Source organism: Limanda limanda, chromosome 5 (genome assembly GCF_963576545.1).
Source record: "Limanda limanda chromosome 5, fLimLim1.1, whole genome shotgun sequence".
NCBI classification, from domain to species: domain Eukaryota; kingdom Metazoa; phylum Chordata; class Actinopteri; order Pleuronectiformes; family Pleuronectidae; genus Limanda; species Limanda limanda.
Genome location: NC_083640.1, coordinates 19,058,458 through 19,346,815, shown reverse-complemented (window position 1 = coordinate 19,346,815; position 288,358 = coordinate 19,058,458). Strand labels below are relative to the sequence as shown.

Genomic DNA, 288,358 nt, shown 5'->3' with positions numbered 1-288,358 from the left:
AGCAATTTGCAGACATAAACAAGGGCCTAATTGTTCAGGGCCTGGAGGTTTGGAGTGAGGAAAACAAAGATGAAGTATGGCGAGTTAGGAGGCATTTTAACTCTCATTTAGGAAATGAGAGTTTGGGAGTTCAGAAAAACTTTATTCGATGAGTGCTGTTATCGTTTTGTTATTGTGAACGGCAGGGATCCTCCGTTTAAAGGCTCTTAAAGTGGAGGGGAATTAAGGGGAGAGATGCCGCGTGTGCACCACAAAGTGAGGGAGGTTTTTCTGCTTCCTATTTTCCAGGGCTTTGACCAAAGCCAGACTTGAATGTTCAAAGTCGAGAAAGTAGTTTGAAAGAGTCATTTGCCATTTGTGATTTTCAGTGTAATCTTGGGAGTCTCATCCCCCCCCGCGCGCAGAAGAGCTGTATTGATTGGCGGTCTTAACTGAAGCGGCCTCCTGATCATCCCTTCATCTTGTTTCGAAAGGGCAGCGGCGAGGGACAGTGAAGGAGAGAGGGCGAAATAAAGTGAGACACCGACAGAGTTCACTGAGTGTCTGAGGGGGAATCTCACAATTGCCCTTGAACGAAAAAAGATACCAGAAAACCCACATGTAATCTGACCTCACCTGGATGGCACACACTCACGCAAGCCGTTTGCAGACATGTATCCAGAGAATTGATTACGGAGTTTACCTCCAGTTTTTCTTCCACACATGCACAATGCAGCGGGGGGGTTCTGCACAGATGCGTTCACAACAGCATCAAATCCTCCACATTATTCAGGCGAGAGGTGGAGCAGCCGGATGCAGCAGGAAGAGGCAGGAAGTGACGTGTTCTCTCTGCTGCGGAGATTGTGTGATTTTTTGACAACACACAGACACCTGTGTCGGCTCTTATCACCACAAACTCCCTTGACATCTTTGTTGACGTTTTCTTCTCTCTGGATTTTGTCGATCGCGGTGAATCCAAGGGGGGGGGTCCCCTGCTGTGCTCTCACATCGACTTCTCCTGGATGTACAGACATTTTTCTTGGAGGCCAGGAGGAGAAACTCTCTCTAGTTTTCCAACCAGGCCCTTAGTAACAACTCTGGATAATGTCTGAATGAGCCCATGAGAGAGTGCAGCAGGCGAGTCACTGCGAATGAGTGGACAAGTTTCTCAACACTTGACAAACGCTGGAAAACTGGAAAAACCCTAAAGAATACAAATATCTCACTGTGAGAAAGAGGAGCCGTTCACATGGAATACTTCACCCAAGGTGTCAACTTGAGAAACGGCGAGAGTGGAGAGCTTGTGGTGATAAGAGCCCGACGCTGGTGTCAATGAGCTGTAAACAAAAACACGATCTCCGAAGTGGAATTTATTCATTACTTCCTCCCTCCTGCAGGCCGTGCCCCCCCCCCCTCACCTGAATGCTCCTGAGTCCCGTGTTGTTGTCACCGCGTCTGAGCGGAGAACCTCCCGCTGCGTTCTTCATGTGTGGCCATACTCCCCGGCAAAAGTCTGGACGCTATATGCAGAGATTCCTGTCTGAAAAAATGGCTGCACACACAAATACCTGTGTTGCCCTCCCTCCACCTAATCCTCTCTTTGTTCCTCACCCCTCTTTTTGTTTCTGCGCCGCTCCCTCCCTCGCCCTCCTCCGAGCAAGGACAGCCAAGGTTGTTTGAATTTGTGGATGCCGCTCACATCTTTTGTTCATTCAATTAGTTCATTCAAGTCCCCCCCCCCCCCCGGTTTGTTTTTCATCCTGCCCCCCTTTTTATCCCTCTCCCCCCCCCCCCCTCATCCAGCGCTGTTTACTCATCACAACGGAGGTCAACATAATCTCATGGAGTCGTGGGCAGACAGGAGTCAGTGGGGTCTGGACACTCAGACTTGCCAATCCTCACTTTGGGGGCAATAACTTTTTTTTTTCCATTTCGCAGACATTGACAGAGACATCAGGTGGTCGGTCGCAAGCCCTTTTTATCCCGGAGCTGCAGATGTCTGACCATGTTGGTGATGAATTAGCTTTTTAACGCTAATGACAATGTTACTCCCCTCGCTGAAAGCTACGTCCGTACAAATTGAATACGTCCAGACGAACTTGGGATTTTTTTTCGGGGGGATCGATTAAGCTTTTGATTGATGTCCAGCTTTATAATAGATTGCCAGTGGATGTAAAAGCTTAAAAAACAGAAGTTATGCTGATTTGCAGCCAGGAAAAGAGTTTCTATGACCTGTGGCTGCTCAGTTAACATTTGACGAAAGGAACATTTTTTAAATTCTGAAAGCAGAGATAAAGATTCATCATGCTGTCAAGATTTGAGCTTGTCCCGATGGCGGCGAACAAAAAGCTGATATGTGTGAACACACCGTTTTTTCGTTGACATTTTAAATATGGAAGAGCTCAACTTTAATTGCGGTGCTCTCACTTGAATATTCAGAATTAACCCGTAATGCAGGATATTCACGCTGCGGTAGGTGGTGTCCACGCATTGTGCTTACTGATGAGATGGGGGGGTGCTGCTTACTGCCTGGCTTGTAACTTCAACCAGTGGCTATGAATTGTCTATCATGGCGTGCTTTGAAAGGACGTGGAGTCGAGTCGTCCTTGTTGTTTATGTATTCTGAAGAACAAGGGAGTCATGCGAGGCAAAGAAATTAAACACAGTAGCTCTGTTGTGATTCTTATTAATACTGCGTGTGTCTGACCCTCCGGTAAGCTGCTCTGGAATGTGTTCCTACGGTTTCTGGAGCTGTGTGTGTGTGTTTGGTCTCGGTGTTACTCATGTTGCGGGGACCTAATCCTGTTTACACAGTCAGGTTATTATTGGGGAGGCGTGCTCCTTATGGGGGCAAAAAAGCAAGTCCACATAAGGTAAATCATTAAATTTAAGGGTAAGGGTTAGGTTAAGATTAGCATTAGGAATTTATTTATGATGGCTAAGGTTAAAGTAAGGGGCAAGGTAATGCGTTATCTAAATGAGTGTCCTCACAACAGTTGTAAGATAAGTGTGTGATCACCCACCTGACCACATTGTGCTTTTTGCCATTTGAAGATCAACAGCCCTGGTTTTCATTGTCCTCTTTACATCCACTTACTCTCTTTGTTTCTTTAATGAGCTTCTGCTGATGCATTATTGATTCTGATGATGTGAATGAAACCAATGCAAATCAATGGACTTCCGCGTACAGAGAGGCCCGGTCTGAAGAGGCCTCTGCAGTCAGACCTGGTCCAGAATACACACAGCGGTTAATTAGACCCAATTCCAAATGCAGTCGACCTCCACCAACCACTTCGCATTTCAGTGTCTGCCTTGCCTCAAAAAACCACATTTCTTTCAGCGAAGCTTGTGGTGAAACGTCTAATCACCCGAAACACCTCATATATATTGACACGGATCCAAGAACCACGGCAACAGAGCGACCGACATCTGACCCGACCCGACTGTACAGACTGTGATTTAGACTCAGAGGGAGAACAGCATGGCCTGCTGAAATAAGTTTTATCTTTATCTTATTTATTCTTGTAACAACTTCACATGTTTTTTTTGTTTCATGTACCTCTATTTGTTTTTTAATATTTTCTAATTGTACTTTATTCTATTTATTTATTTGATATTATTTTTAGTTTAGCACTTTATAAAATCCTTTATAAATAGAAACATAAATTAATATTAGTAATCATTGTTCTTTATACCATCATATTCCTTATTGTATGGGATGCTATGTGTGTGATCATAGTTCCAGTAATAATTCTATAATATGATAATAAATTATAACTTACTGTTTCTTATTTTAAAATTAAAATGAGTCGTACTTGCACCAAATATTCACTTTATTTAGTTTCTTTATATTCCAGATAATTGACTGTCTTTCCAAGCAGTGGTTTCAAGTTATTACAGTATTTCATGCAAACGAAAAACAGACAATTATGAACATGATTGCTACAAGAAAATTAAATCTAACTCTGAGGCTTTTTTTTGTGTGTCACCATACGCATCCCCTCTTAATTAGTTCTGTGTTACTTCTGCCTTAATAAGATGAAGCTGCGACAGTGTTTTACAATGTTTTCTTTTCTGAGATTAACAAATAAATTGTGTTAAGCCTCTCGAGTTATGGAATGTTTTGCTCCAGTCTGCAGAGATAAGAAGCCCGGCGCAGAGAGAGGGATTGGACTGAGCCTCGTACACATTCCTTTAGTTACCTTTGTCACGCGTGATGGAGTGTGGGGTTTACAAACCTGGCCTCCAGAACCTCTCTCTCTCTGACCCTGTTCAGTTGAGCCCCTGTTGCTCTCAGTGTGTGTGTGTGTGTGTGTGCACGCACTGACACCCTGCCGCTGTCTGATATTGTGCAGGGATGAGGTTGTGTGAGCGGGACCAGACCTTAGTTGTCGCAAGCGGTGCCTGACCTGGTTCCTTAAAAGCACATTCAGAGGCATGCTCTGCAGATTTCTGTGAGGGGGGGCGCTCGGCTTTTTGACACAAAATCAAAATGTTTGAGCACAGGCTTTTCCTCGGTAAAGCGCAGTCTATTCCGTAAGCTCCCAAGCCAATGCATCGATAGTTCATTTAGAAATATTGAATCCTCTGGAATAAGTTGGTGGCAGCCTCTTTTCTGTCGCTCTACTTCTAAAATCCTCTTTTCTTTCTTCTCCATCCAGTCCCCCTTCATCTTCTTATCAGACACTGAGAACTATCTTTCAATTGTCCAGTCACTCGTTTAGAAACTTTACAACTGGGGCTTTTCCTCTGAGCAGTTTAAAGAAGGCTATAAATCTGGCTGTTTAAATCCAGGCTTGTTCAGGCTGCCTTTTACTGGGGCCTTGATGCACTGCATTCTTCTGCTGCCTAAATAGGCTTTTTAAACATTTACCCCAAATGTATTTACTGGTTGACTGATACACTCTCTACATGGGAGTAGACAGGGAACGGGGGGTATTTGTCTCTCTTTATGGGCCTGGTACTAGCAATGGATGCCACATGGCCAAAGAAAACGAGAGGAGGAGGAAAGGAAAGAAGAAACACACAGATCTGCGCTGAGGTTAATGAAAACATGGAAGATATAAAAAGGAATAGAACCATTTTTCTTACCACACTTAAAGTCATGTAGAAAGGATCACTGAGCATGTCTTTGTTTCCTGATATTTGCATGCGTGTCTATTATTTTTTAAATTCACCTCTGAAGTGTGAACAGTCAGTGTTTTATCGCCTTTTTCTCAGGGTGGTTGTTGCTACATTCAATCTGGCACTCAGTGGGTTTTGATATATTCTGAAGGAGCGGAGGCCGTATTTTTTCAGTATTCTATTTCCTAAAGTCGTTCCCTCTCTCTTTATTCCATTTCCCTCCCTTGATTGCTGGGAGCACTCAGAGGGTGTTCTCACCACGCCAGTCTAATATGATATGCATCTCCGTGTTTGTGTATCTGATTATCGATTTACGACCCTGTTCTTCTTCCCACTGAGAATGTGAACTGCTGTGGCATTAGTCATCTTTACGACGTGTTTTACTGTGCTTCTTACCGGGGGAAGGCCCTGCATTTGCGGTAAATGTATATTTTACGTGGTGATAGAGTGCATTTGCATCAGAGGATTAGTCTTAAAAAAAGAGGAAAATGAGGCAGCTCACTGTTACAGCCCATAAGAGCTCTCCAGGAGAGAACAGAGGTCAGTTCAGGGACTTTGAGTCACATGTAAAGGCAGAGGAGCAGTTGTCAACAGGCGCTCAGTCACACACACACACACACACACACAGACACACAACCCTATAAACTTTTCATGTTTACTGTACAGCATGTTCAAATAAAAGGTGCTTTTTGCTGAACTGTGTATCAGACATACATCTTTTTTGTTTTCCCTTCATCCGCTCTCGCCCTCTCACAAACCCTGACAACGGCACATTACCCGTCAGCACGCATTACTCCGCACTTAGATCTACAGGACAGCATCTTTGAAGTTAAAATGGGGGAAAATATCATAAGTATAGGCCTTGCTCCAGATCGCTGTGGCTGTGCTCCCAGATGCTTCTCAAAGATTAGAATCATCAGTGGTTAGCGATCTGCTCTATCATAGACTTGGCAGCCGGTTTGTGGGAGGGGCTGTACAGTATGGTCCGGTATGGTACAGTGATCACGACTGTATGGGCTAACAGAAAGGAAAACATTGATGCAGGAGCAATTCCAGTCACCAGAACCTCCAGTGACTTATGATGGCATTTTTAAGCTTATGTTGCTTAGCAACAAAATATTGTTATGCACAGTTTTTGCCCAGTAACAAAATTTCACTCCAGGAAGAAACAGCTGAATCACCGTTTTAAAGTCTGTGGCAGAGCACATGTAACCAGAGGACGCCCGTCTCTGCCAGCAAGTTACCCACAGCGCTCGGTCTGACCTTTGTGTCCAACATCAGCTCGAAGCCGCAAATACCAAGCAGGTGTGGTGATGTCATCACTCCTCATTCGACATACCAGAGCCATGCAAAGGGCACATTGGCGTGTTCTGGAAAGAGGATTGTGGCTGTGAGCTCTGGGAACCGACGAGGAAAGGCTTTCTTTCACAGTGGGCTGTTGTGTTTAGACCTGAGGAGACCTACAGTAACTCTGGTTGTCAGACTGGTGCAGCGGAGGAGAGTTAATGGATGACGTGTGTGTGCCTCTGTCAACAAGATTTTCTGTGCACCAGCAAGAAGTTGTTTCAAAGATGCCAGTAAAGTAAAGAGTAAAGAGATGTTAAACATGGGCACAGCAGCCAACCGCTATTTTCTATGTAAAGATATAGTGGAGTAACGGCGTCCTGACCAGAGAATGAAGTCACATTCCATGTCTGGTTGTGATCCGAGCTTCTCTGTTCTTTGTTTTGGTACGGGCGCACGTTCGTGTTAGTGCACGTGCGTGTGCGAGTGAATGTGAGTCCCTCCCTGTGAAACACAACTGGCCCCATGTTAATAAAGCAAAATGGCTCCGGCTTCAGTCGGCAGTGATTTAAAAATTACACCCGGGTGGACACATCTTTATTATTTTACACTGTCCGTGGGCTACACCTAAAACATCAAGACTGCAAAGACAAACAATGCTAGCTAGCAGTTAGCCGCTCGGCCGGCCCACTGAGAGTCTGATGGGCTCTGGGCTAAAAGAGCCCAGAAATAAAGTTTAACAACATTAATTTATCGACCAAAGACTTCAGGGTCACTTTATTGAGTGTGGATTCCTGACCCGAGCCTGAGGCCTTGTTCGGATATGATATGATGAAATGTTATTTGTTTTTGGGTGGAGTTTGGCCTCGTTGGGCTGGGATATCTACTTGATTTATTTACACTGGATGTGCCTGTGATTGTGCAAAGCATTTGGCTCGGGTCGCATTTTGACGCGGAGGGGCTTACCATTCCCGTGCTCATCCCAGTTGGTGCGAGATAGCTGCAGTGAAGGAGCTACAAGGACTTTCTTTTACTGTATTGTAACTTGAAAATGTTTATGGTGTTGGATTTGATTGAAAGTAGAATTAGTTGTTTGTTTTCTTTTTTGCCTTTTGCCTCTGCTGTAATCATATGTCTGAATTCCAATTATTGCAAAACCATGTTATGTGACAGTAATTACATTGTTGAAGCCTGTTTTAATAGAAACATGAAAACACTGATGTGACGCAGGGTTTGTTTTCGGCTCGGTGTTTCCAACAACAACAGCAGCACAGGTCAGTGCAACAGTTAGTCTTTTAATGATTTCCATCCAAGTGATGCTGCTGCAACTCAAACATTTAGTGCTGCCGCGAGCAGCAATTAGGAAATGATTCAGCATTCTGATTGGGAGCCATTTTGCGTGAGCCGTGTTTGCGCAGCAAGTGGAGCCGCACTAAATGAGCATTAATGAATGTTATGGCCTCCCATCAGTTTGACAGGTCTATTCTTTAGATCGGTTTTAATTGTAATTAAGCCATGATTAACGGGCTGGGGGTGTTTTATTCTCTTTTCAAGAATGTGGCGTAATATGTTCACGAGGCAATCAGGGCTTTGTCATTTTATCTGCTAATGAGGCTCAGTCGTATGTCATAACAAACTCAAGGCTTCTCCGCAGTAACGGCTTTTAGAGGCCGTCGTTAAGCTGCTCTCCTGCTTCCGTCCCCGATAGAGACCACATGCGGCCATCTTTGTAGGCAGACCACTGCTGTTGGTGTGGAAGAAGAGATGTGCGGTTGTATCAGCTTGTCAATATCTCAATTCAAATTTCTAACCCAAAGTTTAACTGTATTTTCTGAACATTTACAGTATTTCTTTATAGATTGATTGAAAATTCATTACAGGACCTGAATAGACCCGTGGCTTAAAACGCTCTTCTTGTAAATCTTTTAGAAAATGGGGCTGAGATTCACAGCATTGCAAGAAAATTGTTCAGTGTTATATTTTCTTTCATGCCTTGTGTTATAAACCTTCCGGATGAAAGTGTTTTATTTCACTATAAAGAACATTACTGCTTCACTTCAGTTTGGTCTTCTCAGGAAAAGAGGAAATAGAACTCCTTGTTTTTTTCTAATCTGACACTTGGAAATCTCATTATTCAATAATAATCATGTGGATTCTTTAAGGCAATATCCTGAAACACTGTTTTATTAATGCATCCGCGAAACGAACCTTTGATCACAGCACTGACGGCAATGCAGGAATTTACTCATTTCCACTTTTACCTCAGGATTTAATGCAGCTTTTAAGTGCTAGTGGTGGAGAATTAGTTCAAATTAAAAAGCCAGGTTCTGTTGTCTTTCTCTTCAGCCCCCGAGAAAGAACTGAAGCACGGAGCTTCTGAGAATTATTCTCAGACATTTTCTCTCAGCGTGTGAGCAGAAAAACAGACTTCAGAAGAAAATAAGAAAGACTTCACCCTGAGATTTTGATTTTAGTTTTTCCCCCTGTCAAGCTTCTGTGTGTTGGCATCACACACTCCAGCTCTCTGGTTCTTCGTTGGCAATCAGAAGTAACGCTAACAGGCTGTTGTTGTCTTTAAGTCCTATTGGATTCACTGGTGCTGTGCAAAGTTTCCATCTTCCTTTCTTCCGTGACCCGAGAAACATCGGTGGTCCATCTGCCCATTTGTTTTCTCGAGTTCTTTACTTGACAGCAAATTGCTGTTTCCCACCTTTTAGAGAAAATTGTGAAAGAAAGAATTTGACAGAAAAACAACAACGATAACGGATCATAACCTGAGCCAGATTCCAAGAACTCCTACCATGCGAGACTTTTCTCCCCCAGAAACCAGAGAGCTCTCAGGGCAGTGAACTCAGGGGAAAGTGTGAACCACTTTGTCACTGCTTTGGCAACAATGGATGACTGTGTGCTCAACATGTGTGTGAGTGTTTATACATCATTTCCCCTGGAAAGTGTCACACTCACGGGTGGGCGGGGGTTGGTTCTGGGTGGGTTGCGGTTAACCCCACTAGGTCTCCAGGGTTAGTCTGCCTCTGCTCTTTGTCAGATCCTCTGACTCTCTCACTCTCGGCTGTCGGTGATGGAGTGTCGGACGGGCACAGACGGGCCGGAGAGACCATTTGCTGCTTGTCTCTCGTGTCCTCTGAGGAACAAGGAGGCCTCATTAGCCCGGTGAGCTCAGATGTCCTCTGGTGCTGAGCCCATCACCATAGTCCAGGTGTGTGTGTGTGTGTGTGTGTGTGTGTGTGTGTGTGTGTGTGTGTGTGTGTGTGTGTGTGTGTGTGTGTGTGTGTGTGTGTGTGTGTGTGTGTGTGTGTGTGTGTGTGTGTGTGTGTGTGTGTGTGTGTGTGTGTGTGTGTGTGTGTGTGCGCGCGCGCGTGCGCGTGCATATGTGCATTCACTGTGGGCTCTTTAGAAATTGCCTTCTCTTCATTTTATTCTAGTACAGTGCCATTTGGACTGGGCACTAATGGTGAAATCTGCATTTCCGATTATCTTAATGAGGCATCATGGAGCAATGCTGAGACACTCGACAGAGTTTAAATTACTCGGTGAAATGAAGTCATTTAAAAATCTGTATTTATTACAGGCAAAGCCGTATTTCTGCGACACTTTAAGTTTTTAAGCCGATTGCCTCTGTTTTATAGATATTTACCCAGGATTCCTTGGAAAATCATTGCAATACTGATATTCCGAAATGAACTGATTTATTTGTGGACTTCAGAGGATACTCATTTGTGAAACTTGTGAAATTGGTGGCAGTGTAACTTCCATGATGTGTGAAACAGGGCAAACAAACAGAGGAAAGCAAAATGTGGCTTTCAAGTCCAAGTACATGAGTCAGTTGATATTTTGGGTGGGTGATTATCATGGTGAAATGTTGCAGTATTTGATTCAACATCTTTCAAAATGTGACTATACCGTGTACACAGTGTTCTAACTGTAGTATCAGTCAGTATCCGATTTGAGACGTGGACATAGTTTTCTCACAGCCTTGTGTGTGTGTGTGTGTTTTGCAGGTGAACGAGGAGACTGTGGAGAGGCTCGTGGTCCAGTACCCTCACATTGTGTTCAGCACGGTGATGCAGGACTGCAAGAGAACCCTGGAAAGAGCTTATCAAATGGGCTGGAGCCCCAACACATCGAACACTTCGTAGCTGCTGTGCTGGATCACACACACACACACACACACGCATAGACACACACAGGCACACACACAGACACAGACACGCACACACACACACAAAGACCCCCACACACACACAGGTCCTTTCTGTGTACAAACACAAAATGCAGCACATAAATGTTTGCTTCTCATCCACTGTTGAAACATGCATGTGAACCTGTAGCTACACACACACACACACACACACACACACACACTCACACACACAACCACCCACAGGTCTGGTCCGTCACCTGTTTCATTTCAGGCAAATCTCCCATTTTAGATATCTCAATCAGATATGGGGCCTCCTCATGTTTTATAATTGAGATGATATGCACCCACCTGTCAGTGTGTATAGTTCTCGTCACCTTTAGGTCAGATAACAACCTTGTGTACTTTCTTTGACTAGAGCCCAGTGCTTATTGGTGCAGACCAGTGCACTAAGTGAGAATTCAACCTCACACATGTTAAGTCCTCCATGACTGTTTAGATGGAGAGGAGGTGAAGAAGCATGAGCGAAGTTTTTTGAACTTGTGAGGTGAAAACAACGTCTCTAAAGTAGTTGACCAGAATTGTTCTGAATGAAAGAAACAAATGGTTTATTACTCCCAGTGGAACCAGTGTTTCAGAACCCAGTCCACTTCCTCCAGACTGACTCTCCTGCTGCACTGAGCTCACACAACACCGAGTAGAGACTCTGAGATCTCGTGGAAACCTCGGAATACTTCAGTCCAGAAGACAAACCCGGGCCTCGGACCTCACTTTACGGAATATGGCGAGATCTCTAATGTTTATTTGGTCCGTTTAGAATTCTTCCTTTCTTTCTTGGATGTTTAGTTCAGTGTTGGAAGCCCCTGTGGACTCGTATTCATTGACATTGTTGCCAAGGCTCCATTTGAAGGACAGAGCTCTTTGCTGTGACTCAATATGCGACTGTTGTGGTACAGGAGGAGGAAAAAAAGATATTCAGACCAGAAGCAGTGAAAACCCTGGTAGTTCACGGCAGGAAAATGGCATTGATTATAATCTAAAAGTGCATGTTTACATTGAGAACCTCAACATATGTATTTTTTCAGCTGGAGATGGAGGCTATATGTGATGTGACGCTGAAATGAACATCCGTGTGACTCGGGATCCGTGCTGCTTTCTTTGCCGTGCGTCGATTTCCTGCTACCGACCGAGTTTCACCTTGAGTCACACGGAGTGAATGAAAGAGATGTTGCCTTTACCCACAGACCCTGAGTCAAATTATCAGAGTCACAACCACCTTGACCGACACGGAGGAGGAAATGTTGCCTTAACTGGTTGGTAATTGCCATCGAATTAGTAACCTGTAATCAACCCGGAATTTACGGGAGAAATGTTTACCTGCTCTGCGTTTATCAGATTCCCCTAAACCCCATTATTTGATCCCATATATACATATATACATATAAATATAAAATCATACTGTGTAGGATATAGTTAGACTAATATTGGTTTTGAGCATATACTTGTAACTTTAGTTATGTAGCATTGCAGTTGATGGTTTTAACTTTCTTAGTGGTGTAGGAAAAACAAGATAAAACAGCTGCCCTGGGCTTCGAACCAGAGCCAATAGAGGCTGGGGGGGGGCAGGGGGGGCAGAGTCCACCATTTTTCATCTATTCTATAGAAAGTCATTAGTGTACAGTTCAAATGCAAATAACCAGGGTATTTTTCTATGGTGTGAACCAGTTCTGGGCTCGGCCTCCACAGTCTGTTACTCAGATACGAACAATAGTTTACTGAGCTTAGGGTTTGATTAGAACTGTAAACTTTCTACAGAATATAGAGACTTCAGACAATTAAAAAAAAAAACGTGTTCATTTCACCCTTGTCAGGATTTGTAGACTTTACCCGACGGAGAGTTTCTCCCTCGGCCTGTTTTTGTTCTGTTTCTGTTCTTTTGTAATCCCCACATGCACTTTTCTTCTCTGCATAGATGTTGACACACTCGATTCCTGATTTGTTAAGGCAACCGTAAATGACTGGATTTACATAAAGATGAATAAAACACTACTACAAGCTTTTTTTCTCTCTCTCTTTTCCTTTTGTATGTGTGGAGCTGAAGCAGGCTTATTATTCACAAGGACGGCAGAAGACTTCTCTGCTTATTTCACATCATCTGTGGATTGCTTCAATATTTCTTCCAGGATCTTTCCAGACTTTCTGTAACAGTAACTACGTTTCAGCACAAACACCATAACGACGCTGGCAGTTGAAATTTGAATCCAACACAGATTATATCCATATTCTCAGGTAAAAATGCAAATAAGGCGCCCGGCACGTTTTCCATCGCACAGCAGCCCCGACACCTCTGTATTGTTAGAAATAAAGATGTTTTCCACCCATTCCCATGCATTGAAAATGTCTTTCTTTCTATTGAGCATCATGACAAAGCAACCAGCCTTTCATTAAGCTGCACATCATCATTAAGGTGACGTCAAGGTCACCACAGTTGTCGCAATCAACGGAGCTTCACACCTGGGACAAAGCGAGGAGACGTCCGCTCGCTGCCAAGTCAAACACGCCGAGGCCTCCACGAGTCTGAGGAGCTGCCACTCGCTGGGTCCTCACTCTCTGACAACATCGTGCCTTTCAAGTGTCTGTTTTACTGTTGGGTGGGTTTGTGTTGTTTCATGTCTGCCGATCAAACACGGCAGATAGCATCAAACAGGACGCAAAGGTTGCCTCTTCTCAGACAGATTCCCATTGTTGTCAACACGTCTTGAATCACAGATAAGATGTGTGTTTTTTCTCTAATCTTAATAAGAGCTAAGGGAGCTCAGATTTTTATCGTCCGGTTTCTGTTTATTTCCCAACGACTACAGAGAATAGAGAATATGATGGATCCCAGATGAAGATACGTTCAGTACAAAAAACACATCTTTAAGTTGAGTATTCTTACTGTAAATACAGTTCACCTGCAGATATAAATGTGTTTTAACTCAATAGTCATTGCACAGGGAACAGATTCATAAGGAGGCAAAGTCCTGCATGGGTACGTTTTTGCAAAGCTCTGTGTTGGACCCAATGTAATATCTCCATGTCTGATTCTGATACGTACAGACCTGTTTACATGTCCTGCGACCCCTCCCACAGACAAGTCACTCACATCAAATAATCTATGGTCTCCTTTTGCCCCGAAGAACGTATTCACCACTGGCTGTTTTTGTCTTCTGATCCATTTTTACATTCTAGCTGATTCTCTGCAGGTAATTATTTGGGCAGAAGTGAAGAGGTCAAAGTTGGCGTCATAGGCTTTCACAATAAAAAAAATCTTTTCCGATCTGTTCGCTTAATGTGACTTGATTTAGATGTTATAAATAATGCACAATGATTTAAATGTACCCAACCCGATGCAGGAGTCTGTCAGGAGCTGCAGTCGCCCTATCAAAACTAACTTTGTGATCCTCTTCGTCTGTAATTCCCTATTGAAAAGTTTCTTTGCATTTTTTCCAAACAAGCCTCTCAAGATCAGTCTCAACATTTTAAACTTCACAAGATTACACTTGTCAAAGTGGGCTATTGTGTTGAATTGTATTATGCGGGTTGTATCGTGTCCAACTGTTTTAACAAGTCTCATTCACAACACAGGGATAAAAACATTACAGCAGCTTGAGCAGCTGGTGCAACACAACAGAACAGAGGAGGTGTGTGTGTAACCCATGTTTCCTCTGAAATGTTCTGAAGGAGCTGCTGTTTGGCTAAAGCTGTTACACTATGTAATCTGGAACATTTCTCTTACTTCTATCTGTGGTGAAGGTGTGCGGGGGGGGGGGGGTGAGACCTTCAACAAAAAGTCTCCAATTGAACCACACCTTAAACACAAGGCCACCATGACAAACCAGACTATATCTTCAGTAGCTGTCGGATTGCCGTGGGTTGATGAGAGACTTCACCTGATCCTGGAGTGTTCCAAAGTTCTGCTGTTATGTCGTTACCACGGAGACGTGTTCCGACCTGGACGTCTGTGAGGGACACCGAGGTTAATTTCCTCTGAGACCTGCACAGTCGTATCAGCCACACTTTTCTCTCTACCTCCTTCTCTGCTCTGCATTCGTCTCTGCTCTCACTTCCTCCTCCCCCTCCTATCAGAGTAAATACTCCCACGAGAGTTTTGGCCTCGGCCACCTCCATCTTCTGGAGGTGTTTACAGAAAGTTGTTTTCCAGGTTGTATTCGGTTGCGAGTTAGAGTTGCTGATACTGAATTGTTTGCCAACATAACGAAGGTAAAGTGAGAAGAGACCCAGGTTTTGTTAGTTGGGGTCAAAAGACTGTCCCTCAGTTAAGAGGCTTTCAATGCTGCTTCTCCATTAAGAAAAATCCTCCTGCGACGGCTCGAACTTCAGTGTCCCTGACGAGCAGAGACATTACTGATCCAGCCTTTGGCTTCATGTCTCCTCTGCTAGTGTTGAAGGCCTCCTGATTTCAGAATACAAGGTTTTTTAATATCTCTGCTCCAAACGAGCTGCTCCTCCTGCACCACGCTGCTCCCTTTCGTCTCCTGGGTAAATTATGCAGTTTGCTGAATTTTGCTGCTGCCAATTAGCGCCCTTTGCAAATGTGAGTGTACGCCATTGATTCTCCTGCTGGTTGAGATGGATTCCATCAATGGCTTCGCGCTCCTCGGACTTCTGCAATATTCATCAAGGTGGTGGGAGGCGTTCGGCCAGCACTTGGATGACAGGCTGCCCTCCGGAAAGGAAGAGAGAGTGCTGGACGCGGCAGAATAGCAATACAGAGCAGTAATTAAACTTGGTAAATATTCATGTGGTCATTACATTTTGCATGAGGAGCTGATAAGAATTGACGCTGACCATACAGGACGTTTGCCATGTTGGACCTGCAAGGACGTTAGTCTAGTCTTCCCAAGAAATTAATGTTTTTCGAGACCTAATCATAGCTGACATTGACGGATGTCCTCAACTGAAAAGGTAGAGGCTCCTTTGAACTTCCTCAGGAGAATTGATGCAGTGCGTGTACTCCCAATCAAGGCTGAGCTTTAGAAACGTGGCGGCCCGAGCTCTTTAAGCACTGGTGCGCTGACGAGAATCTAGTATGTCAGAGCCTGTAAGTCCTCAAGAGAAGAGCTGGACGGGGAATACTTGATAGCAGCCAGTGGTGGACCCCATAGTGAGGTGTGTAACAGATCTTATGGACGCCAACTTCACGTCGTGTTTTTTCTGCATAACCTTGGTTGGTCGACTTTGCTTCAGGTGCGACTCTGGCTTCAGTCGTCTGTCCGAGTGCGACCTGGACCCAATAGGCGTTCTGGTTTTTGTGTCCAAATCCGTCCAAGCCCAAAAACTCAAGTAATCTGCCCAACCATCGTCACCAAACCTGACCCAAACCCAAATATCATTTCAAAACTTTTGTCAGAACCCGTCAGACAAGTCTCCACCCTCTCCTCAGGCTCCTCCCTTGTGGTTGACGGGTCTCCTCCGTCTCACTTGCTTCCACTGACTGACTGCGGAGGGTCTACACTGCTAAAACTTCTTTTCCTCCTCTTCATCCTACACTGAATCAACTTTACTCTGGCGCCTCCCAGCATTCCCCCGGCTTCACCCCTGCCCTCCTCGTACGCACGCTCTTTCTTCCTTTTCTCTCTGAACTTGTGTCAGTCATTTCCCTCTGCGTCTGGCTGCGGAGCTCTAAGAGCGTCAATATCCATCAACATATAAAGAGAAAAAACAATATTTCCTGTCCATCATCATATACTGTTCTCACCCCACTCCCTGGGTACCGAGGATGTATTATGCTTCCCCGGCTACCTGCGGTATCGTGCCTGCCTATGGACTCGTGTGGATTGTGCAGTGGAGAGCGAGTGGAGCGTTGAGGAGTGAGGATGTTAATGGGTTGACTTTGTAACCGACACTGCGTTGGAGCAGCGAGAGCGAGCTCAGCATTGGTATTCATGACTCCAGAGGAGCCGGAGCAGCTCGGGCCCCGAGGAGAACCCCAGTGGAGAGTGTTTAAATTACACCGGCTCGTTTACTTGTTTTAGACGGTTGACGTCGGTTAAACAAAGACAAATTTTCCTCCCAGTCACTGCATCTGGAAATTGAACTTGAACGTGATGGACCCCGGCAGTCCTCGGCTTGATGTATGAAGATTTATGAGTATGAATTCTCCTATAATGGCTTTCCTCTCACCGGGGGCCACAACTAAACTAGCTGGCCTGTCCAACCTCATGAAGATAAAAAAAGAAATGAGATTTGTTAATCCAATGAATTCTGACATCCTCCCAGTGGGCTCATTCCTGCTGCTCGGGGAAAATATCAACCAGTGTGTTGAGTTCAGGCTTCGGAGGAGATAATAAAGTCCCTGATTCCCCCCGTTGCATCGCTCCGTGGAAACGTGTCTCTCTGTCTTTCAAGCTCAAGTTAATTGCGGCGTTTAGCCGGGGCACAGTCTAGCTTCCGAACAGCAAAGGTTAATAAGCAACAGAAGAATCTCCACACAAGATGTGTTGACATTTACATTCCCTTTCCTGGATAAAATGGGAGAGGACTCCATTTGGCTTTGGGGCGGGAAGGAGGAGAAAAATTATTCCTCTTACAAACATCCTCATCTCTATGCAAGGCTCGCCGCTGATATGCAGATTCGGCAGTTGGATGACATTTAAAAGTAGTTAATTGTGCAAATCTTTGTTTTAGACTGGAAAGGTCGCGGATAGTGAGTCTTTCATCATGAACGAACCCCCCCCCCCTCCCCTCATCAGCACAGCTGCAGAGAGGGGCGGGGGGGGGTTTATTGGTTTCTCCACTGACCGACGTATAAAGTCGCCCAATGCTTTTCAAGGTGCTTCATGAATATTTATATGCACAAACTGTTAGGAAATCGAAAATTAATCCACAATGAGGCGGGAAGTGACTCGGCTATCTGTTCTCGAGAAGAAAAAATAAAGTAATTCGCCCAATTCTGGATGAGAGTGCTCTGTTGTTTTCTTTCTAATATTCTTAAATGTTTGGATATCAAATTAAACATGTTGCCTCTTTATGAGGAAGCGTTTTTGTTATTGCGGTTCATTCTTCCTCTTCTCACAGCACAGCTCAGACTTTCCTATAGGATTACTTTGTGTTAGCTTTTTGCAATACGGGGTAAATTTGTACAGGACAAATCAGCTAATATCCTGATGTTAAATAGATTTATTGCATGTTATGTTTTGTCTATATTTAGGATATTACCGTCTAACAGGCAACAGTGGTGAGAGAACACAATGAAATGAAGATTCAGCAGGTGCACAGATTGGAAATTTTACACCTGGTTTCACCTGAATAGCACAAATGGATTCATAATTGCTCCATTTCATCACTTCCCTTTGCTGGGTGACATTAAAGGGAGCTCTTTGAGAAAATGGAATAAGGATGAATACATCCGACTGGGGACTTGAGCGAGACTCCAATCTGATCGTGTGAATTTCTATTTGTCTCTCAGCGGAGAAAGAAATCCCACAGCCGTTGGTAGCTGTCGCTGAGGTTCCTCCAACACGCTGGTCCTGTTTCCTCGTTGGAATAACTCGGTGCACATTCAGTCGCCCACCGACCGCCCTTTGTTTTTTCCTTGAAGCGTGATCTCACATCCTCCCCGGGGCGGTTTCCATCAATTAAAATAGTCCAGCCCCGGTTCTAAAGCTACAGATGGCTGGCATCAGACCCGAGCAGGTCCCGGGTCTCCAGGCCAACTGCTCTGACATGTCAGACTTGCTGGTATGCCTTGTCACTCCCCACTCCTTCACTGCAACAAAGGTTGGGCCGACTCCCCTCCGGAGAGCCCGGCCCGAGCAGCTTGCAGCAGAGACGTGAGGCGTGACGGAGCCCCAGACTCAAGGCCAAGAGTGCACCCCCGGACCTCCTTTCAAAAGCATCCCTTCCCCCCTCTCCCCTCCTCCTCCTCCTCCTCCTGTAACCCAGTGTCCATTTAATCCTTCTTCAATTCCATCTCTCACCACCCGAACCCTCCAATCAACACCTCGTCCGCTCCCTCCAGAACAGTTGCATTTTCCTCCCTGAATTCTCGCCTTATTTCCCGTCTCCGCACCTCACACGCTCACACTCACTGCTCTCCACCTCTTGGCCCCCCACCACCCACCTCCACCCACCTCGGCTGCTTTCCAGGGGTGTGTATTTCACGCCCTGGTGGCTGGACAGGCTCTGGGTGATTTCCCAAGGTGGGCTCTGAAGGTTGGGCAGGAACCAGTGGTGTGGAGTGATGTCAGAGCAGGGACTAGACTGTGTGGGTCTGTGTGTGTGTGTGTGCGCGTTGTCATTGCATATCTTTGTGTCTGCATGTGTAGGAGTATATAGTTTGAACTCCCTTCAAAAGGCCAGCTGTACAAATGCTCCCCTGAATGAGAGAGGTGTTGAATTAACAATCCGTCCGAAGCGCCCTATCCTCCTGCGTGGCTCCGTACACTGACCTGCTGATAATGAGGCAGAGACATGTTACAATGGTTCTTTATGGGTTATGTCCTGAACATTACTAGACCGAAGGGGCTAATGTGCTGGAGCGCGGGGAGTCAGACCGAATGACAGTGCAGCGAGCCAATGGGCGTAATGAGAATATTGTGTTTTCGAATAAACAGAAATGGGGTGAATTTGCAGCGGGTGTGGGCCGAGGCAGCGCCCCCCCCCACACTGGGCTCTTTAGACAGCGAGCAGGGATCTTTTCTTCGGCGCAGCATGACAGTGCTTCCTCTGCTGCGGTCGGGCTCTGAGAAAGCCGGCTTTGTTTATTTATTTGCTTCTATTTGCTCAGGCCTGGTTTGACTGCTTCTCAGAGACGCCCTGGTTCGCTCACATTGACTTCCACACATTCACACCTCCGGGAGCCGAGGTTTCCCCACTGTTGTTTACCGAGTGGTTCTACCCGACCAGCCGGGTGTTAATTGCCTCGCTCAGGGTCACTTCCACAAAAGTTCCTTGGGAATGTGCTGTTTTTTCCCTTTGCTCTCCGCTCGTGTTCCCAGAGCAGGGATTTGAAGAAACAGGCATCAAGTCAAAAGCCCAATTCCATCAGCTATACCCTCACGGCCGGGGCAGCAGTAGATAGACAGAGAAAAGCTTTTCTGAGGGCGCCTCTAGTTGTCTCCAGAGCTCTCACCAGCACCAGCTCAATAGGAATGTGAACGCATGCTCCTATTATGCTGCATTTGATTGTCCTGAGTGTAATTAGCCAAATGCCGTCATGTCAACACCTCTTGTCGACTACGTGACTGACGAGCACGTCTCTAAAAGCTTTTATCCTTTGTCATGTCGGTCATTTATAGCCAGAAATGACTTCATGAAAATTTATCTCGAAAACTAAACATGTTGAACAATACACTCTGTGGGTGTGTGTGTGTGTGTCTGTGTGTCTGTGTGTGTGTTTGTGTGTGTGCCCACAGATGTACGTGACCAGCTTCCAGTGGTCTTGTCCGCCTGTTCAACTCCCACCATTGTAACATAATGAACAACATGTAGAGCCATTGTGCAGGAAATTAATTTCTGAGGTTTAAACACCGACAACCTGTGTCATCACATTTATTCCCAGAGAGGTTTTATTGAAAGGTTCTGCACAAAAATGGAACAAAAGAAAGGCCCAGACCCTGGGAGGTATTTTCCTGTTCTCTTGAAATAGGATGAAGAATGTTGTGTTTTCTGTAAGAAAATCTAGGAAACCTTAAACATTATTTGTATTAAAAAAGTAAAATAAAAAGTAAATCCTTTCCCATAATGGATTCTCCATATTTGTGTGTTCGGAGCAAACAAACACTGTGACATTGCAGTAAACTCAGCCAAACCATTTTTTGCTGTAAAGAGATCTCTCTCTTCTAAATTTAATACTTTAATAACAACTAAATTTATGTTTTTAAATCGACATGTCAAATTCCATCCGCTGCAGAAAATGCTCCGGAGAAACAAAAACAGTAATCATCTGTCGTAATGAGCGGAACAAAATTATAAATCAGCAAAAGATAAACTCTTCCAAATCTGTCCCAGTCATCACAGATAAGATGCGTCCCACCGGGTCAGGACAAGGTAAAGCAGAAACAAGAGCTGACCGATATCTGATCGGCCGGACGTGTTTGTTTGAGCGCCAAGCAAAAGTTTCTCTCTTGATGGACAACACCAGATTGTTTCCATAAAAGAGGATGAACTCGCCCTGCTGCTGCTGCTGCTGTTGCTCCCCTGGCCTCTCGTTTCTGTCACGTCTCTGGCTTGTCCTCGAGTGTCCGTGTATTCAGAGACATGTTGTGTTTGGCTTTCATTTCTCTGTAGATCAGAGAGGAGGCAGGTGTGGTCCGTTAGAGATGTGTCATGCAGACGATCAAGCTTTGTGTTGTGTGACCGGGAGGATCCGGATCGGCCGTGCAGCTGTGGTCGGGGCGACTGCTCGTCTGAACGCAGGAAGTGATTTGCAGTTTATTGCTGGAGCTCATCTCACTGACTCTGGCCTCTCGCTGTCGGACAGAGGAGGAATATGAAGAGCAATATGAGTTATCCTGACCTTATCAGTGGATTAGGTAACGACACCCTCAGGACACTCTGCCGCCGTGTCAATATTAGAAATTAAAATCTAGATGCTGGAGTGTGTGTGTTACTGGACGCTGAGAGGGAGGAGGCTTCACAACTGCCCTCGTTCGGATCATTAGACTTTTCCAAAATTACAACAGTGAAAGGGCCTCGATCAAACGGACCAAAATTCCGATTCACCTTAAGTCTGAGAGAAACTCGGTTTGTTTGCAGATTGAAAACTGATTGTTTGGACTTTCAAACTAATTGAAGAAGCAGCTCACAGTCTTCTATGCACTTTATTTAACAAAGGTTAGGGAATACAAAGCTCAGACGCTCGCTTGTCTACAAACCAATAAATGTCACGATGCAGCCTGGGAAGGTTTTGACGACGGGACGTACTTGTCATGCAAAAGTCTTTAGTGTGCTTCAGAAATAATCATTTCATACCATCACTAACCAGGTCAAATATAAACGGCTTGACAAACATTTGAACCCTGGTTCGGACTTCAGCTGTGAAAACACCCTGAGTCTGTGTGTTTCTGTTCATGTTTGTGAGTCTGCACGGGCCTGGGATTGTGTTTTACATGTACGCGTGTGTGTACCCACTTTGAGCTGAGATAACAAAAAGAGAGAGAGAGCACGACGCTGATCCTGTTTGAATAAACATCACATGTACAAAGGAAAAAACCCCGAAATATTATACTGCAGTTGAAAGGAGTCAGGAATGTTCTGTCTCCTCACGTCTAGGTGCACGTGTGGAGCAGCAGATCTGTTTTCCCCCGATGCGTCATGGAAAGGATGATGATTAAACACAGTGACTCCAAATATTCCAAAATTAATGCTGCACAGTAAAAACACTGGCGACAGATATGTAAACACACGCCACAATAATTACCCAAAGTCTCACCAGGTTATTTTTTTACCAATTTAAACTCCACTATAGAAACATTAATGCCTTTTGAATCCTTTTAATTATAAGCTTCCTCAAATGACAACACAGTAATAATAAATGTAACCCAACGTGTTAGATAAAGGAAGGAAGTGATGTGAATCTTTGACTGTCTAATTGAGTCTCATTCAAAACAGAGTCAGGTCTGCACGTTGAGATACTTATGAAAGTATGTCCTCTCACTTTGTCGAGCTTTTCTTCTCTCACTTGACGCTGGGCCTACACTGGGATTTTAGAAATGTTGGTTCTGAATTTCCAACTCACACTGTGCAAGTAGTTCCTCTGGATGGAAAACCAAACCTCAGGATTTATGTGCTCACACTGTCCGGTCCAATCATCAGGCCTCGACCTGACTGCTCACACTGTAGGTTACCCTCTGGCCCCTCCAGACCCGGCCTGGCTATCGTCAAAGAAGAGAAAGTTGAAGTGAGCTGCCTCCACCATGTGAAACTCAAACAGGCAGTTAACGTGCTGCCACAGCTCGACTGGCTGGTTGTTTCCTGTCCACAGAACGAGTCATGCTGCCACGTCCTGCTTTCACTTTCACTGCGTTTTGCTATTTAACTCAAGTGCAGTGACAAACCAGACTGACACTCAGTGGGTTGTAGGTTTTTATTTGGATCTGGATCAAACTGCTCACACTTATATATCAGTCCCCTGGGAAACCTCTGAATCAATTAACAAAAATGTTGAAAATACGCCTCACAATGTTAAGGAAGGCTTAAAAATAATTCTGGATCCGGACCCTGTTCAGATCTGCACCAACATTTCAAGGGTTCTTCCCTGACTCTGCAGCCTTCTACCACATTTGATGATAATCTGTCCTGTAGGATTTCTGTGATTCAGATAAACAAATGCAGATGTAAACTTCTTGGCAGAGGTTTAAAAAGAAACAGCAGTTTGGGGAATGAATGAGTGACGATGCTTCAACAGTGTGTGAACCTGGAGACGATCGTTCAAAATATCTGAAACATCTTCTCACTGCCTCCGTACACAGGCCGGCGCTCAACCAAGCTGAATTCAGTCCGACTCAAAGTAAGTTGTGTCTCAGGTCAGTGAGTTTGAACTTTATATAGATTCAATGGTGCAGAAAGCAAAACAGCTGCTAAGCATTGAAATTATGAAATATTGTGGAAAATATATAGTGTAATAGGAAACAGAAAATCACCAACTGTATTCTCTCTATTAATGACTTTACACTTTAAATGTAACCAAGCATGGACCATATATTGACCACATTGACAAACATAAAACTGCAGCAGTCTGCAGGCCAACCTCTCTAGTGTTAATTCCTATTAACTGGGGGGGTGGGGGGGGGGTGGAGGTTGGTCGTTTCCTGCGAGTCATGAAAATATTGACCCTCACCAATATAATCAAAGAGTGCCCAACAAAAGCCTGTCGCTTTCAAGATGAATTGCTGGCGGTTTCCTACTCTCCTGCTTGTGAAGACGCTAACTAGCTGCAGCAGCCGACTCATACACCTTGAGGAAGGACTCCATTCATCAGGCTGTCAGTTCAATAACATCAATAGCCCGTGGCCAGTGGTTAATCCAGCTACTTAGAGGTCCGCCAAGCCACACCTCTCCTCTGATCACAGCAGATGTGTCCAATCCTCCACCACCAAGTTTATACTCCCTCCATTCTAATCACATCCTCCTTCTGTTTCCTCACTGGGTCGCCCCGGACTGTTTAACAGAGCTGACCAGGAGAGATAATCAGGGGAAGAGACTTTGTATTAAAAAGAGAGATTCTCAGGGACACATGAGAATCCTCACGCAGCCGCCTGTGTCTCTAAGAGCATGAGAACGTTTTACATTTACAGAGAGTGGCTCCGCAAGAAAAAACATCTTGACTTCGATTTCTGCCCGTGTCTAACTGGGGTTTTAGCTTTTCTTCCTGAATGGAGCGGCTCTCTGTGATCTCCAGTGATTTTCCAGTTCTTTCTGGTTGTCTGTCTCTCTGTATTAGTCCCTGCAGACCCCCCCGCTGCTCTGATCCAGGATCAGCAAGCTTTAACCGGGAGGATTTTCCTGAGTAGGTCTCTCTGTGGTAGAATATTGTTTTACATGAGATCTCTGCCCTCAAAAACCATCTGTCGGTTCTTCTCGAGCCAGTTGGTTTTCCACAGTTTGAAGATTTAAAAGAAGCTTATTTGTAGCAGGGGTTTTTCACATCTGAGCGCAGTGCTCGTTCTAAACAGGCGAGTGTGGAAAAGGTTGTTTTCTTGGCTTGTGTTTCTTTCTGAAACTCTAGTGACTTGAATGTATCACTTGTCCAAATCGCTCCATTTTCGACACTGCACTTCCCTGGGCCCTTAACAACATGTCGAGTGTAAAACCGAGAGAGGAGGACATTTTGTGTTTTTGTTTTGTCTGGATAATTCGCAAACACTAGACGTGACCTTTGAGAACATGTACGAAAGACATGGGGTCACGGCCTTGGCTAGCCCTCATCTTTCACCAGGCTTTGCCGCTCCTTGGCACAGATTACCCCACTCTGGCTATAACCTTTCTCCATCTGACCCCAACCTCCATCGCCCTCATGCTCCAACTGCCCACTGCAGCAGGTCCTCGAGGTAATAACCACAACAACCAGCCTGACCTCTCCGACACGCGGCTCAGAAGAGAACGCACTTCTCTGTCCGATATGACAGGAATCTCTTTTCCTCTCTTCTCCTTCTCTTTACAAGTCAAAATGATGTCGAGACAAGTGTATTGACTTTGAAGGCTGGCTACAGAAACATCACAGGCTTTGTGCTCAAAGCTGTCCAAGGTAAAAAGCAGATCAATACTTTTCATATTCCGCTGCGGTGGAGTGCTATCGACCAGGGGCCTTCTCGTAGCCGCAAGGCTTCACAGGCAGCATCGCACGTCGGCCCAAAACCTGCTATTTTAATCAGGGAGGGACAAACGTCTGACAGGTCGACTCCCTCCGTCCACCGCAGCTCTTCCTCCGTGTCGTCTTTTTCTCCCCCCTCTCGTCCTCTCCAGACGTCTTCTGGGGATTGCAGGATCAGAAAAGTGGTTCCATCCACAGAATAAGAATCTGCAGAGAAGCTTTGAGAACCGGAGGGACACAGAGAGGGAGAAACATCCAGTGCATGTGTCCTTACAAGACAGGACGACACTTCAGAGGAGATCTGACAGTGTAAGTCCTCGAGCTGCGGATCAAACTCTTCTTCTGTCCGTGACAAAGAAACAAGTGCTTCTACGATTTAAATGTGATGCTTTTGTGCCCTGTGGTTTTCGTGGAGTGGCCTGACTGACTCCAAACTTGATACTAGATAAACTCATTCTTAAATTCAAATATACACAAGTCTGTATGTAGGATATATACTGTATATGTGCTTTACCTGAAAACGACCTTCAGCAGATTGCATGCAATTCCTGGATCCTTTTTCTCTGCCCTTCACAATGTAATCCAGAAACAGTTGGAGGCCTGTGTGTTGATGACAAGTCTTGGCCCAATCACATTCATTCCACTTAATGTGATTTCACCTATCCCGTAGCTGCCGGCCAGGACCCCCACTGTCCCCCTGATATTGCCAGTGTATCTGCTGGGCTTCTCTCTACCTGTGAAAGACACAAGGATGTCATTGGGAGCAACAGCAGATCATGATCATCATCACGCTCATTATCACCACCAGCGCCACCACCCTCACTCTCGCGGTCATTGCGTTTATCTTTACTATCACCATCATCATATAGAGCGAGCAGGAGGCATTGGAGTGAAGGTGGCCGTGTGAAAGTGGACGCTTTCTCTCCCCAGGGGACCACAGGGAGTGAGGTCTGGTTCATGAAACCACCGAGACACAGAGATAGTGGGATGTCTTTCCAAACAGACGCACTATCACGGTGTAGGAGAGTAGGAGGGGAGCGTTGTTCACAATGCAAGAATCATGAATTAACTGTATGATGTAAATTATACACTTTACTTTTTTTGGGAACTTTCACTTGTTTTGTACCTTCTGACTTTTTACTAAGGAACCCAAATAAAAGCCGTGATTGGTGCCTTTCGGTTCATTTGCAGTTTGAAAACACATTTTTGGATAGTTCAGACTTTCCAATAACAAGAAGTTGAGACATCATTTAACACTAGAAGAAGAAAAGAAGCGGTAGCATGATTGCTCGCAGTCGAAAGCCTTCGATGATTTGGCCTCTGACGAGACTCAAGACCTCTTTATCGCCATTATCTCAAGCACTGGGTTACAATCAAGAATGAAATACAATTCCTCCTATACCGACATTTTATATAAAAAGAGAAAAAGAGAAAGGGACAAAGACACAGGCCGTGCAGGTGATGACGACAGGACGTAAGTGTGTCATGTGAAACCAAACCTAACCCCATTAAAACCAATGCAACAAAAACAAGCATCTTTATTCAGACCAACTTCAGACTAATAAGCCTAGGTATCAAAACAGGGTACTTAATAAATGTCAATGTGATCCCTGAATTATTCAAAAGGATACAACATTACATCTCCAAATGAAGATGCAATTTTAACAACCCAATGAAGTCACAGCTGTGAGAATAGGAAATAGCTCCCTCCAAAACCAGCATCTTAAACCATGGCTCGTGCGATCATCCATCGTGTTAAACGTTTTTTGAGACGTGAATCGAGTCTGGAGCGAAACCATGTAATGTTTACAGTTTGGTAAATGGTGCTGCTCATGTTTTACACTCTCCTCTTATCCTCAGAAACACAGTCTGTATGTTCCCTCTGTTTTCAGACCCCGAGCTATATCCATTTCCAAATATGTACAAATATAAATATATATATATTTAAGAAACAAACACTGTACACTGTAGAAATCTTGTCTTGCTTAAACAACACTCAGATATGCATACATGCACAAACACACAACTTAGACTCTAATCAGCAGTCAAATATTAGGAGTGAAGATATGTCGAGCAGCACTCACACAACGCTCAAGAGCTGCTTCACAACACCATGAGGGAAATAAAGCCTTAAAAAGCTCAGGAATAGTGTGATAAGAGTCAGTAGATAAATCATTGTCATGCATAAAGATGACACATTAATGCTTGAATCCATTGGGACAATATGATTAGGTAAGTAACTATGCCGGATACAAACTCATCTGATTATTAAAAGTTTGGTTTTCATTAGGGATCCCCAGAGATTTAGGTGTAGGAGTGTTTCCGAAGTGACTTATTATGGAGGTCTGCTCAGGTGTGGCTTCCATCCAGACAAATGTGGCAGGGGCACAAATGTAGGTCCCAGAGTTCTGGACCTCGATAACTTCTTCGGAGGTCTATAAAACGTATAAGTTACAACCTTAAAAAAATTAAGCTTGCAGTGCCAAGATCATTGGTGCCACAGCTTGTGCGTGTGTGGGAGAAGTGACTCATCTCGTTGTTATGACAAGATCACCCACACAATCCAATGAATATAAACAAATCCAACAAAGTCTTATACAGACAGCTAGACAGTGTTACGGTCGAACTGCTGGTAGATCAAAACCTGTGATCCCGGACGATACCGCACCAAAAGCTCCTGTGATGACACTCTACGGGTCAACACCGTGGCCATCATGATGTTGGCAAGTCAGTTAGCGAGTTAACAAGCCAGTTAGTTAGATAAGAGTGATAATCGTGTCCACAAACATTGAAAAGGTTATTTTCTCTGTAGTTTATGTAAACGGTTGAAATAAAAAATGTTGTACATGTATACATTTTATATTTTTAGGATTATTCTAGCAGAGGCAGTTAACAGATACAAGAATTCCCAATTGATCTGAAGTTTACGTTCTTAACACAAACCGATGAAAACAAAAACACTACATCGATCAAAGCTCAACTTTGGGAAAGGGATGATTTATGCGACGGAATGGAGTGATGAAGGTGATTGAGCTGAGAGAGGAAGAGCAGGTCCTTCTCACTGCGCCCTGGATTCAATAAGCACTGTGTCCCTGTGTTGTTATGTGACTTATCTGATCACATTCAATCAATGTGGGCTTAATTAACAAAGAGATAGATGTTCCAAATCAATTAAAGAGGAACCTATAGGCTCAGTTTAACCACAGCATGTAATTAAAGTGTCATTCTGGGTAATATATTCTTGTACAAAGCACATTTTTCTAGTGTTTGTATATTTTTTATTAAGTGCTTCTGCAACACGTCCAAATCGCAGGTGCAGAATAAACAAAAGCCCCTTATCCAATTTCAACAAATTCTCAAACCTCCACAGCAAGAAAATGTTTTCAAATTTTAATATTTCTAAAATACATAAGACTACAAGTTCGCTCAGGGAACATATACTTCTGCAAAGGCTTTATGCCCTATGCCTTTGCACGCCAAAGAAAAAGATAAGAGATCCTAGATCCACCCATTCAGCCAGATGTGCCTTGGCCCACCTTTCCCCCACAACTCATGGAAATTGATTTAGTACTTATTGAGTTAACCTGCTGATAGACGAACAAACAGCAACGAAATCACAACCTGCTTAATGGAGGTGATATATTTCCAAAAAAAACAACATACAGCAATTCAATAAGGAGAGACTTGGTTTTACTTTACAATATTTATTTTGTAAACACACAAGATATGAATGTTTACGGTCTGTGGCATTTAGACCCCTGTGAGATGTCAGGGTTAGAAGGGGGCGGAGCAGGACATCGAACAGGAACACCCCCCCGGGGTCTAGACACTGGTGGTGGTTCATCAGTCAAGCGATAGATTTGGATGGCCCATGTCCGTGAGAATTGTCCTATTGGACTTCGCCAATTGTGACATCCTCTGCCCTTAACCCTCACAAGAGTAAGGAAAAACTACAAAACCTTCTTAAAGGAAAAACGTAGAAACCTCAGGAAGAGCCGCATGCGAGGGATCCCTCTTCCAGGACGGACTGAAGTGCAATGGATGCCACGAGTACTAGGTATATTGTCGGCAGGTTGTTGCCTTTTTAGTCCGCGATCAGCTCCCACCGTGATCAGGTGCCGCCGTAATCACGATCCGCTGACAGTCTTGGGATCCGTCATCAAGGTTCGTGATCTCTGCCAGCATGATGTGAGATTAAGCATGTAGTCAGTTGAGGTCGATGAATATCCTACTGGGGACTGGAGGAGATTGGGGTGGAGGAGGGGTTATGCGCGTCACTGAAGGACGCCTGACTGTGGAAGAGAACAGAAGGGATTTTTAAAGTTTGACAGGTGCTGAATGATTGGCTGAAAAGCCCGCACCAGACTTGATTGGACATTTAGAAACGCCCACGATCAGCTGATCACTTTGCAGGTTAGGTGCTCCGTAGATCAGCTGACCGTGTGCAGCTTAAGTCTTCCTCACTGAACTTGCGCTGAGCTTCATTAGGTTTAGTAGGTATTGTTTCATTCAGTCTGCACTGACTAGTCCTTCCAAACTGCATAGCAGGGATAGCAGGTTGCATTATATAATTATATTCCTTATTCTGTTCCTTACTAATCCAGACACAACACACATCTCTTTGGGTTTTTTCCCCAGAATATGATGCACCAACCTCAGTAATTCTACACTGGGTGCCAATGATCAGCTGGTGCCAAAGCTGGTGCCAAAGCTGGTGCCCTTTAATCCCCACAAGTCTGTAGATGTTCCCTTCAGTTCAAAGGAAACACCAATAGTGTCAAATAGGTTTATACTGGTCCCAATAACTCACACTATTGGCCTCCAGAAATAGAAATGTGTTCCCAATGTGCCGACCACATTGTCGCCATAGATTCCAGCATTTTTACCATTTAAGCACGTTCAGAAAAATCTGAAATTGTGGCGAGATAATAGAAAAATCTTGCACAGATGTAATGACTGTGCTAGCGGTCATCCACGTCATGAGGAAACTAAACTAAAATGATGTAGTGGAAATGCCCTCAGCCTTTTTTCTCCTCCTCTCCATCGGCAGTGTTCTCCTCATTATGGGATGAGACAGTTCTGTGGTCTGGGAGGAAGAAAGTGGTTATGTGATGTGGCTTCTACAGTGTGTGACTCACACAGTGATATGACATAGCACGTTCCACACAAGAGCAACCTCACAAAACCCTTTTGACGTCGTTCTATGATCCACCTGCAGAAGCTTATTTAACATCATTAAGTTTTAGGTAATTCTGCACATTTGGGAATATTCCTAATCACTTTCTTGCTAAGAGTTAGATGAGAAGATTGATACCACTCTCATATCTATAGGTATATACCAAAAGTTACCACCAGTAGATGTAATGCACCATCCAAACATTTTAAACAAGATTTTCATACTATTATAGCACCTGAAATTCTGTGTAATTTGTTAACATTGCACACTGGACCTTTCCCAGTAAAGAGTTACCGCATCAATTACCTTTCTTGGAACTTCAGCATGTGGTGTGCGTCACTGTGTTGTGGGTGTGTAGTGAATTAGAGTGGTCTCTTAGATGTGTGTGTGTGTGTATAACGAGTATATATATCAACTTTTCCTCTCCTCCTCCTCAAAAGCTCATCCCGACAACAAGAAAATCATGAATAAAGAAAGAGGACCTTTACTTGACCTGCATCCCTCATTAGATTCTCTCACACCAAGTCACATTCCTTTCTGTGTGTGTGTGTGTGTGTGTGTGTGTGTCTGTGTGTGTATGTTTGTATGTCGTCCCCCGCTGTGCAAACCTAATGAAATTAATTGAATGAAAGAATTCATTTGCATTGACTGTTTTTCAAAGAAGATAAAGCATGTCTATAATGTATGAAGGTTGCAGGCATATATATATTTCCATTTTTAATTTCCCAGTAGTCATCCCACTATATTGTATTTCTGCTGCTCTGCATTGAAATTCCTCTGTTGTCATATTTGTCTGGTTTCCTGTTTAGTTCTGCATATTCACAGCACCTTTCATTTCCTGCCCTCATGTTCATCTCCCGCCCTCCCGAAACATCCTCCCCTGGTTCCCACCTCCTTCCCTGCACCCGGTGTTGCCCCTGTCCTCTGTGCCACCTCTGCTGTCCACCAGATTGTCTTTGTCAATCCTTGTATTTGCTTTGTTATGTCGAGCGTTCCCCTCGTGTTTGGCCTCCTGGTTTGCTGCTTTGTTTTTTGGATTTTCTCCTCCTCCTCCCCGCCTGCTGCTGTTTCTCGGTGCCGGATCGACCACCTCTGTGTGACCTCCTGCTTTCTGAGTGAAGACACGGCTGTTTCAAACTTTGTTTTACCATCTACTGTCTCAGTTCATTCCATAGCTGATACAAGGAAACAGATTGCATGTTGTTCATGTTTGTTTTACGCAGGCTTCTTTGTAGGGAGTCAGTGTGTTCCTGATTACAGAGTCTTCTGAGACAAACTTGTGACTTTCCACTATTTCAATACACCGAGCTTGTCAAGTATGATGATGGCCCTCACAGATAAGTGCTGAATTCTTTATTTTTTGGCAGCGATAAGGCGTCACAAGCCTGCACAGGCAGCCATGGGGTTGATTATCTTGCAGCTCCATGGCCACGCTCCATACGGAAACGTCACTGTGTCTCTGCTTTGTGTGGCGTTGTGAGGCAGGCAGGATCCTGGCACCGGCTCCAGACTTCCACTGGGAGCTTTCTATGGTCAGCGTGAATGGTGCACTGATGAAAAATGGAGATCAATTCAAGCCCCACTGTTCTTTTCAAATTCTTCTCTTGGGTATCACATTTATTAAAAGAAAGTTTTTTTTTCATGTCTTGTGGCCTCAGACTGATTTTTTTGTGTCAATTTCTATGCTAATCTGAGCAAATGTATCTGTATTCTTTCAGGATTCAAAGCAACCTTTTCATTCCAGGTGCAATTTCATTCAGTCCTATACTGTGACTATTGTGCAGAGGTGACAAGGTAAAACCCTGTACATCCGTGTCTGGTGTTTTTTGATCAGAAATATCTATATGTGATGGTTTCAGATGAGACATTTACATTCCTCCAATTTCATCCTACAACTCTCAGTCCCATATTGCATTAACCCTCGTAACCTTCCGTGTGTCTGCCCCGGTCACACGACTCTCATCTTTGCTTGGGGAGGTTTTCTGTCTCTCCTCAGATACGAAGAAGCAAGGTCTATAATTGTACATTCAACCTCGAACATGTACAGTGTGATGCACATACCACATGCAGGTACACACAGAAGTGTGCAGCCATGGCTCCGGTCAGATCATTAATGCAGCCTCACAGAGCCGGGACATATCCAATGCCCGGCACGGCACACGCCTCAGATTGGCCGAACACGTCTGTCATACCTTCATCACCTGCTACCGCACAACACAAGTTTGTTGTTCTTCTGGTCTTATCCGTCCCTGAAAATCCCAGTCAATATGTTTGTTTGGGGAGAGCGTGTGGGAGGCAGGAGGAGTAAAAAGATTTTTGATTAAAAGCCTGTATTGACAGATTTGAGTCAACAGGGACAAATCTTTGCCTGGCTCAATGTGATGGCCATCAAACTCAGAGGAGGGATTTGGCACGAGTACATCATGGATGTTTATCAGGGGTGTGGTTTGGAGTGTTTCTGTCACACAGTGTCTCTGCCTGCAGTGAAATCAGAATGTTATTTAGATGAGATTATTGGAAGAGACACTGAAGCTTCAGTGAAAGGTAGAGTCAGGGATTGAATGCCCCTTTTGTCAAATTCAGAAAATATAACCTCACTAGCTCTCTCTCTGTTTGTGCCTGTGTTCCTGTGATGAATCTGAAACAAAGAAAGTGGCTCAGACCGAACAACACATCACTTTCCAATCCAATCAGCAACAGGGGGTGTTCAAACTCATGCACAGGACAAAAGGAATAATGAGAAAGGGTGTAAGTGGGAGCAATAAACGATAAATACGAGCCAAGGTACCTTTTTAGGACATCAGGGAACCTGTGATTTGAACTGAGGTCCAAATTTAGTACCTTGGCTTAAAGGCTTAGAGGCTGAAACAACTTTTCTACAGCAATTTAACAAAGTGAGCAGAACTGCTCAATCAACCAGAAGCTGCGGTTGTTTCTGTGTTTGGTCCATTCAACTTTTTTTTTCATGGATTTTCAGATGCAATGCAAATACAAACTGAAACTGTATAAGAGATTTGTGGTTCCCGGATTTGGGTCGTGAGACTATTTGTTCAATAATGGTTTTGTGTGGGTAGATATTTTATACTATGGTGCTCTTTGTGTGTGTGTGTGTGTGTGTGTGTGTGTGTGTGTGTTTGCATGCTTCTGGCGTGACAGGTAAAAGGCAGTTAAGCAGCGAGAGCACACATGAAGAGGGAGAAGGTGCCTGACCGCAGAACGCGATGCGAGAGTGAGGACGGAGGGAGCTGAAAATGTCACGGCGAAGAAGAAAGAATGTTTAGGTGGTGAGGGATGAGAAGAGAAATTCAATCTGGGTCCAGACAGAGGTGTAACAGACCAATTTGTTTGTGGTGTAATGGAGAGAAGATGGCTCGGCCTGGGTGATAAGTTGGCCGGGTCTTGGCATGCCAGGCTGGACTGGGAGGATGAGAGCGGCTCTGAGGTCTGGCTGGAAAATATTCAGATAGACAAACATGTGGCAGCTGGGAGAGAAAGGTGAAGTTAACAGGAACATAAAAGCTTAAATGTGATATTTCAACAATATAAAGCAGATGCTATTTACAAAGCTGTTTTCAAGTCTGTGGAGCAGTTCAAGTCTAATAGAATTCTGCAGGGATCTCGGCCGGGTCTCATCGTTTATCGGGCAGTGTCTCAAGTCGGGGTCCAGAAAGAGACCCAAAAAATAATGCAGCTGTCGCTTGCTCCTGCATCTACAAGGCAAAAGGTTTGGTGCATTGCCAATCAGTTGGCCGGCAGACATCTGACCCCCGGCCACAGAGACTAGCTTCTGAGGCAACTGACAGAAAAGGAGGTTCTACCTTTTCTGTCGGTTCAGGAGTCAGAGCCGGAGCTAGAGATCTTTTCAGATGCTAGAAAGTGGCATAGGGAAATGCATCAATACATCTTTACCAAGTATTTGGTCATGGGGACATTTGGGGGCGAGTTGGTGAGCGACTGCACCTATAGAGCCAACACGGTAACATTCAATCCAGCAGGGAACAGGGTGGTATTATTCAGTCATAGCTCTACAGCTCCTCTCCACACTTTGCAGTTCATTCCCCTCTTCAGCAGTTTATTCTCTGGATTTAAGCTCTTCATTTTATTCACTAAAGAATTTAACTGGAGAGGGAAACAAAGCTCTTCAAGCTAATGAACTTGCTAATGTCGTTTAGCGAGTATTGTGAGCTCGGCCACTGAAGGGACAATAAGTTCACAGTTTATACAAAAGATGTTTATTCGTGCCGTCGACTCCTGCCTCATAACTGTCTGCAAACCGTTTTGTGAAGCCGTTTGAGGAGGTTAAGTAAAAGTGGATGGTGCAACACAGATAATAAGCTTTGATGGCTCTCTCCATTCTAGAGCCCTCAAAGGTCAGCACTGTCGAGATGTCTCGCTGTTGCTTTTTGTTTCTATGCCCATAAACTGTGGAACACGCCGCCTCTGGTTATTACAATAGCAAGTCCCGATCAGATGCAGCTGATGAGAGTAGGCGTCGCTATCAGATCACATTAGCAGTAAGAGCATGGGGTTTTTCTTCCAAACACTATAAAATTAATAATATGCTTATTATATCCTGTTCAGGAAATTTCTAAGCCACAAAGCCAAGACTTGTCTTATTTAACTTTTATGTTACTGGGGCCAAATATTCTATTTCTGCTTCAGTCACAGGGCTTCACAGATACGTTGCACATGCTAAAAAAAAACTGTTTCATGCATCCGTGCGATACAGTACAAAACAAAGCCGCTTGTGTATGTGGACTGTGATATGAGGGCTTGTGTACTTGCTTGCGTGTGAGGTGAATTACTGACGCTCTGCTCTTAAACAGTCATGTGAGTACGAACCACTGTATGTCTCCATCCAGTCCAACACCAATTCCTACTGAATAATCTCTTTTTTTTCTCAGAGCTTCACGATAGCTATCCAGGTCAGACAGAGATGTTAAAACCTGGTGAATGTGGCGGAATGTTCACGTTTTAAATCGAACCCCAACAAATGAGCCTGTGAGGCTTTTCTCCTCTAAGAGGGCCAGTGAGTGATGTGCAACCACACAACCTTTCACTTTTATCTGAAGACACTCATTGGTATCATCATTCTCTTGCCCCGAACCTTAACCATCCCAACTAAATGCCAGACCAGATCTTAACCCTCCAACAGCTCATTGAAAGTGCGTCGGAAAGTGAGGACTGACCAAACTGTCCTATTGTCACACTTTAGCTTCTAGGCTCAAACAGGTCTTCACATATACATCTGTATGAATACACACACAAACATACACAATTTGAGGAGAGTTGAACTACTAATTTGACAATATAGATCTCTGTGGTCTGTGCATCAAAACGATCCACCTCTCTAGGGTTAGGGTTAGGGTTAGTTTTAAGCTCACAAGTCAAACTCGATGCCAAGGTCAAAACCTCAGTTTCAATTGTCAATTCAATTATTTTCCTTGCAGCAGTGCTGACGTAAATAAAGGGAAATTTAAGATAGTTTTCTGTTTACTTAAATAAAAATAATTGTAGAATCTCATGTCCCTTCTCTGTAACAGGTTTTGTTTTTTGTCTTATTCACATTACTGCTGGTGTAAAATAGGTTGGCAGCTGGTGTTACTGGGAAGAGCGGGAGAGTTGGTGCAAAGGGTCAGGCCAAGAGGTCGAGAGTTGACCCACCAGGAGAGAAGGAAAGGAAGAGGACGGGAGGAGGAGAGGAAAGTGATATGGGAGGAAGGGACCTGCAGTCCTGACACATGGCGATGGAGGAGAGGAAGGGAAGGGAGGGAGGAGAGGGTGAGGGCAGAAAGGTGACACGCTCAGACAGAGAGAGAGAGAGAGAGAGATGGGGGGGAAAGATGGAGAAAGAGATGAGGGGAGTAGGGGATGCTGCTGATCCATCGATTTGACCTTGCAGACAGTCAGTAGTCTCAACTTGTGTGTGTGTGAGTACACACATGTTCATAAGCACTTTTTGGTGTGCCTTTGTGTGTGTGAAGGAGTGAGAGTGTTTTTATTTCCAGCACGAGCAAGCTGTGCTTTATTTTCCAGCCGAGGTCAGGGCACCAGGAACACACACAAACAGGTCCATCCTTCACACCACCGAGAAATCTCTCATCTCTCTAATCTCAACTACAATCAACAAATCAATGGTGCCAACATTCTGCTTGGATGATTGGTCAAAGTGTTTGGAAAGGACTCACCTGTGTTTCTTTGTCAAACTAACACTCACTTTGATCGTCTGTAAGAGAAAGACACAAAGGGACTTAAATCTCTTTACTCTGTCCATTATGGGGCCGTGTCTTCCTTAAGGGGACAAAAAACAAGTCCCCATCACGTAAATCATTACATTTCAAAGTAAAGTAACGTTTTTAAGATAAAGTTAGGTTATAGGGTTGGGATGTAAACACACAGTGCTCCAAGGACCACAGGCACCCGGGGATCGTGGTAGTTAAAAAGCTTTTCTTTGTTTCCTTATTAAAACCATGATTGTATGGTTAAAATTCCTTTATTATGTTTGAGAAAACAATTGAATAAAGATTGAAAGGTTACAAGGTCTGTGAGGTGGAGGCTGATTCCGTTCTGATAAAAATCTTTTTGGTTTCCATGGTATCTTCCCGGTTAGACGTCTAAGAGGGGCACGGGCACAGGGGGGAAGGTTTGGCTTACGGTTAAGGGTAAAATGTGAATTGGGGTTAGGTTAAGGTTACTCTTAGTCATGGTTAAGGATTAGGTTTTGGACTACGATGAATGGAAGTCGATGCAAAGTTATACTAAGGATGGGGGGGAGGTGGAATCTATGAAATTGTTAAACTACAAAAAAAACTGCTGTAGCGTTGATGTTGTTTTCTTTGCAAATACGCTAACATGCATGTTTTCCAGGTTATTGGTTTTCCCTGTTTAAATGTTATCAAGTGATGAGTAAAATGTTATAGTTAAGCTGGTAAAATCTGCGGTTGTAAATGTTAAGATGCCAATAAATGGATTTTTGCTTAGTTTGCTCATTTCCAGGAGGCAACAATCCATTTGAGACGTCTCGTGAAAAATTTAAGAGACAGCTAGAAAGAGAAAACAAGTTATGTAGTAGGAGGTGATACAGCATCCACATAGATCCACTTAGTTTCTCAACCTGGCAAACCAAGCATGATTCCAACCATAGATTTGTGAAGCTTCACCAGTTAGTAAAGATATTGACCACAACTTAGCTTCATTTTATAAATTTTATAATTACATATACGTAAATATGTACTTGTTCCCCATTAATTACACACCCTGACAGCCTCAAACGGTCTTTAAATGTCACAGAGAAACGGCATCAACCAAACTCTTTGCTTTGTGCCCCCCCCCCCCCATGCATATTTATGTTGAAGAAGAATAAGTTGGAATCCCCCTTTAATCAAAGCATAATTCTTAGGCTGCTGTTGACGTTATAATCTCTGTAAACTAACATTAAAGGAATTCCATACGTGTGAGTTTGCGATGAGCCTGTTCCTCGTGTCTAAAACCAACTTCCCCCCCGAAGATGAGATGTCGGCGTTTGTCACCAACTCTTGTATCGGTGGTGTTAAGCCTCCAAATATTGCCTATGCATCGGGGCCTTTGCCACAGTGCAACATATCGACCACCGTTTGATTAATGACAGTGGCCAGCTCCACTGCAATCATCGCTCATCCTCTGGTAATCACAGTCTCACTCGCCCATCTGTCTGCTCTACTTTCAAATCACACCATCTACCTGCCAGCCTGTCTGCGACCGGAGCCCGAGTAATGATCCGATCTGCCCTTGTTTCTCCGTGTAAAAATAGTCAGATACATAATTAACATCATCGCTCATAACAGCTCCAATAACTGGCTGTCTTGTGGGGGATGAGGGATGAGGGTTCGGCTCATCTGAAGGCAGAATGTTGTTAGTCCAAAAACTACTCAATCATCCCGTCTTTACGCTTCCTGCATGGCAACTGGATGCTGGCCAAACACTGCTGCAGTTCTTTATTTGCACTCAATTTAGGTTCGGCACCTCGGACGGTGTGTGTGTGTGTGTGTTTGACTGTGTGTGTGTGTGTGTGTGTGTCCATCTCCTCTGTCTCCCTTATCGCTCTTATTCACTGCTTCTCTGTCTTACTCTCCTTATTTCCCCTGCTTTCCCTCCACCATTTGTCTGTCCTCTCCCATCTTTTCTTACATTTCTCTTCCATCCGTGGTTTCGCCGCAGATTTCTCCGTCTCTCTTTCGCTTGCCTTCTGAAACTCTTTAACTCCTCTCACCACTTCATCATCACCCGCCCTCCCTCGCTTTGTCTAGTATTTCATCTCCTTCTCCTTTCTCTTGAATCAAGTCTCTTTTTTACCTGACAGTGTTGGCTGGCTGTTAGTCCGTCCAGGTCGAGGGGTCACTGAGTTCACTGTTCTTTAACGAGAGCCGGCTCAGGCTTGCTGCTGAGGCTTGTAGCGTTTGGTTTCCACCTGCGGGCCGAGAGCAGCCAGGCTCAGGACGTGCTCATTATTCATCACACAGACAGTGGTGGCCTTCACACACACTTACCCACAGCCAGACACACAAGATAACCTTATTTATGTTGACAACGGCATGACTGACTCATTAAAACCTGAAAACTCAAACTGTGAATCTATCACTGATGCTGCAGGTGGGATGAATACATGTACATCTTGTTCTGCAGGAGGTCCAAGAGAAAATTGAACTTTCTGGTCAGCAAGATACAGAAGTAAATAAAAAGCATTGGAGGGGTGAAACCCTGCACATGTACTGTGTGTATCTAAGTCAGGCAATGCTAACTGATTTATAATGTAGAAATACAATTCCATAATGATGATATCATGACAGGGCTATAGTTTTTGTCTATAGCACTAGCAGATGCCATGCAACTACTACTTTGAACTATGCATGACATCATTTTCTGACTTCTTTGTGACTTGCCATCACTTATTATATAATATCAGAGGATGGGAAATTGTTTTCTGATCAATATAAGCTTTAGATTGTCTCCTTAGTCATTTTGTTTGGGGAGAAATGTGCTTTTCAGACCATATTTTTGTTGACCTTTGACAAATCAGCTTCAAAAGTTTATCATCTGGAGAGACAAACTCCGAAGTAATAATCCCACCAAGTTTGGTGAAAATCCATCCATGTATTATTGAGTTGTTTTGTTCACACACACCACACACACACACACACCACACACCACACACCCACACACACACACACACACACACACACACACACACACACACACACACACACTCTCTCTCTCTCTCTCACACACACACACACACACACACACACACACACACTCTCTCTCACACACACACACACACACACAAGGGTGAAAACAGGGTGAAAACTACTAACTTCTCTCCACTTCTTAAAAGTCTGAAGACTTGAACTTCTTAATGATGTTCTTCAGTCAGTGTAAACTTTGCAAGGTCCATCCATCCATCCAGTATCTACACAACACAACCAGTCACACTCACACCTACACTCAATTTAGAGACTCAAATGAACCTAATGCCAATCTGCATGTCTTTGGACTGGGAGAAGAAGCAGGAGAAATCCCATAAAGACGCAGGGATGACGTGCAAACTCCACACAGAAGGACGCACGGTGCCTCACTGTGCACAGCTCATATCACCAATGCAGTTCTCTGATATCACCTCTAAGTAGAGAACAGCTGAGTAACATTTTATAATGCAGCCTACTGCCTGGAATACTTCCCCTGGCTTAGGGTGTATCGGTCACACAAGGGACTAAATGTTGACATTACAGATGAGGATATGTTGGGTTTGGTTAAGTTTCAGGAAAGACTGAACTTCTTCTGTTTCCCAGTGTGATGTTTAACACGTGCTTAAACATTACATAGCTGGTCATGCTTTAGGCACCAGAAGTGGCTGATGGAGGGAAAACTAATGAAATATGTTAACAGTGAACATTCTGCAGATACTTTCCGCCCGAACATTTGTTGCTCTGGCAGAAACCAGAGTGCAGATACATTCATTAAGTTGATGAATCTGTAATTTGGGCGACTGCATACCATGGAGGCCGGGGCAAATTAGCAGAATTTTTTACCAGACAAAGTTCGCTCTGTAGAGAAACAATAAATAAGAAAAGATAGTCTTCCTAGGGGCAGCCGGAGCAGATGCCTGTGTGGCATATTCACCCAAAATGAGCATTTGTGCTATTCTGTTTGTTTACACCATCTTTCCGACAGAATTGACTTGTCAGGCCGGGCAGAGGATTCCACTAAATCACTGGTGTTTTCAGTCGCTGGTTATAAATGTCTGAGCTGAGCCCTGGGCCTGACAGGAGCTGCGTGGCCCTTCTGTTGAATAGTTGCCTGTCTCCCTCCCTCTCTGGCTCTCTCCCTTTATGCTCCTCTTCCACACCACCAGGCTGATTCCACCCTCTGATCGCCGGCCCCGTGAGCTCACCACATCTCCAGCTGTAGGAGCGAAACTTCCCAGAACAAAGAGTGGAGCGGTGACCTGGCATTCCACCGCTGAGGAGCAACTGCCAAGCTCACTGATTGAAAGCTCCCGTCAGCCAGCTCGCCCCCCCCTCCCTGTCCTTTTCGCCCCACCCCGCTCATTCGCCCGTCCCACCCCCCGTTTCTTACTCCACTCAACAGACAACCACGGGGACAGATACGGTGGCGCAGAGAGCCATCGAGCGTGAGCAAGGAATAGAGTGGACGGGCTCTCGATCAGAATGCGAGCGGTGCTTGACTCTCCAAAGCACACAAACAAACCTGTCTCTGCCGGAGAGCTTGGCACACATTGACCTGACCTCGTGGTCCGGGGTTCATATGCTCTATGACAAAGTGCAGCTCCAAAGTTTCTCTTCAGCGCACGGCACGGAATATCAATAAGGATCCAGAGTGGCACGCCATCAGAATCCCACTGAGAGGTTTTCTATTAAGATCTACCACGACAGAAGGGTCATAATGGAGAAAATTATGCACACAGTTTATAATGTCATTGTGCTGTTGTCATCTAAGTAACAATGATGTTACTGAACGCCAGTTGAAGGCCATTTTATAACACACAGCAGACTCGTACCGTTTTATGTGCGGTGAGACGAGGATGACCTTGGTCCCTGTGAACGCAGCTTTGTGACGGGTCTCACTGATCGATACTGACAAGTATATTTTTCCATTTATTGTGGATTTCAAATCCAGAACCTGTTCTCAGAGACGGTTGATTCCAAGTTGAAAACCACAACAACTGTAGAAATCCCCAACGTTCCAGTTTGTCCACGTCATCGCTCCAGTTTCAAATCAGAACTCTCTGTCTCGTCGCCAGACAGAATGTTGATGTTGGACGATCCTGCAAAACCCCAGATTGAAGTCAGTGATAACAATGTTGAACATGCAGTCACTCAAGAGAAAAAAGGGGGAACACGCGTGACAGAAGAAAAGCTTTGGTCTCCACCAGCCTGACCTCTTTGGCTGTACCTTTTGCCTTCTGGAATAAACTGTACACATGGCATCATGCGTTGGCGCTGGATACTGTTGAACACTGGTGCTGAATTGTTTGCTGTACAAGCTTTCAAATAAATATGATTCAAAGTGGGAGTGAAGACAACATGACCTGCAGTCTGTGAGATGGAGGTCTTCACGGACATTAAGGAGAAGCCAGAGCCTGATTTCTGACGGGAACATTCACATCCCAGCAGACTCAGCTTAAACCGGTACTGCCATATTTTTTTTCTGGACATGTTTAAACCAGGATGTGATCACAACTGTCCACTACAGCTGATAAACAAAATCAGCCTGACATTATATTTTCGGCTTATACATTAGACTTGCTTGCTTTAGTTAATGCCTGTCATGGCCACCTCTCTGGTTCGCCATCTCTTCCTCACAGAGCTGCTCCACATTCACAGGAAGACACTTTGCTTTGAAGTAAATTGATGTTTCTGGCCTTATATTACTCCCAGCATGTCTCCATGTGTAGTGACAGACACAGAGAGGCCCGTTTCTTCTCCGTAAAATGCAGTTTGATAACCTGGCAGTATCTCAAAATGGGAAAAAAGGAAAAACATTCCAAACCAGACATGAAACACGATACGTTGTTGGAACTCGTCAGAGAAGAGTCGAGTAGAAGAACTCCGAGAACGATGACAACGGTATCTTGAAAATCCACCCCCCCCCCCCATGAGTCACAGCAAAGATCCACAGAAACATGTCTCTGCCGTTTCTTGTTCAGTGTTTCTCTTTAAAGGTTGTTGACTGTATCAGGGCGTTTTCACACATTGAAGTCCCGACCACGGTCCAAACCAAGCTTCATATCTTTGTTACATGTTGTAAACATTTGATCTGGTCAGTTTTTGTTTTAAATTGCAATTTAGGGGATGCACTTTAAGGGATAGTTAACCAAAAACTAAAAATTAACTTTGGACGGAGGGGTGGGTGAAGTGTCAGTATGCCCCGACCAGGGCCGGTCTTTCCTACAGGCGACATAGGCGGTTGCCTAGGGCGCCCCTCAGAAGGGGGCGCCAAAACTGCGGCCAGCAAAAAAAAAAAAAAAAACTTTTTTTTTTTTTTTTTTTTGCTGAGCTTAGTTTTTTGCGCCCCCTTTATATCTCCAACCAATATCTACCGATCGAACGCACGACTGGACAAGATACAGTTACGTGGACGCTCCGGCGCACGTACCCCTTTTTTTTTTTGCCACCGCACTCAAGGGAGCGCGGCCCGCATGGGCCACCGCGCGCCCGCCGCCCTTGACGATGTGGTTACGAACATCGATCGGGACGGTCTGCTTGTCAATGCAACTCCACAGCGTGCATGCGTCGCTCAGGGAAAGCCATCCGGAGCGCAATTTAAGAAGAAAGAAAGGAAGAAGAAGAGAAACGTGCAGTGCAACCCTCCCAATAACAGTAGCTTCAGTCAGAGGAGTTTTTCTAAATTAAAACTTTTGAAAACATACCTGAGGTCAACCATGGCTCAAGAACGCCTCAGTGGTCTGGCTGTCATCAGCATTAACCATGAAGTTGGTGGTCAGATTCAATACAATGATGTAATTGATGACTTTGCAGCGAGGAAAGCCAGAAGGACTGCACTGTAACACTTGAAGTGAAGGGAGTGAAATGTATATAGTTCTTTAGACAACGTTCATTTGCACTTTTTATATTATACAATTTATTTGTTTATTTTTAATATTAGATTTTTTTAATATTATATTATTTAACACTCTTACATTTACATATATTATTGTATTGTTTGTTATCATTATTGTTTGTTTTGATTCTATATTGTAACATTATGTCAGTGATTTTGTTCTTTAATAAAAAATTGTTCATTGTTGCGATCGTTGTTGCGTTTGTTTGAAAGAAATGCAGTCTTAGAGTTGCAATTCCGTTTTCATGGAAAACCTTTTTTTTTTTTGGGGGGGCGCCAGGAGTGAAGCTTGCCTAGAGCGCCAAATGTGCTAGGGCCGGCCCTGGCCCCGACATTCAAATCGGACTCGAAACAGCATCCTCTACATACGACTGTGTTTAGCCTAATTGTCCTCCTCTGAAGCCGCCTTCATGTTCTGTGTAACTGTTACACTGCATATGCACCGAGCCGTGGTTCATTTCGATCCAGCCCTTTGGTCAAAATTAATTTGGTCTGTGGTCTTAGGCACATTTTGTTTCAGACTAAACAGAAATTTCTGATGGGTCTGAACCAAACAAGGTCGATGTGAAAGCCCTCTTAAATGATGTTCTTCTCAAACCCCAGCGTTTAACCTTGTAAATAAGCCCTAAATACTTTTGGTAATTATTTTCCCCTTGCAAAATTCTATTTAAATTCTATTGTAAGTTTTAAGGACCACGCACACAAGATTCTCAGTTAACACTGTTCAAGCTTTTCTTTGTGGGGCTGACATGAAAAAAAGATGAATCTAGAATATCATTTACACACACAGTACTTTACTGTTTCACTCATGGCCATCATCTGAAAACAAGTGGGTGTGCACGTCACTTTGATTAACACAAAAAGATATATGTTGCAGGCACACGTCCCAGACCTGCTCTGTAGTTGTGTGTAGAAGTTGGCTGGGTTGGCCAGCAGGTAGTTTTCATCAAGTTTTTAGTTGCAGTGAGACGGAAGCAGGCTCTCCCTTTAATTAGAAAAACAGGCTCTTCCAGAGAGGTGACACGGCTCACTTTCACTGGAGAGGAAGTGCAGCATATGGATACCGAGCCACGGTACCTGGTGCAAGTGTGTGTGGGTGCTCGGATGCGTTACCGTTTGTCTGTGGGTGTTTGTCTAAAAAAACAAAATAGTTTAAAACCATCTGCCTTGTTAATGGGGGAGCATGGCGCCAGTAGATGCTTTGATACCAACCTTTGAAACTATGGACATCTGTGTGTGGTGTCTTTGTCTGTGTGTGTGTGTGTGCGTGTGTGTGTGTGTGTATGCGTGCGTGTGTGTCATGATGGAAGATTCGGTTCCATCTGCTTTTATTGTCTCTCTCCTTGATTGCTCTGCTCGCAGCAAACTTGCATTCTGGGACTGTTTTATTTTGGAACTCATGCCCACGCAAGCATACCTGCGAGGAAGCATGTGCGTCGTACACACACACACACACACACACACACACACACACACACACACACACACACACATGCACACATGGCTACACAATGAGAACTGAGTGACATATCCTAGTGACTGCATTGTGTGCACAGCTGTGTATTTGGGAAATAAAACACGAATAGAAAACTAAGAAAAGACCAGTGATTGTTATTCAAAAGACCATTTGTCCCTTTACCAAAATGTTTTTTGTTTCTCCCGACTACATGTGTTGCTAAATCTTCCAGCTAAATTTAACATTTTGAATTTATATCTTTACTTTCTCTCTTTGACAGGGTACATTTAGCATTGTGCTATGGCTTGTGTTGTGTGTAAGTGTGTGTACTTCCAGTGTCATGTAATGTGATGTCAGTGTGTGCGTTTAAGGAGCGGCTCCTGGGACCTCAGAGACATAAGGCAGAGACGGGGGCAAAAGGTTAACACACACACACACACACACACACACACACACACACACACACACACACACACACACACACACACAGAACTGTTAAAACATTCACCAGACACAGGGCAAATGCTTTCAAATGTAATTTTTTTATTCAAATGAATGAATAGAAGCACTGAATGTTCAAAGTAAAGCTTTTAATGTGAGTCATCAAACTACGGTGGATTTGTCTGAGCTCAGATGAACAGTACTTCTCGTTTTTTTCTTTAAGGTATATTATCAAACCCGCAGGGAGCTCACTGACGCATACAGGCGCACACATGCAGCCACGTGTATCACAAACACTGCACGTGTTCTGACCCCGGGGCCAGGAGGGACCTCACTCTGTCTCTGTTCATATCATTCAAAAAGAATAAAGCTTCTTTTTTTTTTTGCCCAGCAAATTGAAATTCAAAACAAAATGCCTATTAAGAGCTGAGAGACCTCCCTGGAGGAAAGAGAGCTGGCATTTAACATGCAGACCCAGTGTTTAGCTCCAGTTCTTTCAAGAAGCAACACAGCCAAACCAATCTCCCCGAGAACGGCACAGCAAATTTCTTGCGGATGAGTTTCGGCTGGAGCCCAGATATACAAAGTGAAATGAAGGCTTCACGGTTTATCAAAGCGGCTCTAGTGTTTATCCTACCAGGAGCAAACACACAGGTTGCTTAATAACACCGGCAGAGGACATTACCCCCGCACACATACACACGAGGACCTGAAAGCTACTGTACGGCCCTCTGTGAAATTTATGTTCACACAGAGGTGAGTGCATGTTGCATCGCATAACACACGATACCTTGTATGGCGGTGATGATTCAAATGGCATGACAAGTGTCAACATGCAGGTTTTCCCCGTTCAGATGCCACATGCGTTGCTGCTGGAATGAGAGAGTGAGTCGGACAGTTGATAAACAGCCGAGTGGGACTGTGTCCTGCCATGTTAATCCTCTCAGGGGTCAGTGGTTACAGTGTTTTAAAACACAGAGTTACTTGTGCCGAACAATGACTCAGTCACAACAGCAGGATTTCCATGAGCCGAGACATTCTTCTCGATTCCGTCTCGATTCTTGAGCCGGCGATCGAATACAGAGCGTGGAAAACACATTCTTCAAGTGAGAAACGTGTGAGAGCCAATGTCATGTTTTCTTTAATAATCTCTTGAGTTTGCTCCTGTAATAATAATAATGCAACCGTACTGTGTTTCCCGCTAAAGATGTTTTACTACTTACATCCCATTTTACCAAATGTCCTTCGAGGATGTGTAATTACTACCTGGATCATTTCTTCAGTTGAAGCGGTGTGAAATCGTGATACTGTGAAGGAAGGAAGTCTATGTTTAGGCATGAGAAGTCCTGGGATTTGTTATTGGTTTAGACAGTCAGCATTTCTCAGTATTTCACACTTGAAGCATGTTTTTTTTAAGTTGCCTAAACACTAATCATTCTCAGGTTCCAATGAGTTGATTCAAACGTGGTATAAACACACTAACAGTGCAGATCTGGAGGAAACAGCATAAACCCTCACTGGCAGCAGTTTTCAGATTCATTCACAAAAAATGTTTTCAATATGTTACTTTTTAAATAACAATCTGTTAGGTAATACATTTCAAATCCTTATGTAAATTGGGATATCTGTGCAGCAACGGTTGCATAATGTTTTCATAGCCGCTTACTGTATATATCTGAGGCAACATTCTCCCGGCAGGGCACTGGGGTGCGTGGTGTTAAGTACTGACTGTGAGCACACTCGCACACAGACACACACTCAGTAAACACTCTACCTATATCTAAGTCCCTCTGTGCCATTGCTCCGAGCGGGTGAATTTATTCTTTGCCTATTTATTTGATGCTGATGAAAGAGTGGATCAAGTCCAATCGCATCAGTCACATCAAAGACCTGCTGCGTAACGTTCAGAGCGACACACACACACACATACACACACAAACACACACGGGCGCACCGCCACTCCGTCTCATAAACCTTTATAGTTTGATCAGCGTCCTGATCTTGAGAGGAACTTATCTACCCTCTTTCAGAGGAATGTGAGAATGCCAACGGAGCTACGTGTGCTTGTCAGCAGGACAGACTCCACCAGCATTCTCTGCAAGTCCACTAAACCCAGACTCCATGTAGTCAGGAGCCAGGAGTATAAGTTTATAGTGTTTATCAGGGGGTCAAAGTCATGCTGTCTTTCTCCCTGCAGACAAAACCCTCATTGCCCCATCTCTGCTTCACTATCCACCATCTTGTCCCCCCTGCTTTCCTACATACAGTAAACATACTGAGGGAGATGCGTTCAAGCTCCTGTTCCAAACACAGAGAGAGAGAGAGAGAGAGAGACTTGGGTTGGATTCAAAGCCGCTCACCAGAGAGTGCTCTTTATTTCCCACAGGTCAGCTGATGCTTCCTCTCCATTATCGTGGGCATTCTCCATACCCGCCCTACACCGCTGAAAACGGACAGACGTGTGAGTGTCCTGTGTGTGTGTGTGTGTGTGTGTGTGTGTGTGTGTGTGTGTGTGTGTGTGTCGGTGTGTGTTGTGTGTGTGTGTCTGATGCGACGTGCATGACGAACATGATACATCTCATCACATGCTTCTCCTTAACGGATTAACAGGCGAGCTTCCAACGGCATTTATGCCAACGCTCCTGTGGGGACTGGCTTTGTGCAGGCAACGGGAAAATTCAATCACTGCCTAAAGGATAGGAACGGGCGGAATGAAACGCTACTTTGGTTCCATTTCCGTGTTAACCGCTGTTTTTCAGAGCTGCAAATGAGGAAAGAGAGAGGGAGAGCTGGAGTGCAACTTCCCAATCTGTCCCGCTCGGATTTCCGAGTCTTTGTCGGGGGGGCTGGATCTAAGGGACGGGATCATGAGGACGAACCTGGTGTTTAACGTCCAGAGAGATCTCCTGATGAACCAGTGGCTAAAGTTTGCACAGGTTTAAACACACATTACCAGTGTTGCTGATGAATCGTGACACGACATGAACATGATCTCATTGAAATTTGAAGATAGCTCCCCCCAAGCTCCCCCCACGTGGACAGCAAATCTGAAGCATCAATCAAGTTGCTTTTTCTGGCCCATGTAACAAAACCTAAAATTAAAACTGACTTCTGTTTGCCCTCTTAGGTCCCAAGATAAACTCCGATAAATCTGATAAAATGTGATGCTAGAGAGCTAGGCCTTCTCACAGGTTTGACTTTTGCATGACCTGCTCTCTTTGAAACATTCCCTCAATATTTAATTTGCAAGTGTAGTAAAGACGAGTGTTTTTCAGGCAGTGTGGTGAAAAGATTTATATGATGTACTGTTATGAAATCATGAAATATTCTTTTGAAAGATGTTTTAGGCTATTTAATGATAGAGCTACCTTGACTTCACCTAGTGTCACATGCACCTTAGGTCCTCGGACAAATTAAAAAACATCGAGTGAAAGAAGAGGAGGATGAGTTGTGTAACTGACGATCTCTGCGTGTGTGAGAGACTTTCCATCATTGAGCTCGAGGACAGTGTGTGTCTACACTATAGAAGACATCTGCTCATGCATTTATGCCTCCGAGGATACTACCACGCTGATAGGTATCTCCTAAAAACATCTGCCTGGAAAAAAACACAGCCCAGGTCCCAGGCTCAATAACACATTTGTCAAATACACTTGAGTACGGTTCGCCAAGCCTGCCAAGATGCAAAGGGAAGATCCTGATGTCTTAATTTGATCACAACATTACCTTCGCCAGTACAAGCACTCTAAAAGCAAACTGTCAGGAAACTTCACTGCGTGCGCTCTCCACACGCCTTCCTCAGAACACAGTGTTCATGAGGTTTTTCCTCTACTTTTTCTGTTCTGTTTGGTTTCCTGTTGTATTTATGCAGTTGGAGGAGCATGTTGATTCATTCCTGACATTTTGTTATTGAGCCCGAGGTAAGAGGAGCTCTGAGGACATGCATTCACATGTGTGGATGTCAGAGATGGAGGCAATAACTGTCAAAAGTTTCAATTATTATCTTGATTAATTCTCCAGTTGAATGTAGTGACGCAGGTGCCATTGACAACATGTCATTTAGAAATGTATGGTAAATAAAGCATTATCTCTCCTTAAGTACTTGAAACCTGAACTTTATTACTACGTAGTCAAGGCTTGAAACTCTCTGGCGACTCCTCCACACCTCGAGCAGAAACTGGCTGTCAGAGATATTGACAGTCGGATATCCCCGAGTGCATGTGAATGAGTAATGCGTGTGCGTGTACTTGAACGTGAATGAGCGCATGAATGCTCTGGTGCTTGTATACCTCCGTGTGCTGCCTGTGAGTGGGTCTGGCTGCAGTGGGACTCAGAGAGGATGCAGGCAGTGAAAGAAAGAGAGATGAAAAAAGAGTGAAAGAAAGAAAGAATGAAAGAACAGTAGGGGGAGGAGAGGTAAACTAAAGCTGCATGACGGGTACATCGGGGCACAGAGATCCGGCTGGGAGCCACAGTCCGACACAGATACACCGTGTCCGAGCAGACAGAGAGGGGTGGAGGAAATTTCCCTATGGAGGCAGGCCTGGGATGCACACATGAACACACAAACACACACAAACACACTCACACACAGCGAGCGACCACAACAAAACACAAACAAATGATTACACACATGCACATGGATATGTTTTCTGCACAGAGACACATAAAGAGATGAGTGCACACACTCGGGACACACAGCCAGAGGTAGAGTATAGAGGGGGGGTGATGCTGTTGCTGAATTTCTCTCTCACACCTTGAAATGTAAAGTTGACTTCCACCATCAGAGTTGATCCCTGACCGGAATGCACAGTGCACGTGAAGCACTGTGCACTGTGAATGCTGCCCTGCCCCAGCTCCATATCTCCTCCTGCACGTTGTGTTTCTTCACTGAGGCAACAGAAGAAAAAAATAAATCAGACGTCAGTGGCAAGGCAGGAATATTGAACATGCACATGATGCAAACTGCTCACAGCAAGACAGGGGCAATGTGAGGAGAAGGTGTTCTGCAGTATGGTGGGTGGGTGCATATTAGTAGGCTACATGTGTTGTATTTACTATCTGATTGACATTTCCAATACATATGTGATGATGATTCCGTGTGTGTGAGGAAAAACAAGCAGATAAATTAACATAATTGCTTCAGTGTTCACAAACCTGCAGATGTGAGGGTGAGAAAGTGTCGAGAACGATTATTACCAAGAGAAAATAAATGAAAATCTATCTTTGCTTTTCTCTTCTTCGAAGGAAAGAACACTTCAGGATAAAAGGCTGTGGATTGGGAATAGACAATGGACGTGACTGACAAGGAGATGAAACGGTTCATTCAGGGGCGTCAGAATGACAATATTTCAATGTGACGCTCTGTTTTAAAGGAGACCATCATTGAAGAAGAGAAGAACAAAAAACTCTTGTAATGTAAAATGTTACACTTATAATGTACTGTCGCCCACCCACAGGGAGGAGGAGAGGAGAATGGAGAGAGGTAAAGAAAACATTTTTGAAAGATGTGCCCAGTCTATTGTGTCTGATTGGCAAGTGTTACCCTTGAGGTTAGATTGAGATTGTGCAGGTGGGAAAAAAGCCCACCAAGGCACCTATGTGGGTTTTCTACAGTTAATTCTGAGACAGTTCTATTACTGTCGTGTCATACTTGTTTGAACCTGTCTGAATGGTGAGATGATGGCAATGAGGGAGATGAAATTTTGGTCCCAAATGGCTGGCTAACTTTTTTGTGAGGTTTACCAAGTGGGAACGATCTCAGAATTCTTCAAAACAATGTTGTGCAGTAAAAGGTTCAACACAGAGAGACTCTTCAGTTAAGCGCGTCCCTCTCCCAAATACCTGCAGTCCCCTTATATGCAATCAAGCAAATTGAACACACTCATAGATATCAGTCTCCACAATATGCCTAGTTTTTTCAAAATCAAGATCCATGAATTATTTAAAGGGAAATTGTTGATTCTTGCACGTTTCAAATTAGTCTAAATTCTAAATTGAATGAGTTCTTTCTTTGCCCAAGTTCTATCATTTCACCAAGTTACGTGGAAATCCGTCAAGTCGTTTTTACGTAATCCTGCTGAAGAACAAAAACACAACGCACTGGTTAGGAGCGACAAAACCACCTTGGAGGTAAATGAGGACCAGTGCCCTGCTGTCAAGGGAGCTCCCAACACTCACTAAGTGGGAAATCTGCACTCCTAAAACTACATGAATGTATTTACTTTACGCTCTGAAGACATCAGCTCAGAGAATAAACTATATCATTTTTGTTTTTTAGATTAATTTCAGTGACATTTTAACTCATATTTGACAAATTTCCAATTTGTGACAGAAGCACAGTATGTCTTCTGTTGTTGACCATGCTTCACTTATAGCGTTTCAGTGTGCACCAGCTCCACTCTAGGGTATAAAATGTACATAAATCACAAACAGGGGCTGGAGTGACTGAATCTTGATTCTGGGGTGAACTGTCCCTTTTGACCTCTTGAGAAGGTCAACAGCTCAAAGGTTAGGTCAGGGCATCTCTGCCCTAACCTAACCTTTGAGGATATGTCAGTGTCATGAATGCTAATAAGAAAATACACTATCCGCTCCATCTTGAATCGGGGTTGCGGGTCACGGCTGGGGTTAAGTTTGAAAGGTCAGTAGGTTACAATCGTTATTTTTTTGCTTCAGTTCACTGACACTCCAGAGGTAAGGAAAGCAGCTCGGTGGGTAAATGGCCACCGTGAGTCCGAGCAGAGACTTGTGTGGCTCTGTTGTTGGTCTGAAGGATCTTTGACACACAGCAGGACAGGACAGGAAGTAATGCCACTTATGGCGATCAATGATATTTTTATTAAGCAGAGAAAATGGCCCTGTCAATGCACTCTCTCTGATTAGCTAACCTAATCATTGATAGTATGGGCTATTGACCAGGGGCCTCAGAGTGCTCATCATAAGGGCCATAAATGAGGGGAGAGGTGTCCCCGGGACATTGATCTCTGTCTCTGGAGTGCTGTTAACAAAAGTAGAAGATCTTCCACAAACAATACGGTAACGGAAGCAGGTAAATTTAGCTTTAAAATCTCACAGTATCATAATAAAAGCAGCTTCAGTTCTTATATCTTCTGCACCGACGGCCATTTTCTGTATTACATTACTTTTTTAGACCATACTGTAACCATAAGCCGTTTTCAGACATGATCTCCGGGTAAAATCTGGAAAATTGGCCACGGAGTTTACCCAGAGTCGGCCAAAGGAACTCGCTCACCTTTACAGAGACAGTCAATACTAAGTATTTCATAATCAAGTCCAAGAAAGACTTGAAAGTGAAAGTTATGCCTCATTTAGTATGACATCGAATTCGATTTGATTGGTTTCACCAAAGGAAAAAACTTGTGATTTATTCAGCCTGTCAGATGACATGTTCACCATCGTGATTTAAAAGGAAGCAAATACAGGAATGCACAACTAAAAATCCTGAATTTTCAGAAAGACATGCAAAGTACAAGCTGTGCTTTATCATTTAGTTACGAAAAAGCAGAACATAGTTTAGCTCGGGGAGAATGACAAGGATGTTAATGAGTTAAAAAGGCAACAAGAATGTTAATCTTTGCTTTAAAAGACAATTTAATGCTAAAAGAGAGGAGGACGTCGGGCTTAGACCTTAAAGCTGCTCTTAATCAAGTTGGGCTGAATTAATTAGTTGCCGTAAGTACAAGTTCACTCTGTGACAGACGATATCTCTCCGTTCACAAAAAAGCCTCTTCTCTCTCTCCACCGAGGAGGTTGTGTTGATTTATTGTTGTTTTTTTAGCCAGATAGCACAAAAACAAAGGAATGAATTTACATGAATCCTCGTTAAAGAATGAAGTATGGGGCAGGGAATAACCCTGAAATTTTGGGGCAGATCTGGATCCCGCTCTTGAATCTTTATTTGCTTTCTTTAACATTGTGAGAATTTCCGCATGTTTACCAATTTGTCTAGGGAGTAATTCATGGATATTGATATAAAACACCAGGCACATTTAGGGAATTGATATCTATAAAAAAACTGGTGCAGCCTGATTGAATTCAAGGCGACTGTTGGGCCTTGGTGGAGGTAAGTGCTCTCTTTTCTTTCTTTGTCCACCTTCATTGTGACTGACAGCAGGTCTATATATTTTACTGGCATGTAACAGCATGCTTTTAAACCAATAGAATATTTGGATACAGCTTGGCTCGGCTGGTGGCACTCAGCAGCCAGGTTGCTACATCAGCTTAGTTGAATTTAAAAAATATTTATTGTTGTTTAGTTCGCATCTGAATGCGGGCTTATGATGTTTACGGAAAGGCTGCGATATTTCTTCCGCGGTGGCGTAAAATCAATATCTTCTAAATAAACCTGAGTGGCGTCTCGGCTCTGGCGGCTGTTTGTTACCACGCCGTTCCGGTGGAGCCTGGGAGTGTCGAGAGGTTTGATGGAGAGTCATTCATCCAGACATTTTTGACAGCCACCAACTTGCTGATATGAAATAGCGTCTCAATAGCTTGTTATCGACTCTTGCAGTGTTTTATCATTTATTTTAATAAGCGGAATCAAATTTTGAACGCTGGCCAGGCTGCTGTTACAGCTCTGAGCTGGAGTGGGGCAGGCCACTGCGAGTGTGTGTCTGTGTGTGTGAGAGGGGGGGTCGCAGAGACAAAGAAGACACAATTAATGTCCATTTGTTATCTCTCTGCCTTGCTGGATAAACAGACTGTGAGGAGTCTGGGAGGTCAGCGCTCTGCAGCCTGGGACCGGGCCCAGAGGACGAGGCCTGACTGGGTCCTTTAAAGATGTTATTAATGGCCGTGGGCATACGCACACATACACGCCCTGTTTGCAATGCATAACTCAGGAGTAAGCCTCTTTCTGTGTCCTGTCACAAGAGATGGGGAGCAGGAGGCAGAACAGGGTGACTTTATAATCCCTGCTGTATTTATACTCCACCCTACTGACTCTTGCACTTCTCATGCTTTTCTTTTTTCCTCCCATTTCTTTATCCTTTCTTTTTCCCACCCAATCTTCTCTACACACATATCTGATATTATCTGGATTCAAAAACCCGGTCTTCTTTCTTATTTTGTATTTCCCAGCTTTCTCAGACCCTTGTGTCCAGTTTTTACATCACATTCCTCGAGGGGCTCTGTTTTTTATTCCATCACTTCCTCCTTTCTTTTTTCTTGCCCTTTTACGTTCTCAGAGTTATAGGAGAAGTAAAGAGCGAATGTGCCTGAACTCTTTCCTTTCCTCTGTCTCGTTTTCTCACTAAACCCAGGAATTATCTTTCATCTGACCCCGGCCTTCCTCCCGCTTTTTATCAATTTCCTTTTTGTAATTTCTCTTTTTTCTCATGTACCTTTCATTTTTGGCTGTTTACGGATATCCAACAATACATCCATGCACAAACATCTTCATGATATTCATGCAGGCGCATACTGTGACTGATCAACACACAAACAGAATGAGAGTGACATAGTGGGGAAGACAGCTCCCATAGAGCGTGTAAGCAATCCCAGCTGGAGAGTCTGGATACTAACTGGGAAGGTGAAGAGAGGTCTCTTCTCAGATGACTCAGAGGATCCCCCACTCACAAACTTTTCGTGATGAAGAAGAAAAAAATGAAAAAACATAACAGAGAGACAGCACAGTCGGTCTCCTTTGAGAAAATCTGAACGTTTCACACCACAGGCTTGGAGGCCCCACCATCATATCCCTTCTCGAGTGTTGTTTAGGTCATGCCGTGCTTGATTTGGCTGCACTTCAGAGAACACCCAGCAGACAGAGTCAAGAGGGTGAATCAACTTGTGAACTGATGTGCTGAAACATACTGGTTCTCTCCAGGCTTAGCACACATACCTTCAAACCAGTAACAAAGAAACAGGTTGTGCAATACATTAATCTATGATCACAAAGTACTATCTTTATACGCTCTTTGTGTATTGATTTCCCATCCATCCATTATCTATAGGCTTTTCCTTAAAGGAAAAAAAAAGAAAAAGATTCCTGAAATGATCATTCTGCTTTTCCTGTAAGTCTGAGGCGGAGTATACACCCTGACAGGTTCCAGGGCCGACATACAAAGATAAACAACCTACGGTCAATTTAAAGTCAATTAATTTAACTCCAGTCTTGCTTGTCTTTGGACAGATGAAGTTAAAAGAAAGAGCATGCAGACTCAGGGAGAACATGCACCGGGATTCAAACCAAGAAGCTTCTTAATAGCCGTTGAACCACAGGGCTGCCCCTGTTTTAAATATGGCAGGAATCCTTTTTAAATGTAAGAAAAAAACCTGTCAAAATAGAAGAAATCTGGGCGATTAACTGCACAAGAATCCTGTTGCCAAACATGAACTCTAACATCCCTGGCTCAAGAAAATAAATTGTCTGTGACACTTTGCATTACTTCACCAAAACATTGCCGAACAGTTTACAACCTTTCCTCATCCTCAATCAAATACAAAAACTAAGCCTCGTCCATCTGTTTCTTTTCTTTCTCCCTCTTCTGAATCTGACTCATCGACTTCTCCCGGTTAGCGCTCTCCTTTTTCTTCCCGTGGTATTCCACACCAGCTGCTCTGTATTTCTGCAGCACCACAGTTTGTGTTTGTGTAAGCTTTATTATTATTATATATACTTTCCCTTTATGAATCTCAATAAGAGTAAAAAACCTCAGATGTCGGAGCGGTGCCTTAATACCCACATAAGTGGAGACCCATATGGAATTCAAGATGTGTAAGGTGCTTTCATGATTACAGTAAATGCTACACAATTAGTATTTTAAAGCCTGCGCCCCTGTAGTTTCTTAATAAAAAGACAAGTTCAACAAGTTAACGAATTCCTCCTGGTATGTGTTTAATTACTGGCTTTAAAATTGCCTATAAAACCACCTGAAAACATCACAGCGCTGCATTGGCCTTGTGCTGTTGTAAGAACTCGTACTTTATTCAAATTCTGTTGAATTGATGTTTGAACTACATTTTTAGGTTCAGTGTAGCTGCTCACGCTTTTGAAACCCTACTATAATAATCCAGGTATGACTGCACACTTGTATTTTCTGTATAAACACTCGTCGCTGTGGTTTTAAATTCTTCTATTTTAAATTTTAAAAGACGACAGCTGAATGGCCCCTGGTTGTCTTGCATCAAAAATCTCCTCTGGTTCCTTCTCAGACTGTCATTATTCATCAACAAGTTAATAAGCTGGTATGAGTGTGAAAGAGCAATATGCATCATTGGCAAGAGACACATTACTCTTTGTCCCTTATCATTTTTTACGATCTTATTTTCAGCCCTATTGATTTCTCGTCTCGCTGCCTCCCTCAGAGCGTCTCTCTCCACCGTCCTCGTCCTCCTACGTGAAACCACACAGAGGCACCGACAACTTAAACAACTTGTAAACCCAGATAAGGAGGCTGAGAGCACATCTCACTTTGACATATATATTGTCATTTTTACTACCAGTTTATACAATCCTTGCCCTTTTGCTACTTTTTTTTATTTTGTTTCTTTAACCGCTCACAAATTGGACGTCGACTTTTACACGTCAACTTTGACAGAGGAGTTCACGGGGGTCAATCACAGCAATTTGGCCTGTGTGTGTGTGAGTGTGTGAGTGCGTCTGCATCTGTGCATGTGAAGCCTGAGGTGTTTAAAGCTGGATATGCTGCTGTCATAAACATAGCAGAAGACACAAATGCCCAGTGAATCCCACTCAGCGTGAGACTTTATTGGACGCTCCCCTGTGTCCATGTTTGCACTCTCTCATCTCAGAGTGTGTGAGGGGGAGAATCAGAGAGACAGCAATGCGAACAAGATGGAGGGAGATTTACACGTCCACAGACTAACGGGGGAACAAGCACTTAAGCTCGGGCATGGCCAGTGGAAGGGGCGCGGCCTCCTCTCGTTAAGTTTAATAAAACACTCCCCCAGTCGATGCCCCGGGCTGTAAAACTCCTGCTTCTGACACTCTGCAGCTTCACCCCTACTGTATATCTCCAAACTTTCCCTTTCCCAAGTAAGAACACACATTCACACACAGACACACACCCTAGTAATTTATACTTGTCCGGTTTTCCCACCCTTCATGCAGTCATTTCCAAACTCTGGTCCAAGCATGATGCATTTCTGGGTTGAGGACAGTTCAAATTGTTTTATCGTGTCATATAAATGTCAAAACATGAGAAAGCCCTGTGATACCATGAGCACAGATGCAAAACTCTCTTAGATGATCTCTAGGAGAAATGATTTTAAGAGTAAACATTCACTGCCCTCGTAACATTTAGGACCCTGATACAACCAAAGTTTTCATGTTACGAATAAAAAAATGCACACAAAAGAAAATAGGCCACTTTAAAGGTAATGAAATTCAAATTAAAGAAAAATCTAAATATGATTCTATTGATCTTCTTTAATACGAATACATGATTTTCTTATATAAAGCAATAACCATGGCAATAAAAAAAGACAAGCTATTGAGTTTAGAACTGTTAAACAATGCAAAGGAAAACCTCATACAAATGCACAAATTTAAATGAATTACAATAAACGTATAATAAAATGGATAGAACTAATTAAACCGATATAAAATAGATAAACAAAATAACAATAGAGTATAAATACTCTGACGTGTAGGCCATCTTGTACAGGGGAGTTTTAAGGAGGCACTTAAAAGTGGAGTCTGATCTCACACTGAAGGGACGGCTGTTACAAATCCTATCTGAAAAATGCCCCCTCAGTTTTATCCTCTGGGAGAGCTAAACGTTTTTGATCAGCTGATCCTGGGGTGCTGGCTGAGCTGTAAGAAGTTAAAAGCTCTTTAATATACTCTCAGGCCAGGTCGTCTTAATAAGACTTTAAAAATGTGTTCTACATTTAATGGGCAACCACTAAATGGACACTAATATGACTAGGATAAAACTAGGATATGGATTTAGTTCATAATCTGGTTGCTGAGTTCTGGATAAGTTGCAGTTGTTAGACTGGGTGGGAGTTTAAGCAGGAAAAGAGAGTCCAGGGAGTCCAGGTATGAAGATATAAAGGCATTTGTCACTTTGTGGTGGTCTCATGTGTGCTCTTATGGATACCTTTCTTAAATAAGAACAATTTTAGATGGTGTTTTTGCCACATACTCAATATTAGTGTCAATGACCTTGGTTGAGTAGGAACACAGGCTGGATTGTTCAGATACGACGGTTTAATTAAGATATGTCACAATGTATCATCTGCATAACGCTGAAAAGAATGTGTTGTCTCAAAACAATATGTTCAAGGGGTAGATTTTCCATTGAGAATATACTTGTTCCCAGAATTAAATCCTTGGGGAATTCCGCAGGTGATTATATAGCTGTAGTAGATTTCAAATCCTAGATGGAGTATAAAAAACACTCCGGTGCAACTCCAGTTATCACTGCCCATTTCCTCTGTCTTTCAATGAGAAGTTCATGTTCTATTGTGTCAGGCTCCGTTGAAGTTCAAGCAGTTTCAAGTGTCTGCAGCCAGTAACATGTCATCTGTAACAGGAAGAAGATCTCTTTCCATACCATATAAAAACCACCACTGTGGAATTTTTCAAAAAATATTATTGTTCCTCAGCGCCTCTAGACGTTGACTCAAAACCACAGTCTCTAATACTTTTGAATTAAATGATAACTTGGGGAAAAAAAGGGTGAAAGTTGTGTGTGCCAGCTGGTTCCCGTGTGGGCCCCTCTCCGAAGCGGCTGAGCACATGCCATCCTAAAGAGGTCAGGCACACATCCAAAGGAGAGGGAGCTGTTTATAATCGTGAGCAGATGAGGTGCGATGGCATCAATTACCCTTTTAAAAAATTTAGTGGGGAGAGGGTCAAGTGGGCGAGATGACATGCCCATATGTGACACTGTGTCAAGAAGGTCGCGTAGCAATGTGGGAGATATCCAGACATGTTGCAGGAGAACTTGTATGTGCTCTGGTCTTAATTATCATATTGATAAAGAAAGTAAGGAACTTATTAAACTTGGCTGTGGGGTTTCTGTGGGGGGGATGGACAAGGTTATTAATAGTTCTGAATAAAGTTGGAGGATTATACTGGTTTGCAGAAACTAACTGAAAAGCATTGGCTTCAAGCTTCCGTCACTTTTCCTTCTTCACAATTTATTATAAAGTTGTAACAAATCTTTCAATGATCGATCCTGAACTTGTAATGTGCCTTATTCCATCTTTCTTTTCACTCTCCTGCATGTTTCTCCTGAGAGATTGATGAATATCACAGTTTATCCAGCAGGTCGCTCTAATTGTTGCAACCTTGATCAGGTGGAGAGGCACAAAATATGAGGAGCATTTATTTCTATCTGATAAGACCTTTTCCCTGTGGTTGGCTCAAGAGGGAGAGAAAGAAAGGTTAAGTAACGAGGGACATACAGAGACAGAGAAGGAGAGGCATTCATAAGAAGAGAGAGGGGAAAAAATTTGGAAATAATGGATGTAGAGCAGGAAACTGGAGGAACTGGTGAGGTATGAAAAGAAAAGAAAGGAGAGAAGGAAAGGAGGAGTAAGAGACGGAAATAAGGAGGTATGAAAGGAAATTTAGGGAAGGAAAGGCAGGAGGAGGAAGAAAAGGATATTAAATGGTCTGAATTGGTTATACCATTTTATGGGTTTGAATCCTGGTTGGGCCTGTGTGGGTGCTCAGGTTTTCTCCAACAGTAAGTTTGTGTCTCTATGTGTCAGCTCTGTGATAGGCTGACGACCTCTCCACTGTTTACCCTTCATTCAACAAGCCAGAGGTAAAGCGGTTTTGCACTAATTGCTTATACAGCTAACTCTCATGTCCCTATCAAAAAAAATTAAACAAAAAATATGTTACTCATCACATCTTAAGCACTGGGGAGAGAAAAAGATGCAGCTTGTAAAGGTGATGTTTGATATAGATAATTTACCATTGTTGAGATTGGGATGCTAAACTTATTATTAGGTACAGGAGAAGAAAGAGGAGGTGAAAAGACCATAGTTTTCTCAACATGCCAATTTTAATGAATATGAACCACCTAAGGCTACTTATGGCTTAAACAGATGTTAATCGCTTAATCAGATAAGAGACTGTGCTTTATGAAGTTTAATATATGGAGACACACATGTTCCCATGCAGACGTGCTGAGTGATGCAGCGGGGAGGGCTGATTAATAAGTTGGGATGCGATGGAATCTCCATTTTTATTAAGATGTTGAAAGACGTAGGACGTTAAGCCGCACACACACAAGCACACACACACACACGCACACACATACACACACATACACACACGAATACAGTCGGGCCTGACACAGGGAATTTGCTTTATGAATGACCACACACTAATACCAGAAGGAGAAAGGTGATACAATTTAAAAAACAACATTAGAGGCAGGAATTTCTTTAAACAAGCACAGGCATATTAAGATGAACTTTAAAATGTTCCAAAGTGACTTGTGGCGCATTTGGGACAGGACGCAGCGAAGGATTGTTTTTGGCTGAAGAATTATGAACAAAATGAGTGCAGATGGAACAGGCAGATGGTTTCATTTGTGATGGGCAGCCCAGGGCTGCCATGGTGCTTGATGGGTAATGGATATTACTCAATGGAGACCAGGGTCCTTCCTGAGGACTGTGGCACAGTGTCAGTCACATGCTGATAGAGCACCAGTTTAGCATGTGATCCTTTAATTGCTCAGGTTAGAATTCCATGAGAGTAATTTGATCCTTCTTCTGTATCTGAGGGGGAAACCTGCCCACCTGCTCTACACAACCTGGGACTGGTTTGAATTACATGTTCATTTTAATACATGTTATACAAAAACATTTTATTAATGTTTTCGTGTAGTTAAGCAATCTAATTGAAGTTCAATTAATTTATTTGACTTTATTTGACTATCTGTCTATCCGTCTAGCTTTATTTCTGGATGTGTGGTATTTATTTCTTCTCATTGGCTAAATGTGGAAACATGTGGGTCACACCGGGTAAACCTGATTTTCCAGCCCCCCGTGTAAATGCGATTTGAATGTTCTGCGGGTTAAATGTGGGTAAGAGATGGGAAACAATAACAGGAACCATCAGGAAATAACAGCACAGAGCAGCACTGGCCAAGACAAACAAACTAGATCAGCACTCTCAGAAGTACTGGGATAAATGGGTGAAATGAAAGATAGGGACAAGAGAAGGTCAGACAGATTTACCTCTCCCTGCCTCTTAATACCACAGAGATGTTCAAGTGCAAAAATTACATTAGTTTCTCAATTTAAAAGTATAAATGACATCTCCCTTAATCCCTTTATCAAAAGTGTAAATAAACTCTTGGGTGCATCTTTCTACAGCACAAGAATAACTAAACTCATTCATCACCGCGTTAAATACCACAGCAGGACAGTGAAAACAGAGCTGCGAGGGAATTCTCTAAAGGAGGGTGATTGTGTATTCAGAGCTACGTTAGAATTATCTCTGTCCCCGAATCACAGGATTATCAGGCCACATCTGTTGGCCATTCACTGGCTGCATATGCTCTAATCAGGGAGTGAAGAGTAATTACCATTATGGAGCTTTGTGAACGTGTGAAAGACAGACAGCAGGGGCGCCATTATTATTATTATTTTTTATATAGACAACTCCACATTCCAGAGGGACATTGGAAAGATTTAAGAGTGACAGAACTTTGGAAATGGCGCCTGAAAAAACGTCCTGTGATGCCCGGATAATAAGAAGCAGAGGGGAAGGTTTGTGTTTCTCTGTGTCTGTGTGTGTGTGTGTGACAGAAATGGTGCTAGTGACTCTATGTTTTTAGTGTGTGTGTGTGCATGTGTGTGCAGGCTTGTTCGTGTGGCTGCAGGTGACTACACTGTGCACTGTGGGTTTCAAGGTCAAGACTTAGTCAGTGTGTTCAGGCTCTTTTCCATATTGTGTGTGCAGGTCATGTGTATTAATAAAAAGTGTTTATGTACATATGTGTGTGTGTTTACTGCTTTGCTGCTGTTTTTTAATTGGTGGGCTTGTGTTTGTGGATGCAGCTCTACTTTAGGGATTCAAAATCGAAGCCCCAAATGCTGAATAGGTGTGTTGCTCTGAAGGGAGTCTCTATACTGCAGGACTCTCCCATTCAAACTCCTCTTCCTCTTCCTCTCCTCTTCCTCTCCTTTCCTCTTGTAGACAACCCAGCAATTTGCCTTAATCCATATTGACTGCTCTTCCATGACCTCACTCCATAGGGTCCAGCAGTGAGGATTTACTCGGAGACAGCCAATCTAAACAACCTGATTTAACTTCTTTTCCTCAGTATGAGTGTGTGTGTGTGCGTGCGTGAGAGAGAGACAACAAGAGTTAGCCATACGTAGGTAGATGTAGACAGTGTAGCACAGCAGCCTATGTGCATGTGAGTAAAGCTTGTTTTTTTACTATCACTGTGACATGATGAATGGGGCGAAGATGTAAAGTCAGAGATAAAGCAAAGCCCCAGTGGCTCCCTGGGAGCCCCACAGCCGAGCCATAAAAGTCTCCTCACTTTTCACAACCAATCATTGGCTTCATACATGCAGGCCTGTCCATGCAGCAGCCATGCATTATATATTTTAACAGCGGGTTGGATGAGCTGGGGCTGGGGGGGGTCGTCCTGTTGTAAAGTTGGCTGCAAGCAACTAAACCGTCCACACAAACAAAAACAGACAGTTGGATGATGAAGGGAAAGTGTTTCCTTGCTCCCTGACTAACTGTTCATCCCCTGCAGACTGTTCCTCTGTGTGGATTCTGTCTGTGTGCATTCAGAAATGTGTAAGTGCATTTGTTGTTTGCGTGTGTCTACATTTTTCTTTGTTTTCAGATTGTGTGTGTGTGTGTGTGTGTGTGTGGGGGGGGTTGCGTTTGTAAATGTGTGTGTTTGTGCCGATTGTGCGTGGGTGTGTGGGTTGTACCACCAGCTGGGTCAATTTCTATCTCTTTGCTTAATTAATGGTTTGCCGCTGGCACCACTGTGCAGGGAGCTCCGATCTGTCTGCTCCTGCCGCTTTCACACGAGCTGCACAGTGAACACACAAACACTACGTTCCTCCGACGTTCACCCACACCCCGACAGGTGCACAGGTACGTGTGTAGGAAGACGAGAAGACAACAAACAACGGCAGCAATGAACCTCTCACATAGGATTGAATGTGGGGGGGAAAAAATGAAAAAAGGACAGAGGACACTTCCCTATAAGCTAAACCTCAATTTTTAGCATGGATTTAACGGAAAGTAAGAGTTTTGGGTGAATCAAGCTGTTCAGTTGTGGTAGATCTATATTATTCTAAATAGGGGCCCCAATTTACACAGACGGGCCAAATATACTGTATGTCCAAAGTCCGTGTAGAATTCCTGACTCGGCAAGATGCACATTTAAGTCATCGTTATTTACTGTTAGCTCTGTAGCTTAGAGCAAGCATATGACTTAAGTACATTTTGAAAATTGCTTCTTGTTCAAGTGAAGTGCCAGGGACCCCCAGGGCCCACCCCTGGATCCACCCCTGTCTGGTTGTCTATTTCCTGTGGCTGCTCACATATACCCCAATAACTCAAGGACCAATGTGGTCACACTGTTAAAAAACAGTTTGTAAAAGATTGGCATTTCATGACATTTTTAAGGACTTACATCACATCCTGCCTTGTAACCGAGTGTTTATCCCTTTAATGACCCTCTGACCTTTTACCATTATTTGTCGGCCTGCCAAAACAATTACCTCTCCACCCTTCCAGTCCCCCACTGATGTCAAACTCTCGTCAATCTCTCTTCTCTTATTCATCCATAGCCTTGCCAATGCCGTTGTTGGGGAATTCATGCATTCTGAACCTTGTAGGAGGCGGGCATCTGATTCACTGACTTTAGAAAGCACCGGAGATCCTATTCAGGTTGGTGCTCTTTTTTCCCATGCAGCGTTATTAAGAGGCACATGTTTAATTTATGATCAGAGACTTTCAAAGGGGATCTGTTGCCTCAGAATCAAGCTTTGTCCATACCTTCCATATATATTGCCTCATTCTCTGTCTAACTCCATTTTCTTATCCTATTTTATCTCGCTCGTGCGGTCATGTCGACGTGGTAGACGCTCTAAGAGTATATACACATGCACGCCAACACACACTGAAAACAAATACACACACACACAATCCAGTATAGCAAGCATCTGTGGACAGCACATTCGCACAAGGACTGCAGGACCCTCAGAGCACCAAGAGGAAAATCCCCAGCTGATTCCAGTTAATACCAGAAAAACAACATTGGACGTGGCGCGTCTGATGTGCCATTGTTCCACAGGCACAGAGGAGCCTATCTGAAGTATATCCTGTGTCAAGTCTGTGAGGGAGCGGGCGATAAATCTCTCTCAGGTTTGTCAGCCTGTGATTGGTCTGTGTGGGTCCAGGGGAATAGTGAGAGAGGAGCTGACAATGTGTAAAACTATGGATAAGCAATTGTAATAGGTAATGGTATTAGTGGAGCCGGGGGATTAGTGCCGAACAATAATGAGAAACGTATGTGTTTTAGTCAAATGCGTCATTGCAGCTGTAATACTGAGGAAACAGGGGTCAAACAGTTCCTTTTATATGGAATAAACCCCAAAAACTATTAGATAAAATAGGTTGTTTATCTTTGTCTTCACAAACAGCCCACACAAGCATTTTCTGATTTTGGCACCAGGACAACTCAGGTTAGACCAAGTATTGCCGTTTTAATGGGGAGCGGATACCCTCATCGAGATGAGCCCACAGCAAACTCAACCATTCAGAAGCTCTTTTCTGATGAGCTGGCAAGAATAGCTCCACATGTATTTATTATTTTCAAAAATAGCCCCTTAAGAGAAGTTCTGCTCAAACTCTGTCAAACACGAGTGGTGGAGGAAGCAAAGAAGGAAGACAAAATTTGTAAGTACTTGCATTCAACTCTGTTATATCCCCCCACTGCTAGACACATTGCATTTCCTAAAGCTACAGCAGCTAAACACAACAGGGCTATAAACTCTAGAATAATGCTGATGTCTGAAGGATGAACAGGAGCCTAGGAACTAAACTAAACTCAAAACATATGACAAGTTACTGAGAGACAAACCTTTGAAAATACAAACAACGTGTGCTGAGTTCATATTTCTTTATTGTGAGTCACAGTAAAACCGTCTCAGGTTGACGTCGGTCAGCCCAGCTACCAAACCATACCACAGGGGTGTGGGTGACCGTGGTTACTGTCCGCTGGGGGGATGCTGTGGTGCATTCCGAGCTTGGAGCAGCAAACACGGATTTAAAGGAGCCAAACCGTGTCCAGAGATCATGACCCAACAACCACTGATGCATTATTTTCATTTATATTCATTTTATAACTGAACTGTGGGTTTTTATAAAAGCAGCAAGCGACAAACATGAGTTTGTGACAGAAATGAATGGAACAGTGACCCCACTACTGTGTTATGCATGTTACTCTAAATGACCAATTACCATGCAGCATGTACCCCTGCCACAAACCTTAGAGTCAGTGTATGATTTGCATAAGTAATTGGCTTGTTTCCTTTGGTAGGCAATAGATCTCTCTCTCTCTCTCTCTCTCTCTCTCTCTCTCTCTCTCTCTCTCTCTCTCTCTCTCTCTCTCTCTCTCTCTCTCTCTCTCTCTCTCTCTCTCTCTCTCTCTCTCTCTCTCTCTCTCTCTCTCTCTCTCTCTCTCTCCGCTCTACCTCTCTCTCTCTCCGCTCTACCTCACCACAGGGCCTCGAGGTCTGCAGCGCAGTGCAAATCCATTGGAGAGCTGTCATTGCCGCTCGTGTTCCTGCTCCACAGTGGCAGGTGGTCCCATGTCCCGCCTCGGGCCAGGAAGTGAGAGAGCGAGAGAGACAGAAAGAAAGACAGAATGAAGGAGAGAGAGAGAGAGAAGCCATTGAGATATGGCTACAGGTGAGAATGTGAACATACTTCATGGGTGGCGGTGAACAAATCAGGACACGCTTGTGCTCACTCATCTTTGAAACCGATTCACCCGCTTCCGCTCGTTGTCATATTTCTTTAAGATGTGATCTTGATTGACACGACAGGAGTCGTGTTTTATTTTACTGCTCGTCAGACATGACACATGCCACAGAAGTGGGTGATGTGAGGCTCCTGTAATGTAATGTATGTTACCTTTCTACCTCCAGGCAAACATGGCGGCATAGAAATACATTACGTTGTCCTGCACGAACTTGTTAAACTACATGAAAAACTTGCGTGCGGAAATGTATCATCTGGAGTTTGACGTTATTATGTTTCATTGTCTTAAAAATTATTACCGTCATCTTTCTTCTAGATCACAAGAGCAATGCAAGTAATTTAATGAGCCCGTGTCTCTGAGACATTACCTTGTCATCTGAATGCTTTGATGGAAATGTTAAATATCCTGTGGCCCCTGACCTAAGAACATGTTTCTTATGGACACCAGATGTGTTTTCATGGAAGCACGTACAGCCTTAATGTGCATGCAGTATTTTACAGTGCAAACTGTGATACATATACTGTAGTAGTCTAAGGCCTTGTGCGTTAACATCCATGACGGCTGATCTGCTCACGAGTGGACAGCTGTAAGTTCAGGTGTTAATGTACCAGCAAATCATTGAGGAGGTGCTTGAGATCCAATCACTCAGACCAGGTTTGTAGTTGCAGGTCTGCTCTGCTGATGGCTACATTCCTTTAGTGTTGTGCATGCAAATGCATCCTGGGCCACATCAAAGGTCCTCCTACTCAACTGATGTCCTCTGGCCCACTGCAGATACATAACAGACTACCCATACCTTGATTTGATGCAGGAGCCTGCCACAATATCAACATTTATTGCCACACAGGCTATTGATTCTCTATATTCTATTTTACTATATCAAATGAGTAAAATCCTATTTCATTTTATAGCTGAGTGCGGAATATTGATCCCCCCCCTCTCTCTCTCACACACACACACACACGCACACACACTCACGCACACAAACACACACACACACACACACACACACACACACACACACACACACACACACACACACACACACACTAACACACACACACTAACACACACACACTAACACACACACACACACACACACACACACACACATATAGCAATGATGAACTATGGGTTTATTTGGGGAAGAGGGGAAGTGAGATTACGATCGTATCACAAGCGGTCACTTGAAACGTTTCTCTCCCACCCTTCCTGTAATGGTGGTAGTAGTGTGTACTGGTCCTATACAGAGAAACACATGGTGACAACAGCATCATCAGTCACATTACAGAGTCGATATATATTCATATTAATATGTTTTCGTTTCTCCACAAGCATCTATACTAACAATACGTAAAATACTACTAACAAGAAAAAATGGGGAAAAGTAAGACTAAGTAGGGACTATGTTTCTTGGTCCTACGTTGAGGTGGAGCTGTTACCAAAAGTATACAGGCTAACAACAGTTGGCCATCATTGCTTGTAGTATAGTCTTGACTGATAACAACCAATCAGGGTGACGGCATCATCATTTGCAAACATCCCAGTTTGTCCCTGTCCATACTTCAACACTACCCCAGAGTTGTTAATGGAGGCAGCAGCATTACTAAATGTTTCAATTTTAAGTGCTTGAAAACTCTGTGGACGCAACAGACGTGAACATAGCAGCAGTGATGGGTATTAAAACGAAGCAGAGTGGATATAGCTTGAGGTTCCTCTTCTACACTCGCATACTGAGTGAATCAATGGAGATGATGGCGTTTGAAGAGGAAGAGAGAAAGGTACAAATTTAAAAACAGAGAGAGGCTGAGTTGTTATCATCCCTTCTCACCCGGGGGTTAATAATTAGCAGGCACCACAACTGTCGCTGGAGTTACCAGCTGCAGCATCACTTGAATCATCGCTTCTTCTATCCGAGGAGTCAGAAGAGATAAAAATGGAAGCTACTCTTTTTTGTTTTGGGCTGTTTGGGGATTTAAATAAAGGCAATCAACAGTTATTTCTAAACTAAAACTTCTGGAAGAAAGAGCTGTGTTGTATAATTAAGGGCCATTTGGAACAATATCCACCAAAAGCTGTAATTACAATGGATGTCTGATTTTGAATTATTGTTGTTATAAACTCTTTAAGCCTTTTTTCATTGCCGTGTTTAAGTGAACAACAAGTTCATTCAAAGCGCGTCACAGGAGGCTGTTTATGATGCAAACGATTTGCTTGGAAAGTTGCTGATTGGCACAAAGCCCCCTCAGGCAATGGCATCCATTTGAGAGGAGGGTGAAGGATTTCTGTCTATCCGATAGATCTCTCTTTCTCTTTTTAAAATCTCAGCGGAGGCCAGACCTGCTTGGCCTCTCTTTCGGCAAATGTCACTGCTAATTATGGCGAGCTCCTTGTTCCTTAACAAGTCTGGTGTCGGTGCTGCTCGGAGTGTTTGACTGGGTCCTACAGATGAATTAGGCTCCGATGACCCCTGCGGTCTGAGGGGGGGGGGCCGTATGAAGGTAATTGCTCCAATATCCTGAGCTGCAGGGATATATAGTGCTGACAAGTTTGTATTAGTCAAACATGGCAGTTCAGAGGGCAGCTCTGTGTTCTGCTGGCCCGCAGGTGTGGGAGTCTGGTGGGTGGATATTTAACACTGATACTTATCACACAGGAACGATCCGGTTTCGTAACATGTCTGATGTTTACATGAGTCATTCACCTTGGGAGAAGATTTGGTGCAAATTTTCGAAATACTACAAAAAATTCACCTAAACCTACTAAAAAAGTTTTTGTTTTGCCAAATCAATACATTGTGTCAGTTATTTGTTATGAATTCTAGTTGTACAAATAGTGTTATTGTTTTTCTGCCACCACCAAATGCATATTGTGGGTTATGCTTTAAAAAGGTATGGTAGGAGAGAGCATACCTCTATCAATGCCCTGTCTAACCATGTTTGACAAAGTGAAATGAATAATATTATAATATTTATTATAATAATATAATTCCTGGATCCACCTGTATATCCCAGTCCCCTCCAATAATTTAGACATACTTTGACAACTTAATTCCCTCTGATGACATATCAGATAAAGATTTCTTCTGTGAATGTTTGAGTTGTCTTGACTAACTCACTTTTGCCGCGATTAATCTGGAGGACAACAAATACGTATGTTCCACAGGTACTAATCATTGTAATTAAAGTGTCACACTGCAGTAATATAGGGCCTACGCTGTGATTAAATCAAAATGGCGGTGACATTATATTCCTGATCCATGTGTTTTGGAGATGCCGACCCACCGCCTTAGATTGCACTCTCTGTGAGTCATTGTGATTGATGATACATTTGGGGAAAAACTGGACTGACCTCACATTTCCCTGGATTTTATCAGTGGACAGGGCTCTGAGTGATGACATCATATTTCATAAAGAGCTGAGGATAAAATTGATGACATCACAACGCAGGTGTGATGGGCGTCGCTTTCAAAACACAGAGTCATAAGTCAAAGCGAGAGAGGCCAGAGCTGTGCGGAAGCGTGTGTGTGTCTGTGTGCAGCGTCTGAGCAGAACGCTCATAATCCTGCATCTTCATTATGTGGCAAAAACCAGAGAATGTGCGTTTTCACTTTCCTATCAGATGTGATTAGCCTGAACGTTTCCCTTGAGGAAAAACACACCCGGAAAGATTTCCATACCCCATAATTTCCAAAGGCTGTATTTTCACGTCTCTGTGTCTGTGATTATGTCTGTGAGAATGTCAGCCCTTCTACTTCTACATGTGTTGAGGTGTGCGCGAGAATTGAAATGCGAATCTGTGCGTGATGGGTTTTGTGAGTGCGTGCGCTTGTGTGTGTGTGTGTGTGTTTGTGTGTGTGTGTGTGTGTGTGTGTGTGTGTGTTTTAGTTGCTGGTTGTGTGCAAACGCGTGCAAACACAACTGGCAGGAGATCAGATGGGAGTTTACCCTGAGCTCCTACGTGTCCGTCATTCCTTCCATTAAAACAGACAAATTAAGAACACGAGAAGCAAGTGGACTATCTCAGCGACTGAGTGATATCTGGAGAGGGAGAGGATTACTGAGGCATCGGGGGATATGAAACATTCGCGCATTCATACAGACAGTCAGGAATGTGTGACTGACACAATGGGGCCAAGAGCCGCTCACAAACACACACAAAATTATGTGATTTTGTTGAAGTTTGATGTGTGTAATAACACCTCTGGAATGAAAATGAACTGTATATGAAAATGGATCGCCCGTAGCTGGAAACAGTCTTGCATATGCAGCGTGAATAACAAATGGCTCCTCGTAAATACCGCAGGGCAAATCTCTTTGTCAATAGCCTGTCAGCGATACTCTCCGTGGCAATTGTATTTCTCATTATCAGGTATTCCTGTTGGGAGGGAATGATCTTAATTTGATCAGCGTCATAAGCCCTCTTGCAAGCTTGGATCTCGGCTTATCCTTTTATGTGCGGAATTACAAATGGCCCGATTAGAAAACTTTCCATAATGGCAGTGAGAATTAGCAGGCTAAGCATACACTAATGCTATTGTACCATCATCAATGATGTATAGCTGAGCTCTTCAGTGGTGGCTTTTTCCACAGAGCAACACCCGCCAGAGAACGAGGGAGAGAGAGAGAGACGGAAAGACAGAAGAGTTTTAAAAGAGAATCAACTGGTATTAATAAGAGATTAATGTTCTTTGGCTCGAACTGACACACGGCACTATTATTCTGCTCCTTTGCTTTGAACAAGGCTGGCTATTAGCTTTGTCCTGGGCCTATGAATCCATATTTTCTTTCGACTGAAGAGCCATAAAGGGACAGTGGAACATCAATTTCTTCCTGGGACTTCAAAGGGAGAGACGTGAGGCCCCATAGAGCTGAACGACTGCTGCGTCGCACACTGTAGCCAGGGATATCAAAGGCTTTTTACATTCATAGCTATAATGAAAGAGCAGGCAGAGCACAAAGACGACTCGATAGTTGCCCACCCTCTCTCCTCCCAGCTTTTTTGGTCACGATTGTATGTAAGTATTACTCAGAGTTGAGGATAGCCACTCCAAACCGCGGCCCTTATTGCACAAGCGCGGTTCACATTAGGGAAGGGACAATGTGCTCATGATATCTATATCAGCGGTGTCCTGTCTTAATTCACTTTTATTACATCCACTCATAACGCTCTCATAATGATGAGATGGATCCCAGCCAAGGGATTTTCACAGTGTCACCTTTATTATCACATACTGTGATTTGTCATTTGCTCCTCTACAGGCCCCTGTAATGAGGATAAGTTAGACGTCTCTGAATTAGATCTGAGGATAAAACCCCACAACGCCATGTATTCTTAATCATTAACCCTGCGCTCGTCCACTAGAGGTAATATACACTCAGGGGTAATAAATGGGAAGAGTTCGGTTTAAAACAGCAACAAGGAAAAATTACTCAATATTGTTGTCGCTAATATGTTTTTAACACACACATGTGGACGCACAAAGAGTTATACACTTTGTTGTCCTAAAGCTGGGAACACACACAGCTCCACTCAGCTGGAGCTGATGTCATTAGTGCGCAGTGTGATAAAATATCGCACAACATAATGCATCACCCACACAGACATAAAGAAACAAACTGTTGTGTTGTGGACTGAATAAACATTTAGTGGGCCAGCGGGCTGTTTCTCTGTGTGTGTGTGTGTGTGTGTGTGTGTGTGTGTGTGTGTGTGTGTGTGTGTGTGTGTGTGTGTGTGTGTGTGGATGAGCGAGCCTTCATTCATCTAACTGTGGACAGAATGGGAGGGAAATATCACACAGCGTTACTGTAAGGCTGAAGAGAAACTGGGTGTAGGTCAGACATAAAACAGCTGTTTTCACACCAGTGTTGGCTGATAACGTCCGGCTAAAGAATGAAGAATGCTCTTATTAATGCTTTATCAGCTGATGGTATGTCCCACACTCCCCATTGAAAACTCTCATTCATCCAAGAAAGTAAAACTGCTCTTTGGAATATTTATTCGTAAGATAAAAGATAAGACTTTAAAAGCAAAAGTCCCTGAGACGTGTATGATTAAGTCTAAATACACAGATATGAGGTATGCGTGTGCTTAGAGACTCCCACATACATTACACATGCTCATACACTCCCGGCTCTTTTTCAAGTGAGGACCTAGATCATCCTTAAGTTAAAGCAAAGAACTTTTGTGCAATTTGATGGAATGAGAGAGATTTCATCGCAGAGATAGTTGGACATTTGGGGAAATACTCTTGTTGGCTTTCTTAAAGAGAATTAGATGAGAGGATCGATACCAAGATGCTTGAACAGTAAATATGCCAGTAACTGCTTGGCTAAGCCGAGCACAGATACTGTAAACAGCAGCTGTCCTGGGTCTGTAACTAAATCTGCACTTGTGCAAAGTCAATCAATCAATCAATCTTTCAAACTTTATTTGTATAGCCCTTATCAAGAGTAAGGAAAAACTACCAAATTACCTCTTAAAGGGGGAATGAAAAGTAGAAAACTCAGGGAAAACCACATGTGAGGGATGTCTCTCTTAGGACGGACAGAAGTGCAATAGTTGCCAAAGTGTCAGACTTGGGCATCAGGTGCATATCAAGTCAGGATTGCTTTTTTTAAATCATGACTGCAGCCTTTCCTGAACTTTATCAGGTAGTTTTAGGGGTCGTTCACACCTGCCTAGTTTGGTTCAGGACCTCGGACTTTTCAGTTTAGTCTGAACCCAAATGACAAGCGTGAAAAGGTATCTGGACCAATGCACAATCAATTCAGTGTGACCAACAGATGTGGTTTCGGTCAGGAGCAAACTGAACCACGGTTTAGATTGTTTGAAGTGGGAAAACTGTTTTTCTGGGATAGTTTGGACTTTCTGGCCAATTGCAGGAAACTGAGAAAGCACTTAATAATAGAAAAAAGAAAAAGAATTGAAAGCAGCTTGTAGTCTTGCTTACTTGTAGGAGTGCTTGTAGTCTTCAACTCCAGCGGTGAAGTTTGAACAACAAGAACTTTCTTTTTGCTGGTAATAATAACATAATGACATTATGATAGTTAAGGTATTATATGGCAACGAGAGTTAACAAAGTAAACCAGATTATACATTTTCTCCATTCAAACAGAAAAAACTACCAAGTGAATTGACAACAAAACTACGTCCGACACGCGCCCATCTTAAGTGCTTTCTCTAAATTGCAAAATGAAACAAAAACTAACTGGATCAAACTTAAACAATGTACCAAAGACATGAAGCTTGTTTTGGGCCATGGTCTGGGCTTTCAGGGGAAAAAGCCCAAGACTCAAACTCAACCAAACCTTAATCCTGGAAAAATCATTGTCTCAACAGTCATGTGATTCTGAATTATCTTTTTAATTTTGGAAGTTTCTTCAAACTTTTTTCTGACCTTGTCCTTTTCCCCGCCTTATCCTTGTGGACATTTGGGCCGCAAAGGAATAAAAGCCCACTCACAAAATCTGTCTTCGAATAGTTCCCTTTTCCATCTCTTGCCTCTGCACAAGCACCGGGAAGCCATCACCAGCGTAGGTTCCTGCTTTCTCTCTATGAACAGAGGGACCTTGGCTGTCACTATTGAAATCCTGATTCCTCATTGAATAGGAAGCCCTTGTCCTTACATCGCTCCGACCACTGCACCGATGGTGTACTAATGGCAACATCAGTCCCCATCTGGTGGCCATCATTTGGATTCAGGGCAGGTCCCCGTCGCAGCAGATACATCCGATTAGTCCCTCTCATCGATTTGTGCTGGCTCGTCATGACTTAGTCAACCCAAGGTGTCTCTTCTATGACATGCTGTCTCCCTGTGATTTAGTTTGCCAATGCTCTAAGTGCATTGAGTGTGACAATAAAATCTTTAATCTAATATGCATCCTAAAGAGGGAGGCGGTGGAGAATAAAGAGCGAGTGAGGGAGCGAGACAGAGAGGGGAGGTAATGTTCTTGATGAGCTCAGATGTAATGAGAAAGGTTTGTGTCAAGTTTATGAATATAAATGATGCAAACACTTAGGTTTCGAAGAATGCGCGGGAAAATTGGGCCCGGACATTTTTCGGAGTTCGCTGTTCACACATGGAGAAGTCAGCAGGAGATGCAGAACTCAAGAGATATGAATTCCACTGCAGAAATCATATGTTTTTGTTTTGTTTACCGGCGTCGGCCATTAATGCCAAAAGCTCTTGAATCTCACCGTCTTTGCAGGTTGATGTCTTGATTGGCATCTTCTACGTGTTTGGTACCTCTTTTTCATCCTGAAATATCTGTAATTGTTTTGTTTATTTAGTTTTCCGTCTAACGCGTGTTAGAAAATGTGATCCACTTCCACGCTGTGAATTCTCCGGACATTTTCCGATTCTTTTCTCACGTGGGCTCACTCTGACATTTTACTGATATTTTACAAAGCAGCTGGAAGGAAGAGTTCCAGAAAATGATCATTTAACTGGGACCTTTTCTTTATTACATACAAGCCAGACAGAAAGTTTCAGGATAATGCCCGAACTTCAGTCTGGGAGTATGTGATTAAATGACAACTACACCCAGTGGCTTGTTTGTAACTCTTACCATTATCTTTTGAAATAGCCACAAAAAATTCTCATCTGTGCTCCAAAGAGGTGAAATCGGATTTTCTCCTCATATGTAACCGCAGCCTTTAATCTGCAGTTCGGAGCATATGATAGTGTGAATGGGGTTATGGGGAACGATGCATGCGCAGCGCTCTCTGTTACTCGAGCTGACAAGGATCCCACTGCCTGGGATTGTGAAAGAGCATCATATTTATGGACGTGTGAGCTGTATATCAATGAGACTTGGAGCGACACAGTCTGAATAGATCATTACCCAGATCCTCTACGCTGGTTGATCTACTGTATCCCAGCGCTGCCCTGCATCTCTGTAAACAGACATAACATTAGGAAGGATGCAATATCTCGCTGTGCATAATAAAAGGATATGTATACTTCACTTGTAAGATTTTAAAAGGTGTCTTGAGAGCAGATTTAATGTTTCCTTTTTTATGGTTTATGGTATTAAAAGCATCCATAATACCTGTACGGTGCCACTTTGTCTGTGATTTGGTTTTATATCTGTTTTGATGGGAGAGCATTTCATAAACCGGTTAATGAAATTCACATGCAATGGATGCAGCAGATCCCCAAATGATAAAAAGGAGATTAGATTGTACAGTTTTAATTCATGCTTTGCAAAAACAGTGTGACGTTTTTTTTTTGGCAGCTGTCACAAACCTCTAATTGACATATATTTTTGGAGGGAATACGTTCAAAGGAACCCTTTTGGGTTTTCACAGTAATAATTGGCTGTTGGCATGCCTGACCTGCCGTGTTGACACCAGACAAACCGAGGCACACTCTCACATCTTTTTAATGAGTCTGTGTGATGATGTGCTCTCTAATTGTCCTGTTGGCAAAAGAACAATAACATAATAAAAAAAAAAAAGAAGGGTATGAACCACCTACTCAGCCTTCCCATCTCACCCTGCTGTGACCCTGGCTGAGTGTGCGTACACCATTCACCGTGTGTGAAAGGGGCAAATTCTTGGGCTCGAGGCCAGACACTTGTCCGAATGACTTCTAAAAATTGAAGCCCCTTGATGAAACCGGTTATGCATCAGAGAGGCATTACGAGAACCGAGGCCAAAATTGAATTGGACAATAAAATGTCAAATTTTAATGGTTTTAGAGGGAAGGAAAAGGAGTTGCAATACAATTTATGAGAGAGAATAACAAAGAGAGTCGAAAGAGACGTAAGAGACAGTGAGGAAGAGGGGAAATAAGCCTACGTGCACGACAGTCGCTCAAATTGTCATCTCTCTCGTAAAACACATCATTTGATCGCTGATAGTGCGTGTTAGTATTGTTTTCCTTCACACTAATCAATCAAACAGACAAATAAACCCAGCCTCTTTTTTTTGGGGAAATAGAGTTCAAGCCATCGTCGCACCACTCTGCCGGAACATGTGAAGGGAGGCGAGGGAGAAAATAGGCCCGCATGAGAAGTAATCAACGCAGCCCACTATGATAGTGACAGCAGGGTTAAGAAGGGGATGGCGGGGGGAATGCTCTGTTTCTGTTCGAGAGAAAATGAAAGCAGCTGGGGGTAGACTCTCTGTGTGCGCTCGTCAGTTAAATATGCTTGTTACCAAGTGTGTGTTTTGTATGTGTGTGTGAGACGGAGAGAGCGAGAGCGTGAGTGAGAGGGAGGGAGACGGGGAGGGAGAGAGAAATGGGACGCAGCAGGAGTGGAATGCAGTCATGGCTGTAAAGTGGGTGTGAAAACAGCCATGTTCACTGACCTCCAGGCTGACCTCTCCCCACCCCTCTCCCCTGGTGGTTGATAGTGTCCTGTCTGAGTATGTGTGTATGTGTGTATGTGTGTGTTGCGAAAAACATGCTTGAAAAAATGTTTTTATGTGATAAGACCTACCATGAGTTTGTGTGGTGGATGTGTAGTGATGGCGTGCGTGTGTGTGTGTGTGTTTGTGTGTGTGGTTGTGACGCAAGTGCCCTTGTGTGATGATAGCTGTAAGTGAACGGCCCTTAGTTTACACCATTCCAAGGAAAGAGGTCAAGAGGATTATCTTAAAATATTAGCTGCCCTCTCACCCTTCTCTCCCTCCCGTCTTCCTTCCTTCTCTCTTCTCTCTCCCCCTCCTAGAGCAAACAGCACCTGTTGCACAAGCACAGAAGAGGAACTTTGGACCAACTGCATTTGATTTTCTTGACTTTGCAAATATAAAAAATACATGTAACCGTCATGTTAGTTGCATGAATTTATTACTTTCTTTAATTTGTTTATTACTTTTTGGCTGACAAACACTTTTAAAAAAAAGTAAGAATTTATAAATATCTAAAAAAAACTCTTTAGAATCAGGTTTTCATGCCCGTATAAATTATTTTGGCTTTTTAAAATTAATCTGAATTTTGGAGTGATACTTCACCTCACATTATGGTGCTTGACCTCTAATGTGTTTATTATACAACAATTACACATTGTTTTCTACTTAAGTGACCAGAAGAGAAAATTAAGTTCACACATTCTTCAAGAAACCTATTTTTCATAACTAATCACTCACCACCAACACCTTTAAAAACAATACTGTGCATATGGACTTTTCCACCTAACACTCCTAAATCTGGAGAAATATCACAACTCTTTCTAAAAACACACGAAGCCAGACGCTGCGAGCTCTGAATCCACATGAAATCATGTTACAGTTATTTTCTTTTAGGGATTTCCCACCTGAATTTTGGGGGCCTGCTGCTGCTCATTTTTCTAAAGTTTCATAAATCCTCCCGGTGAGCACTTGTCTGATTTAAGGCGACGACAGACGCGGCTCCCCTGGCTCGGACTCGAACTTGGACTTGTACTCGGCTGAGTCCGCTGTCACGCCTGTTTGCCACTGCGGGGCGTCGGGGACCCTCCTGCTCGGTGTCCGCTCCCCGCAACAGGCTGCACCGCGTCATCCATCTCCTGCCCCCCCCCCCCCCCCCTTTATAATTAAAGATAAATTAAAAGGAAACTTTTTTAAAAATTTACTGACAAAATAGTAAAATAATATTATCCCTACAAAAAAAAAAAATCGAATTATTTATTATTTTTCCCATTCATAAATGTATATCTAAGTCCGGTGTATATTATTTAAATACAGAGCTATTTTTGTTATTATAATAAAAAATAAAAATTGGAAATCGAGTTAAATTGAATTGAGAGCCAGAGTCACTGGAGCCACTGGTTCTCTCTGGTCCGTTTTGCATATAATTAAATAGCACCGCGCGCACTTATCGGACGCATCTGACTGGAGAGGCTAAAAGCGGGTCCCTGTCCTGTGCCCCCCCCCCTACCTCTCAGTAATTGAATTAGCTCGGTTTTAGGCGGCGGGTGTGTGTGTGTGGGGGGGGGGGGGGGGGGGAGGGGTTTGGCTTTGTTCGTAGCGACGCCCATTCAAATCACTCCAAACCAATGGGACCGTCCCCCGCTCCTGCGTAACCGAACCCACTCGGCCGGGCTGCGCTGGGAGGAGGAGGAGGAGGCTGCTCCTGCTGGTTGACCCGCACCTTCCTGCGCGTCCCGGCGTTTTAACACCCCCCCCCCCCCCCACCCTCTACCTCCAAACACCCCCCCCCCTCCAAAGAATAAGACGCGAGAGAAGAGGAAGACCGCGCGACGCACACGCACGTGGGGGGAGAGGTGGCTGTTCTTTTCTTCCTCCCTCCTTCATTCCTGCGCGACGCACCATGGCTCATATAGGAGGAGGAGGACACTTCGGGATGTGGACAGACTCCAGTGTCTCCGCGGAGAGAAGCGCTTGAGACAAGGCGACACCGAGACGGACCCCCCCCCCCCCCAGACCACCTCTCGGCCGTGACACCCCCCGGTGAAGCACCGGCAGAAGGAGAAGTGTGCTGGTTCCATCCCCGGACGCTGGAGACTGATTGTGAGGCTTTGAAAAGTTGCCTGGAGAACATGGACATCTGACGTGCGCCACACGGCGTCACTGGACACATAGGGCCCCTCTCTCTCTCTCTCTCTCTCTTCCTCTCTCTCTCTCTTCTCCATCACATCTCGGACTGGCTCATCCCCTGCGCTTTGGCTTTGGAGTAAGAAGAAGAAGAAGAAGAAGGAGGAGGAGAAGTGTGGAGCAGTGACACGGGCTGCATCCAGGAGCTCTACCTGCAGGAGACACACCGCTGCCTGCTGTGCCGATTGCGCATTTGCTGATCTCTGTGTCTTGTGCACGTTCTGGATTTGTCAGAGCTTCATGAGACCAGTGAATCCTCTGGACCCTCGCCCTCCTGCATCCGAGTGAACAGCAGTGACGCGTTGCTTGTTTTTTCCTCCTCAAACCCGAACAAGTGTCCTCTCCAGTCTCCCCCTGAATGGTCACAATCTTTTTTGTGCCATTTTTTTCCTTTTTGGTTGCGTTCCCCCCCCCGAGCCACATTTGATCCGGACCCGTCCCCTGTCCACCGGCTGCAGCGCGACACGACTCCACCGACCCACCGACCCACACACCGGAGAGGAATACGTGCCGAAGTTTCGCTGTAGTGATGCTGCAAGTGGAAATGATCATCGTGGTGTGCCTGGTGCTGCTGATGTGTGTGTTCAGCCAGGAGCCCAGCTCCAAAGTGGTGGCGGACCGCTACGCCGTCTTCTGGAACCGGACCAACACCAAGTAAGTGGCCTCTTGCACCGGGCAGCCTCCCCCCGTGTGTCCGGCTCCTCCGCGTGGATCCCGGGGGTCCGCAGGTTCATCCTCCCTGGAGCACATCGGTGTTTATTCTCCGCAGTGAGGGCATAATGCCAGTAGCATTGTAGGTATAGAGCCCGGAGCCGGGGACAGGAGGGTAAAAAAGGCGACTTTGTTTTTATTCTGTAAATACGTGGCTGCTCGTACAGCGCGTCCCCCCCCTGAGGAGACTATAGATTAGAACCGTGCGTAATGAGGCCTGATCATGTGTGGAGTTGCTTCGCTTTAATCTGTGTCAATACTCCTGATCCGAGGGAATCCAGCATCTCATTGTGAAACGCTCCAGGTACAGAGACAAGAGCTGTAAAAAGGCTGTAAAAACCCGCAGCGTTATCTTGTGTTGTTTCTCTGCACCAGTGGCTGGATATTTGCACAACCCCACTGGACCCATTAACACCAGTCTAACTGGTCTCCACAGGGCCACACGGCAAACACGGTCCACATCAGCACAAAATCCACAAAGTCCACATACTTTGTAAAAGTGGCTCTTCACGGCCGCACTTCAGTCTGCGTAAAGGGCTCAGTGCCTTTATCTGGAAAAACTTCAGTCGTACGCGCACGGGCCAAACGTGTAGCCCGGTGTAGTGAGCTTTTCTACGTGGGTTTGTGTGTTTGTTGTGTGGATTCATCACCGGGAAGGAGTGTAAATATTACCATCAAGAGCACAACGTTCCAGTCAATATTAAAGAGCTGCCTCGCGAAATTCAGTCCAGTTTCCCGAATGCAATTTACTGGGCTGATACGGCGGTCTCAGCACTTCTAGAAGTATCTGAAGAAGAGATTCATGAATATTACAGAGGCAGAGAATTAGCCTCCATAAAGGGAAACACACTTAAAAGCTGAGGAGGAATATTAAGATGATTTTAGGTGACAATGTGTCAGTGTTTATGGCCCTTAAAGGAGATAAAGTTGATTTTCTGTTCACATTTAATCCTGAACATAGTCGTAGAACTGGACTTTTTAAATGAAGAGATGTTCTCTTTAGAACTCGAGCAAATTGTTATTAATTTTGAATGAACGATATGAATTCAGATATATTCCAGCCACTGCGATACATTAGGTTATTTTAAACCTTGCAGCATAATAAAATACATGCATCTAAATAAGTGACATTTAAAGCAAACTGTTGCAAAGTAAAAGAATCCAGGGACATTTGGTCAAATAATAGGCCCGGATTTATTTGCTAAAATAAAAACCTAAAGAATGCAAATAAATGCTGGAAAATAAAACCCAGTGCAGTGACTGTATAAAACTGAGAGAGGGTGTCGTTAAAGTAAGGGTAGTGGTGGCTGCGCTGTGTGGAAACTGGTGACTTACCCTTTAAAAAGTTGTGAAAACCTTCCCTCTGTTGAGCACAGCTTCCCTAAAAAGAGTTTCCCTCAATAAACAAGTTTCCTTTATAACTTTTATTGCACCTTAAAAAATATAAATATAGCTTTTCTCAAATAATTGAAATATCTCCAAATGTGGAGGATTTCAAATTGTTGTTTTCACTCTATTATTTATATTAAATCAACGTGAGGAGACTCAGCAAAATTCTGGAAGTAGGAACGTAAAGGTTGGATTTGCCCTTGACTCCGAGGGGGTCACGCTAGGGGACTTCAGCAGAGTTAAAACTCGAGTTCCTCAGATGTGCTCCCAGCTCCTCTCTGCTCGGACAGACTCCAGTAGCGTTCAGCGTACGTGTTTGTCGACACAGCATTTCCTACTGAGAGTCCCTCTGTCCAGACTGTATACGGCCTTGTCCCGGGCTCATTAACTCTAAACACTGCTGCCGGAGTTTACAGAGATCTTTCAGCCTCAAAACTGCCAACGACACTTAGTATTTGTTGAATAAAAACCCTTCAGCTTACACCCTCCGACTGTGCACAAAGCCATTAATAGCACACGCCAAATTTGTTGTACAACTATTTATATTCAGCTTGAAGTTTTGGGAAAACATGATTTATTGCTTGAAGCGATTAGTGGTCAGGGGTACAAACGCAGGGCTGAGCGTGAGCGCTCTCCTGAAGTCAGGGCCGGTCTCGCAGGGGTGCAGAGATCCTCGGCGTGATAGACCAGAGACCATGACTGCTGTGGTCTGGGTCTCTGCTCTGACTCTACCCCGGCTGTTTATTTATGGAGCGCCTTCTTCAATGGAGGCAAACACAATTTTGAGTTAAATCTTGATTTCTGCTCTTGATAGACCTGCTTCAATTAGAGTGTAGGTTTCTTTTTGGGGAGGGGGCAAAACAGTTTTCACTTGACTTGCTGCTCAGTGAACTTGATCTCTTCCAGATGTGCCGACAAGTTTTCCTAGTGTCAGGGAATTTAAGTAAATCTCAATCTCAGATCTGACACATTAACACGGTGAGACAGAGAGTACGAGAGAGAGGGATCAAGAAGTTTGTGACCCTCTAGTCTGCGTTCAACGTTTCACTCTCCGTGCGTCCCCGGTAAAATCGGAGAAATAGATAGCTTCCCGAGCCTCATCTGTTTCTGACGCTGTGACTTGCCCGAGGAAAGGAAACAGGTTTTCACAGAGGCTGTAATGCGGCTAACACCAGTCACTCCGTTCTACTTACTCTAAATAGAGTTTGTTTGACTCTCACCCCTGCAGGGCTCAGGGAAGGGAGCCAAAAAGGTAACATAACAGCGGAGAAGAGACCGGGAGAGCGAGAGAAGCCAAACGTGTCTTATCGATGACTCAGTTGATAAATATTGAGTCCCTCTCCTCATGCATTACCGTAGAGAGGCGTCCGCCTTTGTTCTGAGGTGTGGCTGGTCTAACTATTTAAACTGTGAACGCCCCAAACCGACACAAAGTTATATGTCAGGTTAAGAGCGTAATTAATTTCAATCAACGATAAGTAGTTTGTCTGAAAAGATGTGAGCAGGTAACCAAAATATTTTCCCTTTACATACTTTCTTGTTGGGATCTGACCAAGGTCATTCAGGGCTTCTTTGGCTTTTTCCGGAAAAAAGCCATTTGTCACCATTCATTTTTACAATGCATGAAATTGCAGCTTCCACAGATTTTGTTTTAATTGCCCAAACTGAATAATCCATCACACTGATGTTGGATTTTGCCGAAAATCAGTTTTGATTGTGCCCAAGTGGGGTTTTTCACATCAGATGAAATTTCATCAGATGAATTTCATCTAAAAACTTTCACAAAAAAATGGCACATCTACTTCACTTTTTAGTGGATATCTAACTACAAATAAAAATGTTTAAAAAGCTTAAAATGAAAAAGAAAATGTTTTAAAAAGGGGGAAATGTAATTGTCTCATCGCCCTTTGCTCTGTTTTATGTGAAATCATGTGGAGAAAGTGTGAAAGTTGTAGACAAAAATAAACGACATGCGTAGAAACTCCAGAGGTCACTTCTGACAAAATCAACATGGGTGTAGAGACTTTTAGAACTTTGATTATCAGATATATCAGATTGTAAAAATGTTTTTGCTTGTTAATCACTTATTTGTTTTTTCCACTGGTCAGAAATTACAAGCAACCCGTACATTAGCGAGGAATTTTATCGCTCTAAAGTATTGTTACGTGCGTGAGCTGTGCCACAGTTGTTTCTTCTGGGTGTTTGTGTTGTTGTCGAATGTGGGTATAAGGACTGGAGGGGATTTCCTGGCTGTTGATTCTGGCCTCGTTCCGCCTTGTGTTTCACAACTAGTCCAGAAACGTCTTTATTATTCCGAATAACGCTTTTATCCTCTACTTTGTTTACTCATCTCTTCAGCGCATCCACACTTTCTCCTTTTCTGCATCTGGTTACAGATTTTCCTGGCGTATTTTTCCATCAGCAGTGATATTTTTAGGGTGAGTTGGGAAAGAGATCTTGGAGTTTAATCTGTCCTCAGAGAGTTCCTTTAACTTGAAATAAGTTGAGATACAGAGGGACGTCTCTCTCTGCGGACCCTGCTATCGCGCCCACTCTCTTTGCTTGTGAATATTTATTATAATGAGGAGACAGACACTCTGATGAAGTCTTGGCTGTAATGCAAAGAAGACGGCCCTGCCCTTTCTTGTTCCCCTTTTCCCTTCTCTCTCTCTCTCTCTCTCCCTCCCTCCCTCCCTTCTACTTTATCTCTTCTTCTTCCCTCTGTGTGTTTCTTCTCGCTGGGCTCGGAAAACAATTAGATATTTCGGGAGTCCCTCCACAGTTGATGGTGAAAAAAGACACGCAGAGGTCAGAGGCACTCTGTGAGCAGCTCGGGGAGGAGGTCACACACACAACAAACACACACACACACACACACACACACACACACACACACACACACACACACGACGAGGGATAAACGAAGCAGAAAGTTGGCCCGTGAATGACAAACTCGTAACTGGAACTCTCCTTGAAGTGGAAGTTGTTATTAACATAAACAGTTTGGCTTGGTTTGTGATCATGGTAATTGCTCAAGGTGATATGTATTTTGCTGCATAATTTGTAGTGCGACAAATAGCCTGGGAAGCATTTTCCTGTCACGCTGCCTTGTGGGTAGTTTTCACAGTTCCCCCTTACAATGCACTGTAACTGGAGGCCTGCACGAAGTAGTTGTGTAGCTGGTATCAAACTTTCTTTTGTTGCAGTCATGTCTTTGTCTGTTCAGGTTTTTGTGTTTGAGCATGCATGCATATGTGTGTGTGTACCCATGGGCATGAAAAGTACCAAATGAGCCATGAGGTCATATAGTGCTTGTTTCCTCTCCTTCAGACTCATATACCAGAATAATTACATCTTTCTCCTTTGGACGTCTCATTATCTGTCACAGACCAGTGGAACGAGAATAAACGTCTCGTCAATCTGTGCTTTTATGTGTGTGTGTGTGTGTGTTTGTGGGTACGTGTGTGTTGAGGCACGTATGCTCGGAGGTGGATTGGCGCACAACAATCTGACTTTAACAGATGTGAAAATCACCCTATTACGATATTTAGTTTTATTTTATAATTAAAATGCTGGAAACCTGTAATTTTGAAGATTAAATGTACATTTGATCTCTAAAGTGGATAGTGTTGCCCCCACGCTAGTCCATTTTTTTCTACTCTCTCGCTCTAAGCTGTTTTACTCACTCCGCTGCTCTGCCTCTCGTTTCCTTTCTCCTCCTCCTCCTCCTCTCGGAGTCTGTGGGCTGATTAGTTCCCGTTAATGACCCCTTGCTCTGTCATTCTTTTATGCCCGTGGCACTGGCAAGCAACGAGCACTGGCCGAGCTGCGGGGACAGCGAGTGCTGTGCTGGGGTGGGGGGGTGGGGGGCACACACACATGCAGAGACAGCGAGAGGCGGAGGATGCAGAGAAACAAACACACAGGCCGGGCCAGGAGAAAAAGCAGAAAACTGCAATAATGGTGTTGTGAGACGTAATACTTTTATTAGCTCTAAATGGAACTGTGTTTTCTCACCAGACCTGTAAATGCACTTTCCATTTAAATTAGATTTTTTTTTTCCCCCATTAACTAGAAAATGAGCCCAGCAGGCAGTAGTCAATGCGTAGTCAATGTGCTTGGCAGAGCAGCTGTTCCTCAGCGTACGGTGGGAGAGGGGGATGACTCTTGGCCGTGACCCTTGTGGAGGTGCTATGTGGCGGACAGAAGCAGCCCTGTCGCCAGGGGTGCCTGCTGAACATGCAGGCGTCTGAGATATGCTCATTATACTGAAGAGAAAAAAAGCCTTTGACTATAGACATAAAGACGAGACACTGTAAGAAAGTCTGGAATGTTGGTTATTCATATTATTTTAATGATTTACATGAGTAGCTACACATATTTAATTATTTGTTTTAAAATAAAGCATTTTTCGCCCCAACAGTGGGGATTTATTAGTTTGTTTTTATAAAAAGGTATATTCATTTTACTCTTGAACAATTGACACAGGGTTTTGACCTCCATTTTGGTGATTAATTTCCCGAACATAATAGAAAAACAACCCCAGTGTTTGCTCATGATTAGATAATATTCCTCAGCCGGACCAAGGTTAACTGAGTTAAAATACCATCATCTATTACGTTTTCCACTAAAGAGCATGGAAAGGATCTCTTATTTTAATGGACAATATTCAACAGCCGATGCCGTGCGTGTTTCCCTCCCTTGTGTTGGGGGGGGGGGACCAAGGTTTTAATGTCCAGGTTTTTGTATTCAGAGTAATCCCTCCAAGGTCAGACGCAGCGCTGAAACTCAGCTATCAGCGGAGTGATCTGTCTTTTAGCCCTCGCTCAGGCCTGCAGCGGAACGCTCCTATGGCTCGACTTGGAAACAATAAAGTATTAACCAGCTTATGCAACACCCACATGTGAAAAGCTTGATGCAGGACCATGAGAATGATAAAAATATTTTTTCTCTTAGTTGCTTGCTGGACCAACTACATACATGTGTTTATTCAGCGACACTTTTCTTCTCTATCCCGACTCTGGCTGCCTCAGTTTTTCGCTCTGAATTTCAAAGTTGTGGAAAGTTTTTTTCTTTTCGTCCTTCCCCAACTGTTTCTTTATTTTTCCTAAAGTTACTCTGTGCCACCCCAGAGCAGCTGTGGGAACATGCCGTCCAAAGTTGTGTTTTCGCTGTGATCTCTCGAGTAGATTTGTGGTTAATATGAACATAGTAGACAGAGAAGGAAAAATAGCTTTTTTACTGCCAGGTTAATCTGACTCCCATCACAGAACAGAAAAAGCCTGTTTCTGTAAGACCCCCGACAGGAGCGATTGACAGGAATAGAGGATTACTGCAGGTCCAACAGGGGCCAAGATACCAGTTCTAAAAAATCCAGCAGTCGTACATGATACGTCCTCGTTCATGGCTGAAAATGGCGCTACCATATCCGTCTTCAGCTCCTCTGCTCTCCTCTGTAAGATGGAGGCTTAGAAGCAGCTGTTACTGTAGTAACACTCGGCTGATCTATCACCCCTGACCAGAAAGTGGCGCTACTGAGAGTGGTCTGATAGCCTCTGTTGCCCTCTGCTTCTCAGCCAAAAGCATTGCAGTCATAGAGAGAAGGCTACATACATTTGCTTGATTTTAAACTATAGCTCCCTTTTTTTGCGTTGGTTTATTTGACCTCGTTAAACTCATTTACTGTCAAAGTCATATTGGATTTACAGGACCCACACTGGAGCAAGTAGGGGCCAAAACCTGATGGGTTTATTTTCTCTCTCTCTCTCTGTCTGTCACTGTTCACGATTTTAGCTGGAAAATGTGACGGGAACGATTGAGACTGTTCGTTTTTTGTTTTTTTCTCTTTTGCCAGACACATTTTCCACAGATAATTCCTTTCATGGGAGGCTGGCTTCGGACCTTACACTGTCGTTTTCCTTATTTAACTTGGGGGAGGCTTGCGGGGGAGAGGCTGGATGTTTTTCTAGCTGGGCAGCAGTGTGGAGAATAGATCCCAGAAGAGAACACATCTCCAACTTGTGAATAAAGACCTAATTGACGGCTTGTAGCCTGTTGTAAATGACTCATGAGGTAATTCATCGTCACAGACGGACAGCGGAGAGACTGGATTTTTCCCTTTAGAAGTTTGGAATCCACTGGTTTTATTCCCGAATTTTTATATCTGCAAATAGAACATTTTAGGGAATCATAAAAATTTGCCAGACACGGTGAGATCACCTCTTCACACGTGTGTCGTGAATGGTCTTATATGGCTCCTCGTGTTTTTGTTTGTGTTGGAACAGTCGTCTAGAGGTGGAGGGAATTAAGCCAAAAACACGAAATTGATTGCTTGGCCTTGTTTTTAATATGAATTAATTGATAAATAAAATCAGACAATGTTGCTTTCACTTTGTTACGTCTACCGTTGTGGTTGGACGTGCTAATAATACGCTAGCTTCGTTAGCCTGTTTGAATTGACAGTAGAGAAAAATACTAGCAGCCAATACCCCTCCACCTCTCTCCTTCCCCTGAAACGCTGGGCCAGGAGAGTGAAAGGCGGCCATTGTTCTGCCGCCTCTGTCCACTCCACAGCCGAGGCTTAAAGTAATGCATGCGCTTTAAACGGACGGACGGGGGGGGAAACGGGAGGGCAAAGGAGAGGAGTGAGGGAGAATGGCGTGAATGGCGAGGGGGAGAAGGAGAGAGCTCAGCAGAAGTTGTAGTTCGCTTTTAGACAAATAAAAGGGAGGAGAGGAGGAGTAGAATGCGAGCGCCAGACACAAGGGGGAGAGGCGTGTAGGAGCCGGGGGTGACACACGAAGAAGAGGTGGCGGTTTCTCTCATTTCCAACTCGTCCATCCTCTCTCATCTGCCCCTCCTTCCACGCCATCGAGCTCATCAACCCCCCTTCCTCCATGTCTGTCCTCTCCAAGGTTTAAAGATGCATGTGTCTCGCTGTCTGTCTCGCCAGCCCCCCCCCCCCCCCCCCCTGGCAGTGATTGGTTTATTGGTGCTGGTTCTCCAGGGGACAGACTCTGGGGTCTTCACCCTGAAGAGGTGTTGTCTTTGCAGGCTGTGGGTTTTGTGACACCGGGGCTATTCTCACCAGAGACCGGATTAAGCCTGCTCAGGTTTAGACCCCTGCTTTGTTTCCTCTGACACTGAAGACTCCCACACACAGGACCTTGTTTACTCGGGAGCCGCGGTACCAAGTTGCATCTTGGTCTCCTCTGCTGTGACCCATTGCACACGTTGCCCTTGAAGGTGAATTTTCCGCTGAGACGCACGTGTCACAGTTGGAATGCCAGCGTGTGTGTGTAATGTAGCGGCTTAATGAAGGGTTTCATTTCGAAATGCTATATATCTGCCGTAGGGACAAATTGGTCCAATAAGAATGAGCTGCTTTTGTCCTTTCGTCCTCATAAAATGATGCATCTTCTTTCACTGGGATGAATAATGTGGATAATTATGCATGATTGCAGTTCACATAGTCGATATCTCATTTTGAAACAAATCTCTTTGTATTTGTCTTCGACCCAGCTCGTCTCTCGGGCTGCATCAGTTTGAAGGCAGGGGTTTTAATAAGGCTAAGTGGGAATTTGACCAAAAATGAAATGCTAAATTAAAACTGTTTCTAAATCTATCATACCGTAGATTAAAAAATGTCTCATGTCAAAATTTTAAATGAGCTAAATTGAACTTCAGAGACTCTTTTGGCATGAAAAGCTCTTCTTTCAGATTTCGTCCCCTGGCTCCACGGCTTTCATTAGACAACAGATGCTTGTCTGATCTGAGCTCTAAGAAGAATCTGTAACCGAGCGGATAATAAATCATGTTTAAAAATGTAGAACACAACTGAATCTGACGTCCTCTGTCCAATCTGGGTTTGATGTTCATGCGAGTGAGTGTTTTGCGTTTGTGGGTACCCATGTTCGTGTGGCTACATGTGGCCATGTCCATGTGTTCGCTGGCAACTCCTGCACATATACATCTGCTTGGGGATATTTATGTGCATGTGTGTCTGTGTGTGTGTGAGTGTTAGTGTGTGTATCCCGGACTGACCTCTGCTTCGAGGCCTGCTTTAATGAAACAGCAGAAACCCACACCCTTTACTACAGCAGACCACAGCACTATTCCTGACCCAATTCTCTGGGAGCGCTTCTCTGGGAGCTGCCTGATAGTTTTCCCATTTTGTAAAGTTGTATTATGTGTCTGTGTGTGTGTGTGTCTGTCTTTGTTTACGGTTTCCCAGTGTGTAACCCTACTGAATGTGTTTTTTCCCCTGATGTAAAAATCGATTCATCCCCAGAATGTGTGATAAATGCCATCTTCACCCTCTACTCTTATTTGACAAAGCCTTGACTGGTACGGCTCAGTCTGAACATTATCCCACATAACCAAATATGACACCCCAAACAACATAGTGTGACAAATACATGCAGACACACACACACACACACACACCACTCTTGCTTGGATAGGGCAGTTCATTATTTCTTTAGCGGGGTTCAAGTTGCAGGAGATGTGGTATTTATTCTGCTTATTTATTTTCTTCCTCTAAATCAGCGAGCAGTGAGCCTTGGAGTGCAGCAGCCTTTGAACCGCGGCCTATCCCATGACTGCAGCCCTGGGTATTAACCCAGAGCCACTGAGAGGCTTAAAAAGCCATCAGCTCATTGTCCGGAGACACAAAAAAAACCCTTCCTCCAAAATCGCCCCCCCCCCCATCCTTCTCTTCTCTTTTTACTCCTTCCCTCCTTTCTTAAGAATGCTTTGAGCTGGTTTCTGCTGGCATTCATATTAATCAGTTTTAAGGGTCTAATGAGATAAGTGAGACTTAAGGGTAGTCCCCAAAGTGGCCTAAGCCCTCCGGATAAACAGAGGTGATGAGCGCTGCCTGTGGCTACATCCTCAGGAGTGTGTGTTTTTCAACCGCATTGTCATGCAAACAAAACTTTTTAATGTCCCTAATCTTTTGAGAACCAAAACAACCACTACACTAGATCGGAGAGGCCGTCATTACTTTCCCCCGTGTGCTGAGGTGACAGGGAAGTGGTTGATTTTGGTTCTGGGCTGAAAAACTAGCGCGTTTGGGAATTTGACCAGGATCAGATCTGTTCCCAGATAACTCCCTCCCTTTGTCCTAATCCAACCCCCCCACCCCAACCAGCTCATGCCCCCTGTTCCTTATCCCGCCAAGTGTCCCAGGAATATAGGCCAGTCGGTTTCCTCCCGCTCTTTTGCCCTACGTGCCATATTGTCCTCCTTTTTCTCTCTTTCCCGTCCTCTCTCCTGAGACAGGAGACTGTAATGTCCTTGTTCGTGGGTCGGGGGGGGGGGGGGGGGGGGGCGGCCCAGCATGCCCACTGTCAGCATTATGATCAATGTTGTGGCTGCAGCACTTGACTGACAGTCACCTGCACTCTCTGTCTCTTCACCCACTGTTTTTCTGTCTGCTTTCCTTTTCTTATCATCCTTTTTAAAAACAAACAAGTCTTAACTCCATGATAGAGCTACTGACTGTCCATCTGTGTGTGTGTGTGTTTGTGTGTGTAAATATGGAAGCCATGTCTGAGTCACCTTCTATTTTAAAGTGTTCAGAATTAGAGACATTTGGGGGGAAAAATGAATTAATCAGGCAACTGTAATAAAAGCTACTCAGCCAGGATAAACTTCTTAAGGTATAATCTGTAATTATCTGATAATCTAACCAGTTTTAAAATTACACTGTAAAAGTGTATGCATTATATATATAAAATGTGCCACATTGCTGGTACAGAGAAAACTGAAAATATTTTATTTTCATGCTGTTGGTTGAATTGTACAGTCAGAAGTGGTGGAGTGGCTGTGAGGCGGGACAAGTTTCTCAGAGTTCACTTTCACCTGCTGTTCTGTTCCTTCGGCCGCGGGACTCCGCGACCGGAGACATTCCAGCCGGGATTAGAGCGTGCATGGAGAACGGAAGCACAAATAAAAGGCAGTGAGGGAGCTTTCTTTTTGTTCCACAAACGGCTTTTGACCTGGATGTTTAGTGCTTCATGTGCTTTTCACATTTCTAAAGTAGTAACAACAATTTGTGCAAAAGTTAATAAAAAATATTTTTGGTATAGCAATAGCAGAAAAGTATTTTTTTTTAGCATAAAATAAATTGTACACTTTTTATTTTATTAATTCTAAGTTAATATTTAACTACAGAAAAAATTCAAAGTTGTTTCACAAATTTGCATCTGCTCTTATAAATGTGTGTTATTGTTTTTGGAGCAATTCTGAGAATTGCATTTATATATTGATATTTTTTTCTTTAACTCAAAACTATGTAGCACTTAACAAAACAACTTCTTACAGTAAGATGCAATCCAATACTTTTTTACATCTCTTACTAGTTTTTATCCAGCTTGTGTATTACTTTTAACACTAAATAATTTATCTTCAAACTTATTGGATTTGAATTTCAGTTCAGTTATTGAAAATTCAAACTTGCTCTTTTAGCCATTTTTTTCCTTACCTATGAGTGGTATTACTTCTTATGAGGTACGGGGTTGAAGTCGATTTTTAGCCTGTGGGAAAAAAGATACATCATATTTCTCACATTTGCTTAGAGAGTGTGCGCTTTGCTTTGGCTGGAGTGATGAAATATTAATTGTTTGGGATGTCTGAGAAGAGAAGCACTTGCAATCCTTTGCACGCAAATCATGAAAAAATGAAGTGGAGGTGGACGTGTTGTTGAAGGTGATGGAGGTGAAGGTCTGTGACCTTAACTGGAAACATTAAGGAAGGCTGACAGGGCCCAGTCCTGCACAGGTTTCCTCTATGAGTATTTGTGCTCTTTGTTTGTGTTAAGCCGTGTTGTTTTATCCTATATAATGAGAGAAGCCGATCCAAGATTTGGTTCAATCAAATGTTTTATTTAAAGATACAATGAAGAGTTATTCATAGCTATGGACAATTATCACAGCCTATGCTAATTAAGTTAGCAGTAGGAAGATGAAAATGGCCCCGAACAGAAGGGGTTTGGTATAGTTATAACAGTAGATTTGATGTGATTGGTTATGAATATTTGGAGGGGAGTCACCGCAAATCACTTTGGATCTCCCTTATTGGTCCAGCCGCAGTCCCACGCCTCTTGTCACCGAATCCAGGAAGTGACAGCGAGCAGCTCTCCGTCATGCACCTACGCTACTCTACCGGTTGCTAGGGCAACTCTATCTACCCTGACAGTCTGATGTTGTCTCGTAATTCAGCCTTGAGTAGAAAGTGTCTTGCTCCATCAAAACAATCTTGACTGTGAATGTGTAAACATTCGCATCCTCGAAACTAAACAATGTCATACTGACTTTGCCCCAGAAAGGACAGCTCCTTGAATTCTGTCTGATGTTGAATACAGCTAATGAAAATATGCTTTAATATCCAAGAAGTTAATTATGAGGACAACTAAAAGATACATTATTGGCACTAAACAGCAATGGTTATTAAATTAATTTGTATGTGCATTATATCTAGCTAAAACTACCTCTAGCTTTATTATTAAGAGTTCTTTCAGACACAACCTATAGTTAAAAGTTTGAAATTCCTAACATTTGCCTCAGGATTTTATAAAACATTCATTATTTTGGACCGGCTGGATTTCTTTTAGGCTTTGAATTCCCAGTTTTCTTGTTAACACACTGACAGGTGTCAGTCGCCACGTCTGTGACAGGGACACACCTGTCAACCTGAGCGACATCAGGTTCAAGACTGCTTTAATAATTCAGGACAGCCACGTTTTTTATCCTGCATCTCTCCGCCCCCTCCTTCCTCTGGGAAGTAGAGACCTGTCCTTACATTAAGGCCGGGTCAGAGTGTGTCTGCTGTCGTACATTAGCGGCCAAGCCTCCCTGCCTGTATCACTGGTAAGAGGAACATGGCACGAAGATGGCTGAATTATTCACACTCATAATCGGCCTTTATGTCCTGCTGCCAAGCCGGGCCTCACTGTTATTCTAGTGCATAATTGATAGTGCTCAGAAGTGGAAAAGTTAGAATAGCAGAAGTAATGCGAAGCGAAAGTGTAGTCAGGCAGCACAAGGAGGGAAGAGGGGGGATTGGCGGGGTAGTGAGTGGGATAGATGGATGGAGGTGGGCCTCTATAGGAGTTTTTACACTGAGCCTGTGTTTGCCTTTACGGGGCTTAGACCCAGCTATCGTGGGGATCGCGTGTGTAGGCCAGCCAGACTAGACTGGGGGGAGAAGAGAGGGGGATAAGAGCGGGATGAAAGGAGGTGGAGGGAGTGGAGATGGGGATCCAGAGTAACAAGGCCTGACGCTGAGCCGGCCCAGAATGTGGTCTGTCCCCCCCCAAAGTTTCTCTGGGGCTCCACTGTGGGCACATCCATTTTTAAAATTGAATTGAATTTGATTACAGAGTAAAATAAAGTGCTTATTTTGCCCTTTTTATTACTGGGGAACAATGATCACAACTCTTCTGTTACTGTTTTTGCATTATCACACCTTCACATACTTTATCTATTTTCATTAACACCATTAAACACTCATTATTTTTCACTCTATGAGTCAGTATGAGTGTATTTATGTGTCATTAATTACTTGTTATCATTCGCTATCATTATTCACTACATTATTTGCATCTGTCATTATGTATTTTGCATTTTGATGTAAATAAAAGTTTGTTTTTGTCCTTTGTTCTACTGGGAAACAGTGATCACAACTCTTAAAGGGTTCGGGTTGTTATTTGGACCCAGTTCAGTGCAACCTGCTCCGACACTGGAGACCAGAAAGCCACTGACATGACATAACAACAAACAATTGTAAAACAATTATCAGTGCAGCCTCCAGAGTCGTGCAGTGATCAGCTCCATTTCAAAAGGAAAGAGAGTTCATGCATGTATTGACAAACTGAGTTGGTCGATGTGACATAAGAAAAATGCTTAATATTTGATTTTATTGCATTATACACAACTTCCGTCCCGTCATCTCTGTGAGTTCCTCTCGCTGAATGGAACACGCCTCCATAGAAGGTAGAAGGTCTCAGGTGAAGGTGTTAACACGGCCCCAGGTGGAGCCTATTTAACACCTCTGTGACCCTTAACAAAGCCGCACTAACTGCTGCCTAGCTCTGCCTTTTGTGTTTCATAACAAAGCCCTTTAGCTTCTAATAACACCGCAGCACTGGTAGTGTCAGGAGAAACCTGAGATAAGGTCCACATCAGAGAGCTGGTGGGAACTGTTTAATCCGCTTCTTGAAACCAAACCAATACACAACAGGCAGGGATCATGTTTGGCAAAGTGGCCCGCTTTGATGGAGGGATCGGATGGTGTGAGTGGGAGAAGAGAGGGGATGAGGAAAAATAGAAAAGGCGGTAGTCTTTCTCTGAGCGGTGAAAGAGAAGAACATCTGGAGAACAATAAGTTAGTGCGTGGTGCACACAACCTGAATCGCAGTAGTGTGTTACTCCTATTTCTTTTGTGAGTATTTCCCCTTTTAATTACAATAAGAGTAATAATTTAGCTCAAATATTCAAGTGGTTTTTAATCCTGCCTGGTCACTTATAAACACAACGACACATTTTCACCGAAATTGAAAGTACTTGTTCTTTTACATCCGGTGATTCTCCTTCGTGTAATAGTCACCATCACTTTTGCAATATATTAGAAAGTATCTTTCACCCGAGTCACTACAATGTGGCCGTAAAACTGTCGAGTGGAAACATTAGCAGCGATATGTCTCAGAAACTCATAAAACCAATTTACGAGTGCACTTAGGGCGCGTACACCTACTGGAGCCATTCTATAAAGATGCAGACAGAGATTGCACCAAACTTGCTCCAATTACCCACGTTTAAAAGTAATAAAGGTGGATCGATAAGTGATAGAGGGCCTGTTAATCCCAGACTTACCCGGTTATTTCTAATTTAGACACTCCTCTTCAAACTAAAATCGCAGCTTTTACAAGCTTACCATTGATTTACTTTATTGTTTTCTTCCTACGGGCTAAATGCTGCATTGAACGGTTTTTCGCACCCGTCCTCCAGAATGGATGTTTTCTATCTGTTTTGTAGTGTTTAAATTCTGAAGAGACTCGCCTTTTATCTTATTAAAAGAGAACTTGCAACGGGCTTTTAAGCTTTTTATTGCCGTTTGTCTTTTTTAAATGCAAATAAATTAAGTTTTAACATCTCGAAATGCAAACAGGTAAAGAAGATGTATAAACATCAGTGTGAGCTCCATGTGAAACAGAGGGAGGACACGGTTGTCCAGCAGCAGGACATGTGACTGGGCCAGTACGCCATTGCCTAGTTAAGCTCATATGCTTATTTATTTACAGCTCGGCTCAGCATGCCGGTGCTGGAATGCTATCGGCACTCGCAGGTATGGATTAGACCCCTCTCCGTCTCACTGTGAAGTTAATTGAGGGAATCCTCCTCCCACGGTGGACCGGGACTGTCTCAGATCCGCCTGCAGACTCAGCTCGCAAAAGCACTTGCAGTTTCACTTTTAATTTGCGATTCCCGACTCCAGTCTGAAGGGACTGCGTCGGATGAATCATTTTTCCGCGACCTTTTTACACGCTTCGTCTGACGACACCCCCACCAGCCCCCCCATCGCCTCTAATTTAACGTCATTAATGTGATATAATAGCTTATTACGGTGTCCCTAATTAGATTGCGCAGCGGTAAGATGTGTTATCATTCTGCCCTCCCTTTAATTGCCTCACTTAATGGTTTACTTTTACATATTTACATGTAACTGTGCAGTTAATCTACATGCCTATATGTGTTTATGTGCAGCAGCAAAGCAATAGAATTGCGCTCCTCCTGTCTATAGTGTGATAGATTCAATTTATCCTTAATTAGCGTATTATCAAGGAAAAAGTCTCATCAGGAAATGCCACCTTTAATACCCAGGAAGGGAATTTAGTTTAAATACAAACATGGCTGATGGTGGAAGAGCTTCAGTCTTTTTTTCTGAACATTTGTCAGAACCTCAGTTGTTTATGTGCAGCTTTTATGTAAATAGCCAATTAATTAAATGTCACAGCACAGCTCAGCCACACGTGTGTTCGCTCACAGTGTTGTGATTTATCAGAATTTCAGGAAAGGCAATTGATCCGTGATTGATGTGGTGTTGTTTGCCTGTCACAGCTTATCATATGGATTTATGTATAACCACGTCCGTTGTTAGAGTATGACTTGTTTATATCTCAGTGGTAATTTCCAATTCTTTTTTATGTCCGAAAACATTTCTTTGGTACCTACTGAATTGTAAGTTAACGTGTCGGGTTGTGTAAATCTTTTACTTCCACACATCTGCACCCAGAATAATTCCCCTCATTCTGGATTTGTTTTCTCTGCGTCTCTGCCGGTCTTTTAATTGTGTATTTTTTCCAGTATTTTACAGCCTAGTAATGATTTTATAGCAGGCTGTTTTACGCCAGTGTCCAAACCATGCAGCCCGGGGAAGATTTAGTGTGTTGCCGCTGTTGGGTAGTGAGCTCTAATTGGAAGGTCAGGGGGACGTGTTTCAGAGTAGCAGGAGATCACCCGCGCACCGCAGATTTAAAGGTTATCCAAACCCACCCGCGGACTTTAAGATGTAATTTTCTTGTTATTTTATTACGCATCTGGATAGAGTATATTGCATGACAAATTGATTTAAAAATCGTATTTTTAAAAGTGGCCTCAAACTTGCCTTTAAGTGACATTTGAATTACGCCATATAAAATAATTTGTCCTTTCACAAGCGAATAAAAGTGCAAATGTTCTCGTTTCGTTCCATGATTTGTCTGTAATAAAAATAAACACTGTATGTAGTGTTTTATCATGTACAAAGGGATTTTTTGTTTGAAATTTGCCCACTGTGCTGTTTAGAAAAATGTAGCCATAAGTAAAATAGTTTTCTCGGTTGCTTCACGACACGAGGAAGATTTTTTTTTTTTTCATCCAGTCATGGCGTCTCTCTTAAGAACAGCTGCCGCTGGTCCTACGTGGCACGCCAGGAGTTAACCACACTGTAGGCTTGGCTGGAAGGCTGAGACGTCTGTGCCCCCTGACTCTTGTGTGCACGTCTGAGGGGCTAAGTTTCTGCATTTCGTGCCACATTTCGTGTCTATCGCCAGCCCGTCTCTCACGCTTGCCTGGTCCGATGTCGTTGATGGGGTGAAGGGTGGGGTGAGGAGGAGGAGGAGGAAGAGGAGGAAGAGTGGGCTGCCCGTAGATAAGTGGTAGATGTCTGGCTTTTGCTGTCGATGTAGGTTGGGGTAGGCTGCAGATCTCCCTGGGTGATTCTTGGCACGCGATGTTTTGAACTCTGCATGGACACACACCCTGTGGACAAACTGCTATTGTACACACACACACACACACACACACACACACACACACACACACACACACACACACACACACACACACATACACAACACACACACTTTTTGACATTTTGGTGACACAGAAAACCAGTGTTTTACTGGCTCTCAACCCGATTGGCTCGGGCATTTGAGAGCTATTGTGTTGTGCGTTTTGTTCACCTGTCTGCACATATGTGTGTGTGTGTGTGTGTGTGTGTGTGTGTGTGTGTGCAGTCAAGTGTGCCCCAGTGCTTTTCCACCCACCTCTGGTAGCCATGCAGTTATTGACAACAGAAGGAAAGGTGAAGTCTCTGCACACAAAGAGGCAGAATGTGCTGAGCAGAGCATCCAGCCACAAAAGGAGAGTGGGCTGAGGTCGGGGTGCAGAGAAAGTAGATTCACCATAAACAGCTCAAGTGAAGCGGCTTGCTGACCGACTCTCCTCTATTTTATTTCTTCCCTTCTCCTTCCTACATCCCTCCTTCCGCTGTTTTACCTTTTCTTCTCCCCTCTTTTATTTTTATTTTTTTTCCAGAGGGCCGTCTGCCATTAAAGAAGTAGGAATTGATTTTTCTCATTCTTTCTCCCCCCCCCCCCTTCCTTTTATTTAATACCCCTCTGCCATCGCCTACCCCTCCGAGTCCAAATCAATACAGTATCTGCATGTACACTGGAATAAAATACAAGCACACACTATCAAAGTGTCACAGTGGGGGTCGGCCATTCTGAAAGACGGCGACCTATTGTTCGTTCATCCTTTTACCTGCTCTCTCTCTCTCCCTCTCATGCACTCTGGCTGTGTGTCCCTGCATCTCTCCTCCACCCCCCCTCTCCTTGATTATTTCATCTTCTATATGTGCCTCCTCTCCTTCCTCGCTCCCGTCCTCTCATCGCAGCTGGGGTGTATAATGCAGAGAGGTGAGAAAGTTAAGAGATTGAGAACGCATTTACAGTGTCCCTCTTCCCCTGTGTGCCTCCTCCTCCTCTCCTCCTCTCCTCCTCTCCTCCTCTCCTCCTCCTCCTCCTCCTCCGGCTGACTTGTAATGAGAGTCTGAATGCGTGTATGTGGGTGTGTTATGTGTGAAAGTAATGAGAGTCATATTGGTTCTTATGGGGTCACTGGGAACGATCACGCACAACAGAGCATGACTCTTGCCATTATAACCCCGCACCCTGTGTAGCTGTTGTGATGTGGCGTGTGTATGTGCATGTGTGTGTGTGTGTGTGTGTGTGTGTGTGTGTGTGTGTGTGTTCACGAATGTGTGTTTTTTTGTTCAGGTTACACTATAAAGGCACAGCTGACTCTTATCTGCAGTCTGCACTGCTTTAACCTTCTCTTTGTCCCCAGTCAAGCTTCGTCTAGAGAGGAAACAGAAACAGGCGAGCATATGTATAGACCCAAACACACACACACACACACACACACACACAGACACACACAAATTTTTATATCCCTAGTTGTGTCTGACCTAATTCTAATTCTAACCTTAAAACCAAGTCTTAACCATCAAAAAACCCTTTGAAGAAACGTGGACCGGCCCAAAATGTCCCTGCACTGACGTTTTTTCCTCACAACCATAGAAAGAATTGTACACACACAAATTCATGCACACACACTCACACTCACAGCAAAGCCATCCGTGATGTGGACTGACACACACTTGCAAACACACCGACACTGCTCCATCCCCCGACTACTTGACTATACTCGACTATATATTCAGCAGATCTGTGGCGCAGCATTGAGAGCTGTCAGGCCCGGTTCGGAGCCCCCATGCTGGGCTTGCTGTTTCCTCGAGCTCCCCTCTCTGATGACAAATGACCTGTGTCTCCACATCAGACACCGGGCGCTGCTGTGGGGGCGGGGTGAGGGAGGGTTTAATAGTGTAAAGTGCCCGGTTATATGGACTGAATTTTAAAAAGGCACGAGTGGAAGGCGGTTAAGGGGAATAAAAAAAAATAAAAAAGCCGAGACGGGGAGAGAAAGAATGACCCATATCTGTGAGAAATGGACCCTTTAAAGCGACAAGAACCTCATTCACCTTTACCTTCACCGAGTCACCTTTATGTTGTATTACAAAATGCAATGTATTTTTTTTTTACCCTGAGGTATGTAGGCGAAACTTCAGGTTTGATCTCAGCTAATACAAATCTAAACACGTTTAAATACACACACACACCTAATGAACTAAATGAAGCTGTTGCAATTTCCTCCAGGTATTCCTAACAACGAATACAAAACGTTCCTGATATTCATTCAGGAAAAATACCTTCAAAATGACTCTGTGGTACTGCAGAGTAATTGAGGCCTATTAGAATAGCTGCTGATTGGAGCCACTATTATTTTGGTGTATTAGGTTGGTGCATGGCCTCTGATTCAGTGCTTGTCGCAGGATGGAGCAGCCCAGGCGGGGGGGGGGCGGTGTGACTAACAGTTCCTCTTTGTTCATGCCAAGGTTTTCATCAGGCCTTCAAGACCTCAATTTTTAAACAGAAATGCCTAATTCATCCCACATGGTTCCCTATTCCTTCTCTCCTTTTCTTCCTTCTTTATGCCTCTGCACCGTCGACAGCCTCAGCTGGATTTGTTTCGGGGTTTTCTGTCCTTACCGTTCTCGTGAACGCAATATCTCAGGAACACCTCAAGGGAAATTGTTCAAATTTGGCACAAACTTCCACTTGGCCTCAAAGATTAAATGATTAGATTTTAGGGATCCAAGGGCAAAGGTCAGAGTAGCTGTTATCACAGAATAGGTTTTGGGTCATAACTCAAGAAATAATGTACTGATTATGACAAATTTCCAGACAAATGTGTAATTGGGTAAAATTATGAAGTGCTGACATTTTATTGCTGCCTTCAAATGGAACTCGTGAGCTCATGGCTACGACGTGGGAAGCCGTGTACACAGAATTCTCGGCATTGAAGTCGTAAAGTTGTGGGAACACAGCTGCTAGGCAACGGGCTCGCTTATGAAAGTGACTGTCAGCGTGTAGAACACACAGAGCTAGCACGCGTGTAACATAATACAGGAAATGCAAAGGGGGGATGACAGAACAAAAAGAGGAGGCTGTTGGGAATATCAACATTTTCCTCAGTCTAATATAATTCTGAACAGTAGAAAGACAATATTCTAAGATGCCATTCGTCAAAAGATGAACTTCCATGGCCTCTGCCGCACTCCAAGCTTTCACAACACACCAAGGTCTCAGGTTGTGAATGTGCCACGAGAGGTGGGCGTTCAAATGGACTCCTCGCATCAACACGGTCAACACGACCTCATCTGAAGGCAGCGTATATCCAAAAGGTGAAAGGTGAACTTCACTTTAACATCATTATGTTCTGCAAAAGCACCTTTCGGCCGTTATTCAACAGCATTACTCAGGAACAGGGTGGGGATTAGTGCAATATTTCCTGCGACCTGACTGGTTGGAGGAGGCATCCAGCTGTAAGGCGGTAACTCAGGCAAACACGTCACAGATTACACCTGCACACACATGGCAGAGCCTGGGTGATCATGTACATACAAACACAGACAAACACACACATTTACATCCATACACAAATGAAGACCTTCACCCTCGGCTCCTGCTTGGCTGTACCTCTCCCAGTCAGTCAATGTTAGCATCTTGCTGATTCAGACAGCTGCCACTGCAGCGTCAGCTCTGGGGGCTGAGCCAGACAGACACCAAGCACAGCCATGGAGACGTTATGGTGTGTGTGTGTGTGTGTGTGTGTGTGTGTGTGTGTGTGTGTGTGTGTGTGTGTGTGTGTGTGTGTTATTTGTGTGTGTCTGTGTTTGAGGGGGAGAATGCATATGCTATGTGTCTGAGCATGCACTGGTAGTTTAGGTTAATTACTATATCCTGTATGCAAGCAAAATGTATAGTTTATACCTTTCTGTGTTATTTCCTGAGGGCAGACAGGGTGGCCCTGTGGCTAGAGAGCTGGTGCCATGAGTTGAAGTTGCAGATCTGACAGCCAGTGTTTAGTGTTGAGTGTGTTTGATGCTCTCCTCTTTCTTTTTATCTTGCTCAGGATAAAAGCATCAGCTGAATAACCTCACCCTGAGACAGACTGGATGTGACAGCAATTTCACGATAAAACATTTTTTCACTGATTTGATTCTGAGGAAGATTCACCTCTGGCATCAACGTCCTGGAACAATCAAGTTAACCCCAAACTTAAAGGGCCAATTCGCCCAAATCTGATTTCACGCCGTTACAAAAGAGGAATTAGGGTTCAGTCAGTTTCCAAAGGCACAATCTCATTAATGAAAGAACTTTCTATAATAAACACATGTGCATGGTATTCTATGGGGGATCCAGAGAAACCAAGACAAGAATTTCTGAATATTTTTTTGTTTCCCATGCTGTGAAAACTACATTGAATTCAATTTATTTCCAACTTATTTCCATAAAATGAGAAAACATTGTTTTGTATTTTTACAACAGAACCTTGACTTTAAATGTCCATACATGGATGGGTGAGTGTGTAAATCCTGACTCTGTATGCATGAGTCATGTGAACGTTTGTGTGTTGTTCTTTTTAGAGAGCAAGTCCCATTGGAGGTTGATGGGTAGAAGCGCAGCTTGGGGTCCTCGCCTCCCGCTGTGTCCTGAGGAGGGGGGGGGGGGGGCGTCCATAGATTAGACACCATCTGTCGATTGTCACTTGACAAACACTTGAACACAGACTCACATGCACACACGTACACACGACCCGAATCATAACCTCAATTAGCGCCTTACTCCCTAACCTTAACCAGAACCACAGAAATGACTCTTTGCCTCATTAGGACCAGACTTTGGTCCCAATGAGGCACTAATGGTCCTGACAGCTTTGGTGCAAAGAAACGGAAAAGGTCGCAAAGAGGTAACGGAAATTAGCGTACACACACACACACACACACAATCACACACACACTCTTTTACACTACTTTATTTATTCCTTTGCTTTCTTCTAAACTTTTGTTCCTCCGTTCACCTTTGTCGTCCCCTTGATCTCTCACCTTCCTTTTCTTTCATCTCACATGACCTTGTCTCGGGTCTTCTCTTTCTTTCCCCTCATCTGTTTCCCTCCTTTATCTCTTCTATGCCTCTCCTGTTTTTCCGTATTGTGTCTGCCCTCGTTCATTTGCTTCCCTCTATTAATCCGCCTCCGTCACTTCTTCATGTCGTCCCTCTCTCTATGCCTCCTTTATCCTCAACTCTTGCCTTACTTCCTCCTTAAAATATCTCCCCCCCTTCCCTCCCGTCTGTCTAGTGGGAGTCTTTGGGTGTGAAAGACTATCATTAAAGAGATGCCCCCCTCTCCTGCTGGGAGTAATCATCTATGAAAGAGGACACATTAATGTTACCACAGCTAACACTGTTGCCTCTGTGTGTGTGTGTGTGTGTGTGTGTGTGAGCATGCCTGTGCGGGTGTCACTGTGTCTGAGTGGCTCATGATGCCAACATGGCCCACTTTGTTTCAGCCAGCACTCCCTCCTCACACACTCACCAAATCCTCCCTCAAGGACACAGTCGCTTGGACCAGACTCTCTTCCTCCTCGTACGTGTGTGTGTGTTTCTGTGTGTGTGTGTGTGTGTGTGTGTGTGTGTGTGTGTGTGTGTGTGTGTATGCATAGTATACGTCTCAGTCTGTTGCTGATCCCATGACTCTTGCTTTCTTATACCTAGATGAATAGGGCTCATTCTCTACTGAATCACAGACTTGTTTTTTTTTCTCTTCAAATCCTATTTTTGAAATTGGCGTATAATCCGCAGGACCAATTTCACAGGAATTGATGCTGAACTTAAATAAATGTGCACATACTTGAGTGTGACAGAGTGTGGCTGTACCGGTGATGTGTGTAGGCAGGTGTGTATTTTTGTCAGCAAGTCGGAGGACAGGCTCTATTTTGAGCCAGCATTGTTTGTGTTTTATTTGTGTGTGTGTGTGTGTGTGTGTAGTTGTGTGTGTTGCACCTCTGTGTTTCATCCTGCCTCCTGGGGCTCAACGCTCTCTGACTATTCTGAAGGTCAGAGATGACACCGTGGGAGAGGGGTCAGTCATCACTGCCACCCCTCCATCTCCTCCTCTGTCCATCTCTCCATCTCCTCCTCTGTCCATCTCTCCTTTCATGTATTCTCATCTCTGTCCTGTGCCGCTCTTGGTATGTGGACTTTATTAAATTTGTCTCCGGGTGGGTGACGGAGAAGACAGGAGGGGATCAGGGAAGTCATCCCCTCTTTGCTGCTTTCATCTGTCTCTCCTCTTTCATTCCCGCGAGGGGACTCTGGTCTTAGGGTCCTCATGGTGAAAAGGTAGCCCAGGAACCTATGGCCTCTTTGGGCACTGTGCTTCATGACAGCTCCCTGATTCTATCTGCAGGTCAGAGGCTGGAAAAGAGATAAAAAGAGATCTCTCTTTCTCTCCTGTCACATATTACACCGAGGCCATGGAGCACTAATTTCTCAAGGCTTTAAGCTGGACAGAAAGGTGCGAAAATTTGTTCAGCAACTTAGCTCATCTCATCAATCCTCCTCAATCAGTAGAAATTAAGAAATGAGATTCAGCCCTGGATTGCTTTGCTTAATCAGTTGAGCTCTTCTTTTTACCGAAAGGGTCAACACATCTTATTCTGCAAAGGCAGACACATTCCTAAATACGACAAGGCAAGTCAAGCACTCATAAGAACACACACGTGCATGAAAGTGCTTCTGTGTCTCTTTCTCTCAGGTTGGATAAGTATAGTTATAGAGCAATTATAGAATTACAGCTGTTTATAACCTAATGGAAGTATTTTATTCTCTCCTTATCTACTTTGATGGAGACCGATTTCCCTTGTGGTCACAACATCGGGTTTGTGTGAGCATGTGTGCGTGTGTGTGGGTGTGTGTGTGTGTGTGTGTGGTTGTGTGTGTGTGTGTGTGTGTGTGTGTGTGTGTGTGGGGGGGTGTTTAAATACTTAAGAGCTTGAGGATTAAAGAAGGAAAGACGTATAATTCAAAATGTGTTGGAATGTTAAATGAGTAAAACAGACATGGAAAGCTGTGAAGGCTGCATGAATTTGAAAACCAGGATTCAACCAGTTCATGCAGAGTCCTGTTTATGTTTCATGTATTGGTTTATGTGGTTGTTAATAACCGACACAGAGCAGCGACTCAGTGTTGTTGTACAATGTCGGTTTTTCTTTTATTTTCAGTAGCTGCTGAGTCGTGTTGATTCCATGTTTTTATCTCTGTTTTGTACCATTATGAATCATATTGTGGTCTGCCCCGCGGCTCACACTGTCTCTGTTACAGCCGGGGAATCAAATGAGGTAATTGATAACTTAAAATGATAGATTTCCCCCTTCGTTCCCTGTGTGTGTGTGTGTGTGTGTGTGTGTGTGTGTGTGTGTGTGTGTGTGTGTGTGTGTGTGTGTGTGTGTGTGTGTGTGTGTGTGTGTGTGTGTGTGTGTGTGTGTGTCTGTGTCTGTGTGTGCACTGCAGCCGCAGCTTTGCAGAGATCATTTCTCCTTATTTCCCCATGAGGAAATAAGGTCGGCTGTTTTACATGTCACTCTGCATCAGTGCTAAAATACTGCAGCCAATGGACGACATGAGGTGTATAGTAGGAGGTTCATTGTAAATTTCTTTCCTAAAAACAAAGAAGTTCCTCCTGGGGGTTCTACTCTACTTTCTACACAATGGTGCCATGCACATCAATTTATTTGAAAGGAGAACGAGCTGGTTAGTCAGAGGACAACACTTTGAATGCTGGGTTTTGCCAGCTGCTTTGTTTAATGCGTTTTTTATGCAGCGGATTGGGAATGAGACCTGGCCACTTATTTGCTTAATGAGATGTTGTAGAGGTCATGATCACAACAACAAATTATTTATCTCAATTTTGTGTCATAAAGCACGTTGTTCTATCTGCTGAAATATTCCCAGACGGGAATGTGACAGATAAAGTATTCCTTTCCTCCTTGTTTAACTCTAAGCTCTGCAGCCAAAGGGGCAGGATTAATAATTTGTGTTAACAAGAAGGATGCCACCACTCCTTTCATACATCCTCAACTTGTGCCCCTCTCTGCTTCCAGCCCTTTCACCCTGCTGATTACACCTGACAGTTCCTCCTTCTCATCGTCACACATGACAAAGTGTTGCTTCCGTGCTCCCAGAGTCTCATCCCTCACCCACGGATGGCCCAGATCACAGCTGGAGCAGATATGAGGCCGGGGAGGGGGGATCCGTCACAACTTTCCCTTTGTACCTGAAACCCATTTTTCAGCTCTTAGATAGGTTGAGTGTGTTGCATCTCTCAGTGGTAAATGGGATTTATCCACTGAGCTGTTGCTTGGTGCATTGGACGTGGCTACAGGAGCAGCCAGACTCACAATTAACGCTGATTTATCATCAGGCTCAACTGTGAGACTCTGAATCAGCAGCGGTGATAATGAAGATGCTCCTGGTCGAAACCGTGGTGGAGTTTTTATAGCATTGAAGTGAAGTGAGAAGTCGATTTGTCCTGTGTGTGTGTGTGTGTGTGTGTGTGTGTGTGCGTGTGTGTGAAGACAGAAAGTAAGGCAGTCAAGAATGTATAATCTGTTAATATAACACTTCGGAAAGACATATCAACTTTCAACCAACTATTCAAAAACCAGGACACCTTGTAGTCATGAATGTTATGACGTGATGAATAGTATTAACTCCAATCACGATCCATTTGTATCCACATTCCTTTTTCTCCGGTACCTTAATGGAGGGGAAAAGCTCAGGAAAAGCTCAGCAGATTTGAAGACAATGTAGGCAGCAGACGTTTAGCAGTACAGTATTAGACAGGATTAGGATGATTCACTGTAGAAAGGAGGCGCCCGAGATGACAGCTTAGCTCCGCGTTTCACTAGGTGTCAGTTAATACAGCTCCTGCTGAGACAAAATGAATTCAGTCATGATGACTCCTGCTCTTTTCATTCTCTCCCTTTATATATTTAACTATGTTTCATTTGTTCCCTTTTTCTCCATCAAAATTTTTACGTATTTATTAAATCCCAGTCTTTCTTTCCACTGCGCCAGCAAATCAGAACTTAACCACTTTGCAAGAAAATCATTTAATTCTATCTCTCTAATTATTGACGTAAGGGGGAGTGAGGGGGTGTGTTAGAAACACTCACACATGCCCATTACTGGTTTCTTTGAAGCCTGCAGAAGCTTGCTCTGTCAACAGGTTTGCCAAGAAACTGTGACATGATTTACAATCATGTAGACAGTTAACGTCAAATAGTTTTCATACACACGCAGCGAAACAGTGACCACATTTCATGTGTGGTGAGACGGCGGGGCGTGCAGAGGAATTCAGCGACACACAAAGAGTGATGAATTCAAAACAGTTTTGCATCATCTCCTTCCCGCAATTTTAAAGCACGCCATAATTCATCATAATGCAAAATCCCACATTTGACATAGAAGACAGTTTTCCTGACTCCACACGCTTCTCTGTTGAAATCCGGTGAGGAAAAAGTAATTTTTGCGGCCGGGGACCAAAGGGATGGCAGGACTGAGAGGGGTGAGGGGGTTTAGGTCTTAGTCTAATCTGCCTCCAATCTGGTGTTGTGTGAAGAAATGCTGAGAGCAGTCAGTGGCTGGAGGTAAGGTCAAGTCCCCAATGTAAACCCACAACATTCTTCAAGCTCTAATGGTGTATTGCAATCATTTCTCCTGCGATCTGTTTGTGTGTGCATGCATGTGTGTCCCTGTGCATTTTCACACTTCTACCATATCAACTTATATTTCCACTGTGTGGGGAGCTCGGGTCCCTGGAGGGCCCCTGGTTTATGCCATGACGCTCATAAAGAATCGTGATGGCAGGCGATTGTGTGAGAACGTGTTTATGTCTGTCTCCACCGGGCGCCGACAGGGCTCTCTCTTGAGGTGGGTTTTAATTCCAGATGGACGTGTGAGGGCAGGCATAGAGAAACGTGTGTGTATGTGAGGTGTGTGTGTGTGTGGTGGTGGAGGGGGTAAAATGGTTATTGTAGCGTAATCAGCGTGGTGACCTGAGCCAGAGTTAATATTGAGGAGTTTGACCTTTTCTGTTGGTGGAAGATGAGGAGTGCCCTCAATCCCCTGTGGCTTTATGCAAGCATTCTTTCAGCACCATCACGCTGCACAGATACACACAAAAACACACAAAAACACACAAACACACAGAGTATTTGTCTTTCTTTTCAAAATGGCAGATGTATGGCAGAATAATAAACATTAATCCACCCACACCCACATAAACTGGGTTCCACACCTCTGTTTGTGTCTCCTTAACAAAAATCGTTTAATTAAAATGTGTATGATAATTCTCTTGCTGTACAACTGAAACTAGCCTTTGTATAGCCCATATTCACAAATTACAATTTGCCTCATAGGACTTAACAAGGTCTGATGTCCTCTCTTCTTAAACTTCACAACAGTAAGGAAAAACTACCAGAAACAACCCATTTAACAGTAGAAAAAGAACTTAGAAACCTCAGCGAGAGCCAAGATGTGAGGGAACCCACTCCCGGGACGGACAGAAGTGCAATAGATTCCGCGTGTAACTGAGAACATCAGCAAAATAACAGTTTTTAAAACATTGATTAGAATAAAAAGTTTCTGTCTCACTAGAAGAAAGTGAGACATAAAATGGAAAAACCATAGAAACAAAGGTGCTGGGTGCATATTCACCTGCTGTCACTTGGAATTTCATTAACATTTGGCAAACCGGCCCATGCAATGGAAAATTGCTATGAACTTTGACAGAATAGACCACTTTTCTAGCAGCCACTTTACTAAGCTTTCACTTTTCTGGCTCTGTTATTCTCTGACTTCATCTGCTTTCATAACCTCCTATGCTCTCTCTCGTTTATTCTCACCTCTTAAATCCTCCCAGTGGTATTCAATTTGTGTTTATTCCTCCAGTCTCCCTCCCCATGTCTCCAGGTCCCCGGGGAAGCATCCAAAGTACAGAGCCCCGGGTAGGGAGCCGCAGGCTGGGGTTGGAGCCGCCTTGGGAGCCCTCACAGGGATTGGCAAACCCTGGAGACCCCGTACTAGTTGCACGAGTATACTTGTCTTGCACCAGAGAGAAATGAAGAAGGAGAGCGAGTAGGAATAGTGTTCAGGGAACAAAGTGCTTTCCTTGTGAACCTATATAATCATAAAGGCTTGTATTTCCCTGTAAATCTACACTTCTGGAATGGAAAAGCAAAAGCCTCCAGCATGTTTATGCCATAAAAGCCCTTCTACATGTGAACCCATGCCTCCCATTTGTCCGACAGTGAGAGAACAATTGCTCTCACTGGTTTCAGAGGCCCCGTCTCGGTCTCAGCTTTGTGCAGGGATATGATGATGTCCCATGCTAAGAACAAAGCAGGATAATTGACCCCCTTCAGAGGCTCGAACACGGCTCATATGGCCTGTTGGACAGCGACAGCTTCCTGTGCACACACATGTGCACCCATGAGTGCACTGACAAGCACAATCATGCTCACACACCAGCATTCAAACAGGCAGACATGCAAACAAAATGTCCCACGTTGCTCAGTGCTTGTTTCAGTCGGACTGAAGTAAAACAGTGTGTGAGTAAATGTGAGCCGTGTCATTTGTCTCTTTGCCGACATGGTGCGTTTTCCCTGAGTGCCTTTCACTAGCTGAACATATACACCCTGTAATCTTTTCTGCTTTGTTATACAGCCTAGGTGTTAACTTTCAGCCGTGATGGACAACTTTACAATAGGCAGGCTTTCCCCCCGTTCCTCTGAGTGAATGGAGTATTCTCTGTGATTAATAATAGACCATAGTTAACAGTGAGAAATATTTGACACGCTTGGTTGGAGTTGAAATATACCTTCTTGCTCATAAACTCTTGATCTATGTCTCTCAAATCTGGATATTTTCTTAATTCACTCTCCACGCACAATGCACCGTAAGTACATAATGAATTGGGAACTCTTGCTTTCATGCTTGAAATCTGAAGCTGTTTCCCTCCAGTCTCCATTTGAACCTCAGGAGAAGGAACACAAATCTGATATTACCTTTCCAGCATAGAGGGGAAAACAGGCATTCATTTAGTATTCGATGCAGCGTCAAATTTACTCATGAGAGCTTTCAGCCTTTTATCTCACAAATTGGATTCATTTGTTTGTGAGAAAAATAACTCAACAAAAAAAAAAAAGTGTTTGAGTCTGTGGCCCTGCTCATAAAGCAACACGCATTTAGAGAGAGTGTGTGTTTGTGTGTTATTGAGCTTGTGCACAGCGCGGGTCAGAGACATCAGTCATTTTCCAGCGGCCAGAGTAGCAATATAGTGTATGCTAATTGTTTGCTGCTTAATATGCTACATCAATCAGGACTAATTATGACATTGTTTAGCACTCAGCGTTGTTTCAGCGAGTGAGGCCGAGTGGCAGAGCGAGGGAAGGAAACAAAGACGGAGAGAGGCTTCATAAGTGGAGGAGAACACAAACACAAGATGTGCAGATGTGTGGTGTATAAAAATAGTGTTTGAGCTGAACTCCCTGTTTCCTTCCAAGTGTTTTCCTTGTGCTACGATGAAAATTGGCATGAAATGCACAGCCTTCGAGAACAGAGATCATCATCTTCGGCTTAGCAGGAGGTCCAATAACCTGCGAGCCTACAACATGCACAGCACCAACACACATATTAAAAAAAAGCAGCTTAACTGGTGCTGTCAGTGGGTTTTTCCTCACAAATATGGGGGATCATTTTAATGGCTGTCACATTAAATGCCTTTCATGATTGATTACCTCAGGAATTCCTCTTAATGGGTTCCCATCACACAGCTGAAGAAGCACCTCTTGTTACGCTGAATTATTGTCAGATATCGTGAGGTGCCAGGTTATCAAAATATTATTTCCCCTGTCCAAGAAAAAGACCTTAAAGCACCCCCACACACACATGCACGCCCCGCCGTGTACACTCTCTCTCTCTCACACACACACACACACCTTTAAAAACTTCTTGACTGCAGTGTGTGACCTCCTGCTCGTTGCCAAGTGCCTGGGAAGGGGGCCCTCTGGCTTGTGAGGCTTTTTAATGGACTCCTAGACAGTCCATTTCTATTGTGTGTGGAGAACAACCCACGGTGAAAGCAGCAAATTAATCACATTTGGACCCAGATTGGCCGCCACTTTACAGCATGAGCCCCCTTGCTAAGGTGCAAGGAGAAGGACTAGAGGGGTCAGACAAGCACAAAATGGAGGACTGAGGGAAGAACAGGGGGAACCCTTTAGTTTAACCCTCGGCTGAAAGAGGAACAAGGCTGTCATTTTGTATTCCAGCATGGCCTCTTTCGTGCTCCTGCTGCATTTGTAGTGGTGCGTCCGTGTGTCTTTGTGTGTTTGCGTGAGTGTGTGTGTGTGTTTGCATGTGTGTAGGCAGACAGCGTTCTAGCTGTTTCGCTGTGGCAAAGGTCAGCTTGTAGTGCCAGCTGGAGACAGGCCTGTGAGGCCCACGGACGGGCAGACATTGAAGGAATGAATGAAAGGTGGAGGGAGATGGCGGAGGAGTGCAGTGTAGGAAACCACAGAGGCTGGAAGCTCACCGATTCAGGTTTACTGTTTGATTGGCTTTTGTGTATTTAATTTAGAAGACAAAAACTTTACTAGGTACTTTCAAATTGGCACAAGCCGAATCAGAACGAGGGTAAAGTGGGACGGAGGAGGGGGGGCGGGTGGAGAGGACGGAGGCTGGGGAACAAGGGGAGGTGAAAGCATGTAGAAGAGGAGAAAATAGGCTAAGTAGTGAGAGGAACCCCCTGGGCTCGCCGTGGCCCCTGTTCAGTATGCATTCCCACTGCCGGGATGATAGTGGGGGCAGAAGAAGGCCATTGTTCCTCGCGGATCTTCCTCTCCATTGAGAAGCGAGATGGATGGAGGAAAGGAAGAGAAGAAGGCGAGAGACAGAAAGAGGGTTAGAGTGCGGGGCTGACCCGTGACCCGCCCCGACCCACAGACACCGGCTACAACCAGGGCTTTTGTCTCCGGATCGAGCTCTCGGCGACCTCCTCCATGTAAAATCGAATCCCTGGAACCAGACCCCCTCCCCCCCGCGGACACACTCCAATGTGACAAGGTCAGGGTTCAAACACTGTCGGGGGCCCGGGGGCAGTCAGACAGAACTAAGAGGCAGCAGAGTGCATGTGTTTCTGTGTGTTTGCACCTGGCGAAGGGGATATGAGTTTATATGGCTCTGCGTGCAGTTGTTAAAAAAATCTGTGGTTGTGTAATATAATAAGGGGGTGGGCTTAAAAGAACAGATCTCCCAGCGCTTTGGAGTGGTTAAACTAATGCTGGCTTTATGTTGGTGTCAACACCCTTTCAGCCCTTTGCTATATGTGTACGTGTGTGTTGATACGTGTGTTCAAGACTCGTGATTTGTCTTTAAGTTTCACTTTATAGAATCAGCCCCATTAACTTAAATATGTTTAAAATAAGGACGAAAAACTTTGATTGGGAAAGACTCGATGGAAACTGAATCTTTTTGTATTTTCGGGACCCCGGCGCTTGTTGACATCAACCGTCTCCGTATCCAAGACAACCAGGCAAACACACATTCATGCAATTTTTCCTTCTTCTTTATTTCTTTATCCTTCTCTGCCCACCACTTTATTCTCATTTCATCATTGGAACATCACAGTTTATATTCACTGCAGAGCCCATATACTAGTGCAAAATCACAGGAGCCTGACTGTTTCCATGTGTCAGGTTTTATTGCCGGTTTCCTGCTTCGCTAATGTGGATTTTATCAAGTCAGCATGTGAATGTAGATGTTTGAGAGAAAAGTAACGTTTCCCCCTCCTTTTTATTTCTTTGGGAATTTCCTAAAGGAGGACAAAATTCCTAATAAACCCTCTACGACACAGCTGGTGCTCAAGAGTATGCTCTTGGACATACGTAGACTTAAGTCATGATCAATATAAACACAAAATCTGGCTTTCTCTCTCTCTCCCTCTCTCTCTCTCTCTCTCACACACACACACACACACACCACATTCACACTTCAGAAATAATATGCTTTTGGGGATAAAATAAATCATCGCAAGATCACACACACCCGCCGTCAGCTCCTTGGCAAAGCATCCACCAATATAAATGAATTTCATAGACCTGGCCAGTGACCATGGGCCAGTAGAAAACATATATTAACATTTTCCTCTATATTTCAAGCTTGTCAAATGAAGAGAGGGGGGTAGACGGGATATGCAGCTGGTAAAATTTTTTGACTGATGCTTGCTGGCTGGATCGGAGCATTTAAAGCCTCAGCAAGTGGGAGGGAGAGCAGGAAAGAGAGTGAGAAGAGCTAAATGTGGAAAACATGAGGATGCTGGCAGAATTGCTGGCATTCGAGCAGTGGGGGATCAAGAACGAGATGGTTCGACATGGCTCTGTCAAACCAGTGTAATTACTAAACACCCCAAATTACATACCCTCATTTAGTTGCACCCTATCATTTACCACTATCCGCACAGTGCTCGTTTTACTCCTCTCCGTCCTGCTCATTTGTGCTCTCTCTCTCTTTACAGCTTTTTCCCCAATTCTCTGTCTGCTTCTTTTCCCTTTTAAGTCTCCCCCCCCGTTTCTCCACCTGTGGTTCCTCTGAGGTTTGGGGTCCCTGGTTTTAAGAGAAAAATTAATTTTCACGTCATGTTTTTTTTTCTTATGAAACACATTCACATGCATGTAGAAACTCGTATTCCTGTGTGCGTGCAAACAAAAAGGCAACGGCGACCGGCTGTGGCTCATTCGTCTATTTGCAAGGTCAGTGGTACAATCCCAGTTTTTCATACCATGCCAAAGTGTCCTTGGGCAAGATACTGAGCCCCAAGTGCTGCCCATATGAATGTTTGTAAGAAAAAAACCAAGCCTGTACTGTAAAGCACTTTGAATGGGTATCAAGACTAGAGAAAAGGGCTATTTAAACACAGACCATTTACCATCACTGGCACTAATTGATAAACAAGGAATCGGAGTAGCGGCCTTGAATAGCAACCGTCATTGTCTAAAAAAGATACAACTGTAAGCAATGCTTTCTCCACATTTTAAATTCAGCCCCACTGTGGGTATGAGGTTTGTTGTTGTGAGAACATTTGTTTACATTAGTCCTCTGACAGTGAGTGAAACATCATTTCCATCGGCTCAGCCTCTCTCACTTCCTCTGGCGTGATGGAGACAACCATATGTTTAGAGATCGGGAGCTCGACTCCGGGGTTAGAGCGCCCACTGTGTACATCTGTGGGCTCTTTTGTGTGTGTGCACATGAACATCCCAGTGTATGTTCTTGCACATTTGTAAGTGGCTTAATGTGTATGTGGTTAAGGGTGTATGCTGGCATTAATCCTCTGTGATCGTCCTGGTCTGATTACAGCCTCGCTAGTTTGCTTGAATTGGCACAGCGAGTGGCACAGGCAAACACCAGGCAAGTAGCAAAGCCTCTGCCACAGACTAAATACCAGTCTGAAATGCCTGTATCCAGTGTCCCTGTGTTTCAGCCACAACGCACTGGTAGGTTTCCTGTTTGGCTTCCAGTTTGTACCTTTTCGAACGAGTTCAAACCGCCGTCCGTGCCGCCTCGCCATCTGAAGTGTCTGCTTCTGTTTGTTTGGGGAAGAATGAAGCACTTAGGAACCCGGCCCGCTCCAACATTTTGTGACCGTTCGCTTGGCTCGAGTCCTTGTGGATGGATCAGACTGTCAGGATTCTCGCTGCCATATCTCTGCTGTGGCAGCACACTGATGATGTCATAAACCTGCTCCAGCCCCTCTAGATCATGGCTGACATTTTCACGGCTGACGGGATCCCGAATGGGCCGAGCACCTCGCATCAAGGAAGGTATTCCATTACTGTTCTCGTAACTCATAACTCTCTCGCACGCGCACTCACTCACACACGCGTCGTCTAGCACCCACTCACAGAACGTGGACTTGAACTAGAGGACGTCCGCCCACTGGACACCCATGTCTGAAGAGGAGTGTGTGTGTGTGTGTATCATTCCCAGTGAGGACGTTTGGGGTTTTCAGGGTCGAGGAGTGTGTGTGCTCAGTTCGTCTCTGTGGTGATAATCGCTAGGCGCGGCCCCTGATTTATAGTCCCATCAACGGCCACGGAAACCATCAGCGGAGCGATGCAGATGAGCGGAGAGGTAACGGGATGAAAAACGACAAGAGCAACGAAGAAGTGAAAGAGAATGGGCTGTGATCAATAGGAGAGAGTGGTGTCCATTTGGATAATGGGCAGAGGATCATAAGTGGACAGGGTCAGAAGCAGTTTCATTATCCACTCCATCCTGATCTCTGTCTTGTGGCCGTGTGCATCTGCCTGTGTGCGTGAACGTACATGCATGAGTGCGTGTGCTTCTTCAAATGAATGTGCGTGCTTGTGTGTGTGTGTTTGTGCGTGTGTGTGTGTGGGCCTCTTGTACACGCTGGTGGACAGGTTGCGAGTCAGCTCCATTATCTCGTCCATCAGCTCTTTTTTTCTCATCTCGGCCATGTTAAGTGAATTAGAACTGAAAGAGCGCGGCTGAGTAGACGGCCAGTGTGAGAAGCTGACACAACTTTAAAGTGAGCATTAAGATGAGGTGTATCGAACGTCCGCCATATCATAACGATAGCACAGCGTGTCGATCGGCGTGTCCGATCCGATCACCTCGCCTGAACTCTCGCAGCTTCATCACATCACAGCGAGGTTTCCCTCTAACACGACCTCTGTTATACACACATTCAGGTGCACGCCAGCATCTGCATGGACTCTGAAGATGCAGGTTAAGTTGCGACGTCACCTCCGAGAACTCCATCTCTCTGCCGCGAACACTATTTGATCCCACCTTTCTCAGCGATGCTTTGAAGAGTATTTGCATTGTGACTTGCTGCCAGGTGCTCTCTTCTCCCCACCGTCTTCGCTTCTTCATCCCCCCCCCCACCCCTTTGTCTTCTGCATTCTCTCTCCTTGTATCTCTCCTTACCTTTTCTATCTCCCCATCTGTCTTCCTCCTCTTTCCTACATTCTCGGTTTGCAATTCATCTATTCTCTCCCTCCTTTCTTCCCCTCTCTGAGCCCAAAAAGTGGACTTAAATGGATGAGGTCACGGAGACCTGTCATCACCGTGATCATATGGCTGCTACCGCCGCTGCTAACAGCTGAGGATGTGCCTCCAATGGCAACTCAGTGTTTTGTAATCTCAGGAGAATCATAGGCTCATGCAGGAGAAAATGGAGAGACGAGCTTGCTGGCTGAGTGATAGGTAGACGTGCGGAGGGACAGGAGGTGAGGAGAAGGGAATATTAAAAACAGCGTAATCTTAACCAATGAATACTGATAAACACTGCTCTCAGGTGACTGATCTGTCCGGTCATGTGTACGGTCACAGCTTTCTTCTCAGACTCGGGCGGGATATACCTTTTCAACAGATGCTCAAACATCAGAGAGAGACGCCATGAGAAGGTGTTGATTTGATCTCACATCCACACCCCACACACACACACACACGGTCTTCACGTGCTGAGGGATTTCCCTTCCAGCCCTAGAGGAATGTAGTTAATGATTTTCAGACAGTGATAGGATCTCAGTGGTCTCACATATACCATGCAGATAGGATGTGAACGTGAAACCCCCTCTATGTGCTTGTGTATGCCTGCCTCCTCTTTCCAGACAGCACATTACTATGTTGACATTAAATCTTATTTGTTGAAATTCTCCTCACATCCCGATAGCCATCACTAAATAAAGTCATCAGGAAACCCACACCCCCCTCAAAAAATACCTGTCTGTCTCTGAAGGATGGAAGCAGACACGCTACCCAGAATTTAGCCAGTGAGGTGCGGGAAACTTGGCCTCGACTGCATGTTCATGTGGGCGTAGCTTTGATGAGAAGACCGATGGGAGAAGGTGGGATGTGTCGGTTGCATTATTTCAAAGTGCAGCCTGTTCGCTCTCGCTTTTCCAGGCCTACCGACCCTAGCTTTAATTGTTGCACGTACATTATGCATATGCAGTCTGAGACAAAGCCTATCACAATCTGCAGGTTGGTGTTTGTGATGACCACAATCCTCAGTGGTGTTCTGTGTCTTTTTATCAAACATCCTTTCCAGATATTAACACCAGCAGCAAGTTCACAGCTGCTTTCAGTCAAAGAGACATTGTGCAAATTCAGACACAGCACTCAGGTCGTCCCCAGATGTCGGATCATCGGATCATCGGATGCTCCATTGAGTCTCTCAGTCCTTCATTCATTCGTGTGGTTCGGACTTGACACAAACTGCTGTTGTTGCTGATGCTGCCTCAGCTATCCGAGCTTCCCTCTGCCCATTTACAAATGAAACTCTATACTTCCCGTGGCAAGCCTTGTCTCTGGAAGTTATGTAATCCATATGTCAATAAGAGGTGTTTGCCGTGTTGTCTTCCCTTACCTCTGGGCAGTGAGTTACATCTTTAACATGCTGTCCTGCACAGCCACTGCTTCTAACTGTGGTTGCAAACTGCAACTTGAATTGAGAAACAGCATAAACTGATTCAAAACTCTGCGTAGGTTCGTCACAGGTCAACATTTATCTTGACAAACATCCGTGAAGAGTCCGACGGTGTGGTGCCAAGTTGTTGGTGTGTTTGCACGTCTATGTGAGTGGTGTGTGGAGAAAGAGAGAGGGCCGGATTTTAAATTGCTTGTAAAAAATACCCTGCAGGTATTCAGACGAACTAGGCCATGCTGGTGGCTTTTACACCGCATGTGGCTAGAACAACTCCCGGTAAGACTCTAAAACTCTTTGTCACCTCCGGGTTCACGTAGAGACGCCTCAGGCTACGGATGGTTACTCAGGGATGGCGTGGGCTGATGGCGAAAAGCAGGTGTGTGTTTGTGTATCCGATGTGGATGAGGTGCATCTGCTTTTTAATGCCCCCCCTCTGTCCCCTAAACACTCCACACACACATACACACACAGACACACACACACACACACACACACACACACACACACATGCATACAAACATACATACACACACAGACAACCAGTCTCTTGCTAGATGGTTATAAATGGCTGGTATGTGGTGCCTGCAAGCTGTCATTAGGAAGCCATTAGGAGCATGCAGGGGAAGGACAGAATGAAACGGAACAGAACAGGGGAGGACACATGCAACTAAGATCATCGTGGATGTGCCACACTACATCCTCCTCCTTCTCCTCCTTCATCCTCCCACCCTGCAGCAGTATGGAGGTGTTTGCCTAATGGCCACCCCACCTCCCTTCAACTGGCCCAGGCCCCCGGCGCTGCTGTCAGACAGACAGGGAGGAGGAGCCGTAGGTGACTGGAGGGGAGGGGAGTGGAGACAGACGAGGATAGAAATCTGGCAGAGCCAACAGAAACCGATATTGGACAGTGGAGAGAAAGAGGGGGGGGAAACAGGTATGAAGAAAAAGAGAGGACGAGGGGAGAGAGGAGGGATCAAGGATTGAATATAAGAAAGAAAAAAGAAATTGCACGGGGCCTCCTGGTTTCACAACGGCCCCCTTGTGTGACACAAAGCAGGAGATGGGAGGAGAAGAAAGAAAAATCAATAGTTTGACTTTCTTTTCCACCTCCTCAAGTTTCCCTTCATCTCGCTGCAATGCACAGGCCTCCTTTTCTATCCAAGTTTATCTCTCCTGGTTTGTGCCCCCTGTCTTCCTTCATTGTCTTAGTTTGTCAGTGAGAGATAAAGTAATAGGACAACAAACAGATACAGTGAATCTCTGTAAAATAGAAAGATGAGGAAAAAGAAGGGGGGGGGGGGGTAAATAAAAGCTTGTGAATAGCTGCTTGAAGCGTGGACACGGGGTCTCCTAGCAACCAGGACCAGCTATGCATTTCTCCTCTCTTTGTTTGGTTGCCTTTTAAAAGACTGAAAGGGGAAATACACTTTGATTAGGAGAAGAGTACTGCGGTTTTGTTCTCTGTGGACCAGCAAAGGGACAACAACAGGGATTTACTATACCTCTTAGAAGGCTGGCAAATGGGATAAGAGGAAGCGAGGGAGAGGAGTGGAAGTGGAGGAACTAATAGAAATAAAAGGTAGAAAAGTGAGGGAAGAGGTTTGGCCTGGAACCAGGACATGAGGAACACACCCTGTTAAGATAGAGGAGTTGGACCTGTCTCTTGATGATGTGACGGCTGAGACAGAGCAAAGGAATGCAGGCCAGACAGTTAACCAGTGCAGACATTTTGTAAGACAGGGTGGAGGTGAGGGTGGTGCTAGAAGGAGCGAGAAATATCAGATCACTGTGTGATCCAATCGAGCTTGAAGTTCCCAAGATGATATCAAGCTGCTGTTAGCAGATTGCACCAACAAGGGGGAGAGAGAGTGAAAAGAAAAGACAGAAAGAAATTGCAAAGTGATGAGACAGAAATGGGAATAAACTTAGATGGATTCTATTTCCTCCCAAAGTTTTATAATGTCCCAATTTGTACCATCCACTAAGACAGTAAAACCTCATAGACCACACAGCAATGGTGCACATCCGATGCAGTGAAATACGAACTGAAAAATCTCTGAAAATTGGGACATTATGAAACTTTGGGACGATTTAGAATATGCTTTGAAATGGAAAGGAAGGCATTAGCCTTGGCGGAGGTCTGCACCTTTCTAGTTCCTTTAAAGTTGATTCTCTTTTCTGTTTCTTCTTGCCATTTCAAAGCTTATTTCAAAGCAAATTCTGCTGCAAGTGGCGTGCAAAGCCGTTCTCTCTCTCAGGCAACAACTGGTCTTTTACTCTTTCATTAAATCTGTGTACCTGTCACTCGTAATCTGTTGAGCAAGAGAGGGACGTTCGTGTGGGAACACCAGCATCCGCGCTACCGCCATGAAGCAAATTAAATCTGTGGGAAAGGCGGCAGAGAAAGTCAACAAATTCCTGTATCTGCCCATTTTTTCAGATACGCAACAATATTCAATAAGTTCTTTCCTGATCCACACCACATCCATCTGTGGTTTAGTCCGTCCAGTGGTTTGTGTGTAATTCTGCTAACTGACAGACAAACTAAAAAAATGAAAACATAACCACCTTGGCGGAGGTAACAATGCACTGCTGTCAAATGTTGCACACACGTGGTTAGAGTGGAATGGTGAAAGTGAAAACCAGCCATTTTGCTGCTGTGGCATCGCTGCAAAGCAACCGCAGTCAATCCCCCCAAAAAAACTTCCTTTTGTCTTCTTGTTGTTTTTACCATGGTGTCAAAACCTCAGAAAAATGGTGATGAATGGATGTGCATGTACGCGCATTTGTCGGCAGATTTGTTTTAGTTCCATTCCTTTTTTTAAACGCTGTGTGTATATGCAGATGTGTTGGCTTTTTGTTACAGCCTCAGTTTCTGTAAGACAGACTGTGAGTGAAGCAAGTCATCTGGGGCGCCGCGAGCTCGGAGATCACAGCAAAACCATCTGTATATATGAGTAAGCTTATTGTAATCGCTTTGTGTGTTTAAGTATTCATCTCATCCCGCAAGAGGGAACAGTGTGGATAAGTGGTTCCAAGAACAATAGATAATAGGATCAGAAATATATAGTAAACAGCAGTTAAAAAAAAAAGAGACCAAGGGCACGGTTTTTCGGAGGAGTCAAAAATAACAATGCGGGCACGGCACACAGTAAATATCACTTTATATTAATGACGCCTCGGGTCATTGTCTAACAACAGCATATGTCATATAGTCGATGGAGGTGGTGAGCTCAGTTTGCATGGAGCAGAAGTAGACGGGACCAGAAGGAGGGGGAATCAGAGGAGGAGAGATTAGATCATATCTCAAAATTGACTTGCTGGTTCCACCCTTGACTTAAGATAATTAACATCCCTACCTACAGACAGATAGAGGGAGAAATGTGACTTGGTAGATATGCAGAGAAACACATTCACTGGTGTGTGTGTGTGGGTGAATTTGTTTGATTGAGAGCCGCTTGTCAAAGAAGAGGAGATAGTGCTTATAAATGACAGTGGCACCACCTGTTTGTCAGCCATCGAAAAAGACAAGATAAATCAAAAGTCAATAACTAGTAATAGCTTTGAATAGTGAGTCTATTTTATAAGAAAGTATATAAAAGTTACTGAAAATCCTCAGTGCTGCCCAACCTCCACTTCTTATTCACACTTTATAATTAAGAGCCATTGGACCTTACACGTAGCAGTGCCTTCAGTTCAGTGAGGCTTTTTCCTGTGAATTGGACAAAGACAGCTGTATAATCGAAAACTATGTTGTTCGCCCTTATCTCCTCTCCACTGAATCACACGCTGTATTTTCAACGTTCCGCCACACACACTGCTGTGGTCAGATTCATCAGGGGGGCAAATAATTCACACATGCTTTAATGTCACTGTGACAATATGATGGTTGTGTTTTAAAAGAGCAGATTAAGCCTGATCCAGACAAAGTCACACACACGAAAAAAAAAAAAAATGAAGATGAGAGCAGGGTGCATTCCTGCGTAATAACCAGCCAGCCTGCCAGCCCTTGTTCTTGTTTAGTGTAAACACCCTCATGCCAATCATTCTATCTCTCGCTCCGTCTCTCAGCGCTGTGACTCCCAGCTGGTGTGTTGCCCTGGGCAAGTTTCAAAGTTTGGGTTGAAGCCTGAGCTCACATGCAGGAACATTTGTTGACGCATGCAGGCAATGTCTAGCTTGTATTTTTTGTTTTTTACAAACACTGCTACACGTATAGTCACAGATTTACACGTGGACAAATTTCTTTTCCCTCCCACGCAGACATTCTATTTCCTGCACACGAGTCTCCATGGGATATTTCTGAAGCCGGAGCAGGAACAAGGAAGGACTTGAACTAAAAAGTGCCACAGATACCAAAATGCCACAATCCTTACCAGCAGTATATCACCTCATCAGGGCCCAGAGAACAGTCAGATCAAGCAACCACCAAAGTGCCGACCAGCTCCAGTGTGTGTTTTTTGATCAATTGAAGGTGGTAGTGTAACGTCTTGGAAGTGTGTGACAGTTAGAACAGCCGAACTAAGCACTGTGGCACACATGGCAAACATGTGATGCGCTGTTTGACCAGTTGTGTGTAGGAGTGTGCACGTGTGTGTGTGAGGGAAGATTTCCTCTGTAATGCACGCTGCTCTTCAGGCATCAGGATGGTGGGTGATCCAGTATAATGATGAACCATGATGGATCAACGCCCGGCCCAGTAGCCACGTGGGGCTGCCCATACTAGAGCCGAGTGAGGGGGGGGGCAACCACCGTGCTGTGAGCCGACACAGAGCCAAGATGGAGAGCGGACACTTGGGCGGTTGTTTATTTATTTCCTCCCGTATGCCGTATCCTCTGCAATGCTACAGTGAGTCAGCTCAATGAGGCCATAGGTGAATGCTCCATCAACTGTCTTAGGATGGGCCGGCTTTTCTGCCTCAAGAGCAGCTCACTCACACCTCCGGCACGGAAAGTGATTTGTCTGGAAGGTTTTGGATGGGAACAAAGCTACTTTTGGCATTTCTCCGTACAGGCCAGGGGATTTGTGTTGCTCACTCACTCGCTGTCCAGGACTCTCTCTGCAATGCATAGCAAACATATTAGACTTTGAAAATAATTAAAAACAGACGCCACCAAGTGCCAATGTGACTGTTTTGGACAATTTGAATATAACAAATCTTGTTAATTACTATAACAAAAACATTTTCCCACGACTAAGACGAGAAGTGAAGGGATCGGCAATATCACTGACATAAAAATACCACACAAAAATGTAGTTTAAAAAAATTAAAGACTTTACGGAAATCACTGTCTCTCTTTTCCCGTGCAGCAGCTCTGTTTCCCGAGCTTTGCACCGCACCGCAGCTGCAGCTGGATATAATTGACCGGTATTATGTTGAAGTCTGCATCCCCCCCCTCCTCCCAGGAAGCACACAATGAGCACTACAGAGTAACTTACTGGTAGTTAACAGTGACAACAACAGGCCTTCAGGGAAGGAAACAAAGTGATATCTGGGCCCATTTTCCTCACAATGACGAGGAAAAAGAAAATAACTAATGTATTGCTAAAGGGAAGCGATGAGGCCATAAAATAGCCGGTAAGAAAACCAGAAACCCGAGGAGACACATCAAGGCCTCGCCACGAGTTACTCGAGGTAAGTTATTGAAACGTTAAGGTGTTTTTTTTAAATCGTAATGAGCCAACTAGAATATTTACCTTACAAATGTATTAAAACGGTAGCGAAAAGCTATTATAAACACAGGCTGTATGGATGTAACACAGTCTGGTACAACACCACAGAGGCCTTGCAAAATTACTGAATAAATCCAACACCTTTCTGGCCCAGTCCAGACAAAAGTGAACATTTACAGCAGAAGTGTTCTTCAGGGTTTTGTTGGACTGTGTAGAGTTTTCTCTTTTCTGGATATTCAGCTTAGTGGTTTCCCTGGATTAGCTAATGTATTGAGTCTTTGCCAGTCCTATTGTTTCATTCTCCTTCGTGTTTGGATGTATTGCTTGAATTAATGACATCAGACCAGACACCCTCTCTGCAAAGCCACGTTAGCATTCGATCATGCATACTGTCATTCTGTGGCTTATTTGCATTGTTTTAGAAGCCAAACAATTCAGTTGGATGAAATCTTATTTGAAAGCGGTTTCCTGGAGTTGGACTGAAATGCTCATTCTTCTTCTTGACTCAGTGGAGAAGGAGTTCATTGTCGAGTAAACATTTCAATGTCAACTAATCCTCTGATGACTTATACACTAAAGATTATAAACTAAAATCGTTATGGTTCTGTGACTGAAACTAGTCCAGAGTAAAATTTTGGTGTTGACTAAATATTAATAAAACTAACTAACAATTAAGTTAGCTGAGTTAGATGCTCTGATGGCAATCTTGGAGGCAAAGGGCCAATATTTCAGGGACTTTCAGGGTGAAAATCTGGCTCAAGACTTGATCTTCCAGTCGCTGCACACAGTTTACAGTCCGACTTTATTCGTTTATCACACGAGTACAACGTTTCTACACCTGAAAACCACACAGCAATACTTTTTGTGGGTGTTTTAAGTCCAGTCCACTTTAAACCTCTATTAACAGATATCTGCAAATGAAAGTCCTCTAATGCCCACATCTCAAGACGGTAACAATACCACCTCATTTGCAATTGTCCTTCTTGGTGTTTGTTTACGCCATATGGAGAGGTTGGAGCCGGAAGGGTAAAAGAAGGTTTTGACTCACCTTACATCCCAAATAGTTTTGACCTTTTCATGGACATTTCCTTTGAAGTCTTATTTGTGCCGGTGGTTTCAGTAGGGAAGCATTAGTATGTACAGCAAAGGCCAGGGGTAGAGTTGCAATGGGAGAAAGTATCAGACGTGAACATAAACACTCACACCTGGAAGCTTTCTGTTACGAGAATTTAGTTAAGCATCAGGCTCAAGGACAAACAACAGACGCTCCTCAGTTCATCTGTGCTGCAGTTAGATATTTTGCATTTGTTCATTTCCATATATATCCAACTGTCCATTCCTCAACCGTACCAATTATTTTTGCATATTTTATACACTACAAATCGTGCAGGGTTATTGAGAGTGTGAAGGATTTCCCAATGCACAGTTCTACTATAGATTAGAGGCAACATTATCTGAAGTCTCTTTGGGTTCGTTACTTGGAAGGTGACATCCAAGACGTCAGTTTCTTACCTTTGCATGTAATTCTCATTATGCTTTTTACATTGACCATGCATGTGTTTTTTTTCCTTGCTCAGAACTGATTTTTCAGACATCATAGCATGTGACTGCCATGCTTTTTGGCAGCTGACCCTTGAATCTTGGACATTGAAGTTTGCTGTTAAAAAAAAGGGATACACACCTTATTCATCCAGGAACCAATGTGCTTTGCTTACTGGCTGAAGCACTCTCTCATTTCTCTGATAATGAAAACAACTTGGATGCCTCAACAGCATGTTCGTGCTTCTTTAATTTAATCCTCATCTTTAAAGAGATTGCCTCTCTCTGTCACTGCTTGAAACACAAGCCTAGAGTTTACGATAAGCCCTGACGACTACACGTAAGATTTCAAATCCTGTCGGGATTAACACTTTAAGTATCAACGGTGACAGTTTCGTCTCATATGTTGCCTCGTGCGCCAAATCACCAACAATAGCTCCGTCCCATCCATCATCCCCTGGTAAATTTCAAAGCAATAATGCTGATTTTCTTTTCCTCCCAAAGACCCACACGCCACCTTCTTTAAACATATTAAATTATAGTTATGGATTTAAAAAGTCCCTGCTTGTAATGACAAAAGCCCTCACACACTATCTCAGAGGCAATAGAGTTTATGATGCATAAAGCTGTAAACGGTATAAAAACTTTTTTTTACAGAAACACTTATAATAGGAGATGTGGCAAGAAGAAATGAATTCCAATATCAAATTAGTCTGTGTCGAATCACATTCTGACACGGAAATACACAGCGGCTTGAAGAGAAACCAATATGGAAATAGAAAATGGAAAATAAAGGCGACACCATTTCTTCAGCGTTACACAGAACAGCAGAGGCAGGAGTGTAACGGCTCTGCGATGGGAAACAGTTGCATGTTTACACAGTGGTCTGGTCCTTTCATCTGTGTATATGCAGAGTATCTGTGTGTGTGTGTGTGTGTGTGTCTGTGTGCATTTCAGAGAGCGTAGTGTGAGTGTGTACGCATGTGTATCTAATGAACAGTAATTTCATTTAGAAAGCAGTTAGATGGGAGGCGCAATCAGGCATCCCATTTCAAAACGCTATCCCCTCAGGTCTCTCTCTCTCTCTCTCACACACACACACACGCCACGACACACGCACACACACACACACATACTATTACTGTAAACGCATACAAAATAAATGTCTCCTGGCTGCTATCTAACTATCTAATTATTCCTTTTTTCATTAAATGGGTAAATCAGATTCTAATTAGCTAGTCTGTCATTCAGCGGTCATGGGAGAGAGAAATGGTGACCATGTATTGGACAGTATTAATCTGAGAGGATAGTTAAGGGTGTGTCTGTGGCCTTCGGTGTGTGTGTGTGTGTGTGTGTGTCTGATAGTGTATGCTCTCCTCTCTGTCCCTAGGGCAAGGTAGAGGTCTGTGGTAATTACTTTTGTTTCGGCAGGAAAGAATGCCAGAAGATAGGAGGAAGGAAACCAGCACTAACCATCTGATTAAAGCTTCTCCAGACGTATCAATATACAATGTTTGGAAGGTGGACATAACTGTCATCAGATTATAACGTTGACATTTGAGTTAGTAAAGTTATTTTAGATGCACATTTATTCCGGTACAACATTGAGAAAACATCGGATCCAGATAACGCTTCATGAATTTGCACATTTCATTACGTGTGAAATCCTTACATTTGCCCATATCTGATCTGAATGACTCTCCGCCCCAATTTGCTGTGCTTTGTTGTACATGTTTTGGTCGTGAGTAAAGGAGCATCAGATGAAATAAAGCAGAGAAGAGGGTTGTGGAACATTGCTCCTCTGACTAATTGGCCCTCAAGAGACTCACCGCACTGAAGGAGGAAACTTTCTTCTCATTCCTGTCCTGCAGCAGGACCACCATTACTGCACTCACTCTGCATCTTGCTACAAGTGGGAACAGAGTTTACTTGGCGTTGACCCAACAGGGCATGTGTTTGTGTGCATGTGAGTGTGTTTGCACGGCTGCTTGGAGGAGGCGGGGGTGTACGTGTGACAGCGGTCCCTTTCTGATTGGATGCGGCGCCTCTGTTTGTCCCATGAATTGATGTAAAACACTTCAGAAATTACTATCTCTCCCAGATAAGATAAACATCAACTCATCAGGAATTCCAGCACGGCACGGCCGAACAAGGCTGCCAAAGTTTCCCATCACCGAACCTCGGCTAGAATGTCAATGTCCCTTACTCCTGATTCTGATTCTAATCCTGGCCCAGGCCCCTTCACTCTGGGGAGCCACTGCAGATTTGTTTGGGAGGCTTTTGAAATTTGTGGGACCTTTGCATTTGGCTTCTTGTTTTGTGCCTGCCTGTCGTTCTAAGTTTTAATTGCAATAAGGAAACAAAGATAGAGGAACTGCACTGTTCCAATGCATGTGTCCCATGTGTTCCAGCCGGTGTGTGACAGTGTTAGTAAGTAGTGGTGGGAATTTGGATTTGGTCTAACAGAACAAAAACATTCCTGCATAATGTTTAGTTCTGAGCATCAACGCTCGGCTCCTCACAAACATATACACAGTTCAGGCAGCAAATGGGGGGGTAGGGGGTGGTGGTGGGAGAAGGTTTGACATGAGGTTACGATGAACACGGCTCTCGTGTTTGTTCTTCAGTTGTGAAACAATGACATTAGCTTTTATCTCAAATACACACAGAGCCTTGTTCAGGTTTTTCCTGACAAGCTACTTGAATAATGACTGATGACAGTCTCTCCAAAGTAACACAACGCTGCTAAAACACCCTGGGAAGGCGTAGGGGTGAGGTCATTGGAAGGTTATTACTTTACTTTGTGTCCTACCCACAATTAACTATGGTTTCTTTCAACCATGATTTTTCCTGAAGGCCGTTTTTTTAGATAAAGAAACATGTTTTGTCATTACTTCTGCCAATGGGTTTATGTTTTCGTCAGAATATCAGGAAGCTTGGTGGAAGGATTTGCTGTAGTTGAGGGTAAAACCAAACGTGTGGTCTAGATCCAGACAGATCCATAGATTTGTATTTTTTACAAATACATTGAGAGATTTGACTACAGTTTTGTTAATTTGTCAGAGAACTATGTGTGAATCATATACAGACATATTAAGTCGGTTGGTATGTTAAAAAGTAAAGTAGTAATGTGGCCTTAGCTGTAAGGCTTTTTTTAGTTGAAAGGGACTGTTGGGCCTTGGTGGAGGTCTGCGCTCTACTGAGTGCATCTCCAGTTAACTCATGAGGACTTGTTGCTTTCTTTACATTAAACATCTGCTCTATTGGCAGCAACAAGAACCACTGACAGTCTGGGCTCTGAGGCTTTTGCTTGAAAGAGGAACACTCATAAGTTTCTCAGAAAGTTCCTGAACACTGGCATCATCATCCTCTCTGTACTGTACAGAACACTTAATCCCTGTTTGACCGACACAGATTTGAGTTCAGATAGCAACACCTACTCGTGCACACCGCTGTATATACTGTGGCTGTGTGTGTGTTTGAATAGACGACACTGTATCTGTGCAGTGCAGCGGTTCGCCACAGTCCAGCACAAAGTCTGGTTACGATTCAGGGCCTCCAGGGGAAGAGAGGAATTAACAAGAAACACAGAGTCTTGCAGAAGACCTCAACGGTCTCGATTTTGAAAAGTGCTCTGTAGAAAACACAGAATGAGACTTAGTGTAAATAGTTAAAGGCTTATATTCAAAGACATCTCCTCACTTGTTGAAGCTGTTTTTCAAAGCAAAAGCCTTCAGGATATTTTGTGATATTTTCTTTTTCCAAACACTGTGATTGAGAGCAACCCAGATGAATCATTATAAACAAAGAAAAACAAGAAACGTCTGTCTGCAGGCCTCGTTGCTCACTCCTCACACCGATGACATCACCGTTTGGGAGGTCCCTTTTCATGGATGTGTGTGTGTGTGTGTGTGTGTGTGTAGTTGAAGCTCATGTTAATCTTTGGAGAATAAGATTTTGAGGATATGACAGTGGAAGAAAGAGATGAATCTCGCCCTTTCCTCTCCCATCTTTCTTTATTCATATCCAGTGATAATTTTCAGACAATTATCTTCTGACAGAAGGAAAGAAAATTCACTCTCTCCGTCCGCTCCTCTGTTTATGTCTTTGTCTCTCTCTCTCTGCTCCTCCCGCTCAGCCCTGTGTGGGTGTTCTGATTTGCCAAGCCAGCTCGGCCACATCTGGGCGCTGTTTGAAAGTACAGTTATTTCGGCAATTAGGCTTAAAAACAAATAGAATACCTTGGGTTTACGCTTGACAGCTTCCATTTGTAAATGCCAGCGTGCACAGGCACAAACCGTCGCTCGAACCGCACGAACACATGCGGGTCATGCGGCATATACAATGACAGTCGCTGTTTATGTTTTGTCATCCATTATTCATGGCCAATAGGTGAAAAAGAGTCTCTCACGTATAGCGAGTCTCACCGAAACCTCAGCTACGGCAGGAAATCTCAGGCTTTTCAGGATGAGGCTTAGAAATGAGATGTAAGGGAGCACGTGCAATTATCGTGTATGCATGATATATGTGCACCGCTCGGAAATGTCACACTTTTTCTTTTTTTATTGTGTTTGTGTATTTGTGCAGACGCCTGTGTCGGTGTGCGATGCTACATAGACCTTTACAGTGTACAGTAAACTTTCATCAGTTTTGGACTCACACATCAATCATGGCAGATTAGCTGACACCTCTCCTACCCACACTGCTCTGCTTCCTGCCTGCAGCCCCCTGACTGATAGGAGGGGGCCAGAGAAAACAACACACACTCTCAGAAATACACAGGTTCTCCCTCGTGCACACACACCCGCACACACAAACACGTATTCGTCTTCCTGCCTTGCTTATTTTCTTTTTCTCTGTCTTTGTTTTTCCACTCACTAACTCAATATTTTTTCTGCCCACTCTCTGGATCCGTCCATCTTCATGTATATACGATTTCTTGTGGCTTTGCTTGTGTGCGTGTGTGTGTGTTTAAGTCTGTACATGTGTGCTCTGGTGTCATTGTGTATAAATTTCGCTGATTGTCAGGTCTGGCCGCGGTGGCTCGACGCCCACCAGGTTCGGTATCAGGCTGATCAAATGCACAGCACTCTGTCTTTCTGATCACACAGGCAGGCCGATGAATCCCTGGATGATGGGAGCTGTGTATTACAGTCTGCTGCGGACCACCAGCCAGTTCAGACCGGAGGTTGAGCCCAGCTGGGACAGACGGTTTGACAGATAGGAAGCAGATAGTTAAGAAACTAGGGCGTATTACCCCCTTGAAAAATGCTTCAGTACCAATCTGCACTGTAATGTGGAGGTTTAGCCACATCATTCACTTGTCCTTCTGACAAACTTGTTTTCGTAGTCGCCAGTGGTGAAGGATTAGTCATCACTGGTCTGCATTAGAGAATCATGCTGCATTGGTTTTGTTTTTTTGGCTAAAGATGTGTAGGAGGAAGGAGGAATGGAAAATTCTGCAAATAGAGAGGATTCAGTGAACATAAGAAAGGACTAAAATGGACACAGAGTAATCTAGCAACTTTAAATGTTACCTTTAATATCAGAGTGCTGTTGCCTCGAAAATTCTATATAATAATTCCAGAAATCTGTGTCTGTCTTGAATGAACAGGTGACCAGGCATCACCACAGGCCAAGTAAACAGCCCCTTCCAAACAGGCATGTTCAGCAGGGCCAGTGCACGAGTCTATTAAATTGTGAACGTTTCATAAGAGCACAGACAGTTGAAAAATCTGAAAAGTTCACATTTGGTAGATGAATGGTTTCCAGGGCACAGCCATACAAACATGCACAAGATTGAGCAATTGCAGTTAGAGCCTGAGAATGATCTGAATGACAGGCACTGGGAGGGGATTGCCACAGCCAGTGTTGGGAAGGATACTTTCAAAACGTATTCCGTTACAGAATACAGAATACATGCACAAAAATGTAATCTGTAACGTATTCCATTACATTAACTAATCTGAGTAACGTATTCTGAATACTTGGAATACTTCCGGTTTGTATTGCATTTTTTAAGTGTATGATTGCGGCGTTGTTATAGTCAGTGGAGCAGCAGCAGTTTAAACTCTCTCTCCACCGATGCTGCGGGCCCGCTGGATGTCCGGCTCCCATCCACTCCCACCTCTGTGCGGGTCTCACCGGAGGCTGAACCCCCCCCTGCGCCAAGGCTGCCTCGCGCCGTGCAGCGATCGTTTCGGCGTCGGGTCTATTTTTTGCGCTTGACGCGAGCATATCGCTCCAGGAAACACACTGAAAAAGGATTTTAAACGATATTGATGACATATTTTATATGATATAAATGATAAAGCATGCATCCCATAGTTTGTATTCCCCTTCTGTTGTCCTGGAGTTTTAAATAAAGAGAGGGGGGGGGGGGGGGGGGCGGAGAATACGTAATTTACCCTCGACACCCGACATTGAACGGAGCAAACAGCGGAGAAGTTCTTGAAGATGGATGACATTAAATTGGGACGCTGATGCAGTTAATGTTGGAGCAACAAGTGACCATATGCTTTTATACTACTGGGTCAACGGGTGATATTATTTTAGCGTCGCTTCAGCGTCCGGTGTGAACCCTGCATGCCTCGCTGGTCTCCTGCAGAGCCATGACAGCGGAGCTCTGGGAGCGCAGGTCGGTCTTCTCTCACCAGGCGCTGGAAGGGCAGCTTGCGGATCAGCAGCTCCGTAGATTTCTGGTAGCGACGGAACTCTCTCAGAGCCAAGGTCCCGGGGCCTGTAACGGTCCCGAGCGGGTAGCGGTGAGGCTTCTTCACGCCGCCGGGGTCCGGGCGCTCTTACGGCAGCCCTGGTCTCCAGCTGCTTCCTGGGGGCTTTGCCTCCGGTGGATTTACGAGACAGTGATTAAACTCGTGAAACAGAGAAGTACCGTCATGTAATCCACTGATTTCAACAATGTAACTGTATTCTGAATACCATCTATTTAATTTGTAACTGTAACGGAATACAGTTACTCATAATTTGTATTCTAAATACGTAACGCCGTTACATGTATTCCGTTACTCCCCAACACTGGCCACAGCGTGTGTATGACCAGTCTGCCCTGCAGCACAAGAGCTGGCTCTGTGTTTATCGGATGTTTACAGCACATGATCAAAAGTCAAATTTCTCCATTAAAGGCTGAAGTGTGAGTTGACTAATCATCTCTGCAGGCAAGACAATCACAGAAATGTTGAGAGATATCGAATACTACAATAATGAGAACCACCTGCTAAGCTGTGCCGGGCCCCGTGGTGGAAACGAGGCCAATCACATGGTAATATCCCTGCACAGCTTGAGTCGTATTCTTTTGAAACAATATTGCCGTACGCAGCCCTGTACACAACTGGAGACAGTGGAAGCTCTTTGTTGATTCTACTGTGTCTGACTTTTCTAGACCTGTAACATCAGCCCATGGGACCGGCTGAAATGGGCAGACCACACAGGGCGGGAATAGGTGTCAGGGCTGGATTTCTCTGTGTGTTTGTGCATTTTTTGTGAGACTGCACCCTGCTTTTTTCTTGATTAATGGAGTGTGAAGGGATTATGCTGATTCAGTTCATAACTGGGGCACACTGACACAGTCATTACATAGGTGAGTCTGAGTGTGTGTGTGTGTGTGTGTGTCCGTCCTTGAATGGATGTTTTCCCCACACAGGCAGGTGAATGGAGATGGCGCAGCAGTGTAAACGTCCCAGTCCCTTTGTCCTCTGTGCCAAAGGCAAACATGGCAGAGAGCTCTCGCTAATCCCCTCCTCTAGCCTTATCTAAACTACACCTGAGAGCAAAGGCGAGGGGAGAAGAGAGGGAGGCGAGGAGAGGGGGATGACGAGGTGTGAACAGAGAGGGAAGAAAGAGGAGTTATGACAAAAGTAAGACGGTTAGATGAAAACTGTGCACAGTAGAGACGGGAGGAAGAGCGGAGTGACGTGTTGACAGGCGAGAATCATAAAAACATACACGGAGTGCGAAGAAGAGAAGGAGCTTTCAGAGACACTGTAATAATACACAGTGTCTGTGAAAGCTTAGCAATAGTTATGCTGTACGTAGCGTGTAGCGTGTAATGTAATACCTCCATGGTTGTTTCCAATTAAAGGCTTGAAGTCTTTAAATGAAACCAGACAAAACCATCTCTATTACTATTAGTGTCTATATCTGTATATGAAGACTCATAAACAAATGACCACATCGTCTCCATATGGTCTAGGTCATCTCAGTCAGGTCACGGTTTTACGCTCTGACCCGGAACAATTCAATGGCTGTTAGCAATGGAGATATAATTATACAAGGTCTTTCATGCCGAACAAGAACTTAGATAAAAGTAGTATACTTTAAAAAAAAAAGTAAAAGGTTGTGATGATACAAAAAACGAACTTTCACTACAGAATTTATATATATATATATTTATATATTTTGGATATTGTTTAATTTGAGCAACTCTACTTAAGCGAAGCACTTTTTTTGACTTGCTCTTGGAAAGGTGCCGTATTTAATAAACTTTCGTCAGTAATGTGTGTGTGTGTGTGTGGGTGTGTGTGTGTGTGGGTGTTTGTTTTTTTTAGATTTGATTGACAATCTCTTTGCAACAAATGCTAACAGCGCAGGAAATTCCATTAGATTTTGATTCAGATTTTTTGCACAATCCTGGTTCGTTCACAAAAGTGTGCGACCTTTTCACCGGCACCTTTCTCTAACCTGCTGCGGCCACTTCAAACCAGCGAGAACAGCAGAGACACAAACACAATTACCGAACCCTCTGATGTGAAATAACGAAAACTGCAGCGACTTGTGTGCATTTCTGCTGCTGTACACAGAATTCAATCACACCCATCTCACTCTACACCGTAGCATCGAAGTACCTGCAAACTGTGCTGCCAAACACAACAATGGGGACACAGAGAACAACAGTTTGTTCTCGTGAACCAACAGAATGCAGAGTTTGTGAGACAGCGTGTAGAACAAGATGAGCAAAGAAAACCCGGGCAAACATCGCCAGATTTCTTACCAATTTCCTGGAGCACTTAAGTGTAAAATTTCCTTTTGTTTGAGATGCTAAGATGTGGGGATTTTCTCAGCTGCTGTGATAAGGCTTCAGTCAAAAGCAAAAACAGTCGTGTTAGCTGAAGCAGAGGGTGCAGCGTGGAAATCGCTGACAACATTATTGATGTTTTCAGCCTGATCTAAATGAGTATGTGAGGCTTTACTGGAGTTTTCTCTTCTTCTCCGTTCAAAGAGCTAACCTGCTCCCTCCTGTCAGGCACAACGAGCTAATAGATTATCACACGGTGTTACTGCAGGCTGCCGAGAGCTAAGGAGGAGCAGAGGATGGATAGAACGGCAGAAAGGCAAAAAGATTAGATGGATGATGCAGATGGGTGTGTTGGGAGAACACAAAAGATATCTGTCTCCCTGCCTTCCCCCCATCTTCGCCTCTGTCGCTCTCATGTTCTTCTATTTATCCCTATAAGTGGATGTGTGTGTGTGTGTGTGTGTGTGTGTGTGTGTGTGTGTGTGTGTGTGTGTGTGTGTGTGTTGACTCGCTAAGAGCTGAATGCCAGTTGCAATAGTGGAAAGCAGGAGCTGCGTCACAAGCGTTTTACACAGATCAACACCTGCACTCACTCCACAAACCAGGGATGTGGATGTCAGACAGACAGACAGATGCTCTCACTATTACCAACAATGTTTATGTGGAATCCAATAAATCTACCACCACCTGTCTTTCTCTCTTCGTCCCCCCACACAACTTTTTTGCTCCCACAGTGTCTCCAATGTATGGAAAAGAAAACTGTGTGCATGAGTGATGTGTGTGTCTATAAAATATTTATTCTTCTCTTGGGCTTATGACAATATTCCTGCAGGATTTGGTTTTGTTTTTGAAAACAATATTCCCATCCTGAGCTTCAACCTTGTCTGATTTATGAGGCGGGCGGGGGGAGAAAAAGAAAGGGATCATGCTTAAAACACAACAACGTATACTTTTTATACACGCATGAGAACCCACAAGCTGCATGTTGCCATGTATACGTTAATACATTTTCTAAAATTTCTTTTTTTCCGGTGTAAAGCTGTAAAACATGTTCAGAAACTTGGATTCAGACAAATCACGTAAAAGCATGTGTTCAGCTGTCGTGTGTGTGGAGGTGCACTTTATATCTATTTTCTGTCAATTTTCAGTGTGTGTGTGTGTGTGTGTGTGTGTGTGTGTGTGTGTGTGTGTGTGTATGATGAAGTGCCAGGGAATGAGTTGATTGGCCATATGTCTGCACAAATGAGCTCTTTATTTAATAAGGCCGGTGATCTAAATTGTCATTACTGTCAACATTTAACTGTGGTCCTCCCTGCCAGATGGTATTTGGTAATATATCACAGCGATGAGCTCTCGCAGATTAACTCTTTACTGATCAATGCAGCCCAGATCAGAAAACGCTCCAGCTTTCACGCAGATTATTTTAGAGACCTTTTAAAGCTTATTTTACTTAGTTTTCCCCTTGAATAGCTCTTGTTCTCCATTTCAACTGATCACTTTGGAGGCTGTAGTTGGTGCTGGTGGTAAACTGCACTGCATTGTACAAAAAGTGTTACTGTTATAGCAAATCTGAAAAGCCAAAATCCTTTCAACATTATTTTTCTCATATATGGTCTCTATTTTAAGGTAGTTGTTATCACGGTGATGTATGTTCAAGTGCTCCAGAGGGAAGGGGAGACGCGTCTGTCCATCTTCATTATGGGTGTTCCTAATAAACGGAGAACTAGCTGTGTATAAGTAAAATGTGTTCTTCTGAAGCAAATACTAAATAAGTTAAATTCTTAACTTACAAAAAAGGAACCGTATCTGACTAAGTGTAGTGACACATATTGAACTTGGTTTCTGAAGATGGCATTGTGATGGAAGGTGTGCTAGTATCTCAATCTGGGCTTCATGGTATTGTTCCATTCATCTCCCATCACCCAGCACAATTGCTGTCTTGATGTTGGCTGCATGATAATGACGCTCTTTCTTCTCCTGACAATGCAGGACAGCTGAGGCAAATGTCAGCCATGTTTGTTAATGGTTGGGATGTCCCAGATGAGGTCAGGAGCGCGGGGAAGGCAATTAAACTTTGGAGAGTGTGTGTCGCATGCACACTGGTGTCAAGCAGGCGCATAGACAAGAGCTGAGGCATTTATAGGAAACTGAGGCTAATTGAATATTTCTCTGTGCTTTTGGGCTAAAGGGGAAATTAATATAGTGATACTTAAAAGCCCAAAACTTAGGATGAAAAAGATGTGTCATATATGTAGAAGAAACAGAGATTTCAACTTGGAAAAAAAATTTGATTAAAGAGCTTTTGCTGATACATGCTGCAAACAAAAATCTAGGATTGACGCGAAATCACGTCCTGCCTCCTGCAGGCTCCTCCCAAATTCCCCTTGTTTGAATGCTCCCAGCGTTTTTCTTGTTGTTGTGAACACATCTGACACAGAACATCTCCTGCTCTGTTCTTTTATGCAAAAGGAAAACTCCTGAAAGCTGTAGTGTTTTTTCCAGTTTTGCCCTCGGTCACTTTCTCCTGCATATGTCTGAGAAACAGCGAAACGCAACCAGGAGTGCTTCACACTATACGTGTGTGTCTGTGTGTGTGCGTGCATACACATATGCCTTTACAATAAGAGAACAGTAGGAGGAAGGCAGTGGAGGTGTGATATAATGACAAGGAGAAAGCGTGATAGAGTGGCGATGCAGAGCGTGAAGTGGAGATACACATTCCGACGGATTTGTAAAGACGGAGCAAATAGGTGGACACAGACTCTCCAGCAGGAAGAAACCAACAGAGTGATGCAGAATAGTGTGTGTGTGTGTGTGTGTGTGTGTGTGGTGAGCTGCTCAGGTATATCTTTATCTCAGCTGTGTTCCTGTCACTGTAGCAGAGCGTGTGCGCATGGCTGTATATATATATATATATATATATATATAAACTAGAGCTGTCAAACGATTAAAATATTTAATCACGATTAATCGCATTTTGTCATAGTTAACTCGCGATTAATCGCAATTAATCGCAAATTTGTATCTATTCTGAATGTTCCTTCATTTATTATTTTTCCATAATTTTACTTTCGTTTTAATGCTCTTATCAACATGGAAAAGTGGATTCGCTTGCTTTATGCAAATGTTTTATATTATTGAAAAACAACATTGCCAAACAGGGCGGTACAAAATAAAATTATAAAGTGCACATTTAAGGTAAACAAGGACTCAGCCTATAGTGCAGTTAAACCATGGCTTAATATTTTCTTTTTTTCAAGTTTGCTGTGAACATAGCAGTCAGTCCTCTTATTTCAGAAACGATGAACCATAACAGTCAGGTTACCAATAAAAGGTAAGCCTACTACTTCTTTGCTTTCAGCCAGCTACTCAAACAGACAAGCAACAAAATAACAAACAAACAAAATACACAGGCAAGTGTCGGCCTACTTTGAAATAAATGAAACACAGAACTTTGTAGGGCTATTTGAGTCCTCCCCTTATTTGTGGAAAATGTATGAAATAAGAAGTACCCTATTTTTAAATAAATAAAAACATATAGCTGCAGCCTAATAGTGTAACGGACTGGGTTTATGTTTATGTTTGGTTTTGACGTATGCTCAGTAAAACACTGTTGAAGGAGCGCTCTGATGTCTGACGGTCACTGAAGGGGTCTGGGTGGGACATGTGACTGTTTGGACCAATAGCATGGGGGGATCGGGGATCAATGAGGAAGTGAAGTGTTGATGTCTGCGAGTGACGGAGTAACAGCGAGAGGTGCACATGTTCGTGTAGAGGAAAATACCAGTTACTAAACCACGAAGAAGTTCCGTGTCCTGTGGGACGCTACAATAGCTTTAAAATATATATTTTAGGTGGCGAAATATTAAAACAAAAAGCGAGAGCAGGTCAGACTGGAGGCGAACACAGATACTGAAGCTGCAGCTGCAGCTCTGCTTTAACTCGAGTTAAAAAAATTTACGGCGTTAAAATGGGTTTGCGTTAACACCGTTAATAACGCGTTAAACTGACAGCCCTAATATAAACCTGTCATATGCAGTACATAAGTGCAGCATTATATTGTACCTGCCTTAGGTTTGTTGTCCCTGTTCAACCCTCCTGACATTCTACATCACACTCACAGTCTGCATATCGATTCCTTCTCTTTTGGACATCTTTGTCCTGTCGGTGCTCCCCTGGGCCACGCATTTCGGCAATCTTTTTAATCAATGGCCGTGCCATTAAAGCTTCACGCCCTGGAACAGAACCGAGTGCAGGAAAACAAAAGTAGAGACTCTGGCTCTGGCTTCCTTTCTTGCTGTCAGGGCAATACTTCAGCTGGTTATCACCCTGCCAGTGGAATTTATTCTCTTCTTCTTTTTTGTAAGGCTTGAATCAATACAGGGGGATTTAAAAAGATATAACTAAAAAAGTTACAAATCCTCTCTGTGAGAACGGAAAAGTGAAAGGGAGACTTCTAATACTCCACGTCAGAGTCATAACACATTCAGCCACAGAGCGGAGAAGCCGTTGTGTGTGAAGTGGAGTCGTGCTGTGGACTTGGCAGTTTGGCGAAGAGTTCTTTTAATACGGCATAAAACAGCATATGTTGACTAACACACAAGGGAAGCGACAAAAGTGCTCCCTCGCCGGGGATGTAGTTTGTGTAATTCTGATGTTCATTTGATCAGACATCTTCGTTTCCATTGATGGGCAGTGTCTGTTCTTTCTTTCTCCAATGGAGTCACGTGTGGTAAAGTTCACATTCACTCTTTTTGGTTCTCTTCCCCCCCACACAGTTTTTGACTGTCTTTCTCTCTCTCTCTCCCCGCCCGTCTCTCCCTGATGGGGGTTAAGTGTTCAGGTTAATTGCAGCCCTAAGAGGAGCCCCCACTGCAGCTGCACAGGGAGTATTCACACCATCCTTTATGTCCTTTATTCTGTCTCTCATGCCATCAGCTGCCCTTTAGTGTTTCATCACGACCCTTTAGGACGGGCAGACACTACACATCTCGGACTGCGCCTCCATTATACACACATTTTAGACATTTTACCAAAACAAAATTCCATGCACACCAGTTTCATTACAGCACTGTAATAGCTTATCGTGAACATTCGAGGTGCAACACCAAACAACAGCTTATTCTTTCTCTCCCTGGTATCTACCGTCTCTCGTTTCTCTTCCCTCTCATCTGTCATCCCTCCCGAGCTGCCAAAAGAGGAGAGGGATAATAACAGGGAGGAAAGGGAAAAGGAAGGTAGGAAGGAAGGGAGAGATGGAGGAAGGAAGGAAGGGAGATAGAGATAGGACAGGGGGAAGCGATTTGTTATAATTGTGCAACAGAGAGAAAGTACAGAGTGATGGTTTCCTCCTGCTGCACTGTGGACATCCAGGGAGCCCAGGGTTCTGCTTCAGATGGTGTTACATGTTGAGTTATGGCAGGAACAGAACATCATGTATAGTTTAAGATCAATATTTTAGTTTAGTTTGATTGTTAAGCTCACTCTGCTGCTTTCTAACATGCACTGAACTCTGGGTTTTTTCTTCTGAAATGTTCCTGTGGGGATGCATGTGAGAACGCAAATGTACGAGTCAATATCTTCCCTGAATCTTCCTGCCAGCCCCCGATAGTACAATGTCCAGAACATGTGGGCAAGTTCATGAAGTTTCTAACAAGTTATAGCTGCAAAACTGGAAGAATACAAATATATCCGAACGAAAAAAGAGTTGCTACACAACGTGGAACACGCAGACGATGATTTGTTTGCAGACGAGAGTCGAGTCTGACCTGAACAATCTCCTGCTGTGTTTTCTGTATGTGAAAACCCCAGAGCTCATGTCTGTAGAGTACGAACAGGCTGTAAACATGTCTTTACTCGATGTGTTCTTTCCTGTAAGTTTTTGTGCGTTTGTTACTGTAGATTTCTGGCAGTAGTATAAATGCTGTTGGGTGTAAATGAGGAGATGCTGCTGCTGCTCTTCAGGTTCCCACTCAGAATGCACATACACGAATGCCTTCACAGGGTGGAGGGTGGATTTGGGTTTCTCTGCGTCTTCTTGTTTCTGTTGATTTGTCTGAATTGTGCATCTGAAAAGATTGACTGTAGATTTATTGGTTCGCCGCACAGCGTCCCTTCTCCCTCTCTCTCTCTCCGTTACTCTGTCACTCGCTGCTTACTGTCATCCCACCTCACTTTCTGTTGGTCTGTATTTGCCTTTGTTTTTTAGTCCATCTCCGCACTGACTTCCTCTCTCTCTCTTTCTCTCTGGCACCCTCTAATTCTATTCATGAGAGGTGCACACTCCATCATTCTGTCTCCCTATATCTCCCTCTGCCCTTCATTTTCTCTACACCTTTCTGCACCACAGCGAGATGGAGGGAGAGAAAGAAACAGAGAGAGGGAGAGAGAGAGAGAGATGGACAGATTAGGTGACAGTGATAAGCGATCGATCTCAAGGCCAAACAGCCTCCCCTCACCCCCTCCCCTCACCCCCCCCTCTCTCCCACCCTCTCCCCTTACCTCCACTCTTTTCTTATTTTTCGTTTGCACTCTCCACTCCTCTTTCTCTCGGTTCTTTCTCTCTAACCTTTGTTCCCTTCAAACTGACAAGGGTTCATTAAGGACCCACTTTGTGTGTGTAAGTGTGTGTGGTGCTTCTATGTGTGTGTGTGTGTCCGGGTCCATGTGTGCGCTCACTTTTGCCTGTCTACCTAGTTGATAAGTCATGAAGGATAGCTCCCTAAGGTGCCCCTAAAGAGCTTTTAGTGGCTTTCGATCACACACACACACACACACACTCACACTCACACATTTGTACATCTATCTTAGTGAGGACACTCATCGACATGATGGAGTCCCTAACCCCCTACCCTAACCTTAACCCACACAACAGAACTAAACCTAACCCTAAAACCAAGTCTTAACCCTCAAACAAGCCATTAAAAAAAGAGTCAGGAAGTGAGTCAGGATCAAAATCGTCCTCACAAAGATAAACAGCCACACCTTATTTACGCATTTTGGCTGTATATTCATTTGTGGCCCTGTTGCTCTTCTGCTCAAACCCCCTTCAAACAAAGGAAAACCACGGAGACCATCTACCAGCCACACCTCCCCTGTCACACCCACCCACCTCCCATCACCCACCTCCCATCAGCCTCCTGCGTCTCAGAATTTTTGCCCACCACAGCATATTGGCCCCTAACGAGGTTGTCTATTGATCAAGTGATGCTCTTTGTTCGGAATGCCTAAATGGACCTGCTGCCCCTCGCACCAGGCCTTTATGGGAGCTGTTATGGCTTTGGCCTGATTACAATAGAAGCACTTAAAATGTTCGATGCCTGATGTTTTATGCAAGAGCACGCCCAGCTGCAGAAATGTACTGTGGCTATACAGCGCTGCTACATTACAGCGTTCCCCTAAGTGCATGAGTTCCAGCGTGTTTTTCCTCACGATGCTCATTGGTGGTAGCGGCTGTCAGATTGTTTCTGAGTAATTTGTTTAGCGTAGGTGCTGAAAATGAAAGTCTGAGCAGCTCAATTGGATGTAGGAACACAAACACAATTTCTGTTGATTCACTCAGTCCCTGGCTAATCTGTATGATTGAAAATGTGTGTTTGTACAGTAGACGCGTGTTGTTTTTCTGCACATGTGTGTACGTGCCTGCGTGTTTGAAAGTGCTGCCGCGGCCTCCCGTGTGCTGGCTTAATTTAAGGCCATCCAACTGTGACCGTGGAAGCATGTGGAGATATTACCCACAACCCATTTCACTAAATCCCAGGTTTCCCTCCCTTCAATGCCCCCATCACCTCCCTGCCCCCCCCGCAGCATCCTCACGATAAATAAGCTTCTCCAGCCAATCATTTCCTCGGCTGTTTATTCATGATGCACTTCAAATATTTCGCCATTCATCGGGAAAAATATTGAGTCGGGGGTGATGAATTATGAAAATGTGTGACGTGTGAGTGTGTGTGTGTGTGTGTGTACGTGTGTGTCTCAAAGACCATCGGCAACATGAGCCAATGGGTTTAACTTTTGTTAATATTTTGTAAAACACTGATTGTGTCTTGTTTTGCTTTGATTCATAGTCATCCGTCAGATTTGCTGAAATGAGACGTGCAAATTCTGTCTGTAGTTTAACAGACTTTCTTGCTCCTTTCTCTCTTCCCCCCCTCTCTCTCTCTCTTTGTCCGTTAGTCTTTCACATGAGCCTCTTTCAAGGAGCATGAAGTCAGAGTCCGATATTAAACCCACCCCTGTGAACGTCCCACACTGCACACTGACGTGCTGAACTGTAGAGATGGTCAATTAGATAGCGACATATGATTTCCATTCTAACACTTTCATAATCTCCTTTTATTCCTTTTGTCTGTTCCAGTATAATATTCGCTCTATCATTATCATATTTCTTCAGCTCGCACCAAATCTTCTCTGAAATATTAACTTTTCTTTGCACAAGAAGGAAAAAATGAGTTTTTCTTGGATCTTTTCCGTCTTTTTCTTCTTCTCCTTATCTTGATCTGTCTTTTCTTTCCTGCTCACTCCCCAAATATCTGCCTGATGTTTCTTTTCCCTGCAATGAAAACAAAAGGTCAGCAGTATTTATGGGAATTTAAGTTTTTTTTTATCTCGCGGCTCGAGAAAAGGCTTGAGTTCTCGGTGGAAAAACAGGGGAGGAGATAGCGCTGGATCTGTTAACAGCTGTGTAATGTCAGGGACTGTAAAACATGCAGGTGAGGGTGTGAGCCCCGATCAACGTATGAAATGATTTGTGTTTGAATTGATCCCTAACACCTGTGGGAGGTTTCAGCCAACCCCGCTAAGCCCCCGCCGCCTCGACTTGGTACGGACCATCTCCTCGCACATATACACGGACACACTTGACTAATGCCTCAACTGGGACATCTCACCCAGGCATCTGTGTGTGTCCATGATGAAGGGGCCCCTGCTGTGCCCTGATGGGGACATCAATACCAGACGGTTTAGGCTTTCGACACACTCGAATCGGAGTGTGGAGAGAGAGCAGCAGGTGGAGTGAACCGGGGGACGGGCGGGCGGGTTCGCGCCGGACAGAACGATCATTGTGTCGTAAACGTGAATATGAACATAATGACGCCGCAATAAACTTGTGAGAAAGTTGGAAACCGCACATCAACAGACGGTTTACATTATCTTAACTCTGCAACCAAATAATGTGAAATCCCCTCAGCCCCATTAAAAAACACTGTAATAACACACCATATGTACCAGAGCAACATGTGGTATTAGTTTTAGCTGCAAGGCAACAATTGGAGGCTCTTTTCTAACACAGATTGATGGTAATTTTAATTTTATGAGGCCTCGCTGTACTGTGGTATGTGGTGAACGTACAGTATGTGTCGGAGCAGGAGGCCCGGACAGGCAGCTCAGGTCAGGGGATGAGATGAAGGAGACAGCTGGGGAGAAGTGTATATTCAGGGATAAATGGACACAAGGATGGAAGGCATTCTCCAACTGCGCTAACTTTAGACCACACATGTCGGTAAACCTCCTAAAACCTGTCCACAGTGTGTCACCACTTGCCTCCATAAACCCCCCTTTGTGTGAGTGTGTATGTGTGTGTGTGTGTGTGTGTGTGTGTGGGTGTGCATGTGTGTTCGGCGAATTTTGGTGAGCATTTTTCTCTGCTTGCCCAAACCGACTAGAGTGCAAAAATAAATAGCACAAAGGGGCCAAAACATTTGCTGGTATAACAAATCCTTCCTCTGTGTTGAAATTTCATCTTCCCTCCAGAAGCTTATTGTTTCAATTTCCTGCTTTGCGAGGCGAGTTCAAGAGTTCACGCACTCACGGTTGGAAGTGTGAACAGAATGTAGCTTGTGCCCACCAAGACGTGACCTACAGACCTTGTTTCAGTGCCAGGAAACCTTCCGTCTCCGTCCACGGGGATAAACACAACTAGGCCAATTAAGTTCGAACGCAGAACTAGTTTTGGTTCAGCGAGAAACAATCAGGATTTCCATTATCGGAGAAATGATTTGGGAAGGGATTTGTGTGTGGGTGTGTGCATATATTTGAAACCCGTGGAAAGATGAGGTTTGAGCACAAAGGCAACATGTGGCTGTTGAGCATTATTCATTTGCTTAATGTATTTGTTTCTACTCCTAGTTAATGGATTGGATAAGGACTGTTAGTCTCTGTCGTGAATCTCATTCAAATATGACAAATACGAAACAAATAGGAGATTTAAACATTTTGCGTCCGTCAGTCATCAATGTTCCGGGGGAACTGGCAGGAAAAACTCCAGAGAATGAGCAACTGATTTGTTCTCACATACAGCCCCTCTGGATAATTTCAATAGAATATCCAGAGTTCAGTGCATGTCTGAAAGCAGTTTTACAGTAAGGTCACCTCCCCCAACACACACACACACACACGTACACACCCACACACACGCAGGCAGTGCGTTTGTAACACTAATCGCCTGCGGCCCCGCTCTCCTGGACGGCAGAACAAAGGCACACTGAGCATCTTTTAGCTTGTTTGACGTGACACAGAGCTCCGCTAAACTGGCAGAGTTCCTGCTCTGTCAAACTCAGGCTTTTTAAACGGGGCCGACTCAGGATCAAAGACAAGGACGGGACTGACTGCTCCCACTTTGTGCGTTTTGATCCTGTTTGCTGCTCGTTCAAAGGGGAACCACACCAAGTCTGCTCACAGGAGAACGGAAAAGGAAAGTTCCACCGGCCGTGCAAAGTTTTCACAAGCAGGTGTCACCGCAGCGAACAGAAACTTTGTCAACAGATAATATTCTCACTTGGAGGTCACCCCACACTTCTTTTTCGGATTGCTGCAATGCATGAATTTATTTGTTTTAAAACGTTAAAGCTCCTTTTCTGTTGAATAGAGTTGTCCCACAAGTACACCAAACATGCGGGTTGTGTGTACATTAACACTGAACAAGGTCTGTGTGCAATAAATACAAAAAAAAGAGGACAGACCAAGGCCTCAGTGAGGTAAGCCATATATAACATAGGCAACACAAGGATAAGTGCAAAATGCCCCTGAACTCCACACTTTAACTTTTGAGGGATTTATGTGTGCACATGCATGTATGTATGCATTCAGATTTATTTGTGTGTGTGTGGGTCTGTGTGTGAGTGTGTGCGTGCTCATGTCTATATTACATACTGACCTTTGGTGCCCTATATTACACAGGCTTTGCCCACAAGAAGACACACGGCCCAAGCACCCGACACTCCACTTAACCCCCTGCCTGGGACCTTGACAGCTTCTCCATGGGAGGCTGACCCTGAAGGTCCTGGAAAACGCTTTGTTCATACCAAACACACACACACACACACCCACGTCTGTATTACGGACTTAGACCCTGCACATGCATGCGCTCACATATGCGTATACAGTGTAGTGAGCTAAAGGAGCATATAGCTTTTAAACAGGCATGAGGAATTAGGAGAGAGGCCCATGTGTCAGCCCCCCACTGTTTATCCCCCCGGAGGTAGAGCTACTGCTCCGTGCTCTTGACCGCCTCGCCACGTCTCCCTGCCTCTATACGTCTTCCTCTGTCGAACACATGTGCAGTAACGGACACTGAAATACCGTTTGTGTAAACACACATATGTGTAACAATGTTTTTATAGCAAGCATTTCAAACATTCTTGTCCCTAAAATATTAAGATGTGCGGCCACATCTGTTTGCTATCATTTGAAATAGAATATTTGTGGGGTTTGAATTGTTTTCCAAACCAAACAAGACAGTTGAATACACGACTGGGGGTCCTTGCAGATTTAACTGGTATTCTTCACCTTTTATCTGAAATGTAATAAAAGTGTATTCACATATAATGCAAGTAGTTATAGAAACTATTCACGCATGCTCTTGCATATGAAGGTATGTGTGCATGTTTGCATACATGCTTGATTTGCAGGTTACATATGATTAAATAATATTTGTGATATCTAGAAACAGCAGTGCATTTTGGTTATGAAAGAGCTCCATCATCTCCTCGTATTCACCTGCTCTTAAAACATTCTGCCATTTTTACAAAATTTACGAAATTACCTCCTTTTTTCCCTCTGCTGCCACATCAACCACATCTCCTGTCTGGCAGATCTCCAGTTTAATAACGAAGCCGTAACGCTGAGAACGCTGGCAGTTTCGATTGTTCTTAAAAGTTATGATTGAACTTGAAAGTTATTATCTGACTGGTGAGAAAAAAGGGGCCGTGCAGCCCCTCTAATCTGATTCTGATCACTGTGATGGGTTTTCTCTGTTGAGATGAAAGTATTACCCCTTTCAAAAAAAGCAAAAACCCCTGGTTTCAAATTTAAAACGATGTGGATCGTTTCCAGGCTGATAGTTATCAGGTTATATTGCTGTTTTTCCCCCTGTTATCTGATGGCTGTGTCAACACTGTCTCCTAATGCTGCATTGTGTAGACTGCCTTGTGACTAAGGAAGGTGTTCACTGTCTAGACTGATGCAGGTAACAATGGGGGCAACACATGAATACAAGATGTGACAACACATTCTGTGGGCACAATAATTTATTCAGAGGATCCTTCAGTACAGTTGAAGGAATTTGAAAAATGCACCTATATTAATTATGGAGAAAAACAAATCAAACCACAGTCCCTGGTAGAGTTCAAACCTGTCTCTGTTTGTTGTGTGGTGAATTATACTTTTGTTAAATTAGGTAGAGTTTAAATCATGGGCTGGCACATGACACATGGTTCACATCATTATGCGAACAAGCTAAATCCATTAAATGAAATACTTGAACACAAGAGGCATGGGAGAACAGGCAGTGGGAAGATGTAGATTACAGTGGCAAGAGTGAGAAAAGGAGCCTAGAGCAAACATTTGTGATAGCAATCCCAACAAGCTTTGTCATATAGTCTTAACTCAGCGGGGAGGGTGCCTGATGCCAAACAAAACATTTCCAAACACGATTTTATCTAAACCAGACCGGTGACGCCTAGGTAATATGAAGCTTTCCCGGAGTAATCAAGACTGAAATCTAGGAATGACCCTGAAAATATGAGCGTTAAGCTAAGGGAGGAGGACAGTATTAACCAATACAGAGACCTCTTATTTAACAAGACTGTTCACGTCTGAGCGATTCCCAGCAGCCCTTGCTCACTCTCATAAACAACTCTGCAAATTCATATGCAGTAGTTCGATATATTTCATAAAATAGAAAAATGCAGAGGTAAGTACATGTTTAAATACTCAGCCTTAAAGAAATTAATATTCTTCAATTAAATCTTCTTTTTAAAGTAGCATGAAGTTTGTACAGCAATGAAACTTGCAGACTTTGTGAAAAAAAGGCAAAATATCTTATTGGTGAAATCTGTTAGTCTGATAGTCTTCATACTTTGCTGCACTGCATTAGTTTATGTAAAATAGGGGTGCAGGGGAACCTGTGGCCTCGGGGGACGCTTACTGTCCATTTGACTATTTAATAAGGCCCCTGAGACAATTAATAAATAACTCAAAGGGAACTAAAACATCTTCATCACAGGAGTTAATTCTTTCTTTTCGAATAAAGGAAATAGCAAAAAAATCATAGATTAATGTCCCTCAGGCTGTATGACTGTCAGGGGGAAGAGAACATGTGTTTCCTGGCGGACAAGCATCATGGTACCTATTAAGAAGATGAGTAGTAGAATGCGGATTGTCATGCTTTTGTAGAGCAATGGAAATTATTATTTTTTGATGAAAGAAAAGACAGTGTAGTTCGCCTGTGGGGACGCAGTCGCAGCGATTAAACAAAACAAATCTTATGTTTTAATACAGCTGGAAACATGCATAGGAACTGGATGAGTTACAAGAACAAATGTGCTTGAACAAAGTCAACAGCCTTTGGTGGAGTTTGAAACAATCAGTTTTCACGAGACCATATTCTGAAAGTGAGACAATGTTATACAGGCACGTTTTGTGGTAAGCAAACAGAGTGAGGGAACTGAAGCCTAAATCAGATGGAGAATTCGTGAAGCAGCACCTTGTGGCTGCTGCTAGCATCAGACAATGTAACATTATTCTTTATAAGATTACTAGTGAGTTTAATATGAGGGGAAATTACTCTCTTTGCAAACCATGCTAGGTGAGGATTTGTTGTTTTGGCTAAAGCCACTTGTGAGTAGCATCACCATCATCACTACCGTTGGACATCCGCCTCACCACAGAGAAGCAGTTCCAGCCAGTGCATTAGAGGTGATAGTGTTTTATAAATTGAGTGTTCAATAATTTAGAATGGCAAGTGAAGGATGTTATAAACAAATCTAATGGCCCTTGATAAGATGTATATGAAAGTGTACAGGAAGTGTGTGACGTTCATCTTACTACATATGAATCATATGAACAATTTCTGAAAACAACAATTATTAATAGATTTAGTTTCAGGTGATTCTGGGTAAAGTTTGTCTGCATATTTGAGCAAAAACAGAATAAAACAGCTCTTCTTTGGTATTTTGACGATAATACTTTTTTCATGATATCTGAGGGGACTTTATCTTATTCTATCTCAGCTGTAGACTCCTCTCCCTCAGTGAGGGGATCCCTCGAGGCAAGACGGCTTTCACATGACAACAGTCATTTGGATAAGGGCACAACTACAGCTACAATCTGTCAGTAAAGCAACAGCAGCCCACAGACACTTCCTGACTGTTACCATCTGGCTTCAAATGGCTTCTTCGTTAAGTTTTACATACTGTATACTAACCCAGCCTCCATTCACAGAGAGCACGCACACACACACACACACACACACACACACACACACACACACACACACACACACACACACACACACACACACACACACACACACACACACACACACACACAGTCAGTGCTTTGTGAACTGTGAAAGGGGCAAGGGTTTTATGAAAGTGTTGACATTATAACACCCTGACACAGCTCCATGGCAACCTAGCTTAAATGTCAGTGTGTGTTTGTGAGTGTGTATATACACAGTATATTAGGGTGTCAGTATGGATCAGTAAGTGCACGTGCGTCTTGTTGATCGATACCTTAGGTGAAAACACAAAGATGAAGCAAACAGGACACATGTTTGTTTACTCTGTTTTCTTTCTCTCTTTTCATCCTTGCTTCTGTATTCTTCTACCCACATGTTTAGTAACCCTTCCACGTTATATTTCCTCAATTTTTTGCATCTCTAAAACGTTCATAAATGCCTTTTCTTCTTCCCCCTACTCCCACTCTACATCTCCCCTGTGTCTCCCACATGGTGCGCTTCCTTTATTCTTATTTGTTTTTGTCCATCTTTGCCATTTTTGCCAGTTTCGCTAGTCAAATAACTCCTCCATCCATCTGCTGCTTGTTCGTCCAGCAGAAGCAGTGAGACAGGGAGTGAGTGAGGCTTACATGGGAACAACAGAAGCCTAGTGGGCTGACGTTCTCCTGTAATGGGCCACAGACAAGTGGTGGATGGAGCAAAGAGAAAACATAAAGGAGAAATGATGAACACATTCGCTCTCTGTTTCTCTGTCTGTTTCTCTGAGTCTAGTGGTAGGTAACACCCCCCAAAAAACAACAACAACCCCCCGCCATAAAAAAAACAGAACATATATCAAACGATAACCAACAGTCCATAATCCTTCATATGTATTTGCAGCATTCAAAATTCAATATAGCATTAAATACACTATTGGAACATACAGTGCATCTGAAGTGTGCACCAGTGTCTTAAATCCTATGTTATCCACAGCTTTTAATGGCACCATATCCTTAACTAGCTATTAGCCACCTGCCTTCATCATATATCTTTCAACTGGTCTAATGCACCGGTCAGTGATAACTGTTTGTATTTCAGGACCTCTAGTGAAACACTCCTGGTCCTTTCGATACATCCTTTTAAGGTTATTGAATATATTACATCCTCCAGAAGATGCCGCACGTCACCCGACAAATGATACAGATAAAAAAAGCTGTCATAGTTAATGACGTCAGGTCTTTTTTGCTAAAAATTTTTTTCTGAAAACATCACACATGACTCCATAATTGTGGCATGTGAGATTTGTTCCAGTCCAGTAGCTGCTTCATTTACTTTGCAGAGACCCTTTTACACCAGGGATATTATTCAATGTCGCCTCCTGTTTGCACACAAGCACCCGGGAATGGTTTCTTCTCTCTGTATTTACACATGTATGCTACCTCACCCATCCCAGTGTTATGTCACTTATACTTATGTAAGCATTAATTGCTGCAGATACATGGTGACTTTTCGTCGGCCACTGGGGTCGTTTATGTTTATTTAACCTTCTGGCAGCTTTTCACCGCTCGCCGACTGCTCCGAGTCGAGTGCAAGTAACGGACTGAACAACAGACCAAGGTGTCAACTCTCTCACTGACAGTATGGGATGTGCTTCTCTCTCCGGCTCACATTAGGAGGACATGTTACATGGCTCAGAGCCGTTTCATTGCCGCTGTTCTGTCTCAGCTGCCAAATACCACGTCACTATAAAACAATGACTTATGATTAATGGCAAACACGTTTCAACACCCGATGATATATCGCTATTAATTGACACTAACAGCGCATGCGTGACTGTGCATGAACTCACATGTATCCGTGCACATATGCCCACTATGGTCCTAGTAAACATGTTAGAGCAGTACAGTATTTACAAAGGGATTGAAGTAGGTCCGGGGGCAGCAATGATTCAGGGGAATGGCCCCCGGGTCTGACAGGATGTTGGGGGATGTGTCATTTTTCCCCCGAATCCCTTGGTGACGAGCGGAGACATAAAGAAACCCTTTTACACGCGGAGAGATAAACACAGACCCACATACATACACTCAGCCATTCACTCACATATATAGCCTACACACATCAGTGTTATACACCCATAAAAATGGTTGTTTGGCAGAGTAATGAGTAGATGAGCTCACAGGAAGTATCTGTGTGTCCCCTTCTATTTCCCCCCCCCCCCCCCTCTGATTTGGATTTGATCTGCAGCAGGCTGATGCAGACGGCATCAAGCACTCAGCGGAGCCGTACATCTCGCAGCTTCACTCAACACCCGGAGCAGAACAAGAACTTGTCTGTCACTGCTCTTAATTCATTGTCTCCCCCTGGGGCAAAATGAGCGCTGACGGACATAAATGGCAGAAATGAATATCGTAAGATCACAAGTCGAGGGTGGCGGTGGTGAAGAGGGAGGGGAGGGGAGGGGGCCGAGGCAAGGAATAAATGGAGAGATGTGAAAGAGGGACAGAAACAGGAGAGGAGAAGTGAAGGAGAAAGGTTTGAGACGGGAGGATGAGTGAATCTAGATGTGAGAGCGAGAGAGAGAGAGAGCGAGAGAGAGAGAGAGAGAGAGAGAGAGAGAGAGAGAGAGAGAGAAATGAAGGAATGCATGGCTACCTCTCTGTGTCCCTCACTGATGACAGTCTGTATATTATACTGGGCTGACCACCTGCTCTGAGCCTGGAGTACAGCGTCCATAAAGCTACAGCAGATGGACCCAGTAAAAACCACCGTGACCAGCAGCTATGTATGTGTGTGTGTGTGTGTGTGTGTGTGTGTGTGTCCGTTACGGCATATAGGCTACCTCACATAAACATATTAAAATAAGCCTGCGTTCACACATACACACATCCCAGCCCTCCACCCTGTCCCAGAGGCAGCAGCAGTAATGTGTGATACCCTATAGGTCTGATCTCTCCATGTCTTCTCCCCGGACCCCTCCCGGTGCTGTAAGCCTATCAGCCAGTTAGCCAGAGAAGAATGTGGAACTCGTATATCAACCGGTGACACTCTCGCATGTTCTTCCGCTGACTTCACCGCTCTTTACTCGTCCTTATAGCCACTTACCTCAGCACATCGTTAGCAGTATGTTGGTGTTTGCATCTTTTTCATCATCTCCAGTGTAGGCTGTGTCTACCTATACTTGACATTGATTGGCTCGTAGGCGGGCGTGCGGTTCGAAGTCAGCATGTTGTCAATCATCTATCGGCTTCGCTAACTTTTCTATAAATACTGCATAGAATAAAAATAATCTACCTTCGTTGCCACTGTGATGGATTTATGTGTTGCTAACAGCAAAATAAATGTCTGTGTGGTTTTGAAATATTATATTGTGTGAAGCGAGGCAATCATGCAGGCTTCTTCCTCTTTTTTTTCTTCCTCTACTGTTTAATGCTGTTGCAACTTCCTGCAATTGATCCAAACGTTCAAATGATCCAAAAACATGTTGCCTCAAACCCAAACCATGGTTTGTTTTATCTGGACGGAGACCACCTATTTTTCCCGGACTAAAATTTGGCCCAGTTGTCAGGACTGTGGTCGGAGGCATGTTTCACACCAGTTATTTGAGTTCGGACTAAACTGAAAAGTCTGGCGTTCCAGACCGAACAAGGTTAGCTGTGAAAGCCTCCTGAGAAGGTGCTGCTACTAAATTGGTGTTGAGCAAGAAGGTGGAATGAGATCTTGGATTTGAAAGATTCATTATTTGATTTTTAGTTGCTTTGCCAGAGTGACTGGACATTTCTGAGATATAACCATGGCAACTTTGCTTCAACCAGTTCAAAAGCAGCAGGAAACACAAGCAGTCAGATAATGGTCAAACTTTTTGGCAAAGAAGTATTCATACACACCAACGTCTGATCCAACAATAACCTACTGTATTGTGCCCACACATAGTTTTACTGTGCAATGAGGGATTATTAACAACATTTCTGATGGTTTGGAGAATTTGGCCTTTAACCCCCGGCTTGTTTAAAACCTGCCTGAAGCTGTGTTTCTTGAAACCATGAGACTTTGACATTCAGCATTAAATCGAGCCCAGTTACTGTCAAGTTCAGAACAACTCAGTTGTGTGTTATCAATTGTAACATGAATATCCCAGAAGATTGTGTTGTCTTTTCTTGCCAGTCCCTCAGAAAAACCGAAAAAAAATGTTTCTCTCCATTTCTCCAAAGAAAATGGTAATGTGTAATTCCTGGGCTGGTGAGATATTTACAGTAGAGATGATTATGAAGTCTAAATATAGGATCCAGCTATCTGTTCCTAACCCCCCCCCACCTTCTGCACTTTCAATTACAACAAAGTGAATACCTCTCTGGATAAAACAAGTCGTTTTCCGACCACTGTAAATAAAAAAAAAACAAGAACGATCAAATGCAGCATCCTCTCGTCTTTCCCTCTGTCCCTCTCTATCTTTCAAGTCGTTCTTTGTGCTCTTCAGTCTTTCATCCTCAGCCAGAGCAATTATCTGTAATTAGACAACTGCACAAACTATATCAGGAGGTGTGTGTGATTTACATTTGTTGAGTATGTGTTGAAAGGTCCTGAAAAGGCCTTTGCATGTCTCCTCAGGGTTCAGGCAGAGTTCATCCCCTTTTGGGTAAACATATTTTCCCTCCGGACCAAAATCAACAAATGATCTTTCAGTTAGGAACATGCACACATACAGGATACACACTCCACTTCCACGTAAGCACACTCACGCTCAACAGGATACACACACAAGAAAAGTTGGGAACCAAACAATCACAGATTTGCAGTTTAAGGTCCAAGTGCGTTTCTAGTTCCTAGGTTTCTGCGATTTGATTTATCAGGCTGCGCTTCCACCGCCTGAGGACATTGAATTGGAAATATATCAGATGTATGAATTTCAACAGGGAGAGGTGAAATAATGTAAATAGATCTGATTTGGGGTCACGACAGGGCCGAGGGAGAAACAGAAAAAAACTAAATCGAGAAAGAGAAGTGGTTGGAAGAAGGAAGTACTAAAAAAGCAAGAAAAGAGAACGGGGGGTGGAAGAAAGGGAGAGGCAAACCCAGATGATCTTTTCCACTGAGGTAGATGAGGCTCCGGCTCTGTAATGCAAACACAGCTGTCAGCCGAGTGTAAGCACTTACAGACCGTCCTCGTCAAAGTCTCTGCAGCTAACGAACATGAAAGCACGATTTGTTTCCGGCGTTTCTTGTTTTTCCATAAGAAGTTGAGCATCTTTACAGTGTGACGGTGTATTCATGAACTGACGCTCCTTCGAGGCAAAATGTCATCCCAGCTTTAGAGTGACACCAGTGAGTGCTGCTTCATCCAGAGATGCCCTCAGGTTTACCCCTGAGACCTGCTGCTTGGCTCGCTCGGCATTGCTGTTATTTTATGCCGTGTTGCCCTTTATGTCATGGAGGGGAAAAAAAAGAAGAAAAGCATTGAAGAGTGAACATTTTCTAGAGCATCTGTGCCCACCCTAAACACAGATTTCTTAGAGGATCGGTTTACTCCCCTGACATCTCGTGTTAGTAGTCACTCCCTTCTTCCGCCTTCTGGGTCATATACCTCTGAGCAGTCGTATCTAGAGCAGTGCTGAAAAGTTGCTCACTTATTCGACTGGTTTGATGACAGGGATTGCTCTCTGCTCCTTTCTGCCACTGAGCTCTTGATATCCTCCTTTTCTCTGTCATTCTCTTTTACTCAGGTTAGCTATCTCCACCCCCACCCCCACCTTTTTTTTCTTGCTTTCTGTCTGCAGCCACCGGTGCAAAGCTTGGAGAAGGGGCTGCTGGGAGTTCATTGGGTACAGTGTGTTTGTGTGTGTGTGTGTACGTGCAGGGCCTGTATGTATACATGTACTTGTGTGTGTGGGTGTGTGTGTGCTCGAGCGTATGCACAGCAATGTCACTGGGCTGTGTAATTGAAATGGAAATGAGCCAATCAGTGACTGCAGTGGTGTGCCACCTTACCCAGCATTCACTTCAAGATCCAAGCTCTACCAAACTCACTCTCTGTGTTTGTGACTCTATGTTTGTGTTTCCCTGGGCATCTGTGTGTGTGTGTGTGTGTGTGTGTGTGTGTGTGTGTGTGTGTGTGTGTGTGTGTGTGTGTGTGTGTGTGTGTGTGTGTGTGTGTGTGTGTGTGAGTGTGTGTTAGTGCTGACAGTACTTGGCCCTTCAGTTTCACTCCTTCAGGGCCCGAGGAGGTGGTATGAAAATGTAATCAGTTGGTAATAAAGATTATCTTCCCATCTTTCTCTCTCTCACACACACACACACACACACACACACACACACACACACACACACACACACACACACACACACACACACACACACACACACACACACACACACACACACACACACACACACACACACTCTCTCTCTGTGTCCAGCTGATTTTCCCCTGGCTTTGTGCTGTGACCCGCAGCTCACTGGGACAGCTGTGGCATAACAAAGACGTGTAATTATCACCATTTGACAATTAGCCTGCCATCCAACTTGGCTCCTTAATTACCTATTTTACGGGGACAAGGCCTCGTTGCTGCACTCTGCTCAGAAAAATGAAGAAAGATTGAAGCTCACAATATCACTAGCAACATCTTGTCAAAAGCAGGGAAGCGACTGTGGTGTCTGGGTGGAGTATATGCATGTGTGCGTCATTGGCAGCAGAGCGGGGGGGTACACGGTGCCAACTCCATCTGGACAAAATCCGAGGTGATGTGTACCAGCTTCTAGCTTTCATTACTGCGACATTAATAGAAATTAACACGTAAGCTATAACTGCGTGATTACGGAGTGCGTCACTGAAACTCTGGTTGACTTGTTGCACGTTGCACATTGTTGCTCACTTCCTTTATACACAAATACACAAAAGCAGCTCATCATATTAATATTAATGAGTTTGATATATCTTTGACCTATCGATGACACAATTAGGAATCTACTTTTCACTGGTACATTTCATTATTTATAATTATGCTGGTTATATATGAGTTTCAATGGATTATCTTTATGTAGATTTAATACATCAACATGTAACTGCTAATTAAAATCGCTGAATTTATTAATTAAGAAAATGCAATTATGCCAGTGCCCCACTCCACACAGTGCAGTGCATCGCTGACAGACACATGCGCACAAAACAGACCATTTTTCTAATGGATCTTTAATTTACATTTTCTTTTGTACCCACATGGATCAGTTAGTTGTACAGTATCTGTGCAATTACCTTCTTCTATTCAACCAGGGTTACTGTTCCTGCTTATATTTCACTCTGTGGGATTCTCACACAGCACTGCCCTTGATTTACATTCTGCCGGTAAAACCCCTTTGGTGCTTGTGTATTCCACACAGGGAGGCCGATGCATGTTGAACAACACATTGGAGGAGAACGCTTTTCCTATTCCTGCTGGAAAGTGGGGGACTGTTAATGGAACAGCAGCAGCCGATTAAGTCTGCCATCACTATAAAACAAGACACTGGCCACATCTAAAACTCCCAAATTAGTCCCCTGATAAGAGGGTTTTATAAGGACTATAAACACGGCGTTCTAAAAAATACAATATGATTTTTTTTTGCGATAAATCTTGACGACATCCTGCAGTGAAGAGTTTACAGCTCGGGGGTGCACACACTGTCATGCCATGCACATGCAGCTGTACTAGAATCTTGTGTAGTGATAAACGCATGGTTGAATAACTCCTGCAAGGACTTGGATTCGCTGCGGGAGCCTGGCAGTACTATCAGCAGTATTCAGTCTTGCTGCCTCTTTTTTTATTCCTTCACTCTCTTTTGGAACCAGGTCCTCTCTTTCTCTCTCGGTTTCTCTCTCTCTCTCCCTCCCTCCCTGTTTGTCACCCTCGCTCTCTTTCTCACTCAGTGCCATTAGCAGCTTCTGGCTGTCTCACTTTTGTTCCTTTGCCAATGTGCCAGGCAGCTCTGTGAAACTGATAACACAAACCTATAGCGTATGTCCGTGTAGGTGTGTATGTATTAAATATATGGTTTGCACGTGTTTACTGTATATATGTGTGTGTGTGGGTGTTATGTGCTACAAATGCCCGTCCTGTCCCTTTTTATGTGCTCACTCACCCAAACATCCTCAGCTTAATTTGCAGTCAGGGCCACAAGCCACTATTCTGGCTGCAGAGGCAGAGAGAGAAGGCCAGCTGAAACATCACACACACACACACACACAAACACACACACGCATGAAGACATGCACATACGTATATACACACCCATACACACAGATGCTGTGGTAAGCGGATGGGAGGATGTGATCATTAAGTTCCTCTCTTCCTGGACCTCCACAGACATGTTTTAAATGAGATGTTACAGATGAGCTCCTCCATGGCTTGGTTGTAAACACCCTCGCATTGGTATTTACCCTACATGGGTAAACCCGGATAAACAACATTTCATGCTAGCTCATGCTCACATACACATACATACAGAGCAGAGCCAGAGGACACATATGATCACAGTAATGAGAAATGACTGTTGTTTGGATTTGTCGCTTGGCTGTTACATTAATCATTTTATTAAACCAACATGAATTAAGTGACAAGGGGCAGGCACCAAAATTGTTATTTGATCTTCAGAACAAGTGGTCTGGTTCTCATTGGGTTTGTAATTCTGTTCAGTTTTTCTGAGATTGAAGCCGACGCAGCCAAGCAGGACGAGAGTTTTCAGTGCATAAACTACTATTTGATCTTAAAATCCATCCTTTAGAGAATGAACTCGGAACATCACATTAAGAAAAGAAAAGAAGGAGAAGAAAAACGAGAACAGCAGTGCAGTTTGGAATAAGTGGGTGGAATGAGTGACAGGGACGAGAAAGAGACGTTCTTACGGCATTGTGCAGCACTGTAATTTTATCAGCATCTGAAGAAGCCTGAGACATTTGGTGCCAATCAGCGAAAAAAAATCAAATTCTTCTCTCAGCAAGTATTTTAAAACTGAATAAAAGAACAAATTAAAAACATGTTCTGCATAACCTCTATTCACCCTTCAAAAGAGCCATGAATTTTATATCTTAAAAAAAATCTTAAGGACGTTAATGGATTTTTGTACATGAGGGCAACAGTAAAGGTGAAAGAGGTCACCATCCTCCAGGTCTGCAGGATAAAAGGACTTCAGCCTGTCAGGCGCCCGGCCCCCTTGTGCTTCCTGTGGCTCCAGGTGCCCTTACTTAGAGGCAGCAGTGGTGCTTTTCAATTAAAAGTTTTGTCAGAAGTCTTGTTAGGTTGTGCTCTGACAACATTAAAGAGGTGTCAACTCACACCACCTGCCCCCCAGGTAAAATGAGTCGGTGGCACCAGCTGCGTGTGTGTGTGTGTGTGTTTACTTGTGCAACTTTGTGGTTTGCGACGTCACTCCAAAAGGTCTTCAAGTGTGTGTGTGTTCCAAATTGTTAGATACAGGTGTCCAATGTTTCCAAGTCTCCTGTGACCCAAGAGTCAGGGTCGTTCAAATCAAGACCCAAAACTAACAACACAGGAATTGCTCTTCTAAATTTAGTATCTGTGACAAATTCCACAGGTAGAAGGGCTATATTTTGGGCAACAGACATGAAACTGTGTGTGTGTGTGTGTGTGTGTGTATGTGATTTAAGGCTGTGACAGTGCGTGCCCTTTGATGAATATGCCTTTATATCTCGAAGCCCTCTGACCCTGTGTGGCCTGTTCTAGATCATTGCAGCTGTAAAGATGCTTCACTGCTCAGCCAGGCCGCGTATTTTTCCTGCCATGACATTTACTGTCCAGACCATCCTGTATCCCTCAGATTATGTCGACTTCACACCCAGCCCGAGGTTGTCTAAGGTGTTTTTGACCAAGTTAAATCTCTTATTTTATGAAAGAGAAAAGAAAAAACAAACAGAAAAAGCTGTTTTCTTGAAAGCATATTTCTCCAAGTGGAATACGTCAGTTTGCCGTCACTCGGAAGGCAGATTTGTGTACGTGTGAGTAAATATCTGTAGCACTGATAGATTTATGGATAAACCAACCCTCCCATATTTATTGAAGCCAGAGGACAAGAGCGCTGGTGCTTGTAAATTTCCACAGAGCCCTGAAAGAATACTGATAGATCTAACCTCCATTCTCTATGTATACGTCCTGGATTCAAACCACAACGGCTGAGGCAACGCTGGTGCATAAACACACAGAATTATTATGATTATTGGATTCGCCCAAGTAACTTCTGAAGTGCTTGAAAATCATTCAGAATTCCCGAGGTCTGTACTTCATATAAATAGCAAAAAGGTTAACCTCTTCCTGTGTCTCTTCTCTTCAGGTTCCATCGTGGGGACTACCACATTGACGTCTGCATAAACGACTACCTGGATGTCTACTGTCCTCACTACGAAGACACGGTGCCGGAGGAGCGGACGGAGCGCTACGTCCTCTACATGGTCAACTATGACGGCTACAGCACATGTGATCACACCGCCAAGGGCTTCAAGCGCTGGGAGTGCAACAGGCCGCACTCCCCGAACGGGCCGCTGAAGTTTTCGGAGAAGTTCCAGCTCTTCACTCCCTTCTCCCTGGGCTTCGAGTTCAGACCGGGCAGAGAATACTACTACATCTGTGAGTGCTTGTCTTGATTGCATTGCAAAGAGCGTATGAACAGAAAGGTGACAAATGAAAGGAAAAAACAGATAAAGTTTGAGGTTTTTCCTCATATTTGTTCTGGCTTTACCTTTTATTCATCACCTCTCTTTATACATAGTGACATATCAGAGAGCTGCAGTGATACTGCAGTGAATTCAATTTTTTTACTCTAATACTTATTGAAAGAACTATGATGTTGTCTGGTATATTTTCTAAAAGCTGCATAAAGATCCCACATGCATTCACAGAAAACCCTGAAAGCACATAACACAACATGTCGTGAACTGAAAAACCGACATGACCTTTTCCTGATCTGAAGGTTTTCCTTTAATACAACAGAGCAAGGAGACGCACACACACAGACACACACACACACACACACACACACACACACACACACACACACACACACACACACACACACACACACACACACACACACACACACACACACACACACACACACACACACACACACACACACACACACACACACACACTCACCCATGTTTTCACAGGTTCACTACGGAGCTTTGAGTGTGGCATTACAGTGAATCCGAGTGGGTGCTTTCATGCTCTGCTTTCTGCCAAGCCTTTCACACCGCTCTAATCATTCGGGGGGAAAACTCTTCCCTAAAATGGCAATGGAATTCACGGGGGAGTTAAATTGAGACAGTTTGAAAGTTATAGCTCACTCTCTTCCCCGCCGCACAATACTGTATATATATAAAAAAAAAAAGTACCCTCCTCTCTGCATTATGTTACGAGTCCTATTCAGCTCACACTAGATGTTAAGTTGTCTGCTTCTTGGCATAGGAGCTGAGCCTATAACTGAGTTCATCTGAAGTTGAAGCCCCTGGGAAATTAGGTTTTATCAAAGCAAGGTGATAGAGTGGAATTGAGTTGAGTTTGTCCTCCCACCGCAGAGGGTCCGCACACAGAGGGGCCGCCGTCAGTGGGCGAGTCACCGCCACTCGCTCCCAACACATTCGTCACAGGGATTCGCTGATATTACAGAATAGGAAGCGCAGCTATGTTCTCATATGGGCTGCATTAGTGCAGTATCATGCAGTGTAATGCATTTATTGCTTCAGCTGGTGAGGAGGGAAGCACAGAGGTTTGTGCACTTTTTGAGCCAACGATTGAGGGGAAAAAACTGCAGGAATTCCCCCTTTTATCAAGCGGGATGACAGTTGACAGTTAACACTCCTGTTTATCTGTTTATCTGCAAAAATGTATCAGCTGGTGTTAATGCAGCTCCCGGTGGCTGTCACATCCCTGCGTCTTCGTGTTCTCTCTCTCTCTCTCAGTGACGGGGTTGAAAGACTCAGGAGCCGAGCGCAACACGCTGAGATCTGTTTTCTAAATTGGCACCTTTTTATGAAGCGCTTAAGCCGACAGCCCGCCAAGTCGCCTGTCCTTTAGTCATTTCACATGTTTCTCTCTCTCTCTCTCTCTCTCTCTCTCTCTCTCTCTCTCTCTTCCCTCCGTTACACTTTTGAGTTAGGGACCTGAGTAAAAAATGTTTGCCACTGTTTCCATGGTGAATAAGTGTTTCCCTTCTCAAGCTTGTCCGCAGAACAAATAGCCTGAAAGCTTTTCTGCAGGCTGCTTCCCCAGCCAGGTGTTTACCCATTTGTCTGATAAGAACTAACCAGATTTCCCTTTGCTTTTATTGCCAATTTACATTGACAGTCAAACAAAATGAGACGAGGGAAAAATGGCAGTCTCAGAAGTTGGGCACGTAGATGGGGTTAGCACAGGGTTACACGATTCAGCCACTCCCTCAAGTCTCTATTCCCGACATATTCTTTTCCATTTCTGGTGAGAGATGCTCGTCCTAAGGGCTGGATTAAATTACACTGCGACCGACAGAGCTTCCATGGAACACATCCATTCTGCCGTAGCACGCCATATTGGTTTAGTGGCCCGCGGCTTCATTGGCTATTGAACGATTCCAGCGTATAGCCTCTCTGGCTACTGTGGCGGATATTAAAGTCATCCACCATGAAGTCATACGACATGTGATTTCCCAGCGCCATTGTGTCCAACCTGAATGTCCAAAAGAAGCAGGAGGAGACAACGAGCTCTGTCGTGGACCGAATTTAAAAGTGAAGAAGGGAGAGGAACAGGGGGGAGGACACAGTTTCCACACCTGGAAATGAATCTGCAGCTTCCGTTTCTGTCATCATCAAAATGAGGAAGTTTTCTCATCACTAGCAACTGATTTTTTTAGGTTGCAATGACTTAAGAATTCAGTGATAATTACAATTGTAAACAAGCTACAAAATCAACATATATAAATAAGAGTATAACATAAATTCTATATTTCTTTCAAGGATTACATTGTGGCTTTGCATAATATTCGAAAAACAAGCCAAGCCAAAACTTGATTATCTCTAATCTGTTCAAAGGAGAAAAACCTGATCCGACCACAGCATTGGAAAATCTTCCCTAATCTTGTTTGCTCAACAGGAGCAGGTCTATTCAGCATCGACTCCACCAACTCATGGTCACTGGAGCTGGAGAAAACTTTTCATAGACATATTTCAAGTTCTGTTTCCCCCTGTGGACCAAAAACATACACATACAGTTTTACCAGGTTCAACTGCTGGTCAAGTTTATGCTGGTAGTTTGTTTTATGGGTTTTCCTGCACTCTCGCAAAAACTCCCATTAAAAATGTAAAATTATTCCTAATGTGCTCTGTCTGGCATTCATATTTATCGGCTTATTAAATAATTTCCCCTAATTCATTAACAAAACATTGCTTATACGATGAAGTAAAACACGATTTGGTCTGTTAAGTACGTGGCACAATAGCAAGTGAGTGCACATTAAGATATTTACAAACTTAAAAACAAAGACTATTATATTTCGAGTCTGTTTAATCGCAGCGTGATTGCGTAAAAAGGAAAATCAGCTCCTCTGTGTCACGTTCCTGAGCAAGATGTTGAATATTTCAGAATTTTTTAATGTGGATGTCACTTCACAGTAAAGCACGACGTGCAGATACTGTCCAGTGCGGAAACAAATAACTTTCCAGACATATCGGTTAGCCTCACTCACAGCACACATAATACGGCCAGAGCCGAGATAGGAAAACAGTGTCTGTGTCCAGGAACAATAATCCTGACAGGTCAGCTTGCATGTTATTTCTGCAGCAGATATTGTCGGGAGCAGGTATGATTTGGGAGGTTAGTTTGGTGTTTGTTGTCAGAACAGACTCCAAAACCTTGTGCTGGAACATTTTTTAGTGATACAGTGCCAGTAGTTTGTCAGTGTCTGATGACATTGGGCTGGTTTAATGAAGTAAAGGAATTGCTTAGCTCATTTAACGTTGTATGAAGAGGTTGATTTCCGAGATGCTGACGCCTGTTGAGCTATGAAACGTGACAGCTGTGAGCCAGCCCTGCTGTGATGATACCCAGTCTCATTATTGTTAGAATTGAGATTTAACACGCCGCTGTCACATTTGAAGTTTTCAAGTTGTTCTGTTGTGCAGCCACAGGTTCACATTGATTAAACTCGACAGCTTTTTGGGACACTAGTTGATTTAGTTTGGAATTTACGTAGGTCATTCTAGTGTAGATGTGAGTTTTCAGCTTTGGGTGATCACCGTTGGTTGAGATATGACTTTAATGAGCAGGACACTAAAGATATTAGAGTGAAATCAAAAAGAAAGGTCTTACGAGGTGAGGGGCTCAAACTGAAACAACCACCTTTCTTTAGGTACTTATATTTTATTCTGTTGCCATGAGAATCATTAAATGTTCAACGTTTCTACTCCGTGCATAGTGAGAGATTAAGAACCTCGGGTCATGTCTGTGAATAATGGATCTCTTATCGTAATCAGTGACTGTTTGTAATTTTTGGGGTATTTAATAACTTATGAAGATGGTAATAAAAATAATTTGTCTCCGTCTCAACAAAACACCACAAACAGTGACTACATGTAGCTTCAGCACAGCATAGAGGGTTTGACGGTGTAAGTTAGGGGGATATCTTCAGTTCAGCACAAAGTCAGTGGTCAGGACTTTGCCCTTGTAGCAGATTTGCCTACATTCTGTGAATGCTTATAGTGGAGCACGGCTAACAGAGAAAATCTCACGCATCATTACCTGCTGAGGCCAGTTATACTGAGCACCTGCACTGCACAGAAATGTCAATGTGTCCTGAGGCAGAGGGCACCATTCATGAGCATATGAGGTAAGCAGCAGTCAGTGTGAATGGGTTCATATAAGTGAGACTTAACAGTATATCATTAAGAGGAATTCAAGAAATACAGTTGGGACATTTATGTAAATGTGCTGATATAAAATCTGTCCCCAAGCTGAATTTCTGTGCTTTAACAAATGTATAGAAGTTAATGTTTAACTACATGCAGAGCAGAGGGGACATAATATTGTATATAAACTAATGCAGTAACAAAATATGAATCTTCTCCTCATCTCTAATAACGTTCTGCAGCCAAATGACCTGAAGGAATGGGGGATAAGAAGTCTGCCCTCAGTGACGTGACTGAGTAGCTCTCTTGTTTGTAGAGGAAAATTAACATGTCAAATCATATTCATGCGGAGAAAATACCCGTTAATGGTGTTTTCGCCCTCCGAGTTTGATGCGGGTCGAAGGTTGATTTGTTGCATTGCCGAACAAAATTAGATAGCGGAGACAGGTTTCTGCTGTCATCCGCCTCAACAACAGAAACAGCTTAATCAATGCTCGCAGGACGGAGGGGATTTACTCAAATGGAGGTCATAATTCTTCATTTTTGTTTGCGTCAGCCTCCTCTTTCTGCCTGTGGCGGGTAATTGAAGACAGGAAGAAAACTACAATCAGTCAGGAGCCTGATCCTTTTTGTAGTCGACACCATGCTGTGTTGTTTCTACAGGTCAACACAAGACTGAGTCACAAGACGAGGGGAGGCAGAGAGATAAAATAAAATAAAATGAAGATGTTAAATTTACAAGATTCAGAGAGACGCAAGGAGCCATTTAATCCTGGAATCACATGCAGGCAGTTCAGCAAAATGCAGCATTAGCAGTGAGTGAGTTACAGCTGGGCCTGTACGTCTTCATGACAGACAGAGAGGATGAGCAAGGACAGCAGGAGCACTTCTGGTGTCGGAGTTCACAGTGCAATCAAGGTTCAAGTGAAACCCATCCCGCGGAATGCTGATGCGAGCACGTTTTTCTAATATGGACACGAGCCACAATCTTGTATTTGAGTGATTTTAATCTGAAAAGGGCAGAAATCCAATATCCGTGGCAGCTCACTGCGAGAGATGAGTGAGAGCAGTTACGGTGTTTTAGGCGTGCAAGATTTGTGGTAACTGGGAAACCGCTCGGTGTGATCATGCGGTGGCAGATTGGCGGTGGGAGAAATGACGTTTTCTCGCCGTCCGACTTGCTCACCTACACCGACTGGAACTGCGTCTCGCAGAATCACACAATCAATAACACATTTGTGTCTGGTTTGTGGCTGGAGTTATTGTATCGATGCTTCTGGGTTTGAAGGTGCAAGAAAGAGGAGGTTTACAGTAACGCAGGAGTCCCGAGGAGAGGCTGTGCCTGATTGCAAATGAACTCTTAGTAAATGGCCAAAGAAACCCAGAGGGAAATGGTGGGCGATGACTCTACACATGTTAAATTACAAAATAAAACACATTCTGCGAGACTTCGATCACTCTGCAGATGCCTTTAGGCCAATATGCAAAACGCAACACAAGACCGATCATAAAACCAAGTTAATAAGAAAGAAAACCTCCAGAAGGTTTTTTTCTCTCCCCCCCACACAATCTCATAAGGTCTTATTCAACTTTAGTGGACTGCTACACGCACACAAAGCACAAACAGATTCCCCAAGACATGCACTGTAGCGGTGTTGTGATGGATCATAAATCCTGTGATGTACCATGTGCCTTCAAGCCGCTCTCGAGAGGAGCAGGCAGCAGAGACAGTGGAGAAGGCGGCAGCAGCAGCAGGAAAATGGTATTAATGGACAAATGAAATAGAGGCAGGGGACGGTGTGTGCTGTCTGTGTTGTGTTGGAGCCTTGCTAGGCTTTGCTAATAATGATAAAGAGCCAGCGCCGCTCCATTTGTGGTACCAGCATATGGACACCATCATAACTCAGAGCTTTCATCCATTCACATGAAAAATCAGGCCTGTCATCAACATTCAGAAATGATCCGACAACATGGAATAATGTGACAGAGAGCCACACACAGACGGATCTGCTTGCACTCGTGTACAATATGAATACACTTGCATGAACAAGACGCCACAGAAGCACGCTGTCTGGAATGCATTATGGTAATTCTGATAGATAGACATTCCAGCACCTCCAACTCCCCTGGTTACTACATCACTTTTTGGTCTGTATACTTAACTTACCCTCCAGTTTTACACCAGAGACCTGTCAGCTATTCAGTGTTGGCCCCTAAGATATATACATGAATTCACTGTAAAGACTGGCGACAAAACAATACTAGCTCAAGACCTTGTTTACGTGTGTGATCAATCAAAATCAAGGGGGTCATTGAAAAATGTTGTGAACCACAATGTGCTAATTAGCATATTAATAATGCCATGATCGTATTTACATTCATACAAGGCTAAGCCAGGTTCCAGGCCTTTATCTGTTTGCATCTTGTCTACTCTCTGTCCTATACAATACATACAATATTTGAATGTAGATGAATCCCATTTACATTTTCTTCTGGCAGACAACGTGACAAGCATGAAATAGTGAGTGAAACGTGTGCTGTTCAGACCACAGGTTAACCAGCAGTCACTTCCAGGCCATTTTCCAAGCTGCTGCTCTACACTGATTTTATATGTGGGATAAAAATCACCACTCACATTAGTTAATTCCTTAATAATTCTGTGAAAGCACGAGAGAAAGCACAAGAGAACGTAGATGGTTTTGGTCTCTGTTTTCTCTAACGGTCAGAGTAATACAGGTATGAACATACTTGTAAGAGAGTTTTACGGGTTTATGGGTTTAATACGTTTTTTTGTAATAAATACTGTATTGGATCAACTGGGCCTCTCAATGTGACAGGACTGTCTATGTCACAGTTTGGTTAATCTATGAGGCTTCATGTGGAGTAAAATAACCCATGGAAATGACTTGCATGTATGTATAAATGTTCCTTAACACATGATCAGACCTTCATCTGAGTCGCAATTATGAACAAACACAATCTCTTTCGTCGAATCTAATAAGAAGACCAGGTCATCAGCGAACCACAAGTTTCCTTGGGAAAGACGCTGAACCCCAAATTACCACGATAGCCGTGCTGGCAGTGTGTGTATGATGCGCGATAAAGAAATGTTAAATATAGACGCGCTCTGTGTGTGAATGGGTGAATGTGACTCTTGCTGTGAGCCACTTTGAGTGGTCATTAGAACTAGAAAAGCTCTACATAAATGCAGAACATTTACTATTCAAATCATTGTATTGTCCACGTCCATACTGAATACATAATTCAAATGCTCACAGCTTCAACTGGAAAAAGTTAATTACTCAGCTTTGATTTCAGCCAAAGCTAACCGGAGTCAGGAGTCAATGAAAGCAGATTGGAGGTGTGGATTAGAGCTAATTAGAGTAATAAAAACACTTAGGCATATGGGTTTGCAATTCACAAGAAGCAGCTGATGTGAACTGTGCCTTACAAATGAAAAGAGATATCCAAAGACTTATAATCTTGATTTGTTTGATTTTTAGATACCGATCAGTCCAAAGTTAAACAAACTGCCTTTTAGAGGCTGATGATTTAAATCTCTGGGACGTCCAGCAAAGATGTTTAGAAAGGCTCAACACAAATTGCTCAATGAGGTAAGAAGGAAGCCGAGGGTGTCTTCAGGAGTTGTGCATGTGGCCATAGGCAACTTGACTTGCTTGGAGGAGAGTTGATACGTCTTCAAGAAACCCAAGCAAGTCCAGTTGACTTCTACAACTCCTGAAAATACCACGACCTGGATGAATCTCCCAAAGTTAGATCTCCACTTGTGATTCTACCATTGGCAAATCATGTTGGGTGGAGCACGGTGTCCATAGTGTCCTTCCACAGAGGAAGCTATTACTACAGGAAAGTATCATGGCGTACTGGAAGTTGTCCGCTTTACAACATTACTTCAGAGATGTTTTGTGCATTGGCGAAACTAAAGTTGAATTGAAAGAAAACAGTATTGTGGCTTAAAAAGGGCAGTGCAGTCCAACATGGGAACATTAGAAAGTAGGGTGGATGTGTGCATGATGATTTGAGACCCCCTTTCTGCCACTGGGGCTGGGCAGGCCGCCATCATCGAGCAAAAAATGTAATCTTACTTTTATAAAGATATCTTACAGGATCATTCCAGGGTGGCTGTTTGCCAGCTGAAGCTCAGTAAGTTAGGTGAGGGAGCAGGACAGTGACCTTTAACATGGAAGTAAATCTACTCCAGAATGACTTCAAATGAAATGAATCCGATATTTTGAGTCCGAGCCCAGACCTTGAACCTATAGAGATGTAGAGGAATGACCTCAAGAGAGACAATCACACCAGGCATGCTTAGAATATGTCCGAGCTGAAGCAGTTCTATAGGAAAGTGCAGAAGTCCTCCTGAGCATCTAACTGTGCAGAAATCCAGGTAAATCCAAAGAGTTCAAAAACATTTCCCATCCCTCTGTAGATGCAAATGATCCTCCTGGGAGAAAGTTAGAAGCAACAAAAAGTCTCTCTTGTTTTGTTTGTCACATATTGCACAGCCTGGGTAACAAACTGCTGCTCTGCCGCTCACTAGACACAGAGGAGACAGAGAGTTGTAACTTGCACTCCCCAAGCAATACTGCCAACTCTCCTTGGTTTGTTCCAAAAGTTTTTAGATTTGTCGCTATGTGCTTATTTAAACTAAAGAAAAATGCTAATGGGGGGTGAAAGGGATATAAATCTGGTGACAAGTAAGTTATAAATTAGCAACACTGCTTGTAAACATCCATCTAATGACACATTGGTAACCTTTTGCGCAAATTAACACTTTTCAGATCATCCGTTTGGTCTACTGGCTTCTGAGACACAAGAATTAAGCATGTTCGAGGTCTGGCAATGACAAGCTCATTGGAGTGACCCCCCCCTTTTCAAAAATAAATTGAAAACAGTCAAATGACCCAGCCCTTTGGAAGGACTCGGGGTAATAACAGGCCAGGAGCTAAGTCGCGGCACAACTTGTTGACAGGGCAGAGAATGTAAGGCGAGATGGGGGGAAAAGTCTCTAATCAAGTTATTTCAGTTTGATCACAATAAAGTAGTCATCACTTTGTCTGCCGAAAAAACTGAGAGAGAGAGTGAAAAGCAAGAGATGAGAGAGAAGTGGTGCAGGCGGAGGCTGTGATTCAAAGGGCATAAGGTTCCTCAGCCCATTATGATTCATGCATTTTACAGCCATCTTCAGAACCTGGTTATGATTCATCATCACAAAGGCGCAAAGGCAAGGACATTTCATCCTTGGCCACTGAACCATTAACATATACTGTATCTTTGTTTACGCAGTGCATTCCTCATTATGATTATTTGCCTATTCTTCATTTATTTATTATTTATTTTCAATTCTTCCATCTATTACTTCACATTGACAGACACACAGTAATTCTCTTTTATTCGGTGGGTGGATACTTAGGCCATAACAATAATATTGTGATTCCATGCGATGCATTAAGTGCAGTAATGAAACATTATTATGTTAAGTGATTTGATATGTTATGGCTGCTCTAAAAGGCTGAGATTCCCCTTAGATTGTTAAGTTCCAATAAACTCTGTGATTTAAGTATGACAACATGAAGGGGTTGATAGAGTTCAAGGGTTTTCAGTCTTTCAATCACCAGCTTTTCATTTAAAAAAATGCTGAGAGATGTGATTGTCATTATGTTGTTTTTCCCAGAATTAAGCCTTGAATCATTGCATTGATATACGGTAGAATAAGGATTTAACCCACTGTCCTCTCTGAACATATTCTGCTTTTCTTTCCTTCATTGCTTTTGACCTTGTCGTGCACAGTAGCACGGGGGGGGGGGGGGGGGGGACTTTGGTTCACTTTAGATGGAAGCTGAAAGATGCAAGGAAGGAGCAAGAGGGCAACTATCATCAGGGAGGGAAGTTTATGTTCCTTCTGCTGCCTGAATCCGAGTCATCGTCTTTCACCTCCCAGCTCCCTCATTCCCCTCCCATTGTGTGCTCGCTGTAGTAACATCTGGTTAATGGGCCTCTTCGGTGGATAGCCTCCTCCATCTTCTAATACACACACACACTCACACATTGTGTAGGAAGGTAAACACAAATGCACAAACACTTCTCCCTTTAACGGTGGATTCTAATCTTTTCAGAATATTTATTTTTCTCTTGTAAAGGTGACCTAGTTAAAGTCTTCTGCTTTGTATGTGGGAAGGACAGTTTGTGAAGGGCACTCAGTAACTGTGTCAGTACATATGTTCATTTTATTGAATATGAGTGGGCTATAGTAGGCCCCATAAAGAGACTATTCTGGACAGCAGAGCAGCTGATGTTACCTATTGGAGGGCTGGAACTTTTAAATTCAAGGTTTTCTTACATGTGTTCAGTTATAAATTGGCTTCTTTTGACTTCTCCCACACACTGAAACCAATATTAACAAATCCCAGCCTGCGATTTTTATGCACCGAATAGAGGAAATGTCTTCCAGCTGCAAAACTGTCTAATTAACAATAGATGGAAACATCAGTAGAAGATGTCACAAAGATTCTGGAAACGTCAAATTGTGTATTTTCTACATCAGGTTTTGTAAACTTAATCTGTCGGATCTAAACTTTAACTTGGTTTGTTCGCTCTGAGACAGAAGAGTTTTCTCTAAGACGAGGCCAGCGCTCTATTTTTCAGTGAGCTGGCAGAGGTAGCTGACGAGGAGCGCTTAGGGCTGGAAAAGTCAGACTAACAGGAATGCTAACATGATGATATTCATGTTACACTTTCACATGATGGCATACGAGTCTATGCGAGGCTTACGCTTTTGACGCCGAAATTGAAGGAATGCTTTATAGTGAAATACTGTTTCATACAAAGTGTTGACAGTTCGTGGACCTCTGGGAAAAGTCCTCTCGAAAGATTATTAAGTGATGTTGTGGTGCCGCTCTACAAGCAGGACAGCCTAAAACACAGTTGTCAAAAGGGGGAACCTGAAACTTTCATACTTCAAAATTATTAAACCATCTGTACCTCGCAGAGTGCCGATCTGCAATGGTGCATTAAGCCCTGGCACTGCCAAATGTCCAAAATTTGTTAAAGTATAACAGACTATGAGGAGATCCTAAATAACACCAGATTTAATGTAAAAGAAACATCAAATAAAGCTTTTTGTAGCACTTGGATTGCCTCAACCTGCAGTATTCTGTTACTGCAGAGCCACTACACCCCCGATCAGGAGATTCTGCGCTTTATTTAGCCAAGTTAAACTTTGCATTTAGCTCCCCATCTTGCCAGACACGTGGTTCTCTTTCCTCGCGTCTGGAATACGCTGTTGACTCCCCCACTGGAAGGAAAAAGGAAATGTGTTTTCCAGATAACATTACAGTTGCAAAGAAGCTTGGCTTGGGCTGTGATTGAAACAATACTGCGCCTAAGCCGCACTGAGCCCACCTGTTTGTTCTTCCGTAATTGGATTCTGCTTCATTCCATTTGCCTTAATGCTGATGCATAATGCAGTGTACTGAGGGGACCAGCCATTACCAGCCAGGGGACACGGCCTGGAGGAGTAACCTGACCTCGTCCCCTCCACCCCACCACCCCACCACCCCCCCACCACCCCACCACCCCACCACACCCCATCCCTGAGATTTCTTTTCAGCGTCTCTGTCCTTCAAAGCGGCAGCCACTTGCTCGGGCTGGATGGATTGATGGTTTAGGCTACATGTGCAAGCAGGGCCTGATGGGAACCAGAATAGCAGGTGTTGATGTTGCGGCCTAAAGGAACAATAAGCCGGCCCTCGGCAGCGTGTTAATCCAAAATAAACAGGCGCTGGCCCGGGCGGTTCGGGCCCGGGTGGGGAGATCCTCATCAAACACAGAATAAAGAGCCTGCTTCCAAGAAAAGGAATGTGAAGCCAATCGTAATCTTCCCTTTGTAGAGAAGAATGTACAGCAACACACCTCGTTCGTCTGCATCATGTCAACTCAGCGGCCACGTCCAGGCACAGTTGATCTCATTGACTTCATTTTTCTCACATTAACAAAACAACAGAGACGTGTGCTGGTCAATGCCAGATACTGTATTTATTAGAGCCAGGCCGATATGGATTTTCGGAGGTTAAATTTCCGATTTAAATAAAAAGAAAATTCCGATACCAAAATCTTTAAACAAAAATGTAATTGAGGCTTGATATTTTATATTTAACCATAAAAATCATTATAGATACCTAGAAGCAAAAAGAAAACACAAATACAGCGAAGTAAATAGAATTAGGAATATACATACATATATCTTTATCTTTTTTGCAAAAAGTAAACATGAATGTACAGTTTTGCACTGTTTATGTTTGCAATTAAATGCTGACACTGATATGTCTGTGAAAGGCTTTGGCTCCTACTGTAAAATCTTTATACTTAATGCAAACAGCTCGAGGAAACAGATGCCAAATTCAATACTTCACATGAACTTCATAATTGATGATAGCCACTTCGATCACTACACAATTGAGATATCTTTAACTCTTCCACTTTATCTTCACCATTTTCTTTACGTGTGGGAGGCGGATGTGGTGTTATGGCCAAATCTCCGAACATCACAAACAGCTCGGCAGACTGTCGTCATGACAGGGACTCCCACATGCTCTCTGCCATTTTCATCAGGGCCATACTTCTCTCATGATCAGCTGCCTTTGCTAAGTGGCTGGTGTCGATGGCTCTGACTCAGCTCTGCCCTCACGTCGATGAAGATAAGACATCTGGAGAGGGTGTGTGTGTGTGTGTGTGTGTGTGCGTGCGTGTGTGTGTGTGTGTATGCATATCGTATGTGGGAAATAAAGTGGTGGAAAAGAGAACTGGAGCAGCAGGAAGAGTGACATAAATTGTGTGGGTACTGGTGTGTATGAGTGGGTGAGCGACGGTGGCCAAGGTTCATTAGCGTGTCATCGGCTGCCTCCACACCGAAATAATAAGGCCCCCTCTCTCTCTCTCTCTCTCTTTTGCACTCTCCTCCCCACCAGCATCTGTTGAATATGAACCGAGCTGTGAAAAAGAACATCTGATCTCAAGTCGCCTCTCTCTCACACTGACACATGACTAAGAAACAGAGAACCGCTGATGAAGCAACAACATTAAAATGGTGAAAGCGAGGTCGAGAGGCAGGAGGGAGAGAGAGAACGAGAGAAAGAGAGAGAGAGAGAGAGAGAGGGCTTGATGAGCTGTAAAGAAGGATTCACAAAATGATTGAAAGAGTATGCAGCATGCATTTGATAAGAGGCTGGCATCCAAACTCAGGGTAAATCAAGAGGGGAGAGCAACAAAATGTAAGAAAGAGGAATATATTTCCATCTCTTCCGACCCTTTTCCGTAGTTATTAGTCAGTAATTCTCTTGATGAACACATCCCCATGGCTCCAGAGGCCGCTCACTGCTTTTTTCCATGGAAACATAGATGCTGGGCCATTGATTGCAGTGATGTATACAGATTCATCTTTGAATGTTAAACACTGTGCAGACAAGGAGAGATCAGAGGATTAAATAGAAACTGTTAATTAGGAGCATGAAGAGCAACAGGACCAGACTGATGTGAGAGTCTGAGTCTAGTTCGGTTGAGCTTTGACGAGCGGATGAGACGAGAAGAGAGGGTGACACAGCTGGGACCGAGGGAAGGGAAGAGAGGGGTTAGGTACAGGTTCACCGGACTTGAGTTGACAGTTCCCAAATGGTAGCCTTTGGAAATGCTTGGCTTCATTGCATCAGCTGTGGAATGATCCACAGAAGACGTGAAACGATGCCCGACAGACAGCTCTGCAGACAGTGTGGTCTCTGCGGAGCCGGGGGGGAAAGTGGAAATGAAAACAAGCTACAGTAAATATCCATAATATGTCATCAGAGTGGGAAAAAACCCGAGACTATTTGCTATTTGATACGGTGTCATTACCCAAGACAATAAAATATATTTTTTAAACTACTGTATGATCCGCTGCCATGATGGATGCACCCACTGTGCCACAGGTGCCACATGTTTGACCCCTTCACTCTCCTGCCGAGACGGCACCTGGTGCCTCAACATCCTCCACACTATTAGCGGCCAACCACACACACACACTCACATTCTACACATTATGTTTCAAGGGGATGAGATAGAACCACTACGGTGGCTCACGCTCAGGGATTCACCCCCGACGGGCTTGACGGGAAAGGATCCATTTCCTGACAGCGGCCGCAAACCATCCATACATGCGGCGCGTAAATTCCCCGGTGCGTGAACTTTGTCTCCCTCAGAAAAAAAAGTGCTGAGGTTTTTGTGGAAGGAAACACAAATAAACTACAAACGCATCATCCTCCAGCTTTGACTTTTCAATTTATTTTTCCTATTTTAAACAAGTCAAAATGATGCAAATTCCTTGATCCTTCCTAAGCTGCAGCCAGTTGCACAAGTCTAAGATGCGAGAATTAAACTGTGAGCGAAGCACTCCACTTCCCCCCAGAGAGACTTTGCGAGCACATCTGTAAATACTTTCTAGCCATTATTCCCCAAGAACCATGACTAACCCACTAAAACCCACTTAAGAGCCAACATTAACTATCTCAAAGCTGATTTTTTTTCCCCTCCTGAATAAACCTCAGTTTTAACCGTTGCCCACAGGAAGGAATACGACATGAAATATTCATCTTTAGGAATATATTCATGCAGGTCTTTGTGAGGAAACACGTTTTTGTTATTCACTGCACATGTACTATTGTACTATATCTAGTGCTATCGTAACACCGCTTTTTACCTTTGTCTCTATTTGTTTTCAGCCTCCACCATCGCTGAGAACGGGAGGAAAACCTGCCTGAAGCTGAAAGTTTTCGTCCGACCATCAAGTAAGTGTTTGCAATGCAACACGGAGGCTTTGTAACCGAGCTCGTTTGAGTCTACGTCTGAACTGAAAATCAAAACAAATTATGTCTACTTCTTTTTCTTTTTTTTTTTGTTTTGACTTCACTGCCTCTTCAGTTACCTTTTCGCTCTCACTGTCCAAACCCCTTTATTTCATTGATTGATAAGACAATTTTTTTCCCTCTTTTGAATGAAAACATGAGAAAGGATTGATAGATGATCACATCAAATTAAAGTCAGGTCACTTCATACCTCATCTGAACGTTGCCATGAGCTTTGTTGCTTGGGATGTTTTCATTTCAGGGCGTAGACGGTGGGGGGGGGGGGGGGGGGGGCTTCAAATGTCACTAACCTATTTGGCATATACCTCTAATGATCTCTCATTCTCCCTATTTTCTGTTATAGACAGCTGTGTGAAAACTATAGGCGTACATGACCGTGTTTTTGATGTAAACGACAAAGTAGACAATACATTAGAACCACGAGGTTAGTATGGCTTCCTGCTTTTTTTGATTCTCTTCAGTGTGTCCTCCATGCATCTGTACATGTGTCTCTTGTTCTGCGCCTCTTTCCTTTTCATGCCGTTTGTCTGAAAGCTGATCTGGCCTTCCTCCTCTGTGCCTGACGCTTCTCCTAATCTGATTCCGCACCCGATTACCACAGTGGTGTCCCCTTACTCTCGCTGCTTACATGTTTAAAATTGCTGTTTTATGTAATTATACTGTGTTTTGCTCTCTCACACGGTTGTTAAGCATTTTCACTAATTCACCACAGAGACTCACTTTCATCTGCCTAAGTTCTGGTCTTGATTTTCAGAATGAAAATTGTTCTGCCCTTATACACTCACTTGATTATTTTGATTAACACGACCAGTTTAAAAACACACAATCATGAAACAATTAATTTGCATATTCTAGATAATGATAAAAAAAATTGTATCGCCAAAATTATCACGTTTAAAAAGTGCTGAAAATGTTCCACAACAAGTTGGTTAATATGTTTATTATACATAAAAACAATACAGAGGAAATAGCACCACATCAGATGTGCATCATTAATATTGATGGTCAGGAGTTATTGAAGAATATAATGATAATGCTGAAAGCTGCAGATTAGATTTTTCTTTCTCATGTCCAGTTCCCTCTCACAGCAAAGCAGCCTGATTGACTCATGATCAGAGTTCAACCATTTATTGAAGTTAGAAATAACATTGACACTGACTCCATCCTCCATGTTTTTGAAACACACAGCTAATGCACTTTGCCTGATGCATGTACATTCACATAGTAAACATTCATATGGCACTTTATACTCTTCACTCAGTGGCTGTTTAGTTCTGCAGAGGAACATTCCTTATTGTCTGTGCTCAGGACACACAGCATGTTTATGTCTTCATTCATGTCAGCCCCCCCAACCCAGTCACTGAAGTGAAGCACTCCACATGCTGCTGATACATTCCCAGCACCAGTTCCCTCCAGAGCCTGAAACAACTCAAAGTCATCTTCACATTTTATAACAACAGATATTCAAAAAACGAATGTTTGATTTGACTTGGTTTTTCTTCTTTAAAAAATAAAGTAAAATATTAGCTGTTCCATTCTGAAACCAAAGTGAAAATGACATTTTTGCCATTCTCACTGTGACCATCAGATACTATCACCTGTCTTCTAAATGGGCCACACACATGCACTCACAAGGCCGGACCCCCAAGACCTTTGTGATGCCCCCCCCCCACTCTCCTCCTGCCTGATTCTCTATCTGCCTATCTGTCCGCCTCGCTATCCCATCTGCATCTCAACGTCTGTCTCTCACCTTCGCATGCAGCTGTTGGCTCATTCTCTTATTCTCCAAACGAGGGAAATTAAAACATTCATCTGTCATCTGCTGTTGCCCTGTCCCTACACACACACACACACACACACACACACACACACACACACACACACACACACACACACACACACACACACACACACACACACACACACACACACACACACACACACACACACACACACACACACACACACACACACAAACACACACACACACACACACACACACACACACACAGTTATGTAACTCCGATCCTCTGTTCTGTCAATCTGTCCTTTGCTGTGCATGGTTCAGCCTATTTCCCATGGTGCACCACAAACATGGCTGCTCACACACACACACACACACACACACACACACACACACACACACACTCAGGAGGCGCCCTCACCTGAGAGAGGATTTCAAACTGTTTCGGAAGATGAGAGTAGAATCATGACACAGCAACTAAAGTTCATATGGCACCCGGTTTAACTATCACTGTTATACTGTGAAAACTTTACAAACATGCCGTTGTTTCTTCAGCAAGAAACGCTGTCAGATTATGGCTTTATAGAAATATACAAACACTTGAGATTTAATTAACTGCGAAATATTATTGTCTTCAACGTACTGTTGTATAAGAGTTGTTCACTGTATTTCTTTTTCTACCCTTTCAGACGATACCAGTCACGAACCAGCCGAGCCTTCCCGAAGGGAAACAAACGCTGCGCCGCACCTGCACAACACAAGTCCACTCCTGGCTTTGTTGCTGCTCTGCCTAGCAGCACTCTTCACTTTATAGCGCCTCCCTCTGTCCAGGAGGGCATTTAACACCTAGCGTGGCCTGAATCTGCCCGAGGCTGCAGGGAAGGGGCGGGCTTTGGGTGCAGCGTGTTCGCTTGATTGGGCGTCAGAGCAGGCTTCTCAAGGAACCCTCTATTTTTTTCAGAACAAAAAAAATATTTAAGTGGTCTTTCTCCGTCTGTGAGTGAAAAAAGATGATGTTGGAAGGGGGTGGGGGGGGGACACTTCCCCCTCTTAAACCTTCAACTAAGATGCCAAATCTCGTTTTTTGACACTTAGTGATTCTTATTTTCCCGTGACTTGACATCCCTTTACATCATGTTTATGTCATTGCAGCACTGATGTTTACCCACACATACACACACACACATACTCACACACACACATACTGCTTACAATGTCACATACAAATTGCCTCTAACAGTCAATAGCAGTAGGGTTTTTTACACAGTTGTATACAGTAGCAGCCTTACACAGTAGGAAAGTGAAGAATCTAGGTCTTAGAAATGATTGTACATACACAAAATGAATAGCTAATCCCGAGACCTCTCACGAAGCCTTTCAGAATAGATCTTGATAGAATTCTGATGCGTCATTAGAAGCAGATTTCTTGTACCACCGCTGTACTGGGATGTGCGATTAAAAGTGGTATGATGAAGGAAATTAGGAGTAATGGTTTAAAGCAAAGGTCAGACTGGAAACCACAGCACTGAGAAACTAAATGGCATGCACATTAGTCTATTGATCTTCAGACTGTCCTGATTTAGAGATGGTGCTCAGTTTTCTCTTAAATATAAATTGCATGTGTTTGTGAATAAGCTACTTAGAGATGGAGCGAGAACCATTGGGCAACTGGTTCTTTTCCCTCTTTGTGAAGTCCCCACTCAAACACCTCTCAAAGCACTCGGTTGAATCTGACTCAGCAAACAACCAAACTGAAACTTTCTCACCAGATACTTTGTGGGACTGTTATTTAGATCGAGGATCAATATCTTTTGAAAGCTGATCAAACAATTTCCCGGCAACCGTCACAATCATTTAATGCTGCGTTGACTCAGCTGGGCAACTATTGTTGCCTGTTTCCTTTGAGCTGTAGTCAATATTTAACACTCCCATGAAAATTTGCATCCACAGCTTTTTCTTTTCCTTCACTATTGATTGATAACGTTATTGTTTGAAAATGATTCACAGCTAAATTGGACCCAAAGTTATTTTACTAATACTAGTTTCTCAAGACATTGTCTTTAGCATTGCAGACCAGTAAATTTAGTATTTTTGTGCCATCTGAGATCCTCTGTAGTTGGAACAATAAGACCACGATCACACATACGCAAATACAGGTGAATGATAATCACCTGTTGATTAAAATTACTGGGGGCAGTGCAGGATGTGACGCAAACCAGTTGTGGAGCCACCTATAGCCTGTTTGAGGTGGTGGTTGTTGGACGAGTGGTTTTTTGGGTAATTTTCCAGACATCAAAATAGCGGTGGGTTCAACACAGCTGAAATCAGGGTCTCTATCCTCTATTCTAACTGGGCTCACAATGACAGTTACAGCCAATGACGGCCAAAAGCCGACCACACAAACGTCGTTGCCACTGGTCGAGGCTGTGATGTTGCTGGTTTGAATTCACCAAAGTTGAACTCCACTCCACTCATTGTCAGAGAAAGCAAGTGGTTTGCTCCCCCCCTCATTGGCACAGAAGAGAAAGGAAGGTTCACGACTGGTGCATTTGTGTATGTGTGACCGTGACAATCAAAATTTACATTACTACACTTTTTCCTCACATCTTTGTCCTTTTACAGCTTTTAATCATGCTGAGATGATAGTTAGTTGGTTCTCGGATTCAGATAATTATAATGTAGCTCCAATTAGTTTAAACCGCATTGCTTTAAAGGAGAAAGTTCACGTAAAGGCAATGCACAGCTCTAGTCGAGCCAGGTTTGTTTTAGCACTTATATTCAAAGCAATTCACTGTGTTTTTAATGATATTCAGCTTCCATCATCTCCCACAGATACACATCTTTTTTCATCGAAGGGGCATGTTTCTGAGCTTTTAAAGTCAGGTACGGACAGAAGGAGAAATAAACTCTGCCTTACTTTCTCAGAGCCGGGCGTTGTATGACAAATAAGGCACCGGTTGGTTTGAGGAGAGGTAGAGAGAGAGAGAGAGAAGTGGAGCAAGAGAAGCGGCGCAGGCGCATGTCGCGTGTCCACCCTCAGCTCCTAGTGTTACTGGTTTAAGTAACTCTTTAATGAGGTTCAAAATGACAGGCATGTGGACCCCATGTTGTGGCAAGGGGAGTTATTTCTGGTATTAAAAATAGATGGTGGAAGGCTTGGGGGGTCTCGGGAGGAGGAGGGGGTCGGGGTGTGGATTTCCACTGTGGGGGGGTTTTAAAGCACCAATGACCTTGCAGTTTGAGAGAATCGCTGAGTGAAGGAGACAGAAAGAATAAAACAAAGAGACGCGGAGACGCAGAGAGGAGTCATGGGAGGTACAGCAGAAGGTAGTGTGACTAGAGTGCCTAACAAAACAGCTCGTAATCCATGCACCCCCACTGCAAACACAAAAACCCACCAGATTCAATGACAAACATACTGTTCAGTACCATTCAGTCTTAAAAGGCATGCACTGTTTTGTTTTTTGTGTTGATTTCATTTTTGTGGCTGCCTTTAATCTGTTTTTTTTGTTGTTTTTGTTTTCTCCCAAGAAAGACTGCCTTTGCCTTTTGCCATTTGTTTTTTTGTGCTACGGTAACAATGCTATTACAGTGGAAATAGCAGCTCAGCTACGGGGGGGTAATAGGAGACCAGGCCATTTAATGAGGTACTAATTTTCAGGATAACACCGTGGGGAAATGAGCACCGCATACGATCCAAAATGGAGGCTTGTCAGCAGATTAACACTTGACTCTTTATCAGAAACCAGCTTCGACTGTACTCTCTTATAGTTACCAATACTACTCTTTGTCATTATTGCTATTATTACCATGGTTTCTTCTGTACACACCTTAACTTGGGAAATGAGGATCAAAATATAAACTGGATACTGTGTATCCTGAGGTAGTCAACCATAAAACATGTAGTGTTAGGCTAGTATCCGTTTTGTACCTTTCTGGAGGACAAAAGAAAAAAATGAGATACATCATTGTTAAAACTGTATAATTATTATTATTGTTATGATGATGATGATTACAACTATTATTATTATTATTAGGACAACTTCTTGATGTAAATAGTGTTTGATATTAAAGTATTAATTTGGTTCTTATGTCTTTTCTAAAAAACAAACACGGTATTATCTCTGGGTTTTGCGGAGTGTGTACTGTCCTCAAACAAACGCATTGTGTGCTTCGCTCCTCGATGCCTGATGAGACTTTGAGCTAATACGAAGGGGAAACCTGTGGGAACTGTGCACGCTCCAGTGTGCAGAAGGCTGGACACTGGCCAACAAGTGGCTCACCTGTTACATGTTTCAAACCAGTCACCGACCCTCAACCATCTCTTCACATAAGGATCCTGCCTCGGAGAGAAACACTTTGGGACATATTGGACGGCCTATTTGTACGCTTTCTTTGTGTTTTCTGTTGCCTTCAACGTTTTGAAAGCAGCTCAACAATCTGCCCTGAGTGGACTGTCAGCTTTTCAACTGCAGGATCTCGCCGGTTTTCATGATGTGGCATGCGCATGGACTTTGATGACATGTAAAAAAGAAAAAGACAAAAAAAAACAAGAATAGATCAAAAAAAGTTTAAAAAAATAATGTTTTCTTTCCTTTGCTCTTATTTTCCTTTTAAAGGCGTACTAGATTTTTTGATCACATTCATGTTGTGTGTGTTTTTGCATCCCCATTTGAGTGATGTCATAGAGCTGTGTAGTTTCAGATGACAAATGTACATAACACAATCCATTGTTGTGAAGTTACAGTGGGGGTAGGTCATTTTGTAGTTCAAAAACAACGTTTTTCATTTCCTGAGTGTGACTCTCGTCTGTGCTCATCTCCAAAATTCATCCCATGTAGTTGCAGTCTGCTCCTCCGACTATTCATCCTCCCGCCGCCCTCACAAGAGGAGGCGTGTTGTGGAGTGTATACATCGATGTGCGGATGTTTTTCAGCTTGGAAAAAAAAACGTGTGAGACTGTTTGAGTTTATGTGTGTGTGTGTGTGTGCGTGTCTCATTTGCTGTTGCCGCAGTGAATGGGAAGCGGCAACCCTCTTTGGCAAAGAAGAGTGTTTCCCATGCCTTAGCCCTTCAGCCTCTGCCCTGGCAGCCCCGTCTGTGTACAAGACGCTTTCTGCCATTGTGCTTTTACATGGAATGGGTGCTGGCGTCGGAGAGACTACAACAGGGCCCTTCACGTTTCTCTCCCTTTTGAACGCCCCCAGAATCACTTGTCCCTACGGTATACGTTGCTCCCGGGTACAGTTCAAGGATTAGTGCAGCCCCTCCACCAAATCCTAGAGTGGATTGTTAGCGGGGGGAGGGGGGGGGAGCCTATCATCGATCCAGGTCCACAGCCTCTCTTTGTCAGCGATGCTCTTGCTGACCAGCCACTTGTTCATGTCTGTGTGACTGTCCTGTCCCATCCCTCTCTGTGCTTGTATAACCTCCACCACACCACCTGCTGTCCTTGTCCCCCTCACCTTTGAACCCCGCTCCCACTTTGCCATCAGTGGGGGAATATTTCCAACCTGCTCTTTTACAGTATATAAATGACAACAAAAAAACTTTGACAAAAAAATAATCTGTATTTGTATATACACGTGTCTGAGCAACTATGAGTAATACAATAAAACAGAAATACATTGCTTTGATGAACCTGCTTCTGTTTTTCTCTCTTTTTAAACATTTCACAAGGTACAACATAAATGTTCTGCAATCACGGTATTAGTCAGACTACTTACAAAGCAATATACATAATATATGAATGCTTTAATTCATAATATATAATAAATATACTCATATTTCTCACTGCACTAGGATTAGGATTAGATTACTTCATTAAAGTCTAAATAATACAAAAAAAAGAATCTATGCCTGGAATCGTGTCTCATCAAGTGGTAAATTGAATGTTATTAAACACACACACACACACACACACACACACACACACACACACACACACACACACAGAGAACTATGTTTTTTCCAGTCTGTGCCTCTCCGTCTACACCGTGACACACACACACCCTCTTAAGACACACCGAGAGGAACACCATCCATCAGGATCAGAATAAGACCTTAAACCTCCTTTCACTTCACTCGGGCACTAATGAGGCCACCTAATAACCTTCTGCTGGACCCCATCAGTGCCATTTAGCTTCACCCTCCATTATCTCTGGTAATTAGACTGAGTGCCAGCAAGCCCCGAGGACCAACTGGGGAGGGAGAGCCCCCCCACCCCTCTTCGACAGGCAGATTGGACCCTAGTGAAATTATGAAGATCAGTGAAATATGATTTAACAGTAGATAAACACCATTGTATGTACAGGAGGTGCATACAAACAGGTGGATTTAAGATATGAGAGTTGATAAATAAAGTAAGCTTGGATTCCTGGAGCCTATGTTGCAAAAGCAAGTTTACAGATATGCTTTCGTTACAAGCGTCACTAAACCTAACCTCCCTCGTCCTGGAGAACCTGAACTGGTTATCACCTGTTTCAGTGAATCCTGCGTTTATCTTCTATCTCAGTTCCTGAGGCAGAGGCGTCAATAACAAACAAAATCACCAGGACCATGAAACAGGTTCTTGTCTTATTGCATGAGAAGAAAAGCAGATACTTACTGGTAAAGTCAGTTAAATTCAACAAGGTGAAGTGTGAACAATATGATCACATCGATTAGAAGTGAAAGGAAACAATCCAAATAATTCTGCCTTTATTTCGTTTTTTGTATTTTTTTTTGCCTTTTGTTAATAAAAAGGAAGCTGAAGTCTTGTCGGACTGTTGCTGCTAAAGCAAAGAGAAGAGAGGTAGGTAATGTGTGATGACGTCACTTGGACTGAAACTATCCTTTATAATGACGGAAACTATTATCAATAATTACAATGTGGGGATATTTTTTCCGCTAAAAAGACATAAGAGGGTTAAGGTTTTATTTCCGTAAATAATAGAGACATAGTCTTGTGTTATTCTGGGTTGCAATGATATAATTTGTGTGTCTTTCCATCTAATTTAAGAATTCAATGAAGCTTTAATAGTTTGAATTATTTAGTGTGATAACGCTCTATTCTGGAGCAGCAAAATTATTCCACTCATCTATTCAGATATCTGTTGACATTTATTATTCCTCATTTTAGAGGAAATTTTTGTGTCATCGTCAGGATCCTGTAGGAAATCATGTCTTCAGTTACTTGCAGTGTTCTGATTGGTCAGTACTTGGGCCATTTACAGATATTGATCCATTATCATTAATCATCAATGATTATCATATCATTATCAACTTCACCTGCTAACGGAGAAGATTATTGGTGCAGCATATGCGTAACCATGGAGATTTACCAGCTTCATAAAACTAAAAACCCATGCAGAGTTAAACCTAAAGTTACCTCGATAACCACAAATCCTGACTCCTATGATACAGACCTCCTAATAGTTACACTGCCACAGAGTTCTGGTCGGTATTAGAGGCTTTTAAAACAAGACTGGACTCGAGTGAAGATTAAGCAGGCGTGGATCTCAAACCTGCAGAAGACATGTTGACGCAAAAAGGCACAAAATCTCTCCCAGGATGCAATTCTCTCCAATGTCATCCCATTCCAAAGCTGCTCCTTTTTTTAAGCGTCAGAAGAAGAAAATGCCTTATGCATGAACACACTTGACATGATGAGCCAATTAGTGTCAAGTTGTTCCTCTCGGTGGTATTAGCAAAGGAAGGCTCTGAAGATGCAGGTGTGTGTGTGTGTCTGCGAGGACCAATAAAGACAAATCACCGCGCCTGATCATTAAATCTGGGGTAATGATAGCTTTATGTGGAGATGTGTCCCAGGTGTGCTATTAAACTATGAACATAGTCAGGGTCTGTGACCGGCAGTGATGAGGGCGCTCGGGATGAGATGGTGTTCGGCTGAAACCAGGTCGCCCTGGAGAAGGCGACGTGAACGTGCGCAGATTCACTTGAGCCCTTGATTCCGATTCGCTTTAACACGAAGCGAGAGAAGTTTCGCGTTAACACGATAACTACACGAGTCGCGGCCACTTCCTTTTGAGAGCCTTTTGAAGACGGCGCGCCCAAGTCAGTCGGCATCGTTACCGGCTGCATGGCTTCTCGTTTCCATGTGAACAATCTGTTTGATTGACAGCTCTGAATGATGTCTTCAGTTAATCGCTCCAGCGATGTGAAAAGGTCATAAATCACCCAATTACGTTGCCCCGCTTTATGAATAGATATTTTTGGGGGAATATTTAAAATGCCTCCGAGGCATATCAACGGAGTCAACCCCATATTTATTGAGAGGGAGGTTGGTGAGGCGGCGGGGGGGGGGGGGCGAGTCTGCTGCTTGTGCCAGAAATAACCGATAAGCTGAATACATTTCAGAGTCTTAGTCACACTGGGGAATGTCACAGTGTTACTGGGTGAGAAAGTTGGAATTGCATTCAAGGTCAGGATTTAGATTTTTGTCGGCTTTGACACGTTTGATGAATAATTTCCAAAAAGACGAATATAAATAATAACAGAGGAAGGAAGTGAAAAAGAAATAGAAAACGCTTGGTGGGCGGGTGGGGGTGGGGGGGATCTGAACAAAGCCATCAGCACAGATTTATCAGAAGAACCGCAAAACAAATTTATTAGAAACACGTCGTTTATGTCAAAGCAGCCGCGATGCTTCTCTCCACTCAGCTGTGTTTGATCAATACTCGTCAGAATAAAATGTCTCAGTGGTTTTCATCGTGTTTTCAGAGTCGGTACCTGAGAGAAAACACACACTCAGAGATCGGGGTTTTCACCGTGTATTATTGAGTTCTCCACTTAACAGCTAAACCCAGTCCAATAAACTGTCCCACCCGCTGGAAGGTCTCTAAATACCAGAGGGAACCGTCCTCTAAACAATACGCTGACATGTTTGTGTTGCCGAGCTCCTTTAGGGAACGGGCCACAGTGGGTTGCATGAAGATATATGCGTTAGGTACATAATCAGTTGTCAGCGCTGGACGACCAAGGTTCCTCTCGCCCGCAGCCGAGGTAAGTTACTCAGCTCAGGTGGAGGTCACTGCGATGTGTTGCACGCCGGTCATTTTCTTTTACTGATGCCTCTCACATGTTGACCTTCAGAGCTAAGGGACGAGGCGCCGCAGCCAAACCAGAGGAGGATTATGGGGAGATGTGACGCCACTGCAAAAATATCAACTTCAAGGCAGATGAGACAGAGATGGAAAGAGGTGGCGGAGGACCAGGACGAGGGCTGACTCAGAGGATCACATGTTTCCACCTCCCACGTCTGACATCGTGAGCAAAACAACGATTATTATTCCTTGTGATATGAGAGTCGTAGAGATTGTTTTCCGCGCGCATGCAGTCGGATGCTAGGCGGAGCCATTAAAACAGCAGGTTTTCACGCAGCGTTTCACACCACGTCTGATGTGTTACACTAAGTATTCACACATGCTGAACTGAAGAGTTCCTCATTTGATGTGACAGCTAATTTCACAGGGTGCTGTGAGAAAAATGATGAGGCCCCACAACTTGCACTGTGAAACCATTAAAGCAACGCTGGTTAGGGTTTGAACAGCGGGGGGGCTGGTTTCCTTTGAAATGCAACAACATTCAGAACTGGTCAGAATAGAACAAAGTAGTTTTGGTGGTAAATGGATGCAAACAAATTGATAAGGCACATTTCCCAATGTCAGTAAGTGTTGATTCTTCAATAAAATGGTGATTACAGGGGATTTGTTTCCCACCGATGGAGCTGATAATTCTGTTTCTAGTGTTTCAATGTCCTGAACTGCAAAAAAAAGGTGAGGAAAATGGGTTCGGGACATTTTTTCGCACTAACTTTCATATGTACAAGGCAGGCAAGGGGGCGGAGTCTTGTACAGCCTGTGGTAGGCAGGACATGACGTAAAAACACTGCAGTATAAGTCACGTATGCTTTTGTAGAACACATCGACACCTGCGTCGGCCCTTAACGTCAAACAATCCAGAATTTTGTTGTTTTTCAAGGTTACCAATATTTTTGGACCATCCGCTGAATTGGTAATTATCGGAAGTAACTTACTTGGACATTTTCATTCTCACAGACAGCCCCTTCAGATAATATCAAGAGAAAGTCAGTGCACGTCTGAAAGCAGCTTTAACTCAACTTTGTTCGTGAGGACTCAAAAGTTAAGTTCTGCTCATTTTTACAGTTACAGAATTGAATCATCACAGACGATCAGAGTCAAAATTATATCCAGCAGATCCGTCTCCCTCACAGAATGTGTGAATGATATTTATCAGGTATGCTGGCAAATTTAATCATACCAATTTACCAGTTTTGATGGGAGGTGACCTCCGACATCTCCCAATCAGCTGGAGTGAGTGGGCCATTGAAATGAGAGTATTTCCTGTCAGTGCCCATTGAATGAATGAGGCAACAGCCATGACAGGGTTATTACACTGACATGCCAACACTAGATCATGGAAAAGTCTTTGCCTCAGGGTCATAAATTAGATTCTAATGATTTTGTCATCCTGTTAAAACATTAACTTTTAAACCTAGTCTCCTTTGTTTTGGCTCTATAATCTTTGATTTATGCTTTTAATTTTTTGATGGCAAGAAACAGTCTGACACTTGCGCCATTATGATGTTGATGGAATGAAATATTGTCCCAATCCATTCTCCTTTTCAGGTTTAATTAGTTTACTTTAAAATGCCATCCATCACGACTGGTGAGGATGAAATGTGGAGAGCACTGAGAGCAGGGAGACTTGGCGAGAGGACTGTGTTTTACAGTTGACTTCTGGGGAAGTAAACGCCGGCTGCATTATTCATGAAGCTCGCCATGACTTTAATCTGATTCTTAATTCAAGACTTTTCTTCTCCGACAGTATATCACATCACTCTCTCCCATTTTCTTTGAAGCCTCCATCTCTGCAAATGTTTCTCCAGGTGGATTATCACTCCCGCTGTTGATAGCATCATATTGTATTTCAAATGAGAATGCGGCATGTCTGAGATCAGATTAGCAGATTAGGTCGGCGTGATTTAGCGCTCCAGCTTTTCATTAATCCAGAACCTTCATACCAGGAACAAGACATCAAGACGATAAAAAACCTGACATTCACGTTATGATTGCCAGTGTGAATGTAGAGATTTTTGTGATCTGCAGCTCAAGTCATCTCCATTCTTCCTATCACGCAAGAACGTGCAAACTTTTACGACTTTACTTTGAAAAGTAGTTAACTGGTGACCTTTCAGTCAACTATTAAATAATTAAATTAACTATTTATAAAACCGAACGGTCGAACTATATTTTCCAGAAAGCTAATTAGGCAAGAGTGTGTGTGTTTAATGTATGATGAAAAACATACTATTTATAGTTGAGTGTAATTTGATATAAAGAATGTTTTGTTAAGTCTTATTAGCGCACTGTGAAATTGCTGCCTTCTGGTCAGGGGCAGCAAAGGACAAAAGCATCTGAATCTGTTTAGTTCTGTTAAGAACATTTTTTTTAACACAGATTATGATGCAATTAAAACTTTGTCATCTCATTATAGAGCCATACTCAAATGTTTTTTGTATTTGTGCTATATGTTGTACATGTCTTTCTTATGCACAGGCTGCTTGGCAGCTGCTCTCCTGTCAATATCAATATCTGTGCAAAGTGTTGACACCTCACATCGCCTTTTTTATACAATATATATATATTAAGCGGGTTCTTATTCTTTGCCTGTATTTGCATATGTGAGACTGTTTCCTTACACTTAAGTGTTATATAAAATTCTACTCTTCACAGAACTCTTTGATAAGCACTGCTAAGACCTGTTAAACATCACATATTAACCTAATTAACTAACTATTATTTTTATATTTCAACAGAGCAGATCAAACACATCTAAAAATATTTCATATAAAAGTGCAATTTTTTTTTTTATCCTTATTATAATTTAAACACCATTAGTAAAACTGCCTATTATATTCTTCCCGACTGGATCTGATTAAGTTTCATTATTCTGAAGTGTTAATTGAGTGAAAAAGGCAAAGCTAACGTGAGAGTACAACTTGATGTGGTAATTGTAATGCACGGTGGACGTGCGTTCATTCATCCTGCACCGGCAGAATGAAGACTGAATATGATATGATTATAATAATAATTCTATTTTTTATTCTAAACTCAGTATTCTTAGCAAAAGCTGGAGGCAATAGCAATATTTCCAAAGATCACGCAAACGACCTCTCTCACGTCTGCGTCTCTCCGCTCCTCCCTGCTGTCGACTCTCACTCCTTTCCACCGACCAGCACGTACATATCCTCTGTTCACACACACACACACACACTGCAGAGCTGCTGATAAATCCTCTAATTTGATCCTTTATTCTTTTATTTACTCATATTTTATTAGGAGGGTGGGCTGGATAGTTTAAGAGTTGCATTTCAGCAAGCTGGCCCACTTACTATTACACCTAATGTCACGGAGATCATAAACATGCAAACTACCGATCATTCAGACTATTCAGATAATACAACTATTCCATTAAACTAGCTCGCTCACTTTTGTGGCCACTCATAAATTCTTTGAGGTCAGATCTTCACATGACCGACACCAGTGCCGACCCGTGACTTTTTAGTCTGGTCTCTAAGGGCTCCTGCATTAAGCGGGGATCATAATGTCAACGTTCAAGCAAAGGTCCATGAGTTGACCCATCTGATCTGATAAGTAGGTCACCATACTGAGTGCATACGCACATAATACACAGTATGTAGCAACAAATATGTGGTGTTTATGGGTGACCTCACAGCTGTATATAACGGATATACTATGGATATAACGGCTTTAAATCAGAGAACACAACTATGATACAAACATTCAGGATCTGGTCTCATGAAGCTGGAACTGTGATACACAAACTTTGACGATTTAAAAAATCACCACTACAGCACATGTTCATCACAGAATTAATGTTCTATACAAAATAAGAGTGATTCTAACATTTTGTAGATATTACATATTACACTGATTGTATTGTCTTCCAGCTGCATGAGTCACCTGACTTATTTGGCCCAATTATAAACAATTGATCACGCCCCTGCAGTCGGGGAGCCTGGTTTGATTAACTCAAGATGGATAATAACCCTGATTCGGGACCTCCCAGGCGCATTAAAGTCAGTGGGAACATTCTGGTCGAAAAACAAATAAAAAAATGAGGTGTGACCTGAATAAAACCTCGATCTGAACTCAACTGTGTATTTAGAGAATTGTTACATCCCTAATACAAAAACAAAATAAATCTATTGGAATAGCAAAGTAAGGATGGTAAATATACTGTATGTGTGTGTGTTCCAGGCATTAATATCAGAGCACATTAGGGAGAGAGAGAGAGAGAGAGAGAGAGAGAGAGAGAGAGAGAGAGAGAGAGAGAGAGAGAGAGAGAGAGAGAGAGAGAGAGAGAGAGAGAGAGAGAGAGAGAGAGAGAGAGAGAGAGAGAGAGAGAGAGAGAGAGAGAGAGAGAGAGAGAGAGAGAGAGAGAGAGAGAGAGAGAGAGAGAGAGAGAGATGCTGTGGAGTCATGCAGGAGTTTAAAACCTGAATGTGTTTATTACTGAAAGCTAAACGTGTCAGGGCTGTTAAAATATTGTGCAGGAAAGATCAAGCACACATGGACAATTGCAACATCTCTAACAGCTGAAATGTGTTGCTACTCATTTCTAATGAAGTGGTGAAAACTTTTACTTCAATGGGAGGGTACGGCTGATGAAACCAATAGCAAGGTACACAGTATTCACCTGCCTCTGGTACCAGGAGGTTTTTATTTCGGTTATATTTGTGTAGCTCCAAATCACAACTAGCATTATTCTAAGGCACTTAACATTGAAAAGGACAAAACCCCAGAAAAACAAGTGCCTGGTTTTAAGTGCAGGGTGCAAGTGCATATATGTCCAAATCCACGTCTGCTAATGTAACTTGGGGGAAAAAAGGGACAACAAGCCAGTGACACGGTTCAAAAGGTTTTACTTGGTCCCTCAATGAATCATAGATTTTGGGCATAACCATTCTGAGTGCAATTTACCATCTGTCTGTGGCTGAAATATCTAAGAACTGTTCATCTTGTCGGCTTCACACTTGGTATATTGAGCCAAGAAGTGCAATTATGACCCTAGTGTGATTTGGACATGGCATACGATCGATATAAATAAATGAAATAATATATATGTAGCTATATATATAGTTATATATATATATATATACGCTTCAGGGTTCTGTGGATTGAGACTTATAAAGTTAACGAGTCCTTATGTATAAATAATGGAACTATGGCCCTGTAGAGAAAACTTAATGAAAGTACGTATGTGATACATTTATCTAATAAGCAAAGATAATCACCGTCTATTCACTGCAGGTAATGAATAATTGCTTTTTCAGCTAAAACTCCTCTAAGGTGATAGTTGCTTTCATAGGGAACTTTCCTGCTGTAGTGAGGTGTAGTTGAATTTTCTATCTGGACACTTGCAAACCTCCACAGAAGTTATTGAAACGGAGCAATTATCATAACACATTATGTCTCGCGTGTGCGAGGAAAAGTAAAGCAAACATTTGTATAAACATTTGAACAGCCTAGATGTTGTTTTATATGCTGGAACAGAGTAAAAGTTACACATGTTTCTACAACGAGTATAGTTACGTAACATAGACAAAAAGTGAGTGCAGATAAGACAGCAGCTTTGAGAGAGGGAAAGAGGGAGAGCAGGAAGACAGAGGACAGATGAACAGATGTTATCTGACAGGTGCAGTAGGCCCTGCTTGGTGTGTGGCCAGCAGATATGACAGGGACTTTGCATACACTGTGTGAGCAAATGCTGTGCAGCTCGCTACCTGTCATGACTCTAACCTTCTAGTCAGATACAGAAGTTTGGGATGGGATGTATGAGGATTAGTCATGTTCGTGTTTCACAGTCTCGATGTAACATGATTAGAACAACAGGAGCGTGAAGCCTGAACAACTGGGGCTGACCTGGTTAGCAGCAGAAAACAATAGACACTCCCTGAGAGGATGTTCTGGATTTCACGTACTACATTTAGAAACACGTGTGCTGTTTGCAAGGAAGCTCTATGTGATGACACCTAAAGCTTTCAGCCTCACATGTTAGGAAATGACTCAGCGCAACACAACCAGCGTATGAAGAGGTGATATGTTCTCTTTTATACATTTTCTATTTTCAACTGAAACCACATCCTCTCCTGTTTACCCAGCAGAACTGCTCCTTCTGTGGTTATTTTGGCTTGAAGGTGTTGATTTGGTGTAATTATGGGAATAATTCATGGATCGTTATGATAAAAAATCAGATACATTTCTGAAAATGATGTACATGAACGTGTGAAATTTGACTCAGCTTGATTGAATTTAAGGCGACTCTAGGGCCTTGGAGGAGGTATGCGCTCTACTGGGTTCCATTCTGGTTAAAAAGTAAATGATGACTGGCAGATATGGGATTTGTGTTTATTTAGCTCTTGGTGTCCAGTTCTATTTATTCCAGACAGACATGCTGACACACGGGGTGACGACCAGCAGAAACAAAGGTCAAGGACAAAGGAGACCCACGCCATTATAGTAACAGAAAATTAAATTATCCCACCCGGACTGTAGCTGTTGAGTGAAGTGCACACACTTGTGCTTTAATGTGTCTGTGCGTGTGTTTTATTTATTGCAGTTAAACCCTGTCTGTGTTAAAGCTTTGGAGTGAGTGGTGGAGAACGTGTTGGGATGTTTGTGGGTTTGCTGGATGATGACAGAGCAAAGGTTTGGTGTGATGTGCTTTAAGCAGGTGGGTGGGAACCTCTTAGGTGGGCTCAGCTACTAATTCCAGATAAAAGTCGAGTGAACTGTGGTAATGTGCGGCTAAAACCGAAAACCCACGCCAGGATCTGAGGGTTGCAGTACAGTATGTGAAGATCAGAGACGCGAGATTTCAAGGAGAAATCCCCAAAGACTCAGCCTAGAAACTCACCCTTGACTGACAAAAAACATTTTAGTATTTTCTTTTTTTATTGATATAAATATCACAGTGAGGAAAGATCTGTCACTTCCCTGTTAAACTGCATGCAATGAAAATGCTAACTGGTTTCTAAGAAGGCAAATGTTAAGACGATGCAGATTTCATCCTCGTTTTATCCGATAAAGAAACTATGTGCAGAAAAATCAAAATATAATAGTGAACCAATGGTTAATTAAATGCACGGCCTTTATATAAAGATGGATGGCATGGCAGCTCTCCATCAACCCCTAGTGGCCGGCTGCTGTTTAGGGGACACACCACACATCCTCCATGTTAGTAGATGGGACAAATCAAAATGCACATAAAATCTAACTTTCTCAAAAACAGTTTCTGTCATTTTATGTTATTGCACTAACGTTTGTCCAAGTTCTCATTTTTCTAAGTTTGTAAGTCTGGTTTTAACTAGTTATTTAATGCTATTAAAACAAACTCACAACTGGTCGAACGTTTGTATCTGGTTATGTGGCTTCACGTCATGATCGCTACTGAGCAGAATCTGGCTCCAGATAATGTTATCAGCATACGAGATATATGGAAACACCATTCACAATCATATCGACAGGTGATTTTATCCTCTTCCTTAAGTCAAGCAGTGTAAAACAAAACCTTCTCTCGTGTCCTTCATATGTATTTATTATAACTTGAAAAAACAAAGTCATTCGATTCAGTTATTAGGAAAACACAGAGAATTGTGAGATAGTTGAAATTGAGTCTGTTATCTTGAGTTTATAAGCAGATGATAATTAACTGCTCCATTTAAGTCCATCAATTTGTGATTATTATTGAAATCTTTATTCTTCACACTTCGCTCAATTAGAATCGTTTCAGAATTATTTAACTGTGTATTTATTGAGTGACTTCTGTAGGTTAAACTACAAATTAACTGTCGTTAAATAATCCGACTTGTTAATTGTACCAATTAGGTTTATACAAATACAATAATTACCATCAAAAACACAATTCTGTCCAGGATCATTCAAAGGAAGTAACTGGTCTATAAAATAAAATACTGCAAAGCTGTGAGATGAGGCTAAATCCAGGCTGTGGTTTATATTATGTTGTGTGTGACTGAAGGACACAGGACTAAATGACCTATAGCACAAATAGAGTCCAACAAACACACTAATGCAATCCTCGCATTTTTCATTTCTGCCCTTCAGCATACATTACAGAATTCATATCACTGGACTACAGCTGTGCAGGGCGACAAGTGTATCATCATTTTTTTTTTTTTCTAAATCGCTGTATAGCAGCGGTTAGTTTTTTTTTTTCAATCTCTGTCCTAAATTGAATCACATATGTGGAAAAATATGAAAAGAGTATTAATCAAAACCGTGGCACCGGTGTCAAGGCCCATTCCCATAATAATTTATCACTCACATCCATCTCTGAAACCAGATAGCAAACAAAGCCATAACCACTTTTCAGGGTTTCTGGCCTCTCACATGGCCACCAAGCAGCACTGTAGTCCAAATGAGTCTCTAATAGCATGTCACTCTGCTTTCAGTGAAATCCAGCAAGCTTATTGTCATTGCATGAGCTTTGTGTGTGTGTGTGTGTGTGTGTGTGTGTGTGTGTGTGTGTGTTTTGAGGTGGCTGGTTTTTTTACAGGTTTTAATGATATAATGATGTAATAATAATATTAATAGCAGCAATAATAATAATAATATCACAAGCCATGAATTATTCTCTGATAAATCAATGGAAAGGTATATGTTAAAGAAAGAGATTTTAAAACCAAATTTTCTAGTAATCCATCTCGGAGTTGTTGTGTGATCCTGTTTACAAACAAACAAACCAACAAACAAATGGATGGGGGTGAAAACTCCTTGATAATATTCCGACGACCTTCTCAGGGCGTACCTCGCTGTTAGCCAATGTCAGCCCCCCCCCCCCTCCCCTCCACGACTCTCAAAGGATAAGTGGTGTAGATAATGAATGAATAGATAGATGGACGATCCAGCAAAGTTTATATGAAGCTAATTATTTGCAGAAAAAATCAACACCGACTGCAAGTCATCAAGTTCTCTCTGTTATTCCGTTAATTTGGACAAACACTGTACAAATAAACTCAGTAGCAGTTGCTGCAGCTGATGTTGGACGCGAGCTCTCAATGATATCATCTGGCGTCGGCCTCTGAGAACAGATGACTTATGTTCATTTCCTCCTTTAAATAATACTCATTTCCTGAATTAGTCTTATTGATTTTTCCTTATTTCACCCTCGCACAATGCTTCTCATTCACTCCATCATTCATCTCAGATGACAGAAGAATATATAGGTATCACTTAAATCAGTTCAATAACAAACAAAAGCAAAATAAGGTGCCAACTTCTCTCCTCCTCTGACTGTGAGAGAGAGAGAGAGAGAGAGAGAGAGAGAGAGAGAGAGAGAGAGAGAGAGAGAGAGAGAGAGAGAGAGAATTCATACGCCAAACATAAAGCTTGATATACTGATGCATAAGAGGAGCGACACCCCACCAGCCCTTTCTAATGTGCCGTCTGTCTAAGAATTTATTCAGTGGATAAAAATAATTTGATGACCTATTGTAATAACCATAAATTACACCCATGTGTTGAAGGCAAAGTGCCCTCAGATGTTATTCCTCCCGAATCACCACTAAAGCAGTGTAGTTTTAGTGTCGTCTGTGATTCTACTGTCTCGACAGTATTGATCAGACTTACTTCACTGGACTGGTTTTATTAGACAGCTTTGATTTTTCTATTACAGACATCATGTTAATATTGCCAAATCAATGAACATGAATATGGTGATGCGGGGGAACGTGGGCACAAGGAGGCAGTAAAAAATAAAATGGAGAGGATTGAGGGTGCTGGTCCGCACAGTGAGGTGCAGAAATTGTAAGTTCCGGGTCACCTGGGAAGGACTGAAAACACAGAATCAAAGCCTGACTTAAGACAGAAAAGAAATAAGGAAACCTCCCCAGATCTCACCACAGCGCCGTGGCACACATCACACGCACCAGAATTAGAGATAAATGGACTGCTGTGAATTTTTGTTAGGGGGCATTTAAAAAAAGCCAGAATGGAAGTTCATCTTGGAAGCCAGAGCGACCATGGAAAGTCTCAATGAAGTGTTTGAACACATGTTCTGGGCTGAGCCAGCCAGAGCTGCCTGCGTGGGGTATAACCATAAACAGTCAAGTCTTGAAAGAGGCTTAATCCTGACAGGATTACAGAGAAATAATCAGTTTATGTGCACCATTACTTAATGCATACGTAAAAAAATAAAATCATATACAGTGTTGTTGTTTTTTAACCGACTTATTTTGAACATTTTAATCTCTTCCTCTAGACATTTTCAGTTAATATTATTTATATCTCGGCCACTTAGAGCAATGTAAGCCTGAAGTCTTCAAATCACATCCATTAAATATGCAGCATTTCCTGATTCAGAACGATGGCCCGACTGAACTGCAAAGACCAGACACATCCAAAGACGAATATTTATGCAGTGAAGATGTTTTAAGAAAAGTTAAAACCAAACAATATATTTTCAGAAAAAATCAATAAAGAGGGTTATTAATCAGGAGAGTGCAGGGAATCAATTGTTCATCCATCTGTTCCCTGCACCTGCTTATGGAGGTTCAGAAGTGGCATGGAGCAGATCCAGAATGCACCGGGTTTAAGGCCGGGAAATATTATCCACATATATTCAGTCAAACACCTGAGAAAAAAACATGCAAGGACAAACCGTCCTCTGAGATTTGATCACATGATGTTCTCGCTGTGAGGCAACATTGTTTACAATCGAACCACCCGAGAGAGATATTGACGTACCGCAGGCAAATGTATAAATTATTTGCTCTGCCAAGGAGGTTATGTTTTCGTTTTGTTTGTCTGTCTGTTAATTAGCAGGATTATGCAAAAACTACTGGATGGATTATTACGAAACATGGGTGACGGATGCAGTGGGTCAGGAAGGAACCCATCAAATTTGAATGTTCCCAAATTGTTTTACTTTCTCTGCAGCATTTCCCACAGAAAGAAGAAAGAGAGAGAGAAATAACTGCATTGCATGCTACTTGCACAATTGCAGCTGAACTATGGGTTGTCTTCCTTGATGGTAACAACTTTATGGACTATAGCACTGCTGCAAATAGTGCAGAAAAAGCAGCAATGGAGCAAAATACCAAGTTAGAAATCACTGATGTTATTATGAGAAGTGTAAAATAAAAATGTTTTGGTTCAGTATGAAACTGTGGCGGTACATTAGAATATTATGGGCTGCTACAGTCCATATAAATAATGGGAAACACTGCTTTAAAATGGCAAGATAGGGAATTAGCCTTGGCGGAGGTACGCTCTCTCAGAGTGCTTCTTTGGTTTAACTATAATTTTGTTTGTATGTGGTTTCAGAGGCAATTGAAGTCACATGTAGCTCAGTAATTTTTTAAGTATTTCTAATGTTTTGTTTACATGCTTGCTCATAAGCTCTTCTTTGAGTGGTAAACAGCGTGAACAAGTCAAAAGCTTAAATGCTCATTACCGAACATGAACATCAACATCATCCAGTGGCCGCGTCTCAACAGACTGTACACAAATGACAATTTATTAAACTCATGAGTCAATAGAAAGTGAAAACAGGCTGCAGCTGTATGTGTTTGGACTCAAACAGTGAGATTAAAATCTGTTCTATCGAGTAAATATGCCTCAATAGTGCCCATAACAACCAAAATAGATACAGAGTAAAGAACTGCATGCCTACATCACATTAATCCGGGTCAATTGTAAATAACAGTGTGGAAAATGAGCATGAGATATCAGATCTGGCGCACAAATCAGATTTCCTTCGCTCTAGGTGATTACGTGGCAACGAGAGCTACATGTTGCTTTGATGAAGATTTTTATGTGACGGAAATACAGATGTTCGAAATCTGTCAGAATTAATTCCTTATATCTTGATACACAGGGGAGATCTCGCCCCAGGTCTTGTCTGATTTGCATACACAGTTTTTAATAAGCTGCAAATACGTCACTAACATGATCCCAGTTGTCATGAGCAAATAAGCTGTAAGTGTTCCTGTCCACAGGTAGAGCTAGGAGGCTCCTCAGAGAACTTCCCCAAGACTGAGACTATCTCACAATGCTAACCCCTACACAAGATTTTCGTGTGAATCTGTTCAGGAGTTTTTTGAGTAATCGTGCTGACAGATCGACAAACAAACGCTATGAAAACCGATCCTCCTTGGCGACAGCACTGATCCACCAGCAACACAGAATTTATAACTCCCATTTCTCTTGAGCAACCGAAGGCTACTTCCATACAAGGATGAAATAATAAGTATAAATATTGATCCTCATAATCTCATTGAAAGTGTGCAACAGGAAATGTTATCTTAACCCTATGGGAGTCTGAATTTGTACCAAATATGAAAACCACAACGAAAATAACTGGGATTTCTGCACGCAGCGGTAACAGAGCCAAGTTCCTGACATAGCCGCAGCATCTTAAATAACACGATGGTGTGAGTTCACACTGACCCGAGCTGTAAAGAACGGCGTCAACTTAAAAAACGGTTGTCTTGAATTGTCGGTGCGAGAACAAATTTTTCTCAGCACGCAAAGACACATTATGTGGTGTTACATTCCCAATACAGTTGGAAAGTACCTGTCGGTTGCTGCCGCCAGGGCTTGTCCTTAAGGTCATGAATGCAAACAGCTGTTCCTGTAGATGCAGTAAAAACTCTGGCTCCGATGTTGCAACAGAAGCTGTTTGAGGTCATAAAGCCTGTCACTAAATATACATATGCAAAATATATATAACAGAAAAAAACCCCTCTGGGCTGCCGATTATTTACAATGTGGAAACCAGATTCAACTAGATTCAGAAATTCTCTCTCTCTCTCACACACACACAAATATATATGTGCTCTCATAACACAGATACATTTGCACACATGTGTATAAAATCTCTGCAGCTTTTCTTCTATAAAACCAGTCTTCATGTGTGTGACCATGTGTGTGTGCGTGCGTGTGTGTATGAGATCTGCTACAGTTATCCGCAGTCCTCTATGTCATTCAGCAGGAAAGTGATGTGTCTATATGTGGATAATAAGCTCCTTTGGGGGAGAACTCTCTCCCACTGTAGACCACAGACCAGTCTTTTACTTCAGATGATACACTTCATCCAGGGAATGCAGTTCTATTTCCCTCATTTCCTGATCTCAATTATATTCCTCCCGTATTGTTTTGTGACGTTATGTTTTGCTGTCTCTGTTGCCATGGCAGTAATGTGGGTCCCATTAGAACACGCTCGTACAATAGAATCTACTTTCCATGTCATTGTAAAAAGCTTTCAGAGCATGTATCAAGCTTTACTTCAAGAATTACACAGCCCTCCCACTAGCTTAAAACCTAGGCCTGGCTATAAAAGTACATGTGGCCCTCTGCAGCCTAAACATGTCTTTGATTTTCCTCTATTTTCTCCTTGCTTGGAGCACTTCAGCTACTCTTAGTCTGCTTCTCTCAGAGCCCTGCTAAGTACTTCGAATTCAGCTGTGCCGTATTTTTCTTTCGTGTTTTGCATTAGCATTTTATCTCTGTCTCTTTTTCTGAGCATGCGATGCATTTATTTCCTTTGATTGCTGTATTTTTTCCCTCATTCTCCTGTGGCCCCTCTATATACACGGTGCCGGCAGCTCATCTCAAGGTCACTGCTTTAGTTGTGTATTCACTTCCAGTGTTGTCACGCTGGCTCCAAGCACACAGAGATATGGCAACCTGTTTTAATAATATAAAGAGCAACATGTTAGCAAATGAGACAGATAATATCATATGCCCACGTCCCTTCAAAGATTAGTTAAAGTTGTGTTTTGACGAGGAAGTTAAGGGCGCCTTTTTACCTAATTTATGTGGCGAACGTGTCTTTGTGAATGCCACCTTGACATTGGTGACATTAACCCGACTATAACTTTCAAGCTGCTGAAAATCAGATGGTCACAAGTATGTCGATCAATTACCAGTTATAAACAATTGATTTATGGCGTCTTTCATGTCATTAGTGCTCAAACTAAAAGTAAGAAAGTCTGGTCCAATCAGGCATGGATTATTAACTATTTAATAGTATCTTTAGTAATAAACAAGAATCTCATAGGTGACATTACTTCTGCATATCTTGTAAAAAATAACACTGTGTCGTTGATCCAACTACTAATTTCTTAATCTGTCAGAAACCCAAGAACATACTATATGAAAGAGAAAATAAAACACTTAACAGAACACAAACTAACATTTTATTGAGCATGAAAATAATAATAAATAAATGACATTAATTGCAAGTCTGACACTACCTGATGATGAAGCTCAAAGCCAGGATTATTAGCCTGCAGTCGTTTGCTAGAGTCTACTGAACACAAATGACTCTATAAACCTCCTCGGTCCACGTCTCCGCACCAATGAGCACATTCTCTAGTTTTCTGTTTAGTCAAATTAGATTTAAGGACGACAATTAATGAGAACAGGCTCAGTGTATTGTTTAAGTGTCAGTATCAGAATGTTAAGGCATTTTGGTATTTCGCTATAGTAAACAGTGCGTTATACTTTATTCCCATTTACACATTACCAACTTTCTCTTCCCGTCTTCTATGAAACCTAAAGCAAATATGTGTGGTATTCCAGTGGCTTGAATGAAAGTGTAGGTTTTTTATTCTTCCCTTCTCAGACAGATGCCACACAATCCCCAGTTCAGCGCAAAATTGTGTTTTCTGGCTTTTCTGGGACATTCAGCCGCTGCTGCGCTCAGGGCCACACAGGCACACATCAGTATGGCCGTCGTCATAGTCGTTTTTTTTTTTTATAGGTGTGGAAGAATGAGATGGGATTTTGCAATCACATCACCGCGCTGAATACATCACCACAGAATGAGAGCATCACTAGGCAGGAGGACAGGAGGACAGGAGTTTCTTTTCACCACATTTTCTGTCCTCGGTCATGAGGTACAAGTTTTTCCTCGTCTTGTCAGTCTGGCCAAATGTTTCATTCCCCTTCTGACTTTTTCCCCCATTCGTTATTTTGATCGCGTTTCATCATCTGATCAATGGAAATATGCCAATAGAATTAATTACCAATATATATTTACTGTTTGGTCTGGATGAGATAAGTTAGTTATCGTGGTTTGTTTGCTCTCTGATGTATAATCCCTGTGTCGTGGTGGGAAAATCATTAATTGTGCTGTAAGGTCATATATGCTTAAAAAAAAAGCATATATCTTATTACTATGGCCACACATTTCACACACACTCCACATCATGTCATTGCAAATTTGATTTCCCATCCTGATTTATTATTAATCAAATAACAGAGCAGTCGTTATCACTGCGACGGCACATGATTGATCCCTGTTTTTCAGACTTACTATGACAGAATTTCTCCAAATCTTAAATTCGATCGTTCACTGTTGTAATCCTGCATTTGCCCTTTGCACTGCACACAAGGTATTATACATTAGTCAGTCGACCCCCGTGTGAACTGATGGGGTTGGCTGGTCTAGTTTGCATGATCACTTTTCATTATTCCTCCCCAGCTAGATCTGTAACAGATTAAAAATAAATTAACTCCATTCATCATATAGGAGCTGAGAGAAATAAATCACGAGCTGCGTGTGGTGGATTAGCGCTGGTGTGGTCGAATTGCACTCCTCACACTTGGCTTGCATAAACACAAATTAGCATGTGTGGTAGCTTTACAGAATTTACTGCTGGTGGTATTTTGTGGCCTTTACACAACCGCTTTCTTCTCTTATGACTAAATATGATGCAACGTTATTGACGACAGTTTGATGATTCCGATTTTTTGTTAATTCTTCGTTTTCTATGGAGATTAGACAATCACAGACGTGTTGTCATAACAGACTACAATAAAAAGAGTCAATAAATTAAAAGGCTTCCTTAATTTGGTATCATCGTAATATCCTCGCTATCTGCAGAGCTTATCCCCGGCGCTCTGGCACAGCCTCTGTGCACAGCTGCAGTGCCAGCGCTGACAGGGTGTGGAGCTGGTTTGCACATCATTAGCTCAATGATCACTTATTGTGGGTCCTGCCAACTTTGACAAGAGACGCAGTGGTCCGCTAACTCTACTGGCCAGCGATGTCACTCTGCTTCAACATGGAAGATAGAAGATTGAAGAGGTTTATATTCACTCAGATTTGATTTTACATGTATCATTATTATTAGTATTATTAATAATGTGTGTGATAAATTGTGGACATTTGCTTTTCTTTACAAAAAGCTATTCTATTTTTTTTAAATAGTTTTTATATATAGAGAATTTAATCCCCCTCAAACAAATATATTCAAATAGACAGAGAGAGGAAACAGGAGGTGTAGTTGTAAAAAAAAAAATTATCCGAGTTCATAAACTCACAGGATTCTGTCCTCTGGAAGAGCACTAAGGTTTATCCCTTGTACTGTATCTGGTAACAAACCTTTTTAAGTTGTGCACTTAAAATGTCTCCTGTAACTATCACCCTGCTTCCATTAGGGTGAACCCTGAGCTGTGTGCCTGTGTGGAACAGGGCACAGGTGAAGCCATTTTACCACTCTACATCATGTGTGCAGTTGAAAAGCCGGCCCATTAGGTTTAATGAATACCATATTTTATCAATTAGACAGTCCCCATGTGGGATGTGTGCGTGTGGTGTGTATGTGCACGTGTGTGTTTAAGAAGCAGAAAGTAGGGAGAAGCAGTTTTTTTCCACCACAGGAAGCAATCATGCTTATGAGTGGTGGCCAGGATGTGAAATCCATTGAAAGTTGCAGAAAGTCTCCTATTTTCACACTAATTGCAGCAATGGGGGGGGGGGGTTGAAGTTTCTTACACTACACGCCTTCACCTCCTCCTTTGTTGTGTAATTTGTGAGTAAGTGCTCATTAGATAATGCGGTCCAGTGGTTCAGGGTTGGCGTAATTGGCCGTTAGCCCATCCGCCCCTCCTCTTTTAAACATTAATTTAATCACTGGTCTAGTGTAAGCCTATACCCAGCGTAATGGTTAAAATAATTGTGTCAGTGCGCTCTCCCGCAGACATTTCACGTCAGACATCTACCCTCCAACTGAAATTCCACCTTGAGATACAGTTAGTCAAGGCCATTGAACTCAAGCAAACACTTGTGGCTAATAGGAAATTATTCAAGCAATTACCACAGAGGTCACTTGGAAAATGATAATGGGGAGGCAAGTGGGGAAAAACAGAAACTTGATAATTGTGTTATTTTCCAGCCACACGGAGACTCACAGGATGTGTATCAGACCCGACTGAGTGTGTGATGTCATTTAGTATTGTAAGTGGAGGCAGACCAATCAGCAGGCTCACAAATGGGTCTGGCCCGGATTTGAATCTTATCTACGAACTAGTCGGGCCAATCACATGCGTGTATCTAAAATGGGACCAGTTTGATACAATGACTGACAATGGATTCAACCTCTCTACATCTGTGGCAGGCATATTGGTTGTTAACTAAAATGTATCAGTAGCACTCCTCTATCGCAACAGTGTTGAGCGAACTGGGCAGTGTGCACTTACAGTGTTTGCTGCTATGCTACGTCATGCGTTCCAATGCTCTGATTGGTCGTACTTCCATCCAATCGTGTGTCCAGAGGCATTTCGGTCTGTTCCTGTTGCCTCGGCAATTGAAAATGAACTGAGAGGTTCCAGACCCATTTGCAAATTGCGAATTGGTCTGGTGATGCCAGGCTCCAGCAGTGGAATCAAAACATGTAAATCTGCTTCATAAATGAAACGCTGTGCACCAGTTGAATTAAGTTGGACTCTGTGTGTCGCTGGGGCTTCGCTGTGTTTATCACCATGTGTTTAATCCAAGGCCCCTCCTCCCTATGCCCTGCCGTCCTTCATAACGTCACAGACCACTGGCAAGGAACTAAATAATAACATTTCACAGTTTCTCTATGGGACGCCGTCTGAGGCCTGTAGCACTGTCACATGATATCACTCTTGCTCAGCGGAGGGCTGTAAGAGTGAGTGTAAAATGTGTGCGTGCGTGCATGTGTCTGCGTGAGAGCATGTGCATGTGGAATTGCATTCTTGTGTGCTTGAATGTCACAGAGTGCGATATTACGATGACTGAGAGGCTATAACCTTCATCAGGTCTGTAAAGGTAAAACATGTGTTTCCAGGGGAAGCTAACGTTCCACTCAGATTTACAGAGGGAAATGACATATCCCCTTTCTGACAAGGAGTGTTAAAAAGTGAAATGGGGATAGATGCTGAGACAAAACATACCTCAGGGGTACAACAGCTAGAGCCATAAACCCCAGTCTGGAGATGGAGACAGGCATCTAGAGCCATATAACACTGAACCTAGTGAAATAGAGGGAGGCTGAATTTTAAATAACATTTTATAATGTGGTTCATACGGCAGCTCCACAGTAAAGCCGTCCACATAGAACCAAGCTTCTTTTACAACAAATTGAATATTTTGTACATTTCCGGGACAAAAAACACACTTAATTATTTGAAATGTACCCTGCGCCCCGATTACCTCCGATTATTATGTGGTAAAATTCTGCAAAAGAGCCACTGTCACACACTTGGCAGCAAATTTCACATAGAGTCTAATTGCTCCCGGGCTGCTGTACCATTTACTGCACAGAAGCAGTACAGTCAAATTTCATTGTCCCTAAAACAATATCTTTGTTTGGTGGTTAAACATTGTTATTTGGACAGAAAACACTCTGCTCCCCCTTGTCCAGTTTGTCAAGATAGGCAAACACGATCCTGCTCAGTTTGACGGCTCAACCCTTGACATATTGTCCCTAATCCATGCTTACACGTCTCGAGTCATCAAGGCATAAACATTTTTCCTGTCAGAGTATTTCCTTCCCCTAAACCAGTCAGGAGTCATTCCGCAGCGCCTGAATGATTGAGATGCTTGTTGTGTTCCTTCTAGGCCGAATCACATGTCCGTCTGAAATGGCTGCTGAGCGTCAGTGAAGGATGCCTTTCAACAGACAAGGGGATTTCCAGCAGCTCGAGGTGGGAATGGTCCCTGGGAGGGGAAGCGGAGGAGGGTAAATAAGGGGGGGTGAAAGGGCAAGAAGAGGGAAGCAGAGCCTGGAATGGCCCAGTTGCTGGAGGACCATGGGGAATCTGGTCTGGGCTGTGGCTCGCAACACATCCATCTTGACCTGAGGCAGGCAAGAGATTGGTTTCCTTAAACAGTGCTCTGATGTCATAACATCATGAGGCGCTCAACAGGAGCCCCCCCCAATGAACGGCTTTGAATCCATAAACGAATATTTCAGCAGACAAAATTGATTATCGCATGCTGACAGATAGACGCGCTGAAATCGATCAAGGGAAGTCCCTCCTTTTCATCTGGGGTGGCCAAGTGTGTCCGAAACCAACTGCACTGATTCAGCCCAAGTGCTTTCTGATGACCAATAGTTATGGGGAAATATACAGAGAATGTTGGCACAACTCAAAGTGTCCACCATCATGTCCAGAATCCTCCACAGGAATGCAGACCACAGCAACTTGAACCCGAGCCAGGTTTGGCTGCAGGCTGGGAAACGGGCTGAGAAGAGTTCACATTGGTTCAATCCAATAGATTAGTAACTACAATCATGTTTCGGTGAGAACCGTTAAAATTCTATTTCAAGCATATTGTTTGTGTTTTTCGTGTGTGTGTGTGTTCTTGTGTACATGTGCATATGTGTATTTGTGTACTTGGCTGGGCCTACAGTCAGACAATAGCCTGTACGCAGTAACAAATCAGACTGTGCAGTACAGATGTAATTATTCAATTGTGGTATATAAAGCTTAATGTCACTTGAACTCACTTGAGGCCGTTCCCATTTTTTCCAACGATTTTTATTTTCCTTATCTGATTTAAGGGTCGAAGGACAGAGGCTGCCATATGCTATACAGATTGTAAAGCTTGAGAGGCAAATACAATTTTTGATATGGGTCCAAGTAAATATGAGTTGACTCATTACCATTTTCCTCCAGTAAAAAACAATTTTTGAAAACATTTTGTTTGGAGTGCTAATTATATTCACTGTGCACAGTGAGAGGAACAGATTGTCTTTTTTATGATTTGATGATTTATTGCACTCAAAGCTATAGGCTCCTGTGTTTCTTTGTGGCAGTCAAATAACATCACCCTATGAAAGAAATGTAACTTCCCCCACTTCCCCCGTCCTTCTCTCGTAATTTTCCATGAATTGTCAAGGAGACCTGGATGCAAACCAGCTTCAAGGCCTGGAAATGAGTGTATTTTTACTGGCTCAGACACTGTCCAGAAGATATTAGCCGTGTAGGAAATGTGCTGAATATTACAGGCCCCACTATCCGGGGCCAAGAAAGACAGTTGGTGTAAACCCCAGACTGCCGTGCGGCTGCTATCTCTCAAAATGTCAAAGCTTTGGTCTCTAAGTCTGCTCTGCTCTGCCGTGGCTCCAGGTTGGACCAGCGAGGCGGGCGAGCTGACTGGCTGGCTGTCCAGCTTGCTGAGTCATAGTGGTAATTAAATGTGACTGGGGACTGAAGGGTCAACTCTGATACCCTGCCCAGTCTAAAGGAGTGGTTTAGGCCCAGGCTCATTAGGGAGCGGCTGAGCACTTTGCCAGAGGCACAAACCGCTGCTGCTTCCATTTGCACCTTTTTAAAAAGACTTGGCGAGTTGAGACGCTGTCCCCGGTTCCTATTGAAATGCTAAAACAAAGGCTATTGTTTGAGCGGTATTAACATAATGTGTGTGTGGGTGCGTATGTGTACACATGCCCACACGTGCACCTCCATCTAATATGTAATTCCAGATGTGAAATAACATTTGCCTGCCACAAACATTTGAGGGCTCTGTGACAAATGAACTCAGAGTCAAGATATTTATGATGCCATAAATGGGATTATTTTGAGGTAATCCATTTACATGAAGAATAAAATGGCTCTAGGCGTTAATCACCAGTCTTGAATGCTCTTAGCGCCACATTCCTCACACGCTGTGCAAATGAGCCCGAAAATGTGCTCGACTGGCGTTGGAACGGTTTCATGTCGATGCCTGAATCGCTGTGTCATGTGCACGGGACCACGGCTAATGATCCGGAGAGGAGAACACAATGAAAGGCAGTTTGTGGCATCTCATCATGCCCCTCATTCGTTATTATAGTTCGGCTAATTTATACTTTATGGCGTTTTCTGCTCTGTTTTGAAGGCGGCAGACATTAAAGACGTGGTCCTACAGCGATGTTGACAAGGTCTGTCTAACCACTGGCCTCAACCACGACTATGAGCTATGAAGTGATAGAGGCGATGAATCCCCCCCCGGGAGGGAGGAGGTAAATAAGATAACTCACATGAACAGCCACATTCAAATCATTCTGCTTGGTCTTGTAAGGTCATGCAAGAGAACATTATAACTCTCAAACCTGTCTCCTTGTAATCCCTGACAGAGGGAAAGAAATAACATTAAGTGCTTTTGGCTGCGTGCACAGTGCTGAAATTCTAACATCTCACATCCACGCCTCCAGTGATTTGTCTATGAACGCTGGAAAACTCCGGGGACCACGTGGGTTCAAAGTTCATCTTCCACTCATGCCAAGGAAAGTAAACATCAGGCCGAGGAGTGTGTGGTGAAATCCAAATCCCACACTTCAATTCTGGATTTGCTAACTTTATGGGATTTGCTTTAATATGATGTGCATGATGAATGTTGCGTCCTGGGTAGACTCTCTGGTAACATCAACACTGATCATTTTGGTTTCTCTCAAAGTACAATATATGATTTCTACATTAATGGCAGGAAAGCTATACCATAATTACTTACTGACCCTGAAACCCTTTTGAGGCTGGTAGAAAGTCTGTGAAAGCAACACGAAGAGAAAAAGAGTCGAATGGAGAACTATTGAAAATGACTGCTGTTTTTATTCTTTGTTTTTATTTGGTAGGAGATGTGATTGTATATCTCAGAGATTAAAGCTAAAAATGCTGAGTGAAACCGGCCAATCCTTGGCAGGCAGCTATCATAGATTGGCTAAACTATCCAACAGTAGGAGAAACTACATGTGAATGTGATAACGGACCACATAGAAATGCGCACACTCTGCTGTTAGATGCTCCCCACCACACAGATATTGTGATTTAACACCAGTCTTATATCAACGGCAACAGTAATCGCAATAAATATTGTAAATCTTGATCGAATGACATTTACGAGGGATCAACACTGTATCTTCGGGGATCTGAATGCATTTCCTTCCACAGTCAAATAAGTTTAAGACCGGGCTCCGTAACACAGTGGCTGATTTATGGTTTGAACATGGAGAAATGAATGAAAGAATTAAGTGTTTTTCCCCATTGTGCAATATCTGACATCTCATGCCAGATCTTCCGACGGAATATGGCTCGGCAAGGGCCCTCTTGCAACAGGAAGGAGCATGTTCTTGGCCCCGATGTGAGAGGCAGCTCTCCTCTGAATGTTCTCTGCATGCTTCAGAGATACAAGATTAGACAGCTGCATGTCAGGCTCATTGTCCTTCGTTAACAAGTCTAATTTGTGCCTCATTCCGATTTCCAGCACTTCCAGGTTCTCAGACAATCATTCTGGCCCCCGCTGGAGTTGGAAGGATCATCGCGCTGGCAACCGCATTTGTACCATCTGTGATGGAGAAGGCCGTGTGGTCACGGATCAATCACTCACACACACAACACACACTCAAATATATACACAAATCTATAATACCAAAAACTCAATAGCATATACAAAGAGGTGGTTTTTTCACACAGATCCACAAAGTTAATGAGATACAAATCTACTTTTAGCCACACACAAGAGCACACACAAACACACACACACACACTCACACTCCTGCAGCCCCATGTTGCGGTCGCTATAATCCTCACTCTCATCCAATCCCAGACTCCCTGAACTAATTTGGGCTAAAAACCACAACAAATGAGATGATACCAGTTTCTGATGTAGTGAGTGATGTACTGCGGCGGCGGCTTTGACGGCCGATTGTTAAATAGGAAGTTGATATTACCACGATAACTGCAAGCCTGAAACATTGCACAGCTGCTCAGATACATTGCTTTAGAAGCATTGTAGTTATTTCCTGGCTTTGTACTGACATTCAGCTAATGCACCACCTCATACGTCTCTCTCTCTGTTGGGTTGTTGCTACCCAGAAAGATCTTTTTCAGAAAATGCTGTAACACTTTGGGACAAATCCATTAGTTTGCAGACATCTGCAATGATCTCCCACTGTATTTGCTGTAATAAAACCAATGAATGTGCTGTATGTTATCAGTGGAAGCTGAGGGGAGTCACTGTTAACCCCCCCTCACACTCTGCAGGCAGGGTGAGTGAAATGGTCCGTTGGTAGTTATGCTGTAGGGCTACATTAGCCAACATATTTGATTTTAACTGTTGGTTTGCCAGTAAAACAAATGGAACGGATGACCACTGTTTGGATGAATGATCCCAGTCACTGGCCATTGGTCATTTGATGCTTTCCCATTAGAATTCATTGTCCACTTATTTGCTTGAGTTTGCTTCCAAATCCCAAAGATGGACAAATGAATCTTGTCTGGATTTTTTCATGCAACTGACTTCAAACCAGGTCGGTGTACGGCTGAGGACCCAGGGCAGTAGAGTGCCGACTCGGGAATTGCTGCGTCCACATGATTTGCAGCATTACAGCCAGTGAACTTTAAAAAAAGGCTTAACTCAGCTGGGGCAGCACAGTAGTGCAGTGGTTAGCACTGGTGCCTCACAGCAAGATGGTTCCCAGTTTGACTCCTGCTGTCTTTCTGTTTGGACTTTGCATGTTCTCCCTGTGTTTGCACCGTCCTCCTCCCACAGTCCAAACACATGCAGATTGATTGGTTGGTTTAGTTTCAGAGTGTGAATGATTGTTCATCCTTTTATTTTGGCTCTGCGATCGACTGGTGACCTGTCCAGCATGTACCCCCACCCGTCATGTCAGCTGGGATTGGCTCCAAACTAAGTGGTACAGATACTGGTTAAACTCAGCTGTGACTGCACGCTGTCACTCAGACACCATCGGAGCAGAGCTGGAGTTGTAAACTGGATGGAACCAAAACGCGAGGCCACTGCCAACAGCAGCAGTTTGACGGGCACTGCCCTGGCAGATTAAAAAAGTCATGAATAAAATAGTACATACTGAGTGGAGCCGTAATGCAGACGCAGATTCAGCTGTGTCACAGCCATATCGAGCCGGACCCTGGAGGACCAACTGGAATGTAGTTAGTCTACAGCTGCCTGCTTTGTTTGGGACCATGTGTGTGTGTGTTGTGTCTCCCAAGCTGTTGGATATCGAGTCTGTTCATCTAGCAGGATGCAGACAGTCACTGCCAACCTGTGTGAGTAAATCCAACCACACTTTTCGTACATCACACAACCACAATGGCAAACAAAGCCCATTACCTAACAATACAACACCATCCTGAGGCCAGCTTAAACCCACATCCGAGTCTAAACTGTTCCCAGTAGAATTCCTGAAAGCCTCTCTGAGAGTGTCTGTAATGCTGGTACCTTACTCTCCGTCTCAGAGCAATTAACTTTCTCTTTTTTTTGCATAGATTCCTTTTCCGAGTGTGATGATGTGTCTGCAGTAGTCATTTCTGCACCCCATGCTGCGCCGGCCTTGAGCAGAGGCGTTGTTAAAACGCTGCTCGGGGAAGCTGTAACTCCTCTTCTCTGCCTTCCTGCTCGGCTGTCAGCAGACTACAAGTCTCTGTAGATGTTTCTGAGATGTGTCCATGAAAGCCCAGACAGATATTAAAGAGGGAATTAAATAACCTCTTCTCTGGGTTTATTCCGCCATCGCCAGTGTCAGTGTGACAGAGCCAGACTGATAACGACCAACAATGCCTTTATTTTGAGAACGCACAAATCCACATTTGCACGTCAATGCGTGTGTCTTCTGCGTGGGAGTGCAGTGTGTATGCGTTTGTCTATCTCCATCTGATAGACACCGCCCTGAGGGAAACGGTAACAAGTCAGCCACCTGAATATTCGTCCAGGGAAATAGAGTGTGTGCGGCGGATGATAGAACTCCTTAGAAAGAGGGGAGCATGGGACACGGAGGGCGCCACCAAAGACACACAGATGCAATCACAGAGAACAAGCAGCCGAGGTGTAGAGAGAAGGGCCTCTCGAGACAAGAGGCTTGGAAGAGTAGACCTGCATTTTTATATATAAATATATATGCCAGAGCACAGCAGAGAGTCAGGGTTGCCAGGGTTGTGACTCTGCTTTAACACAGTAGTTTAGAAGATGAGAGATGAGAGGGGATGTGTGATTGTACAGCAGAACCACAAGTGGGGTCTTAAACGTCACTTAAGAGTGCAGGGCCAAGAAGTTCAGCAAAAGAAGAAAATACTACGGATAACATAAAAAGCCTTGTGTTGTTTTGTGTAGACTTCCCTGCTTTTGCTCTAACAAAGAAAATCTGACACACGGACTCAATGTGTCATGTTTTGCGTCTTTGATTCCAGTGTATTCATGTCGTTTTTCATCTGTCAGTCTTTTTGTGTCACTATTCTTCGCTCCTTTTCATCTTCGCTTGCGACTGTGTGCAGCTTTGATTTAATGCACGAGAGATGTCAGGACAATTAATTGTCCCCAGACGAGGGAGTGGAAACAGTTCTCCGCGAGGATTGGGCGTGTGATGTCGGGCTTGTGCGGGGACTCTCCGCCAATCAGGGCTGAGAAAGTGCAGAGGGTCAGTAAACGGAGCTGAATGGGCAAAATGAGAGAAAGACGTTCATTCACTTCCAGAAATAGATGAGTTCACAGAGGGGATACGAGAGAGTAGAGAGAGAAAGGCTCTGATTCATAAAAATAAAAAAACGACAACCGGATGTGTGCACTACTTATTTCACATCTTCATTTTCAGTTATCGCATAGTGGTTTAAAGAAAAAAAAGGAAAATATGATTTATGTTCTCCTTTATATGCTAGAATGAGCGTGCATATTAGCATTCTGACCTTGCCCTCCTCTGTACTCTGAGGGAGCAATCACAGCTCAATTAAACCCCAGTCATGCAGATACAAATTGTCCCAAATTGCCAGCGACCAATGGAGGCTGTCAGTGTGATACGCACAGTTTTTAAAGGTGTCATGTAAGTTCCAGCGTACGGCCAAATGACTTTAATGAAATATGCAAATTCTTATTATAAACCTGATGATGTTGCACCATAATTAACCTTAATATTTAAAAAATGTTTAGAGGCGAACAAAGTGCATTTGCCAGATTCTCCTTCCTCTTTCCTCCCCTTGGGTGTGTGAGTGGTTTTAAGACCCTTAAAAATTATAGACTTGTTCCTGTCAGAGTATTCTTGTAAATGTAAAACTGACTTTCACTAGGCTGTAGATAAAGTTGACTACAAATACGTGCACACTGTGCGAAAAAATTAAATAAAAACATAGATATTAAAGTATAAAGGTGATAAAGAAATAAAACACTGAAAGTCTGTTGACATGTGTGAATCCTGTGAAAATATCAAACCTACACGCTCTGTTATAATAAAATGTTTTTTGTCAACACAATTTCACAGTTGGTCAGGTCTGGATTTAACCCACAGGACCCTGTGCTCAAAACAAATGGCCCATCCACTGAATAAGCTCTACCAAAACACACTGTATATAAAATGGATTCTCCTGCATGTAGACCAAGAATACTTTTCTTTAAAGGTTCTCATATGGTATCACCTTTGGAATAAGTTCTGCTCTTACATATTTACCTCGGCCAAGGAGATTATGTTTTCATATAATGTTTGTTTGTTTTTTATGTTTTTCTGCAGGATTATGCAAAGAATTCTCAAAGAATGGGGTGGGGAATGGCCCTTGGAAGAACCCAATACATTGTAGTGTGATTCCATATTAGGGGATGGATCTAAGATTTAGTTTTCCACTTTCATTAAGATTGTTAGTATTTTTCACATTTCGTGGATTAACTAACAAAGAAAAAAGGGAAAAAAAGAACCTTTGTGGAGGTAATAAAAAATCCAGATCTAGTGAATTTAAATGTGGTTTCAAAATGGGACTATTGGGCCTTTGCAGAAAGATATACAGTCTGCTTAGTCTAATTCTAGTCATCTAATACTTTAATTTCAACCTACTCATTACTCATAGCATTGTCAACATCTACTTGAAAAAACAAACAAACTGCTATTTGGATGCTGGAACAAAAATTTGGAAACTTGTATTTGTTTTGGAATTGGAAAACATGAATCCCTTACGCGACTCACGGAAATGTTGTTCTTCCTTTCTTAAGTCTCTCTACCTCGTACCTTCTGTGTTCTTGTCCATCTGTTGGAATTAGGCCCCGTCTATGATTTGTCTGTCTGTGTTTTGTGTGTGTACATATGCTTGTGGTTATGACTTGTGTGTTTCCTAATGTTACTCAGCCTTTGCCAGACATTTGAATAAAATACTGTGCTGATGTGGCAGCTCCAACAGACAGGCTCACAGGAGGTAAAACCACAGCGGAGTTTAAGTCTTCAAGAACAGAAACGCGAGCTCGAAAACTATGTCGGTGCCGAATATTCCTCCAGCTACAGTAAATCCATGCTCTCACCAGGGCTCTAGTTGCAAAGCCGGTTCCACCGAACTCTCAGCTTTTAAACACAACTATCTCTGTGTATGCAAAGCCACTGGAGTTGGGGTGGCCAGAGTTTTGTGTGGTAATAGTCTATATTCACTAGTTAGCAGACAGAAGCCCGGTGGGCAAATTCAGTCCTCGTGTCCACTCCTGCTGCCAGTGCTGTCATTCATCCATCCCGACCGATTTCCCTTTACATTCTTTATCTGCCTTCTCCTCTCTCTCTCTTCTTCTGCGGCGGGTCGGCTGCCATTTAAGCCGCAGAAATATGACGTCTGGTGCTCTAATGATTTGCAGACCATAAGTGGAAATGCCCACCATGAATCATGAAAATGCATTTTCCCATTTACATTATGGAGGAGACTACATGCTCACAGAGAGATTTACACCGTCGTTGCTTTCTCATTCGCTTGCCTCTTTCTCTCCCTCTTGCCTCCCTCCCTCCCTACCTCCCTGTGTGCTGCGTTGACCCATTCATTTCCCTGCTCAACTCATTGATATTCACCACGTTTGTGTGTTTTATGTTTGCCGGGAACGGCCGACCATCCTGCAGCGTTCATGTCGCGGACGGAAGTGAATATCCGAAGCACCTTGATGAGTCCTCTTGGGTTTTCTTGACGTTTCAATCTGATTAGTTTACAAATCAAATCACAGGATCCTGAGTTTTTTTTTTTTTTTTTTTACTCCCTGAGGGAAAAACATCTTACATTTAGTTAAAGTAAGATTACTGTGAATAGGCTTAGAATCTGTAGAGCTGCACGCTTGACTGTAGTTATGCTAGACGACAGCAATTATGGTGTCGCTGTTTAAAACACGAGGTTTTGATTTCAGTTGTCCTGGTACAACTTGAGGGCATTTACTTACTAATTAGCATCAAAAGAACGGTGGCTCTGCAACTGATTTGAAGCCCTGTGTTGTTCTGTTTGGTGGAGCCTAGTGAAAACGTTGCCCTTTAGTTTAGTTTAATTTTGTTTTGAATTCTGGGCTGGAAATCTGTCCTCTTCTCTGGAAAGATGTATGTTGTTGACCTTGTGCTTCCAGTAGCTCAACATAAACCTTGGGACACTGTGGTCGTGCCATTTCAACAAACATACAGAGCTTTCATAAATGAATAATGCCAGTTACATCCACTATGGAGGTTATGTTTTCACCCCTTTATGTTTGTTTTTCAGATTATGGATTGTGAAGATTATGGGAAAACTGCCAAACGGATTTCCACGAAACTTGGTGGAATGATGGGACATAGAACAAGAAATGACCCATTACATTTTAGTACGTATCCAGAAAAATAGATAAATTTTTTTTTTTTTCTATTTGTACTGATTTGTCAGGGAATAAAGCACAGATCTTGATTAATACATATCTGAGTGGGTATATTTTCAAGCAGATTCAACAAAAAATCTGGATCCAGCTGATTTAACCTCATGTGGGGATAGTTGGTTGGAGGTGTGCGCTCGACTGAGTGCTGCTGTAGTTGTAATTTAAATCCCCGGCTGCCTTTGGTTAGGAGATGCTGCTGATTTGACAGTGTGAGCACAATCCTGATGGAGGTTTATCTGGAGAGAAAACAGCCTTTGTTCCTGAAGTAGCATATAAACCCCACCATGAAACCGGACACTGCAAAGTCCAAAACCTGATGTGTCGTCTGTTTTTTAATCTCACATCTGACTTATCAGGATCTTTCAGGGGAACTGAGAGAATTTGAACTTAATCACAATTCATTGCATCAATCAAAATGTGCTCAGACACTTCTTTCCCTCTTTTATTTTGTTTTCATGTTCACATATGTCGTTTAGCTTCACAATCCAAATCTGTCAGAAGAAATTATTTTGGAAACAGAAAAATCATTCTGGATGGAGGTGGAAGTGCTTAGTGCAGCCAACCAGAGCTCCGACCCGTCTCAAGTAGAACTGTGGGAGATACAACTCCAGCACTATGAGTCGTTACCTAGCAACCAATGACAGCATTACTAAATTTGGCGATCATTCTCCAGCTCCAGGTTTCCTTTCGGTTACAAACAACAGGCATTGCTGTTAGAAATGAAAGACATGTACTGAAAGAAGGGTCAGATGTTTAAAATAATAACGTTTTTTTTTACAGAAGAGTGGGTTTCACAAGGTCATGTTTTTGCAGGATTCAACTGCAAAATATTTAACACAATTAATTTAACATTTTAATCATATTTGTTATGTTGTTTCCTTTTGTAAGAGAAAGGTATAGATATGTTCAGTCAAGGCAAGCAAAAAATGCACCTTTCTATTATTAGTTGTAGCAACACAACCACATATAATCCCAGAACAAACAGTGCGATGTCTATACCATTGTTTATCTCTGCCATGACAGGAAGAAAAAGCTGCAAGTTCAATTTAAAGGCAGCGCATTTTCTGAAAGCATCAGAAAAACTGAAATACATTGTAAAGTGAACTGTGACTCCTCACCTCAATGCTCGACTCTTTCAGTACCTGAGAGAAACTGTGAATTCAACATTCCTTGTTCCTCTTGAGTCACAGTGAACCTTTGACCATCATTCTTTTTCCTTTTTTTTTTGTTTAAGTGGAAGTGCCTAACAGCTGGTAGCTGCAAACCATAACCAGAAGATGGAGGCCCTGATTGGAGCCGCGCACTGTGCAACGTCAAGCTAGAGTTTCAGCCCTTTGCCTCAGAGTGTAAATCACACAGCGCAGGGAAACAGGAGCCAGATGGTTATTCACCTCCTCGCTGTGTGTATGTTGCTCATGTGAGTGTGTGTGTGTACTGTAAGTGTGTATGTTTGTGAATGTATAGGCCTACTATGGGCAATGTGTGTCACCATGTAGGTCAATCTTTACACAATCCTTTCTATCAACAAGTGTTTGCGAGTGCCCATCAGAATTGGCATGTAACATTAGTATTAACATTAACTGAGCAACTTATCAATAACCTAACAAATAGAATCATTAAAAGATTGTTAAGGCTAAACTTATAGTTAGCGTTAATATATGTTAGAGGTTGTTTAGGAGATTCTAGCCTTTCAGTCTTCAAATGTGTGTGTGTGTGTGTGTGTGTGTGTGTGTGTGTGTGTGTGTGTGTGTGTGTGTGTGTGTGTGTGTGTGTGTATTCATCTTTGTTCACTCAGAATACAAGGACCTTTAAGGGTTTCATGCTGAGTGAGATGAGATACAATACTAGGAAATAAGGATTATACTGATTTTACTGAATTTGTTATGTCATTGTAGGAGAACACAAGCACATAGAAGAACTGAATCTTATAAAACACAGATTCAAATGCCTCACTACAAGACGTCCAGTATAACGTATGATATATGAAATAGTTCCCTTTATATTTTTACAGCATCTCAAAACCCTTACGACATTGCAAACTATTTTACAAATCAGTTTTAAAGCCAATACCCCTCTTTCTTGTGTCTTCTGATCAGTTAAATCAGTGACATGATGCATTTAACAAACACAGTACATGCAGGTGCACAGCCCACGTTCAACACCGCAAATTATATCTTTGATTTGACAAATCAACTGTTCTCCGTGCTCCAAAGGGCCTTTTATTGAACCCTAAGTGGTTGAGACAGCCACTGTATTGGCCGCTCAGCAGAGGGGCCTTCCTGTCCCAGTATTATAGGGTGTGAAAAAAGGAGATGAATATTGAAGGGCAGAAGCAAAGATAATGCTGGTGATGGAGGTTGGCTAAAAGCTGACAGGACAACCCAATGGAGGGGAAACAGACAACTGACAAGACTCCAGCCATCTGAGCAGATGGAGGGGTATAGACCCTGAGGTGAGATCAATCAGCATTAGACCAAAATAAAAAGATCAATACACAGACTTTTAAGTGGTCGGAGAAGCAAACTTCCTATAGAGGCGCGGTACCTGATACTCTGCTGATTTATTCACATTATTTTCAATTACTTGAAATTAATGAATAATAAAGATTTTGTGGAAAAAGTTAAATATCATGTAATTAAAGTTGTGTGCATTCAGTATGTTGTGAGATGGATGTCTAGACCGATAAGGAGGTGTTAGAGAAGTGAAGCTTATATGAGTAGAGAATCAATCCTCATAATTAGACACAAGCTAACTGACAAGCGCTAAGCGTGCACGTGGCTGATCTGTTTCCTGTCTCCACTCGCCGCCAGAAAAGCCTCATTTAAGGTATTTCGTGCGAGCCGAGCTGCGGTGTGAAGGCTCTGCGTCTGCTCTCTCTCCCCAAACCTGGGAGAAAATCGCTGTCAGTAAAAACTCCAGTGCACTTCTACCACAGCTGCGGCTACGTTTTTTTTTTTTTTTTTTTACACATTTCCACCAAGCTTTGACGCTTTGTCTGGAAGCCTCGGGCTGTGGTGAGTCTGCCCATGGGCGATCTCCTCGCTCAGGCACTCTCATCCGCCTCCCTCTCTGTCCCTTTGACTGTATCTACCCTGCCACCCCCCCACTCCCCTCCAGCTATCCTACCCCTCTCAGTGGAGACCGTCAAGCCAATCTGCTTCGGTGACACGTTTACAGGATGTCCAGGTTGAACTGTGACCCTGTGACCCCGGCCGTGCCCAAATCTGTCACATGATTTACAGCGGCAAATAAATAAGCCGCAAATTACCTGTCAAACACCTGCTGGAGAAGATGTTGCGAGTCTCCTCTTACTAAAGAGCAGCTGGTATGAGGGGATGAGAAGGGGGCATTTCCATTTGACCAGAAATCTCTACTTAACGGCGCCCCTGCCTCTCCTCGCCGCTCGCAGAGTCTGTCAGTATCATAACACATCATCTCTGGTTGGATATGACGCAAATTGTAAGTAACACGTGAGCTGTCAAAAGCGCTGTGTCTCCGCGGGACAAATAAGTTCAGTGTTGGGCTGAATTAATCAGTGTTGACAAGAGGAGAACTCCCTCAGCTGTTTCCCGTCACGACGCATTGTTTGCCTCACCTCCTAATTGCTCTTGCTCGTGTAATTAACTAATTGCAGCCCGTTTTGATTTTTGAAATGACCGTTTAATTAAGTGCAATGAAAAGCAGTGTCGTCGGCATCTGTGGCAGGAGTTCATGGTGATGACACGGCACACTGGGACCCATCATCTGAGATAAGTAAGGGAGACAAAAATGATCTCGACATAACTCTTATAGAATGCCTTGAGGAGACTATCAGCAGCCATTACTATTGATGAGATCTGCTGCTTGGAGCAATTCGGAAGAAAACGGGATGATTTCTGTGTACAAAGGAAGCTCTGCACTGTCCTAATCACTTGTGTTATTTATAATTAAAAGAACATTAACGTCTTTTAAGTATTTGATGCTAATATCCAAATATAACTGTTACCGTTTCCCATCTTTGTTTGAAAGATAAAAGTAAAGACGACCCCGCAGCCACTGTTGATGCTCCCAACTCTCTTCATTGGGTTCTGCCTGCTGACTTTACATTGTTTGCGGTGGATACCACCTGTTTGCAGAAAATACATTAAAGCTCAAAATGAAAGGTAATATCCAATGACCTTTTCGATGGGACCTATCTGCATTATTCAAGCTGGGGCGCACACCAGGTTTGACGCGGAATCGGCTAAACGATGCACCCAAGTCATGTTTTATTCATCCCGCTGCTTCATGAGCTGCAACGAGCCAAAGACAAATGTTGTGGGTTTTTATTGAAACTGAGGCGAAACCACAGTCAAATTATAATGGTAGGAATTCTAAATAAACTGTCCGCACTGGACTATTTAGCAAGTTTTAAGACCACTTATCCCTAGAATGTGACTAAAGTTTGGCAAAATGCAGAAAACACACACATACATGCATATCTGGGAAGATTGAGATAAAGGAATTGTTTGACCTCTTATCAAGACACTTCTTTATTTCTGAAGTACTCAAGGTACACAAGTCTGCCTGTGCACACATGAGTTCCGGATGACACATACACAAAGTATTTGTATAAACAGCAATGACCGGAGAGCCCCTCCGTGTAACTTTGTAACAGCTGCAATGTGACATGTTTGTAGCAGGTCTTGTAGAAAAAACAGGATTTTTAATCAGTTTCCTCCTTTTGTTTGTGTCTCTTGTTGTATTTTACCACTTCCAGGTGTGACTTTGGTGGATCTGTTTACCTTTGGAGAACATACCGTACCTCTGAGTATATTTAGCCAAGCACCTGGTTCATCTCTAAAGCAGTTGAACAATGGCCAGTGTAAGGCCGACGAGCTTGTAACTGAGGTCTGTCCACAATCAAAATTAAACAAAATATGCTTTGGGATATTTTGTGGGACACAGGGAACATTTTGTTTTGAGCCCAGTACTTTACAGTAACTTTCATCCCCCCTGCTATAAATATCGGTCAATTTTTCCTCAGTAATTTCTCTAAAGGTTTCCTTCATCCCATATAACAACAAATATAAACTAAAAAACAACTACAGGCTAGAGTTAAATATATATTATGTAAGGTTATAATGTATGGATTACAAAAACAATATATCAGCCTTTATATCAGCCAACCGCTCTGCTGTGTAAATATTGGCCATGAACCACTGTCAGAAATCTGTACTAAATGAAGTCTGTCAAAAAGCTTCTTTTCACTTTAGTTTTTAATGAGTTTACTAACTGCTATAAAGCAATATTTCATGATTGCTTTATATAAAGCCATAGAATGTTTAGTATTCTAAAGTGGACATATTGCTGTCATATATCTTGTTTCCTAAAGTATTCAGAATCTTTGCAGTGGCACTCCAAATTGTAGTTATGTTTGCTTTAATTATCCTTGAGATGTGACTAGAGCTTGAAAAGAGTCCACCAGTGGCAAACTGAATTAATTAAACTAAGTTTAGAAAGGCAAACACCTGTGAATGTTTCAAACGGTATGTCATTACAAAGAACTGTCTCTAGATTCCCACTATAACACTTTGCCCAGGTATAGACCAGGGAAGAGTTTTTAAACCATCTCGAAAGCTTTGAGTATTTCCAGGACTCAATAATTGTGAAACGGAGGAAGGTTGGAATCACCGCAACAAAAGCCATTTGGCCAAATTGAATAAACTGGCAAGAAGGGCCTTGGTCAGGAACGTGATCAAGAGCCTAATAGATTCTAACAGGGCATCAGAAGTCCTCTGTAGAGATGTGAGCACCAGGCAGAAGGACGACCATCTCAGCCCTCAGCACAAGACAGTATGGTGGATTAGCTGGAGGGAAGCCCCTTTGACAAAAAGACACATGACAACCAGGTTGGAGTGTGACCAGATGCCTTTAGAAGACATAAATGTAATCCTTTAACCCCATTACATAACTAATACCATCCCTATTAGGCATTGTGGTCGCAGCTTCATGACATGCGGGCAGGATGGAGGATTCTCCGAGGGCGGGGACAGGGGGAGTGTGGTCAGAATCGAGGGACGGATGAATGCAAGCTATTACAATAACCAGATGCATAAAACCAAATTGTAGTGGCTTTGGGGCATGTCTCTGTCTGTCCTTGCATGGCCCAGCACAACTCCAGGACTTAAAGAACATGTGTCGAGAGACATGAAGATGGCAATCCAGACACATCCTATCCGATCTGACAGAGCTTGTGAGGATCTGCCAGGAAGAATGGATGAACTGCTCAAATCCAGGTGTCAAGGGTTTGGACACTTCCCAAGAAGACTCAAAGCTGTACCAGCTGCCCGAAGCGCCTCCATGTCAGTAATAAGTCTGAATAATTGGGATTCCAGATTTTGATAAAAGTGCAAAAATTTCTGAAAACTGTGTTTTTTAATAAATGTGCAAAAACATCTGATAACAGAGTGAAGGGGTCTGAATATTTTGTGAAGCCTCTGTATTTATGACTGACCTCTGATCTCATCTTTCATCACTCCCTGCAGTAACACTCCTCCAATTGAGTGTTGAGTCAAAGTCTGTGTGTGTTCATATGGAGAAATCTCAAAAACAGCTATAGTTCAAAAGAGAAGACAAATTCTTTAGAAATGAATTCCATGCCTTGATCGCAATTGCGTCATATTGGAAGGAATGTTCAGACCCAAAGAAGACACAGAACATTCTAATACAATGCGAAAAGACAATATCATCTTACATATGAAATCTGCAAAGGACTGTCACCACATGACAAGAATGTTCCCTGTTTGAATCCCAGTTTTCAGGTGTCTTTCTGTATGGAGTTTGCTTTATCTTCACATGTTTACATGCCTTTTCTTTGGGGACTCTGGCTGCACAGTCCAATAACCAGCAGATTGAGGTGAGGTTAATTGGAGACTCTTGTGAATGTGTGTGTGAATGCTTGTTTGTGTCTGTAAGTTGGCCCTTCGATTCACTGTTGACCTGCTGGGTGTGACCAGCCTCTGGCCCAATACCAGCTGGGATTGTTTCCAGCTCTCCCAGCTATCCACAAAGGGTGGGTGGGTTAAGTAAGTAAGTAAATAAGTGAGTAAGGTAAGTAAGTAACCTAAGTGACTGAGAGGGGGAGCGAGTGGACTTACCAGAACACCACATTCCGTACAAACATAAGATAATCGTATATTAGTCCCACAATGGGGCACCAGTAAGTAAGAAGTAACATGCAAAGTGTTTGTATAAAAAATATAGAAAATTTGAATAGAATAGAAATGTATATATACAGTGTAAAACGGGAAAGAACCGCAGGCGTGATGCACTTGGTGTCCATAGTGCATGGAGAGTGTTGGATGAGTACAAAAGTTTAATATTGCTTCGTAGAGTTAAGGTCGACTTTGAAAATAGATTATAGCCTCTGCATCGTTTTCTGCTTTAATCCTAAGCCCCTCAGAATCTTCACTTTACAGTTTATTACCTGGCACAGACATTTATTATGACACAACAGGCACCTGGCGCAGTGTGCACTGTATAGAGCACTTTGTCATGAACAGGCAGAAGCTGTTATCGCCATCAGTGAATCAGTCAGAGGAATTGATATGCATTCAACTGTGACTAGCTGCTTATTGTTCTCTCAGTTGCCTGGTTCTGTTCGTCTTTAAGCTCGTCTCCGAGGGGCCTAGCAATGTAACCCTAGCCCGTATCCCTCCTGTCAGTCATTGGCTATGACCCATCCATCATCCGGTGTATAATTACTCTGTACAGCTACCCCTCCGCCTGTCACTGGAACTTTCAAAGGCTGCGTTCAGAACGAGGGCAAGCCCCACAAATGTCTATTCTCAGCCTCTCTGCAGAAGCGATTAGTGCTGGAGACACGCAGGGCGACCTCATCAGTGACAGAATTAAGACCTCAGACACTGTTTGAGGTGTATCAGCTCCAAGCTGTGGGCAGGCAGCTCTATTAACATTTTTATTGTATTTTTTTGTTTCATCCGCAAACTCTGTCGCTGTGTAATCTTGTTTTTAGTTAGGTAAGTCATTTACCACATTACATCACAGGAAAACCGTGGGACAGTGGGACGGAAAGAAGCAAGTTATAAATAGAAAGGCAAAGAGACAGAGAGGAGGAGGGAGGGACAGAGAGACAGTTTTGGCTGAGGGGTTTTTTCACTTGAAGACCGCCATGCTGTGACCATATGCTAGTCCAGGTGGACTTGGTATCCAGGCAACTGTATCAAAGCAGCGGGGGCATTCGCGATTGAATCCAGAGGACTTTTCAAACGGAGGAGACAGAGAGAACAATGCAGCTATCATCTGTCGGCAGGTAAGATCACCTGGCCTCGCTGAGCTCAACTCTCCCTCTGGCAACTCCACAGGGAGCTCATTCAGGTTCTGTCCCGTCACAGGAAGACACTCGCACAAGGTGTCTGGGAGGAAACACTGGCTTGTTTGTTTCATTTTGAATTTTCAGCAGGAGAGAGTGTCCTGGCCAGGTGCTTAATACAAATGAGGAGACATTTAAAACAGAAATAAAGAGTCATGCACAGAGGACGATCTCTCAGCTGTTACTGGTTTTAGATCAACTGCACTTTTGTCTGGTTACAAAAGTTAAATCAGTGTGTGAAGGAGACTGGTTGAACAACTAATACAATCACCAGGGAAGTTTCAGTCTTAATCCTTTTTTGCATACATTTGACCTTGAATATCACAAAAGAGTCTCTCAACCTTTTTTCTTCATTCATTGCATTTAAATTGTTCTAAAAAAACTGTAACGAAATAAGAAAAATGCAAAGAGCAACACATCTTTTGGGATCAACGCGTGAGGTATGGATGGTAATTTCTTTTCAATGCATGTCCATTGTCCAGTACATGTTTGGGTCAAGCATGAGTCATCTCACAGAGGGCTCCTTTATGCTGCAGGGCTGTGCCAACAGGGAAACCAGCCCAAGGTCAAGAAGACACATGGAAGCCTTCCTGTAAGGAACCATTCTTCTGCCTCCCAACACCTGCCATCATTACCCTCCATTCAGTACATATGTATTACTGCGTGTTTTACCTTTCGAATTAGCTGTCACATTAGACCACCTACATTATGTATTCATTCGTTCATTTTCATTTATTTATGTAAATAAAAAGATTTATACAATCAAGTAAAACAAATATACAGGAAAAGGATTATATGCAAACAGTAATAAAGGGAATAAAAAAATGTATCACACCTAATGATTTAATCTATATATTCGAAAAAGGAGTGAGAAGAAGATATTTATTTAATTTCACTCCATTAGTCATTAGTTAATAAATATCTCATACTTTAGAGCCACAATATTATTGTTTTAGATAAATTATTGTTATAAATACTTCTATTATTGTTATTACTGGTAGTAGTATTGTTATTAATATATTAAATCAACTGGTGGTGTTCATTTCGTTCATAACATAATTACAGTACATGTATAAATATCACTCTTACCATTTTCATTGCAACCAGTCTGACATAGCTTAAATATGATGGTTACACAACGGCTTCTGGTCTCTCTCCTCTCCCCGATGCCCCCCTCTCCTTCTCTCCTGTCTCTCCCCTCCTCTCCACCCACCTCTCCTCTTTTCCACATCTTTTTACTCCGCTAACCCCAACCCGTGGAGGCAGATGGCCGCTCACATTGTGTTTCTCTACAATTTACCTGGTAAAGTGCATTGAGATATTCTCTAGAACGAAGTGGCACAGGACAAAGAGAGAACTTCAAACTCTGTAACCATCACTGTAGAAAATACATAATTATCTCAGTAAATTAAAAAAATTGTTTCAGGAAAACCTTTTAAATGAGTCACTTGTTTTTTATAACTGTTACTGTTGTTAATGACGCACTAAGTGCTCAATGATTATACATACATCACATCATCAATTATAAACTCCACATTGTGTACAGCTGTCAATCCACTTATTTAAAATAGCTTTTTAGTTCAGTCCATTGCTGCATATTTAACAAATGTATATTGTAAGTTAAAAGGCTCATGAATTAATTCTTCTCTTTCCAAACATTCAACATATATATTGACTTGATTCATACAACAATAACCCTGTTGAGATCAACAACTGCACAGTGACGATACCACAGGGCCATCAATGTCTTCTATCCTTGTTTTCCACTAGGATATTGAAAACAAAATATAATATATTATAGAACAGTTGCATTCATTAAATTATTACAACTATAAGAGGTACTCCAGTAATCTCACCATCCCTTCCTCCCCTTCTTGATCATTTTGAAGTGGACAAGTGGACAGGCTCCATTGGTCAAATACTTTGTTTCTATTAGTAGCTAAAGCAGAATATAAATAAATGTTTACGTACCCCACTATAACGTGCCACCTCAGTATAGAAGAGTAGTGTTGTACAAGCTGTTGTGTGGTGACCATCCCAGCAAAAAGGAATTAATTAATAATTTGGTTTGCACTCGGCTTATTTATTGATTATTTTTATTATTCTCCTACTCGGATAGAATTGGCTCTCCGAAGGAAAAAGGCTGGTTAGCGGAAGACAGAAGAAATAAATGGGCCTAATTGTGCTGATGAGCGAAACAACAAAAATGCCCAACAAGCACCATTTTACTGGCAAATTGCAAAATTGTCAGGCCGTCGTTCCACAAAGACACAAAAGGCAATTTGCTGTGAGGAATATGCTAAATGCTAAACGTACCTGACTCCACTAGAATCCTGTGTACCTGTGTGTTCAGCAAAACACTATCAGTACAACCACCATTATATTCTTTTTTATAATCATCCTATTAGAATGGCTCATTTTCCTTAACTCAATCCATGTGACTCTGCGGCAAGCGGCTCGTTGGTTAATGCTGTGTCTAAACGAGAGGATGAAGGATTGACATTGAACATTTCGGAGCATTTTGGGGCTCCCTGGAATGCAGCCCAGACAACAGTAATGCCAAGATTTGAGCATTATAGCTCTCAGACAGGGAAAGCCAAACATGAAACCCCTGCTGTGGGGGGGCTTCTATAGGTTGGTAAAAAATGCAACCACAGTGATTTAGGAGGAATGTTGGAAAAATATAAAATCATAATTGTGGAGGGTACTTGATCTTAGGAGTTTTTCTTGTTAGCTGCTTACATTAATCAAATATGGCACTATTTATAGCACAAAGACGGGATTAAGAGCGGCTCGTGTAATTTGTCCGCTTAAATCTCATTGATGATCTCATTATACTGGATTTGCGTGTGCATGTGACTACAATTGTTCTTTGCAAAATGCACTTTATAAAAGTTATTTTGATGTTATTACGGGACAGAAATGCAGAAGTACAATATGTTTGTTCGAAATGATCCCACTTCCAACACAAGCAGCCAAATGCAAGTGTCCTTCTGAACAGGAGAGAAAACATCAAGTACCAACCTGCTGCCGTTTCATGGTTTTCAATCCTTTGCTTTAAATGTAAAATAAACACAAAATCAGTAGAAAATCTGCAGACTAGCGAGGGTGAGCATTTCTTGTCATTTTCTCACTACGCTGAGGCCAGAATCCCAATCTGTCTCTAATCTGCCACAGTCAGGGGCAAGCTAATAGGGGGGAAAGGAAGCTGGTGTAGGCAGCTGTGTCAGCCGCCGAGTCTAACACGCTAACGCCCCGAATCCGCTGCTCTTTTTCATGGAACTTATTTGAGGTGAAATGGAGAAAGATCAAAATGTGGATGGTGCATAGTGCTGGGCCCGGGTATAATGACTTACAGGTGGGTTTGAATTCCCCTGTGCTGTGGCCCGCAGCTCCAGATGAGCCTGAGTGCTTTCACAGGCAGCTCCAGCCCCGTAGTCTGATTTCAGAATACTTTTCCATTTCAATTGAGCCGCTGCTGCTGCTGTTGACATGGACACAATACATCTGAAGATGCAAAAACATGTGTCTGCATGTTGGATGGTGGGAATGGAGTCTACAACAATGGATGGTCTGTTGTCGGTTTCTATCTTCTCCTTTAATCTTTGCTCATTACCATCAGGGCACATTGCTGCAAATAAATCAAATACAAAACTACTAGTAGAGCATTCACCTCAACGAAGGCCCGACAGATCCCTTGCAGCCACATTTAAATTCACTAGATCTGGATTTTTATTTTTGATCTGCAACAAAATAGACAGACTTTTTTCATCGAGATCCGTGAAATAAACGAAAACTGTGAAAAAAGCCTATCTCTTTTAATATTAAAGAAAGTGAAAACATTTTTATGGGTTGTTCCTCGCGTCATTCCAGAGCCCTGAAATGTAATGAAAATCGGATGAGTATTTTTTGCGTAATCGTGCAAACAGACTAACTTTCAAACAAACTAACTCACAAACTTACTGGCAAACTCTGGTGGGGGGACTTAGGGAGTGGTCGGAAGAGTGTGGACATATGTGTCATGTTGGATGCGGTTACTTGTTCATCTGTGAGATATGAGCTTCAAAGGTCTTAAAGGTGAATACTTCAATGGCCCTGCAGGTCTCTATATTCCTGAGGGAGCACCAGGAAACATGAGAAACAAGTGAAGGAGGAGGAGGAGGTGGAGAAGAAGAAGAGCGCAGCAGACAGACATAACGAGAGCATGCGAGGAGGCACTGACCACAGGCTATGGACGCTTGAACCTTGTGGTAAACTTGGGAAATGAGGTTGCCATTCCTCTCAATTTTCCCTTCAACGAAAAACCACAGCTCATATGGTAAAGATTGATCCCAGATCAAAGTGAATAGCCAATTAGACACAGTCATCCATTTCATTTGTGAGCTCCCTAAGATCACAGAAATATGTTGTACAGGAAACACTTAGGTGACATTCGCAGGTGCAAATTCTAAATGCTAAACATTTTTTCCCTTTGAAAGATAAAGCTAAGGCTCTAGCTGGGATTTCAATGCTGGCATACGACTCATTTTAATGGATGTTATTACCATACAGGCATCATAGTACATTTTTTAAAAGTCTAGACGTCGGAGGGTGTAATTTTAAAGTCATTTGAAGTAATTTAGACCAAAATAAGTCTATCCCACTATTCACTCTAGTTTGTCCCCCAGGACACCCAAGAACTCTGAACTCTCGTAGACCCCGGTGCGTATGCATGTTAGTTCATGACAGGGAAACTCTATATGGACGTGTTTGAATACACTGATACACTGAGAGGGGAGCCAGGTTCAGCTCACAGCGTGCTAAGGTAAAGAAGAAGTCACCATAAACAAGATAATGGACAAGGCAGACAGGACTCACACACACACAAACACAAATCAACAAAATATCAGAAACATAGTTAGACATTTAAATTGAAATAAATTACACTGAACGCATTATCAGTTATTACACTATATTATAACATTGAGAAATATGATGATGCATATTGTAAATTATATACACTTTGGCAATCTCCATGTCTTTTATTTTTTGTGAGTTTTTGTGAGTTTAGCATGTCTGGGTATATTAGGAATTTGTTAATGTGCTTCATGGCGATATTTACTTTTCTGTATTGAGGTTCTTACCATTTGTTTTTTTCATTCATAAATACATCTAAATTCACCAAATAGTTATTTTTTAGATTTTTATTTTAAAGAACATATTTACAATACCACAAAACAGTTATTGTGACTTATGTCAGTTTATATAAGACAAACAATACAAAAAATAAGGCATAATACAGATATAAATACAATAAGTGAAAATAGAAATAACAAAAACTAAAACTTAATTATCGGCCTTCAAAACCTACTAAACACAATGTATTAAATGTATATATTTATTATATTTAAATATTTATTTTTTGCTGCATGAAACCAACGGAAATCCACAAGGAACTAAATAAGCCACAGTATGACGTTATACATGTTTACCTCTTTAGCTGTGAACTATATTACACTAGGTCTCTCTTTTTACACTGGAAAGTTTTGGGCAGTCGTCTCACGCTTGTCTGGCAAACAGACCAATAAACATGGAGATTACGGGGTTGTCCCCTTAGAACATTCCACGTCACCACAGGCATAAAGCATACTTAGGATATCAAAAACTGAAATTAGAGACGTCTCTCTCGGAGCTCTGGAGAAACTAATACAGATACAGTATGCAAACCACATGACGTATGTATTCATTTAGGGTTAGACGCTGGATGGAATTACCATGCGAACACAGCGGGCTGGATCCTATTATTGCCGGAACTGAAGACTAAGAGCTGTGATTCATTATGTGGGACTTGTGCGAGATGAGAACTTTAAAAACAGCTCCACACATCTTTAACGGATGAGGATTACTCACGTTTATTTTGGACAGCCGTGCAAGTGCGATCGGCACATCACATGTTAGCCAGTTGTTCGGTCTTCTTTGGTTTTTGTGTGTACAGGTAAGACATATTTAAAAAAATATCAGTACTGCTGAACACAGCAGCAGTTAAGAGTTCCATCTCTCATGGTAAGTGACTGGCTTGTGTAATAGTCTTGAGAAGATTTTGATATACTGCACTGCTACAGATGATATCCCTGCAGAGGACAATGCAGTGCTGACATGCTCAGTGGGCCAGAGACAAACTGACAGGCTACGCCAAGTATTCAGTTTCCAACATCAGAGCACATAACTCAAGGTACAAGTTCCCCCTCATCCCTGTTTTGCCACTACACCCTTTACTCGTCCTCTGTCGTCCCCCCCCCCTCTCTCTCTCTTGTCTTGAGGAAAAGGGCTCTTATAATCCAACAGAGAGACACTGATCCCTGAGCACAGCATCTGCTGACAAGCCAGCCTCCCATTCAGCCTTGGCTGGAAGCATGAGCCGCCGAGAAACCCGATCCAGCTTGGCAGGGTCTCAACAATCGCTTCCTGCCCCATCCGGGCCCACACAGCTAAGTACTCTTAATTAAAGAGGTTAACTTGTCTAAGATGTGACCGAAGAAAAAAGAAAAACAGTGAACAATCACATCACTGTTTCCTCCCTTCCAACAAAAGAGGTTTCCTCTCTGACATGGTATGATGTGAGCTCTGATACTTAAACAATTGCTTTAAAGGAGAAGCGGGTAAAGGATCCTCTTTAAATGTCTCTTAATAAGAGCCGACCACCCCACTTGGTCCAGATGGACGGGGGGGAGAAGACGCGAGGAGATGAGGAGAGGGAAACTCGTGATGCACACTCAAGACAGCTCTTCGCTCTCCCTGGTGCTCTGGGAGCTCAGAGAAGCTGTAACTGGAGAAGAGCAATTTTACTATTCTTTTTGGCTGGTTGTCAGCATACATATTAATGAAGAGTTAGGTCATTGCCAGAGACATCTGTATTGGCCTGTGGGGCTGCCTGCTAAACGCCAGAGAAATTAGAAATGTAAATTTATACCCAGAGATACAATATGAGACATTCGGCTCTGTTGTTTTAGGCTTCAGAGCTGTATGAGCTCCCATTCTCTGGAGGCAGCCCTGCGGAACAGGCTATTCATTGCAGATCGACCAGATTGCAAATGACAGACTGTGTACAACAGGCCTGTTGTGTCGCCACAGCAAAACATGCAAAGCTCATTTGATTTAGCAGCTCTGCCTTCCTACTATCCGTGTTGCCGTCGAAGTGCACAACACACAGCATAAGAAGAATTCGGTTATATTACCCTCTCTGGTTTTCAGCTTAAATTAACGTAGACAAAACACATAAAGGAAATAATAGACAAAAAGGAAATTCCTGCATGTAAATTCCTTATTTCTAATACATGGCAAGGTAATTGTTTCACAGAAAACCAAGCTATGCTCAAACCTTTCTTGAAAAAATTTTGATGAAAAAATATTGCATGGGTATGGTGTTGCTATAAAGCCCCAAACTAGCTCAATGTCTGTGATCTTCTATTTTTCTGTTCATATACCATCACTCCACTGAAATATCCAATGTTTCTCCAACAAGCATCTCCCCGCAGAGATGATTCAAGTTTTATCTTTTCTTATTTTATCTTGAAAGCTTCTCCATAATTGCATCAGATACCATTTGGGAACCCTCTAATCCCTTGAAGTCATGCTTGTGTATTTAGGCAAAAGGCATATCACACCACAAGAACACACAATGTGATAAAGACAAATCTCTCTCCGAGTGTCTATTGAGAGCTTTCCTATCAAGTCCAAGCAGCTCCGCATCAATAAAAATGATGCAGTTTTCGCACTGAGGTTATTGATCAGCACAGGCAGCCACTTAAATGGATTCAAGCCTAAACACTACAACAGGTCCAGGAGTCAAGTCTTACGTAGCAGATTTACCTGACAAATTTAAATTAGCACAGTCAAAACACATCTGGCTGCAGAACGGGTCCTCGGAGGTCAAGGGGCACTCTGCTTTGTTATCATTAGCCGTCAGGATATAACCCATCTGTGGCCTGGTGCTTCCATGCAGGAGCCAAAACTTTCAGAGAAGAAAGAAAGAAAAAAACAGCTGTGAATAATTCCCATTTCCATGCTGGGATTTACATTCATCCAATAGGAAAAAAATAATATGTATGCTGATGTAATTCAAATTAACTTCCACAGGAGGCTCAGTAGCTTGAGAGAACATCTCTGAAAAGACCTTGAAGTTCCTGGTGCGATGCCAGGGTAGTGTGCCATGCTGCTGCTGCTGCTGCTGCTGTTGGTCTCCTTCCTCTTTCCTTCCTGTTTTTTACCCCGCTGGGATCAATGTCCAGAAGAGATGGTAATCACCACGACAACATGCGGCAGCACAGCTCATTAGTGTACATGCATAGCTCACCCCAGGATCCCTGTCTGCATTTTAACAGAGGCACATTAGTCTTTGCCATCATGTGATGAAGCGCTATCATTGATCCAGCACTTGGCCTGTGGGGCGGGACGGCAGCTCGAGGCAAAGGTCCCTGGCTGCATGGAGCACCGGTCACTCCCTTCACCTCCCTCCTCTTCCTCCCGCTCCCATTCAGAGTCGGCCTCATCTTCTCTGAAGTCCAGAAGTGCAGTCACATAATAAGCTATGATTGCTGCTCCATCTTTGTCTTTTTCACAGACGGCCCATTTGAGATGCCTAGACCTCAAATTGAGTCTGCATGTAAAAACTCATTACTGGTAGAAGATGGATGAAGCCTTTTTTTTCCAGCTGTAATAAACAATCAATGGGGAAGCATGTGCAGCACAAATCATCCCATATACTGCCTCACTGGCATCAATATTCTGTATGAGGGGCCTTGTTTTCCATTCTCAGGGTCAATACTAATAGACCAGTGCACAGATTGGAGATCCTTAGTGCACGATCCATACCAAAGAGGCGTGCTAGTGTTTGCACAAGACTAGTGCCTGAGGCTTGCATTCCTATGATGTATAACAGCCTAGTATACATTTTTGTATTGCTGCTTTGTGTCAAGTTCCAACAGAGCAAGCATCAAAGATTTGATAAATCCAAGCAAAACTAATTTTTGTGCAAACACGATAAAATCACAGAATTCATCTTCAAATCAAATGATGGCTGTTACAAAGATTCACTGAGGGAATATATACAACCATTCAAAAAGTAAAAACTAAACAACTATGTAATAAAATATATATTCCTGCAAAAGAAGTATAAAAAAAGGTTCTTCAATAAAATATAAGTAAACATAAATCAAGGTATCCAGGTTGCTTTAAATAGAGGTAAAGTGACTGATAAATGATGTGAATATTGCACAATGTAATAAAGAAGTCTGATGTATATGATTATATTGCACAGTGTTTTAAGGTGGAAGGATGGATATGATAAATACATATTGCATGATATATGATGAATTTTGTATTATTGCAGAGTGGAGTCTTGTCTGACTGAGAAGTTAAAGCTATAAAGGTTTTGTATGTTTATAGTTATAAATAAGTCCTCGGTTAATTGAAATGAGTCTGTTATTCAAGTGTTGATGAAAGAAATCAGCACTTTCTCTGTGACAATAAACCCGACACATTAAGTAACACAAATTGCCCAACAGACTGTGGAAGCATGGTGTCTATCAGGGGTGTGTTCGGGGGAATTAGTGAAGACAGCGTGAGCCTTATGGTTTTATTAGGAAATGATCTTGAGACCAGAAGCTTTAAATCCCCTGATAGCTACAACAGGAGAAATCTGGTGGGTCAGACTTAATGAGGAGGGGTGCGCTGTGAAGCTCAAACCTGCAGGGACCTTCGCTCGGCTGTACCAGACATCACCCTGACGAACATTAGGCAGCAATCATGTGCAATAACTTAAGAGAAGCAGAAGCACTTTTAAATGACAGAGAAAGTCTCCCTTGCCCTTCAAGAGCTACTGTCAAGTGAGTTAAGGACAGACGCTCCGACGGTCTCAACACAAATCAGTCAGCAAACCAATCGTAGCTAACTGCTACTAAAACTACTCATTAAATATTAATGGGCTGCAGCAGCTGCTAATTTAATAATTGATTGATAACATCAGATTATAGAGAAATATGCCGCTTCTAAATTGGTTAAATAAGTAATAAAACAAGTTAATGAAATGATGTTAAAAGTTATTAGGAGTGACTAAGTCTAAGGAAAGACCAATAAGTTACACAGGTGGTTCCGTGGATAAACCACATTGAAGCGTTTTCACTTATCTTCACGCTGTATTCTGGAGCAAATCGTGAGACGGATTTTACAGATTTCGATCGACTTAACAGACAATATTGTAGTTTGCCAGTTGGAGCTCAGCGTACACAGGGCAGTTCACAGCCAATGGGCTCCGACAGTGATGGGCTGATCAATTCTGGTCTTTAACCTCAGAGCTGCCAGGGAGCCTTGAATGCCTAAGGGCCTCAGACAGCAGTGAAAAGGGCTTGTGCTGCTTACTTTTCAGGTTGTTGTGTCCGGGAAGGTGGGTTCTGTCTCCGGTAAAGAGCAACCTATATCGGATGACGATACCAAACTTCCCATGGATTCTGCATAAACTACAATACCAGTGAATGTAACAGAAGCATGATGCGCTTCAGTCAGCATTTTAAATTTACTCTGAACTGTGTAAGAATTTGGGTGATGACACCTTTAGCAGGGTGCTTTTAATTTGAAAAATGGATACAACTAAAGCTTATTAAAAGAAAGAGAAGCAAGATAACAATAGATTTAACTTGCTTACCTTAACATTTAACATTACAGAACATTTTAAATCAACTTTTCACTCTAACCAGCTGCATACTACACCAGCAAACCACCGGCATGCACAAACTGGCCACCAGGCATACTGGGACAAATACCAGTGGGTATTCACATGGTAAAAGCCAGAGATACTGCTGATGTACTGCAAGCTGCTGATCACCGATTAGTTCCCGTACTGAAATCCAGTTTCTGCAAAGTTCACTCCAAAGCTAATAACTGTAAATACACAATTTGAAAAACATTCTAAATCGTTAAGGACAAGAAAGAAAAGATATGAAACTTCTGTCCAAGGTTTCATTTCATAAACCTGAGGAACCGTTAATAAAATTGCGAAACCCAGTCAACAAATAGGTTCCATTGTCCAGTTAGTAATCAGAGTTTTCTTCAGATCTCACACTGTAGTCCGCCTCTCCTGATGCGAGGGCCGAGATGAGGTGAGCCGGCCCCTAAAACAGACAATCACAGATTAAGAGCCTGATCAAAGTCGGAGAGCAGTAAACAGTTACAGGTTTGCACTCAGAAAAATGGCTTCCTACGCCAGAGATGTTTCATCAGCTCAATGAGGGGCTTAGAGAGGTTTGGATGTTCCAGCCTCCATACCCTGCGGTGTACTCAAGTGCACGTCTGCAAGAAACAGAAGAGCGGAATCAAAGCAGACAGAGGAGAACAGATGGAATATCGCGGTGATGGAGATGCATTCCAGATATTAAAGAGATGAAGATGGATGCACTCAACTGAGGTATAGTTGTTTTTCCCCCGCAGAGGACAAATTATGTTAGAATAAATTTCCTAAACAGATTCAGTACTAAGATCTCAGCAGCCTGACGAGTTGAAAAGGGCACTGGTTGGACTTTGGATGCAGATTTATCTACCATCAGACATGTACAGTACATCCGTAATGCCCAGTATGGCCAGTAAATCAAAATTTAAAAGTATAATATGCCCAATAAAAATGTCTAACATCAATAGACCTATGTTATATATTCTGTTGAGTTGTGTAATTATATTTTCCAATATGTTTCTAACAGTTTTCCTACACAGAGAAATCTAAATTTTTATCCAAGGTAATTGCTTCATATCTGCTTTACCCAAATCTTGGCTCATCTCTGCTGTAACGTCTGGATCAAACGACGTGTGACAAAGTACAACCCACTGCCGCCCAGTCAAGCTGTTGTTTCCCTCCGCTGTCAGTCACTCGTAATGGATCACGATTTTTCATTGCCATCACGCATTACCTCATTTGTGAACATGATTTGTGCCTGAGTCATGTCAGGTAGACTTTCACCAGCGACGGTGGTAACGACAACAACTCCCATGATCCCATACTGCTTCACGATATCATCAAACTAGGTATTTTGTTATTGTTCTAAAACCTAGAGGCCAACACATTGTACGTTTAATTTATATATTTGATAAATAGTTAAAGTCAAGCCATTGTTTTCAGCCCTGAGTTGTAGTTAAACCTAGACAGAGAAACTAAACAGTGCATCTGCTCTGACAGCGAACAAAATGTTCCCACTCCCCTGATCTGCATGAGGGTGATGCAAGTAAATTCTATAAAAAAAAACATTTGTCACACATTAATTTTGACATTTTATATTCAAAATGTCAGAGATGATTCATAAAATGCTACTTCCCATGCCTTAATGTTTTACACCTTTTAAAATGTATAACACAGTTTAATACCTTTGAGTTCTTATGTTTAGATTGTTTTACGAATCCCAATGAAAATTTTAGATAACACATGACCTAACCTCCCTTTTTGCCATTACTCATGTTTTCACTTGGACTAATACACCTGCACCACGCTTTTGAATGTTGTTGGGAAAGATCAAACCAATAAACAAGTTTATCATAAAGAAATGAGGTCATAATAATGATCGCATTGCGTTTTTAATCAGGACTACCTGTAACACAAGCCAGACGAAACACTAAAAACCTCTGCATACACAAACATCACGCTCCCTTGAAGCCCAAACACTGGTGATTCTGTTTACAGCTGATAAAATTGGGATATTTAGAAAGTAAGGAAGTGAAATAAACATAATTTGACATATCATAAAACACATGGTGGTACAGGCTGCGCACAATAGGCAATAATAAGCACAGCCGTGGTGGTTATAACTCCTCTTCATCCGTTCCCTATAGAAGAATAAAATATTCAGCTGGTTTCTAACTGCCTTCACCTGGGCCTTTTTTAAATAAGGCTTGTAAAGGAAGTGCAATTTCAGTAAACAATTCCAGTGAAGAAATCACCAGTTGAATATTGTTGTATCCTTCTACTTTCTATATTTCCACCTATTGTACCTAGTTCCCTCACTGCCCTATGCCAGGTGCTATTGAGCTTTTAAAAAAAAAAATCGAATTTTATTTTCCAGCTCTAGATCTGATCCGTTATCCAGCAGACAGCCCAGCGTGACGCCTCCAGCACAGTCAGTGCCCGACTGTTCATATCCTCTCTCACACTCACGCTGCCCTACCACTCAACTACTTTTGTGGTCAAGAAACAATTCTGTCGTCCTAACTTCTCATGAGCACAGCGGCAGTGGAGAAATGTAATCTTCTCTGATCATTTTCACTTTCGCTCACTGCAGAAAAGTGCATCAGTTGAGGGAGTAAACGGGGACTAGTACAATTATTCTAAAAGAGACCACGCATCCTGTTATTCCATATGGTAATACTGCTACAATATGTGCCAATAGCACTCTACATCCCACACACAGGTCAAACACTTCTCTGACTTAAATTGAAGGTGAAGGTAAATAATGGGGGTCAGGGTTTTTTTTCTGCAGATGAGACAGTCATGTAATGAATCTACTGAATGTTAAGAGGCGAACATCTGGCTCCGAGCGACGCGTCTGTCAAATCAAACTCAGGCTTACATATTGATGTTTCAACTGATAAATGTACATTACGGCCCAAGCTTCTCCAGCCCTGATTTCATGGTTTACTTCATGTAAATGGACATCTGTCGTGATCAATTAAATCCCTTGTGTTTTTCTTTGAGTAGCAGCTCCCAGCAGTTACTCTTATCTAAGTCTGACTAACAATGAGGCATTCAGGGTTTGACGTCAGCACACAGCCGGCATGACACACACGTACTGCACTTTAACAGCCAAGGAACACAGAATCATTCCAGGATTGTGAAATTGTGTACATATTTTGTTCTATTCTCAGACTTTCAAATAGGTTTTTGCACTATTGGATGCAGTAGAAGGCCGGGTGGCATGCTGACAAATGAAATTGTCCTTCCCTGGATGTGGGTGCACTTGCTTTACTTCTTCTCACGTGTACACTGCATTGTAAGCCCGAGGAGAAGAGCTGAAGCCGGAGTCCAGGCTGACAAAATATCGGAGTGGAAGTGCACAGGTTGAGCAGAAGCAGAGGCTATTTGAGTGCGACTGCAGGGTTTTCAGTGAAAGCATTACAAAATCTGAACAAGCTCTGAAACTGAAAGACCAAGCTCTTGAACAGAGATTGGAAAAAAAAGAAAACATGACCTTGATAGACCGTGGGTGAGACAGGTTCAAATTAGGATTAATCAAGATGGTCACCATATTGGATTTTAAAACAACACTAAAACTGTCTCTTTCAAAAACCTTCTACAGGAGGTTGTCCTTCTCATGGTCAGCTAATCCATCAATGCACATGAAACCATGCACTACTCCTCCTGTTTATCCAGCCAAGCCAATGTTTCTCTGCCAGTAATGTAAAATGCATTACTTCCCTTGTGTCCAACCATTCTAGATTTAAAGAAAACAAGATAGTTTTTTTAAATTATTACTTGAAATCCCTGTGCATGCTGTATTAGATCTTGGGTCCTGCAGAAACTATTCAACTATATCACAGGACTCATTAACGAGGATAATTTATTGCCCTGTTTACTTTGTTTCAAGAGAAAAACCGATGAGAGCATTTTCTGAGAAACCTCCCAAACACCTTGTCCTTTGCCAAATCGCAGCGACAGGAAAAAGTTCCTTTAGATCCAAATTGTGAGAACACAATCTCAGAAGGAAGAAACCTTCCAAAAGATTAATGGTGTGAAAAGGGGAGGCAACTCCTGCCACCCAATAATGTCAAAGCTTAAGCAAACAAGTAAAGCTCCCTCACCCCTGGCCCACATCTTTGGTCTTACAATTTATGTGTGTGTGTGTGTGTGTGTGTGTGTGTGTGTGTGTGTGTGTGTGTGTGTGTGTGTGAGTGTGTGTGTGTGTGTGTGTGTGTTTGTGTGTGAGGAGTGCCTGCATGGAGCTGTTCAAACACCCACACACACTTCATCCATTTAGATGGGGTTATGCCAATAGATGATCGATGATGGACAACCACTGAGCCGATAGCCCTGTTGTCCTCTGTTTCCCAATAATTAATTCTTTCATTATTATTATTATTCATAGAAGTAGTATGAATATAATATATAAATATATATATGTAAAATATTAATTTGCTCCGCTATAGCGCACATACACAGAGACAGAGGGAGACAGAGAGAGAGAGAGAAATTGCTGCAAGCCATAAACAGCTGTTTTTACAATACCCCTCCTGCTTCCAGAGAGAGGGAAAGTAAGATGAGTTTAATTCTCAGCACATACTCCTAGAGCCGCCCCCCCCCACCACCACCACCACCACCACCCCCACCTACCCACCCATCATACCGACAATTTAACAGGGTGACGATGGGACGATCTGAATATGAAGAAGACACACACAGGCTAATGCCTACATTAAAGTGTACAGCCTGTCCTGTATAATTAATGAAAGATTCGTTGGTTTCATCTCCCAGTAAATAAACATTAATGTCTTTTTAATGGCTTTCAAAGTGAGACCTCCCGGGTGCCGGCTCCCCCTCTTAGACACTTGTTATTATCATTCAAACAACACTTCCCTCCTCCCCGCAGCCCGGAGGCTTTTCTCCTCGACTCTTTATCTTAGAATGAGGTGATGGACACTTAGTTACCACTGAACAAATTAAATACGTGAATGAAAGTACACTGGAAAACTAAAATGATTTACCAACTTAAAAAACACGGCTATGTGCTACAAAACGTAAGCTACAAAAACTTAAAAAATACTTTAATCGGTGAAACAAATGTGCTTATTATAATTAAGTTATATTAACACAATGAATAACTTTAATTTGATAAAGTATTTTGTAAGTGTAAAATAACTTTTTTTTGCTTTATCTTTATGGTAAATCTTGACTGCACAGTGTCATGAGTAAACAATAATGAATCCATCTTTGTTTAAATTATTTTCCCTGTCTTCCAACGAACTAAAATTGAAATTTGAAAGAAACAACAAATAAATGAAAACCTCAAAGTACTGTAAAAGGGAAGTGCATCTGCAACTGTGCAACTTAGGAATAGGAAGAGAAGCTGGTAGCACCTGGTAGCTTCAGCCAGGTAGCACAAACAGTGGAACAATTAAATAAATGTGGACACAGGTAAAGACAAATAAGAATGTAAATAAATGCAAAATGTAGATGTAAAAAATGTCGTTTTTAAAATTTTTATTGTAGAACATTTTTTTGAAAAATAATTAATAATCATATACACATTTTTATTAGATTTTTCATGAACTGATTTATATTTGATATGTTTGGAAAGTACTGTGTGTGTCTGATGGTCCCTGGAGGACTGAAATCCATTAAAAAACACAACTTTCTGCAGTTTATGCAGTCATGAATATTTAAGGAGGAATATCTTTGAATTTCAACGACAAAATGTCCCATTTCTGTGCCCGGAAGGAATTTAAGAAGTTGTTGGGTTAAAGAAAACAACACATTTACACACAACTGTAGCCGCTAGCCAGCAATATAAAGAAAGACGAATGTTGAATCCATACCATGGTGCTGAGATCAATGGCATTCTTCCTTTAATTTGAATCAAATGGATGAGAATCCGAAACAGTGTCTAAATGGGTCGGCTGAGTTCCTGTGGCTGAAGTGAGCAGAGGGCTGTAAATGACCTGTCTGTTGGAAATGATGTCCACAGTAAATGCAGTTCTCACATTTACTGTTCTCTCTATAATCACTCACACTCTATTCAATTTCATTCAATTATGCTTCATTGGCAAAGCTGCATTATACGATGTTGCCAAATTAAATGTTGCCAATTTCAAGGAAACGTTGGCTGGTGATGAGATAATATGTGCGCCTTTGAATTTTCTTTACTTCAAACCACACATACACACACACGTGCACCTACGTGCAAACTCCGACATAAACATGCATACACACACTCAAACTCTTCTTTTAGGAAGGTCAAAGGTCTGAACTGACTGATGCTGGGTGTAGCGTGTGTGTGTGTGTGTGTGTGTGTGTGTGCATGTGTGTGTGAGGGGGTGTGCGACTAATCCAGGTGCTCTCCAGAAGGAAAGATAAAAATCTGTTGCATGCCTGCTCTTTAGCCGGGCCCCTGAATCTGCCATCAGGAGAGAGGTTGACCTGCACGACCTCCTGGCCCACTGAGTTTAATGGGTGCAACTTCTTTCCCAGGGCGGGAGATACAGCGGGACAGAAAACCACATGTGGCTGCGGAGAGGATGCCTGGAATCCATCTTACTTAAATTTACACATCATAAACCTCGGTAAACATCAGACAGGTTTGATATGTTCATTTCGCTCGTCTGATCACAGGCAGCTCGATGTTAATTTGCCCAAATACCCCACATCAGTTATTCTAAATAGAAAACACATTGTTTTCCCCCACGACAGACCCCCTGAACATACTGCAGTAATTTTGGATTCATATCGTAACACATGACTTACTACGCGGCCTGAAAATTACATCGGCACCCCGGGCGGATTTGTTGTAAATATTCTTGTGATGCACATGGGACAAGCTGCTCAATCTCAGTTTTCCTGTGGGCAGCTTTTATAGAAAATGTTAAAGAATGCTGCAATCACCGTTTGGCTCGGATGGTAAAGGCTAAAATGTTCACTCAGTTTTAAATACGTAAATAAATGTTCCTGTGGGCCAAACATTTTATTGGTCACAATAGAATACTGGTACTATTTCTGAATTGAAACCATATTAGAGGGCGTGAGAGATATGCAAGGGTGTGCACTCTTTTATGTGTGTGTGCGAGTGTGTGTGTGTGCGCCCGTACATGTGCACGTGTGTGTTCATGTGTGTCCATGCAGACCTGGCTTTGATTAGAGCCTGCATGATAAAATGGGAGGCAGCTGAAGGCAGAGCTGGAGCTGGTTAGTGGCTGCCAACAAATGGAGAGAGACCAGGAAGATTTTTATCAAACACACATGAACATCGGAGGGGATGCCATTTATGTTTCCCAGGATGGCAACACACACACACACACACAGACACACACAGGCCGAAAAATGCAGACCAATAGAAGAGCGTGTAAGCACGTTCATTTCAGAGTAATCATACAAACAAGAGCAACATCCAGGGAGGGAAGAAATAAACACCAAAACGGGGAGAACGGCTCAGAAGCCCAGAGAGAGCTTGTGAAATATAAACAAGAGCAAGCAATAAAACAGCAGTAAAACTCCTGCGAAACGATATCACCGACTTTTCCCATTGTGGCGTTTAGCCGGCAGTAATATGTCATGGTTTCATTGTGTCTCTAATCTGATAAGGTTTTATGGCTCCACTCGCTATTAGTGTCATCCATTGTCATTTAAGGTGGCAGGATGGCAGCCTGTGGCGCTGACCCCTCACCGATCCCCCACATTCTCCCGCCGAGGACGGATTGAGTTAGGGAGTCACGCCTCCTTTGACATCAGAGATCTGTCTTGGCGGGCGGACTGGCGCGGAGGAAGTATTTGCTGCCGTTTGCATACTTGGGAGGGAAGGGTGGGGGGGGAGAGAGAAGAAGTTACACCGCATTTTGTCTCCCCCAAGAGGCCGGAGGATGTTCTGCTCACTGGACCTCCCTCTGTGTCTCTTCCCTTTTTTTCCCCCCGTGAGCCCCCCACCACCTCAAATTCCACTCCACATCTCGAAACCAAAGCAGACACCACATGTGGCGCCAATGACCTTTCCCGTGTTTGATGTGCGTTGCTCCTTGTATAAGGTTTAGCCGCGTTTTTCACAACATGCTCTATTTGGCCTCATAGGGCCGAGCTGCGAGGTTAATTTAATTGTGCGATATATTTTTATTTCACAGCACATCCCGCAGAGGAATTCCGACTACAATAATGCATCAGTCATAGTTCCTCTTAAATTCAATCCATGTGGTTATTATTTATGCCTCGTCTGCTTGTTCACGCTACGGTAGTGCCGTGAAATTTCCTGAATAGACATATCTCCACAGTTGACGACTCACCATGACCTGAGCCTTTTAGTCAATGATAAACTGGAAGAAAAAGCAGAATGGAGGATAACATCTCTTAAGCTACAGTGAGATGACTTTTATTAAGCTGTGAAGAGAAGAGTCTCCTCTTCGTCTACTCTCATGGTTAAATGAACACGGGGCTGGAAATTTGGTCCCCCATGTTATTTCCTCGCTGAAATTAATAAGCATTTAGATCATGTTTCTCTGTTATTAATGTGTAGGGACTCCTGCCCCCCCCCTCCCTCCTTCTCCTCCTATCCACCTTTCCCCTGGTCTGTATTAACTGGAAACATGTTTCCACTGCTGATAAGTATCAGAGAGGACAGGCCGCAGGATTACTTTGGATACTTAGAACCGCTTCTTTTTTACTTTTCATTTTGGACAGAAGATAAGAGCGGGTTGAACAAACATGCCACAGAACCCGCTGCCGCCCCGCTGCCAATAGAAGTTCACATACTTCTGGTATTCCACGGAGTAGGGCTCCCGCAGAAAGGAAAACTTTTCAGAATGATTTGATACTACTTCACTTGATCGCCACAGAAAACATGTGCAGGATTTGAGATTAGACACGATATGTTTGCATAAGCTGCCTGGAATAACGCACACATGTATCCTGCCTGACCCAGTAACGAAGCAATGTAATTGTATATTTGTCTGATGGATGTCAAGGATGCATTATAACGATTACTGCTAAAATGGCATGTAGAACACATTTAATAATGCCACGAATGCTAAGAGCTTTGAACTTTTCTGCCCGGCGCTCCACAGTTAATGGTGCTTAATGAAATAACAGATGGCTCTGATTGACCACTGCCGAATACTTTTAAGAGACTAAGTGAAAACAGTGAGATGCTAATGCAACTAATGACAAATTCTATTTCGCTGTAAATTAATTTCCTGATAAACTGATTATTTTGTCTAAGAAATGTCACAAAATGTTAAAAAAATTGTCTACTTTTTTTCTTTTGCCCAACAAACAGCAAATCCCCAAAATGTTAAATATGTGATATATTTATGATTAATTATGATGAAATCATTTATAATTATTTAAATATAAATTTGACTATTAGATTATTTGGATGTAAAAACACACAAAAAAGCAATTTGTTGCTATTATTAAAAATCTTTTGCATGACTAAAGAGTTAACTGATCAATTCAAATTAATGCTGCCTAATTCTGGTTGGCTTATCCATTCAATTAATTAAATAGTAGTTTCAGCTGAGTAATTTTTAACCCTTTGATTACTATTTATTATTATAATTATTATTATTATCATCATCATATTATTATTATCATTATTTTTATGTTATTATTATTATTTCGTAACTAAATCTACATAATAGAGCAAATTAAAGTTATAAAATATTTATAAATTAAAAACATTATAATATATGGATGATATATGTTTTACTTTCACCAGTTTATGAACCTTGAGTTGTGCAAAACACTTAATATTTTTACGAAGTGATGAAAGTTTAATGCTACAACACATGATCAACAATCGGGTCGTGTCACCACTTATATTCAGGATCAGGAGTAGGTCGTCGGCCATGTTGGTGCAGCAGGTGAGGAGGTGGCGGCTCCTCAGCTGGTTTGCATCACAGATAATGAGACGCCCCCCCCACCTCCCCTCCCGACCCCGGCAGTCGCTTCCAGTCTGAAATTGATCGATGAGAATCCCCCTCTGACCCTTATCTGGTGTTGGGCTTTGCATTATGGCCGTACATCTGGAAGAGAGATCAGGGGATTCTGCGTGGAGTTTGTTGGATGAGGACGTGACCAGACTCCGCTGCGTGGCGTGTTACTGCCAAGCCACCAAAGTTGCTCACTTCCTCCACAAGTTTCCATAAAGGGGAGGGGGGGGAACGGCCTCTGATGACTGACATGTCATGGTTTGGTGATGTATGAGCTGTGAGACACAGGCTTTAAATAGAAAAATTTACTCTTTTTGTTTTCTCTTTATCTCTTGTTTGTACCTGAACATTTGACAGATTTTGGTATGACAGCCGCTTAGTCGCCCCAAAACACATTTGTTATTCGTGTTAACCTTTTTTTCTTTTGTAAATTAGACGTAAATCCGACCCATTTATGTCTGTCATGGCTCTTCCTGTGTGCAGAGGCCCTTCTTAAATTCCCAAGATGACTCCTGGATGATTTACATCTGTTCTTTTTCAGTTTTTCAGAGCCAGGGTTTAGGTAAAAATACTATTAGCAGGAAGTTAGTAGCAGGCTTTTCTCTGCAGCCCCCTCTGTGCTGCTGTGAAATAGTCCTCTGCTAATGGCAGAGTCCAACGGTTTGGGTAATGACAATCGATGCTCCTTCATTGGCAAGAAGTTACTTCTCTCCAACTTTAACAGCCTGTAAATAAGTCAGGAACTTTATTTCACCAGACAGTTATCTGTAAAGTCCAATTCGTGACAAATGAAGCTCACGATCCATACGAAGGACAAAATAACCGACTATTGTATCAGTGTTAAACTTAAGAGAAGCAAATCTCAGAGAGCTTCAAGTGAAGAACTCCTCCAACTCCAAATAATGAATATATTCTGCACGCCCCAGCAGGGAGCCTCCTTCGGTTCCCATCTACTTCACCGACTCTGTTAAGCTCAGTGACTTAAGTACCATGAATATTAGTAATTAGCTTTTTTTTTCTTCTTTTTTTTTAGGTTTAACAGCATGTGTGATCGTCAGATTCATCCTGCATCCATGTGCCCGCTGGCAAAACAAAAGACTCCCTAAGCCGAATTTTCCAAAGTCGTCTGGTTTCAGTTTGTGTAATAAAACCTAATTTGTTGCTGTGCCCTGTTAAAGTCCAAATGAAAGCCTGAATATTTTTGTTCTTGGAAAAATAAAAGGTGCTCACAGCGCGGTGTGCTGGATGCGGGCATGACTCATAAAAACAGCAAACTGCATGTGATTAGGGATTTATGTGCAAGCGGTGTTGCGTTATTGCTGATTATGTGCATTGTGTTTTGCTGATAACACACCGTGCTCTTTGTGGACATGTATCTTCATAGCAACACAGACGTGTGTGTGTGTGTGTGTGTGTGTGTGTGTGTGTGTTTGTGTTTTTGCACAAACTTGCATAATTTATAAAGTATGTTTTATTTTTTTTCCGTCCAACCAAAGGACCTCACTGAATTAACCTTCAATAACAATGCAGATTTAAGAGCAACTGACAAACAACTCCCAGTTTCAATTAGGGCTACATCAAGCCCCCAGCAGGAAGTCCTAATTGGGGCAGTTACACAAGAGGGTTATGGGGTTTTTGGAAATATGTCCAAAATCCACCTTTTGTTGTGTTGTTACGTTTGTGTGTAGTCGAATATTTCCTCAAATTTAAGGGCCCGAGCGGTTTGGTTTGCCCTTTACTCCGAATCATAGTTTCCCACTATTTCAGTCGGTTTTTCAAAGCAAACCCTCTGTTTTAGATCAGCACTGACATAAATGACGTTTATTGTGATGTATCACCAATGTAAAATAGGTCTGAAATGTTCATTTTTATGAGGCGTGGAGATTAACAAATCAAACACACTTTGCTATGCAGCAGTGATGTAATGTATGCAACAGCCTAACACATTTAGAAGCACTGATTAAGTCCTTTAAGCATCTTATAAGAAATGCATCACACAGTCATACTTAAAATTCACGTCACATGTAAGTAAAGCACTTCATTAATCTTCTGTCATCAGGTCTAAGAGAATCCATTAGGGCTAATTAAAGACAATTACAGAGCGCAAAGAAATTATCTTATAAAGCATATTTAACCAGATTACTTTTCAGAATTAGCCGCATATTCGTTGCAATTACCGCGACAGTACACATAGTAAAAAAAAATGACATTCTCACTGATACAAAGCAAATGAGATAAACGGATTTAGCAAAAAGAACAGTATATACACTTATATATTTGGTATATGTGGTATTGTTCACATACATCCAGTCAATCAGTAGCTTGTTGAGCAGCTGAAAAATCGAAACGTACCTGTTTCCCGGTGGGCCTCCGACCACATAATGAAATATCCACATGTTCTACTAATTTGCTTTTATTGCACTACCTAAATGGGCTTCCATTTCAGTGTTGCGTGAAACATAATAAACACTGAATTGGAATGGGGGGGACCACAGCATAACCACTGCCCCCCCACCCCACCCCCATTCACCCCTGTGTCTCTTTTGTTTCTTCAGTCCTGACCACATAGATGCTTTTCCAATTAGTGACCACAGCAGTCTAATATATATTCAGAGCTGGTATGAATGACGGAGGAGTGATGATAGCGATCACGATATAAGCTGAGGAAAGCAATTACAGCCGCCGCTACCATAAATAGCAATTGTAAAAATATCTATCATTTACAAGGAGAAACCACAAAACACTCACAGTACAGTGGAGCGTCCGGCAGAGAAGAGAGGGGGGTCTGTATGAGACTTTTATTTTGATTTCTTTAAATGGAAGCGCCGTCTGCCAACTTCTCCCAACAAGGCGTTCAATAAGCACTTTGAATGAATGGCCATGCAAATGCAGTATTGACTCTAATCACTGATCAGTCTTTTAGTGGTTTCCCTGAAATTGACTCTGAGACGTTACCAGGAAATCCAGTCATTTGCGCACGTTACTGTGCTTTAGTAATGACTTTATTCGGAGAAATCATTCAGCTAACAATACGGCCGAGTGTGTGTGCGCTGTGGTGTTTGTGTGTGACCACGCACATGCCCACCCATGTGCTGCTGCAGCGTGTGTGTGGGAAACAGGGGGAGTGTGGAGTTGAAAGGGTTTGATTTATAGCCCTCCGCAGGTTATAACTCATTTCAACCTGAATTTCCTGCCTGTGCGATTGCATCCTTCTTTAATGCCCTTGACAGAATGGAAAGCACAACCGCTGTTCCATGTCTACAGATAGACATTTTTGGGTGTGACTTTTGAATCCCAGTTTATAAATTATCCCCTTATAAGGCAAGTCAATTGTCCTGTGACGGAAATTACTAATCCTGTTCTCGCATAACAGAAAAATGTTTGACAATTCGATGCAACTGTTATTGGATATAAACCAGCAAAAATACTGATAATCCAATGAATCTATAAGGGCAGTGAAGATTTGAGGTTCAACCTTATACAAATGTATGTTAATGATGAAGCCGCAGCCACGACAGAGCAAATTATTCAAAGCTGCTGTATACTGAACGAAAATCGCACCAAATTTGACACTGCACTCTCTTTGGCTCTTAATACACAAGTGTGAAATCGATTTGATGAACAGTTCTGGAGATATGAGAACCACACACAGACTAGACAGACATTCCCGGCATCAGTAGATCGATGGACCACCCTTAACTGGGAACCCCTCTCAACCAGCTCAAACAACCAATAAAGTTAGAATGTGACAATTAAGCTGCAGAGTGAGGTACCACATGTAAAACCATTTAATCTGAATTGTCCCAGATGTGAACTCTCTGGTCGTTCCCAGTAGCCACAGGCAGAGAAAGCCTTGATAGCCAGGTGATTTTATTTACGGTAATTAAAGGCTAATTTAGTATCTACAAATAAAGCCAATATAGTGTTAAAGCGTGCTGGCACATTTCTCTTGCCTGGGGCTTGCAGCTGGGAGGTATCAGCAGCACAGAGCGGAGCTCAGGGTGCACGTGCGCTGCCGTGCATGTGTGTGTATCCACGTGCATGAAAACATATACATCTCCACTGAATTACAGACGCAGGGAAATGAGCGGGTTTTTGTGTCCTCGCATTCTGTGGACATTAAATTGTTTTAATGAATGCAGGTCAGAGCCGGCACTTAAATTGGATGTCTCTCATATACAGTAATAACTCAGCCTTAAACATTGATGTTGCTGTGTGTGTGTGTGTGTGTGTGTGTGTGTGCTTGCTTGCGTGAGTGCGTGCATGCGTGCGTGTGTTTGTGTGTGTGTTTGTGGGTGTGTGTGTGTGTTTGTGTTTTCAGGGGTAAATAAGGATTCTGATGTTCTGATGCAAGCTGGACTGTTTCTGTGTTTTAAACTCTGACATCAGACACACACACACACACACACACACACACCCACATACACACACACACACAAACACATACACAAACACCCACGCACACACAGAGAGAGAGTATGGCACTCCATGAATCAGCAGTATGTCTAATTTCTCCGCACATTACCGAGACGATGGGCCAGTAAGACTCCAAATGAAAAGCCTAATGTCCCGCTATTGATTTTCCCTCCTTTAAATTGCACCTTATTTATGGCTGTGTCTCCCCCAAAGGCGAAAGTAACAAGTACAGGAAAGCTGGAGACAGAAAGCAAGCAACAGGCTAACAGGCAGGCAGAGCAGGTGGAGCGACAGTAAGGAAGACAAACAGCTGCAGGGGATGCAGACGAACATGGAGAGAAAGCGATGCTTCAGCTCCGTCTCCATAATAAGATCTGCTCGCTTCCTCCACACACCCTGAACAGCACGAGCTGCCGTTCCTCCTTCCTCCATTTAGAGCTTCAGAGACAGAACTGCAGGGGGAGGCGCTTGGTTCCTCCAAGTCTCTCTGATAAAGGTTTGGAAGCATCTTATGTCTTGGATAAGTCATTGGTAATGGCCCGTTTTTTTCCCTCTGGCTTTATTAAAGGAAAATGTTGCACCGTCTTTATCGACATCTGTCTTCCTGTTTTCTGAAGAGTGTTCCTGCACTGATGCAGTCCAGCTCAAATCTTGCTTAATTGAGGCGGTCTGCTTTTATCAGTCGAAGAGAGCAAGCACGCATTCTCCTTCTGAAGCCCTCACCTTGCCGCACACTCCAGCAGCTGCACGCTTACACACTGGGTTCTCCCCAGTACAATAACAATCCAGCAGCTGGTGGCAACGGAGCATGCACGCTGCTGCAGTCGGAAGGTCAAATGCCTTGCTCAGGGGCTGCCGTCAAGAATAATGACAGTGCTTGTTTTCCTCAATCAGAGATATCTCAGTTGGTTCTAGGATTTTAGCCGCTGGCCTTCAGCAAACACACAACCTCACTCAGGTGTAAAAAAAAGAACACACATACAAAAAATGTCAGCAGAGATGCCTGGTGTATTATTTCTGCGTACAGTAGATTGTCTTCCACCATGTAACCACACTTTGGTGAGCAGCAATTTGTTGGCCCAGATTCTGTGCTACGATATCCAACACTCCTGACCTTTTCCTGCAGCAGTTATGTGTATGCTACACGGACATTAGAGAGAAACCGAAATATGAAGTTGGAAATCCATTTCACTGCAGTGAAAGAGCGCTGTGTGTATCACAGAGATAGAAAAAACAAGATTGGGAGAGCTTATGAGGAGAGCCAGTACTGTACGGCCTGTGTGTTTTCTGTGTGTCCTTGTGTGTTTGCATGCATGTGTCGAGCGTGGGGGGGGAATGGCTGCAAAGTTGCCTGCAACAACATTTAGCGCAAGTTCAAATGACCCCTAAAAGCTTGTGTGAGGTCATATAATATTTGGACAGCCTAGTCCAATTTAGCCGGTCATATCTCCATCTGCTTTGCTCTGTATTTACCTCGAATGGGAATTGAAAACCGAGATAGTCCAGCTGTATGCATTTAGAAGTATGGCAGAGGAAGGCAGAGCCAGTGTACCCCCCCACCCCGCCCCATGTCCCCCTTTCCCCCCCCCCCAGCTTTGCCCCTGTAGCGTGCCAATGTCTCCTCTAGCCGCCATAGACGCGGAGCCAAACAGTGCGTCTCCTGTCTCGGAGAACGTCTGGCACAGTCAGCAGGTTGATTCATTGCCTGATGCACAGGCACCGTAAGGTTTTTCAACAGCGATGGTGGAAAAGAAAGTTCTAATGCAAATAAATATACACTGACTGGTGTTTTTTGCATAACACCTGGAGAGCTGCTGAGGTTACCTGTTACATTCAATTAGACACTGTGTGGCGTAAGAACATGGCCACGTACATGATGGCAAAGTTAGCTGAAGGCATGAGAGTGACTCAGTCCGGCTGCAGAAGAGAAAACAGTGTTGCTGTGGAAAAGGGATTTCAGTTTTATTTTTATTTTTTTACAAGAGTATCAATTTAACAATATCAATGGATTGGCCAATATATACTGTATTTCCTGTAGACCTCCTTTTTTAAATATCTGCTTGTTCTTATTGGCCAGGTGAATATTATGCTGCATGGTATAATAATTAGCGTGTCTATTATTCCCTATTACATAGGAAAAATATGTGTGAATAATTGGCCTTGTAAATATATTCTTTGGCCCCCAGCAGCATGTGTGGTTTTCCCCAATATCCATTAATGTTGTAATGTACTTTAAAAATCGGTTTTGCAACATTTGATTATAAGTGACTTATCCAAAAGAAAACAAAATGCTTAAGTGAAAATAGGGTGCGGGAGTTATTTGAACAGTCTCTGCACGCAGCGCATACATTTGTCTCAAATATTTCGGGTTTATTTTTCTGCTCCATCAAGGCACAAAAGGTCAACCGCTCAAAATGATTATAGTACAACTCAGACACAGGTGTCTCGGGAAAAAACCTCTGGAAAAGTATGTTTACATAAGTTGTGAAATGCGAGACAGGTTTTGACCTGCCGTGAGCACACAAGTGTCACACACAATATCGCAGGTTCGTGTTCCTCGCGGCACAGACGTTACTAGTGAACGGCAAAGCCAAATAATGACAACACAAGGCAAACAAATCGAGCCTGCCGACGCCAAGGCTGACACCCAAGGTCTTCCATCACTGTACAGCTGCTGCAGCTGCTGTGCACCCAAGACTTTTAGCTGAAAAGCCTTATTAATATGTATTTTCCTGGGCAAAGAAACGGACAGAAAGAGACTGAGAGAAGTTTGTGAGAGAAGTTGGGGATTGAAAACGAGAAAGTGCGCCATGCCACTTCCAGGGGCAGCGTGACATTTCTGCTGAGCAGTGGTCACCCTTGGCGGCCGCCGGTGATGCACATGACAGAAATGCTGACCCGCGTCTGTCAGGCCTTCCACAACTCTGCTGACACCTCAGGTTCTGCAGGTTTCTGTGCAAACACAGAACCCACATTGCCAGCGCTCGAGGCATGAGTCATTAACCTTATCACGCATGTTTAGCCAGCAAGCCCGAGCGATGCGATAATCCTCTGCAGAATAATCCCAATTTTTGGTTCTTAAAAACGCTTCCACCAGACTCGTTCTGGCTGTTTGGAGAGAGCAGTAAATCTGAGCATCTCAGAGGAAAACTGGCTAATTCATCCAACATCACTCAGCGCCCTCCACCCTGTGCTGAATATTAATCAGCGAATGTTCCCAGTATCAAGCTGGCAACCAATCCAAACAGATGATGGATGAAGCACCAAATAGACTATCTCTCTCCTCCTCTCCTTCCTCTCTCTCTCGGCTTCATCCAGATATGAACAAATGATTTATATTTGGACCATTCCCTCCTATTGATTGTCATTTAACTTCTCCCTCTCCTTCTATAGACTGTAGCATCTTTACTGTCCGACAGTTCGCCCTCTTCCTTTCTCATTCAATCCTCCATCTGTCAACGTACTTGCCCTCCACTTGTGTTGCTTTCCTATTCATAAAGGCAATATATAAATTGACATAATAAGAGCAAGGGGAGCATTCATCATTTTCTACTGTTCATTCTTCCTCTTTGTTAATTGTTTTGGCAAAATGTGAAGTCGCTCTAGTGGGAGAGTTTTTTTTTAAAAAACCATTTCCTCACCATTGCATTTCCTCCGTTTCATTCTACTGCACATTACATCACACCTTGCGCTACCTTGCTCCGCAATTAACCTATTCAGCTCTACTGTGTAAGAGAGTTAAGGTTTAATTAGAGTCACGTTATAATAGTGGTTATGTTACTAATGACAGACCAAAAAATTACCCTCCAATTTTACACTAAAGAATGTAAAGATGTATATATATATTCTCATAGAGAAAAGTGCTGCACGTAGATGCACTGTATGAATGTGCATGTGAATGGGTCAATGTAAAAAACCGTACTGTAAAACGCTTTGAGTGGAAAAGATTAAAAGAGCTATATAAATACAGACCATTAACCATAAATATATATATATAAAATAAAAGCAAGTACAAAATACTTATCCCTACAGATTAGATATATAGCCTCCAAAACCAAGGAAAATATCCGCCAAGCTAAGATTTATTTGTGTTGTTTCACAATAGACAATATGCAGTATTAGCAAGAGAAAATGATGCAACTTACTTACTAATATAAATAAGTTTGAAAATGTATGATGTTAAATACAAGAGATTTCTACTAAAGACCTGTTTTAGAGACTCTCCATGAACTCAAGCTACAAAATAACCCTCATTTTTATGCCGTACTTTACTTTTGTACTGTTGGAATTCGATTAACATGTCATATTTAAGGAAGGCTTATCTCTTCAAGCAGAAACTAAAAAGAATATGTCCCAGTAGATATATCATCAGCAACCTCTCCTATGAAAGATGAGATACTGAAGTAATGAGAAAAAAAAAAAGTTTAGTGACACTGCTCCTTTGTTTTACTTTTATCTCCGTCTGCCTGCTCGCTGTCAATCCTTGGTTCTGTGCAGACGTTCTGGGCAGATCCTCCACGCCTCCCTGCATTCCTCCTGCAACCTGATTATTTTCTACGCTTTGATAAGTGACTGCAGAGTTTAAAGAAGATGAAAAAAACAAAGAATAAAAAGGGGGTGGAAAGACTGAAACCATCAGAGTCGTTTATGGCTGTGACCTTTCGCTGGGCAGACCACACGCTTTATTATCCCTCATTCCAACTCATTAGGAACAACGGTTTACTCTGACATGTGGAATTCTTCACACACATCCACTCAGACACAAATGCACATACCAGGGTCTGTGGTGGTTATTAGTTTGGCACCGGGAGTGGGAATGACATCATGAGGCAGGCGGCGGTAAACACCCTTGATTGGTGGACAGCTGAGACTGCCAAGAGAGTGGGTGTCAGTGTTGGTGGTCCACGGTGCCTTGCTCGAGTCCTGCCCTACAGCAAATGAAACGAATAAGTACAGTTGAGTCTCCGCTGAGGTTAAACAAGCATGCGTTCGACTGCTGGCACTGATTAGAGCACTTAGGCTTATTGTGTTTGTTTGAACGGAGGCAACTCACATCCCAAATCCTACATGACATCCTTGTCTTGTAAAGTTGGATATGCATCATAGATGTGTGGTCGGGTGATGTTTGGTTCGCAGAGTGAAACACTGCTCTGTTTAACTCTTTTTCAATTTTTGTTTGTGTATATGTGTGTGCTTGTGTGTCAGCTCACTACATTAACACAGTCGAATGGATTCTTTAAGTCTGGCTTTCAGCCTTGTGCGATTCCGTAAACTATAATTGTGTTGTCATTTTCATAAGCTTATCCTGCAGCAGCTTAGTGAGGTGGAAGGACGCCAAGAGAGGTGTTACAAACTAAACAGTGGTGCGGTGCTAAGAGAGGCACCACACATACTGAAGGCACCGTGTGTGTGTGTGTGTGTATATCTGACATTGAATGGATTATCTCCCCGTGATTTAAGGATAATGTGTTCACAAGACAAAAAAAATTTCAACTTGTAATATAAAGTCATAGTGACCTTGAATTTTAGCACCAAATTAAAAGCACTCAATCTGTGTGTCCAATTGAGCATCTGCTCCATATTTGAAGAAATTTCCTGAGACGGAAAAAGGGTTTGTAAGGTCACAGTGACCTTGACCTTTGACCACCAAATTCTGATAAGTTCATCAATGAGATATGTATTCACAAAGGCTAGTTAAACCTTGAGTCCAACTGAACATTTGTACCATAATTGAAGAAATTCCTTCCAAGGTATTTTTGAAATATCATGCTCAGACAAATGGGAGAGATGGACAACCTGAAAAAAATAATGCTTCTAATGAATTAGAGGCATCATGTCATGTCATTCATTTCTTTGGCATTTTAACAATGATTAAGGCTTTCAATTAGATATTGTACTAATTTGTGGATTCACACTTAAATACTCTCATTAGTTTCTGAAGCAGAGTTGTCATCAGCTCAATCAACTATAAGGAATTGCTGAAAAGCTAAGAAAACCAACTACAATCCAAAAAGCAACACAAACCCAAAAGAATCATTAAATGTGTCCTGTAAGTCAAATGAAACCTGAAGAGCTGTAACTCATCATTATTTCTGTTACATTGTCCGATAGTTTTTCATTAGCTGAATAATCGTTAAGTCTTTTAAATGTTGGAAACGGAGAGAACTGTTCACGACAATTTGGCAGACGTCTTTAAATAGCTGGTTTTGTCCGACCAACAGTCCAAAGCCTAAAGATATTACATTTACACTGATGTAAAACAGAGAAACATGGCGAGCTTGTTAGGCTATAATAGTACCAGAGGAGGACATCTGGCCAAAATGTTCTCTTGTGTAACCGATGACCTCATGTGACTGTTGGGTGGTGGATTCTATGTTTTATTTGAAGTTAGGGACCACTGGGTTTAGGTGTAACAACTGTATATCGACCGAGTGTGGTTGGTCCCTGATAATGAGACCTTTTTATCTTGGTGATAAGGAGAAAGTGGAGGAAAATGCATAATGGATGCCACATGTCAAATCAACAAATGAATGTAAACCCTTTAACAGAAAATAAGTAAAAACTGTGGACTTGAACAAAGCCATTGCTTACGTTCAAATAAATTATCACTGGGGGAGAAGGCGCACGTCCTACAGGCCGGCACTGTGCCTCTACTTAACAGGACACTGAATACAAGTGGGGAAACATCCTGTTAATAGAATTGACTGCAGGCGCTAAACAGGCCTAGAGTTTATTATTCCGTCCTCTTACTTGGTAAAACTCTCTGAACTCTTTCAAATTACAGTCCCGACTTTATGGAAATGTATGATAGGAGCCATTTCCCCCCCCAAAAAAATCTTGCCTTCTTTCTGCCTTGAAAGACACTGTATACTTCCAAATTTCAAGGATGAGAGACGTATGTTCTTCCACTCACTCCCTTACAAAAACAGCCCGGGTCTCGAGTATCTGGAGACCTCCCCTTTGTTCTCGGGCTCACTTAGGTTTCGGGAGTTCAGGCGGCCGTGTGCTTGTGTTGGTGTGTTATCCTTACATTTACATGGGCGTGTAATTGTTGAACTTAGCAGTGTGTTCATTCATTAGAGAGTGCTTACCTCCCCGGTCCCTCTCCTCATCTCTCTACATTAGCTCTGACAGTAATGACTTGCCAGGCCTAACCTCTTAACTGGCCTGATGCATGCTTGTGGCAAACCCACTCTCGCTGCCCCGCTAAAATGGAAACATGCCGTTTGAGTGTTTTACCCCCCCCCCCCATCCCCTCTGTTCCCCCCTCCTCCCCCCTCCCTCTCCATTTACTTCACCTTCTAACATTTCTTCCTGTTGCTTTAGACAGAAAAGGGCACTTCAGTCAAATTTTAGGCAAGATGTAGATACCATAATTTTTTTACAGTTTCTATGTGCAGTAATCTAAAAGCTACAGAGGCCCTGAAGTGCAAAACACAACAACACAACAACAAATCCCAACAGCAACTTACAAAACACAACATTAGCTTCCAGTGGAAAAGGTAGGTACCTATCTGCTGTTGTGTTTTGTGATCTTGCACTTTTGGGCCACCTTAACAACTTTAGGAAAATGTGCCTATTTAAATGTTGAAAAACTGAATTCTTTTCGACAGGTTCTGAAAACCACATGATGTCACAAAAATGTCATTAGCATGATCGAGACTTTACTTCTCCGTCATCTCTCGCTCACGATCCCAATTGAGCAAGGAGCATCCGTGGGAGAAAGGCCTAATGTCATTTACTGAATCCAAGCTGAACAAGTTAATTTTTTCTGGGGATTATCAGGGCCATACCAGGAGGGAGCCAAAGAAAAAGAGACTATCTCTGTAGAGCAGTTTCCATTACAGCCACTTCAACCGCTATGCTGGAATAAATACATTTTTACACAAGTACGATTGCAGCATGTTTTCACAGACGGAAATGTGTTCTTTATGGTAAGCATTTAAGTTTGAAGTGCAGTGGTTCCTTTTTTGTGTTATCGGACACATGCTGCAGATTCGAAGAACATATTCATGAAGTACTTTCAGCCTTTAGGGCTCTTTCACCCTCACTCTATCCAGAGGGTGGAAAAGATACATGAGTTCAGCTATGTGATTCCTGACTGGACTGCAGAGATAAGAAAGCCCGAATAAATCTCTACCCCTCCAAATGGGTTCCAGTGACAATGGAAATAAAGAGGTTTTGGTTGGCCAGCCAGATGACTGACGTCTTGGTGCTGTTCCCACCTCAGTGACCAGCAGATAAACCCAGGATTAGAGAGAGAGAGACACTATTAGACTGCTGCACGCACACATATATAAACTCACTTGCACACACACACACACACACCAAAATGCCTGAACTCTCACTTAAAGGCATGGTGCGTCTTCACAGTCGCACACCAAATGAAGATGGATGACATGTCTCCATTTCCTCGAGCTGTAGAAAAATTAAGCTGAACATATTTTGGGGGGAACAGGTGCCACCACTTTGCAGTTTTGATGTAATTTGGATCCAGAGTCCGTGCAGTCAGGATCGTGGTGTGGAGCCTCGGTATCCAGGTCTCGACCAATCAGCTTCTCGTTTGGGGAGCCCTCATGTCGTCCATCTTTATAAACAGTCTATGGTACACACAACAACATACTTTTTTTCACAAATTCATTCAAACACACGAATCTGGTCATTATACTAAACTCCTCCTTCAGAATTAAGAGATATAATACCCTATTTCTTTGGTATCAACCACTCTGAAGACGCACTCAAGTCAATACTCAGACAACAAGGTTGGCTTCCCACCTAAAGATATTTACAGTTTTGCTGGAATGCACAACCAGCCTGGTGGTACCACTACCTGGGCTTGAACCCATCTCTTTGTGGTGGCTGGTGACCGTTTCTGCCACCTCGCCACCCGAGCACCCCAGAAATCCTTATTTATCAGGAATGTTAGGCTGCTAAAAGACTTGGGTGACGCCAGAGGAGAAGAGAAGGGAGGCAGAAAGGGTAAGATGAAGGGAGAGCCAGAGCAGAGAGTGGAGAGATGTTATCGGGGATCAGAGATTCTGTCTGAGCTGCGGACCTCTCTGCGCTGTGAACTCCTGGCGGCCTGACCTGAAACGATTCCAATCTGTCTCTGGCAGGAGGAAGGACATCCAAAAGCGAGATAAAGTCACTGAACTACTTCATAAAGCATACACCTGTTTCGTATGTACACTGAGAAACTGAACGCTAAAGGTCCGTCCTATAGGTAGGGTCCATCCATACGAAACAGGAGAGCCTGAGCCTTTGAGCAAACATTTTCCTGGGCATGAACTCAAGGCTCCTTTATTCAGATTCACTCGAGAATCTTACGTCGAATTAAATAAATTTCATTGGATTAAAGGGACTCTTACCTTTGTTGCATTTGAGAATTACAGCACATTCGAATCATCCCGCCTTCCTCCAATGCCCCACCCCCTCGTTCCCATCCGCGGTGTTTTTTCTTTTGTTTTTCCCCCTGGGAGCGGCTGTTTCAGTACGCCGTGGACCACTTTGGTCTGCCATCGTCAGTCGCTACGGTCGATACGGTCGCTACTCGCTACTGTCTGCCGTGGAATCAAAACAAACCCTATAGTTGAGGACGCGCCTTGATGACGCGGGCCCGAATGCGCCAGAAGAAGCAGACGGGCTTCCTGTCTGTTTCCATGCAGCAAACAGACAGGTCTGTCGGCCAATAAGGTCCTTCGGTCCGAAGAATTTTATTGGTTGAAGTTTTCACTAAATATTACGAGAGTGAAATAATTGTTTGCTTTAACTCCTGGTGGGTCTGTCTTGCATTTTAGAGTGTCATTACCTTATTAATACCAATTTAACCTTATCCACAAAAAGTGTAAAAATGCAACAAAGGTAAGAGTCCCTTTAATGTAATAACATCTTTAATGCACTTCTCAAAATAAAGCAACAAAGTGTTTCACAAATAAAAACTACATAAACATATCCATATATAAAATAACAGAACCAATAAAAAAGTTATAAAAGAATAAATAAAATTGGCAGAAATGTAAGCATAAACCCCCTATTATAATAATAAAAACTAGAATTAGGTAAAATCAGGGAATGCAGAACGATAAAGGTTTTAAGCTTTGATTTAAAAGGAAGCTACTGACTCAGACTGCTGTATTTCCTCGGGCAGGGTGTTCCAGAACCTCAAAGCTCTTATTTCAAAATTTCGGTCCCCCGGAGTCTTAATCCGAATGTCTGGAACAGCAATATGGAAACAAATGCAAAGTGTCAAAATAGATTCATGATTTATGTAAAGTTTGTTTCTGTTACGGTTAAATTTGGCAACAATTAGGGGAAAAGTGCTGTGGAAAAGACAGGATGAAAGATGACACCTGAAAGAAAGAATGACAGACTATACATCGTTCTCCTTAAATGATGCCAAGTGAAAGTTTGGTCAGGGAGACTTTCCTCCTGCCCGTTCCTCTTAAGTAACATGCACACGATCCCTCAGCTCGACTGGCTCATTTTACCTTTTCATCCAGCCTGAGACGCTCGCCTCGAGCCAATCACCTGTAAACAGTCAAATTTGAAAATGTTCCCTCTGACTCATGTCATTCAGCTGTCAGTTAAATCCCTCCATCACCTAGTGACCTAGCACCGGCCCTTTGTTCACCACCTCAGCTCAGGATACCCGGGGTCCAACCATCCAATCAGAACCCCTTCATCATCTTTGTTCTCCATTCCTCATCATCATGAGTGTCTAGGCCATAACAAGCACTTAATGCATAGGACTGCTTCAACAGCATTCTACTTCCTGTTGGGGACTAAGCGCCAAACTCTGTTCCTCTGCTCACGATAAATGTAATCATTTTCTCCACAAGTCTCTTCTAATTGAAATAACAGAATCCGAACAGCAATCCCTAACTGTATGAAGTGTTCTAAACCTAACCAGGCTTAACTGAAGCATGCCATTACGGCAGCAGACATAAAACATTTAAACTGCTCTGTTTCCTCTGTCTTGTTATGAGACCTATGAGGTGGCTGTGCACACAAAGCAGTGCAGATGTAATGCAAACACCACAGACCCATGAGAGACGCAATCATCATTAATGTGTCTAATTAAGTCACCAGTGCATACTGCTGAGCCAGCTGCCAGTTCTTTAAAGACTTTCCCTGATGGCTTGTCTATCAGGGTCTCTTTACCCATTAGTCAAGGCCCAGAATGGATCGGGAGCCTGTTCCAGTTGGGTCCTCACAGAACCAGTATACTAGGAGAGTTTTATGGATCTAGCTTTGCCGGCGTGTAGGTGCTGGAGATTGCTCGGTTCAGAGAGATACCACTACAGAAATATATACATTCAAATGGGATAAACCCCTTGAGTTGCACCAACTCCTTTTCAAAAACAAAACAAGTAATCACACAACAAACAAAGCAATTCAAGACACAAGGATAATAGAACAGACACAAACAACAACATTTTTTAAATAAAAATTTTATAATAATAGTTGGTGGGTCAAACTCATGTGCTCTGTCTATTACTTTGATTTTGCGTAACATATTATAATGGTGGGCGTATACATCAGGTATTAACATGCCTGAGGTTCACTCAGCTCATCTCTCTCCCTCTCTCTCGTGAGGACACACACTGACACATAGACACAAAGTGACATCGGACACACACGCATACTCAGACTGGGTATAAAGTAAATATAACTTGGTCTTTGTGAACAGTAATGGCATACGTCTTTATTTGTACTTTTTATTCGGTGATCTGATCACAAACACCACATGTTGATACCAGGTGTGAACGGTGCCTCTGTGCCGGTTAATAGAGTCCAAATAAAGGCAAAGCTCCAGCCATTGATCTTTCAAAGGAGCTCTTCCTTTCAGTGTGATTTGGTGGTATTGCAGTTGGCGGTTGATTATCCCTTGAGGATAATGTGGTGCAGTTATGCGAATGCCGCATCCCAGAGAATGGCCCTTATCTTCAATGGCTCTGCAAAACTCCAGCTGTTTTTTAATTGGTTGCCGGAGTGGGTGAACAACAGCTACCTCCCAGCAGCGGTCTGGTCGGTGATAGAGAGCCGGTGATGCCTGGCACGTGGCCAGGAACCTGCAGGGCCCTGTCTGGGTCAATTGAAGAAATGGCTGCTGCTGTGATATTTGAACCTTTCGTCTATTATTAGAGGGGGGGAGATTTTCATAAGATTTGTTCTTGGAGCTCAGGTTGATTATGGTGAATATGATTTATTAACTTAGATTTGGCTATCAAGCAATCAGGTTCTCTCCTTTACAAAGAAAGGATAGTGTTAGGAACACATCGTGCACTTAAAAAAGTAAACACATTTTGTTGTTTGCCTGCCTGACTTTTATTTGTCTAAAATAATTTCAAACCTTGGCCAGTCTTGACTTTTTTATAACTAACAAAGCAAATTAAGATTTTTGTTTCCCAACTTTTTCTTTTTAAAGCATCTGACCTGATTTCCTAATTTGCCAAAAATAAATCAAAAACGTTGGATGATTAATTATCCATTTTTTAATTACAATTTTCAGGCAAAAATACAAAAATAATCTTAATCTGGGAAATTGTGACTTAATTTTTTGCCATTTATACACAAAGCACAGCTTCAATTAATCCAGAAAATCATTATATTATCAATAATGAACAAAACTGTTAGCTAAAGCTTTACCTCAATGCAACTGCAATTGTATAATAATGAATACTTATAGTCTAGCTTTAGCAACTGCTAGCTATCTGACAATGTAGATGACATATAACAGAAGTTGGGATTTGTCATATGTCACAATTTAGTGGTGCACTTGTCCAACAGCAGCAGCAAAAGCTACAGATCACCGGTCAAACTGAATCTGAGTGATCTGCACTCAGAGTTGCACCTATAGCACTCATTCTTGTGAGTGGCGTTTCAGCTCAGGGAGAGTGACTGAATGACATTTATTGTTCCCGACCGGCTGTCTGGGCAAAACTATGTGTTCTGTTCGCATAAAACACTAATAGTGTTAGTCCACTGCAGGAGTTTCAGTTGATTTATAGCACTTTTTGAACACAGAGGTCTTGTACCAGACGGAAGAACCACTCCCTTCTTCCTCTCTTTCTTTCTATCTCCCTTTTCAACAGCTGTCGGTCTGGCCTGGTGGGAGGCACCGATCCACCCTTGCCCTGGCACTTTGTTCCAGCGTCAAGCCACCAAACTCAAAATGTCACTTTAACTCACCACAAGCACTTGTCAGTGCAGGACTAGCTTTGTCCCCAGGCTACAAGCTGCCAGATTCATACAGTGCACTATCAGACAGGCTATTCTCTCTCCATCTCACATTTGAATCTTGTTCGCCTATCTCCTTTAATGTGTTATTCCTCTGGTTTGGCTTGGTGAGAGTCCGTATCCACTGAAGGGCTGCCAGAGATTCATCACTACACTACTCCCCTTAGCCAGTCACATGCACACACACACACACACACACACACAAAAGCTCAAGCAAATGAGTGCCGCAGACACACACACACGAACAGAAAGACACACAGACACACACAGACAGAAAGACACACAGACACACCATCTCCAAGAGGGAAGGTAACCAATTTCAAGGAGCTTGACACCTCAAGCCATTTCACCCCTTTCCTCCCTCTCTACTCCCCCCTTCTCTCTATAGCTCGCACTCTTCTCCTGCTTCACCTGTCAAACCACAGAGAAAAATTAATTCACATGTGAGGAAAGGAACCATTTGCAGGTCTGGAGAGAAGATCCTGTCCTGGTCACTCGCTGCCCTTATGAGAAATGGTCAGAAATAGTCTTTTAATGCTAGAAGCCAACTGTGATTATAATGCCCATGAGAAGCAGCATCAGACGATGCAAATCTGAAATCAAAACGTAAGATATTGTAAATATACATTTTCGTATGAATAATTAAATACACTTCCTCCTGCATAGAGTTTATTCCTTTCGCTAAAACATATATTATTCTGTGGCAGTTTATTTAGCTCATATTGGTCACTGGCAAAAAAGTGAAGATGATATGATATGAACATATGCTCAACCCCTCTATGAACGTTTCATCTTGCCACTCTGTGCCCTTAAATACACTCGCCCGCTCGCTCAATCTGTGCACCGCATTGCAACATATGGCGAGTTTACGATGACTGTCCAGTCACAGCCACCAGCCAATATCAGCCAGTTTAGAAGTGAGGACATGCCATCTGTCAAAAAGCTGAACGCTGCTGCACAACTATATGATTTTGTGCCATAACTGAACGAAACTCAGAGACTCTGTATGTGGCCGCACGTTTTACCATGGATAAAACACGTGGACCATGTACAGAAGGAGACAGCAAAACAAGGCATAAACAAATCTAAAAGAAATAGGATAACGTCAACATTTGACTGAGTTTTATAAGTGGGAAAAATCTAATTTCAATCTCTGTTTTGGATGAACATATGTTTTTTTGTGAAAAAACTGACAAGCTTGTTTATAGAGTAAAATCACCGTGGAGAGCGTAGCGCTGTTTTTCTTCAGAGATTGCTTTGGAAAAGGAAAACTGCAGCTTTTTCGTTCTGGTTCAGCGTTACAATACAATGATGCCGTGTTTTTCTCTTTCCTGAAATGAAAGAAAACAAACCGCATCTCAGAACTGTGTACTATCATCCTGCTACCTGGGAATGATACAAAAAAAAAAGCTGATCACTATCAGACCGAGCCAGCGATCAAATTTCTATCTCACCCGTGGACTCTGGAGCTGTGAGGATCAACCACAGAACAAGATGTGGCCAAAACACTTTGGCCAAGCTGCAGAATGTCAGTGAAAGAATTACATCCCATCTGTTCCGGTGTTTATAATTAGTGGTAAACGCTGAAGGGGGAAATTAATCTAATTTGACAAAACAGCAATAAGAGGCAGAGTGAAATGGCCGAGCCTAGTGACAGGGGTATTATACAATGGAAAGAAATATGCAGAGTCCATGATAATTATCACAGAAATACTGGAAGAAGTGCAAAAACCCCCACTGCTGAAATAGGAAACATGAAGGGGAGATATAAATCAGCCGGTAACACTGCTCCTTAGTCAGTCTCCATTTCTCACACACACACTTAGACTCTGCATTAATCCATTTGGCATGGGTTTATGCACACATGCATACTCATTAAAATCTGAGGGCATATACAGATGTCATCATTTTAGAACAGAAGAAAACCTTGAAAACGGGGAAGTTTGCCACGAGTTCTTCTGTGTTTTGAATCACATTTATCTTTTAGGGTAAGATGTTTGCCTAGTAAACACTGTTTATTAGGCAAACAGTGACGTGGTGGCGTCAGATTGGTGCAGTGGTTAGCACCATCACCTCACAGTAGGAAAGGTTTTGGGCAGGTTGGAGTGGAGCCTGTTCTCCTCAGCTTCCTCTGGGTGTAACCATTTCTTCCCGCAGTGATGCAGATGAGGTTAACTGGCCACTCTAAACTGTTGCCTCTTCCAGGGAGGTTTTCACCCGGGTCTGTTTGGTGGTTTGTTTGTTTGTAGGATTACGCACGAGACCTGGGGAAAAAACCCATTCATTTTAGGGGCAGATCCAGGAATAGTTCTTTTATACATTTCTATTTAAAGAAACCGACGATGGTGTGCCAGATTAATTGGCCTTGACGGAGGTGGGCGCTCCACTGAGTGCCATTAGATTTAGTCCTGAGGCCCTGGCTACCTGTCCAGGGTGTAGCCGACCTCACACACAGTGGCAGCTGGGATGTGAGCCCCTCGGCCCTCGAGAACAAGCAGCATATAGTTAATGCAAAGATGGATGTGACTCTATAACTGCAAATTATAAATCCATCCATCTATTATCTATACCGCTTGTCCTTTGAGAGCTGGAGCCATTCGCAGCTGACACTGGGCGAGAGGCAGGATGACATTTGGACTATGGGACACACAACAGTTTTTTTTTTAATCGCAATAAAATAAAATAATGATGTTATGTTTGACTATTTAAACAAATATAGTTTACAAACTTTGGAAGACTTTCACAAATTCAATGATTATTGCGATATATTTTTCAATGATAGGAAAATGACAGAAGCTTATATGCAGTATATATGATAATTTAAAACCACAACCTTCACTCAGGAGCGATAATCTGTCTTTATACTTTAAAGAACCAAGAAACAGTTATCGTGATTATTATCTTTACTCTCTGATATGAAATTCCTTTATCTTGATAAACCGTAGCGGATCGGGAGGTGATTTCCTTTGTGAGTCGTATCCAACGTGTAAATAAAACATTGTCTCTCTCAGACGGTGTCTAAACTGCTGCTCCTTCATTTAATCCTTGTATTCACCTCACCTAACTCTTCCAGCCTCTTATCATGGCGGAGGGGGGATGCTCCTCCTCTCATCATCAATCACCAGAACCTTTGCCCTGTCACCCTGCTGGCAGTTGTGCGGTGCCGGGGGCTATTGTTTTGCTCTGTTTTGTTTGCTGCATTAGACATTAGGTGCTATTTTTGGTACTGAAGGTCCTGTGGGTTGTCTCATAAACGCTCCACGGCGATCTATATAAATGTTTTTTCTTCACGAGACTTTGAAAAACTTCTGCAAAACTTTCAAAGCCAAGTGGTTTGCTGCTGCCCTTGGCATTCAGAGAAGAAGGGCAGGTATGAATGTTTGTGACTGATGAATTATCTTCTTGAATTATGAGCAAGAAATGTACAATCACCTCGCTGCTCCAAAAAAGGCCTTGAACGTCTCAGGTGCAAGACAAAAACAGTCCTTTCATTTTTATGTATTGACAGACAGCAGCAGAATAAGACCCATCAGCTGCACAGCTTATATAAACTGAGGAGAATCACAAGAAGGCAAACAATGTCCTCTTGTACAAAGCTATACAGGCAGATGAGCACAGAGCTCCTGGTACATGGGAATAAATCTAAGCTTGATAACGTCTTTGTAGCAGCAGTGTAAAGCACGGCAGAGCAGTGCAAATATAGATGTGACAAATGCAAAAATTCAAGTTAAAAAAGATAAGGGGATAACGTTGCACAAAACTGATATAAAACTGTTTTGTATTTTGTTTCTGTTTTTGACCGACTGACCTAAGCTTCAAAACTTATAGGGTTGCCAATTAAAGTAATTATGTGTATAAAGGGTATAGGTGTAATAAGCTTATGACTTTTTGGTACACACACATGCACAGACACATATACACACATGCACATCACTACACATACACACACACTTTATGTATACAAGTGTGTGTGTTTTCTTTTCTTTAACCTTCTGTTACTTTAGTGTTTTGTTTCAAACTTTTTCAGAAATATTGAAATTATGGACTGAAATAAACAGACTGAATTAATTACCAAATGAATAACTTTGGTGTAAAATAACTGGCTGAATAAAAAGTGTGTGTGCGGAAAATGAGAATTATAATTTAGCCCACAACACATAAACCAGAGAAAGTCAAGATGAACCTCAAAGCAAACAAGCAACTGCAAGAAATCAAGCAACAAACACGAAGTCAGGCACGAGTGTTTCATCAGCAGTCAACCAGCAGCATGTAAGTCTCCGTGCACAAAGTCAAACAACAAACGCATCATAATTAAAAAGCCACTCAAGTTATAGCAGCGGATGAATCATAGCAGAAAGCATCAGCTAGGAGAACAAGCGGATTCAGAGTGAGGCCTTTCAACATCCTGTGGCATCGAACCCTGCACGTCACACCCGCTCTGCACAGCCAGTGAGGACCATAGATATCATATATAAAGGCTAGATGTCTTTTCTGCGTTGCCGGCCAACGGAGACGAACGTCCGCACATGGCGGCCATCTTGCTACCATAACATTGTGTTGGCAGTGGTAAATAACCATAACTTGCTCAATTTTCAACCGATTTTTAAATGGTTTGGTTTGTTATAAACGTCAGAGATGTAGATATGACACTGCATACTAATAAATAATTATGTTATTTTCAAAAAAAAAATGAATAATTTATGCAGTGTCATCACTACATGAGCATGAACATGAGCATTTATATATGATATCTATGGTGAGAACCAGCAGCGTGTACTCAGCTTGACGCAGTGACGCGGTGATCCTCAGCGTGACGTGTCTGCCCATGGGAGACGTTATCACAGCTGCTCTGGAACACTTGTGACGTCAGGAGTCACAGCTGATGGTGACGAGGAGCGGGATCCTGATGTCGGTAGAGTTGGCAGATGGATGGCACGGATCACACTCATCATCATCTTCATCATAATCGTCATCATCATCACCCTCCTCATCGTCATTATTTCCTCCTGCCGGCTCAGACATTTAAAAAGCGAACTCAGGAAACAGCTGCAGGGTTTGAAAACCACGTGGTGCATCAGCATCGCGGCAGGAAAGGTGCGCAGGGTGGAGTAGGGAGGAGCCAGGTGGAGCAGGGAGGGGTCAGGCGGAGCAGGGAGGGGCCAGGTGGAGCAGCGAGGAGCCAGGTGGAGCAGGGAGGAGCCAGGTGGAGCAGGGAGGGGTCAGGTGGAGCAGGGAGGGGTCAGGTGGAGCAGAGAGCCAGGTGAAGCAGAGAGGAGTAGGGAGGAGCCAGGTGGAGCAGGGAGGAATCAGGTGATGTCAGGTGCACTGCGTGAAGGTGGCAGCAAAAATATATTGTTTGCTCATGTGGTGTTAGAATAATTGGAAAAACTATATCCCGCCTTCGGAAAGTTTACTGAAACAATTAAAAAAGTTCCCCAGTTGTGAAATCATTATTCTGACTTCGCTGTGTCCATGTGTTTAAATTGTTTAAATCTCCTTACCTCTTACCATTTCCATTATTTGCAAAACAACAAAGAGCACAGAAAAATGATCAGATGTTAAAGGCTTATTAAAAATATGATTAAACGTGTACATGTTAATCATAAAAATGCTTGTATTAGCTATTCGGGTGTTATAGGTGCTTGGCAGAGACTGACGTGTAGTTGACAATAGTGTAAGATTTTAAAAGTTGACATTAGGATTATTATTTAAAGCTGATTGTAAAATTATGTTAATTTGTTATAGGTGACGACGTCATCAACTCAGACTCAAACCAAAAGTTTTAAAGAGTTTACGAGTCGTTGTTACAACTTAAGGCGGCGTTGACATGAATTTTCTCAGTCGGGATCCTATTTTCTGTTTATTCTGACATCACATGAACACACAATTTGGTTCAGGAAATTCAGAGTTGTACTTATAAACCAATAAAAATAATTTTACAATTAGCACTTCATAGCATATATTAATATTATTATGTTGCTTTAAAAAGTTACACTGACACAAATTCCTGCAACGCTTTAAAGTCTCCTTCACTCCACTTGATGCGAGAGGAAACCGGAGCACCCACATGTGCAGCCTCTGCCATCTTGTGCCCCAAATAAACTTTTGCTGCCAGAGTTGCTATATTTATTTCATCACAGAGAATTGTTTAATGGTCCTGTGACCTGACCTAGATCAATTGTCCTATTTTAGAGGCTTCATGCGTACAAAAGCAGAGATGATCCCCCGGCCTGGATCCTGGGGGAAATCAGGTGGAGTTCTGCTCAACAAGCCAGAATACAGGAAACGCCTGGAAGAAGTCAGGGAGCCATGAAATCTTAATGTTACTGTTCCTGTTACAGTGAGCAGAGCAGGTCCACCGGTCATCTCTGCCTCGCCAAGATTAATGGCTTGTCTCACAGGTTGGGTTCCCATTACGTAGTTTGTCTGTCGCCACCTCGTTACAGACGCATCCCTCAGTGCCAGACGGCCGAGGACGGCAGTCGAATGGTCAAACCCCTGTAAACCTAGCTCACATAAACCTGATACGGTCTGTACGGCACATAGCTAAGACCAGTAAATCCTCTACCTTCCCCACAGTGCGCGGAAGGCAACACACTCCCCCTTTGGGCTATGTAGCTCCCTTCCATGTCTGTAGGTAAAATCTGTGGTAATAATGTATATTTTGTTTAATTTTAGCATTAATAATACACTATAATAACTTTTTACTCTATCAATGCAATTCATCTGCGATAACCAGTGCTTTGAACTGCACTCTTCTCTATTAGTATACTCGTTGATTATACACAAACAGCTATTTTCTCCCTAAAAATAGTCCTTTAAAAGCTGTATACCATATATTTACACTATTTCCATGATACATTGTGCTTAGTCTACTTAAATACACATTTTGCCACACACCTGAGTGTTTGACCATTTTTTTATGTGCGCATGTTAATAGTGACTATACTTTTGTGTGTGCAGAAAAGTTTGAATCCCCATCACATTTCGTCCGTTCTATGTAAAGTAGATGATTTCCCGCCAGAACTCGCCGTCTGATGGCTGGATGAGCGACTGTAGCTAATGGCATGATGTCAAGCCGCAGATAATGTATGGATCCACGTGCAGTTGGATAAATAGGATGTGGCCGGTGTGTGTTGGTGCGCCCTTGATGAGTGATACGTATTGTGTGATGGTGATGAACTATGTGCTTGTGTGTCTTGGCATGTGCCCACATTCTCAGTTGGTCATGTGTGCGAGGAAAGATGCACCACGAGGATATTTATCAAGACTTTTTTTTTTCCGGTGAAATAGAAATCCAGGCGTCTGCATCCTCTCTTGTGTGTCCCTGATGAGTAGCTCTGTTAATAATTCATGGGCCATTCTGCATGGCCAATGGTAAGTTATTGTGTTTTTGCGAACCTATTCATCTTCATAGTGACTAATTTGCCCCGTGGTGTAATGGCACTGAGGACTTTGTGGGTGTAATGGGAGTCAATGACATTTTCTGGAGATGCAATTGCCCTAGCTTTTTTTTTTTTTCTTACTTTATTTTTCCCTGCACACACAAATGAAAATGTGCATGCAAGTGGCCCACACATACACACACGCACACACACTCTGTGCAGATTTGTGAGCAGTTGGAGTTCATGTGGATTGGAAAAAATCTCCCTAAGCTTGAGTGAATGCGGGCGCTCCATCCCTCACATCCATCCGCCTATTTATCTAAGTAAGCTACATGTAAGCTGTTATTTATGACGAGACTCTGGAGAATTAAGTGATCTAAGTAGCTTCTCTCTTATTATTGCTGTAATGCGCATTAAAGCTAGCTGTGTATTCTCTCCTGGTGGGTTTGTTCATCCATATTCATGAGGATGGCAGAATCTAAGGTTTGCTGTGTTGTCAGTACATTAATCTTAGATACCTCTCTCTCCCTCAGTCTCTCTCTCTCTCTGTCTTTCTCCTATGAGAGATTAGAAAGATCAGAATGTGAGGTAATGTAATAAACAGCTGTGATGGGCTGTCATGTCGGTATAATCCCTCTGGAAACAATTGACCGAGTCTCTGTGCGGCAAGCAGACAACAAAAGCTGTGAATTCAAGGAAGAGACACAATTTATAGCACCTGTGGCTGTGGAGGACACGTTTTATGCTTTGAGACAACTTCAATTAAAACAAAAAAATATATATTTTCTCAAGTGAACCATGTACTGAGTGGGCTCACCAGAGAGATTGGGATTTCTCAGCATTCATGTTTGCTCAGAACCCTGTGGGTGCAAACTTTGAAATTGACAAACAGCAGAAAGGGAGCAGAGACAAAACCGATTTGGAAAACTTGTTTGATGTATGTCAACAAGAACTCTAATAGTTTGCCGCAATCAATGAAACAAGCAGTTATGGGAGACAAACAGAGCATAATTGGAGAATGGCACTTTATTACAATTTATGGCCTGCCATCCCAGTTAGTGTTCCCGTCAGATGGGGCGATGCGTACAGGATGTTCTCTGAAGAGAAATATACAGATGTCTTAAAAAGAGAAGAAAGACATTGTCATGGTTTTTGTGGAGGGAGAAGAAGGGAGGAAAAGGGAGAGGTAACAGACAGAGGGAATGAGAAAAAGAGCAGTGTCGAAAACAACATAGATCACCCACCTCTTTCCACTCGTCCTTGTCCATCCCTCCGTCCCTCTGTCCCGCTGACAGAAATACATTAACTGAGACACGCTCGCCTTGAAGTTCCTCCCTCAGCAGCTGCTGTCTCAAACACTTTATTGAGTTATTGAATAGAGAAAATATATGACAAATGGAGTCAACAGACTGGACTTTGGTTTACATCCTTATCCAAACACACTGTGTTTACCACAGGAAATCAAAGTATAAATCTCTTTCCCAGCCCTTGTGCAAATCAATAGCCTGTTTCAGATACCTTGAGGTGTCCATCAACAAACACACAAGAATATAGAAACTCCTTGTCTTCCTTTAGTAAAGGTAAAGCTTTGTGTGATTACATTTGCTCATGCACAGGCAGTAGGTGTTTTTTAGAAGCTGTTCCCTCTCTCAGATAAAATATCCAAATATCAAATTGCAAGGCTGAAGGAGAGGTGTGAATCCTCAATCATTTACATTAGTACATGAAAGACATCGAAATTGGGCAATACTCCCCTAAAGTCCTCTAGGGACTAGGACTCTCCCGTAAACAACTTCAGATTGATTATAGTTCATGCATGGACTGAGTTTTAATGTTAATCTTTTGAATTTATCTCACAATCCAATAGTTGCCGCACTTCCTGTATGCGTTTAAAAAAAAATGTTCATTTGTTGTTGTTTTTTTAAAAGGGGGATTTGATGTGAAATATTTGCAGGAGCGGAAGATGCATGGCTTCATTCACATAGTACTGGTATTTATGACTAAACAGTACTACTTTTATACAAGAAAATATTTCATATATATATTATTCATATTTATGGCGATATTCAAGCTGGCAGGTCGTCTGCAGAACATATTGTTGAACTTAGAAGATAAATATTGTCCATTGAACGGATGCTGTAAATATGAATTGTGTGTAAATATTGTGCATTGAATAGATAAAGCTACATAGCTGCTTTTATTTCTCTTTATTTATGCTCGTACATTCAGCCTTTAATCGAAATTGCAAAAACAAATAAATATGACCCTCCTAAGTGTTTTTTAGAAGATAGTGGGGTAGATCTCGGCTAAATTTGGGAATTGAAAAGTAAGCTTAGGCTTGAAAAGGTTGGTTACCACTGGTGTATGTGATTACAGTTCATTTTCTATATGCCCACAATGCCTTGCTGTGTGTGTGTGTGTGTGTGTGTGTGTGTGTGTGTGTGTGTGTGTGTGTGTGTGTGTGTGTGTACATCTCTATCTATAGTGATGAGGGCCAATTTTCGTTCAATACCATCATTGTGAGGACATTTTGACTGTTCCTTACAAATTGTTATAGCGTAAGGGGCTAGGGAATGCATTATCATAATGAGTGTCCTCACAACCATAGAGAGACAAGTGTGTGTGTGTGTGTGTGTGTGTGTGTGTGTGTGTGTGTGTGTGTGTGTGTGTGTGTGTGTGTGTGTGTGTGTGTGTGTGTGTGTGAGAATGTCCAGAGTGCAGCTAAAAGGGCGGCGAGTGCTCTCTCTGTGTCATTGAATGAATCAGCATGTTGTTTACTGAAGTTGTTGGAGCAACAACAGAGCCGTACCCTCCGGGTCCCAGTGAGCCTCATTAGCTGCTGCCATTTCAGCTCCTGTTCCCTTGTTAATCACCTCAGTCGATCACCTGAGTGCAATCAGTTAAATTTAGTGATTAAGTCGAGAAAGCTGAAAAATGCAGCTCAGCGTAGATTCAGGTCGTTACCAGAGAAGCATGTGCCTGCTGGCAAGGAGAGTTTAGTCAGGTGACTGGATCTGGAGCTGGTTCTGAGCCGATGTGGGTCCTTCTGATATAACCTGTATATAAAAATGGACGACATTACAGCTCCCAAAAAGTGAAGCCAAAGAGTACTGATCACCACCTAGTGGCTGGCTGTAGTATAGGTTATAAATCCCATCTCCTCTAGGTTGGTGAATGGGACATGGACCAAAGTAAAAAGTCCAAAATGAGCAAGGTGTCCGGAGCATTTTGGTTTCGTTTCTGGGAGAAAGATCCTTCTCAAACTGATGCTTGTCACTTTTGTCTCTTTGTCACAAATGTACTGTTGCTGTCTTCAAAGGCAATGCAATGTATTTTAATTTTCTATTGTTAAGGTTTTAAAACTTTCTTAGATTGCCGGATAAGGGAACAGGATTTAATTTCAGACATTACCTGTAAGAGAATTAGATTTTCCCCGTGCACTGTGATAGAGTAGAGGTGTGTGTATGGAAATACACAATGCTCGGATGATTGTAACTGTGTCTATGTTGCAATGTAAAACTCATTTTCCTCCAAATATGAGGATAATACTCCATGAAACAATTTCAGTGACAATATAACTATTGATTTTTAGAAAGCACTTGCACCTGCAAAAAAGAGCATGAAAAGCCACTTAACTAAAGTAATGACAGCAAATGTAATGAGTTATGTTCCAGCTTTATACTTGGCTGCAATCAAACCACACTAAAGTGTCTTTTGTCACGACAATTATCCAAACCTGCTCTGTGCTTTAATTTTACTGAGACATCAGGAGCAGGAAAGACATATTGGGAGGTAATCAAAAAATGATATGAAAGACATTTATAAGAAAGGAAAATAATGACTAAAGAAAATGTCAGACAGATCTTTTCTCATCTGCTTTTTATTTGATTATACAAAAACTACTCAACTCATTTCCATGGAATTTTGTAGAGGGGTGGGGGATAACCCGAGGAAGAATGATGTGCAGATCCTGATCAGGATGGGTTTTTTTTTTCACTTTCTGCAACATTGCAAGATTGCAAAGAACAAAAAGAAATCAGGCACTTTTAGGGGACTGATATTTATGAGTGTGTGCAATTTCAATGTGGTTTCATCGGGGGGCTGTTGGGCCCTGGCGGAGGTGTGCGCTCCACTGAGTACTATTCTAGCTTTAATTTTATTTTCCACAGGAGTCAAAAACATCATCATCATCATCATCATTGTTGTCGCATTATGTCTCACGCACGCCACTGTCATTGGATTATGTGGCATTGTCTCTCAGTAATAATGTTCTGATGCTCATATTGTGTGTGTCTGCCTGCGTGCCTGCATGTGTGTGTGCGAGAGAGAGAGAGAGAGAGAGAGAGAGAGAGAGAGAGAGTCAGAGATAGTGGCTTTAATGAGCATCTTTCAGTCCCAATCTGTTATGACCTTGTTGTTTTCTGCCTTATTCCATTTGCAAATTGCGGTATTATTCAATAAAAAAGCCAGTATAATAAACTATATATGAGCATATTTCTTTTTTCAATCAAAAGACAGCTTGGGCATTGTGATAAAAACAAAAAAAAACGAAAGAGGAAAAGAAAAAAACCAACCACGTCAAAGTCATTCAAGTGTTGTCAGTCTCATGTATCACCATACAAGCCTATTATGTGTGACAAGCAAGGAGCAAGACTGCCAAGAATATTTCCCGGCGCCAGAAATCTCTTTTTGATTAAAAGTGTTTATATTAATTTGCTCTGCTTACCATTCCTTCTGCCATTTCCTGTCAAAGCAACATGACATCTAATCATTTATGGTGAGATAGCATTTTTATGTTAATTTAGTCATCTCACTGGAAATAAGTAAACACTACTGACATTCTGTTAAAGGTGAAGCAAATAAATTCATAACTTCCAATTCATTCTGTCAACTTCTATATTATCATTAGGCCAGAGGCTCAGACAGACTAAGAGATTGCAGTTGTGCAATCAACATACAGATCATGAAGCGGGTTTATCTCATTAAAAGCTTTTCTCAGACCTTCTTCCTAACCTTGCTTCCCTCTTAAGGGTCTTTTTGCTTTGTTTTCAGAGCGGATATCTAAATTGAATTTGCTCCCTTTATCAAGCCACACATGCATGTTCCTTTTTATCTCTTTAGGTAAACATCGCTTTTTTTTCTAGCGCCATACTCTTCCTACCCTCGACGGTTATCTTTAATGTATGGCCACGTGCCATCTTGTTCAAGGACAGTCCACTCACCTGCGCTCCATCCTTGAGTGTAGATCCCCTTTAGCGAGCAGAGCTGACCTCAGTGCAAATGCAAATACGTATGTGGCCGGTGCCAAGTCAAGAGCAGGACCTTCGCTCCCTCTGGTTCAAACATAAGGGGGTTATTTTAGCACCTAGATTTGATTTCTTTTTTTATGTTTATAAGTTTCCCCCCTCTCATCTGTCTTCTATCAGCACCCTATCAATCACTGAATGCATGCAGCAGTTCAGAAGTCAGACTGACCTTGACAAAAAGAGCTCCAACGCTCCTGCATACCAATATCACTGTGCTGTTTGAGATGTGAACTGATATATTCAGTAAGTATTCTGAATTCTGTTGACTTTTCTTTGGTCTATCAAGTTGCTGCAGAGTAGCAAAAATCATACCGACCAGTTTGTGGTGACTTCTCAGTTTCATTTACACAATTTCAATAAATAATTTCACCACTTTAGGACATTATTTATTGGAATGACATTTCTATTCTTATATACTTGGTGATGTTTTCATTGCTGTTTGTCAGAGATTACACAAAAAACACTAAACTGATGTTCTTAACACTTGGGGGAAGAGTAGGGTTAGGGCCAAGGAAGAAGTCCTACTTTTAGGAGAAGATTCAATTTCACTTTCTTTGTCATTGCAATATTATTGTGAGTTTATTAACACCCATGTGTCACCTATTTTGTATTGATAGGTGTTTGTGTCTGATTCTGACATTTTATTTTTCATTTAATTATTAATGAGTTTATTTATTGTATTGTAAGGTGTCCTTGGGGGTTAAAAAAGGTGCAGTGAAATTAAATATATTTTCATTATTGTTATTATTATTACTATTATTATTGCAGGATGGGGCATTTTTCAACAATTTGGGGAATTTGTCAAAACAGAAATTGGTTTCCAGATTGTGTGAATCCAAATTAGTATTTTCACAGGGTTGTTCTTTATGCATTCATTATCAGATAATGGATATGTTGCCAGTATTTAATGAAAGCAGTTTGCAGAGATTATATGTACAAGGTAAATGTGTCTGACCTTAAGTAACGTATGCAATATGTTGATAATGTGGCCAATCAGCCTTGGTGGAGGTATGTGCTCTCTGAGTGCCCTTCTAGCGTTTCTTTATCTCCAGTACAAATAGGGATGTCAATGGAGTTTCATTATAATCAAATATACAGATGTTACTACACATATTTAGCCAGTCACATTAAGAACAACATCAACAACATTATTATCATTCTTCGCAACTTTGTCAAAAGTAGAAAATGTAACATTTTCTGACCATTTGCTTCCCCGGCACATCGGTACTGTACTCAGTGATTTGCACATTGTCCTGCAATTTTGCTAATCACACACTAACCTTTCATCGCTCAATGTGATAATGGCGGGTTTAATGTCACATTGTCGCTCATTGATGGCAGATTGTTTGATCAGCTGGGAATTACACAAAGATTAAGCCGAATAATTATTGCACGTACAATTATGAGCGACACGAAGCTAATTGGAGAGGTGGATGCCAGAGTTCACAATGTACACATCATCGTACAGAGCGTCAGAGGCCATGTTTGATTTTACATGAGAAGTAAGGCAAAGAACAACCATCCATTTAGTCTTCTCTGTATTGCAGTCTCCAAGTCTTGCGTGTAAAACTCCCGCCATACGAACTGATGGTAGAAATTACAAATGATCTCAGGAGATGATGTTTTCTTTGCCGCTCAGTGCCAGCAAGCAGCAGCGTAAATATTCGCTCTAGTTTGAGGAAATCCTAGAACAACTGAGTGTCTTTGCTTATTCTTTCATGTTCTTGCAATGTGCATGAGGGAATGAGTGTCAGCTAAACTCCTCTGCTGCCACGATCCAGCTCAATACACTCTGGGTTTTTATTTGACTGAATCTGCAACAACTCTCTGGCAGTGAGTAATATTCTTTGACACGTCTGAGGTGCTGATCAGTTTCAATTTGTCATTGACTAAACTTTTTCATTTCATTCTAATAGAGTGACTTGGATATGAGATATATTTCTCTCACCTTGCCAGTTTGTGCTGTTGACAGATTTGTTACAGACACAAAGACTTCAGCTGCAAGGTTTGGCTGTTTTATGTGGGTTTTGTGTGTGTGTGTGTGTGTGTGTGTGTGTGTGTGTGTGTGTGTGTGTGTGTGTGTGTGTGTGTGTGTGTGTGTGTGTGTGTGTGTGTGTGTGTGTGTGTGTGTGTGTGTGTGTGTGTGTGTGTGTTTGTTTGTAGACTCATCTTCCCTCAGTATCTGGGCTCCTTCTGGGTGCTCTGGTTAAAGTCATGGATTTCAGATTGGAGTTGCAAACGGGTGAACACAACCTCTAAATTGCTCCTCTGAGTGTAAATGTATGTGTTTATGTGTGAGCCAAGCAGTGGGCTAATGAAGTGTCCAGGGTGTTTTTCACAGAGCATGCTGATGATAAGCAAGTTCAGCAACGGGATGGATTTTCTCACACGGCTGTGCACATACAGATACATGTGAGAAGTGGATTAATACAGAAGTTCATGTTTTCCTTGCAGTTTCACCCATGAGGTTGTCGACTGACACATCAGTGAGAGGGACGGGTATAAATGGCTCTTAGGACTGGGATATAGGGAAAGACAGAAGAGAGGGGTGAATAGCTTAAAGCCTGGACTGGTATAGAAGAGAAAGAGGAGTTGAATGAAGAGAAGACGAGTGGAAAATGTGCCCGCCGAGGCGTAAAATTAGCAATTACATTGGGTGTCATCAGTAATGACTATTTCAGTCCAGATATAGGGGGTTAATGTCCAACAGTGAGACTGTAATTCAGCCGTTACACCTGTGTTCAATCGGCCGGTCAGGGGAGGCTGTGATGGAGCCACAACCTGGCTTAGAAATCGCACCTATGCAACGATAAGCCAAGATGGCCGCCATCTGCTGGGAAAGCTTTCAGAGGCAATTTATTTTTTAAGACCCATATGCTGACCTTGGTTGTGAAAGAACAAATTTGTATGAAATCACATCAGAGGTTTTATCCCTCTGTGTGTGTGTGTGTGTGTGTGTGTGTGTGTGTGTGTGTGTGTGTGTGTGTGTGTGTGTGTGTGTGTGTGTGTGTGTGTGTGTGTGTGCACAGCCAGTGGGGGTGTGCAGATATGTGGAATTTCTGGTCTCTACCACAGTGGGACCTTAAGGGATTTGTGACAACCTGCACATAATCACAATGTTTAATCAGTCCTCCCACGTGAATGTAATTACTGTTTGTATTTTTGCTTTCCTCTAATGTGACTATTCAAACCTCGTGAAGGAATTATCATGCACGGGTTCTGGAAAACTGACAACTTCATTTTCACATCCACACAGCCACCTTCCTCTGGCAATTGTGCCTACCAAAACAGTCCCGCTCATTTGGTTTGATTATTCTGCAGCTCTCATAAAAAATAACCATCTGTCCTTGGTTTCCAGAGGAAGCGCTTTTTAAAATCCCTACGCTTTCATTCATCACCATGATGTCACATCTATCACCGTGGTGACGGGAATACAAATGAGGTGGATGCACACTCAGTGGCCCGCTGTAAATAATTTACTGTTTTGTTTTATTGAAAACAGAGACAACATTATTTTCTGCTAGGACTCCCCTTGGCCAAGGTCTGCAGACACATCCATCCAGCAAGCACCATATAGACAAAGCTGAAGTTCTCTTTATTATGCATTATTACTCCAACCATTAAGGAGGGCTCTCTCATGACCAGGACACACACTGGGGTGCTGTTAGTGCGATGACGTGATGCATCACAAATCCTCAAAGCCATATGGTGAAAGCCTGGAAACATCATCATGTGTAATTTATGTGTTTAGAAGCAAGATTCGGACATGCCATGTTCTATCTTTTGTTGCAATGACAAAGTACATGTTATCTTGCAGACACAGAAACATTAGCACGAGGACGACCCACAAAAAAACACATGGTCATACACAAACATATCCAGGCAAGCACCCAGCCTCCACCTTCTCAATCACCTTTCATCACCCTCCCTTGTCCCCTGTACTATAAGTCACTCCACTTCAATTCAAGCTGAATTTAAAAACATTCCCTGGCAGGGCATGCATCCAGCAATTTAAAGTGCAACTCTGAACGTTAATCCTGGTGCACCAGTTCACTGACAGTGCTGATTATAAAAGCTTTAATTGCGAGCTTTAATTACCCAAGCATCGCCACTGGAGTGACAGTTTTAGAACTCTCCACTTTCTGCACCTTTAAACTTGCCAGCTAGTCGTAATCCTGTTGGAAGGGTGACATAGTGGAATTGGCTGTAGCCGAGCTCCACAGTTACTTTTCAATAGCGCGCAAACCATCCAATCAAACCCTATGAGGTAAAGCACAACCCAGTCTATGAGACTGGCATTATAATCCATATAGGTACCACATTTTCTCAATTTCATGGTCTTTAAAACTGAACCAATCGATATTCTGACAGTAAAAAATCCAAATGGCTGATTCTAGTGTTAAAGTGTCACTCCTAGGGACACACCAAGAGAAAATTATCTCTTAAACCTGCAGCCCCCAAGTTTTATGGAGCATTTTAACATTTTGAACCCTGCTGTTTTGCTGTTGCGGCCTGGATCCTTTTACAGAAAACAGTTTTAATGAGCAAAAGCTCAGGTAAAACGAATGATTCTTACCTTTGTAACAGCAAATTGCAGATAGGAAATGTTAGCGACCTGCTTAACTGAAACTTTATCAGCTAAAAAGCCTCATATTACCCTCACAAGTTGGTGGAGACCCAAAGCAGAGGGAAAAGAGGAATGTATGAGCTAGAAACACGACTTCACAACCCAGATGCTTTGGCTTATTTATGGCCCAGATCTGGCAAACAGGAATGGGCCACCCAGGTGCCATCATTCCATGTGGCATGTGGTTGCTATGTGGGATAGATAATAATGTGCTTCTGTGTCAGCTGGATATCGACGACATATGCGTTCTACAAATACGCCCATAACATCTTCTCTAAAGTGAAAAATGATATTGTGTCGTTCCAAGTGGCCACAAAATCAATCAATGCAGGTTTAAAATGAAAAAAGATCCTCAAAGCTTCAACCTGGGAATCCCACAACTACTTTAGCAAATACAAAACATTAAAGCTTTCACTGCTAGGCCACTTTCTCCGGAAAGGTTTTGCACATTGAGGCCTCAGTGTCAACACCTCTGTGATCTGCTTCTGTTTCCTCTTGTCTCCCATTTGGCCAAGTGCCTGTGACATATCTCTCGCTCTGTCCCTTGCCCAAAGCAGCCACTATACCAGAACTATCTTCCTGAAGAAAATCAATTTGTCTACCTCTGACGCATGCTGCACATCCGTCACTCCAAGCCCCGGCACGCTTGGTCATTTAACAGAGAAGATTCCACCGGGCCTGAAGCGTGTGAAGGTAGTGAAGCGATGTCAGCGAGCTAAAGAGCAATTTCAGAAAACGATGTCCGGAGCGGGACTCGACAGTCAACGCCTGTGAAACAACAATCATACATGCGTGCGGTAAATATGAAAATCCATGGATGTGTTTCTCTATGTTGAGAAAATAAAACATTATAAGGAAGAGACCTTGTAATATATAAAAAACATCTTCACTGGAAATTGTTTTCATAATTTCTCCCTCAAGTTGATTTTTAGAATATATATTTTTTTAATTGGTGCCGAGTTGGAACCATAAAGAATATAATACATGTTCTTCAGTGCAAAAACATTCCCACTGCAGTCACGGTCATTTAGAAGCCGAGAATGAACAGTTTGTATGTGACATTTTGTTTTGTTGTCCCTCATTCTTGTTTGCTCTGCTGGTCTCCAAGTGCAGACGCGAGATGGTAGTAAGTTCCACATTTGAAAAAAAATAATCAAATTGATATTGGTTCATAGATTTATCTAATACCAGAATAAACCAGAATGTTTTTATTTACAGATATGTTTGTTTAACAAATTATTTCTGTTACTAAGATGGAAGGCCTACACAGACTATTTTTTAAACATTGTCGAGCTCATCCGTTATAAACAACATAAAGGAAAAAAAAAGTCAGGTCAGTCAAGTCGAATATTATTTATGTCGTCCAATATCACAAATTTGCCGGAAGGGTCATGACTCTTCATCATAATGACTCTTCATCATAATGACTCTTCATCATCATGACCAGGGTTCAAATCACACCGTGGCTTTCGGGGTCTGCCCTATTTTTCAGACTACACTTTTAAACATCCCACACACACGTGCACGCATTGGATGGCCATGTCAGGAATAAACATTGTTGTGTTGATTATTGAGACTAAGTTTCTTTTTACCATTATTGTTGACACAACATATGCTCAAAATATGCTCCTTTACACTTTCAAAGGAAAGGACAAATAAATGTTCCCTTGCATCATGATTTACATAAAGTGTATAACTTGATATGGAGCATGATTTAATCATCTTGTGTCTTATTAGTTTATTATGCCACCGTGCCATCAGTCACTATCCACAATTTGCATTCATATTGATTACAGCAACCATAGAGGTAAACACATTGTCACTTCAAATTAGCTGTTTATGAATGACAACTTTTTTTTTCTCCCTGCAAAGTTGTCAAGTTCTAATTAGTGTTGGGGTAATCAATGCAGTTTAAAAATGCAACGATAAAGCAATCAACACGCATTTGGTTGCATATGAGATATTGTTTGTGCCGACAACAGCGAATAATCATAAATCATTCCCTCACCAGTTTGTTCAGATCTGATTATTGGAGACAAAATGATTCCATATTCCATATAACAATTTCCAGTTTCTCTGGTGAGCGGGGGTGGGGGTGGGGTTGTAATAAAGTATTTGAGTGCATTTGTTATTTTTAGATACTTTATTCCTTTCACTCCACTACATTTATCAACATACTATATGTATATGTTCTTTCTACTGCTCAATGTTTCAAAATATATTTACAATCACATTATTATTATTATTTGCAGCAGTCATATTAATAATCAAAACAAAACCCTAAGCTTTTAATGAGTGACACAGATTTCAAAAAGCAGAGAAGGAAATAAAAGCAAGTAGGTCTAACTGAAAAAAGTTCAAATCTAAATTTAAGTTTTGGAAAACACATCAATTATGAGCGAGAAACTGATCCTCTGATCCAATCAGAGCCGCAGCATCACCAGTGGAGAAACACTAAAAATGGATTGAGATAGAAGCCACCGCCAAGACTCATAATGATGTTGTAGACTATTGCATTAGTGGAACAGGTTACACACAACGGCAACTATTACTTTAAATACTTGAAGTAGATTTAAAAGCCAGAACTGATTTACTCAGCTCTCCCTGCATCACATGACCCCTCATTGGCGCCCCGTCTCTCTTTGTTTTATTAAGCTTTTAAAAGAAAATTACACATCTACGAGTGATCACAGTCCTGATCTGCAGAGGCTACATTCGAGGGGCGGATGATGATGATGATGATTATAATGGGGCTGTTTATATATGGCAGTATTATCGCCGACTGATATGTGGAGAGGGATGAGAGCTCTGCCTGAAGCTTCTCCCTGAAACCTCTTTATGACAATCCAGAGCTATTGTTGTTAATGATAATGAAAAGTGCAACGCGTTAAAAGTGAATCAGAGTCATGGAAGAATGCGATACGTGCTCGACTTAATCTGAATGTGCTCAGGCCCTGCTCGAGCGACACCAAGTGACAGCTTCTCGTTGGGGCTAACAGTGCGTTCCCCATTCGCTTTTGTCACCAGCAGAATATTAATGATAATTGTGGCGTTTTAAGGATATGACTTGCATCAGCGGCGTGTGTAGAAGCGCAGATCATCAAATCAGCGTTGCAGTCGCGTGCGGTCTCGGATAATTCGGCGAAAGCGCGCGGCATTACGGCTGTGAAAGCGCCGATAAAATCCTATTTGACAAATGGAGCAGAGCAGACACAATGTGACATTGGCATCACCACAGTAAAGACATCGTCTCACAGCTTAAGCCATGCTCTAAATATGAAGTCTTAACTAAATCTCTCAGCTTATCTGATAGCAGACACTTCAGGGAAAGTGCTGTGGCTATGAGTTTTCATCCCCACTGTCGCTGATTTGTTAGGACCACCTTTACTGCTGACACTGAAACTCTCCTCCTCTCCTCTCCTCTCCTATCCCTCCATCCCCAGCTTCTCCTGCTTTCCTTCTCTCAGTCCATATTACCATGGTCTGCTGCTTCCCATCTCCTGCGGGGATTAGCAGGCTAAACGCAGGGAGAGGCTCAGTAGCATATGGGAGACGGTCCCACCTCGGATCGTAAATTCGCCCGTGATTGAGGGGAGTGACGCCAGGCCCCTACTGGGCAAGCAGGAGTTCCAAGGCACCATGCCGGGCGAAATAACCTCAAAGTGACATTAAAGCAACCTTGAGTGGGACTTTGTGTATCAGCGCTCTAGCTGGAACATGATGATAAGGCTTCAGATTAACAGTTGCAACTGGGGGGGGTGCACCTTCTTCCAGCGATACAGGAGATTAACGGAGAGGAGATGCAAGATGCACGCGAGTTTACACACACGTTCACTGGCACGGTAAACATGAAGGTGTTTGGTCAGCAGCCGCAGTGACAGCATCTATTTACACGTGATGATTTACTCGCTGTTACAGCATGTTCTCTTTTGTCTTTGACAGGCCATTAGGTGAGGTGAGGAATGAAGGTAGGACTTAAGAGAAAATTCAAGTTTAATCTGCCTAATGCAGAAACACCATTATAGCCTTCCTTCAACTCGTCACTTCAGGCCAGAAGTTTAACTTTATACTCTCTCATTAACAGAACGTGGGAGCTCATCAAAGATGAATGTCTCGCCCTGATGAAAAGTAAAAGATATTAGAGGGGTTCTCATACCGTGGTCAAATAAATCTCTCCGTTCTCCGCCGTTATTCAATAGTTCCCAACCTTTTATGTCTTAATATATAGTGATATCTACTTTTCACACTTGTCATGGAGTGCATATAAGTTGTGTGTATCTAGACAAGATAACACATAACAGTACTGGAATAAAAATCTTGCGGCAAAAAAAGGATTTTGTCTAGTAGTTTCTCTTTCTCCCTATTTCCTGCAGTGATGTCTGACAACCACTCGTAAAGTTTCCACATTGTGGACCACTGCCTTAAATGATGCCAAGTAGTATACCAATATAAAGTAATAAATACTGCAGATAAAGTACAAACAGATAGAAACATATTTATTGAACCTATATGAGACATTTTCATATTTCAACAGACTGGACACAGCAGTAGAATTAAGAATTAAAGCCACTACAGAACTGCACAGTTGCAGAAATGCAGACCTGCAGAGCCAGATATTGAATAAAAATAAATAATATACGGTGTATACAATATATTCCTAAGATACAGCATTAATAAGAAATACAGTGTGCAATTCAAAAAAGGTTGGAGTGCAATAAGAACCGGGCTAAAAGGAAGTGTATAATAAATGCAGTAAGAGTATCATATACAAGTATACGTTGTTATGGTGAATGGTTGGATTGATTTCCTGTAATGTTCTTTGTGACAGCAGAGCTGAATGACTGATAGAAAACAAGCTGGAGTGAGTCGTCCAAGGAATGGGCGTCCATGAGGGAGAGCGGTTTGTTCAGTGACCTCCTGCTCCACATGGACTCAAACCAGACTCTCACCAATGATGATACCGGCCGTGTGAATGAAGTTACAGATCCTGATGTGGCACCACAGGACACCTTCGAACCATTAGTGGAAAGTAACTAAGTTAAGTACAATCTTAAGGTAATTGTACTTTACTTGAGTATTTCCATTTTTGTGGTACAATTCCAGTCCTCTACACATAGAGGAAAATACTTAACTTTCTACACTACATGTATTGACAGCTGTAGTTACTTTAAAGATGATGATAGGGCAATGGACAGAATAACTGGCTTTAAAATACAACACGTTTTTTTGACATTGTGTGTCAATCAAAAAGCTGTGTCAGTGTCACATTGTCTGAATTGTTAACAACTCCCACACACAGAGGCACTACTTTTGTTTCAATAAATGTCCAATGATCAATATCTCATCAATTACTCAAAAAGTCAAGAAACCAAAAATAGTGTCGCAGTATTTTTTATCTTATTTTATATCCTTCCAGCCATTAATTATCTATTATGTGTGTCCTTTGAGGGTGGTGGTGTGGACTGGACCCAACCCCCAGCTGCCATTGGGCAAGACACAGAGCCAAACCTCTACTCACATTCACACCTACGGTCAAAACCTGTGAGGCAACAGTGCAAACCACCTGGAAATAAAACTGTAAAAAAAGTAGTTTAAACTTGTTCCACCTGCAGCAGCTAAAATACTGTGTACACACTGATGCTTCAGTATTGATACAGAGTAAAGGATCTTAATACTTCCTGTATTAAAGCCGACAGTCTTCCATGAGTATGCACTCTACTGTTACAGTTGTGATAAATCTCATGTTCTCTCTTCTCATGTCTCTCGTGCTAAATATCCCGTGTTTATCTTTCTCTGTAAGAAAGCTGGACCCGTCCTCCAGCTTTGATGGAGATGGATCCAGACTTTACAGACTTCTGCTCTGTCAACAGAAAAACAAAGATGTTTCACACTCTGCATTAGAATAATACCAGAAGTCTGTCGGGGGGGCTCTGTGGCTAAATCAATACCGTAATTACACTTTTGGAAAATCTTATGTAATGCTTGGTGATAATTGGACTCTGGTGTATCGTAATCAGTGGAATTGGGGCTCGGAGATTCCTCTGGCTGAGGCTGTGGATGTGGCTGCAGTGAGAAAAGTTCTGATGAAAATAGGAAAGAACACAGATGATCTCATAGAGCTGCTCTGATGTTTCTATTTAGTCTATGCACTACAAGAACGATGGCACAGTTCACAATAACAAAATATCAAGTTTTCCTAGTTTCACCAAGTTTATTTTGTGACGTTTGATTCGTATTATATTTGACATATTTAGTTTCCAGCATCACATATCTGTCTATTCCCCCCTTTCTCCAGTTCTGGACTCAGGAGTCTGTCTCACGTTTCCTCACGTGAGTGGACTGTCTGCAGCATAGACTGTACACAAAGATCGACCACACGTCCACACCTCCTCCTATTATACAAAGATCCATCTGAAATATCACGGTGTGGGTGCTGCTGTATCATGTATGTGATTTGGAGCCAGAGTCTGTGTAGTAGTGATCGGGGTGTGGAGCTGAGGTGTCGAGGTTTTAATTCCACTCAGGGTGAGTTTGGGTAATCTGGGACATTTTTAGCAATTTTGTCTTCAGCAACTTATTCAGATATCTGTTTTACACAAATTATAGCTTTCTGTAATCCTGAAGATGTTTTCTAAACACACCAGTAGAAAGAATGGAGATATCATACTCATAGGAGACATGGCCAAGCTTTGATGTTCTTTGTGCCAAAAAAGAAAATTCTGCCTGAATTTGATAATGTGGAACACTTGTATTAATAAAGCTTTAATTTCTTTGTTTTGTGCACGTCAAGTTCAATATTATCAATTTTTTTTAAAGCATTATGAAAAACGACAAGAATATGAATAAAAATGTAAAATAAAAAGTTACATCATTCATAGAAATTTCGTTAGTTCAACCCAACATGTAAAAGTCAAATTTTCTTCAAAAAGAACCCTTTCATAAACTATCAAATGAATTTAAAACTCATTATGAGCTAATTAAGCAACCAGACAATCATTTTAAACAGACAGGGACAGACTGTATTTTCCATTAACTCCTGTCTGACAACTGCAGACCCGAGGCTACATCTTTTTAGTTTATCTTTTTATTTCCGGATTATCTCGAAGCATGCTGTCCCATATTATTAATCATGTTTGATAAAGTGGGGCAACCTACAACTGTTTACAAACTGTTTCAACAACTCAATGCATATTTTGTTGCTTGAAAACATCACAGACATAATTTGAGAATATTTGGCTTCACTTTTTGGAAGCCCTCATGTCGTCCATCTTTATATACAGGCTATTGTCTGCAGATGTCCCATGAATCCATTGTCTCAACATGAACCTTCAACAAGATGCTTTCATGGACTTTTAATGAAGATGTAAATAACTCTAAGTAGAGGTGATGCAGTAAGAAGGAGGAACAGCAGCTGCTCTGCATGTGCTTCAGGATGTGATCAGCAGGTACAGCGGTGGTTACCAAACATATGGGGAGAGCTACAGCATTTTATATACAGTTGTTCTCTCCGGATGTCTAATTAGGTTTGAGTCAATGACAATCAGTTTTCATGTTTTTGATGACTTTTGGGGGCTGAGAATCAAACCGAGAAGTTTTAAGTCAGCGCCACGGAGCTTCCATTCCAAGTGTTTTGTGCAGCTTCTGCATCAAGGCACATAAATAAATGAACACTCGATAAAGTGATATAAATAAAGTGCTGCGCCAGATGGGAGCAAAAAACACAAAGAGTATTCTCTGGGCAGAGCTGAAGGGAAAAATATACAGTGTTACGTATTCAGAAGAAGCTTTTTTTTTGAAAGGCGGAAACAACTCTACATTCTGATCGAGACGCATTTGCTCTCAGACCCTGAGCTCAATTTGTTGTATTTTGACACTGTTTACAAGCAGCGATACTGGGCAACAGTTACTGGTTCTCATTAAAAGATTATTCCCTTTCACGTTACATTTGTCTTGTGTTGCCGTTGCCAAGCGGAGAACATGCCCACTGGAGTTCTCATCACTCACCTACTTGCTGTGGCAGGACTGGCAAGCGGCAGCTCCTTCAAGGGTACTCGACAACAAAACATTTTTATACCGCGTGTTCCTCTGCAAACACAAAGGAGCTCCTCTTCACCTGTCAACACGATTATCCAGCCCAGTGTTTCCCCCTGAATGCAGACCGGTGGTCCTATTTTCCCACATGGAGCCGTAGGAAGCCTCGAGATGTGGGACAAAGAAGGCCCACAATCCTGCCTTGGATTACCTCATGCCTTTGGTCCCTGAAGTGGCCAGTCAGTCTCGCTCTCTCTCCCCCCCACCCCACCCCTCTTACAAAGCCAAGCGAGGAGATGGAGTAAGTAAGGCGGAAAGGGGAAGGAATCCGAAAAAAGAAAGGAAGAGCAACAGTGTTGAGGGAGTAAGAGCATAAAAGGTGCAGGGGTAAGGAAACAGAGTGAAAGTGTTTGCGAGAGAGAGAGAGAGAGAGAGAGAGAGAGAGAGAGAGAGAGAGAGAGAGAGAGAGAGAGAGAGAGAGAGAGAGAGAGAGAGAGAGAGAGAGAGAGAGAGAGAGAGAGAGAGAGAGAGAGAGAGAGAGAGAAAAGGAGTGGTCTCATGTTTAGTATTTAGTATAGGGCAAGTGGGGCAATTACTCCAGGAGGAGAATAGAGATTGGGTCCAAGCGCAGGACCAGCGCTTCACATGAGGGTTTCCTCAGGGACACAGTTCAGCGGGTGTAAATCTGCCGTCCACTGCCGGATGACCTCACACAGCACGGCAACGCACACACATATTTATGACTTGGTGCCCACCCACTACTGTTCCATGTCCGCCTGTGGCCACCGACCTTGTCTGTTGTTTACCAGCATGACTCACCATCCTGATTGGATATTTGAGTGAGTGGTACAGTGCACTGACATGATGTTCCCTGGTAAATATTATTTTCTCTGAGGACACTTCACTTTCCTGCATTAAACTGGTTTGTTATGGTTCATATCTTTAATCCTGGTTGCATGTTAAAGAAACCGTGCATCTCCACTTATGAGGTTATGTTTTTATCTGTGTGTGATTGTTTGATGGCAGGATTACACAAAACCCTAGCAGTTAGAGCTTTAATGTTTTTGTATTTGCTAATGTGTCCATGATTCCAAGTACAGCTTCTTTTTCACTTTCTTTAATTTTGCGAGATAAGTGACTTTTTTTTACATTTTTGTTGATCTCTCATAAATATAAATCATGGATCTTGCAGAAAAAGAAAAAACATCAGTCATGTTTAGGGGACTGATATCTAGGATTGTTTAAATGTGGTTTCATCAGGGGACTGTTGGGCTTTGGTGGATGAATAAAAACTAGTTCTGTTTATGATGCTTTTTGGCCATGTGATCTCCTCAAAAAGCCCCAAATCCCAGTTTTTACATAAACAGCAAGGTAATATAGAGGATTTGTTACCATTGGTTTACAAATGCTGCAGATATTGAGCAATATTTAATTTAATTTGGACTCATATTTCTTGTGACTTGACAAATATACAGTTGGCCAAGTCCCATCTTCACTCTCTCCGGGTCCGTTTTGTTTTTCACTGACAAACTATCTTCACCATATATTTTCTGGGCAGATCGGGTGCAGGGACTTAATCAGAACTCAGTAATCAATAAAATGCTTTATTTATTAATGGCACCAGGAAGATGGTTGGAGTGAATGTTGGTAACACAAAGTGCACAATGATCACACCGCAGAACAGGGATTACATTCAGAGTACCATGGACTTGTGCAACAAAAGCACCGTGGTTAAGATTCAGGAACAATAGTGGTTATAAATATGGTTTAATTGTTTAGTTCAGATGTACTGGGGAAAAAACAACTAAACTCTTTACTGATAAATTCAGGATCAACACATTTGCTACTTGCCACAGGTAAAATACAACACAACCTTATCTCATTAATAGAAAATGGTGGTTGTTTTATTATAGTTATTTGTTAGAGGCAGGGCTGGCTAAGGGGAACTGCAGAGCTTAGAAAGTACATTCTCAGTCATTGTTAATATAAAAATATTCATTTAAATTGAGCTCTAAAGTTGACTCGCAAAATTCTTCAGATATTTGTAACTGCAGAATTGGAGAATTACTCATTTATATGTAGACATATACTTTACTTTCGGTCCAATTTGTCTGGTTCAAAAGTTGAAAATATGTCTCATCTGAATCTTGATCTGAAATTATAGACAGAAGAAAGTTCCTAAAAGAGTTGGAGCAGAACTGAACCTTTCACCGTGAAAAGTTTGAATAAACCTCAAAACCCATCATTTAATTTTCAGGATCTTTCTGTTCCTTCACTGCAGAATGTTTAACAGGTTGATTCAACCGAAATACGGAACGAATCTCCTCAAGCTGCACTGTGGTCAGTTGTTGTCCTTCAAAATTAATTTAGTTGCACCCATGGCTTTAATTTCCTTTCATATTCATTGCAAAGAATACCACCTACTGCTTATTAAGAGCCATAACAAACAGCTCATTTACTATCTGAGCTGTATACAGATACAGCCAGTTACCGCTAATTCATTTTACTCAGATTTGATTGAACAGGCTGATTTCTGTCACAGCAGGTGTCTCTGTGTACACGTCTTGCCTGGATTTACTTTTTGTTGACGCAGCTTCTGTAGTCAAACACGTAGCAGTGGAAGGAAAACCCCGATTGAATAAGCACCGCACTCGAACAAGGATAAGAACTTCTGAGATTCCGAGGGAAAACCGATCGCTGAGAATTAAGTGTGATGAAATCCAGACGGGGAAAATGCAAGCTGTGGCAACTATCCCTTCAATATCTCAGAGTATCAAGCTGTCTCAGGGCATCAAGTGTTTCAAATCATGGATGAATTGGAAAAACAGCTAATATCTCACTGGACTGAGCCTCATTGATTTTACCCTGAGAGCATGAAAAAAAATAAGAAAATCACTTTGCAAGCAGCGTGAAGCCCGAGCCCCTGGGCACGCAACTTAACCTTGAGGTGCTGAATAATTCTTCAGTGATTTGATTTGAGCCTCAGTGCCTTAAAGCAGCTGAGGACCGGTGACCAAATATAAGCCTGTTAGGTCACAACCAGCAGGTGGATAAATAAAGTAGAGTCACACTACTTCTTAATTATGGGGAGAGTTTAAATGCAGGCAATACAGATAAAATGTTTTTGGTTTGAATTAACAGGTGATTTTATTATAAATCTCCATAGGTAAAACACATTTGTTTTTAGGAAATGGACAAAAAGCAACACAATTATCTGCTTTTTAGAGACGGTATTGAAAGGAACCTCTCTGTTGGAAACGGTATGTTTTTTACCAGAGCTGATGGAACAGAGGCAATTTTAAAACCGGACTGGAACTTCACTTCTCTGTAGAAAACCTGTAAAATAATATCCATTGAAGTGGTGAAACTCAATAAACACCACGTTAAATACATTATATATAGTTTTTATAATATCTTTCTTTAAGATCAGAATACCAAGAAAGAAAAGGGCAGAGCGGATTTTCAGGATAAT

General features: G+C 42.8%; 2 protein-coding genes across 2 annotated transcripts in view; both read left to right on the top strand.

Annotated features, from left to right (window-relative positions):
* The window catches only part of fbxl17 (F-box and leucine-rich repeat protein 17), a 214,226-nt gene extending 201,621 nt beyond the window's left edge, over positions 1-12,605 (top strand). Inside the window, exon 11 of the mRNA XM_061071280.1 lies at positions 10,407-12,605. Within this exon, the coding sequence (XP_060927263.1) occupies positions 10,407-10,544 (138 nt within the window). The 3' untranslated portion in view covers positions 10,545-12,605. The remainder of the gene's footprint in view (positions 1-10,406) is intronic.
* A 66,503-nt stretch (positions 12,606-79,108) lies between these two features.
* On the top strand, positions 79,109-175,774 carry efna5b (ephrin-A5b). The gene is made up of 5 exons (XM_061072256.1): positions 79,109-79,233; positions 157,761-158,053; positions 173,073-173,138; positions 173,560-173,640; positions 175,650-175,774. The coding sequence occupies exons 1-5, from the start codon at positions 79,109-79,111 to the stop codon at positions 175,772-175,774; spliced, it is 690 nt and encodes a 229-aa protein (XP_060928239.1).
* Positions 175,775-288,358: the final 112,584 nt, after the last annotated feature.

Coding starts and splice junctions, on each gene's coding strand:
- efna5b (XM_061072256.1), top strand. CDS start 79,109: ATGCTGCAAGTGGAAATGATCATCGTGGTGTGCCTGGTGCTGCTGATG. Junction 79,234..157,760: donor TGGAACCGGACCAACACCAA/GTAAGTGGCCTC, acceptor TCTTCTCTTCAG/GTTCCATCGTGGGGACTACC. Junction 158,054..173,072: donor CAGAGAATACTACTACATCT/GTGAGTGCTTGT, acceptor ATTTGTTTTCAG/CCTCCACCATCGCTGAGAAC.